The 286,980-nt window shown below is 48.3% G+C and overlaps 4 protein-coding genes and 2 long non-coding RNA genes across 7 annotated transcripts; 5 read left to right on the top strand and 1 right to left on the bottom strand.

Moving 5' to 3' along the window:
* Nucleotides 1-5,875: 5,875 nt before the first annotated feature.
* On the top strand, nucleotides 5,876-13,658 carry KCNK18 (potassium two pore domain channel subfamily K member 18; the record flags this gene model as incomplete). Its single annotated transcript, XM_081157910.1, has 3 exons — nucleotides 5,876-6,095; nucleotides 8,233-8,361; nucleotides 12,877-13,658. 3 exons carry the CDS (start codon nucleotides 5,876-5,878, stop codon nucleotides 13,656-13,658), a joined length of 1,131 nt encoding a protein of 376 aa, XP_081014036.1.
* Nucleotides 13,659-25,168: 11,510 nt separating this feature from the next.
* On the top strand, nucleotides 25,169-51,142 carry SLC18A2 (solute carrier family 18 member A2). The gene is made up of 16 exons (XM_081158713.1): nucleotides 25,169-25,307; nucleotides 26,044-26,213; nucleotides 27,678-28,026; nucleotides 34,474-34,532; nucleotides 34,803-34,886; nucleotides 35,199-35,291; nucleotides 36,065-36,154; nucleotides 36,240-36,283; nucleotides 36,352-36,412; nucleotides 38,927-39,022; nucleotides 40,807-40,885; nucleotides 41,059-41,110; nucleotides 41,977-42,040; nucleotides 43,538-43,657; nucleotides 43,799-43,932; nucleotides 48,912-51,142. Exons 2-16 carry the CDS (start codon nucleotides 26,093-26,095, stop codon nucleotides 49,011-49,013), a joined length of 1,548 nt encoding a protein of 515 aa, XP_081014839.1. The 5' UTR covers nucleotides 25,169-25,307; nucleotides 26,044-26,092; the 3' UTR covers nucleotides 49,014-51,142.
* A 2,188-nt stretch (nucleotides 51,143-53,330) lies between these two features.
* Nucleotides 53,331-107,538, bottom strand: PDZD8 (PDZ domain containing 8). Its single transcript, XM_081158712.1, has 5 exons — nucleotides 106,453-107,538; nucleotides 89,182-89,307; nucleotides 82,100-82,202; nucleotides 60,009-60,171; nucleotides 53,331-56,457 (listed from the first exon to the last, which is right to left on the bottom strand). Exons 1-5 carry the CDS (start codon nucleotides 107,322-107,324, stop codon nucleotides 54,254-54,256), a joined length of 3,468 nt encoding a protein of 1,155 aa, XP_081014838.1. The 5' UTR covers nucleotides 107,325-107,538; the 3' UTR covers nucleotides 53,331-54,253.
* Nucleotides 107,539-107,696: 158 nt separating this feature from the next.
* On the top strand, nucleotides 107,697-165,500 carry LOC308567120. Its single transcript, XR_014000265.1, has 3 exons — nucleotides 107,697-107,844; nucleotides 149,083-149,257; nucleotides 164,958-165,500. It is a non-coding gene; the product is annotated as an uncharacterized lncRNA (long non-coding RNA).
* LOC308567121 lies at nucleotides 107,977-142,354 on the top strand. The gene is made up of 3 exons (XR_014000266.1): nucleotides 107,977-108,244; nucleotides 140,640-140,945; nucleotides 141,357-142,354. It is a non-coding gene; the product is annotated as an uncharacterized lncRNA (long non-coding RNA).
* A 37,410-nt stretch (nucleotides 165,501-202,910) lies between the features above and the next one.
* EMX2 (empty spiracles homeobox 2) lies at nucleotides 202,911-209,607 on the top strand. 2 transcript variants are annotated; one of them, XM_081157999.1, is made up of 3 exons: nucleotides 202,911-203,891; nucleotides 205,791-205,975; nucleotides 208,113-208,723. In XM_081157999.1, the coding sequence occupies exons 1-3, from the start codon at nucleotides 203,483-203,485 to the stop codon at nucleotides 208,278-208,280; spliced, it is 762 nt and encodes a 253-aa protein (XP_081014125.1). In that variant the 5' UTR covers nucleotides 202,911-203,482; the 3' UTR covers nucleotides 208,281-208,723. The 2 variants fall into 2 exon arrangements, with proteins under 2 accessions (XP_081014125.1, XP_081014126.1); XM_081158000.1 differs by lacking the exon at nucleotides 205,791-205,975 and having other exon boundaries at nucleotides 203,000-203,891; nucleotides 208,113-209,607.
* Nucleotides 209,608-286,980: the final 77,373 nt, after the last annotated feature.

A 286,980-nucleotide genomic window follows, 5' to 3' on the forward strand; every position in this document is an offset into this window, starting at 1 on the left:
TTTCAAGGAGACTGAGTTTCCTTTTCAGCCTCTTCTGCAGGGTCGGGGGAAGGAGCGGGTGGGAGGCAGCAGGCGCCCTTGCGCCGTGGCCTCGGGGCTAAAAGGGCCTGTCCTCTGTTCACAAAGCTCTTTTCTACCCGTGGGTTGAGCCACAGAAACTCAGCCCATCTCTGAAACCATTCTGAGGGCTGTGCCTCCCTGGAAGACTCCCGTCAGAAGACAAAAGCTCGGGAGGGCAGGGGAGGAAAGCTCCCATTCATCGAGCACCTACTGCGTGCATGCATCCTGCCCACAAGGCAGATATGCTCTGCAAACTTGCTTTGTTGGTTTTTCCCTTTAAATAATCAATACATCACAGAACTATAGAGCATTAGAAAATAAAAGTTAAAGGAAAAGGAAGGGTCCCTTGCATTCCAGGCGTCGGAGATAATCTCTGAGACGGCGTGGTGGGTAATCCTCCAGGTACTTCTCTGTGCTGATCGCACGTATTTGCACCTTACGGCCCTCTCAGCGGCATCCGACCGGGTCGACTGCTCCTGGTTGTCCTCCTGGCTTCTGAGATGGCCTCCCCCACGATTTCCACCTGTCGCTCTGGCAGGCCAACCTCAGGGGCTTCTGCAAGTGTCCCCTCTGCTCGCCCCCGCCTGCTGGAGTTTCTCAGAGCTCAGCCTGGACATTTTTTTCTGCCTCAGATGCATCGCGCTCATTCTCTCCTCCGGGCTTTCGCATTTGCCACTCTGTCTGCTTCAAAAGCTCTTGTCCTGGATCTCTGCATAGCCACCGCCTTCTCATCAGTTAGGGGCCAACTTCAATGTCACTTGAAGCGAGGCTTTCCCAGGCCAGCCTCACTAAAGCGGCCCCCCCACCTCTCTGCCCATCCGTCCTGTCAACAGTCTACCTCATTTAATACCTGAGTGATGCATCTATTTCTCTTACCCCCCTCACTAGAACGTAAGCTCCTTGAGGGCAGGGACTCTGTCTTGATCACCGTCTCAGCACCTCAGTGCTTAGCACAGAGTTGGCATTCAGCATACATGGGTGAAATATTTGGTTGGTGTAATGTCCTACTTCTGACTTTCTCTTCTGTCTTTCATGCCTCCTCCTAAACTCAATTGCTAGACTGATCTTTTAAAAACAAAAATCTGACCATGTTACTCCTCTACTTAAAACCCATAATTGCCCATTGCAATACTTAAGTAACGCTTTGGCAGAGTCCTACAATAACTGGTCTGTTGTATTTCCATTTCATTCAGTTCAAAATGCTCTCTAATTTCCCTTGTGATTTTTTTCTTTGACTCGTGGGTATATTATCTAGTTTCCTAATATTGGGGGATTACCCAGATATCTTTCTGTTACTGATTTTTAATTTAATGTTATGGTGATCAAAGATCATGCTTTGTATGACTTGGCTCCTTTTACATTCATCGAGACTTGTTTTTTGGCCCCGAATATGACTGTTCTCCGTTACGTTCCATGTGCACTTGAGGAGACTGTACATTCTGCATTTGTTGGGAGGAACATTCTATAAACGTCAATTAGTCCGTTTGGTCAATAGTGCTGTTCAAGTCTACTATATCCTTCCTGATTTAAAAAAATATATATGTTTATATTGATTTCAGAGAGAGGAAGGAGGAGGGAGAGAGAGAGAGAAACATCAGTGATGAGAGTCATTGATCGGCTGCCCCGGGCTCGCCCCCTGCTGGGGATCGAGCCCTGGCCAGGAATCAAACTGTGACCTCCTGGTTCATAGGTCGATGCTCAACCCTGAGCCACGCCAGCCGGGCCTTCCTGATTTTTTTTATTTTTTTTTTGCCTACTTGTATAAAGTATTTAGAGAGATGTGTTGAAATTTGCAACTATATAATTGTGGATTTCTTTATTTCATCTTGAATTTTATCCATTTTTATTTCACATATGCTGAAGCTCGGTTATTAGGAGCAAAACCATTTAAAACTGTTATGTCTTACTGGTCAATGGGCCCGCTTAGAATTATGAGGGGACCTTCATTCTTTCTGTAATATTCTTTGCTCTGAAATCTACTTTATTTGATATTAATATCGTCATTCTTTTGAGCCATGTGAACATTCTCCATGTCTTCATCCCTCTAACTGTGTCTTTAGGTTTAAAGTGTGTTTCTTGTTGATAGTATCTAGTCGAGTCTTGGTTGTTGTTGTTTTTTCATTCTGATAACCTATGTCATTTAATTGGGATGTTTAAACCATGTATATCCAGTGTAGATATTGGTATGGTTAGGTTTACGTCCATCATCTTCCCCTTTATTTGCCTCATCTGTTCTTTGTTCCCTCTGTCTTCTTTTTATGTTTTATTTTGGATTGAGTATTTTATTATTTTTTCCATCTCTTTGTTGGCTTATTAGATATAACTCTTTCATTATCTTAGTAGCTGACTTAGGGCTCATAATCTGCATCGTTGACTTATTACAGTGTACCTTCAAGTGATATTATACCACGTCACATGTAGTAAAAGAACATCAAAAGAGTGTTTCTTCTCCCCCCCCCCCTCTTGGCCTTTACACTGTTACTGAGACATGTTTTACTTTCATCATTCATCTAGGAGTTATCAACGTCAGTCATTTAGATGTTATACATCCCCATAATATGCAATCTGATTATTTTGTTTAAAAGGTCAGTTATCTTTAGAGACATTTAAATAATGAGAACAAGGGTTCATATATCTACCCACATAGTTACCATTTCTAGCCCTCTTCACGCCTTTGTGTAGATCCAGGTTGCCGTCTCGTGGCATTTTCCTTCCCTTTGAAGGACTTCCATAAACATTTTTTATAATGAAGATTTAGTGGTGATTAATTCTTTCAGCTTCTGTGTGTCTGAAAAGACTTGTTTCGATTTCATTTCTGAGAGACATTTTTGCAGGCTATCAAAGTCTAGGTTGATAATTTTTTCTTTCAGCGCTTTAAGGATGCTGCTCCGCTGTCCTCTCGCTGAAATTGTTTCTGATGAGAAACTGGCCATCACTCTTATCTTGGTTCCTCTATACCTAAAGTGACAGGTAGAATAATGACCCCTTGAAAATATCTGCATCCCGATTCCTGGAACCTGTGCATATCTCAGATTACATGGCAAAGAAGAATTAAGGTCACAGATGGAATTAAGTTTGGTGATCTGCTGGCCTTAAAATAGGGAGACTATCCTGGATCGCCAGGGTGGGCCCAGTGTAATTGTAAGGGTCCTTAAAGGTGGAAGCAGGAGGCAGGAGAAAGTCAGTCAGTCAAGAATATATTACTATGGAAGAAAGGCACAGAGAGACGCTTTGAAGTTGGAGGAAGTGCACATAATCCCAGGAATATGGGGGCCTCCAGAAGCTAGAAAGGGCAAAGAAATGGATCCTCTCCTGGAACCTGCAGAAAGGAGCCCTGCCTACACCTTGAGCTCAACCCAGTGAGATTCACTTGGACTTCTGAGCCTCTCAGTTTGTGGTAGTTTGTTTTAGCAGCAATACACATAACATGTCTTTTTCCTCAGGTGGTTTTTAAGATTTTTCCCTTTATCACTGGTTTTGAGCAAATTGATCATGATGTACCTTAGTGTAATTTTCTGGGTGTTTTGTGCTTGGAGTTTACTGGGCTTCTCGGATCTGTGGGTTTATAGCTTCATCATGTTTAGAAAATATTTAGTTATTGTTCCTTCAAAAGTTCTTTTTTCTCTCCTGTTCTATTTTGGATAGATTCTATTGCCATGTCTTCAAGTTAGCTAATCTTTTCTCCTAAACTGTCTTTCTGCTGTTAATCCCATTCATTGCACTTTTCATCTCAGATATTGTAGCTTCTATCTCTAGAAGTTCGACTTGGGCCTTTCAAAATACCTTCTATAGCTACTTTTTCCTATGTAACTTTTGCGTATATGAAATACAATAATAACAACTGCTGTGATGTTCCTCTCTGCTGGTTCTTACATCTGTGCTTATTCTGGGCTGGATTAGACTGACTGATTCTTCTCATTACGAATCATGTTTTTCTGTTTTTTCCCCCCATTCCTGGTAATCTTTGATTGAGACCGTTACCTGGTTGGGTACTGGATATTGTTATATTCCTAGAACTCTTCTTGAGCTTTGTTCTGGGACGCAGTTAAGCTACTTCTACACGGTTTAGTCCCGTTGGGTCATTTTCCTTCTGGTGTTAGGTGACTCAGAGATGTGCTCAGGAGCTTCTTAGCCCTTTCCATGAAGGCAGGACCTTCCTGAGCACTCTACCCAATGCCCTAGGAGTGATGAGTTTTTAGGCTTTTTAAAAGTGAGTTTTTCAAGTTTCGCTAGTGAGAACAGACACTATTCCCAGTCCGGTGTGAACACCAGGGATTATTCCCTGTAATCCGTTTTGACAGCTCTTTTCCTGGCCTTTGATAGTTTCCTCACATGCATGTGTGGGTCAGTCCTCTGTTTTTGGGGTGCAGGAGGGACCCTTCGCAGGTCTCTAGGGTTCTTGCTTTGTGAACCTCTTCTTTCTTGCGTTCTCTGTCCTAATAATTCTAACTGCATTGGTCTCCACAGACTCTCAGCTCATTCCACTCAACTCAGAGAACCCACACAACTCCACCGTGACGCCTCATCTCTGAGACACAACCTGGAAACTGTCTGAAGGCAATAAGCCGGGGCAACCCTAGGGGTCAGTTTATTGCTTTTGTTTCCCTTCTCTTACAGATCACTATCCTTTGTTGCCTGATGTTGAGTTGTTGTTGTTGTTTTAGAAAACATTGTTTCATATAATGTCTTTTTTTCCCCTAGTGAGAGAGTAAATAATATTTATGTTTCTTTATCTTGACTGAATTATTGCCTGTCTTTGAGTTTATTAATTCTATCTTCTGTTGTGTCCAGTCTTCAGTTAAAACCAGCCAGTAAGGTTTTTCTTTGTTAAATAGACAATTTTTAGAGCAGTTTTATGTTCACAGAAAAATTGAGCAGAAAGTACAGAGAGTTCCCACGTACCTCCTGCCCTAACCATGCACAACTTTCCCCACTACCAACATCCTGCCCAGAATGTGCCCCCACGTTGCTCAGTCATTCATCAGGAGCCTCCCGGGAAGAGCAGCAACCAGTAGCTGGAATATCCAGTAGCTGGAGGCCATCACAAACCATGCTCCTCCAAGCCGCACATAAAAACCTTTCATGAAAGGAGGCCTGAATGTGTACACATCTTCACATCTGCTGTCTTGTGGCTGACACAGGGCACAGAGGAGCAAGTCCAAGTGCACAAGCGTATTTCAAGCCCCTGCTTATGTTATGTCTGCTAACACCCGACTGGCTGGAGCGAGTCACGTGGGCTAGCCCAACACCAAGGGGCAAGGAAGTCTGCTCTGCCCACAGAGAGACCACGACAAGAGTGGGCATGCTGCAGGCGAGCGAGGAATTGGGACCAATAATTAGATCGACAAAGGATGGAGGCTGTTCTATTCCTGAGACCGGGCGCCACAGACGGCTCTCAGGAAGGACAACCACTTGACTACAAACCAAAAGTCAGATTTGGTACCTGGAAGCCGAAACTGAAGCTTCAGGGTGGGAAAAGCCAAAGCACAAAGCACCCGCCATGCCCTCCCCCCAGAGCCCCTGCCTGGCAGCTCCTGGGCCGGCCAGGCTGCTGGGCGCGCCAGCCTGGTGGATCAATAGTAATTTAGGGTGCTGGGGGCTGTGGAGGCGCCATCTGAGTAACTCAGATGAACTGAACTTGAGTGCCAGCTGCTCCCGGAGTCCTTGGGGGAAGCGCACGCACCGTCCACTTAGCGCTGGAGCCCAGCCATTCCCGGGCACTCCCCACCCCTCCTCCTCCGCTCCTCTCCTCTCACCGGCCTGGGTGATCCTGCCTCTTCCACCGGCACCTCCTGTCCTGCCAGCTCCTGGGAGAATGGAGGCTGCAGGGCCTCCCCAGGCCAGGACGTGCTGCCAGGACGCCCTGGGGAAACTCTTCCCTCACCTCTGCTTCCTCTGTTGCCTGGTGACCTATGCGCTGGTGGGTGCCCTGCTCTTCTCAGCCATTGAGGGTGGCCGGGACCTGGGGGCAGGTGACCCGGAGTTTGAGGATTTCTTGAAGGAGCTCTGCGGCCTTTTAAAATGCAACAGAACTGGTAGGTGGCTCACCTGGGCAGGAGGCCGGGTCTGGGATCCCTGTGTGTGTGGCCTCCTCACTCCTGGGCAACCTTAGGCCACTGGCCTCTCCTTTCCGAGCCTCAGTTTTCTCCTCTGTAAATTGGTTATTACTGAAGGACATAAGAATGTAGAAGAAGCAATGAGCACGCAGTAGCTGCTCTGGGAAGGCCGGCTCCCGGCTCCCTTCCCTTGGCCTCAGCTCCCAGCCCCACCTGGCCAACCCCCCGGAAGGGTGGGTGGTGAGAGAAATGGTGGGGTGCGGTGGACCAGTACTGAGTCGGGGCTAGGAGTGCCTAGCCTGCTCCCCAGAGCTATGCCTGCCCCACCCAGTTCACAGGGATTAGAAATCAAGGAACAATACAAAGTGGGCTTGGACCCCCCCCCCCCAAGATAGCAGCCTGCCCCCTACCCTCCTACTTTCTATTTCAAACAGCCTTTTCTGTTGTTGGACTTGGGGGAGAGGGGAGAGATTGTAAGAAGACTTTTGGGCCTGTTTCTAGTCCCTGTTGCTCTTCAGCTTGCTGTGTGATCTCAGGCAGAGCCATTGCCCTCTCTGGGTCTAGGGCGCCAGACAGAAGGGGGCCTACAATCTCAGGGACACTGTGGGAAGCAGGTGAGATAATAAATAGGGAGACTTTGGAAGGCACAAAGCACTTTCTATGTGTCCCTATTGGGTTTCATTTGTATTTAGTCACTTATTTCCACTAGAGGCAGGTCCTTTCAGCTGGGGCTGGCTAGAGGCTGGTCACAGGAGGCAGGGTCTCCCCTTCATGGAGAGGCCTCCCCCCTCCTTCTCTCTCCCTCTGTAGCAGACAGACACACGTCTGCTCAGCCCTGGAGATGGCTTCTGCCAGCTCTGCTGCTCGGACGCTCTGACCCGTCACTGGGTCTAGACTGTCAACAAGCTCAGGGCTTTCCAAACCTGGCCACACATCAGGGTCGCCCAGGAGCTTGTCTAAAATGAACATTCCCAGGCTCTGCCCCAAATCTACTTCATCATGATCTCTGGGGCTGGGCATCTTATTTTTAGAAAGTTTCCCAAGTGATCCCGATGCAGAATGGTACACTACACAGAGCTGGTCCAACCCCACCTTCAATGGAGACTAAAATAAATGCTAGCTAAGTGCAGACCCCGTGCACTTGCTATGCATCAGTGCACTTAATCCTTACACCAGCCCTATGAGGGGGGTGTGAACTGTCTCCATTTTACAGATTAAGAAACGGAGGCGCTAGGAGTTAAGCAGCTTGCCCAAGGTCAGGCACTAGAAAGTGGAGCCAGGGATTCAACCCCAGGCACTTGGACTCCAGAGCTTTTCCCCACGGTGTCATCCTGCCTCCCTGATGGGGAAACTGAGGCTGAGAAAGAGGCTTCCTGCCCGCACCTGTAGGAAATGGTCAGGGTCAGAGCTGGGTCGAGAATGCAGGTGTCTGGACTCCCAGGCTGGTGCCCATTGAAAAGAGTAGTGACTTCCTGCTGTGTCCAGGCTCTGTGACATCCTCTTACCACTCCACCAGAGTCCAGCTGGTGGCTTCTAGGATCCCCAAACCCCCTGGCTGCCAGGCCAAAGGAACTACCCGAAAACCTCCCTGAGAAGCCAGGGCTCCCCAACTTGCTTCTGCCAGGCATCCCAGACACCCCCCAGTGACTGGTGCCCACAGATCCCAGTACAATCATCAAACTCCATCAGTAGTAATGACCTCCAGGAGGGGTGTGGGTTGCAGCCATATGACTTGCAGCTTGTATTTCATAAAAGCCTTTTGCTTTCAGTCTACAAGACCCCGTGAGAGGCAAAGCAGTGTGTCTGCCCCTCTGCAAGGTAGAAGAAACAAAGCTCAGAAAGTTCAGAAAGCACTCTGAGGCTGCATAACTGAGCTCAGGCTGGACCCTGGGCTTCTCCCTTGGGTGCTCTCTGCAGGCCCTGGAGCAGGACCTACCTGCAAAGACATTTAAAAGCAGGGCCCCAGAAACCAAGTTTTGGTGTTGATGGGGCCACAAGACCAGGGCGGGGGGACGGGGGAGGGCTGCTGGTCCCTGGGGAAGACTCCCCTTTGCCAGAGCAGGGCCAGTCTTGAAGGGTGGAGCCCTCTCCCTCACTCCAATGTCTCTTTCTCTAGCTATGGAAGACAGGAAACCCGACCTCAGGGAGCTGCTGTCCAGGGTGAAGTCCCAGTGGTTTAGCATGTCTGCAGACTGGTCCTTCCTGAGCTCGCTCTTTTTCTGTTGCACAGTTATCAGCACAGTGGGTGAGTTCAAGGGCAAGGTTGGGCCTGGCAGAAAGACCTGGGGGGGGGGGACCTGGGGGAGAGGGTGGGGACCCTTGGTGGGGATGCTGGGACGTTAAATTCATTAAGTGTGGAGGGCCTACCCTGTGCCAGGCCTACTGTGCACTGGCAGGCACTGTTCCCAGCTCAGGGACACAGCTGTCCCTGCCACTGGCCCATAAGGTGCCTTTGTGGGAATTAGAAAGGAGCGCCCTTCGTTCAGGTGGGCGCGGCCCATGCCTGGGGGTAGCCCCCAGGGAGCGAGGTGTGGGCTGGAATTCAGCCCCTTCTTGCCCCTCAGCTGAGTGCTCTGGTACAAAACGCCATCCGCCAGCCACACCTGCCAGCCCTGGCTCCTGGGCGGGAGGGAAGAACTCGGGACAACCACACGTGGTCAGCACGCGATATGCTCAGAATTTTGTGTGAGCAGAGTTGCGGCAGCTGCCCGAGGCTTGGGGAAGGTCCAAGAGGCAGGACCGGTGGGGGTGAGCACGTGTTAAAGGCCCCCTGGAGGGGTGACAGCTGTGAGGAGCCGGAGTCACCATCGTGGGGGGAGGCGAGGCATGAAGAGGACACTCCAGGCCAAGAGAACCACCTCCCCGGCCTGTATCCACCAGATGCACTCGCCTGTTCCCCTGCTCTACCCACCAGCTGCAGCAGCCAAAAGTGTCTCCCGACATTGACAAATGTCTTTGAGGGACAAAACTGCCCCCTGTTGAGACCCACTGAACTAATGCAACAATCATCAAAGCGCAGTCCCTGGACCAGTAGCATGCGCATCACCCAAAACGTGCTAGAAATTCCAGTTAATTCTCAGGCCCCATCCTAGACCTTCTGAGTCAGAAACTATGGATGTGGGGCCCAGCAACCTGTGTCTTAACAAGTTCTCTAGGTGATTCTGACGCACGAGACGCGTGAGAAGAACTGGCCCGATGCCAGCCGTCTCAGCCCTGGCTGCGCAGCCGTCACCTGGATGCCTTCTACCGGCTCCCGCACCGCGAGCCTGCCCCACCCAGTCACGTCAGAATCTCTATGGACCGGCCAGGGCATCGGCCTTTTTCAGAGCCCTCCGGGTGATTCTAACAGGAGTCCTGGCTGCGAACCACTGATCTAATGGAAATGCATTAGCTTGGTTTAAATCCCAAGAAAGCAATGCTATTACCCATGGTTTAAGTCAATTAGGACATCAGGCCATCCAGTAATTACAACTGGGAGAGGAAGCGGGGGAAAGTTCTGCTCTGCCCGTAATCAATAATGGTGTTTGAAGGCCCTGCTGGCATTGCTGCTTCCCGCCCTGCGTCTCCGGGTCACCTGAAGTCACCTGGCCTTGGTGCTGGGAAAGGCACACCTGGCAGGTGTGAGGTTGGTCACTCCCCAGCCATTTCCAACTGGGTCAGCCCCCTTGGATTAGAAAGTTAGGTGTCTGGACTATTAACTACTCGCAGCCTGAGTGGAAAGGGCCCATCATAGCGGGATATATAAATGCGTTGTGAGAAATGATGTAATTTCCTACCATGCACTTCAGCACTCAGTAATCGGGACGGTCAACACAGTCCCTTTGTGGGGCTGGCTGCTCTCTGAGAATTGTTTCCGCAATGCATTTTCTATAATGCGGCATCTGTTCTGGGTTGTAAACACATCCCACCCAAGGCAGCCAAAAAGACGGTATTTATAGTTTGCTAAGGCCACCCTTGCCGAGGAGAGCGCTCGCTGGGTTGGGCACGGGTGCTGAGGGAGGTCTTCGGGGGAGGGGGGCACACCCTTGTTGGCTGTGGGTTGAGTGGCCCTGGGTAGGTCACCTGACTTCCCTGTTCTTTGTCCATTAAATGTGGAAATCATGGTGGTTGCCAGCATTAGGGGCTTTGCTATGCAAGGAATTTTGACTCCAAAAGGCACTTGACTCTATAAATCTGTAAGAAATGTGACATTCTTTTCTTAAAAAAAAAAAAAAATCTGATCCTCGGTCCCCATACTTGAAGATGGGGAATAGTTACTGAAGAGCATCTCCTGACTTTCCTTGGGGTGCATGAGAACTGGGGGACTTAGGTACTGTGGAAGACAGGGTGGCCCCTGTCTATGGGCCCTCCAGGCTGCTGCTGATGTCCTTAAGGGTGGGGCCTGTGACGAGGTTGGGCAGGGGATCTCTGCTGACACCCATGGCTGGGCCTCTCTGAGCTGCTCCTGAAGGAGAGGCTCGGCTCCCTCTCTTCCCTGCTCGGGAGGCTCTGTCCACCGTCCTCCGTGACTACAGTCAGCTGCCCCTCTGCGTGGGGCTGCCCTGGTGTTAGCACCGGGAGTCCCAAGTTCTGGGAAACCCCTCTATCCTGAGCAAACTGGGCACTTGGTCATTCTTTCCACGACCCACCTCCGTCCCCTGTCCTCCCTCTCCCTTAGATCCCGCCACCGCCATGGTCTCCTCAGTGGTTCTGGGCTTTCACCGAAGCCCGGATGAGAGGCTGACCTGAGGCCCCTTCTGCAATCTCCTGTCCCTGAGGGGAGGGCGGGAGCTGCTGGAGACCTTCAGGGAACAGGGAAAGGGAACAGAGTTTCCACTGAAACCCTGGGCGCCCCCTCAGCAGCTCCTGCCCCACAGAACAAACCTGGGATCCCGTTGGGAGGTTTAACCAATGTGGTCCCTGCTCCCAGCCCCGGTGCGCATACCCGTTGGGTCCTCACCACGTCCTGCTGGGTTGGAGGAGTGCGGAGCTCAAGGCCAAGCTTCCTAGAGGGCGTGACCTCTGCCTGTTCCTTGTGTACCCCCAACCAGGCTCACAAGAGCCTGGCATATAGTAGGTGCTCAATAAACCAGGCTGGGGGCCTTTGTTCTAATCGATCACCCAACATTCTGCTCTTTTATGCACTGTCTTTAATCGCCATCTGTGATTCCAAACTCGCTAAGTGGAGTATGGAATTTCACTCATACCTGCCTCCCCCACCAAACCAGAAGCTCGGTGGGGTGAGATCTCATGTTTACTTTGCTCACTGTGACCCCAGCGCCTGCAGTCAGCACTCGATATGCACATACAATACACATACAGTACACATGTTGGCTCTGCCAACATGTGGTGCCTCTGGAACCAGCCAGGGTGGCGTGGGGTGCCCTGGGATGGGTACAGACTGATGAGGCCCATCGAGGGCCACTGCGCTTTCCCAGGACCCTGGGGCAGCGGGCAACCTGAGCATTCCTGGAGGGCAGAGCCTGAGACCAGAGTTTGCCACAAGGAGCTGCAGCCCTGGAGGAGCTGGGGCTCAGCCAGACTAGCAATTACCTTCAAATTAATTTGCATAATTGGGCTGGGTTTTCTGTATTAATCAGCCTTTAGGACATCAAAAATTAAACACAGGCATTATGTCCAAAAGCCTTCCCTCTGTTTGTTGAAGTCACCGAGCCTGCCCATTTGGAAGATCTAACTACCTGCCCTGTGGGGTGTGACGACTCCCTGCTCCTGCCCTGCTCTAGACATGAGGGTGGGGGGAGGGTGGTGGAAGGAAGGGGGCTTCTGGGGAGCATGGAGGCCTCAGCCAACCCCCTTGGTGCTCCTGACCCAGTGGAGACTGAGCCCTGACGGGAGCTGGCAGCCCTGGGGGTTTGACCCCCAACTCCACTCTTTATTGCACGTGTGCTCTTGGCCAGGGGGCTTCATGTCTCCGAGCCTCAGTTTCCCCGTCTGTGAATGGTGATAACAACACCCACCCATGAAGGTTGGTTGACACCAGCCCACAGCGAGTGCTCAGGAGGCAGCCAGTACTTGCTCCTGAGCTGGACACCAGCATTCATCTGTCGCCACTGTGTCAGGCCCTGGTCCCGCGCAGTCCTGCCTGCTAGTCAACAGACCAAGCAGGGATCGTCACCCTCAGTTTACGGATAAGAAACCTGAACATGTGAGCAGCCAAGTCACTTTCTAGTAAATGGCAGAGCTGGGTTTTGAAACGAGGTTGGTGAGATTCTAGAGGCCAGGACCCGAACCACTTCCCATCGCTCGTGAACGTGTGTGTCTGGTCCACTAAACCACAGGTGGCTCTGGGAGCAGCAGCTTTCCAACTTCCTCCTGTCCAGAGAACTACGCCCACTGCTGTGCGCACCGTTGGCCATAACAATCGCCTATTATCCAGAAACAAACACCCCAAGAGGCCCAGGCGTCCCGGGAGGACGGGGGTGGCTTCTTAAAGCCACCGCCTTCCTGGGGGGCGAGGGAGGCGGTGGGCATGACCCCCGCGCATCCTGTCCGAGGGGGGCTGGCTCGCCTCACACAGACGCTCAGAAACGCCACAGGGAATGACAGGCAACCAGCTCACTCCCACCCCGTGCTTGTCCCCCGCCAAGGACACTTCAGCAGGCCTAACCTTAGACGCGTGGATGAGTGTTTTAAGATGCATATTCGCTAACGCATTGTGTCAAGTGTCATGTCGGGGAGGGGAAATGGCAGAAGGCCTCTTGAAGGCTTCTTGGGGATGGCGAAGAGCAGATACAAGCCCCGGCCGTGTGGTCTTTTTCAGGTTACAGCCACGTCTACCCGGTCACCAGGCTCGGCAAGTACTTGTGCATGCTCTACGCTCTCTTCGGCATCCCCCTGATGGTCCTGGTGCTCGCGGACACAGGCGACATCCTGGCAACCGTCTTATCCAGGTCTTACAGTCGGTTCCGAGAGCTCCCATTCCTCCGCCCTCCCCTGGCCAAGTGGTGCTCCCGACTGCTGTGCGGGACAGGGCCTGGCGCCGAGCCCCGGGACCAGGCCGTGCCCAGGATCGTCATCAATGCGCAGGAGCCCCCGGGCCCCAAACCTGGCAGCTGTGCCTCTGGCCCGGGCGGCAACGTGGAGCTGCTCGAGGGGCTTCTCGCGGGGGAAGAGCAGGGCGCCCTGCGAGCGCCCGCGCAGCCTGTGGGCAGGAGCAGCTCCTGCCCCGACCTGGCACCCCGGAGCCCGTCCTGCTCCGTCATCAGCAACCTGGACGAGGTGGGCCGCCAGGCGGAGCGGCTGGACGTGCCCCTGCCCGCGGTGGCCCTCATAGTTTTCACCTACATCTCCTGTGCGGCCGCCATCCTCCCGGCCTGGGAGCGGCGCCTGGGCTTCGAGGACGCCTTCTACTTCTGCTTCGTCACGCTGACCACCATCGGCTTGGGGGACACGGCTTTAGAGCACCCGCATTTCTTCTTGTTTTTCTCCCTCTACATCATCGTGGGGATGGAGATCCTCTGCATCGCCTTCAAGCTCATGCAAAACAGGCTGATTCGCATGTACAAGCATCTCCTGCTGTTCTTGGCAAAAGGGAAGTTTTAGGGCCTGGCTGCAACCAGGAGCCCTGTCTCCTCTCTGCGTGAGGCCTGCGGCCCGCTGGTTTGCTTGCCTTGTCCTTGGGGCAGTGCAGTTAAAACACGGCCCTGCCTCCTGTCCTCTCCTCTGCGACTCTGGGGCGCTGATTTTAGGCTCCAGGCCCCGTAGGAATGTGGCCGATGCCCTTCGCATCAGGACATTAGACAAAAACCGTCTCCAGTCCCCAAAGTCCAATTTATTTCCCTGTCTTCGTTTTTAAAAACCGCCACCTTATGTAGATGAAACCGCCTAATGGAAGTCACGGGTTTTCTTGCAGCAAGAGAAAAAAACCCAAAACCTCTGTTCTTGCAATTTGTACTTTGTGCAAAATTAAAATCCTCCTGAGCTGCTCCCCTTGTAGCCTTTGCTGAAACAGAGAGGCCTCTTTTCTTAAAGGACTGTGAACATGGGCCAGGCCGGCCGGATTCCAGTCCGGGCAAAGTACGCTGATGGCACTGAGTGGGACTGTCACCCGTGTTCACGGGGGCCTGGGAGGTTTCCTGACGGCCAGGCTCTGTGCAGACCCGTGTTCTCACCCAGCGGCACGTGACTGGCGCCTCCTGAACGAGCGGGCGTGTGAAAGTGTTGACGCCTAGGCGCACGGCTTGGTGCCCGAGAGGGCTGGCGCCACCGGCTCTCGTCCTGGACGAGACTCAGGAGTGAGCTGGCATGTGAATGGGCTGGTCTGTGTGGCACATGCTGAGGCGCCCCACCCAGCTGCCCTGTACTCCAGCTCCCTTTGCCCCATGACGACTGATGGCACCCAGCTTCTTGCCCCTCCCATGGGTAACTCTGGGTCACGTTCAACACCGTCTCCCCAGTTCCCCAGCCGAATGGAGCCTCGGCGGCTATGAGCACACCCTGGCCTGCCTTCCTTCATCTCCCTGTCTCACTTCCCACTCCCCTTGAGCTCACCCCTAAATGGCCGCCATGCACACGAATCCTTGTCTCGGTCACTCCTGGGGACCCCGGCCTGGGAGGGGTGTAACAAGTCGGGGTATGAACTGGTTGGCACACCTAGTACCTAGCAGTACAAGAGTCTTACTACTTCCACGGTCAGTTATGAGAGATGTTTGGTTGGAGGGAATCTGACTTTCTTTGAGAGAATCTTGGGAAAAACCAACCTGCGTGCAGTGATGGGCAAGATCAGTCAGCCGCTAGGTAAACGGTGCATTTTGCTCCAGCGTACAGAACAAAAACGGCAAGAACCGATGAAAAACCCCAGGAGCTCCCAGTTTGAAAATAAAGGCAGCACCTATGTTTTCAGGGGCTCTTCAAAGTCCAGTTCCACAGACGCCGAGTGCTCGTGCTTTTCCCGGCTCCAAGACGATCCAGGCTCAGCCTCAGAGAGCGGACGAGCTCCAGGCGGGGTGGTGTCGCTCAGCCAGTCCCTTCTGGGGGAAGCAGAAAGTCCCATTCAAACGCACACGTTTATTGGGGGCATACATGCAAACTAAGGTCACGGTCTTTGGCTAGCGGGTCCGTATGCTCCTGCAGCTCTGAGGACATGGCTCAGCAGGCCTTCCTGCTCTGCACTTCCCACCCCTCTGCCCCTTGCGCCCCATATTCCCGCCCCCGATCTACTTCTCATTCCTGTGCAGGAATGTGAATTCATTCGCTCCCAGCCTCGCCTGGACACCCGAGGACCTTCAAGAATTCAGGTGTCATTGGGCGCAGAAAGGCCCTGTCCCCCATGCACAGCTCCTCTTGGAACTTCGGGGACCTACACCAAAGACTTTGGTGGTGGCGCTGTCCCAGATGCTGTGGGGTGGCCCTGTCCAGTTGTCCACCAACCCAGCACGTGGTATTGTTAGCCCCTCCCCCACTTTTCTTTTTTTTTAATCAGAAGAGGCTGAAGTTCATTTAGCCAAAGAGATGGCGGGAGGCAGAGGAGGGAGGCAGTCATTCCCGGAGGCCCCAGATCTGGGGACCACGGGGGCTGCGAGGGGCGCTGTCAAGGGAAGGGCAGCCGACCGCCAGCGCTGCCTTGCGGGCTCGGGGCTCGAAGCTCGTGGGGTGGGGGAGCTGATGGAGGAACCGTTCCTGAACCAACATCTGAACATTGGGGCGGTGAGGCTGCCGGCGGCCCCCCAAAACCCTGCAGACTGGACTGCGCTTCCCCGAGTGGCCACCAGGTGGAGCCTCCAGACCGCACGGGCCCAGCAGGTGGCGTGTCCTCTGTGGCCACATCCCAGAGGCTCCTGGAAGGGACCTCGGGGAGCGGTGATCTCCGGCGGTGGTCCTCTGAGAGGGGACACCTCGGACTTCTGTCCTCACCGCGGTCTTAGAGGACCAGGCTTCTCGGACCTCTGTCCCCCGCCGCGGACACTGGGGGAAGCGGGACGTCGGACCCATGTCCTCTGAGCAGCTTTCACTGGGGACACTTAGGACTCTTGTCCTCGCCGTGGCTGTTCCCTATTCTTTAAATCACGTGTCCTGCCAAGCTAAGGTCAGGAAATGTGACCACTTGAGTCCCAGCCACTAGACAGTGGGTGTCTGGTCAATAGTCCCCTCTCCCATGGGTCCCTTCCTTCTCTGACCCACCAGCCTCACCCTGGTGGGTGGGGAGGTAGATGGTCTGAAGCTTGCAAGAGACACTTAGAAGTTTCTACAAAGCACAGGTGCCCTGTCCCACCTGAGGTCTGCTGGGCTGGAGGCTCTGGGAGTGACCCCCGAGAATGGCTGTGGTGTTGGGCTGTGGTTTGCTGTTTCTAACGCTGCCAGGTGATTCTCATCGGTCTGGGCTGAGAACCACTGTCTTACCGGAGGGCCAGGGCCAGGGCCAGGGCCAGGCAGGCTCTCACAGGGCCAGGCAGGGGCTTGGGGGTGCCTGCTGCTTCCTGGGAGGGCTGTGGGGACACACCTGGCTGGGTGCCAATCCTGCTATGGCCCTGCCCTGCTGAATGACCCAGACACTGGAGGCCTGCTTCTGGGTCTCTCCAGAGAGGAGAGGATTGGCCTGGGCAGCCCCTGTGGTCCTGCTGACCTCCGGTGTTCGGTGTCCTGCCTGCTGCTTCGATGGGTGGGAAGCTGAGGAACCTGGTCCCCCCCCCCCGGGCACTGGCCTGTGGGCTGCTGGGTGCATTGCTCCGACCTGGGCCCCTCAGTACCGACCAGGAACTGCCGGTGGCTCAGTGGTGAAGGCCTTTGCCTGTGGAGAGGGGCTACCTTCAATCTTGGGCAGGTTCCTTTATCAGTCAAATCAACATAAAAATGGTACCTACCTCAGAGTTTTGTGAGGATCCAACAAGATAATCCACAGGAAGCGCTGTAGCCCCCAGCTCTGTGAGCTCTTTAAAAAGTCCTAGCCGGCCCCTTTACTGTGATCAGGTATCAAAAGTGGCGCGTTTCAGCTTTCTCTGCTCCGCCTCACTGCCTGTGGTTGGGAGAAAAGGGGTGGACTGTGGGGTAAGGGCCTGGACACTCAATGAGCCCCCACTGACTCTGGGCCGGTTCAATCACTCGGGCCCAGGGAGCAGGAGCAGTCTCCACCCAGGTGGGGCCCCTTCAGCGGCTAACACCCAGCACGTGTAGGTGGGGGGTGGGGAGCATGCTTTCCCAGCTGCCCACTTAGTACCCTGGGCTTCCCAGGCACTGCTGTATCCTGCCCAGCCTGCACCTGTCACCTTCTCTCGGCTTCCAAAACAGCACTTTCCCCGCTGAGCTCTCGCTCCAGCTGCCACCTGCGGCCCATTGTTCCTTCCCTGTCTCCTCTGCCTCCCTTTGGTCCCACCAGGTGGCCATTCACGCCATCCCCTGTGCTCCAAACTGAAGGCTGCCTCCCCAGCACCCCTGACTGGCACGGCCAAGGCTGAGCTCTCATCTCGCCCCTGGGCCTTGCTCCTCAGCATCCCAGGAGCAGCAGCCCCAGCCCTCCTGTCGCTCAGGCCAGGAGCCCGGGAGGCTGCCGGACTGGGCTCGCTCCTCCCTCCTGCTCTGACTTGAGAGGCCCGTGTGCGGCTCTTAAGAATTCTCTCAGCCCTGAGTGTGCCCCCAGAGAGTCCAATTTCTCTGGTGTCAGGTGGGGCCTGGCAAGTGTATATTTTAGAAGCCCCCAGTGACTCTGGCTGCTAATTCATTCATTTATTCATTCACGGGCCATTGTTCAGTGAGCAGTGTCCCAGGCTAGAGGTACAGCCTTAAGGAGAGCGCTTCTGATGTACAGGCACATAGCCGATGCTCATGCATATTTGCTGGGCAAAGGTGCATCCAGTAGGGTTGGTGACCCAGGCCCCTCTCCCCCTGACAGAGGAGCAGTAAGACAGCTGGATGACAGGGGCCAGGCTGAGGGGTTGTCTCTCCCCGCCCCCACATCCAGCTTCCTGGGAGCCGGGCACGTGCCGTGGCTGGCAGTGGACTGTCCAGGGTCAGAAGGCCCGGGTGGCTGGGCTGTTGCCATGGAGACCGATGTGCGCCGGTTTAGCGGAGAACTTTGAAGTGGACTTGGATGCAGGACATCAAAGGGCACCTCCCTCTCAGGTGCAAGTCGTGGCTTCTTTTCACTGCCCTCGGCCCTTACTGCTCTTCTTTTGTTCTTGCCATTTAGATCGGAAAAGAAAACCCTTTCGAATGCTATAAATTCAAAATGTAGGCAACCAAGGGGCCTCTCTGAGGTTCAAGCCCCCCCTTTAGTCTCTTCAAAAAGCAATTGCATGTGTAGAAAAAGAGATGACCCTGCAAAGGTGGTCAGCATCGCCCGTATGTCACTGTCCAGCGAATCCAGTGGAGGGCAAACGTAGGTTTACAGTTAACCCAGCTATTGAAATCATCCTGACTGCATGTCTTTTTCCATATGAACAACTATAAACCCGCTTTTGCCCACCCCTGTGTTTACTGAGGACCTACTATGTGCCAGTGCCCAGGGGACTCAGAGTGGTACAATATGGACCAGGTCTCTGGTCTCCAGAGCTTATGATCAGGAACCGCTCCGTGCCTCAGTTTCCCCAACGTACAGCCCCAGGGGTTTCCATATGGTTTCTAAAGCCCAGGCAAAGTTCCCGCACTCACCCCCATTTTGGCCTGAGTAGATTTGCTTTGCTCTGTTTTATATATTCTGCTTTCCTATAACATTTGTTTGAGGAAAGAACTCCATAACATTAAAAGGGGGGAGGGGGACTGGGAATGAAAACCGCTGGCCAGGGATTCCCTGGGGAAAGCCTGTTGGGCAGTGCCCCCTGTCACCTTCCTTTCCTCCCTGGGCAGCACCACTGCCCTCTCTCTTCTCAACAGGTGACCGAGTGACGTCAGGCCCGATTACAAAGGCCACCCGAGTCTTTCCCGAAAGCCACTTACACTGTCCGGGCAGGGAAGCGTGAAGTGGGCCTGGGACAGGGCGCTTTATTGACTGTCTCCTGTCTCGAGGAGCTGCAGGAAGGCTTTATTAACTTGGCAAAACCAATCTCATTTAAGGGCACTGCGCTGCCGGGGCCCACTCAAGGTTCAAGCGATATTTCTACCCCTAGGCCGAGTCTTCTCGTGGTTACGCCTTTAGTATGCACGTTGCCTTTCTCCCTCAAGGCCACACTGATGCAAAGAGCAAAGAGTCTGGATTGCAGGACAGCTTCTAGCAAAACACCCGAACTCAGCGACATCACCCCACCCACGGGGGCTGCTGGAATGTCCTCTCTTGCCTCATTGTCACGGCGTCCTTCCAGAGATCACAGGCTCCTGGGTGCCCAGGCTGCGCCTCCCACTTCACTGCACTGTCCCAGGCACACAGTGGGCCTACAGTAGAGGCCGGAGGATGGGCCACCTGCTGCTGGGTGTGTAGGATCAGTGGCCTCGGTTTCAGCAGCTTTGGGGGACCCCTTCCTTCTGGTGATGTGTGTGTGTGTGCGCGTGTGTCCCTGGGGCACCCAAACACTGGCTTTGCAGAGAGACAACATCTCCTACAAGACAACAGTCAATATAAATCCAATTGGACGTAATGACTGGATTTCTCTCCCCCACTCAGAGATGGTGACAGTGATTTCTCAGATGCCTTTTAGTTACAGACAAGTTTCTGAACAAAATAATTAGGTTTGAGTCTTTGCAGCCTGCCCTATTGGACTATTGATTACCCACTAAAATCTTCCCGGCGGATGTCTGGGTGTGCGGTTGGCATGGCAAGTGGGTAAAGACAGCTCTGAACAGGTGTGGGGGCCTCCACGGAGCTGGGTTCTGAGTCCGTGGTCCCTCCCAGAGCTCTCAGCTGCTGAGGATCACCTGTGGGCACCCACCTGTCAGCCCCTCCAGTGTCAAACGTCAGCTGTCCCTGAAGCACCGAAGTCCAGGGGGCCAAGTTCCAGTGCTCACTGCCCTGACCTCACACCTGTGTGACCTTGGGCAAGGCTCTGTCCCTCTCTGGGTCTGCTTTCCCCTGTGGAAAAGGCAGCTGTTAGACTCAATAACCCCCAGGGCGCCACCCAGCACTGATGGTCTAGCCCAGTGCTGTCCAATAGAAATACCACATGAGCCACAAATGGGAGCCACACAGGAAATTTTCAACTTTCTAGCAGCCATGTTAAAAAACAGGTAAAAAGTAACTGGCAAAATTCGTTTTAATGATACATTTTATTTAACCCTATGTATCTAAAATATTGTTGTTTCAGCATGTCAACAATATAAAAATTATTAATGAAATGTTTTGCTGATTTTAAGAGGCAAGGGGAATGAAGACAGGCAGTGCGAGGCTGGACTGGGCACGTCCCATTGGGACTCTCTGAAGACATTTGACATTATCCTAAGTGCAAGGCCACGGGAGGGTTTTAGGCCAGGGTGTGGCATGAGAACACTGAGTTTTTGGCTCTCTCCAGCAGGTGGCCGCGGGAGGCCCCTCGGGCAGCCACCGGGCGCCCCTGCCATGGTGCAGGTGAGCGTGGAGAGCCAGGGCACAGGGCTAATGAAACGCGCTCTTCACAGCGGGTGGCTCCTCTGCGGCCGCCAATTACAGCAAATGTCCTCAGACAGGTTAGTGATTCTATTATAGTGGCCCAACCTAGAGACCTGCATTTTACAGATAATGTTGCATGAAGCCAGTTAATGCAGTGATTGAATTATTAAGTTAGAGCGTCTATGACTTAATTTCATTGGCCGTCAGCGAGGCATCCTTCAAGTAAATTGACATGTGCTCCGCCGTCCCTCTTAAAACCGGTACAGCAGATTCGGTTACGTCCTGTATGGAAAATGTTCCGTTACAGTACACAGAACTCAGAAAAGGGGGAAAGTGAAATGCTTTCTTTTTTTTTTTTCTAATTGGAGCTCATTTTTTTGTATGTGTTAAACAATGGACAGAGCTGGCTTCAAAGGGGAAAAAAAATGCTTATTGACTGAGGCAGATCTGGCCGAGACCTTCCAGGAGCACTTGGAAAGAATGTGAAGTCTGCTCCTTTTCAGGGTAAATAAATAGCAATTAGGCCAACGCGGTTGATGGTATTGTTTTGATCTTCTGTGTCTGCTTTTTGTCTAGGTGTTCCATCAGTTGTTGAGAAAGAGGTGTTAAATCCCCCAGTTTGGATTGTACAACCCAAGTTTCCCCCCCCCCTTACTTTTATATATTTTGAAGCTCTATCGTTGGGTGCATACATATTATAATTATTATGTCTTCCTATTGAATTGATCACTTTTATCACTGTGAAAACTTCTTTTTTACATCTCTGGAGTTTGTTTTTAAATCTATTTTATCTGATATTAATATAGCCACGTTAGCCTTCTAATGCTTATGGTTTGCATGGCATAATTTTTTCCATCCATTTACTTTCAATCCACCTGTGTCCTTATAGTTAAAGAATGTCTCTTACGGAGTTTGGACTATTTTTTAAAAAACCCATCCTGACAATTTCTTTTAATTGTGGTATTCATTTAATGCTTAATGTATTTCATCTATCATTTTATTTTTTGTTTTCTGCTTGGCTCATCTGACGTTTTCTGCTCATCTGTTCCTCCTTTCCTGCTTTTTGAAATTATTTGAATACTTTATAAAATTATTGATACTTGATAGAAATTTAATTTTACTTTTCCTGTTAGCTGTTGACCCATTCTTTCTTGTATTATTTTTACAGCGATTGCCCAAGAGGTTACAATATCCATCCTTAACGTTTCACACTCAAATGTAGAGTTATAACAATATACCGCTTCGCACAGAATACAGAAATCTGGCCACTTTACAGCCCCATAGCCACCCGCATACTTTAAGGTAGAGTTGTTATAAGTGACACATTTACACGTGTCATAAATCCCTCAAGGCAGCGTTATTTTAAATAGTTAAAGGTTTATGAAGAAAACAAAGGGGAAAAGACAAAAAACAAAATAAGACCCCCCCCCCCCCAAAAAACCCCTCAAGTCTTGCCTCGTGCCAGACATCGACCTTTCCTGACACTCACCACACTTCTCTGAGGACCTGGGTTTCCACCTGCTCTCGCTTCCCCTCAGCCTGGCTCAGGGCACAGCCCCAGCCCCGGGAGAAGCGGCCGCGAGTGGCCACGGAGCTCAGCCCTGAAAGCCTGCACCCCCCCGGCCCCTCTAGGGGGGAGCCCCGGTACACAGAGTGGGGTTGATCACCTGCCTCAGTTCCGAGCAAGGCCTGTTTCTTGGCTTCTTTCCACTTTCCCACCTCGTCCCACATCCCCTCTCCGGGTCCCTCCCCAACGAAGGCACCTGCTGGGTCCTGGGAATACATGGCCCTGACTAGGAATGAAGACCCCAAAAGGTGGAGGAGTTCTATGTGTTCCTGCTCCAGACTTCATCAGACCTGTGCACAGACCCGCGGTGTCCCGCGTGGCCTTCTAGCGGCTACATGGTGCTCCTCCGCCTGTCACTGGTTGATCCCCTCGTGATGGAACCCGAGGCTGCCTCCTGCTCCCCTCTGCTGCAGACAACACGGCAGCGACTGTCCTCACGCTTGTCCCCCTAAGACCCCAGCAGAGCTTTCCCCGAGACATGGATGGAGAGCGATGGCTGGACCAGGGGTGCCTGCTGAGACCTGATTCCACCGCCAAGCACTCCTGGTTGCTCCCAGGAAGGCTGCACGGTCCCCGCTCCACCCAAGGAAAGGAGCCCGTTTCCTTCCCTCTTCCCTCACAAATGGCATTTACCCAGCTTCCTAACTGTTGCCACAATGTAGCGCTTGTATCTCACTGTCGTGTTGATCGGCATCTCTCTGCTGGCCGCAGTGTCTGTCTCTCCATGAGCCTGGTGGCCCTCCGGGCTTCCCCTCCTGGGAACTGCCTGTCCCACTCCGCTGGCTCTTCGCCGGGCAGCTTACCGCCTTCCCGACTCGTGTGTTAACCAGTGGGTCAGGTTTTGTTAGCCCAGGGACCTCTGAGTCTCTTCAGGATGCCTTTGTTCATTTCTGCTCTGACCCATTCTTCACATTTCACAGCTTAATGCCTGGGCGATACAGTTGTTTTCCTTATATCCAAGTTCTCTGCTGGGGGCACACCTGAGGATTTCCCCAATGGACCACCCTACACCTTCCGCCTGCTCAGCACTTTCGTCTCCCCAGAGCCAGAGAACACTACGCTAGGATCACCCCCCTCTTAACCCCTTCAACTCTGTGAGGGGGGCCTCTCACCACGCTGAGTGACAGATGAGAAACTGAGGCACATAAAAGCTGAGTAACATGCTGGAGTTGGCGTGGCTTCTTGTGTTCACCATTGCAGCCTTGCTACCAGAATGTGTAAGCACCCTGAGGACAGGGATTTTGTCTGTTTGGGCCGTTACTGTCTCTCCAGAATCTAGTGCCTGGCACCTAGACAGCCCTCAACAAATATATGTTGAATGAATGAATGAATGAATGAATGAATGAATGATAGACGCTGAGCTGTCACTCTCTAAGGGAATGCCTGTGCATTCCTATTTAATCCTAAAAACAACACTGCAGCAGATCCAGTTAGTAGCCCCATTTCAGAGATGGGGAAGCTAAGGCTTGGAGAGGGTACATAACCTGCCCAAGGCCACTGATTAAAGAAGCAGCAGGCCGGGACCCCGGCATCCTGACTGGGGCCCTTAACCAGATGCCTCTGTGCCCCAGGGACGTGGGGGCGGGGCCTGCGTCTTGGGGTTCAGAAACTCCAGGCACTCTGGGGCACTCCACGAGTGTGATCCCCTTCACAGACATCTGAAATGACTCCCGCCGTGGGCCCTCTCCTCGGAACTGGCTCTCCTCCCTGATTAATATTTAAGTTACACACATCCCGGGACACGCAGGAGTCCCCACGTCGCTGGTTACGTATCCAACCACCTTCCTCACACGCCAGGGGCAGCCATGGCAAGCACAGGGGAGTCTGGGAGGAAGCGAGGGCGTGGAGAGGAGGGCGCGCTCACCCACCCTGCTGCGCTAGGCAGCCTGCGGACACGGGTGAACCGAGCCCGGGCTCCACTGCAGGGGAACATTTATTCTAAGTGGCTTTCCAAGAAAATAGCTCCTGTTCCTCCCGCCCCCTAGATGGGCCTCCAGGGCCCTGGCTATGTCAGGATGGCTGCTTCCCTTCCGCTTGTAGAGTAGAGGGACCTGGAAGCCAAAGCAGACCCTCACCCCTTGGCGGTGCAGGTCACAGCCCCCAACAAGCATTCTCCCTGTCACCCATCTCTCTCTCTTTCCCCATTTCTTTTAAAATTACATTTATTGGGGTAATGTTGGTTAGGAACATTGTATGTTTCAGGTGTGCAACTTTGTAAGTCATCACCTGCTGTGTGCTCACCACCTGGAGCCTAGTCTCCTTCCCTCACCTGGCACTTGACCCCCCCCCAGCGTCCCCTCTGGGGTCGCTCTGTTGCCTGGATCCGGGAGTTGCTTTTTGCTGAACATCCCACATGTTAGTGAAATCATTCGGTCCTTGCTCTTTTCTGTCTGACCGACTTCATTTAGCATGATGCTCTCAAGATCCACCCGTGTTGTCGCAAGTGGCCCTAGTTCATCTTTTTAAATGACTAGTATCGGCTGTAAACAGGCACCGTCGTCTCCATCACACCGTCCAGTCCCCTGGCCCTGTTTCCACACCACCCGCGGGAGGGGACCCGAGGGCCGGGGGCTCAGGCTCGAGGTGGGAGGGGAGGGGAGGGGTGGTGGGGTGCAGAGTGGCTTCCCCAGGGAATAAAGATCTGTCCCTGGGTCCCCGCACCCTGCGACCCCCTTCCCTGGCACGGCCACCCCTCATGACCAATTTCAGGGACAGTGGGGATCTAAGAGCGGCTTCAGCTCCTACTCGGGGCCCCAAGAAAGCACTAAACCCTGACTCCTCACCTTGGCTTCTGACTCTTCACCCCGGGACCCCTGACCCTTCTCCCTGGAGCCCCCAATTTCTTTCCTCTGCGCCCCAGCTGCTTCCCCCGGGCGGCCACTGGTTGCCGGGGAGAATCTGCCACCTGAGGTCTGACGGGGAGCCGGGCAGGGCGGCGCGGGGCTGGGCGGGGTGAGGCCCCTCCTTGCAGCGACATTGGCCCCTCCCGCCCCCCAGCGCCCCAGTCCCCGGCCCGGCCCCCGCCCCCGCCCCGGCTCTGCGCCGGCTGTGACGTCAGAGGCGGACCCGCTAAACTGAGCTGCAGCTGCGGGGCGCTCGGGTAGAGACGGCGACCCCGAGGCGCCCAGACGGACGGAGCCGGCGGCGGCCAGGACAGGCAGCCTCCAGGGACCCCGAGGTAAGGCCGGTCCCGCTCCCTGACCGCAGGCTCGATGCGGGGCAGAGCGCGCCGGGGCGCGGGGGCAGCGGGGCCGGACCGGGCAGGGGAGCCTCCAAAGCGCTGCGCGCGGGGCTCCGGCTGCGGGGGGGAGCCGGGCGCAGGACAGTGCGCGGCGTCCCGGGGCGCGTTCCGAGCGCTCATGGTGGAAGCGGGGCCATCGGGGCGGCGGGGGGCGCGTAGCTCCCCGCGGGACCATCGGGGCAGCGGGGGGGGGGCGCATAGCTCCCCGCGGGACCATCGGGGCGGCGGGGGGGGGGCGCGTAGCTCCCCGCGGGACCATCGGGGCAGCGGGGGGGGGGCGCGTAGCTCCCCGCGGGACCATCGGGGCAGCGGGGGGGGGGGGGCGGGCGCATAGCTCCCCGCGGGACCATCGGGGCGGCGGGGGGGCGCGTAGCTCCCCGCGGGACCATCGGGGCAGCGGGGGGGGGGGGGGCGGGCGCATAGCTCCCCGCGGGACCATCGGGGCGGCGGGGGGCGCGTAGCTCCCCGCGGGACCTAGGCGCTCGCGGGGACGGTGCCCGCGGGCGTTACTAACCAGGAGCACAGCCGTGGGTGAGGGCGCAGTCGGAGCAGGGGAGCCACCGGTGGGACTCGGGGGACCCGCCCGCACCAGCCCTTCTGTGGCCCCGGAACAGTGAGCCTTGAGGGTGGGGAGAGCCCCGCCACCGCCCCTCACCTCTCGCCCCGCCCGCAGCCTGCACCCGCACCCGCACCCGCACCCGCCCCGCAGCCCGCCCCGAGCCATGGCGCTGAGCGAGTTGGCGCCGCTCCGTCGGCTGCTGGACAGCCGTCAATCTCGGAAGCTCATCCTGTTCATCGTGTTTCTCGCGCTGCTTCTGGACAACATGCTGCTCACCGTCGTGAGTACGTACGGACTGGGCCCCCCCCAACCCCCCTGTCCCGGACACCCCTTCCCCCGCGCCCCACTTACCCGAGCGCGGCCCGGGGCTCCGCTGGACCTGGGAAGGCTGGAGAACATGCTTCGCAAGAACACAGCCCTCGGACCGCACGTCCCGGCCGGTCAGAGCCGCGTCTGTGGCTTCGCTTTCCTGGTGGCCAGTCAAAAATGGGACATCCGATAAGACCCAGAACTTGTGTTTCCTCCCGATAGTGTCCAGCTTCCCCCCGCCCCCTCTCGCCGCAGTGAAAAAGATCTCTGCGAAGGACCAGCAATTCCCAGAGCCCAAAGTAACGCTACAAACCCTGGTGGGCTACCCGGAGAGGGGGCTCATAATCTGGTGCAACATCTGAGGGAACAAAGTAAACACCTGCCCCTCGCAGAAGGGAAGTAACATTTCAATATATTGTATCCTTGGGTGACTCAGGATGGAAACATCTCAAGACCATTTCAAGAGCAATTTGAAAAGTGTTCCTTTGTAGCCTTTGCCCTATAATGGATTTTTTTTAAAAACTAAATAATTTAAAGCCAGGTCTCTTAATTAGCTCCATTAACAGCAAACTATTTGGCTTGGTTTTTCTTAAAAATATCCAATTTTTTAATGAGTGAAAGAAAAGATTTTTTTATTTCGACTCTCGGGTGGGTTATCTCCCCTCTCCATTTGCAGGTTCTCTCGAGACAGCCTCAGGGCATCCACTAGTCAGGTGGGCACCTCCGGGATCAGCAGAGATGCGAGGTGCACCCGAGTTCAGCGACAGGGGCGAGCTCTCCTTAGCGTTGAAGGTCCTGTTGTCACGCACTTGCCCAAAGCTTCTGCTACAGCAAAAAGGTTTTTCTTTTCCTGTGTGAAAGTCTCCGGCATCCTCGAATGTTCCAGATAGGACGAAACTGGCCGATTCCCACTCAAGAAGTGGAGAGATGGAGTGGGCCTGTAGCAGAATTTCCAAATGATTACTCCCTGCAGGTTTATTTTTTTCTGAGACACACAACCGCATTTAGGTTTCTGTTTCCTTCACTCATTCAATTAAAGGTCTTTCGAGCCTCTTTCTGAGAAGCCCTGGCTGACCTGGGTCAGCACTGGCTCAGCCTCAGACCAGATCTTGCTTTCCTAAGATAGTCCTGTGAAGGGCCCTGCACCGAGGAACCCCAGAAGGACAGGGTTCTCTGGGGCCGGCCGGCGGTCTGTCCGCACAGCGACTGGCCCTGAGAGCAGGTGGAACTTCTCAGCATCCTGGGCCTTTGTCTCCTCCGGGGAGCTAAGCACTGTGGGGTTGTTCCAGTGTCCCGATGGGGATGGGGGTGCTCCTGGGGTTGACATACCACCTCTCTGCGTCTCGCTGGGCATTTGACGTGACCATCACTTTTCCGGCATTCGTCCCAGGGAGGGTGTCAGTGCCATCACCGCCTCCCTGTTCTGCTCTCGTCCCCAGTCCCCATCATCCCGAGTTACTTGTACAGCATCGAGCATCAGAAAAATGCCACCGAAGCCCCGACCACCAGGCCAGCGCTCACCGCCTCTGCCTCAGGCAGCTTCCAGAGTATCTTCTCCTTCTATGACAACTCCACCATGGTCACCGGGAACAGCACCAGAGACCTCCAGGGGCGGCTGCCGCCCGAGGCCACCACGCAGCACATGGTGACCAACACGTCCGCTGGCCCTTCCGACTGTCCCAGGGAAGACGACCTCCTGAACGAAAACGTGCAGGTCGGCCTGCTGTTTGCCTCCAAGGCCACGGTCCAGCTCCTCACCAACCCCTTCATAGGACTGTTGACCAACAGGTAGGTTATATCACTTTGGCCGAAGAGTTCGGTATTTATACTGCTCCGCGCTCATTTCCCCCCGGGATTCTGTTTCTCAGTCATTCAGCAGAACCTGGAAGCCAGTGGAGAGTGAGTTGGGGAAAAAGAATCCGGTCCCTTCCCCTTATGTTTCTGCCCATGGTTAATTACAGTTTCCCGTTTGCTCTGCCTTCCGTTGCTACCTCTGTTGCTTAAAAAGCAAGAAAATATTAAAACAGAACGCAGAGGCCCTTCCTGAGTGGGAGAACTTCGATTCTGTCTAAATGCCGGGTTTCATGCAGTTTTCTCTTCTCTCCCACCTCTGGTCCTGCGCATCCTCGTGGGAAGCCGAGGTGGCGTCTTTAGGGCTGGCGAGGTGAAGGCTCAGGGAGGTGGGCGGGTGGGGGGTGGGACAGTCGGTGGTTCTGCTGCAGAGATGAGAGCCTTCGCGGAGGCGGAGGTCGTGGGCAGTGTAACAGGTCCATCCCCTGCTAGGTCCTGAGCCGTGTCCGCTTGCACACAGGGAAGGGAACTGAAGCTGTTTTCTGCATAATTCCAACGAGCTAGTAATGCCCCCAATAATGCCCAAACTAGCTTTATGGTAACCTAGATGCTCTGGACTTTTTGGGCCCCACTGTTTTGAAAACTTGTTTACATCTCCGTTGTTGGTGGCCTCCCAGCAAGTCTCTGTTCTTCTGCAGTGGAGGTGGCCCAGCTCCCTGAGGACTCAAAGCATAGGACCAGGGCTTGCAGTCGAGGGGAGAAGTGTCAGCTGCAAGGAGAGGGAGCCGTGCGGTGCAAGTGGTGGTGGTGGTGGTGGGGGGCTGCTGTACACAGAGTGTAACCCTGAAGGCAGAGATGCCAAAAATGGCAAAGGAGGGAGCACCCAGAGTCCCACCCGTGACAGCCTAGAAGCCTGACCAGAGACGGGGGTGGGGAGGTAGAAGAATATGAACTAGTGAGGGCAGAGCAGGGGGAACCGGGCAGGCCCCAAGTGCTAGGCTGAGATAGGAGAGGGGTTTTATTGAGGGGCTACGTAGAAGCCATTAGACGTTCCAAAGGCAAGTTGGAGAGCCAGCAAGCCAAGCCCAGTTTCAAGCAGGTCCGCCCAGCACCCAGTGTAGGCTGGGAACACGGAGGTCTTTACATCTGCCCAGGCTCTGGCCTTGGGAAGGGGGTGGGGGCAGGACCAGCAGGGTCCTTTGTTTAAATATTATTAAGCATTTTTAAGAGAGTAACAACAAGCGTTAAACCAAGCCTAGGGCTCTCCTCAGAGCGGGCGTGTGACTGAGGGAGTGGGGCCGCTCTGGGGCCGGGGCCAGTGAGAGAGGAGAGAGGGCCTGTAGACCTGCCCTCCCCCAGCACAAGCTGCCCTCGGACACCCGGAGGTTGCAGGCACTGTGCCCACGGTGAGCTGGATGGAAGCACATTTTAAACTTTCGCAGTTTGATTTCCTGGACTGAGTAGTGCCATTGAGTCCATTTGGACGATCCTAAGCCATATCCAGCCACGCAGTCTGTGTGAAGCAATGTTATGAAGCTGCCACAGAAACTATGCCAAGCAAACGAACTCAGCGATGACGGCCTGACTGGGAGCCCGCGGAGGGGCACCCCTGGCAAGGCGGCCTTCGGGGGCTCCTCGCTTCTTTAGAGGAAACCCAGACAGTCCTCAGAAGTTGCAGGTGGTTTCCTTCCTTTTTCCAAGACTAAGAGCCCTTTTTAAATTGCGCCTGGTAGCCCTGGCCGGGTGGCTCAGTTGGTTGGAGCGTCACCCTGTGCACCAGAGGGTTTCGGGTTCGATTCCCGGTCAGGGCACGTGCCCAGGTTGCAGGTTTGATTCCTGGCGAGGGTGTTTCTCTCCCTTGCTCTCTCTCTAGAATCAATAGAAACCTATCCTCCGGTGAGGATTTTAAAAAAATGCATCTGGTATAATTACAGAACAGGGCTCAGGGGTTTGTATTGTGAGAAAGCAAACAGCTCCACTGCTATATGGGAAAATTGAGGACATTATTGTAATGATCCTCGCTGTTACCGTGCGCGCCAAGGTCATTAGCCGTATCGTGTAATACTTAAACACTCGGCCGAAGGGATGTGAGTATTCCAGTCTTCCAAATGCCAGCGACAAATGAAAAGCTTTTAAAAAAGCCCTGTCCTGGTTTCGAATACTTTGTTTACTCCACGAGGAAGCAGCCTGTTCATGGCCAGTGAGACCTTTCTGTGTATTAAATACGCCAAATGCGTTGACTTGCGGCCAACCCAAGGCTCCTGTCTGGGGCTCCGCCAGAAAGGGTCTTCCAAGAGAAAGCGAGCTTTGTTTTGTGACCTGTGAAATTCAGTATATTCTTACGGTGAGTAATCCACGTTGGAATTTATCTACAGTTAAAATGTTAAATCCTAGCTGGTTCCTCCAGCTACTAAGCAAATTCCAAAATCACCTTCATCTCTTAGCGCTGCCTTGTAATATGGGAAATACAAATACGATCATGATTTGTAATTTTTCCAATATTTTCCAGTATTCAGCTCCCTACCTCTGAATCTGGGGACTGGCAGCATTTCTGGTCGTTCCACGGTTCTGCTCCGCGGAGGGATAAATACGTTCCACTTTCCTTTGCAGCATCGTCCCTTGTGAGCCACTGCAAATAGTCTTTGGTGTAATTTGTGCCAATCACATCCTCAATTACCAACAAGATGTGTGATTCACGTTTTCAGTGTTGTAAACAAGAGTGTTTAGAACAGCATTTTACAGTTGGTTAATATGTTTCTGATTAAAGAGTGGGTAAAAACACAGAGCGTCGGAGCTTGAAGAGACGTCAGCAAAGGCTTTGGGCCAGTCCCAGGAGTTTATAGGTGACGGAGCTGGCCGTTCAGGAGGACGTGTTGGCCCACGTAGCTGCAGGACTAGAGCCAGGGTGCAGCCTCTCTGTGGGGGTGTCTTCCGCCCTTCCTGTTTCCCCCACCTGCTTGCTGGTACACAGTTTGTACATTTGGCTACTAAAAAAATCAACAACGCAGGTCAAAATCTGTCTTTCTTGCATCTACTTGGGCTCTCTCTGGTGGTACCAGGCTGAACTAGTAAAGGCCCAAGCAGTGAGTTGACTGTTATTTGTAAGCAACGGGCAGGGAATCCAGAAAAAAAATCAACCTGGTTTTTTGGACATGGACCTTCCCTCACCTCCTTGGCCCTAAAAAAATAAATAAATCTCTATTTCCAGCTGCTGATGTGAGCTGGTCTAGCTTCCTAATCTCTGCAGTGCTTTCGACAGTGGGGAAAAGGGAGGCCTCCTGCACCCCCAAAGACATGGGGGGAGCTACCTAGAGACAGGCAGCTTGGAGTCACTCCTTTCCAATGCCTCTTTTTTTAAAAATTCTCACCCAAAGATATTTCCCCCCATTGCTTTTCAGAGAGAGTGAAAAGTGGGGGGAGAGAGAGAGAGAGAGATCAATGTGAGAGAGACACATCGATTGGCTGCCTCCTGCAAGCACCCCGACTGGAGTCGGGGATCAAGCCCACAACTGAGGTATGTGCCCTTGGCCGGAACTGAACCCCGGACCCTTCAGCCCTTGGGCCGACGTTCTAACCACTGAGCCAAACTGGCCAGGGCTACAGTGCCTCTTGATGGAAGCAAGGCCCACTCTGAAGTGAGACCCCACATCACCACCCGACCTGCCCTGTGACATCCAGGACCCGGTACTCGTGGTCTGGATGCTGCCCTGTGAGTGGCTTTCGTGGGTGGGTGATCCGAGAAGCAGGCTGCCTGCCTGTCGTTTTAAATATCAGATCAGATCGCATGCCAAACCCTGAAAATAAAAAATTACAGTTCTTGGGAAGCATGTGAAGTGTTCATCCGGCTGCTAATATAATACAAGTAATTTCTCTTGGACTTACTCTTCTGGTACCATATTTTTACTGAAAAATATGTGACCAGATAGGGAGCAGAGGACCTTGAATTTGGCAAGTGTGGCGACCAATCACAGATCCTGTAGCACTTTCTGACGCCTGCAGGTGCCTTGGGTGCCTCGATTTCCCCCTTTGAGGCTCGTGTGACTTACTTTACAATCCCACTTTATTTATTTCATGATTGCCTTGTGAGTAACAGGGGGTGGAAGGGCTTATGCTAGCAACACCTGTTATCATTTGGCCCAGCCAGCGGATTTGACCCATAAAAGGAACGCTCCAGGCAGGTACACGATGTGGAAACACCTTTATGTGTGTCTGTCCGGGAGTCAGGTTAAGAAGAGCGTGGCCTCGTGGCCTTCGCTGGCTTGGCCTAAGGAGTTGGTCGCCGTGGCGCCTGGAGCTGACGTGCTTCCGAATGAACTGCGCGGCGCAGGAAGGGTTAACTCCGGGGGCCGGGGCAGCTCCCGCCACCCTCCTGAGCCTGCCATTGTCTCGGTGGTCTGCTTTTTATCAAGCCAGCGACAGTGGCTTAATTTATTTCCATAGTTACCTAGTATATTTGAAAGCCAGTTATTTCCCCTCACGGATCGCAGCTAACATCTGAGCGACAGGAGGAGGCCGCGGGGCGCAGAGTCCCGACGGCATCTGCTGCTGTTTCCCCCCAGCCTCAGCCAGTTGGTCTCCAGTGGGCTTTGTAGGAAGAGGCAGTGACCTTTTCAGCAGCCCCGAGGACAGGGAGCTGGGGGGACACCTCGGAGAGAAAGAAATCCTTGGCTCATTAACCCCCCTGCGCACATCCAGTAGCCAAGAGGGACAGACTCGCCGAGGGCTGCACCTGAGAATTTGGGTTTATTTACAAAACGATTGACAACAGACTCCCCGGGGTGTCCTGTGAATTTGAATTACCCCTCCGTTCACTGTGTTGCCCTCTGAGGAGCGTGTTGGGTTAATTCAAAAAGGAGACGTCACCTCTTGTCTCTTCTGGTGACAGTTTGCATCCCACTCTGCGTCCTTGCTTTTGTCACTTACCACGCAGGGGGAGCCACGGTCTGACAGGCCTGAGCGTGGCGCTTGGGTAGTGTCTCTGGCAAAGGTAAACCGGGCGGGAGCTCGTCAGTGATGAATTAGGGGCCGTGAGGTTTCTCCACTGACCCTGTCGGGGTGTATCTATAACAACAACTTTCACTGCTCTGCCCTTATTTCTACGGATTCGATATGTGATTTTTAGTCTTTTTTCCAATTGGATTACCTGCTCCCTGGTGCTCTGTGGAGGGTGACCGTGGGCTGGGATGACTCACCGGGGGGTGATAATGGGAGATTTGGTTAAAGGTCTGCCTCATCAGCTCCAGCTCCGCTGAGCAGCACTTTAATTGAGACGGCCTTGAATCCAGACAGGAGGCGACTCAGATGTTGATGACGAATGGCAGCCGAGGTTCTGGTCATTTAGGCGACATGGTGGGGAAGGAGGAATGGCACTGGAGATCTGCCCATCGCTCAGTGGCCCCGGGGCCTCGGAGGACTCTCTTTCTGGGTGCTCGGGGGCCAGAAGAGGCTGAGGGTGGAGATCCGGGAGTGCGTCTTTGCGTTGGGGCTGAGCTGCAGGCAAAGGCTGGCTGCCCAGCACTCAGCGTTGCACCAGCCTTCAGGGCAGGGGGACTAGGAAGCTGCCTTCACTCTCACGCTCCATCCGTACGGCAGGGACCAAGCTGTCTGCTTAATCGGCAGAAACAGAGAGGAAAGAAGGAAGAAGGCGAGGGAGGAAATGAAGTTTCCGGAGCACCTATCTGTTCCAGGCACCCTGGTAGCAGAGCAATGTACAGCCACATGTCATCACAGTGTCACCCAGTCCTGAGAGGTGGGCAGCGACGGGCACTCCGGGAGGCTGGGGCAAGGCTCGCTGGGTTGAGTGGCAGGGCCGGGTGTCCAGCCAGGGGTGAGATACAGAAAGGCCAAGGTCTTCCCACCATCCCATCCACCTGGTGGCAGAGCCCTGTGTGGGCAACGGTCTTGCGGAGCAATTAGGATGTTGAATTTTTGCCGAGCACACGAGGCCTGTCTTTCTAGGCTGGCCTCGCTGGGCTCAACGCGAAGACAGATTTAAAACATCTTGGCTCCCGATGCTTCTTAGATGCAGTGCCGTCGTCTCTGTGGCCGGTTGTATCCCTTGAGGACCTTTTACTAGAATCGTTTGATTGCAATCATCCCTTTGGTGAAGCTCTAGCAAAGAGTATAATTAAAGAAATAATAATAAAATCAATGACGGAAACAGGAGCCGTCTATTTTGGCCATGCTCTGGGTCACTAGGCAAGGTTGTGTTAACATTTATTCCAGAGACATTTCTGTTCAGAGTGGCAGCCCACGAATGTGTTCACACTCCAAGGCAGTCAAACACAGAAAGGTCACGCAGGAAGCGCCAACCACATGAATTTTTAGGAAAGTTGACTGAACGCTTGCCCGCCGGCTCCCAAGGGTGAGCAGGAGAGACTCGGCGTGAAGCCCTAAGAAAACACGGGGCCGGCGCCAGATTTCCCTCGCGGTTTTGTTTTGCAGAATCGGCTACCCGATTCCAATGTTTGCGGGATTCTGCATCATGTTTGTCTCCACCATTAGTAAGTGTCTCATGTTTGCCTCCTGAATGTGGGCCACGGGATGGGCTCTGATGGCCAGGAGAGGGGGTTGAGAACACGGCCTGGGGTAGGGGTGGGGTATTGGCAACACCTGCAAAGAAGTGGATAGAGAGGGGTCTTCATGGGTGGAAACACAATGTGGTTAATTTGGAAATAAGCCATCGGGCTAAGGGCCTCGGAGATGCCTGTCTGGCTTGGTTTGGTCTCGGGGCAGCCGGCTGCGCTCACCGGGCCGGCCCTTTCTCTCCGCAGTGTTCGCCTTTTCCAGCAGTTACGCCTTCCTGCTGATCGCCAGGTCGCTGCAGGGCATTGGCTCCTCCTGCTCCTCTGTAGCCGGTAGGTGTGGAGACAGGTGCCTGAGTAAGTCAGTGCCCAGGGGTCTCCATCTGTCACAGGGCCACTAGCATTGCCCTGCTTGCCGGCCCCTCACGTTGTTAGCTGGATAATTCAGGGAATCAAGGGCGTTTGGTGGTGGTGATGGGCTCCTGCAGAAGGTCCCTGCCTCTCCTTGGGTTCTTGGTCTTATGTTTTCACGAATCTGGTGGGTTTGGGAAGCTCCCAGGTCTGGGTTTGGGAGGGAAGGCGAGTCACGGGTAATTCTTTCGGTGCTCCCAGAGCTTGGCTGTCGACGTTTCTTTTCCTGTTTAGGGATGGGCATGCTTGCCAGTGTGTACTCGGATGACGAAGAGAGAGGCAACGCCATGGGGATTGCCCTGGGCGGCCTGGCCATGGGGGTCCTAGGTGGGTAAAGTCCACGTGGAGGTGAACTGGGGGGAGCCTGTCTGGTGCTGGACAGTGACCGTCCTCCCTCTCTGACTCCTGGCTGACAGACTCCCGAGCTGCCCCCTTTTCACTCCCTACCTCCCTGGAGCCTTTGAAAAGCGGTGCAACCTTCCTGACACGGGCAGGCTGGGTCCCCCCGCCTCTACCCCCTAGCTTGCTGGGAACCTTGGGAAACCAACCCCGGACCTCTTGGGCCCAGATGCAAAGGAAGGCTTGACAGGGATGGTCGGCCGGTACCTCCCTCCCCTCTCACACGTCCTCTGAGTTAACGGGGGACAGGAGCTCCCCACCTCCGCGCTGCACCCCCCCTCCGGCTGTCCTCCCAGACCAGGGGCAGGTGTCTTCCCCCGAGGAGATCCGGGCCCTCTCCCTTTCCTCGGTTGCATCCCAGCCTTCTCTTGGGGGCTCGCGGTTCCTGTCCGTCTGGCGCATAAGGATCGAGGGCCTCGCTGACCTAGTGCCCTGTGCTCCTTCACAGCTGGGGCCCTGTTTCCCTCTGACCTTTACTTTGGGGTGGCCCTTAGGGCCTCTTGCCCGTGTCCCAGATGTAAAGCCGCTTAGAGGAAGTGGCCTGGGCAGCTTAACGCTACTGGATGTAACGTAGGGCGGGCGCCTCAACTGGCTTTTGGAACAAAACAGAGCAGAGTGCAAGAAACAAAAAGGTGGTCCTGGCGGGGTGGGGATGGGGGGCATCGCCCCAGGCCCGGATGGTTCTCTTCTCTTCCTCGCAGTGGGCCCCCCCTTCGGGAGTGTGCTGTACGAGTTTGTGGGGAAGACAGCTCCGTTCCTGGTGCTGGCTGCCCTGGTGCTGCTGGACGGAGGTGAGTCCACGTGGGGACCTTGGCCTGACCCGGGCACCTACGTTGCCAGGGGCTCGGGGCCACGCCTTGTGTTTTTCTCTCGCAGCGATCCAGCTCTGCGTGCTCCAGCCGTCCCGGGTGCAGCCAGAGGTAGGCGGCGGGGAGAGGGGGGCACTGCACGGGCCCCTTGGGTCTCCTAACTCCTGTTTTCTCAACAGAGCCAGAAGGGGACGCCGCTGACCACCCTGCTGAGAGACCCCTACATTCTCATTGCCGCAGGTGGGGCTCCCCCCCCCCGTCCTTCTCAGTCCAGGGGTGGGGGTGGGGGGTGGCGAGGACCCGCGTTCATTTTGCAGCTGGAAACGCTGGGCTGTAGAAAAGCATAAAAGGCACCGGAGGTTAGATGTCATGAGAGATGGTTTTCTTCTGCCGTTAATTTCGGGCCCTCAGCCAGCCTCCCGGGTGGTTCTTCACTTGGGGCAAAGGTGTCTGAGTCAAGGAGACGCCCTGCCCCAGAGCTTGGTCTTGGGTCCAGCTTGCTCACTGTGTTTGCGGCAGAGGCCATCACTGTCTGGCCTTGAACTTCCAGGAGTCGTGGCCTCCCTGCAGGCGTCTCAGCTGGTGGTCTGACTCACCCTGACGCTCTGAATAGATGGGGCAGCAGAGCCCCGGAGGGCACCTCCTTTCCTGAGAGAGGGCGTCCAGCTCAGCTGCAGCGAGGCCCGGTCGGGAGTCACCCTGTGCCTTTGGGTTCCTGGCCTAGATGGACTCAGAGGAAGCCCCGGGTTCCATGGCTCTCGGGGAGGATCATGGCAGCGTCCGTCCAAGGGACTGTCCCCTCAAGGCCATCCAGTGACACAGGCCTGGGCTGCCTAATGTGGGACCAGCCTTATGCTGCCTGGGCCTGGATGCTGTGGTCAGCACGGCCCTTGGGGTCAGGCCAGGGGAGGGCAGCCCTGAAATGTGGCTTCAGACCCAGCTGGGGTTCTCTCCAGCTAGGGCTAGGTTTGTCCAAGCAGGAGTCACGAGCACAAGGGGCGGGGGGACCCCGGGTGCAGTGGGTGCACTCAAATTCAGCCCTTTTCAAAACCCCAGCCTGGTTGTGTTTAAGCTTCTGCTGCAGGATTGGTCAGGGTGGCACCTGTGTATCGCTGGTGTCGGCCCTGTCAGTTGTGCCTGGTGGCCAAAGGGTTGCAACCTGGTGCGGTGACCTCTTCATGCAGGGGACCCTCTCTGTGTCCCCAACAAGATGCAGGGAGCATTGCAGAGCCCAGATGCCCTTAGAGCCCTGGCTGTCCCAGGTGGGGGTGAGATGAGTGGTGAGAGATGGGCCCAGAGATGTGACTGCACCTGTGGCAGACACCTGGGCAGGCAGAGCAGCCTGGGCCCCTCCTGCCTCTGCCTTTCTTTGACCCTTACTGTCCCTCCCTGTTCACGGGGGGAGGTGCAGAGCCTCACCCAGCACCGACCGTCAGCCCATCCGCAGGGCCAGGCAGCCTCGACTGGGGACGTTGGGAGACAGGTGGTATCTCATTTGTACCAGTGGAATTTCGATGTATGGAGGTGACCGATGACATGGAGAGGTCAATACCATTCAAAGAAGAATTTATTACTTATGTTTCCCAAAGAAAAGGGGCATTTCATGTCACTTAGGGCCATGTGGGGAAGCACCAGGTTTGGTCAGAGGCAGAAAGGGGCAGGGGGAGGTCTAGGCCAGGCCTAATGTTTCCATGGGCCATGCAAGGCAGGGCAGGCTAAACTGCCATAGTATTGGCTACTTTAAATAATCCCGGCAGCCTTGGGGGCCTGGGGACTGTCCAGGTTGCCTGGTTCCTGTCCTGAATGGATTTAGGGCATGGGGGATGCTCGTGTGATGTATCAGAGCTAGGTACTGAGGGGTTCAGGGCGTGGGCTCTGGATCTCAGGGGAGATGTAAACAGTGCTGGCAGGTAGTTTGGCTCTATAGTGAATGTAAGTGAAACAGACAAGCCCAGGATCGAAGGAAGCGCAGAACGGGTGGGTGAGGGGAGCCCAGTCTTTGCAGCAGCATTTCTGTGTTCCGCCTTTAAATGTCACAAAGCAAGAAAAAAAATCTTTCTTCATTACGTGGGCACCTTAATCACGATTGCTCACTGTTCTCTCAGTCGAGATTTTAGCAAATGAGAGGTTCCTCAGGGCACAGCAAGGAAGCTCTCAGGACGGTGGGAACAGCCCCGTGTGTCTTTTTCCAGATGGCTCTACATTTCCACAGTGATCATGGACATTTGACAGAGACCCTATGTGCATAGTTGATTTAAAAAAATAAAATAAAAAATCCCACAACAGCACATCCACACTGAATACACTAGATTTTGGGGCATCATTAGAAATATCTGTGTTCACTGCACAGTAAAACGTAGGTGCAGGGGCCTCAGGCTGCCCGAGTCTGTGTGTGGCCTGCAGATGGCCTGTGCTGCTGTGTGACCTCAGGCGAGTTACTTCATTAACAAATTAGAACACCTTTTCTTTGTTAATAAATCAGGAAAGTTAAACCACATGATCTCGAAGGCTCCTTCCAGTTCCAAACTTTAGGACTCTGGGAATCTAGTTGTTTAAATAATAATAATAATAGTGATAAACCAACCCTCTTCACTATACCCTTGACCTGTTATTTTTTTCATACAAAAGTAGAAGTGCTGGGTAGCCAAGCCGGTGGTTCTGGCTGTGGGCAGCGGGGTTTAACTCTGTTTGGAAATGGTTAAGGGGCCCTCGAGATCCAAACCAGATGCCCACTAACCTCTTGCTCCCTTGAAGGGTCCCTCTGCTTTGCAAACATGGCGATCGCCATGCTGGAGCCGGCCCTGCCCATCTGGATGATGGAGACCATGTGTTCCCGCAAGTGGCAGCTGGGTAAGGACTGGGGCAGGCTCTTCTGGTTCTAGAACTTTCGTCCCCAGGGCGGGTCTCATCCCTGTGGCCCTGCCGAGCTTCAGGTGCCAGGGCGACAAAGCAAGCGACTGTTTCTGTCTGATACTCTGGGGCCAATGCCTTGGTTTCTGCCGAAGACGAGGCGCTTTATTGCTAACACCGGAAGCCGTTTCTCCCCATCTCCTTCCTCTCCAGCTCCTGTGGTGGTTCAGGCCTCCAGGTGTTTCCAGGAGGTGCCACGGGTTGGGCGGCCCACGGCTGGGAGAATCCCTAGCTGGCCTTGCAGCTTCTTGGGCTGGGCTGCTTTGCTGCCATTTGGATGTCTTGGCTTTAACTGAGTCACTGCCCTGATTGAATGCACCAGACCCTGTGCAGCCACTTACGCTGCTCCCCCTTCCTCGGCAGACACAGCCTGAGGCTTTCTTCATAAAGTCTTTGTAGTTAGAGGCCCTGGGCCTTCGGACTAGATTGCAGGCCACCTGGTTTCCTCGGGAGAGCCCAGGTGGGGCTCCTCCCCCAAGCCCCATGGTCCCCCTTCCACCAGTGAGGCCACCTCTCCCTCGCCCCAGAGAGAGACCTGGGTTGTTTAAGAGAATCACTTTTCTACACCTGTCCCGTGTCGTTGGCAGTGTGGTCTCTGTAGCATGTGCCCACCTCTGCCAGCGCCTCTCAGGCCCCTCTGAACTGTGGGTGACACAGTTCAAGGACATCCCCCTGAGGCGAGGACCCAGTGCACAGCCCTTCCCCAGAGGCCCCGGCAGCTCAGCCCCTCCCCGGCCGGGGTCCTGTGGGGGCTCAGGGGACGCCGTCTGCCCTGATGCTTCCCCGATCCTTTTTGGAGAAAGACGGTAAGATTGGAAATCAGAGCAGAGCAATTTCGTGAGCCTCATGGGTGACACATGCTGGCTCGTGCTGAACGCTCCTAGAACCAGTCACGATGAGCCCTGACGGCTGGAAGGCTCAGCCTCCTGGAGGTGCGACGGCTCCCGTTAGGCTCAGGAGAAAGGCCAGTGTGTCCTGGGAGCGGCAAGATGAGAGCGGCCCAGGCCCTGTGCATTTTGAGTGCAGCAGGCGCCTAATTTTTTATTTTTTTTTTACCCTCACCCGAGGATTTGTTTTTATTGATTTTCGGGAGAGGAAGAAAGAGGGAGAGAGAGAGAAAAAAAACCCCACAGTGATGTGAGAGAGAAACACTGAGCAGCCGCCTCCTGCAGGCACCCAGACCGGGGACTGAACCCTCAGCCCGGGCATGCGCCCCGACCGGGAATCGAACTGTGACCTCCTGGCTCACGGGTCAGTGCTCAACTACTGAGCAACACCGGGGCTGGGCTTTAACTTTTATTTTTTTTCCTTATGTTTACGTTCCCTATTTTTCTCCATGCCTATTGTTCTACCCGATAACAGAGGGGGAGGGGATGGGCACAGAGCCACACGGGCATGTGGGACAGCAGGTGCCCTGCTCGGACACTCGGGCGCTGCCGGTGGCTGTCCACGCGGAAAGCTCCCCCCAGGCAGAGATGGGCCAAGATGAAGGGGCCGATAGGGAAACGAGTTTCACGTCTGGAGAGTCTCCGCCGCCCTGCGCGTGGACGCGCGGTGCGGGGTCCGGCCTGGCTCCGCAGCCACCGGATATTAGCTGCCCGGGTGCTGGCCCCAGGCCTCCGTCTCCTCGGCTCTCATCGCCACCGTGGGGTCTCTGATGATTAGTTTTCCTAACGGCTGGCGGATATCAGCACTGATAAGGTGTCCTTTTCATAAATTTACAGGCGTCGCTTTCTTGCCAGCTAGTATTTCTTATCTCATTGGAACCAATATTTTTGGGATACTCGCCCACAAAATGGGGAGGTAAGCTGAAAACAACGCTCTCTTCTAATAATGCCATTCTTTAGAAGAATGCTCTGTGTTCCTGCCTTAGCTGTTACAAGCGATTGTTTTGATTTCCATTGAAAATTTGGATGGGCGCGGGGGGGGGGGGGGGGGACATTTATTGACGGCGTGTTTTTGTTTTCGTTTCGTAGGTGGCTGTGTGCCCTCACAGGAATGATCGTTGTTGGGATCAGCATTTTATGTGTGAGTAAAAGACAACATTTAACAAGGGGAAACGGCCTGTAAAGAGAACTTTTGCTTTGGGCAGGATTCACCAAGAAATTTTCTTTCGCACTTTGAAGTGTGTTAATAATGAGTTTAATTACATCTTTCCTTTTCTTCCAATTTTTTAGCATCTTAAAATTTTTGGACAAGACTCTCCAAGGGATGTATTTTCATTTGATGTCAGTTGGAAGTTACCGACAATGTTTTATTATATATATTTCACCCCCTCACCCCCACTGTCTTAAACATTACAATGTCTTAAACACTTAGGGTGACTGCCCTGAAATAATAGCAAGATGTTTTTCTAGAATAAAATGCCTTCTTCCAATGGCCAATGTTTACCCCAGATGAGGCCTTTGGGTCCTTGTCAGAAATGGCACATGGACCAGGCTGGTCTTTCGCATCCGGGAGTTGACCAGGTTTTCGTGGTGCTTACAAACCCCGTTTCCGCCTCAACCGGAACGACTTGGAGGGTCTGGTCCTCCCCAAGCCCACCCTCCTTCCTCCTGTTCCCTTCAGAAGCGAACACCATACCCAGCTGGAGAAAACACACTTTTTTTTTTTTTTTTTAAATATATCTTTATTGATTTCAGAGAGAGGAAAGGAGAGGGAGAGAGAGAGATAGAAACATCAATGATGAGAGAGTCATTGACCGGCTGCAGCCCGCAACCTGGGCATGTGCCCTGACCGGGAATCGAACCCCGATCGCCTGGATCCTAGGTCGACGCTTTAACCACTGAGCCACGCCCAGCCGGGCATGGAGAAAACACACTTTTAAGACTTTCCAAGATGACTCAGAGTCGGCTATCATGCTATTTTGGTGTAACGTTTATTTCCTCTCACAGGTTCCTTTTGCAAAAAACATCTATGGGCTCATTGTTCCCAACTTCGGAGTTGGGTTTGCAATTGGTAAGTCACACGAGCCTGGTGCCCAAACTTAAAGCCGTTCGCCCCATTGCTGAGAAAGGTTTCCTCGGGCCAGGGCAGACCATAATTACCGAGCCTGAAGTTTCTGGAAGCTTGAGAGGAGGCCGTGGGCAGCCGAGCTCCGGCACAGCCTGGAGATCGTCCGCAGGGAAACGCCTGCTTCCACGCTCTGCTCGTTTGGTTCCCGAAAGCTGGCCCTTTCAAAAGCCCGCTATTTGCCGATGCCAGCCGGCACGCCCGTGCCCGGCAAAGGAGCGAGCCCCCCACGCGGAGCGGCCGCGCTCAGACCCGCCAGCCGACCTGCTCAGATGAGGCCGGGGCACCAAGGCGTCGCGTGTTTTTCATAAGGGTTGGTCCAGAGAGGGTGGGCTGGTGTAGTGGCGACCACCTGCGCCCGGGGCCTTCACGGACGGAGGAGATGAGCCTTTGTAACGTGAGGAACAATCGGTTAATAGTTCGGGTGAACGGTACACGTGTGTAACATGCGGCTTGATCATGATACAAGCAAATGCTGAGTCTGCCGCAGGCAAAGGCAGGAATTTAATCTTTGGTCCAGTAGAAAGAAAGAATGGCGCCTTGGGCGACCCCTCGGGCCGGGGTAGGTCCCCCGAGCGGGTCCAGGTCCTCTCGCGAGCCCTCGTAGCGTGGGTCACGATTGTGATTCGACTCTTCGCTTAATGCCCAGCTGTTTTGCCCTCCCGTGTCTCCACGCCCTGCACATATTCGGCGATCGGCAAATAACTAGTTCAAGGGAAGAAATTGCTGTCATCCTCCCGCCCCTGGGACCCGGGAGGTGAGGGGACCGACGCTCGAGCGCGGCCCTGGGGGTGCCCACAGGCGCTGTCTCCTTGTAGCCGATCGTCGCCACCCCCGTGGGCTAGGTGGGAGAACCGGTGTTCAGAGAGAGAACCTAGCTCACCCAGCCGGGGATTTGAACCCACAACTCTGAACACATGTGCTCTTCCTCTATGCTTCCTGCCCCTGACTAGTCAAGAGACCGGAAACTACCACGTTGACTTTAGTTTCCTGAGTAGGGCCAGATGGTTCTGGTTCCTTCTGATCTTCCCGACTGTGTGAGGCCAAGGTGTGCGTGTGGGTGTGTCCACTGGTTGAGGGAGAGGACGGGTGTTCCAGAAACTGATGCATCGGGGGGCAGGCTAGGGGTCCACACGGCCAGTAACCAGCAACCCGCTGGACCCGCAGAATGCAGGGGAGTCACCGCCCCGTCGGCGGACAGGCCATCCAGACAGGACAAGGTGAGGCAAGGCGGGGAACAGGCAGATGGCGGCCCGGGGTCCAGCCACAGCCTCAGCTCCGTCCATCGGCCTTCAGCGAGAGGCGTGCTGTAGGGAGTCCGCTCAGGTGGGGGGACAGAAGGGGCGGAGGCAGCAGGGCTGTGAGGTTAGGACACGGTCCTGACATTCGTCCCGTTTTCAGTTCACAACAGTTTCCCATAGACCGTGTCCCCTGACTCCGCAGGCATGGTGGACTCGTCGATGATGCCCATCATGGGCTACCTGGTAGACCTGCGGCACGTGTCCGTCTACGGGAGTGTGTACGCCATCGCCGACGTGGCCTTTTGCATGGGATACGCCCTAGGTAAGGACGCCGGCTCCGCCGAACAAGCTCTTATCTCCGCGCAGGACAGAGAACGCGTCCCGCAAGTGATTTAAACCTTCGCATCTTTTTGCGTGCGAGACACCTGCAGAGAGCGTTATCTAATTCTCTGTTTCCTGAAAGGTCCTTCCGCCGGCGGGGCTATCGCGAAGGCAATTGGATTTCCGTGGCTCATGAGAATTATTGGAATAATTGATATTCTTTTTGCTCCTCTCTGCTTTTTTCTTCGAAGTCCACCTGCCAAGGAAGAAAAAATGGTAAGGCGATTTTAGGATGTATCGAAGTGTTTCTTGGTCACTGTAGCACGGTCTTTGGGATGGTTTCTTAATTCTAAAATGTATCCCTGCTCCTTTCTGGCAGAAGTCTCCGAACATCAATGGTAAGAGTTGCCCTTTGAGTTTATATTACACAGGGCAGCTACTTCTTTTACTGTATCCAGCATTATGTTTACAAATTTGAAGAGGAAAATTATTTTGGTACATAGATTAGCAGTCGGTAAGCTCTTTTGTCAATGAAAAGTAAACATGGGATAGTTTAATTTTCTGTGCTTCTTGAAAATCTTAAATAGATGTATATTTTTGCCTCCTGCACTTACTCCTAAGATTAGCCATTTCTGGTGCTGTTTGCCTTTCCCCTCGCAACTTCCAGTAATGATGTCTTAGTCACTACTGCCCAAGGTTCTGGAGGTGGTTTGAGTGTAGCTAACAGACCCTATGGAAAAAATATCGGATATGCAGCTTTGGGCACACGTGAGCATGTGTAACGTTGAAATTCATAGTTTCCTGGCCAGGATCATATCTGTAGGCAAGATAGAGTATAAAGTGTTCCTCTTCTGAACAAGTTCCAGCTTAGCGATTCTGAATTTGAATTTTGAAATGCGTGAGTCATTTTAACTTTCCTGATAAGCTCTCATAGCAGGAGGGGGTGGGTGTTGCTGATGTTTTAAAACATCAAATGGTGATAGATACCCATCCGGCTGAAAAAGAGGGCCTCAGATTCGGAATGGGCGAGAGAAAGCAGGCAGGGGAGGTGGCACCTTTGGTTCGTGAATGGACGTGAGGGTCGCCTGCGAGGTGCTCCGGGGGTACAGCCCAGGTTCTTTCTGCCGATTGAACTGAAGTGGGTCTCGAAGCTTTGGCGTTTCTTGAACTGCCCTTCTATGATTTCCCCCAAATAGTGGATTTAAAGACAGATGTGGACCCTGAAGTTAGGTGACACGCAGCCTTCGTTACTTTTGGGCTTTTTTTGCATTTATTAATTTGTTCACTATATCTGAAAAATAGATCCAGCACTGCACGCTTTATTATGTAGGATTCACCCGGTCATTTTGATTTACTCAGTACCCTTTAGACTCAAAGAAGGGGCGTGGAAGGTGCTGTGGGAGCTTTCCCGCGGAAGCTGCCCCTTGTCCCTGCCTCCTGCCCGGTTCGCGGCCCCTCCGTGGCGCCCGACTGTGCGTCTCTCGGGGACTTAGCTGTTCCTGCCTGGCCGTGTAAGGCCCTTTCCCTCTTGGTTTGCCTGACCCCAGCACACCACCCTGCCCGAATCAGGGTCAGAAAGCTCTCGGTGCGACAGCTGGAAACGGTCATCCGGTCGCCGCCGCATCAACTTGATTAGGGCAGATCGCCCACAAATGCCTCTGTCACCCGGGAGACTGTTCAAGACTCTCGGGAGACAGCGGAGGGCTGGCGCGGGCCCCGGAGCAGGACTCTCACGTGGGGACCCGTGACAGCGACCTCGTAGGGTTGTTGGGGGCATTGAATGAGAGAATCGCAACAGCGAGCTCAGCCCAAGCCTGGTGCTGAGAAGTGCTGGGTAATCCCCCCCACCTAAAGCTCTGTCTGCCCGGCGCCCCTCCCCGCCTCACCCTCCCTCCCTCCCCTCTGCGAGGTGGGAGCCCCCTTTGCTCCTCAGGCCCCAGCCCTGTGAATGGCTGCCCCGGCCCAGGCGGCGGATGGACGGTGGGCGGCGGCTGCTGTTATCCTGCGGTGCCAGCGTGTGGCTTATCTGAGGGACTGGAGGAAATGGCGAGGTCGGAGGACGCACAGGGCGGGTGCGGTGGGGCACCCCCGGCCGGCTGCCGCTTTGAGAGCCACATCTGAGAGAAACACGCGCAGGGAGGGGAAGAGACAGTCCTGAGAGGCAGGGCAAGGAGAGCTCGGGCTTCCAGAAGGTCCCCTTCGCTGAGAAATGTCAGAGGCCTTAATAAGTGCCTGGCGGGGTGCATCGTCAGACACCGGGGAGAAGTGCGCCTCGCCGCCCGTAGTCGATGCCGTGGCCGGAGGCATGGCGCGGGTGCCACTGGACTGGCAACGCTGCGGGCGGCCACGGCGGAGGAAGAACTGATGACCGCCCCCCCGAGTGGCCGCGCCAGGACCAGCAGCCCCCGGGTGCAGGGGGACGTGAGGGCCGGAGTGAGAACCTTAGCAAATAATTCTCCCGTCAGGCAGCAGTCTGCCGGCGCCGTGTTTGGACTTCGGCTGTTTTATATCGAAAGGCCTGATGCTGTTTTCATGGGTCCCGAGTCCCACGGTCCTGAGCCCGTTTGTGAGCGCCCGAGTGTTTCTGCCATCTGGTTTCCTGGGTTTCTTTCTGTTTTTGTTTTATGATCAGTGTTGAGTTAGCAATACAGTGAAGAGGGAAAGAACCCGTTAACTCCAGTGTCTCAGCAAGATGAAGAAATAGCGACACGATCCTTCGAAGAAAACCGTGCTCCTGCCGTTAGACAGTTAACAGCAGCCTGCGGGCCTCAGGCCACCCCGCCCAGAACAGCCGCGTTCCGCTGCGGCGGTTCCCAGGTGGAAGGACGGGCCTCAGAGACAGGGCACGTTTCTTACACCTGATTGTTGCCCAGACAGGAGAGCAGGTGGTCTGGGGCCTGTAGCTGGCTTTTCCTGGGCGGCTCTGGGCTCTCTCAGCATCTTTTCACCAAGTCTTCCAGCTGTTTCCTCGAAGCCGCAGGGTGGGCTAGGATGGGGCCGCCGGAGCCGCGGAGACTGTGTGTACTCTGCGTGTTATAATCTACTTAAAGAAACGTGTCCCTTTGCAGGGCACTTACAATGGATGCAAAACCATCACTTTTTTTTTTTTTTAAGATATGGTAGGTAAAATTTTTCTAGCACGCCGGTTTAGTGTTTTTCCAAGTCTTGAATCCTGGAACTCTTACATTTGATGCTTTTACGGTTTCACTCCCAGCTTCATATTTGCATTATGGTCACGCCCTGTTTGGTTCAACATGTTGGCACCTCTTTGGAGATCCTGACTCTGCCGTGTGGCTGGTATGAAACCAGGCATTTGCCAGGGGCTAGGGCTCCATTCTTGGTAACTGGGCTTTGCTCTGAGTCCAAAGCCAGACAGACACCTTCCTCCCGGCAGCAGTGCACTGAGCGCTGAGGGAAATGCCCAGGCTGCTCGCGCCCACTCCGCAGCGACCCACGCACTTGACCCACCCCCGTGACCCTGTTCACGCCTCTCTTCGTGGCACTGTTGGAAGGTTCCATGCCATCCAGCTCTTTAATTGTATGTAACTTTTAAAAAAAGTAAACCTATTGCACACTAAATCTTTTAAAAGAAGCTCGGAAGCCAGGAAGCTAGGTTTTAAAAGCTACATAATATTTCAGGGAAGGAAACGTCTACCTGAAGCAGGCGGTGTAACAAGTGTGGTTTGGCTGACTTGATACATCCTGATCCTGATGGGAGGGTCCTGGTGCACGGTGTCGGTTGCCTCAGTTACTTATTTTTAGAAATGGAGCTCTTAATGAAATACGTGTATCAATCACTTGGCAGGAAGCATACTAAGAGATGGAGCTAAGTTTGCAGCTGGCCGTTGGAGCTGGCAGCCTAACAGAGGGTCAAAGATGTCCTTATCTTACCGTGTCACACAGGCAGATCACTGTGACATGGTCAGATAGAGGACTTGGAAAATGAGAAGTGGGCTAAGCACAGAGTGGAGTCCGAGAAGCTTATCAAATCTGAGGGACAATAACCGGGGGGAGGGGCTCACAAACGCCGAGAGAGAGGCTACAACAGGCCAGTGCAGGATACATTTTAACCCACATAAATGTTTCCATTGAGGTTTTCAAACTGCACAGAGAGGTTATTAGAATAGTTTACACAGAAGAAAACTCGGACACACCCTGATGAGAGAATTCACTTAGTGTCACCCAGCGTCGCCTGCTGTCCTCTGCACTCTGGTGGTGCCACGGAGCTCTGCGCGAGGCGACTTTGGCTTAAGGCTGTCCGGACTCACATCCTCCCCCCTAGCTGTACACCCCTTGGTCAAGTTCTTTAACCTCTGTGTCGACATGGAGGGTTATCAACCCACCACAGGTGATTGTTGTGAAATTGAGGTATTTCATTGAAAATGCTTAGCATGGCCCTGGCGTGATAAGCATCGGCTGTGCTATCCGACTGTGCTTGGTCTGTATGTTTTCGGGAGGAATAGTGACTCCAGTGACGGTCAATTGAGGATCAACTGACTACTTTTTAATTTTCAGTAACGGAGGGCACAAGGGGGGTGTATTTTTTAAAAATCATACATTTGAGCGAGAGTTGGGCAGCCAGGAGCTGGGGAGAGGTGCTCTGAAGGGCTGTTTGTGAAAAGATAAGGGCCCTGGGATGTCCCAGCCTAGGGAAACCTAAGGGGCGGAAGCAGCGGTCTTCAAATATCCTCAAGGGCAGTCGGTGAAGATGGCGGGAATCAGAACCCGATCCACAAAACAGGGGAGACAGGTCTAGCCCAGCCTCAGGCGCGTTCCTCACGTGAGCGCGCCTCACTGGGAGAGCTCGTCCCAATTGCTGCGCTGCCGCAGAGAGGTCTGTGAACAGGAGCGGGACTGGGCGACCTCCGGAGACCGCCCTCCTCCCAATTCCGATATATAACTCTAAATATAACTCTTCCTAAGTCTAACCTGCACACCCCTTTCTTCGTAGCTTACAGGCTCCCCTGAATTGACTCATGGCCCCTGGCAGGTATAATGAAAATGCTGCGGAGGCCGCTTCTGCTGTATCCTATTGCCTGAAACTTTCACTGAGTGTAGAACTCCAGGTTTTCTGGGCCAGGCACCCGGCAATTGCACCCAATGACTGGTTAACAGTGGGCAGGTGTATCCATCCATCCATCCATCCATCCATCCATCCATCCATGCACACACTAGTAACCCTTAAAAAGTCGGTTAAAACCATCTTATCTTTATGAAACAGGAAGTTAATGTATCTGCACTTTGCTCTCTTCTAGGCTATTCTCATGGATCACAACTGCCCCGTTAAAACAAAAATGTACACTCAGAACAATGTCCAGTCGTATCCGCTAGGTGACGAAGAATCTGAAAGTGACTGAGACCCTCAAAAGTCATCACAGTATGTCATCGTATGAAGCAGTGTTTCCAGTGAAATGACTCACCCAGAACCGTCTTAGTCACCCCTTCATCCCAGGTGAAACAGTAGGACCACCAAAGGTTATCATTTCTTTCCCAAGGTTATGATCGACTGCCAACAGCCTTATAAAGAAAAAGCAGCTTTTCTAGGGGTTTGTATAAAGTGTTGAAAACTTTATTTTATGTATTTGGTTTTATTAAATATTATACAATATATTTTGACGAAATAGATATAGTGTAAATCTATAAATATTTGAATCCAAATCAGATATAATTTTTTAACTTACATTCACGAACACTTGGGCAAAAAAACCTTGTATTTTTTCTGAATACTGGTAATGCGTGTTTAAAACGAAAGCACACATTATCTCCGAGACACTTCCCACAATAAGACACTAGAAGGAAGTCTGAAAAGCAAGACAGCGTATGGTTACATAGTGACACTGAGTGCTGAGTTACTCAACTTGTAATTATCATCAATAGACGCGAGTTAAAAGCTAGTTGTCTCAGATGCAGACGTCGAGAACTTGAGTCAGTTACCTTGTGGATTTCTCCATAAGTCCTGGCTGGCACTAGTTACCTATATGTAATCACCTACCTGGAAGCAGCTGGTTGTAAATTATGTGTTTACATGTCATGTGGTTGGCAGCAAGCACTGAAGCCAGTAAGGGAAAAAATAGTACATGTTCTGAAAGCAGAGAAAAGCACCCACATGAACAGTTATGAACTAGCAGCTTTCCCTTTAAGATACGTACTTGACTGTCTTACTGGATGAGAGAAAACGGAGGGTGGATGTACCTTGTCACGGTTGTCGAAGCATGGCAAGAGAGGTCAGCGTCTAGTTCAGGTCTTGGAAAATAAATTTTAAAGGCTAATTAATAGCTGCTAAGACATAGAAGAAAAAAATCAGACTATATCATCTTTGACCTGTTTGGAGGTCATCCAAGTGTTTCCTAGGGATCTATTAATTTTGAGTTGTCTGAAACTATTATTTCCTAGACTTCTGAAAGGTGTTAACATCAATGTGAACACTTTTAAATGCAGAGGAAGGAACGAAATGATGTCTTGAATCATGTTAGGAAAACAGGTGTAAGCAACAGGGTGGTCAGGACACGCCCCCTTCCAGGCAGGAAGAACCCCAACACCCAAAGCCGTCCCTGTGCTCCCGTCTCTCGTGCTGTGTGCTGTCGCTTCTCCAAGCTGCCCTCCGCGCCCTCGGTGCAGCAGCAAGTACTGTTTGTGAGCGTCGTCGGGTTTTGTACGAGGTGACCGGCGTGCCGAGTGCGTCGGCCTCAAGTACCTGTTACCTCTGGAACTGTAAACAAACATTACCCACCGCCAGTTCTTTTGTTAAGCTAAAGCTGTTTAACTCGGGCTGGGAGCAAAGAACCTGGGCAGGGGGACCCCGCCTTTTCGTTCCCGGGGCAGCTAAGGCTTCCCTCCCCTCGTGCAGCTTCCCTGCGGGGCTGGGGCGCAGGGTGCTGGAGGCAAACGCGCCTCCACTCGCCCCTCGCCCACTCGCGCTGGGCCGCTCCTGCCCGTCGGCTGCCCCGGGGGGCGGCTCGGGAGGTGCGCTCCGTGAATTTGAGGCGGGTTCCCCGCTTCCACGGGGGCCCTCAAAACGGTGGTGCTACACATCAGTTGGTTCTCTTAGAGGGCTCGTGGCTCCCCGGCCCCAGGGCCATAGAACTTACTATTGTATTTTTGCCTTGAAGATTTCAGTATCTTCAAGAATGACTGGCAAAGGCACGCCCGCTGCCCCCCCAGGGACGGGTGCCCTGAGAGATGTGGGGCTTCAGAGCCGCTGGAGCGACGGCATCAGCTGTATATGGGGGGGCGGAACTGTAGGGTCTTTCATGTGACTAATATTCTGGGGCGAGCCAAGAGTGGAGAGAGGCTTTTAAAAAAATGATGTGAGAACAAAGAACATGCAGCTCCGAGTTTCCTTGAGCAGAGGTGGTTTTTGTTTGTACCTGGCAAAGATACAAAACCTTAATGAGGTAGCAATGAATATTCAGTTCTTTCTTCTGACTGCTAAGTGTACCTGCTGTCGTGTTTTAGCTAGTCTACTTAATAAATCTTCTGAACACTCCTGTGCCTGTTTGCATTCCTTTCTAAACCAGACATCGTTGTTGGAATCAAATACGTAAGGTATTGTTTTGACTGTTGATATTTAATTAAAATCTGTTCTCTGCTTGCAGGCTTCAGGTAAAATCCGCTCCAGGTTAGTGTGAACCATACACTTTGGCTTTGAAAATGTTTTAAATTGAACTAGTCACATGTCATCAATGTGGGAAAACTCAGTAAGTTATCCCTGTATCTCTACAGCTGTATTATTTTCCTGACTGCTGTGAACAAATATATCTGATAAAAATAATGTGGCCATTTGATACAGTGGGCCCTGCCCCCTGGCAGTCCCATGAAACTTGTGGTCACAAGTGGCCACATAGTATTCAACTAGTTCTGATATTAAAGAATATAAGGCTTAACACTAAGAAACGTAGCATATTAATTCTGTTCCAAAACAGTGCTAAAATGTTGCTCAGCTTGATTGTCTAACCCAATCATTAAATACCAATGTAGAAAACACACTTTAAATAGTCTAATTACTAACAGGTAGCAGAGGCAAATCCATAAATAAAACGAGAGTAAACCCAAAATTTAATGCTTAGGCAATTTTCAAAATAGCAATTTTGTTTAACTGGACTGTTGAGCTTGTCTGCATGGCCAAATTATACCAGGCTCTACTTCCACAGAGATGCAGCAACCACTTTTTTCAGATGTCATCAAATGAAGATATTCTTGTTTTCCGTGGTAGTTTTTATTTATTATTTTTTAGCTATTGATAACATAGCATGGCAGCAAGATTACATCAGGAGTTTAATATAATACAACTGTTTTCACTGAAGCCTTGTACCTTCCTCTCCCTTAGGCTATTTGGGGCGTTCCCCTTGCACTAAAGTACAACTGTGATGCCTCTACTGCTTCTCCCACTGTATATATAAAATATTGCACTACAGTAAAGGTATATTTTACAAATATCATGAGCAGCATTACTGAGCTTTCCGTAACTGTGGCTCTACAGATTTAAGTATCTTTGAAGTACAAGTCGATTTTTATGAAACCAAAGCTTTGCATTAATTACTCTGAGGCTCTTTGAAAAGCGTCAGGTTCAGCAGCATGCTTGGATGTCACTAGAACTTCCATGTACGATCCATAAACACCAGCCACTCAGACATTCCACCTTCCAGGTTATCAATGGTAAGTTATGTTTTATAGATGAAAGCTGGTTATTACACTGGGCAGATTGTTTCAAGTGTATGTTACAGAACAACATTTTAGCTTTCAGAGAATTTTGTGTATACAGACTTCTATAGCAGGGTTCTTTTAAAATGCAAGCATGCTTAAACAAACAGGGTATACACAGCTATATTTTTGCTATTAACCTGGCCAAGGAAGTACTGGTTCCTAATATTTCATTTAATAGCAGAAATGAGAATTGGCTATTCATTTTTAAAGTGGAGTAAATTTTCTACCCTCAAAAATGTTTTTATCGCCCATATAAGTCATACCTTTTATTTGAATAGCTTTTTACTGTTCAGAGCACTTAGTTATGCTGTTGCTTCCCTCACAACAATCCTGTGAGGTAGAGTAAATCTTGAGTATTCCTACTTGGGAGCTGGGGAGACTGCGACACGGGGCCGTTTAGTGGCCTGCTGATGGTCATACAGTTCATTCACAGCCAGTGAAGAGCTGGAACTTTCACTCTCGTATCACACTATGCCTTTTTCTGCCAGCCATACAAGCCGTCCCATCTAGTTTTAAATTCACGTCAGTTTTACTATATATCAATGATCATAGTAGTTACCTACAAAAGGGAAAACACATGCGTATCTTTTTATAGGCATATGGAAGGCCAAAACTTTCATGGAATACCAACAGAGGTCAGGCTCACGTTTTCCCTCCGCCACGTGTTACTGGAATCCACAGGATGGACCAAGAATCAGAGTAGATCTTCATTTTCAGAGAACGGGTCCCAGTTCCTATGTATACTGTCTATTTAGTTAATTTTCCTTTTTTAATGAATGAAGATAGTCTGAACTACAGAAACATTCAGAACAATCACCATTCCTTTAAGCCAGTAAGATGTCAGACAAAGCAATAAATCTATTTTGCATGATTCTTTCACAACAGTTTCCTGCATGAAAACATTTCTAAAACACAAACAGCCCAAACCAGTATCAACCCAGTCATTTTAAGAACAGTCCTCTGAAACTCTGTGTCCTTGCACATGCTTTATTTCTATGGGAGAACGGAAGATGAAAAATAATCATAAATGTTTAGAACTTCCATTGAAAAGGAAAGCAACATTTTGAAAGATTATATTTCAAAATCCTACTGGTTGCTGTTTTTTTAGTAATCTTGTTATCTCTACAAAATTCTTTTTCAACTACATCCTATATTTACTCCTTGTTACATTTTGTTTTTCAGTGCAAGCTCTTCAAGTTATTCATTCACTATATTCTTACTATACTTCAACTCACAGAAACTTTAGAAAAAAATTTCAGAGGCATAGAAAGCAAGCAATATATGTAAAATTTTTTTTACTAAATCAGCATAACTGACTAAAGCCACAGTATCTGCTTTCATGTTGTATTTGGCAAAAACAAAACAAAAAGCACCCCCAAAGCCCCAAAATAATAAAAATCTCAAGCAAGTAGGATGACAAACTTCATAACACAAAGTAAGATTCAAAACCTGTTCCCTCAACGACTGCTGCTGTCAATTCGGCATGCAGCAATCTTTATAACCGTGATAGAAATAAAAATATTACAACAATCTGGACAGTATCCTATTTAACACTAATTCAAAAAAGAGGAAGGAAAATAGCATGAGACATCAACATACATAAATATGAAACGTCAGCTTACATAATTCCATAATTAGAAAAAGTTAAAAATAAATTAGTAAAAATAAATTCCAAGTATAAACCCAAAAGGCATAGCTATAAATGCAATCTGAAACAACCAATTTAGTGAGCTGGTCATGTTTTTGCTGGAACAACCTTTTCATTCTTGCTCTTTAACACAAGCAAATAACTGGAGAAGCAGGCCAGTGCATTATAAGAGGGTTTAACTGTGGTTATATCTGTGGTACTTGAGATGCAACTTTCCCCCAATCACTTGGAAGTTTAAATAGACTGTCACACAGATTCAGATGGGCCAAATAAGTCATCTGAAATGCTGCTGAATGGCTGAGAGTCTATTAGTTGGGTTATTTCATTATCAAACTCTTCTTCTGTGTCATCTGTGTACTTGCTTATTTTTTTAGAGTGCTGGTCTAAGGACAGACTTTCTAAAGATTCGATATCTTCAATGCCTGCTCTGTAGTGGATCATAAGAAGTGTCAGAGCTTGTAGTCTTTCACCTGACTTACCCAAAGCAGCAGAAAGAAGTGATTTTTTCCTTGTATCAGTCGTCTCTTTTTCTTCTCTAAGAAGGGAATTGTTATGTTCCAACTCCTGATCAATTTCATTCTGCAGCTTATCCAGCATGAACTCCAGTTTCTGGATCCTCTCCTCTGTGGGCAAGCCCCTGTACAGGTCACGGCCGATTTCTTTAACTGCAATGAAGACGCTGTCATCCAGGCCACCCTCCTTTCTCACTAACTTTATTCCTGTGTTGTTTCCCCGTTTAGAAGGACTGTTTGGACCACACACCTCTGTGTCACTGCCTTCATTGTCTGATGTGTTGGGTGTGTGTTTTGGTGAAGGTTCTACTAGATCAGTTCCTGGTTCAGAAAGGCGAGTTTTAGAGACTTGACGCAAATTTAACAAACGAGAGCTAGTATTGATAATGTGCCTTGTCAGGCCTGTTGTTTTATTGACTGACTTGCTAGCTTCGGCATCAGTACGAGCAGGCAGGCCCAGGAGGGTTTCCTGTCCTTCCAGCCTGAGGTTTTTCAGGGTCCGGTCTATCCGCCTCTCAGTTGCTCCACAGAGAGGAATCTCGGCTAAACACTTTTCCTGGCATTTTTTATGGCAAACATAGGCACAGATCATACACTGGGAAGCGGCTTTAGTCCACACTTTTTTCTTGCAGTAATCACACCAAGTTGGGTTCTGGAACTGAGTATCCTGGAAACTATGCTTATTTTCTGTTAAACCCATCTGTCCAACGAAGTGCTCCTCTTTGGGTAAGGCAGAGACTTCTTCGACCAAATGAAATTCTTTTTCTTTCTCCAAGTTACTAACTATATGGTGGTCCATTTCTCCTTCTTTTAAATACTTGAAGTGAATAGTAATGTCACCAAAGCAAAATTTGTCATTGAATCCCTTTTGCATACTCAGGTTGCGGAGTGCGGTTCTCGTGACCATGGCCTTCGGTGATGGGGCTTCCAGTCTGAACTTTGAAAGGTACTCCATGTTTGATGTAGTTAGGCATCCTAAAGCCACCTCTTCAAGCTTTAGGCTAACATGCCCCAAACAGATGAGCCCCCCCAACTTGAAAGGATCCCTGCACCACAGGGCAATGTTTAAGTACCGGTGGCAGGCTTCTATGTCAAAGAAACAGGTTGCTCTGGCTCTTGTCCATTTTCCTAGCTTATTACGATAGGGGATTTCTGAAGATTCCCACGTTTGCGGGTCATCCGAACTGTCCTTAGGAGGGCAGGGGCTTTCTGAAGTCCAGTCCTTCCCTGCTTCCTGCTTTGCTAAAGACTGCTTAGATGCAGCTGCGTCCTCCACGTGATCCGTGTTCTTTGCTTGCTTTTCAGCAGGTTTATCTGCAGGAGGAGGAGGCAGCAGCTTTTCTGGCTTTTCAACAAGACCATCTGGCTCCGCCTGACCTGGGGCATCAGCAGAAGGCAAAGGAACTTTCATTTGCGGTCGTGGTGGCACGGGTGGTTTGAAAGTGGATGCTTGGGTGGGTTTTGACACTTGTGCTGGGTCTGTTGTCTCAGAAGGTTTTAGGGCTAAGGATTTGTTTCCTTCTTTGGATAGAAGTTTGGGTGGTGGTGGTGGGTGACTTCCTGTAACTAATTTACGGTTTAAAACTGGTGATATTGTTCCAAGGGGTCTAACCGAAGGTGTTGTTGGAGTACGTTTGGGACTATGACTTGCTGATTGCGCCTCATCTTTGAACTCATTTTGTGCCCTGACATCACTTGCCAAGTCTTCAAATTCCAAATCCAGGTCTCTATTTTCAGTGTCTACTGCCAACCCAGTTTCCTCTTCATAATTTGGTTGGCATGAGCTTGACAGAAAGTTTTCTTCCAACTGTCCAAAATTATCTTGCAGAACTGCACTCTGATTACTCTGGCCAACAGGCCTCTCATAATACACCAGGACTCGGTCCCCAGCCTGTTTGATGAGCTTCAACACCTGCAGTGTAGATGTGATTTTCACACCTGTGTTAAGATTTTAAAAGAGAAAACAAATTACTGAAATGAGAATTACCTAAATTGCTAAATATAACAGCCATTAATTCATGATTATTTGATGAGTGAAAAAATAATATGGAAACCTCCAAAATATATTATTGGCTTTTGGAAGCATCTGTGTACTGATTCTGAAACCCTGAGAGCACTGATATGCTAGAACTGTTTACCTTTTCAAACCAAATGATGACACAAAAATCCTTAGGGGGCCCAGCTGGTAACACCTAATTGCTCCCCATTCCATCCCAGGTTTAAATGACACTTTCTCAGTTTAAGTGAGCAGAGTGAGACCTAATGAAAAGGATTTTATTAAGGTTAAACCAGACTTAGAATGATGGGAAACTGATTCTACTGAAGGAAATCCCAAAATATACCAGGGATTATAAGCAATTGGTTCAAATTAAGAGACTGATGCTTGAAATAAACTTTGAAAAATACTCTTTTACAGATTCTTTTTGTTAGCTTTACCCATTGAACTAATCCTTTTCAAACCAGAAAAAATAAGGCATAAGTTGCCTCCAAGTTGGTTACTATCTGCATCTACAGTGACAATATCTAAAGTTTTCATTTTAATATTTTCTAATAGGTGCTACATTAACATAGTTCAAAATTCAAAAGGTACAAACGATGTATACTGAAAAATCTCCCTTCCACCTCTGTCTCCTAGCAATACTCTTCCTTCCTTGAGGCTATCAAAGCCAGCAGCTTCTAGTATGTTCTAGAGATTTTCTAGGTATATCATTTACAGGCTCCATTTGTTTCCTGCCCTTTCGCTACCCTCCTCCAAACGGTACTTACCCAAGCTATACCTTTCTGTAGGACTTAGTGAAAGGTGAGACATGTTTTTGCTTTCCAGAGGTCTTAGGACCAACCTAAATAAATCAACGTCACACCAGCCCCATCTAATAACCGGACCTTAGAGCTCCTCAACCTAAAACCTCTCCTGCTGCAGCTGCCCAGGGAAGACCATGCTTCAGACCTGGTAATCACTTGGAGCTTGTCCACATCACTTGGAAATTAATTTCTGGTCACAATCTCCTATTTTACACCTCTGACAATCCTGTCTGCTAACTGGATCTGTTTTGAGGTAATTTCCAGATCTAATAATACCTCCTTTGCTCTCATGGTCCAGCTGGTTCTCCTGATATCACCTGCTCTTCTCCCCGGCCTCAGTCTCAAGACTTCAGTGATGTTCATATCAGGATTTTCTATTCCTTTGCCCTGGCTCTTCCCTCTTCTACATCTACCTGTCTCTCTGATTCCCAGCTCTGCTAGCCCCACCCTCCCCCTTCTCCTGAGACGACTGCCTGATCTAGCACCAAGTTACGCTCTCTATCTTCAGCAAGGCGTTCAGTACTGCCTCAGCATTCTGTTGAATGGTCTCTGAACAACTGAGTCTCTAAAACACCAGCTTCAAACCTCTCCTAGTCACCTGAAGCCCACTATTCCTGCTCTTCTATTCTGTGGATGACATCACCTAATTTACTGGAAAGGTCAACAAGCAACCACCCTTTCTTCCTGCCAATCATTTTTAGTACTAACCTATCTCAGAAGAGGGAGTATCCCTTTCTCCTTGTACTCTGGGTCCCACTCTTCCCCAAACCATATCCTTCAGCAGTTTGCTCCATCAATTATCCTTGCTCATACTTTTATTCCCTTCCTCCTGCTTTAAAACTGTTTTCATGCCTAGCCAGGCATGGCTCAGAGGTTGAGCATGGACCTAGGATCCAGGAGATCGCAGTTCGATTCCTGGTCAGGTCACATGCCCGGGGTGTGGACTTGATTCCCAGTTGGGGGCATGTAGGAGGCAGCTGATCAATGACACTCATCAGTTATGTTTCTATCTCTCCCCCTCTCCCTTCCTCTCTCTGAAATCAATGAAGATATATTTAAAAAAACACACAAAAAACTGTTTTCATGACACTGTACTAATTTGGTTCAGCTCATCTCTCCTCTGCCTTTTCTCCACCTATACCTGCCTCTTGTATGCAAACATCCCCATGGTTTTGTCTGTCATTGGTTCTCTCTGCCTTTCTGCCCTCTTCCTGCATCACAACCACTTCATTAGTTTCAACTATCAACTCTTCCTTTGTCTCCCCTCTTGTCCTACATTCCCAACTACTTCTGGAAATCACTACCTGGATGTTTCTTTGACACTACAAAGTCAGTGTAGTTAAAAACTCTCTTTGATCTTCTCATGCTCCTGTCCTCATTACTATGTGCATCTACTTGCCACCCTCTCAGTTCAACTGACACGAGTCCCAGAGATGGTGGACCCCCTACTCAGCTGTCAGTTCTGTCAGAGTTCCAGTCCACCGTCATCTCCTCTTCAGACCCTCCGATCACTGCCTTCAACTATAGTAATGAACAGCTTTTTACTATGATCCCCCACTCACACCTTCCCTATTTCAATCACCCAACATATTGCTCCCCAATTTTCCTAAAGCTTAGGCTCAAAAACCTTTGGCCTATAAACTCATCACACAGAAATCCAGAGCTTTCTAACATGGCTCTTCATGATTCATCCAGCTTTGACTTCTACTACTTCCCTCTAACCACACTATGTCCCAGCAAAATTGCAGTTTGACATACGCATAAATGAAAAATAAGTCCATCTAATGATCTGTAGTAGGCAAATACTTCACCCAATCTAAACCCATTCTTTGTGACTTAACACTTGCCCTTCCCCAGCCACCAGGAGCCACGTGGAGATGGCCACTGTGCCTCTTAGAACTGGTTGGCCAAATTGGGATACCTTTTCTTTTGGAATATTTCTAATATACACAAAAGTAGAGGAAATAGTAAAATGAACTCCATTACTGAGTTTCAAATAAAACAAACATTTTGTTAATCTTATTTCAACTGTCATGAATCCCATTACTAAATACTCAAAAAGTTATTATAGACCCATATAAATGAAATATAGCTATAAAAAAATGAATAGCACACCTGCCCCTTATCTCAATTTTTCAAAAAATGTTAGATATACTTTTCCACTCAGCACACATTTATATTGTTTGGATTTATTTTTTATAATAGATATTTACTACTTGTGTAAAAACAAAAACCTTTCAAAAAAGTACATAAGAAAAAAATTAATTTTATCCTGTAGGCAAAACCAAAACAGGGTATGTGTGCATATTAAAAATTTTATACTGAATTATGGTTTTAAATGAGAAAGAGTAACTCTTATGTTTATGTTAAACAATTAAGTAACTGATGAGGTTTATTTTATGGCTTTGCTATCCTAAGTGTCTATGGCATATGTGTATTTATTTATTACATTTACTGGGGTGACACTGGTTAATAGGATCATACAGGTTTTAGGTGTGGATTTCTGTTACAAAAGCATATGTGTTTTAAATTAAATTTTAAGATTTCCTTCAGATTTTTATTTATAATAAAGTTATTACTTTCTTTCCATTATAAAAATAACATGTGCTTATAAAAATAAAGAAGAGAGGAAAGCTCCCACAGCTTTCTCTGTAAATGTGAAGTATGCTGCATATTAGCAAAATTACCTCCAATTGCAATCAGTCGATCTCCTCGCTGAAGATCAGCAATTGCAGCAGGCGAGTTGGGGGCCACAGTCTCAATGATCACATGCCCAGCGTACCCTTCAGTTGACTGGACAAGGCGAAGTGTAAGTCCGACACTTTGTAAATTCCCCTTAATTAATTCAACCTTTGATAAAGGGGAAAAAAATGAAGACATTCAAAGGATTCATAGTAGTGGAGTGAGAAAACATTAACACACTGAGAACACTACAGTTGATATTGACTTTTGTACCACGATGACTATTATTACAGACAAATAGAGGAAGGAAATTTTTATTGTGACAGTACACACAACACATGTAAATCTCAAAGATGTGCTGAGTGAAAGGAGTCAAACACAAAAGACGATATACTCTAGGATTCAATTTGTAGGAAATTCTGGAAAAGGCAAAATTATAGTGACAGAAATATTAATACTTGCCAAGGACTAGGGGTTGAGACTGAATATTGAGAGCAAGTAGCACAAGTAAAGTTTTCAAGGTGAAAGAAATATTCTGTATCTTGATTGGGGTGAATGTTACATGACTATATACTATTACCAAAATTCACCAACTGCACATTTAGTGATTTTACTGTATTTAAATTGTATCTTATTAAAAGCTATTAAAAATAAAGCAAAAACAAAACCTTTAATAGGCCATTTTTGTCTTAGGACACTTAAAGATACAGATTCCCACTAATTCATTCAGATAGCCCTTGGTTTTCCAATATACTTAAGCCCTCCACCTCAATGCCATAACAACCACCTTTAAACCCTGTTTCTGTTTTTAGTTATTGTAGGGATTACCTTCTTTTCCTCTGGATAATGCATCATTCCTTAATATATCAAATTTTAGAGTACCCATTGCCTTATCATAACAGGTAAGGATGTTAGCCCATTCTCTTTTCCCCAAATTACAGTAGAGTTATGTCACCTTTTTCAGTTTTTCTACATAACCTCTTTATAACTTTAATTAGTACCTAAACACCCTATTTCTTATTTCATTAATTACAGACAATTTCCCTCTTGATATTAGGACTTCTAGCCTTCCCTATCACCTCTTCTCTTTGCACATTCTACCTTCTAAACTCTATCATCAAAGTTAATAGCTATTATATTTATGTTCTAACTCTAATTAAGCCGTCAAGGTTGACTGATTCTAAGGCTAAAAATGAGCAGTGTTTATAATATTATGACTAGATAAATATTATTTATTACTAATCTGGGCATCATTACATTTTCTGTCTTGTATAGCCTTTTGTTTTTCTTGGAGGTTCTGTTTTCTTTCAACAACGTAGCTTTCACTTTAAATGTAGGATTTATATAAGTACAGCTTCTGCAGTTAGCTCTTAAATTCATTTACCCCTTCATTTACATATTAAATTATTTAGGATCCAGTTGAAGGGAAGTTTATCCCACCCCGACTCCTGCCAAAAAGAAGCCAGCTAATAAATGTAGAAAAATGATCAGATTAGAAAAATCACCCATTTATAACACCCACCCTGCCAAAGTTAGAGGAACTGTTTTAGATTTTTAAAAAAGACAAAGTCAATCTAATGTACAAATTTTGATGAGATCCTAGTTTAGGGGAAAAGCTATAAAAAACATTTATGGGACATTGGGAGCATTTTAATAGAGACTGAAAATTAGGCGAAATTAGGGAAATGTTAATTTTATTATGTGTGATAATGATTATGTAAAAGTCCTATTTTTAGAAGGTTCATACTGCAATATTTAGGAGTGAAGGATAATTTTTACAACAATCCTTGCCCATGATTTTAGGCAAATGTTAACTTCTCTAAACATAACTGCTAAAATGAGCTATCTCCACATAGATGTAGAGCTATGAAAACGTTTAGTGTCTATTTACTATTAATGTTATTAGTAAGACTAAGCACTACTAGTCAAAAATAGGGGTGCAAAAGGAAATTTAAAAACCAGTCTATTATGAATGAACTCAATATACAGCTAAAGAAATAAGGCAAACATGAAATAAACATTAAAGACATCAGAATATTTAAACTATCTTATGTCATTCAAATATTAATTTACTTTTATAGGATCAAGACTGAGAAGCTAAAATAATTTTATGATTAAAAAAACTTATTAGAAAAGACAAAGATGGTGACTAATGTCACATTTAGTAAGAGAACAGCCAGCTGAGACACACTGGAAGGGTAATGAGCTCAAGCATGTCTTTACCTCCAAAGAGCAGAGATAATACTGAGAGTGGTAAATATCTACTTATTCACAAAATAGCTTCCCTAGGCAGGAGACTAAAGACATGTCAAATGAAAGGAAAAAGAAGGGACCATAAAAGGAACTGCAGGGAGAGAAAAATTGTATTTCTCATGGGCAAATAAAAGCGTAGTAAAGGAAAAATGAACAGGAAACTGTATTATACTGTCCTCTGGGTTGATCATAAATCTTTATTAAAAAAGCGGCGAGGGGCGAGGGCATGAAAGTGGAGGCAAAATATCTGAGATAATAAATACAGGTATAGACTGTGGAGGGGAGGCTTTCAGTCACCCCCAACCATCACCATGTAGTAACTTCCTTTCTCCTAAGAAGTCCATCAGATGTTTTTAGGTTCTACCAAAATCTGGGTGTTTCCCTCTTCCAGAAGCTAAACTATCATTAAGGAAAAGTTAACATCTATAGAATTTTTGACTCAAAATCTTTTTACGTTTCTGTTAGAGAGTAAAGACAAACTGGTTCCCGAATGTCCCAAGTGAATATATAGACTTCTGCTGCTGCAGGGGAGGTCATAAATGGGGTCATAACATCCCTCCCCTCTGAAATAGTCATCAGGCTACATCCATGGAATTCGCCTGGAAGTTTTAGGCCAAGTCCTTCAAGTCCAAGTCCTTTAAGTCCAAGTCTGTAGCTATATAAGTTATATAAACTCCAGGGTCCTGAGACTGCTCAGAGCAGAAGGACCCTATCTTTGTCAGAGGGTTGGAAGCATGGTGGCCATTATCTAAATATTAGTTAGCATTGTTTCAGAGAGCACCTAAACTATATTCTAAGAATGAAGCACAATGTGCCACAGACATGTACGGATTGGCTGTGATGGGAATTCGGGGGAGTGAAGGCTGCCTCTGGGTGAGTGGTCTGGGGAAGGCTTCATCTAAAGGTCACATATAGGTTACATCTTAGAGCATGAGGAGAATCTGAACAGATAATCTTGGAGTTGGAGGAATGGGTATGGGATAGGAGAGAAGAAGCTATCATTTCTAGGCCATGGTAATACTGTAAGAGCAAAGAGATGGAGACAAGAGTTCAGGGCGCATCTGAAAATTAAAACCCTCATGATGATACCAGTTGAAATTTTAATGGGAGAGAAAATTTCTATTACAATTATGACAGAACAGCAGCATTTTCACTGAACATACTAGCATCCTATGTATTCTGATTATCTAATAGATAAAAAGTCCTACAATATGTTGTCTTGCAATAAATGTACAGAGTTTGCAAACATCTATTAATACCTGTTTGCAATAAACATGTTCCTTAAACTTGTATTTTGTGACATGACTGATATTTTATAAAAGAAGAAATGAAGTTGATAATACTTATTCAACACTTACTGTATGTTTACTAAAACAGACACTAATGTTTGCCAAGGTCTTCACACTACTCCTCAGTATGGTTATAGTGGGAACAGCCCTGCTTATATGACATGGTTCCACTGCTCTGCCTCCTTAGACGGCCCAGGGGCATACACCCGAGCCAAGCTAGGCCAATCAGAGCTCCTTCCCACATGGTGGGGATTCAGGTTCCGAGGTTCCTTAAACAGAATAAAGATAAATATAGCTGAAGGCACCTGTATATCTTCTTACAAACTGGGAAGTAGAGAAAGGCAGTCTGCAGAGTGAAGAAAGCACTTAAACAGCCAGGAACAGAGAGGAAAGAGAGGCCTGACAGTGGTTTTGTCTTTGGTCCCAGTTTGTTTCTAAGGCCTGGCTGCAGTCCTGCTAAAAGCTATGCAGAGCCTAAGACATGCAACCATGAATAGTGGCCCTGACCCCGCCCGTGGGGCCCATGAAACTACCATGATATCCTCAGAATAAGTACCCCTTTTTGCTTAAGCTAGTTTTAGTATCTGTTTCAAACAGGCTCTAGCTTACCAGGCATTGTGTTAGAAACTGTTACATACAAAATCTCATTAAACTCAAAGTGCTATATTTATCAAACTAGAAAGCTACAAAAACATTATAAAGGTAAAATATATTTTAAAGGATGTGGTTTAGTCTGTGTCAACTGACCTGAATTTTGTTAAAACCAAAAGGTAGCTTTCTATCAGAGTAGAAATACTATTTCTTGTGTTTTTTGATACAGCATACATAAAAAAGTTTATCAATTGTGAAGAATTTCTGACACATACTAACTGTGCAGCAATTACAAGAGCTAAACCATGAGTCAATACACACAAAATTGGAGACAGCCTGCATTTAACTTCCCCAATAATGTCAGACACAGTTAAAAACTTCTAGCTATATATGCACGTCTATCTTGTGGAGAGCAATTTAGTAAAAACACCAAGATAGCCTTTAAGAGCCCTCACACTCTGACATCCCTTTTAGTCTTTCTTAAACCCAGGGGGGGATGCCTTATTTTCACCTGGGGAAAAAACAACATTGATTTTTTAATCCCTTCCTAACATGGACATAATTTTATACAATGGACAAAAAGAGGCTATATTTTAATGACATCAATATAACTCTTTTACAAACTGTTCTCTCTTATACAAGCTTGTAACACTGAGGGGGAAAAAAACCGCAAGAAAGAGTAAAAGAATCATTAAGTGAAAGACCCGAAATTACTGTGATCAGGTATACTTTAAGCATTCTTTCATTAAATACGTTTCTGAAAAATACATCATTAGGACTATTTTGGTAGACTAATGGGGCAGGGAAGAGAGAAATGACACAGTAATCTGTATACATATGTACTGATGCCAGTATAAAACTGAACTTTTAACAGCAGGCTTTTAAATGCAGATGACCATTCCCAGTCTTTCTGGCCCATAATGTAAATCAATACCTATTCTATCAGAATTCTCATTATATTATAATAAAAATAGATGCCCATGACCTTCAGGTGCATAGGTGTATTCTATAACATCTCTCCCCAAAATGGTGGCAACATTTTCAGAAAGATCAATGTTCAACTAAGAAACACACTTTAACGTAACCTATAGCAAAGCTACTAAGAGAAGTAATGGAAAGAAATGCACTAATTGATTCATTCATTCTAACACTGAGGCACTGTGTGTGGGGTGCGGGAAGTAGAACTGTGAACATCACAGATGAGTGAGCTTCCCTGGCTTTATATAAGCAGGAAAGCTAGCCATGAACAAATAATTACCATAATACTTGTGTGATTTAAAAGGAGTCACCTAACATTTAGAGAGCAAAGAAGATATTCCTAAAACACAAATTTGACACTGGAGGACGAGTAGGAGTTTGCCAGAAGTCAGAAGTGGAGACAATATATCTGACCAAGAGAGCAGCGGGTTTGAAGGGAGGTGAGAACTAGCATGATATATTTGCAGAACTGAAGAAGGTTCAGTATTATAGTTCTTTGACAAGCTCAGTCTGTGAAGAAGGAGAGATTCTGAGTTCATTCAACTTAAAATATCTTTCAAAGGAAAGCATATCAATTCCACTACCAATTTCAGCCCAAGATGGCCAAATAAATGGTAACTATGGTATAAGAAGCATTTGAATGTGGCAATTAATGCTACAATGTGACTGAAAACTTGAATGCAAATAATATTTAATCCATGTTGATCCATTCAAGCCCCCTTTAAAAAACTCCACGCAATTTCATGAATATTAGCATAAGAGGGATTTTTCCTTAAAAAAACTGAAACGTAAAATGTTTAAAAATGTGTTTCAAATTGTTTCAAAAGTTGTTTGATGTAAAACTTACCCCTCACAAAAAGTTTCATAAAGATACATGTATTTGTAAACCATTAATGCTCATCATTGCATAGGCCACTTCTATAATATCTATATTCCCAAAGCTCAAGTGCTCTAAACCTAAAACCCACGTTCATGAAGCACAAACCCAGGGAGTCTGCAAATAGACTTCTCCCATGGATACATTTATTTGCTCAGATTGATCCCAAATGGGTAGTTATAAAAGATACAACACCCAATTTCTGAATGCTTGAACATAATGGGCAAAATGGTGAGAGGTACAGAAATAGGTCTGACTTGGGCAGCACAAGTGCTGACTCCAAGTTCCTGGGGAAGCTTAGCCCAGCCAAGCTGCCTGCCCAGCCCCAGGGCCAGGACCCAAGGGGTAAGGTGTCTGGACTACTTCTTTCCCACCTACACAGGCAAACTGAAACCTAGTTTTCCTTTCTCCCTTCTTTCCTTTTCCAGTGCAGTGGTTGCTGTGTTCATGAGAATATAATAGAGTTTCTTTGGTCAAAGTAACCAAAACTCTACATGCTAAGGATTTCCAGGTGACAAAAAATTTTTGATGGGCCACTGTACAAATCACCTTTACTTGGCTTGCTTTGGGATGTGGCAACTTAATTCTGAATATCAAGGACCCAGGCAGTTATGTCTAGTACATTAAAGATTTTTTCCCCCTAACGTTGAATTACAACTGAGAGGTTAAGATTTCTAAAACTGGAACAACTTTTATATTATATAAGTTACTGAGCTGTTGGAAGAGGAACGTCTATGTACAACATGCTCAGCACAGAGTGTGTTAAAAGATGTAACTGTCTGGCCATTTTATTGAACACCAGATGTTGGATCAATTTTATTATGGTTACAGGGCACAAATTACTGCCAGGCTAGGGGACCAACAGCTCACTGTCCATCTCAATTAGAAGCAGCAACAAGGCTGTTGAAGATCTAGGGCCAGATTTCATACCATCCATCACCTTTAAAAAATCAGAGCCATAATTGATGATCCTACTAATTCCATTAGTGCCATGCTAAAACTGACAAGGAGAGCATATTCTTTTTTCTGTATTAATTTTCTCCCCTGCTCCTTTTCTCTTCCTTTCCCTCCTTCCACATACACACAAACACACTTGAGTGTGAAGTAACATTTAGCTCAATTCTGAACTGAATGAGTTAGAACTAGAGCACTATTGCTCAATTTCTGCTTATAATGCACATTTCAATAAATTATAATTTTGAAAGCATTTAAGATCTTGCTTCCTAGCAATGTCAACAGTTTGGCTAAAATAAATAAACTCTTACAAAACTTCAAAAACATTTATAATTCTGAAATGTTAATAAAACAATTTCTAGGTTCTAGAATGAAAAAGGAAACACTTATGAAAAGAAAGTACTGAGTCTCTGAAGGGTCATTCTGTATCAATCTAACCTACTTTTAAGTGCAAGCAGTTTTAACAGCACAGAAGATGCAAACTGAAATATCTCATGGGACTTTCAACTACTGGGTAACTATGTATTGTTGCTTCCATGGGCTCAGCTAAATTCTCAGTATCTTCCATTTAGGTCAGTCATTCTAAGAGAAAAAAGGCAATACTATATTGGTTAGCTATCTTCTTGGAAACTGTCTCTTATCAGTAAAGAGGGCTCACAATTGGACGTACATGACCATACCCCCCTCCCCCCCCGGAAGTAAAACTCTTGAAACAGACATGGTATCTCTTGGTATAAAAATTACTATCAATTCCTACAGAACTTTTCAAAGAAGTGTCATTAGTTTAATTCGTAAAGGTTTAAGTCAAACAGTTCTTAAACTCGTAAGCCAGATAAATGGGAAAGAATCTGTCAGGTAAAGACAAGTGCTACTATAGAAGGTAAATTTTCATGCTCCTGTCCTAAATGATGGCAAAAATTACATTTTTAAAAAAGAAATCTTAAAGGGACATATTTAAATAGTACATATTAACTATATCTTAAATTCTCTCACATGGATTTTACCTGTAAATATTTGTCAGCAGAATAGCTCGATTTTCAGTAATCACCTCTTAGTGGAAAGTTAAAAACAAAAACAAAAACAAACAAAAACACTGAAATCAGCCCCTTCTAAGCACTAGGGCAGATCCGAAATTCTTTTTTAAAGAAAAACTGCAGTGTCTGGGATGCCTTGTACTTAAGTATTGGGTTTGAATTCTGGCTCTAACACTGACTAGTTTTGTGTGGTCTCAGGCAAGCGATTTAGAATCTGAGTCTTATTTGTAAAAAGGGGATACTAATATCCTACACCACACCGGGCTGTTGTCAGATTAAATGAAACCAAGGGAATGAACGTCTAACACAACCCAGGCACTTCCAGTATCTCTCTTCAGGTGGGGTAGGAAGACTTCTGGGGTAAAAACACAAATGATGCCCCTCAATCTTCACACAGAATGCCAGGGTGGCCACCTGATTACCTGGTCTCTACAGCAACTGGATGGTAAATTAAGGCTGCATCTTTTGGTCGCCTCATTTGAGAGACAACAAAGACACAGAAATATGCTGAAAAAGTAAAGTCCATTATACAAATACAACTGACCTAAGAAGTCTAAAGAATAAGATGATCCTCTGTCCAGGTTCAAAGGCTGTGAGGAAAATAATCACAGTCAAATGATTACCCTGCAATACACTTAGGCTTCTTCTCTGTCTCCTTTTACATCTGATTGAAGTCTCCACTAATGTTTTGATTTGAAACTAATTTAAATTTTATACAACTATTCCATGAAATAAAAAGCTCTGAAAAGTATGCAAAGTCTGACGTTGTTATGGAAACAACAGAGTGGAACACTCGCCCTTTTCAATTCCTTTGTCAAACAGAAACAGCTCTGATTCTGAATCACCAAGTCAACCCTCAGCTTTATAGTTATCACTGCACTTCTGCAGGGTGATTTACTTCTTACTAAGGAAGTGTGAGGGCTTAGGGACAGATTGTTTACTTGTTTTTTATAACTTTTTATCTTGAAATAATTTCAAACTTACAGAAAAGTTGCAAAAATAGTACAAAGAATTTCCATTTATCCTGAATCCAGATTTCTCAATTGTTAATGTTTTGCTAATTTGTTTCTCTCTGTCTGCATTGATTTCTGAACCATTTGAAAATAGGTTGCAGACATGATGCCACCTTACCTCTAAATATTTAAGTGTGTATTTCCTAAAAAGGACATTTGCTTATATAACCACAGTACAATGATCAAAGTCAGAAAATTAACATTGACACAATACTATTATCTACTCTGAAGACTTTATTCTAGCTGGAAAGCTATTTTAAAATGTGTACCAATTATTTTTGCAAAATCTTTGACCAAAGAATCACTTAGATCAGGGGTTGGCAAACTACAGCCTGTGGGCTGTTTTTATTTTTTAATTTTATTTATTTAATCCTCACCCAAGGATATGTTTTCATTGATTTTTAGAAAGTGAGGAAGGGAGGGAGGGAAAGAGGGGGTGGGGAGGGCAGTGATATGAGAGAGAAACATCGATCAATTGCCTCCTATATGCCCCCCAACTGCGGACTGAACTCAAAACCTAGGCATGTGCCCTGACGGGGAATGGAGCCCAACCTTTTGGTGCGTGGTTTGATGCTCCAACCAACAGAGCCACCTTGCCAGGGCTGTGGGCTCTTTTTGAAGAAGTTTTATTGGAAAAGATCCACACTTGTTTATCTGTTGTCTCTGGCTATTTTAGAAGTTAAAACAGCAGAGTTGGGTAACTGTGATACTGACTGGCCCACAAAGTCTAAAATATTTACTATAAAAAGTGTGCCAAATATATAGATGATATAGTATTATACACTTGAAACTTCTATAATCTTATTAACTAATGTTGCCCCAATAATTTAAAAGAATAAATGTGCATGAATATACATACATACACTGACATAGATTTCTTTACAACATATAAAAATTGCAAAAAATCTACTAAATGTTCATCAATAAGTGATTAGTTAAATAAATTATGATACAGAACGGGCTAGATACCATGCAGACATAAAAACAATGACAAATGTATATGGAGATAGAACTATAAACATACCCTGTGTATAGTATGCATGCTGTGTTTACAAAGTTCTCCTATAAAGATAACAGTGGTCTCTCTGAGTAGTGAGATTATGGTTGACTGCACTTTTCTTTATAGCTTTCTGAAGTTTTCTTTAATTGGGCAAAAAAAATATATAGCTCATGCCTATTTCCAAACATATATCACTTTTATCTTATAGAAAATACCAATTTTGTTAGAATATGCAAGTTTCCTCAAATTTCATAAATGAAATTTCATCACAAAAATTAAAACTCTGCTTCATGATACCTACTTCCCTATGTTCAACGGTTTTTTACTTAGATTTTTAACAATATTCTCAGTGTTGCTCAATTTATGAAAGAGAATTCACAAATTGTTCATTTAGAAAACAAGCCATCTGTCTATACTTTAAGAAATTGCTTGATAGCCCGGCCGGGCATGGCTCAGCCGTTGAGCATTGACCTAGGATCCAGGAGATCGGGGTTTGATTCCGGTTAGGGCAATGCCCGGGCTGCGGGCTCGATCAATGACTCTCTCATCATTGATGTTTCTATGTCTCTCTCTCCCTCTCCTTTCCTCTCTCTGAAATCAATAAAGATATATTTTAAAAAAAAAGAAAAAAAAGAAATTGCTTGATAATCTTTAAAGAAATATAATGAATTAACCAGAAATAGTCTTATTTACAATGATTAATAAAATGTTATCTCTTCCAGTATGGAGCATACTGTTTATATAAAACAGCTTTCAAATATAACCACCTATTTGTTTAGTACAATCCAGTATCAATGTAAATCAACATGTTTACAAATGGGAAACACAGCTGTCCCCAAACCCACTTTAAACTCTATTCATGTTCAATATTTATGTGGAGAAATACTCAACACCTCATGGAAAAAGACTGATTTAATAGGACACATGAATTAAGCGTTGTTGTTGCCCTTTCCACTTGTCTGTTTGAAGACAACAATTTCCACCTACTTTTACGTTAGCCTGTTCATTTTAAAGTACCTTCAATTACTTCATTTATAGTAAAATGCAAAGGTGAGTGCTAGAGATCTCAAGCAGTTTAGTATGATGAATTACTTCTTCCTGAATGTTCTAAAACTATGCTATTAGTTACAAATAACTACTTTTTTCCTATGCTATGACATTTACACTCTTTATTCCTAAATTCTTAATTTATCTTAAACCTTTCTGAAATTTAAATGTTTGTTCATGCTTCATACTCAGCTGAAACAGCAGCAGCTAGTTAATCTCCATCCTTCTTATAAAAACCCTTAATAAACTTGCTGATCTTAAAGTCACGATTTGGCCCTCCTGTCTTTATTAAAAAAACCCAACCACACACTATCCCATGATTGAGGAAGCTATTCCTCTGTTCTCCTTTCAGGAAGGATTTAAAAGAAAGTGGGGCCAGGGGATTTATAGAATATACAAAATATCAGATAGCACTAAAAACAGAAACGTGGCATTTAGGTCAAGTTCAATAATAAGTTTCTATGTGCCAGATACTGTGCTGTTTTACAGAAACTTAACCCTTATACTGTTACTATTATCTCTATTTTAGAGATTATAAAATAACTTGTTCGTAGGCATAGAACTAGAGTAGAAGAACCCAGATTTGAACGTACCATTCACGGAGATCATACAGTAATTAAGAACACCAGCTCTGGAGTCATACTGCCTGGGTTTGCAGACTGTCTTTACCACCTGCTAGCTGGGGATTTGGGTAAGTTACCCTCTCTTTGTGTCTGTGTCCTCCTACATAAAATGGAGATGACAATGGGGGTTGTTATGCCTGTTCTCATGGGGCTGTTATGAGAATTAAATGGTTAATGTACATAAAGTCTTAAAATCATGACTGGCACTGAATACATGTGAGCAGGGAGTTGTATACTACTGCAGGATCTCTGATAACACCTCTTTAACATTTTCCTAAATTGTTTATTTTCTAGTTCTGCATCCGACATCTAAGTGTATGACTCAGAAAATGAGCTATTTGGCTAAGTGGGTTTCTATGGGGAGGGGCTACTGTGCCTCGAATAGGATGTTTTAGCTCATGACAATGAATGGATTAAGTAAATCAATTTTACTTGGATCACAGAATACTGGAGAGTCCTAAGAAATATAATCCAAAACTTAAGTTTTATTAATATTATTTCCTTAATTAGTTCTCAAAAGCTCTTTTAAAAGAATATTTAGAATCTTAGTACTTCATTATAAATCCATTCTGGTTCTTTTTAATCTACTCAAAAAAGAGATCTAAAAATAGAGCACATACCCCAAGTAAAGTGTTCAACTTCCTAGATAGGATGTTAAAACTTCAAATAGCAGCACTGAAAATATAACAACAAAAACAAAAACAAAAACCAATAGGTCAGAGCAGCACATGGAAAAGTTCCCCCTCTGGATTGGCTTCTGGTGATCACTGCCTCTAACCTCTAACCCAGTGTGTCCAGAACAAGACAACTCTTCCCCTTTTCTTGGCTCCGATCTCTCTGGCTTCTCTCTCTCTCCAAACCCCTCCATTTCCAGCTGTGTCTAAGCCACAATAGTCTGTTTTCCATGTTCATTGCCACCATTCTGGTTCAGACTTCCACCACCCCTCACCTCTACTATTTCAAATCTTTCCTTTGTCAAATCATTCTTGACTTTACCCATCTGCTACTAGATTTAGTAAACATATTATTTATTACCTACTATATGCTGGGTACTGTGCTAGACATTTTAATACAGGGCATCTCATTTATTCCTTATGTAACCATGTGAAGCATTATTAGTCCCATTTTACAGAGGAATAAAGTACTGTATTTATGGAAGAGGCAGGTTCAAGGACTTTAAGATCATGCTGCCAAGGAGTAACCTAGCTAAGACTCAAAATTCAGAGCCAAGTCTGTCTAAAAATAGATTATGATGAGATCACTTTCATTTTAAAAGCCTCCATTATTTCTGCTGTCTTGGAATAACAGTCGAACTTCTCAGCCTGGTACTTAGAGTACTTCTATAATATGGCCCAACTCTTTATTATTCCTGTTTTGCCATCTTCCTCCACGACGGTAGTCTTTAACCAACCTGGACAACTCACTGTATCCTAAACATACTCAAATATTTCCCCCCGTTATTTGGGTTTACCCCATGTCCACCTTGCAATGTCCTGCCTACCATCTCAAAATCCTGCCTATTCTGAGACGCTTGGCTCCTTAATATACTCTTTCCTGACCTTCCCAAATAATGCTCTCCCTCCCCCCTTCATTGGCACTCCCTAGCACTTTATTCTGAAACTCTCTTAGAGCACTCACATGCCAAAAGTAATACTGAAGCTCACTGCTCTTCTGTGCAGGAAAGCATATTCACACTGCCTTACACCTCATACTCAGTTTCTTCTTTCTTGTGCTCACAGTGCCTTACGCTGGTTTAATATGGAGAGTTGATGTTTCTGTATTTTAACCTAAGTTCCTACTCTTTATAAAGTATTTCAAGATCATATTAAATACACTTAGAAAATATAAGACAGAGAACTGCATTCCTCATTTTTAACCAAGATAAACTTTAAGAGTGGAAATACTATATACAATTTACTAACTAAAGCTCAAAAGCATTTAATTTATTTAAGAAGTCAAATTATAGAACTTTTATGTGGTTAAAATTCATTGAGTCCCTACTGTATTCGTAAATATTATCAAAGTGAACTAAACCAGAGTTTTCATAAAAACTGACATTTTCAAAAAAGCTTTATTTGCTTTAATCTTTCTCTTCCTTTGATAAGATTAAGACTGTAAATGGCAAATGGTTAAATAGAAGCACCAAAATGCTATCTGCAAGGCATCTGGCCTTAAACAAACATGCCAAAATGCCAACTCAGAAGCAGCTTGCCTAATGTATTTATAAATTTCTGTGTCTCAGATGTTCTTACTTGAAACCACAGTTCTTTAGGGAGCTTTCAGACTCTTTGTATGTATATTCAACAATTTGTACACAGATCTGGACACATATTCAGTAAGACTTCTAAAACTCTCCAAAGCTAAAAGGGAAGTAAAATTTTAGATCACACAGTCATTTTATTTAGGCTACATTAAACTATACACATTGAGTTAGAACTTCTTTTCATGCTTTTAATAATGGCATTATTAACATTTTTTAACAAAGGGAATATTGAGCAGTAAATTTCATTCTGTGGACTTCCTTAATCTAAACATTTTTATTTGGTTAAGACATACATCAGAGATAGCTTGAAGGGAGAAAACAGACGGCAATGTGACTAAGTCACACTGAAACCTGAATGTCTGGAAGAAAAAGGGGTGAGGGCGAATGTAGGCTCATGGCCAGACAGACTGCTTCAGTCTTCCCAGAACATTTATTAAATACCCACTAAATGCCAAGTGCTGTGAGCCAAAACAATCATGGTGTATGCTGTAAAGGAAGATATTGGTGGAAATAACACTGATCAAATTTTCATACAAATATAAATGTGAATTCCCTACTGTGATTAGTATTACCAAAAAGTTTTATGCTCATTAGGGAAAGTTTCCCAGAAGAGTGATGACTAGTGAATTGGTCAAGGTCTGATGAAAGAGAAAACACAAGTATTTGAAACAGAGGGACCCGAAAACAGGGAAATGGCTATTCAGTGATAGAAGAACTGAGAACCAAACAGGAGACAGTGAACCAACTCAGATATTAGCAACAGTCAGAAGTCACACCCAACCCTGGGCTGGAAGGACAAAGGGAGGATGTGTATTAGTAAGGCCAGGGGCTGGAGCATCAGGCAGAAGCTGGAAGCATGGTGGGCCCGTCCTGTGAGAAGCACGGAGCCATGGAGGAGAAACAGTGACTGAGAGTCTTGTCCAAGGCGGAGGAGAGGAAAATACCCTGCTTCTCTAGTCCACTCCCATTTCTCACCAGAGCCTCACACTGGTCCAACCCAACTGAAAGTCAGCTGACAGGAAAGCCCTGGAAATACAGCCAGTAGAGGTAAGCCTTCTCATGACAGTGCAGGGGAGGGCCCAGAATGTCCGAGGGCAAACAAGCTAAGGTCTGGCACCAGCAGAGATCTGAAGAATGGGGGTCGGTATAGGTATGAATGAAATGTGCTGGTGGAAGGAGGCACATGCACAAAGGCTGTGCAGGAGACGAGTACGGCAAGCAGGAAGGAGTGAAAGATGGCCAACATAGCTAAAGCGGAATGGGAGGGAAGCAGCGAGGGCTGGAGAGAGAGGCCAGGCCAGAGGAGACTCAGTCGGCCTCATCAAGGGATTTGTCCTTGTTCCGGGAGCTGTAAGGAACCACTGAGATTTAAGGAAGCAGCTGATAGGCTCAGATTTGTATTTCAAAACAATCACACATCTCTTGTCCCAGTTCAGGACATTCACATAACAACTGCAACTTGCCAGAAATTCTACTAGGTGCGGGACACACAGCATTAAAAGAATACAGCATATTCGTGCCCCAGGGAGGTCTACCAGCAAGAATGCAGTGTGCAATGCTATTAAAGACCTTTTAAGCACCCTCCTTTCAGTGTGTATCATCCGATTTTCATCAGGAACGTGAGGTTTATCTTCATAGCCTCATAGACTCAGTTCTTTGCTCAGTAAATTTGTTGATTGTCCTACTGTTCACTTTTTGTATTTATATGCTTCCATTAATCACTCACCCACCTTTGTCTTTTCAGCTGAAGATCACTAATTTTTCCCATCCATTTATCTTTATATGGCTATCTCACTTCCAAGGTAATTTTAGTTCTTTCTCCCCACCCGATCCAGCTGTTATAAATTTCCTGTATTACAGAAACCTGAAATGCACAAATAACTTTGAGAAGAATTTCATGGTTTTTAAACAAGTATATTCATTTTAGGACATCTACTCTCATGAAAAGTTGAATCATTCAGGATATTACACCTGGTCAAATTTACTGTGTCCCAAATTCTAAAGACAGATCTATCAGGTGATTTGGGAAACTTTGCTATGAATCTTCATCAAAAGCTTTCTGAAAGTTGAAAATGCATTTACTATTTCCATTTCTTCTACATGCTTGTTTAGCATCTTCATATTCGACAGGAATGATTTCCCTATATTGTGTTTTCTCCCAACTGATTACCTCCCCTCTATCAATTTTTCCTCTCTTCAGCTGCCCTAACCTTTACTCTAGAAGTAAACGGAGACTCACTGGGCTCTATAGTAAGGCAGACTGCCTCCAAATCAGGCTCAGTCTTGGACAATTGAACATGGCTAATCTTACTATGAAGGCCCTTCCATTCAAATCCTATGTCCCCATAGTTTCAGAGCTCTTCTTGACACTGTTTTAAAATGATTCCACTATCACCACTCCAAACTGTCTCCTAATTATCAGAATACCATTCACAGTCCAGTTTTTGTTAGAGGTAGTGAGATTTAATAAAACAAGTATAGACTCTACAAGCAGAAGACTATGGCTCTTTGTATATGGCTCTTTGTATTTCACAGACTCTAGGCATCATCTCCTCAAACAGCTCTTTAATTTTAAGTACATGAAAAAAACTGAAGGAAGCCTGATATAAATTATTTCTCTCTCAGAATCAAATCCTTTAAAAATGAGGGAAGCAACAGTGGAGAGAAAGAGAAGTGCCACTTGAGTCAAACAAAAAGATAAAGTCCAGAATCTAGGAGGTGAATTATTCTGACTTCCTACTTTTGGGTATAGCTGACCCTATCTAAAGCTCTTAGCAGTTGCCAACTGGAAGTTGCCAATTGATACCCTATAACCCTCTGAAAAGAATATACTCATTCTAATGAAGAATTCCAAGTTATCACTTATAGACTCTTCCCAACAGTTAGCTGACTGCTCTTCAGGGATTTATTACTTCTTATTTTTCGAGCAGGTGTGAAATATCATGACATCTAGTGCTTTTCACCACAATTCCCTCTGGTACCTCCCTGTTGGGCTCCACAAGACATGAAGTGCTTCTGCTTCTATTTATACTGAACACGTGGCTGTTCCAGTATCTCTCTTCTGCCCATCTAGTACATACTATGTCCAAAGGACCCAAAAGGTTCTTTTCTAATTCCATCTCCATTTCAAAACAGGAAGAAACCCATACTCTTCCTTCCTCTTTGATAGGAACATATTTATGCCAATGTACTAACTTTACAGTTATTTGGATTTTTAACATTCTGTCTCTAATCAAAGAAGGAAAGGCTTGGTTTCTTATAAAAGACTACTGCTTTCAAGTGTCTGCAGAGGAAGTAGGGTCAGGATAAAATGAACATTAAACAGCTTGTTTTTAAACTTAAAACTCATTTCATCCTTTTATTCAAAATGGAGAACACAAGGGAAAGGAGCTGACAGCAGAGGTGGCTACCAGCGGGCCCCCATGCCTTTCCCTCCACCCCAGAACTCCCAGGTTCAGAGGTTCCACAGCTCATTTTCATGGTGCCCTCCCTTCTCCCCAGCTGGCCTCCAGCATTCCAGGCTGCACAAGGATACAGCAATCTGTCTGAAGAGTGGAGTGGCAGTGTGGATGAATGAGAGATGACACAGATGGCACAGCAGGGCAGGTGAAACAGGCAGAGAGGAGGTAAGAGCAAAGAGCATTTACTCGCAACCTAGTGATGTCTAGAACCAAGGGTAAAGCAAGTGGGTGACCAATGGTGAGGAAACTCCAATTCTGGGAAAGTAACACTTGGGATCTCTCTCTTTAAAACTGTGTGTGTTTATGTGATATTTATATGATCTGTTTGCTTTACCACACACACAATAATGATTATGTAGCTTTAATATGCTTAATATGTCAGATTAAATTACTGTGAATTTTATTTGATGAGCACTATAAATTCTAGAAATATATAGCTGTCTTTAGAGTTTCCTACTGAAATATCAATCATTGCCTGGAAGTTTTAAAAAATCTGAACTCCTTAAATTTGTTCATTAGTGAAAGGGAAGCAAATTATCATCGCCAAACCTGCATCACTATGGAATGGAAATAAACTGCCTGGTCTCTTTTGGTGTAGGTGAACATATTTTTAGTACTGACTTTGTCATTTCTTGCAAGATATCCTCTAATTTTTGTATAAGCCTATTGTCTAATTTATTTGCACCTCTGCAATCATATTTAATGGGATCATCATGAGGAATCTCTCATTACTTTTAAAGAACACAAAATACCTCATTTATCCCATGAGCTCTTTTATTCTGCAAGTGAGATAACTGACCTGAGTGTCTGATTTTGCCCCAAACTTCCCTTGGATTTCTAATAAGGTAGAAAGTAGGCTTTTGCAAGCTATTTGTTAAATTATTCTTTTAGATTATTCCCTGATATACCAATTTAAGAAAAATTACCTTAAAAATAAAAAGTCATCAAATAGATTTAAATTTTTTTCTTGTGGCGAGGCTGTGGACTGACCACCGAAAAGGCATTCATAACCCATTTCTCTTACCTTCTACTTCTACAAAGGCTGAAAAATGAAAATGAGTCCCCATACTTCCTTGCTGCTGGGGGAGGCCATGTGAATGTGACTCAGTTCTAACCAATGAGATATAAGTGAAAAATCCCTGGGTGGAGCTCCCAGGAAAGAATTTAAAAAGGACAAGACCTGGCTGGCACGTGCCTGTGGCATGCCTTACGCCTCACCCCTTTTCTTGAAAGGTGGATACCTAGGGGTGCATTAGAGGTTTCCCAACTATGAGAACAAAACCCCCATGGGATAATGAAGTAGAAGAGCCAGGCTCCTTGATTACATACTGAGAGCTTATCACACAAGACAAATAATTCTCTTTTTTGCTTAAGGCACATTCATTAGATTTTGCCAATAATGCATTACAATTGTTCCATTTCCATTCCCAACATTTGTGCAAGTACTACAAATCTAAAGCTTTCCATCTATTATTATTTTTTAAAATATATCTTTATTGATTTCAGAGAGAAGAAGGTAGAGGGAGAGCGAGAGAGAGAAACATCAATGATGAGTCATTGATTGGCTGCCTCCTGCACGCCCCCACCAGGGATCATGCTCACAACCTGGGCATGTGCCCTGACCAGGAATCGAACCCTGATCTCCTGGATCCTAGGTCAATACTCAACTGCTGAGCCACACCCGGCTGGGCTTCCATCTATTATTGATCTTCCCCTATTAATGGCATGATAAAGTACATTACAATGCTTTAAAAACTCAAAGGTATATTTAAAATATGGAAGGAATTAAGTTTCTTTCATTCTGCATATTGACTGAAATTAGTGACTAAATTTCAACATTTAAAAAACTAACTTAGACCTGAAGATCGTATTTATAAAAAGATAGCTTCCAAACTCATCAAATACTTTAGCATACTTATTTTTTAATGATACTCTTTTCTATTCAAGTTTACAATATATTCCAAATTTTCAAATCCTATCCTGCAATGTTTTATGTAGTCTTGAAGAGCATTCTAATTCTCCTCCCTAGAGTTATTAAATTCAGACATATGTAATTTAGTGCCTGAAGACACTTAACTGCTGCTGACATTTTCGACACCAGATGTAATTAGTAACCTAGAATTATTTCTCCAAAACTACCTATGATATATGCTAAGATCTAAAATGATGACTCAAGATTAAAGTCTTACTAATTTTTGTCATAAAATATTAAAGCTGTCTAATCTTATATAATACGGGGAACGGAAAAGGGCAATAGCAATGCCAAGTTATGACTATTTCATACCCGGACAAAACAATAATGCTTTTTCATGTATTTATATATTTCAGAACAAACTGTAAAGCTGGTTATTTTATTCCTCTGAGGAGTCACTTCAAATTGGCTGAAATGTAACTTAAGGCATGAACAACCACCAAAAAGAGGGAGAATTTTCTAAAAACCACCATTTTGACCATGTCATACACCTATTCAAAATCTTCCATAGCTCCCAACTACTTTCATAAATTTGAGCTCTGTGGGCCAGCACATCCGCCCTTTCAGCTTTACTTCTCCCTATATTCCCACCTGATCAAAATTACTCTATTTGTTCCAAAAGAATTTCACACTGCTCACTTTTTATTTAAAGGTGTACACAACAGTTATTACATAAGGACACTGGAACAATGTTGAGAATTGTGACTTTTTAAAAATGCTATGAAGAATAATAGACTATTCTAGAAATGCCAAAAACCACATTACTACTAGTATAAAACAGCTAGGTAAGTACAGTTCAAAAGTACCTATACACCGGTATATATACTAATGACATAAGAAAGAAATAATTTTCCTAAATATTGGCTATAAATAATAATCATATGATTGGCTATACTGTCACCAAGAGCTAAATGTGATACAAACAGATAAAGACCTAAGTTATGAAATAAATCTTTAAAGAATTCAACTATAATTTATTCCTGCAAAAAACTATTGATGTGCTAAATATATCTTATGTTTAAAAAGACTAGAAGTAACCCCAGAGAGATTTGGGAATTCCAAGAAGCACCCTTATTATAGTTTTATTATTACCAAACCGATAATATTTCAGTATATGCTTAGTATATGGACTATATTTTCTTCAAAATCAAAAAAGGCTGCAGGTTCCTTCATGGCATAAACTTTTTTTCGACTTCAGACATAAAATCCTGAGATTTTACTTCCAATACAAAACTTCATGGGCTCAATAAAGAAATTCAGTAGACAACATTTTGATAAATACTCTAAATCTTTAACAGATTAATAGATTTATGCAAATTCCAAGAAGTATATCATAAATCCTATTAAAACTTCTATGCCGGACATTCAGAAATACCAACTCAAATTTGGGGAAAAATTAACTAATAACTAGTGACAATTTTTGTTTATTTAAGAACTCAAAGAACCCAACAAGCCCAATTAAAACATGTTGAAAATAAAGCAATTTTTGTTTATTTTTAATTCTAGCACTTAAAATATTTTAAAAGCCTTCACATTTTCCCCGCAAAGTCTTACAATTTAGGTGGCAGTCTCTTTTGAGATATAAAAAAGAAACCAGAACGCTGTCTGTCTTTCACATGCCAAAAGTACATCCCAAGTCTATTCTATTCTCTCCATGGTCTTGCCTACCACCTAAAGTAGCCAACACCTCCCCTGAATGCCTCTTAACTGATCTCTCTTTAGGTTTACTCTAGTCCTCCTACAATCCTATCTTTATATAGGCAGAAATTTTTTTATAAAATGTACACAAGGTCTTGTCACTCCTTATCTTAAAACTGTCCCAGCACAAATAATAAAATTCTAACTCCTTGTCATGCTCTATATGATTAAGCATGACTCCACCTCACTTATCATGCTCTAGCTACACCAGCTTTCTTTCTGTTCCTCGAACACACCTGCCTTCACCTCTGCTATTCCCTTTGCTTGAAATGACTTCCACTACCCTCAGTCCTCCAAACTTGCCACATGGCTCACTCCTCCTGAGTCAGGCCTCATCTCCAGTGTAAGGTTTCAGATTTAGCGAATAAAAATAGGGGACATACTTACACTAAAAAAATTATGCAGTTTATCTTAAATTCAAATTTAAGCGGGCATTCTACTCCAGTATCATCTTTTTAGAGAATTTCCTGATTACTGCCAATCTAAAGTCTCCTTTGTCATAATCCTATTTTCTTCATTGTCCTTGTCAATTTCTGGAAATTTCTTTGCTTACTTCTTTGGTTTATTCATTTACTGCTATGTTCTACCTCCATCCTATGACGTGTAGTTCACCTCCCCCCTCTTTGAACCCTCACACCAAACCTCTACCCTGTGTTAGCACCACAAAAACTGTTTGGACTGTTTCTTTAGCATCTAACACAGTGCCTAGTACAAAGTAAGCACTCATAAATATCTGTTGAATGAAAGAATGCTCTGAATTTGTATGCTAAGGGGTTTAGAATTATTTCTAATTCCAAACCTGTGAAACAATTTTAAAGTTCTGGAAGGAAAATTAGTCAGACTGGTTTCTTATGCAAGCAAGCAATCTGAATACTATAGCTTTATGTGATTAATTTCATTACTGATGTTGTACTATAACAAGACAAATAAATAAAAGCTGTGCATAATTATCTGCACATGACCAAAAATAACTAGGAATACAGAAATATTCATAAAAGCATGCCTACAGAATACAAATGTAAAACTATGCAAATCAATTTTACCGTCTTAATAGAACTCCTTTGTTTTTCTTCCCAAACACCACTGCTCAACTCAAGTGTGCAATGAATATTTGCCTCTCTGTCATAGGATCCAAAAATGAGTAATCTGCAGTATAAAAATAAAACAAGGAGATTATTATACCAGTTATGTACATTAAAATTTTTCTTTCAGATCATTATACCAAGAAGTAATAAATTACTCCATTACTACTACAATTTTGGTTACAGAAAAAAAATGAAATCAAACATTTGGTAGACCCTCTAGTGGAAAAGTGAAGTAAAGCTAAAATTAGGTGAAATTCCAGGATAAGCTGTTTTTCAGCAGCTAAATCAAAACAGAAAGTAGCATCTACTTATGAGAAAACAAATTGACCAGATGTCTATACATAGTAGCAAGAGTTATATATCTTCGAATCAAACTGTTCAATTTAAAAAGTTGTAGAATAATGCCTACAGTATAATAGCATCTCTATACAAGTTAAACAGATATAAAATAGTACAATATAGTTGCCTATGAACACACACACACTTCTCAATCTACTAATGTGACGTTGGCAAATTAATTTCTCTAAGCCCATTTCCTCCTCTGAAAAATTCAGGGGAAACATAGTATTTACTTCTCAGAGCTGTTGTAAGAGCAAAAGAAAATGCATGCAAGGCATTTAGCACAGTGCGTAGCAAACAGTAAGTGCTCAATAAATGTTTGTTATTCCTATTATCTTGAAAACAATTATCAAGGAATAATTGCATCACCTAATTTTACTGCTCAATATTCGGAGTCTAAAAAAAAAAAATCTCAGTTCTGATCTTGAGACGATAGAAAGCAGTTATTATCATTGAAGGGAAAAATGTTGCCCACATGTCCAACAACTTCTACATTATCTACTTCTAAATCAGAAGGTAAGTCTGCCAATATGTTTTAGTAGTAAGCTTGAGAACAGCTTTAGTACTAATAACATCTCGATTACTACTCCATTACTTTATCTCTACATGAATATCATGGGGGTAGGAGTGCGTAATGAAAGAAAAATGGATAAAACACATTAGAGTAGTATGAGAAAACTGTTTCCTAAGGTTGGAGACCTCAAGCAAATCATGTTTATGCCTCACAAACTGGCTTCATGAACTGAAAAGCCTGAATAAAGTCATGGCAAAAAAACCCCCCAAAACCCTGAATTTAAATAACTTTTAATCTTAAAAGGAAATTTACACAGTGCTTAACAGTCTATTGCCAAAAACATTAAGAAGAGTCATAATTATAAAATACTAAGTTTAGGAAAATGAGAATTTTCATTTACCAAAGCTTTGCTGCCACCATCTGTTCAAAAGAGCGAACTACCTAAGGGACTTTCTATGCAGAGAAGGCTGTGCATCAGCTAGTAGCTCCCAAATTCCCAATAGATATTAATCTTCAGAATTCAGGAACAAGAAAACACAATTCTTGGATTGTGCAATGGTTCTCTGGATTAGGCAATGTTTTTTTGTTTTGTTTTTTAAAAATATATCTTTATTGATTTCAGAGAGAGGAAGGGAGAGGAAGAGAGAGAGATAGAAACATCAATGATGAGAGAGTCACTGATTGGCTGCAGCCCACAACCTGGGCATGTGCCCTGACCGGGAATTGAACCCCGATCTCCTGGATCCTAGGTCGATGCTCAACCGCTGAGCCACGCCCGGCTGGGCAGCAATGTTTTTTAAGATAGGACACCAAAAGCACAAGTACAAATAAGTAAATGGGACTTCACTGGAATTAAAATTTTGTGCTTCAAAGGACACCACCAAGTAATCGAACAGATAATCCACAGAATGGGAGAAAATATTTGCAAATCATGTGGACCTGTGTCCTTGTTCAGGACCTTAAATCTCAACAAAGAATTTAGAGCAACGCACTCTGAAGACCATCAAGCTAGATCGGGGAAGGCTGTAGCCCTCTGAATATGTAGTGATGGGGGTAAGGCTCCTCTGTGCTAAAAGAGGTCAGGGGCTGACTGACTGGGATGTAATTTCTGCACACAAAATTGAGGTGCTCTAAATGAGAGAGAGTCTACTGCCAAGCCTCACAGATATTGCTCCCATCAGAGAAAAAAAATTTCTCCTGAGCCTCATATCCTTCCATTTTTTATAGGAAACTGAGTTCCATCATAATCTTATGAGACCACTGTCATATATGTGGTCCACCATTGACCAAAAAGTCATTATTCAGCATGTGGCTATACAGTAGTTGACCATTCACCCCCAATCTTGGGTAGTGTAGAGGAGACTGCAAATAAATCCTGAATTCCTTTTAGTAAGTATGTTTTCTGTACTTGTATAAATAAAGCAATTCTGAAACTATTTGAGATGTATTACAGAACTAAGCAAATGAATAGAAGTGCTGATGTTACTGGAGCCAGAGTTCAAGGGATAAAAATATGAAAGTGGAAGAAGAAAGAACCAAGGCAATGAACAAGGAACAACCCTAGGATGAACTGGAATTGGAAGTACTGGGAGAGCTTATGGTTTCTAAATTGTGTATGTGTATATGTATGTGTATACGTATATGTGTAAGTGTCCATACCTATATGTATTTCACAACTCTGTCTGCTGAAGGGAACTATGAATACATGAAGTAGCAGTGAATGACCCAACACCCAGATCTTGATTTTTAATATCATACTCTATTAGAAGGAACCCAGGCTCCTTGGTAAAATAGCTGATTCTAGGACTGTTGCAGAAAAAATACAAAATAACAGCTTGTTATACCAGAGCCAAGTTTGAAGGGGTTCCTAGTGGCCAAATCAGGGACAATTCGCACACAAAATAATTAGTACAGTAAAGAATTATAACCACTGAAAAATACAGGACTCTATGAGTCTGTGCTGGTAACAGATAACTGGGGAGTAAGGTAGGACTCTTGGTAACAGAGTAGAACATCAACTGCTATAATTTTCTGTATTTGTGTTAACATTAATTTTTTTTAAAGTGATGTATTTTTGGAACCCAGTAAAATAAAATGACATTCCAAAAGCTGCTGAGAAAACAGAGGCTTTAAGAACAGTGTAAGTCTGACTCAGTGAAGAAGTGACCTTAATTAGAATCTTCTATCTATAATTAGGACAGGCTATATCCTAAATATACACTTTAGAGTACAGAACTCTCAAACCACAAACTTTATAGGCTTTGCCTTCACTGAATATGATCTTAGTTTGTTTTTAAAAATATAACTGGTTGATAAAACCAGTGAAAGAAAAGCAAAGAAAATGTATTCATTACTTCATTCAATGTCTTTTACATAAAGATGTATGTAACAAATTCCTCCTAGAATGTGATGCCAAGTTTCTCTCCCCCTGAAGAACATGCACAGTTTATCAGAGAATGAGAGCTAAGTTATCCACTGTTTCCTTTGCTGCCAGAAAATTGATCTTCTCTTCTCTATATGGTTGTTTTGAATCTAATTTATCTTTTCTGCTTAACTGCACATGGGAATATGTTTTCTTTGCAAAATACTTCAAATCCTTTATGACTATAAATTAAAAAATAGTTTTAACAATATGATTGTAACACTAATGTGCATAATTAAGTCTTCTAATAGAAGCACTACAAATACATAATTGAGTTTATCAGTGACTTAAAAAATCAAGTTTAGTTCAATGCAAAAAAATAAAAATGGACTGTTAGAACCAATTTTTACAAACAAAATTGTGTTTCCACCCCCAAACTTTTAATTGGGAAATTTAAAACTCTATTTCAGATCATCAGAAAAGAACCCCCCTTTACAATGTGAGGCTCTTGTAAATTAATAAAACTCAAATTCCAGTTCTCACAACCAAATGTGCAAAAGAGATCAGGTTTGTTTAAAGATTTGCTTTCTTCTTGATGAACACTATGATTACAAATTAAAGCATAATAATACATCTACTGAAGGCTTTCTATGCGGTCGGCACTGTGGTTTATTTACCTATCTCTTAGGTTAGTTACTGGCAAGGTAGCAGCCTTGCCCATTTTACAGATGTGTAACTTGCCTAAGTACATATATCAGTAAGGGTACACAGCTAGGACATAGAGACAACACTTTCTGATTAAAAAGTCGGCAGTATTTCCACTTCATGTCGCCTCCTGAAGCATAAAGTTTCCAGTTGTATAGTAACTCCAATATTTTCAATAAACAGTTTGTTTTCTATGAATACTTCTAATTTTTTCCTCATTGGCAAAGTTCACTCTCAAAGCTTTACAATAGGTAAGTTTGATGAATGAATAAATAAATCACCTTCTAGGCTATCTTTGCAGGTTTGGGGATGGGTGGATGAGTAGGTAGATAGGAATTAACAACAGTAGAGTCAAGAAATTTTGTGCAAAGCTGCTCTTCAAATGTTTAGAAGTTGCTATGATTATTTTGGACAAGGAAATCCAGTAAGTATGATTCTGATGCCTGTGGATCTACAATAAAGTTCACTGGACAAAAAAGAAAGCATCAGTTCAAAATTTCCTTTGACATACGCCACTTGAAAAACGTCTTAAATGTTAATATAATTATATACTTATTTGTTTTCCTTCTTATTGAATTTATTGGGGTGACACAACATAATTGTATATTTAATACTTAGGCTTACCATAGCATATTAGCTTAGCTACTTCATATTCAGACTTGTGCAAGCCAAGTTTTACTGTATATGTTATTTTACTGTACAATGAAGTTCCTTTTTACAAAATTTACAGCATTTTTAGTCTTTCTTTGATAATTCCTTTTCAACCAGATTTCTGACATAATGGTGCACAAAAATGAGTCACTCTAAGAAACAAAAAATATTTATCATATTATTAAGGTATTCAAAATTAACCTAATTATTAGCAAGGACACAAATACACTAGGTACAAAAAATATAACTTGTATACTCAAGTACTTGTTTTTATTATGAGTTGGAAATAAAAATAGAAATGAGAAGTACCAATTAAGTGGTACAAACAAGTGTCACAGAAATGTAGCACAAGGAAAGTATCCTTGTACTTGGAATGATTAGGAGACATATTAAGGATGTAGCTTCTGAGGTGAACCAAGAAAGGTTGGTTTCAAGGAGCAGAAAATGGGGTAGGGCTTTCAGTAGAGAAACGGTGGGGATCCACACATGGGGCTTGATACTTTAAAATATCTAAGGCAGGGGACAGTGAACTGTGGTTGTCTATGGGCCAAATCCAGCTCACTGTTTGTTTTTCTATGACCAGTGGGCTATCAGTGGTTTTTACATTATAAAAAAAAAAAGTTTTTATTGATTTTTTTGATTTTTTTATAGAGAGAGAAACATCAACATTGATTGGCTACCTCCTGCACGCCCCCCACCGGGGAAGTGCCCTGACCCAGAATCAAACTGGTGACCTCTTGAAAGGTCACCCATGCATTGGTGCTTGGGTCAATGCTCAGCCACGGAGCTACATGGACCAGGCAAGTGTTTTTTACAGTTTTAAATGGTTGAGGGGAAAAAATTTCATGACACACAAAAACTATGAAATTCACATATATATAAGGTTTTACAAATACACAGCTATGCCACACCCATTGGTTTACCTATGCCTATCTCTGAATGCTCTCACATTACAAGGCAGAGTTGAGTAGTTACAACACAGCCCATGTAAATCGCAAAGCCTAAAATATCTACAGTCTGGCCCTTTAGAGAAAGAGTGTGCCAACAAGACCTATGTGGCTCAAGTGAACTACTGCAAGTGAGGGGTGGACAAAGCAGCTAGAAAGGTAGGAAGGATATGTAGGCCCTGGCGAGGACTTGAGTCTCTATTCTGAGAGACGAGGGCAGGCATTAAAGGGTTTTAAGTAAGAGTCCGGCTAGGTGGCTCAGAGGGCTGGAGCAGCATCCCATAAAGCAAAACGGCTGAGGGTTAGATTCCAGGTCAGGGCACATACCTAGGTTTGGATTCAATCTCTGGTCAGGGCAGGTACAGAGGCAACTGACTGATGTTTCTCTCTCACATTGGTGTTTCTCTCTCTCTTCCTCTCTCTCTAAAAAGCAATAAAAACATATCCTCAGGTGAGGATTAAAAAAAAAGAATATTAAGAGAGTGACAATTAGACTTGCATTCTGAAAAGCTCATTCTGGTTGTTATACTGATAACCAGTGCTAGGAAATAAGTGTGGATCAAGAATGGGCTCTGTAATAAATCTAACTGAAAGTAACCTCACAGAGTGATCTGATCATAGATTCCTAACTGGGCAGGTCATGGTGAGTAGTGAAGCCCTAGACCTATAGAAACATCTACCTTAGCCTAAGCAAGCCCTGTCCTTTGTTCTTGTGCATCTAGGTTAACACACCTTCAATATACCAGGGTGATTCTCTTTTTTAGACTCTTCAGAGGCATAACCACCCTCAAGGGAGCACATAATCTTGTTAACTATCCCGAACCTAGTTTTCTCCTGCCTTCATGTAATCTTCCTGACATTTCCTCCTTCATTCCAACTGTATGAAAGACACTGCAAAACTGTCACTCTCTGGAAGATCTGAGATCTTGCTTCTGGCATGTCATTAGTTTGGCTCAAATAAACACTTATAAAAAATTCTTTATAGGTTTGGATGTTCTTATGTCGATATAAATAAGAAGGTTAGTATGGTAAGCAATTCAAGAAAGATATAAACACAGCTTAGACTATGGGGCTGGCAAAGTAAAATGAGGAGGCTGGACGAGATTATATTTGAGATCCATCCAGGAAGCTCTAAAATTTCAAGCATCACATGGGTTCCCAAGTCGGATTTTTCAACTTTCTAAGGTATTTTCAATGATCACAAATAATTCTCAAAACTGTTATGCTATGAACAGCTCTCCTATAGGTAGTAAGTCAGATATGCCAACAGAGCATCATGCATCTAAAAAGTTTGGGAATCACTGACAAATAAATGACACCCCCTCACCCCATTAGAATGCTTTCTAAAGTATGGTTTATGTTTGCAAGCTAGAAAGGACTATTTTTATAAAATTTACAATTAAAGAATTTACAGATAATACAATATAAATTAACACAGAGGGGATAAACACAAATACTACTTAAGCATATTTCACTGCACTTTCTTTCCCATAATGTAGTAACGACAAAACAAAGACCATACCTGCTACATTCTAACAATGTAACTTTAAGACGGCCTTCAGTCAGTGCCCACTGTTGTATATGAATATGCTCTTCTTCATCTTCTTCAAATCCTTGCAAGGTTTGGAATGGAAAAAACGGCTTAAACCTGAAAAAGTAAAGATAAGTCTAAATTTCTGAATAATAAACACCACAGTTTAAAGCACAACAAAGCCCACCTGTAGGAAAACAACACAACACAAAACAAACACCTAATACTGCCCAACAAAACCAATGCTTACTATATGCTCCCAAACTAGCAGCAAATGGTGCCTTCTCTGCGGCGCCAGACCTCCTGGTTTTTTGGTGTGCCCTCACCAACAAGGCAGGACACTTAGAGCAAAGAAAAAGAAAATCTAGAGGTCACCAGGTACCAGGACAATTGGTTCCAGTGAGGCCTCACCTTGGCTTGCAGACAGCCATCCTCCTGGCCTTTTTTCTCTACACACATACTCCCTATGTCTTTCTTCTTCTCATAAGGACACCAGTCCTATTGAATTAGGATTCCATCCTTATGATCTCATTTGAACTTAATTACCTTCTTAAAGGCCCTTTCAAGTACAAGTTACATTAAGGGTTAGGGCTTCAAGATATGAATTTTGGAGGACACAATTCAGTCCATAATAGAACTCAAATGTAACCCCAGAGCCCGGTCTATATTCCCTGGGGCTGATTTGATTACCACCCTGCTTTCTGCCAAAACATATACTCTAAACCCAACCTGAAGGTACCTGACAAGTCAGGACACTCATGGTTTCACATAAATTATTGTGCTTGACCCTCATAGTAACATGGAGATGCATGGTTACAAATCAGCTCCTCATTTCACAAAGATAAGGAACAGGTTCAGAGAGAACAAACAGCCTGCTGGAGACTGCATCCTTTATTAAAAAGTTACAAGACATATAACATATATACCAGCAACATGAAGTCATAAAGCAAGAAAGAAGAAAGTGATCCAGAAAACAGTGGATCCAAGTCAAGAAAGCTATGATGTCCTAAACCCAAATGATAGGTGTGTGGCAAGCCAAGAGAGAAGCCCACTCTAGGGCAGGTGATGAAAGCTCTGGGAAGATCTCTAGGAAATAAGGGGAATAAATAGAACAGACAGAAGGAATAAGAAGAAGAGGTTAACTTTCCAATTAAATCTTGAAAATTTAATTAAGGTAATTAGGTAAGAGAATAAAAAAATTCCAGCTTGACCCTAGGAACATACTGCTTTGAATGGTACCAAGATTTTGAAATAGGAACATAGAGAAGAAAACATAAATCTGCATTTTAGATCTGCAATAAAAAATTATATAAGCATAATTATAATGTAAATAATAGACCAATGAATGACCCAACAATCCCACTCCTAGATATACCCAATAGAAATGTACACAATTGTTCACCAAAAGATCTGTATAAGAATATTCCTAACAGCACTAATCCAACAGTCCATCAACAAAAGAAGGAATAAACTGAGGTAGTCACACAGTGGAATACTCTACAGCAAACACAACAAACAACCCACATCTATACACAATGGATTAACCAACTACATCTACACACAAAATACAGGGATTATCTCACAAACATACTATTACGTTAAAGAAGGTAGAAAAACAATGAGTGCATATGATGTGACTCAATTTATATAAAGTTCAAAAACAGACCGAAAAAAAAACCACCCCAACAAAACCAAAAGCAATGGTGGTAGACGTCGGGATAGTAGCTACTCTTAGGCAGAGAGGTAACTGAGTAGTGAGTAGGTGGCATATATAAGGGACTTCCTGGTTGCTGGTAATATTCTATTGCTTGTTCTGAATGCTGCTCTGTTTGTAAAAAAAATTCACTGAATTGAATTTTTATGATTAGTATACTTTAGTAAAAGTTTAAAAGAAAAAAACATTAAATTTAAAAATGTGAATTGCTTTGGTAACATTTGAAAAAATGTATTATTAAATTTTACACCTACAAGAGTAGCTAAGCCTTCTTCTCATCAGTGGACCTGAGAGAATCTTTTTTAACATCTAAAAGATGTTTTTGCTCCAAGATGTTTCAAGATTGCTCTATAAGCACCCTGAATACCAGCTGGTGACAATTCCATCACATGGCAGCAGAAAAACTGTTTGCAAACACTATGATCTTTAGAGAAAAGGGTTTACTACACACCCAATATAAAAATATCCTGAGGTCTAAATCCTCTCTTGACTTCAGCATGGGCTTGTGTGTCCTTGGCAAAGTAATAAATCTGCTAGAACTTTCAGGTCAATAAAAGAGAAAGCTTTCTAACAATTAGAGTTAGTCGCAAAAGGACACAGCTAGCTCTTTGCATTGCATGTCTTCTATCTCTAGAAATATCCAGGCAGAGACTGGATGAGGCTTTGACAAGCAGGGAAGGTGTTGTGAAAAGAGCACAAAATTCAGAATCATACAAATATAGATTATAGTCCCAACTCCTAGAGATTTATTTCAAAATAATCAGGGGAGCAGAGTGTGGAGAGATATAGATCAAAAGTGGCCACAAATTAATCACCTGGCTATGGATAATGGGGGTTCACCAAACTATTCTCTTAACTTTCCATAATGAAGAACGGGAAGAGATCTGTCCTGTATACTGAAACACCTGGGTTCTCTCTTCTTGTTTCTCCTCTACGCTTTCCTGAGCAACATCATTTGCTCTTACTGCTTCTTTAAGTTCCATATATTGACGCTTAGGAGTAAATTTAAGTTCCACATATTGATGCTTAAGAGTAAATTAAACACCTTTTCTTCAAACTTGTTCCTCCTCCTGTTTTCTCTTATTGTACCACCAATTACCTAGACACTGGGAAACCTGAAGTTACCTGTTATCTCTCCCCTTCCCACAGCCAGCGAGTTCTACATCCATTCCCCTCCATAATATTTCTAAAATTCTCTTCTGCTGTTCTTCTGGGTTTCCCATTGGCCTGGTTCAGATTTTCATGATTGGTTAGAATGTTGTGATATTTGAAATTACCTTTCTTCTTAAAAACAGTATTTTTTAAAATCAAAAACAAAAGCCTCTTCCTCCCCTCCCCTCCCCTTCCCTTTTCTCTAATAAAAAGCTACCTCACATGACTTATAAAGATTTAGAGAGTTCACAGATGTGAAGCACTTAGTAGAGATCCTGGCATATAACGGACACACAAATCCTGGTTTTCTTCTTTCCCTATGCTCACCTTTTATCAAACTGGCTTCCTCACTGAAGCTCGAAAGATATGGCACAATACCCTGATCTGTCCCTTTGCTATTTCTTCCACCTACACTGTACTTCCATCCCCTCTCCCTATGTCTAAAGCTAAGCTGTCCTTTAACAGTTAGCTCAAATGTCATTTCATCCCTTCAGTAACTATGCTTACTTGGGAACAGAGAGACCAATCAAAGTGAGGCACTCAAAGACTACAGTCTTACTGCAGGCTCAGAAATACAAACAACATTACATCCTGCCTCAGGAAGAAGGTAGAACAAGCAGCTACAAATAAGCAACTGGGAGTTCTGTGTGGTTTTTGCCTTTTAGTCTCACATAAGAAACTACCAAACATAAGTGTGCTCCAAATTCTCCTAAACCAAATATATAAACTAGATAAAATCGGGTGATCATTTTTAAAATGTTACTTCATTTATTGTTCTTTAGAGACACCTCAGTATTCCTTTAAATGAGTCCCCCTGTTGCATTTAAATATAATTACAAAACCTCAGTTAGCCATAACTTTATGGCACACATTATTATGTAAAGTATGGTATACTAATATAAAAGTAGATGTAAACTAGAAAGAAAACAAAGTACAAGTGGTTCAAAATACTCTTAATTTCCTTATGTATTGGTAAATCATGAGTCTAAATTTCAAATTTTCAATTTTATTTAGTTCAATTGATATTAAGAAGACAATTCATACATCAAGCTCCTCCATGCTTACTAAGGTTACTACTGTCACATTATTTCTCCTAAGAGACTGCCTGCTAACCACTGTGATCCCATAACTAGCCCCGCATGGTAAGCTCCTTTTCACTGTTAAGTTCTACTTCACCTTGAAATAGAACTCTCTGTAACTTGCCGCCCCTCCTCTGCCATCTGGTAATTGCTTCCTCATCTGTGTTCTAAAAGCACTTCATACACACTTCCATTATGCCACTAATCATCCTGTTTACATGTCTGTCTCTCTCTAGCTCTCCCCAGACCATGCCCTCCTCCCAAATAAATTGTGAGAAGCCCAAGGAAAAGAAACACATGATAGGTAGTACAGAACTGTGGTTAAGAGCAGACTCAGGAACCGAACAGCTGGGCTTAGAATCCCGTTCTGCCGCTTTCCAGAAAGATGACCTTGGAGCAAACTCTGACTTTAAGCCTCAGTTTCTCATATGCAAAAGAGGATCATGATTATACCTCTACCTTACAGTGCTGTGATCAAGATTACATGGAATAATAAAAAGCTCTGAGCATCCTTCAGTTCTCAGCTTCTTCCTGACAAGGCAACTTAAAGAAGTGCCAAGCACACAGGTTTTAGAGTCAGTACCTGGTTTTGAATTCTGGCTCTAACACTTACTAGTTCTGAGACCCTGGGCAAGCGACTCTGACTTTGTGAGCCCATTTCTTCATCTGTACAAGATAGTTATTGTAACGGTTAGGTGAGAAAGTTCATATAAGCATTTGGCACAGTGAGGCGCTCTAGAAATATTTCCTATCACACTTTATTTATTTTAAGGCCGGTCTCCTAGAGACATGTTAGACAGCAAATGCCTTCCCTACTGCAAGGAATCATTTCAGAACTCAGCATTCACCCTGTATGATGTTCAAGGTCATAGCTGTTTGTCTTCCTCAGATTTCAGATTCCACATGGCCATAATTTCAGTTACCATACTAGTTTTTTTTAAACTTTGTGTTCTTTGTGAGGATGTCAAATTAACAATAGGCAATATGGCTCCCTACCCTAAGTATCCCTTTCTACCTTTGTGTCATTAAGCTTTATAACCAAGGCTTACATTAAACTGAATATTAAGAAACTGAATTACAGAAATCAATGGTGAATTGTTCTGTTTATGGAATTCCCTGGTGTGTACTATGCTGACAAGGTCCATACTTAGGAAAGTGATTTTAATTTCTGTGCTCCTAAGGAAAAAAAAGTACTCCAGAATAGTTATAAAGCTAAGAACAAGGACAACAAATACTGTTACAAAAAACCTTACCCCGACTCTTCCACATATCCTCTGGGGAAATGTTCCCTTTCACCCAAACCCCTAATTCTGCATAGAATAATCATTATCTAAAATGCTTCACAATTTTCTGAAGTGGTTTTATATAAACGCTGAACAAAAGAGTGATAATAGAGGCTGCAGGTCCCTCAGAATAGAACTCAATAGCTGGTGACTCAAAGGTGAGTCAATGTTAACTGATATCCTGTGCACCAGAGATAAAGTATCAAATGAGTTGCTCAGGGAACCAAAGTAATTCTCTTGACCATGTCTGATAAATCTCTTTATGTTCATCATGACCCATACAGGAGGGTTTCTTACCATAGCCTATGATCAATTAAATTAAAATTCTCAGTTTTCACGAAGTTTTAAAAAAAAGGGTGGGGGGCAGAACCATGAGAACTGTCCTCAAATCCAAATCGTCCCATTCCTCTTTACCTGCTCCCCCAACACATGCCTTTAAATAAGTGAATATAAAAATTACCACTTTATACGTTTCTAGCACATCTGTAAATTACATACTTGCATATACATCCTTGATTCTCATGACTCATAACAATGTACAGCCCTTTAAATCTTATTTTACATATGAAGAAACTAAAGATGAGGAAGTTCAAGTGGCTTTCCATGGTCACATAGTAAACAGTACAGTCAATGCACCAATCCACTCAATCCTGTGCTCCTTACAACACCAAGGTGTACAAACAACACTATAAATCAACTGAAAGTAATGTATGTGTCTAACAGCTATTAAAGCTGACTTAGCAAGCGAGGCAACAGGAGCACCTACTTTACATATGGTAAAAATAAGTAAACTTCAGGTTAGACCAGCAGTTCTCAAATATTTTGTTCACAGAATCCCTATACATTTTTAGAAGTTAGTAAGGACTCCAAAGAGCTACTGTTTATGTGGGTTATATCTATTGATATTTACATTAGAAATTAAAAATAACAGTTCTAAATATAAGAATAACACAAGCTCACATTCCATTAGCTATCAGGGTGATGTCATTACACATCATGTAACCCTTAGAAAACTCCATCGTACACTTGTGAGAGAATGAGAATGAAAAAGGCAAATAATATTTCTGTATTATTACATGAATAGTTTTGACTTGATAGACACCCTCAGTCCAAGGGTCTTGGAGATCCAACAGAGTCCCCAAGCCACACTTTGGAAACCACTGAGTTAGACAGTAACAACTCTTAGCTATGGCAATTCTTAAGTTCTAAGTTGTAACCCATTATCTTACTTTAAGTACATCATTTCTCACTACTAGATTAAAAGTCAATCTTGAAGAAAGCAAGACTGTTTTATTTATTTCCTCTCAGCACCAATTCTCTTTGCAGTGCACAGTGCCCTGGACAAAGATGGTATCAAACATTTACTGAGTAAAGTGAATCTCTTCTGACATTTAGTGGATGCAGGAAGAGGAAACATCTTAAGGCAAAATTATTACCTCCCTACTATGGTAAAGACAATGAACAATAAAGTATATAATACAGAAGACTGATGTTCTAAAGTGAGTTAGGTGTATCAAATGGACAAAAACTCCATTCCAGGTATGATATAAGGAACAGCAAAAGATCTGAACAAGAGAAATGAGAAAAAGTTAATACTTTAACTATCCAGCTTTCTCATTTTTCTCTATCCCAATAAAGTAGCAAAGTTCCTTCTGATGTATAAATGATTTTTAATTTTATCTGTATCTCTGCTTCTCTTAGTTCATAATTATAAATCGGAATTTATTAAATGAAAATTTTTTAAAGATGATTTGTACTGCATATTTGAGAAAAATTCCTGCATTAGACCTATGCAAAAATAACAGAGACATGAATAATAATGCTACCTGATATTTACATAATTCTTTTCTCTAAGAACTTCAACAACTTTAGATTTTTATTTCACCAGTCTCAAAAATAACAAGTTGCATGATTTGCCCAAGGACACACTAAGTGAACAAATCAACAGTAATCCCAGAAATAATATAGAAATAGAAATTCCTCATGATGTAATCCTACTGTTTCAGGGCAAGAGGCTGCATTACTATGCTTAAGAGCACAAAGTATCCCCAAGGCTCCAACAATTATTACCTTAGGGTCTGGCCTAATAAATTCTTGTTGACTGACATGAATCTTGGAATAACTGAGTCCAAATTCTAACTCTATAGTGCTAAAAAATTCACATATTTTTAGTAATTTATCCAAATATTTTAAGAAAGCAATTTACTAAAAAATAGCCTATAATTTAGGTAAATTGTATTTATGGGCACTATTAAGGACTAAAAGTGTCACAAAATTTCTCATTATACTTCATTAATATCAAAAATATCTGAAATAAACTCAGTGTTATCTACCACTCCAGCATTAGGGGGGGAAAAAGCCATATTTTGCTACAAACGTATTTTAAATTCTTCCATGTGAAGAGTGTTCTAGTCCTGATTAAAATCTAAAGTTAAATACTGAGAACTAATAGCCTTTTCAAATATTAAAATAAACCAGACATTATCTGTCCTAAATTTTACAGAAAGCAGTATTATACTTAATGGTAAGAACAAAATAAGATTTTCAATGCATTGTAAAAATACTTATCATACATACAATGAAATTAGCTATAACAGAATGACTTTTACTTCAGCCTCAGCAAGTTTCACAGAACTAAAAGCTTTGAATTATTTACTTGCTTGACCAAATGGGTAAGGTAGCAAGATTGTGTAGTCAGCAACCACAATCATCCCTAGTAATGAGTGTGAGTATAATATAGCATTCATGAAAGACTACTGTGTGCAAGTTGGTATATAACACAAACACCAGATACACTGTTTTGTAGATACTGTACCTGCATGAAATAGTTGTGTCTAAGAACAGAATACAGTAATTTTTCAAAATACAGAGTCTTGTAGCCAGTTACTAAACAGAAATTACATTGCTCCGTTATTGCTACTTACGATTTTACAGAAAAAAACAGTAGTCACTTATACAGAATATACATGTAGGATATGGAATTGATCCTAGGAGAAACACCAATTTATAAACATACTTAGGTCACAAGTTCCTGCTTCAAATGACATATATACCTTACCAACAAACCAAGTACATATAACATGTACCTAATACAAAGTAATAAACCCAACTAAAACATTTTTACTGTGTTAATCACAGAATTTTTGTGTTTAAGTATATATCATCAAGAACTAATTATGTTGGGAAGTGGGAAATTTTCTAGCTCTTTTACCAATATAATACAAATCAAAGCACAGACATTTCAGTATTCTATCCAGCATATCATCAGCTCCATTCCTCCTACAATACATGAAGAATTCATGGGCATAAATACCCAATGTACCGATTAGAGAAAAAATTCATTCTGCTGATTGCATAAAAATAGGTAATTATGCACTAGACCTGTGAAAATAAGTTTTACTGTTATTCTATACCAATCCAAGGAAAGTATAATCTACAGTTTATCTATATTGACCTTTCCTAGGAATATGGAACTAAAAATCGAGGCTTCTGGAGTGTCAGAGAAGATTGCAAACACATTCATGTTTTTGCTTGTGTATGGAAATGAGAGGAGAAGAGAAGGTGTTCAGAAGATGCCCCACAGACCTTGAAGTTAGCATTGTCAACTGCGGGAGACGTCAATCAGCATAATGCACTAGGGTGCATGTGTGTAAGGGGAGGAACACTCCTTTTTAATACGGATTTTACAATGAGAATTGTATTAAATATCATCAACCTGTGTTTATGACAACCTTCAACCATTAAAAGGTTAAATAAGATATGTTCCATACATTTTAAGAAATTTAAAGAATACAGGTATTCATTAGATCAGCTGAATTAAAAGTCCCAATACTTCAGTTACATGGCTGAGTTTACTCTGTGAAAATTTATCAAGTGTATACCTAGGATTTGGGCAGTTTCTGTACATACACAAACACATGCATACACATATATATTATACATCAAAAATAAGTTTGTGGAAACAAAAACAAAACCACAGCATTTAATGGACTAATGTGCTTTTTTATAGTCAAAAGGTGATATTTAAACAGGGACCTGAAAAATGATGGGGTGAACATTCTGGAAGAAGGACTAGCCCTTGTGATGGGCACATGCCTGGACTGTGAGAACAGCCAGGAGGCCAGAACAGACTAAGTGAGAGGAAGAGTTATAGAAGACATCAGAGAATGTAAGAATGGCCAGGAGTAGAGTACGTCAGTGAATGAATTAGACCCATACATACTGCCTGGAGGAATGTCCATATTATACTTACAGCCCAATATGGAGGGTAATACACACATTAACATTATGCTCCCCCACTTTATTATTAAGGAGAAAGGGAGGAGATACAGAGAGAGGCACCTCTTAAGTATAAGAGGTTTGTATATGTGTTTCAGCATAGAGTTAAGTGTACACCTCAAACTCAACATTTTCAGGAGGATGAAATTAAAAGGGAGAGGAATACATTTTTAACTTCTTTATACTCTGAAGTACTATTGCAAAAACCTAGCCCCCGCAAAAAACTTGAAAAGAAAAAACCTAGTATCTACACAAAGATACAGATAGAAAAATGTTTATGGTGTCATTATTTATATTAGCTAGAAACTGAAAAACAATCATCAAGGAATTGGTTAACTCATGGTACTTCTGATCAATGTAATTCTAAGTACATGTTAAAACAAATGAAGTAGGTATATTTAGAAAACCCAAGATATAGTAAGAAAAAAAAGCAAGATACTAACATTGGGTACCAACTATGATTCTGTTTTTATAAATTTAATAAATTAGAATACATTTAGAAAAAAATATGGATGCACAGTCCCCAAATTTAACAGTTTTCTTTAAAGATATTAGAGGAGAGTTTTCACTTTGATATTTCATATTTTCTAACTGAACTTTTACAATGAGCTTATCCCTCATTTGAAAGAGAAAAATTTGTAATATGTCACCTAGCGAATGTCTGACATATATCTAATAAAGTGTCTGAAATATCTCTAGCAAAATGTGACAAATGTAGGATAATCAATAAATATGTACATTCAATTAGGTACTAAAGGAAAGATACATTTACTCATCAGGTATTGTATATGTGACATTTATTACACCCAATTAGACAGGTATTTCCATTTCCAGGTTATAGATATGGACACTGAGACTAAGGAAGATAAGGCCTTCTGTCCAAGGCCTCTTGCTCAGTCTAGTGCTGAAGTCAGGTACACATTATGCCAAAGCTCTATCTACTAGAATAGACAACTTAAGTACTGCTCCATAGCCTCAACCCTAAAGAATGAACCCATTCTCTGGTACTGGAAGTCTCTACTTGGCACCTGCAGTTCCATGCATCTGAAAGTAAGTAAGTAACATTCACACCTCCTTCTCTAGTACAAATACAATGAGGATGCGGTTTTACTCAGTCTTAGCAATGTGGCAAGAGACTTTAGAGGTACTCTGTAAAACTTCTGCTAATGACCAGGTAGTTGCTTTATGACTTGCGAATCAAGCGTGATGTGCTCTGATGCAATGCTGACTGCTGTTAGGTCCTGTGACTCCAGGAAGGAATAAAGGAATGTTTTAACAGCACTTGTTTCCTGGTGACATTATTCTGAGAAAATGGAGAATGTGATGGGAAGAAACATTAGGTATTTAACTTCTACTTCTAAACAAGGTATTTAGTGGTAGAAACTCTTACTGACCAACTGATTCAAAATGTCTCAGCCTGCTACAGGGAATCTTAATAAGAGGGTGGAAAAAAGAGACAGATTGCACTTTATTGAACAGAGAGTTTTGTGTTGTTTTTTTTACAAATGCCTGAGCTATGTATACAAATCCTGTATACATTCCATAAAGGCCAGAAAAATTATGAAGAGCTTAGTACTTATTTTAGCATGCTAGTGTTAGTTATATGCATGGGAACAAAGATGAATCTTCTGTTTGTGTTTACTAGTCAACCTGAAGTCTAAGGACCTTAGACAGATTTTGAGGGGACTATAAATTTCAGGAAATTAAGTGAAAATTTATTTATGCATTTTTCTGCAGATTATCCAGTTTCCATTAGTTGTCTAAAAAGGCAGGACTCTCAAAAAAAGGTTTAAGAGTACCTTTCAACGTATCTGCATATTGTGCTTTCTTTCGTAGGCATTTAAGCAGTTTTTCGTTTTTTAGGGTTTTTGTTTAAAAGTTTAGAGCTGGGGTTAGCAAACTTCTTTCTTATAAAGGGCTGGATAGTAACTATTTTGGAATCTGTGGGTCCATATGGTCTGTTGCATATTCTTATTTTCTCTTTCTGAACAACTTTAAATGTAAAAACAATTCTTAACTCATGGACCTAATAAAGCTTGCGCGTAAGCCCTATCTCTGCAGAAATAACACAGCATGGGCTTGGGAATCCAGGTGTGTTTTTCGTTTGTTTGTTTTTTTAAGACTTTCAGAAAGTCACTAACCCCATTAAACCTCAAGTCTGCACATCTGTAAAAATTACCAACCTCTCCTACTGTGATTGGGTGAACATTCCTGAAGAAGGATTAGTAGTTTTAACTACTGAGATAGCAAGTGTATAGAACTGCCCACACAGTACCTGGCATCCAGTTAGCAAACTGATTTTATTATCCTTGCCTCTGCCTTATATGATAGACCATTAGTAATATTTTAAGTCAATATTAAGTGTTTGATCAGGCGTGCTCCTCCAATACAATCTACTTCATAACCACCTCCTTTGGCTATTTCCAGGAACAAACTGGGGTTTTCCTGGAAAGCCAACAGACCTGTATATTACTGATTAGAATCTAACAGTCTTCTCGTAATTACTCTTCTCTCTTCAATGTGCAAATCAAATTTCTAAAGCAAAGATTTACTCGATCAATTCATTATTTTCCATCTAAATGTTTTAAATGCCTAAATCACAATAATTCAAACCAGCTTTAAGAAAACCCAACTTGCAAGAAGTAAAACCAGCAATAAATTGAAGTGTATTTAGGTATTCCAAGGAACCTACGGTCACAAAATATTATACCACACATAGCAAGCAGGTGTCTGCCTTAGCAGAGATACTGATTTCTGCTCTTCCTGTTTCTTACATAATTGAAACGCTTAAATATATCCAAATGTCATTTCCATGAGCTTCGATTCTTGTTTGTTTTCCCGAGAGCATGAAATGTGTCATAACCACTTTTATCACCTTCACCATATTCGCTACACTAGGTACTGGTAGCCTTCAGGAGCAGCTGATGAAAAGAAATGACTTTTTAAAACAACTTGTCTCCTAATTATCTCAATGATCTTCCAGTTCCTTTTATGTAGAGATATTCATCTGAGCCGCAGTACAAGAAAAAGCACAACAGATAAAAAATTAGCTACTACATTACATCATTACTCAGAACAGCTAGAATGCTACACTATGTCCTTGTCTCTATACTCCAAAATAGTTTTTAACACTAGGAAGTAAAATTATGATTCCTATAGTCACTAAGAATTGTAGTAGATATTTTAAAGTATTTCTCAACCTAAGACACTTTTTAAAAGTTGTCCATATATAGAAATAAAAGTGTAAAAGAGTAAGTGAATAAATACAGTATATTACAGTTAACTTTACAAATGATTTTGTCAGCTTCCAGCAATTTACTTGGAAAATTTTTAAGAAGATATGGATTACTCAAAATCATCTTTACCTCAAATAATTAGTAAAATAAAAAAGCAATAATTAACATTAATAAATGTTGTACTTCCCCATCTCAAAAGACTGAAGAAGAAATAACTAAGTTGCAAACCACATTATAGAATGAGACTTTCCAGACCAAACCTAATTTTGTTCTCTGAAATAAATGGTATACTTAGAGAAGATATAAATATAAATATGAACAAAGCTCTATCTAACTAAATACAATCTTTAGTGAGGATAGCGGTCCTCTTCTATCTCCAGTCACTAATAATATTTAAAAATTTCCAGAAATATTTATCAGAATGTTTTTCAAGAGTCAAAAAGCAGTTCTAACAAAATACTCATGTTCAGAAGACATTCTATCAACCTGAAAAGTGACATTTCCCTCAAATATTTGTTCCATACTCATTCATTAAATTCAAATAGTGTTAATAAGTAGATGCACGCCCTCCCTTCCTTACTTGCAGATTAGAGAAGTGAAAAGTAGCCATTATCTACTTCTTTTAACTATACTGCAGAAAAATGAAAAATGTTTCAAAAAATCTAAAAAATATTTCTGGCAGAATGATTTTTTAAAATTCAACATTATACTGATAATATCTTTTATAAAATAAAATTGCTCAATGAAAGTTCCTTCAAAACTATAATATTTAAAGAATTAAAAATTATCACCCTCTACTATCTAGTTATTAACTCATCTCATTTTCACTGACTGGCAACAGTAACGCTCCCCATTTAGTAAGGGTCTCAAATTCATATGACAACAGGCCAGGCAAGTACCATAACAAACAGGTGGGAACTATAAACTATGCATAAGAGCTTCCTGCAGCTGCTGCTAGACTCCATCTCTCCATCCTGGTATTGCTAAGAGGAATGCAGCCCTGGTGCCACAAGAACTTCCCATTTTTCCTAAGAGAAGCCAGAAATTCAAATCATCAATAATCTTCCATTTTTAAATGTTGGCAATTAAGAAACAAACAAACAATAAAACACTGTGCAGTGCAGGCCAAATAAAACATATTAAACTGAATATGGCCTTTATAGTATGGAACCAGTGCTAGCTACACAGCAATAATACTTCTAGAACCAGAAGCCTCAGTAAAAATCTCAAATATTTGCATCCCTGACCTTAAACTCCTCAGGACTATTATACTCATATTTCATGTTGAAGATGATCCATGTAATCAAGAACATTAGAGGTATCTTTCTCTCTTGAAGACTGATTTTCGGGTTAATTTTTTAAAACTACTACTACTTTAATTTACTATTTTAAAATGTGTATTTTTAGAAAAAAAATCAAAGCAATTAACAATAAGGTGGCTGAATTTAGAATTACATTAGTAAAATTAGAATTATAATATGTAGAAAATGTATACATACTAAAACTCATTTTAAATAATAATTTGCTTAAACCATGGCTCAGCGGTTGAGCCTCGACTTAGGATCCAGAAGATCTCGGTTCGATCCCTAGTCGGGGGCGTGCGGGAGGCAACTGATCAATAACGACTCTCATCATTGATGTTTCTATCTCTCTTTCTCCCTCTCCCTTCCTCTCTGAAATCAATAAAGATATATTAAAATATATATATGTATGTGTGTACACACACACACACAATGTTTTACAAACTGTGCTAGCAGGGTAAAATGAAGTGTCAATCAGCTGGGTCCTTAGCAACCACTTGAGCTCCTTCATATCTCTAGATGAGACATCAGGAACTGGCAATCCTGATGGGCCACCTTCACCTTAGCAGCATGAAAATGCAAAAACAAATGAAGGAGGGAAGTGACAACACTGTTAATTGGCAAATTATTTCTGTTATATAATAACAGTGCCAAAGGATTCTAAGACTCAACACAATTTTCTTTACTGCTTTAGTTCTACTAAGTAGATTAGATGGCCAACAAGGATAAACTAGCAAGACCTTCTATTTGGAAACAAAATCTGCTGGATTAAAAAGGAAATGCTATATGGGGCAGCACCCAAATATTTAATCCCTTAAGAACAAGGTGGTATAGTTTAAGAGAAATGCAGCCTAGCTTTATCAGAGCTGGCTTTCACCACTTGACAGCTGTGTGACTTTAAGCAAATTATTTAACTACTCTGAGCATTATTCCCTCATCTATAAAAGAGGAAACACTAGCTACTTTAATTTTCATTATGAGAATTACAATACATCTTAAATGTGTTTTAATTCATTCTTAACTGAAACTTGAATCTGCTCCACAACATCAGTTTAAAACACTTCTGGTAAAACAGCTACACAGACAAGAAACTCAACACTTCCTAAAACAGTCCTTTCCATCCTCACACCTCTATCACTTTCTTTTACTAAACTAAAATCAGCTTCCTAGTTACTTCCACCCCATTGACCACATTCTAGTTTAAATCTTATTAAGTATAGCTAATTCAATTTTCACTAAATTCCAAGTTCCACAGAGGTCAAGGCTGCTCAGTATTAAAACCCCAGCACCTAGAACAATAAGCACATAGTAAGTATACAATAATATTTACAGATTAATACATTCTGTGCAGTATTTATTGACCTTTGAAATGCCTTCTAATATAAAGAGCACAAATGTGTCCATTTCTGGAGGTGATCATTTAATGTTTGAGGTTTAAAAGTTGAAGTATCACACATAATCAAATGCATGTTTTTTAAAAAGTCCCTTCAGATAAAGTAAATGAAAGCAATTTGGCTGTATTTCAAATGATGATGCTATTCAATGATAGATGACCAAGATTCTTCAAAGCAATAGACCTATTAATGGCTTCATAACTCCTATTCACAATTTTCTTCAGATTTAACTGAATTCTAAGTCTAAATTTAAAAAAAAAACCAAAAACCTCAAAATGATATGCAACCTCACTGCCACTGACTATTCTGCAAATAACCCCCAAATCACAAGCCAGTCAAATTTTATCTGACAGATACCCAGAAAATATCCAAATCGAAGTTATGATAGCAAGTTTTCTCACACTTATGTTCCAGGGCTTAAAGCAGGTTCCCTAAACTATGTCCTACTTGACAGAACAGGAAATCAGACACAGTGAACAGCCAGTTCACCACCTGCAAATCTATGGAAACATTTCCATTATAAAGTAAATCTCTCCTGACACCTGACAGTTTTAGTTTTAAGCTGTTACTCTGGGCTATTAGCCTGAACAAGACATAATTAGTAAGGTAAATCTGCCACATACACAAGTCAATAATCTAACCCAAACGTAAAATATTTCTGGATTATCTGGGTGTCATTGATGCTTAAGATTGATAGAAAATTAGTGATGTAGATTAGAAATAGGCAACTTCCACTAAAGAGCTCTAGGTAAGGCAAATACTAGATTGATATAATTTTATAATAAAGAACAAAATCCAAAAGAGCCAAACATTTTAATGAACACAAAATTATAGGACAGAAAGTGAAATGAAATATTCAGCTGTTTTAGAAGAAATAGCCATGTATGACCCTTCCTACTCCAACAACAGTCCTTCCCCGGGACCAAAGTCTGGCCCTACAAAACTTCCTTTTCCTTTCCACTTCTCCTGTGGTAATAGAACAAAACAGAAAACCAAAACACACACACACACACACAGAACAGACAACAAAAACAAAACTTGTACATTAATCAAAACACTACATAAAATTAAGCCACCAGATACAGGAGGGCTTGAAAAAGTTAAAATCACTATCTATCATTACAATACTACCTGCAGGGTGATGTCAGGTGCTGTGGGAGGAACTTACAGCCACAGAGCTGACACATGACCGGCAGTGGGGGTCTGTGCTGGAGAACCTATCCCGAGGGCCGGTGACATTAAAACAACACGCACAGTGAACGACAGTTTACAACTTGTGGTGGCAAAGTAGTCCTTTACAACAGCTGCTACCTCTGCCCGGGAAAGCTGTCATAGCAAAAGTGGCCTGCAGTGGCAAAATATACCAGTCCTGGGCTACCAGGTATTTTCCCTGCCTGCACTCTGTGACCAGGGAGTTTCTCAACGTGGCTACGGTGATGCTGCAAAGTGCCCTCAATGCAGCAACCACACACAGAGTTTCTCAACAGCCCCAGAGCCCACTCCTGGGGATTAGGGTGCAACTCCCTTCCTCTTTCAATACGCTGCTTCTACCCACACCGCCCGCACCTGGTGCCCCCAAGGACACGCGAAAAGGTTTCCAGCTGATAGGGACGCCCTTCGAAGAAAAGGTGTGCGCTGCTGGCCTCCACCTAGGGCCCTGTCCAGCGTGGGGAAGATCCCTGGAAAAGCGGGACCTGGGACAAGCCTCTGCCCTTCCCACTGCACGCAGGCAGCAGCCTCCCGCCCAAGCCCGGCTTCCCAGCAGCGAGGCCCCCGCACCTGTGGGATACCTACCCCCGCCCCCCGCCCCGGTCCCGCCTCTCACCTGATCTTGTAACTCGGGAGGGTGTGCTTGCGCTTGATGACTTTCTTGAGCTGGTTGACGATGATGGAGGTCAGCTGCGGCATGGGCCGCCCTTCAAACTGGGAGCGCACCTCGAAGTCGATCAGCGGGTCCTCCACGAAGGAGAAGAACCAGTGGGTGAACGGCACGCGGGTGAGGACGAAGCGCAGCCTCCCCACCACTCGGGACAGCTTCACGAACAGGTAGGCGGACTTGCCGAAGACCAGGTCCACGTCGATGGCCAGGTGGAACCCCCCGTGGTACTCCACCTCCGCCTCAAAGGCCAGCTCCTCGGGGGAGGTGGCGGGCAGCGCCTCGCCCTCGGGGCCGGCGCCGTCGGGCTCTCCAGAGGCCGAGGGCACCACGGGCCGGAGGAGGCGGATGGTCTTGATGAAGGGCACGGCCTCGCCCAGGAACACGTCCCGCAGGCTCAGCCCCTCCAGCAGGCGGCCGGCCGTCTTGGTCTGCAGCAGCTCCTCGAACTCCACCTTGATTTTCTTGGTGACCCAGCGGCGGGCCAGCGCGGTGTCCCGCAGCTCCCGGAACAGGAACAGGATGGTGGCGTTGAGGAAGTAGCAGGTTTCCCGCGTCGGCGGGGCGGGGGTCTCCGGGGTCGGGGTCGCGCCGCCCTCGGGGGGCCCGCCGGAGGGCTCCTCAGCCCCGCCGCCGCCATAAAGGTACTCCCGCAGCGCCAGGCCCGGCACCGGCCTGATGTAGCGGAAGCCGTCGCGCGCGCGGGCGGCCTCGTCCGGCGGCGGCTCGGGCTGCTTGCGGTAAAGCAGCAGGAACTGGGTGAGGAGCGTGAGGAAGGAGCCCAGCACGGCCGACGCCAGGATCATAAGCAGCAGCCCCATCCCGCCAGCGCCGCCGCCTCCGCCCCGCCCGCCCGGGCCACTGCTCCCGCGCCCACAGAGCGGCTTTCTTCACGCCGCCGTCCCCGCTGCCTCCATCTTGAGGACATCGGGCGGCGGGGTCCGGGCGAGCAGCTCCCTGGGCCTCGTCTGGCGGCTCCGGCCGGCGCCGTGCGACGCCCGAGCCTGCGGCCGCCCGCGGCTCCTCAGACGCTCCGGGAGGAGGGTGCTTTGGCGGCGGCGGCGGCGGCGGCCTCTGGGGGCGGGAAGGGGCGGGACGGCGCTTCCCTTCGGCTCCGCTCATTGGCTGGACGTCGCGTGACGTCAGTAGCGTACTCGCTCCAGGCGCCGTCGCCTGGCAGCCGGCGCCCGGGCGCGCGTACGCCGGTCCCTCGCCCTCGCTGGAGCGCCCTCCCAGCCCCGCCCCCCACACCGAGGTTCGGATCCCCGGCGTTCCACGTGGCTGTCACTTCTGAAGCCGCCGTCCACGTCCGAGAAGTTAAGTGGAGGCAGCGGTTGGAGGGTAAGAAAGCCGGGCGGAGGCGGCGTGGCGAGGTGCTGACCCTGGTCGTCCCGTTACCTTCTAGCGCGCCCCTCCCCCGTCGTTGGCCGCGGGCCCTGCGGCCGCCTCAGCTGCGGTTCGCTGCTTCCTCCCGCGCCGCGGAGATGTGGGCTGGCGGCGGCTCCCGCTGCAGGCGGTGCCGCGGCGGCTCAGAACCGGCCGCGCGGAGGCTTCCTCAGCCCAGGACTGCCCGCCTCAGAGCCCGCGGGCGCCGACCCACCGTCCGGCCAGCACACGCTCCGCGTCCGCCGAGGGCGGGCCCTGGGAAGGAGGGACGGAGGAAAACCCGTGTGAGGTTCACCTCCTAAGTGTGTGTTCGAGATCGAAACGCGAAGGAAGCAAAAGAGCTGGGACAGGAACGGTGAGTGCGATGCATTTGCCAGATGACTGGGAGATGGATGGGGGCGCACTGGCAAGCTCTTGCAGTGGCTTAGGGCCCCGGTGTATTAATTGCCACCTTTAGTCCCGCCACTAGGCAGCTGTTCACCCCTACCCATTTTACAGATGCAAACACCGAGGCACAGAGGCAAAGAGAGTTGCCCAGGGTGACGCAGTGGAGCCCGGCTTGTGTCAGGCTGAGCCCCAAGCCCTGGGTCACGGCTCTGTTCCGTGCCACCGAGACTGCTGGAGTTGGAAGGGGGCCTGTGGGTTCCCGGATGCACAGGAAGGGGGAGCTGTGGGGGGGCTTCAGGAAATTTGCACAGGGTAGCACTCTGCCCGCTGAAGCCAGAGAGGTGACAGAGCCAGGCTGCCCAGCAGCACTGTTAGTCCTTAGGCCTGTGGCTGTTTGCTTGTTGCATCACAAAGGCTTATGTGGCTCCAATCACGTGGACACCACAACAGTTCCACCTCTAGTCCCACAAGGGTCAGATAGGACACACCTAAGAGTCAGACAAGTCCTGGCTGGCCCGGAGGAGCCAGGGCAGGTCTCCCGTCTAGCCCTCCAAGATCTTCAAGCCGGTGTTTTGTCTTAGACGCTGGTGACTCTCAGACAAAAACAGGAGTTTGGCCGCATTCTGACCCAGGTGCTGAAGCAGGTGCAGAACTTTGGAACCACGCCCATTTTATCTTGCGTCCAGGTGTAAGACCAGATGGCTCCTTTACTACAAAAATGTAAGACAGGTGTCTGCTGAAGAACTAGGCCGAACCGCCACATTGCACATCCTAAGCAAGTCCAAGGCCCTCCTGGGATTTCTGGGAGGTTGAGGCAACTTCTGTTCCTATGGTCACCTATGGCTCTTGACCTCTGCTTCTGGGCTGCTGCCTCCGTTCTGCACTGACGCAAATGGAAAATGTAGACCCCTCTTCGATTTCCACCGAACACCTGATTTATAAACTGTTGTAGAAAATGTCACAGAAGCTGGAGATGGGGTGAAGCAAAGGAATAGTTCCTCAGGTTCCTGCGATACAAAATCCTCAAACTGTATGCCGCCTTGCCCTGCATCTTAAAATAGTATTCAGCCACCTCCTCGCCCACAAGGAAGGTGGCTGTTCTTCCTGGGAGTGAGTCCTCAGTTTCACACTCCATCTCACAGGCTCCTCCCTCTCCTTTTCTCCTCTCACCTCTTTCCTACTCCTCAGATTACCTCTGGGAATCCCAAATCTTTGAAATCCATTATAGATTCATTTGGTTCCCCAGGAAAACTTGTCTCCTGAGGAGCACACTCCAAATCCACGAAGGGACTCAGCACACCTTTTGGGAAGACAAAAAAAAAATATTTTCCCTTGTGTTAAAAATGGCAACGTTAATTGAACACTTACAATAATAATAGTAATATTTATAGAGGACTGACTGTGTGCCAGGCACAGTGCTGAGCATTTTATGTGCCTTATCCCACTTAAAAATCAGAATCTCAGCAAGTGTTGGTCTTGTCCTGCCACCCCACTAGGCCTGGGGTAGCCAGTCCAGCCCCCAGCTGGCTGACCCCATCACAGCCCATCTGGGCAGTCCACTCCATGGTTTCAACCTGCAGATGTCTGCCAGCTTGGGGGCTTTGCTGTTTTTGCCTATCACTAGGTCATCAGCTAACCTAGGATTTCTTAACCTCAGCACTATTGCCATTTGGAGCTGGAAAATTCCTTATAGTTGGGGCTGTCTTGTGCATTGCAGGAGGCGATGCTGTGTTAATAGAAGCTTATTAATTTTCATGGCATTCCCTGGAAGAATATAAGTTCAACCTTTTTTTCCCCTTTAATATTAATGCTGGTTCATAGAAACTCAAGAATCTGAGAACTTTTGCCCCAGCTCTGAAAATCCATGATTCTGAGTAGGTATTTGAAAGAAGAAGGTACTTCGCTTGCCTGCTGACCTTTTGATGAGGTTTCAATGACATCATTGAAATTAAGCTGCCCCAACAGCCTTCCTGGGAAGTATCCATTTCAAGGGTAAAGGCTGTTGAATACTGGAAGATGTAAAACAAGCATTCTCACCAACTAGAGAGAGGCATGGATCACTTCTGCTACTAAACTCTGAGTCCTTCCTGGTGACCAGCAAATAGGATGAGAAAGACAAAGCATGTGAACATGGGGAGTTTGGAAGTAGGGCGAAAACCAACTTGATAAAAATATATTTATATATTCCTGTGAAATAATGCAAAGATAGCAAAATGTGAAAAGCAGAGGAGTTTAGAATGATTGCCTGAAAACGATACATTAAACCATTTTGTGAACTGTCAGAATGCAAATTCATTTTTGAGCATCCAGCATGTGCCAGGTTCTGGGGATACTGAATGAATAGGACAGAATCCCTGCCTTTGGGGGTGCCAGGTCCAGGTGGATGCAAACACATACCTACAGAACTGATGTTAAGAACTCTCCCCTCTCCCCTCTCCCCTCTCCCCTCTCCCCTCTCCCCTCTCCCCTCTCCCCTCTCCCCTCTCCCCTCTCCCCTCTCCCCTCTCCCCTCTCCCCTCTCCCCTCTCCCCTCTCCCCTCTCCCCTCTCCCCTCTCCCCTCTCCCCTCTCCCCTCTCCCCTCTCCCCTCTCCCCTCTCCCCTCTCCCCTCTCCCTTCTCCCTCTGGCTCCAGCCCCACCCAGTATCTCATCTCTATATCTCTTTGCAAGTCTGTTCCGTTTCCTCCATAAGGCACTTGGTTCCTAGTTCCTCATAGCTTCAGCATGCAGGCAGCTTTGGAAGGCACCAGCACTACACCCAAATCTAGAGGGTCCTATATTTCTGGTGCTACTGTGACCTGTATTTCAATTTCAAGTGCTAAAGGAGATACCTCAGATGAGCTCTACTAATCCTACCATTTATGCACAAGGGTCTTGCCTCTTTTGCGCTGCTGGTGGGTAGAGCAAGTTATCCAGTGATGGGGAGAGGATTGAGAATGAGCACAGGTGGGCAATTCTAGGTCAATAGGGGATGAAGGATTAATTTTGACCTGGGAAGGTGGGAAGTTTCTTGGAGCAAATGGAATTTGCATTGGCCTTTGGTGATTAGAAGAACATTTTAATCAGAAGAAGGCCAAAGCTCAGGAGTTGGAAATCCAACAGAGTTTAGGGACATTGAGACCAGGATGGCTGGAGGGTACTTTGAGTAGGGTCATTGCAGAAGGAAAAGAGACAGAAATAAGAGAGTAAATTAGGATTGAGCCAAATTGTGTAGGGTTTGAATGTCAGGGTAAATGTGGCTTCTATTTTGCAGTCTTTGTAAAGTTGCCAAAGGTTTTTAAGCAAGAGCATGGCTTTAACCCTTTTCCTTCCACCATCTAAGTCATCCTGGTTGCTAGAGTGATCTTTCTCTAGTACAAGTCTGATCTTGTCACTTTGTGGCTAAAAATTCTTCAGTGGCTCCCTACTGCTGTATTAGTAATAATGGCTATCATACATCAAGAGCATAGTAAATGGGAAGCATTGTGCTTGGCCTTTAGAAGCATTTACATTCTCAAAATTGCCTTTTGGGGTAGGTAGCATCATCTCCATTTTATAGATAAGGAAACAGACCTGTACTGCAGGTAAATAACCTGATAAAGGTCACTACCTTAATAAGTGGAGGAGCAGAGATTTGAACAAGCTCTGTCTGACCCCAAAGCCTCTTATTTTAGGGCAATATTCTCTTAGGATACAGTCCAAACTCATTAGCATGGCAAATCACACTCTTTGTGATCTGGGCTTTGCTTATACTTCAGCCTCCCCTCCCACATGCTCTCTGTCAACAAATCCTGTTGGCTCTACCTTCAAAATACATTTGGAATTTCACCACTTCTTACCACATTCACCATCCTGGTTCAAGCACTGTCTTGGGCCTGGATTACTGGAGCAGACTCTTAACTGACCTCTCAGCTTCTGTCCCTACCACCCCGATGTCTGTTCAAACACAGAAGCCAAAGTCACCATGTTAAAGCACAAGTTTGATCATGTCAATCATTTGTTCAAAGACACTAGTGGCTCCTGGGATGGGCAAAATAATCCCCCCATAACCCCCAAAGATGCCTATGTCCTAATCCCTGTGAGAATTTTATGTTACATGACAAAAGGGAATTAATGTTGCAGATAATTGCTAATTAAAGGCTGCTAATCAGTTGACCTTAAAATTGGGCGATTATTCTGGATTATCCAGTTGTGTCCAGTGTGATCACAAGAGCCCTTAAAAGTGGAAGAGGGAAGCAGAGGGAAGATCAGAATGAAATGATGTGGGAAAGACTCAACCCAGCACTGCTGGCTTTGAAGATGGAAAAGGGGCTAGGAGCAAGAAATATGGACAGCCTCTAGAAGCTGGGGACAGCAAAGAAATAGTTCCCAGAGAGCCCCCAGAAAGGAATGCAGCCCTGCCAACACCTTGATTTCAGGCCAATGAGATCTGCTGGAGGTTGGGCTTTTGACCTCCAGAACTGTAAGACAATTATATCTGTGTTGTTTAAACCCCTACATTTGTGGTAGTTATAGCACCCACAAGAAATGAATACAGTTCCCACCCTCAAGCAAGGTAAAAGCTAAATGACCTGGCTCCTGTAACCTCTGAGGCCTCACCTGCCACTTTCCACCTCATTCGTTCTTTAAGCACACAGGCCTCTTGCTCCAGCCATGCAACTCTGTAGAATGCATGCATGATTTTGAAACTTCAATTTCCAGAAGAAAGAAAGGAGAGGTAACTTGCCCATGATCCCCAGCAAGGACTTGAACCCAGGACTCTTGCCCAGCTACCAGTAGGTTATTATTTCTATTGTACTTAGCTTTCACTTCAGCTTCCTCCCCAGAAAGTCTTGTGACTAAATCTCTCCTGGCCACCTAGCAAAGTGTTTAAATTCCTTTCCAATGAGGGAATCTTTATGTTGCCTGTGATATTCTTTTGCCAGAAGAGTAGTTCATTCCTTTCTTTGTGAAATTCAATGACAGAAACAGTTCTTTAAAAGACAGAGGAAGAAATTTCCAGAGCATCTGATTATACTGACCAAAACAAGCAAATTCCTTAGGAGAAAAGACAAGCCTGGCTTTCCTTCAGCCAAGGAGATTTACTGTGTGGATTTCTATTTATACCCTGGGACATAGAGTGAGCTACATGGAAACCTGGATACGTTTCTAAGTATTGTTGGCAATATCAATCTGAGTGCAAACAGCCCTCCTTTTTTGCTGACCTGGCATTGCTATTTCCAAACAAGAAGGTCTGATTCGTAAGCTTTCGACCACTCAGTGGAGGGCTTCTGCTGGACATTTGTGCCGAGTCACTTCAGAGCTAGCTGATCAGCCTCCCTGTGTCCAGCCAGTAGGTGTTGCAGGCTGTTCCAGGACTGGTCTCTAGGTCAGTTAGCTCTGGCCACGAGAGCAGAAGTACCTTTCCCTACAGAGCTTGTGGGTTCTGGCCTGGCAGATGTAGCAGGCCTATCCTGTTGTTTGGATTTTTTTGGCTTTGTTTGTCTAGCATTCCTTTCTCTTGGGAACTTCCCCTTCTAGGTTGTGCTCTTGGGGTTCTCATTTCCAGGCCCCTCCCCTGGCCTCAAGGATAGGCATGTGACCCATGTTTGGCCAATTTATAGTACCCAATCCCTTTTGACACTGAGTGTTCTAGGGAGGGTGGACATGGGACTCAAGAATCCCATCAGAATCCAAACCCAAGAAGAATATACAGACTACAGGAAGTAAATTCTCTCCTTCTGCTGGGGTGGCTAACCTTGGGAGAACATGATTCTGGAGTTGCCCAGTGGAAAATGCTTGTTTGTGCAGGGAAGCTAAGCAGAGTCAAGCAAAGATGAAAAGCAAATGGAGAGATGGTTCTTGAGATGGTGAGTCCCTGGTTCAAGTGCTGCAGGCTCTGTTTTCTGTTGCTCTTCTTGCATTCTCTGCGCCTCCCCACTTCCCAGCGATGTGAACCGATATATTCCCTTCCTGCTGTATAGAAGGTTTAGATTCTGTTTCTGTCACTTGCCCCCAAAGGACTCTGGCTAATACAATAGGCTGAGGTGGGAAGAATCTGATAGGGCCCCTGCCACAGGTTAAGAGCGGGCTGAGAACTCGTTCCTGCAGAGAGTAATGCCAGTTTCCTCAAAGGGGTTTTGGAGGGCCTGGCCTTGGACATTCCAAAATGTAAGTATGTATTTGGCTCCTGAATGTTCCTCATGAAAATCAGATCCTATTGTTTCCTGTCCCCTTCCCCTTTAAAACACATCGACGGCTTCCCACGGCTGTGAGGATAAGGGGCACAATCCTTAACAGGCCGACAAGGCCTGACCTCCATGGTCTGGATCAGGGGTCTGCACATGTTTTCTGTAAAGGGCAGAGAATAAATATTTTGGGCTTAGTGGGCCATAAGGTCTGTGGTGTTTTTTCTAATCCTCACCTGAGGATATTTTTTTTCAGAGAGAGTGGAAGAGAGAGAGAGAAAGAAACATCGATGTGAGAGAGACGCATCGATTGGTTGCCTCCTGCATGTGCCCCAACCAGGGCCAGGGATCGAGCCCACAACCGAGGTACATGCCCTTGGCTGGAATCGAACCCAGGACCCCGACGCTCTAACCACTGAGCCAGTCTGGCTAGGGCTGAGGTCCGTATCTTAAGTACTCAAGTCTGCCATTGCAGCCAAAAGCAGCCATAGGCAATAAGTAAAGAAATGAGTGTGGCTATGCTCCAATAAAACTTTATGAAAACAGGCAGTGGGCCATAATTTTGACCATTTTCTCATCTGGAAGGTGTGGAACCTTGCCCTCCATTCATATATCCAGCCTCACAGGCCTCCAGTCAGAACCTTCATTCTCCAACCCACAGGCTCCCTCTCCCACAGGGCTCTCAGCCTGGCATATTCTCCTGAACCTGTAGATTCTTAACCCCTACTGCCACCCAGATCACTGCTCAGATGCTGTTTTCTCAGGTAAGTCTTCCCTGATACCCTGAGACTGGGCCAGATTCCCCTAGTAGGCTTTCCTGGCGCACTCTACCTCTCCTTCATGTTATTTGTGTCATAGCTGTAATTTTCAGTCTTTCACGTTGATTTGCTACCTGTCTCCCCACAAGATAATAATTTCCATATGTACAAGGCCCTGTCTGTTTTGTTCAGTACCTAGCATAGGAATTAGTGTATTGTAGTAGCATAATATATGTTTACTAAAAGAAAAGGGCAGGGGAAAGGGTGGAAGGAAGGGAAGGAGGGAGGGAGGGGAGGAAGAGAGATAAAGAAAGATGCAAGGAGGAAAGAAGGAATCAGTCCTCTCAACCTGCCTGTTAAATGACGAGCATTCAAGAGCAAAAAAATAAATGGGTATTTGTCTTATCTGCCAGTTGTTGAAATCAGTAGATTGTGAAGATTTGGTGACACTGGCGGTCCTTCTTGTCCATTCAGACATTTGGTAGCATTTGGTGCTGGGGATGTTCCCTGGAGGTCACATTAGATCTCAGCTTAACTGTGGAGTTGGGGACTTTTTTTGCAGCCCTTTCTCCCAAAATCCTGACCCTCCCACATTGCCTTCTGTGTGTCCAAGTTCTCTGTAAGGATTCCAATCCAGGTCAGCTCTCCCAGAGTGCCCTTTCCCAAAGTCACTCAGACCTCCTGGGTCAGATCCCAGCTCCAGGACTTAATGGTTATATGACCTTGAGCAAGTCACTTAAGTCAGCAAACCTCAGTTTCCTCTCTGTAAAGTAAGGATAATAAAATTACCTATGACACAGGGTTATTGAGAGACTTTAATGAGGTAATATGTAGAAATTAATTAACTTAAAGTCTGACATACTTGGTGTTAGTGAGTTAACTAGTAATAGCTAAATCTTAGAAAAAGAACAATCTGATTACCTAATTGAAGCAATTGGGCCCATCCTTAAAACATAGAGTACAAGACTAGAGTACATATGGTCTAAATGTTTAAAAATGATAAATCAAGCTGTTAAATTGAATTTGTCTTCTCCTTCTATATTGACAAATATGGCTTTATAATGGCAAACTTATTTTAAAAATTGATAAACTATAGTTTTAAATGACTGAAAGTTGGAGAAATATCAAAGACAACCGAATTCAATTATTATTGTACATATGCTATTGATGACCCAGAGATATTTGGCTGAGTGATAAAATAAAGGCATATTTTATGAGTTATATGTTATGTACAACTTATTTTTTGCTTCCATGTCAGAAAAAAGTCACTAGTTATATAATTATATTCAAAATAGTCACATAATCTCTGCGCCATTGACACTAGAATCTAAAGGATTAAAATTAACATGTAATTATATTCAAAGAGTATCAAATTTGAATATATTTCCATCAAAAATGTAAATGAAAATAAATGTTAAAAAATAACAATTGAACATTTTAGAAGAAAATTTATTTTTTAATGCATGAAAAATCTCATAATAATGAATAAAAAATCAAATAAAATTGTTTAAATAAAGCTGCAGTTTTTATTTGACGTTCAATATCATTAACTTTTAATAAATATTTTTACAAAAATAAAACTAAATTCTGGTGTTCATTCTTTTAACTTAGTTGCCAATACAAATAATCAGCGTCATATTTCACTCATGTTATCCCTAGATTTACAAATATATTTGAGTAATGTGAATTTTTTTTTAGGGGAAAGCACAAACACAGTCTCCCACTGCCATGCAAATCAGGTTTCTCACATTTTCAGAAATCATAGGGGTCAGCATACCAGGAATGCAGTGGGTGAGCCTCCCCCTGGGAAAACGACCTTGGTGATCATAGTATCTCCCCTACCAGGAATGTAAGACTTGTTTAATATTATGGTATGTTTCTCAACTGCCTGTGGCACTTTTTTTGTGATTATGCTAATTCATCATTCCTTTAGAAACTACAAGTGGAACACAAATAAAAGGAAGAAAAAGATGCTCAGCAGTGGCTAAAACGACACTGTACTACACAAAAATCTATTTAATTCATGCTGTCTGAGAGGAAGGAATTGACAAGTTAATTAATTTGCCTTTTCTGTTGTTAAAGGCTCTTACCACTTAAACCCCCTCTGCCCTCTGAAATACTATCTCAGATGTTGGCAGCAGCAACCCACAAACCTTCATGGCATTGGGGCTCAGTAGCCTTGGTTTTGAGGGACAAAAGGCAAAATGTGGAAAAGTTTTCCTTGAGGCCCGAGAGATGTGTTGATTCCAAGAGTGGATGTTTAGTTTAGGATTAGGCGTACTGATGTATCAGTTCTGAGCACTAGGACCCAATTGACAGAAGCATACACATGTTCTTTAATGTGTGTGTGAGAGAGATAATGTGGGGTTCTCTAGGACAGGGACCTCTTTTCTCTGCCCAGGTCTTAGATCAGTATGAAAAGGAATTGCATGGGTAGGTCATTTGGGGCGTTTGCATTATAACAAAGATTTGTGCTTAACCCTCAAAGAATTTCTGGGATGAATGGGGCCTTAGAAGGCAATTTTGAGCCAAGGAGATAGGTGTGCAATGCCTCCTGCCCTCACTGTTCTTACTGCCCACTACACATCAGAAGAATGGGGTTCTTCAGCTAAGCATACTCATTCTGACTGCACTCTGTATGCTTTAGCTAAGCAATAGTAGAGCCACAATTAAGTAACAAAATACTTAGCAAGCAAATGTTTCAATTCTTTCCTGATTGATAGCAGAGTTTCAGGGAGGCACTTTGACAAGTAACTTAATAATAAACACATCAAAATAAAATAGAACTAATGAAAGAAGGATAAGATACTGATGTGCAGAAAATGCCAACACTTTTTTTTTTATCAGGAAAAAATTACCAAGACATTTTGCTCGTAAGTGCCTACTAAAAGCCTTTTTAAAATAAAGGTACCGCTAATGGGCACCCTAGTACAAGATAAGCTCTCAAATAAAAATGAAGGTAAATATAGAATTCCCATTTGACGAAGAGGAAATTGAGGCCCAGAGAGGCTAAGCAGCTTGTACAAGGTCATACAGCTACTAAGTGGCAGGGACAGTATTCCAAGCTAGGTTCATCTGTGTCCAGATTCTGACCCAGTGACCGCCATGACACACCAGCTCTCCGTTCCTTCTATCTCACAACCAGAGGAACCAAATAATCAACGTTAGCAACAATTCAGTACAACCCCTGGCTGAGCATCTTTCTTCTACTTACTCTTCAGGTTCCCCCCAAAGACAAAGAAGTCTTATTAGCACTGTGCAAATCGTTAATAGCATGTGTTAAAGTGTTAGATTAGGTTAGAAGATGTTGTAAAGCAATACTTTCTGACTACCCTTTCCTATTGGGTAAAAACCTGACCACTGAATTTTGAAGTACCTCTTTCCTCTAATTACAAGATGTTGACTTGCTTCAGCTTGCTTTTGAACTTCAACGAACTTTACAAGGTTACTACTACAAGTTGAAAAAGTGCCAGTAGGGCCTTGAGTACAGTTGACCCTTGAACAACACGGGTTTGAATTGTGAGGGCCCACTTAGATGTGTGTTTTTTTCCAGTAAATACGTACAGTACTGTGAATGTATTTTCTCTTCTTTATAATTTTCTTAATAACATTTTCTTTTCTCTAGTTTACTTTATTGTAAGAATACAGTATATAATACATATAACATACAAATATGTTAATTGACTGTGACTTTTATTATTAAGTTGTACGAGTTCTTTATATTTCTGGATACAAGTCCATTCTTAGATTTATGATTTGCAAATATTTTTTCCCATTCTGTGACTTGTCTTTTCACTATCTTGATAGTGTCCTTGAAGTACAAAGTTTTAAAATTTTGATGAAGTCAAATTTATGGAGTTTTTCTTTGCTTGCTTGTGCTTTTGGTGTCATGCTTCAGAAACCATTGCCTAATCCAAGGTCACCCCTATGTTTTCTTCTAGGAACTTTATAGTTTTAGTTCTTGTATTTAGGTCTAATCCATCTTGAATTAATTGTGTGTGTGGTGTGAGATAGGGGTCCAACTTCATTCGTTTTCATGTAGATATCCAGTTGTCCCAAACCGTTTGTTGAAAAGATTATTATTTCTCTCATTGAATTGTCTTATACCCTTTCCAAAAATCAATTGACCATAAATGTGAGAGTTTATTTCTGGATTCAAATTCAAGACCTCAGGGCCTTTGCATAAACAGTTATTTTATCATGCCTTTTCCTTGCCTTCCTGCCAGACTGCCTCTTTATTCTTAAAGACTCTTTATACTCTCTTCCAGGCATTATGACACCCCTTCCTTGGACTTCATTGTACTTTTATCCTTGACTCTGTCACTCCACAGGGTGCTTAAATTTGCTAATATGTCTATCACTCCAATTAGACTGTGCTTCTTGAAGGCAGGGACTACATTTTATCTGTCCTTATTACTCCAGGCCCAGGAATTCCAAGTGTGTTGAATGAATGCCTTGGATACATTTGGTATATGTAAACTATGGATAGAAGAGTAACTAAAATTTTACAACCATTAACCCTGGAAAGCACATCTGTGGGCATGTTCTTTATACAAATTGAAGAGAAGCTTTGACAATTATTAGATCCATTGAAAGGGTTTGATTAATTAAGAGCCTTGTCAGGCTTTATACATACATACTTAAAAGAAACCCATTTGAGGACCTGAGTGCATTGGGCAAATAAGCCAATGGTTGTCAAAACTTCTCTTTTGCTGGAGCTCTATAGACATTGACCTAGATGCTCATCCAACCCCTAGCAAATTCTCTTTTCATTTGTGCTAAAGCTACTTTCCTCAAGTCACAGTTGGGCTCCTTACATCCTCTGATACCTTTGGATCAGTAGGTGGAAGATGCTCATGAGTTTCAGATGGTTTTACCCTCACTGTCTTACTGCCTGGATCAGATTAAAATGTCTTTGGACTGAAGACAATTTAAGAACTGGCTAAGAACATCGATCCCGCCCAATTTAGACCACATGCCTTTTTATAGTCATTCCCACCAGCATGAGAGTGATTAAGACTCTAGATTGATGAGTATACGGTACTTTCCACAGAACTGCTCAGCTAGGCAGACCTTCCATGTTCTTCAGTTACCTCACAGTTCTCTGGGATTGGGGTTGGGACGGATCCCTTTCTTAAAGAAGAGGAGCCAACTTGTCTCTGGCTAAGGATGGTTTCCCATCACAGCATTTACTACTCCATTCATGTATCCTAATGAACAAAACTGACACATACTTCCAATGTAATATGAAGGTTAGGAATCTTCCACTTTGAAACTATTCCACATGTCTCAACTATGCCAAGGATCCTTCAAGGACTTCATCTTACTTTTAACCACAAAGCCACTACAAATGGCTTTGCCTTTGTTTTAGAGTTCAGAGGTCACACGTAAAGCTTGAATAAATTGCACTTGGTTTGTGAAATCAATAATTCTTTTATTACCCTCTACTTTAGTCCCAAACATTTTTATTAAAGCATTCCTAACTGCTTGCTCTATTATCAAAACAGCAAAATTTCAGAAGAGACTTTAGAGCTACGATCTATTAGAAGCAACAAAAATCCACTTAGGAAAACCCGAGTTGAGGAGAGTGGGAGGAAGAGCTTGAGCTGAACGCCCTCCCCCTCCTCCCTTGGGGGCAGAGAGAGGCCAACAGCCTTACTCTCATGGAGTTTCCTTCACATGGAAATCTAAAGAGACTGACCACTCCCAAAGTTTTTCTTAAAGTCAAATAATTTTGGGAAGCACTGAGCTAACCTCTGCTGAGCAAAGTCAGTCCTGACCGCAGACCAGGAAGCCTCTAATATGTGTGGTTTTCTCTAGAGGTATTTGACCGTGGGACTCTTTCTTCCCACATCATCTCTTTTAAAGGTTAGTGTTCCAGGGAATACACTTTGGGAAATGCTGCCTGACAACTTGCTTAAGAGCCTAAGCCCTGGGTTGGCACATAAATTCACACTCCTTTATCCATACAAGTGTCCTTAGAAGAGACAGAAGAGGAGAAGACACAGGAAGAAAGAAGGCCATGTGAAGATGGAGGCAGAGACTGCAGTGACGTGGCCACAAGCCAGGGGATGCCAGGAGGTGCCCGAAGCTGGAGGAAGCAAGGAAAGAGTCTCCCCTAGAGATATAGTGGGAGCATGGCCCTGCTGACACCTTGATCTCAGATGTCTGGTTTCCAGAACTATGAGAGAATAAACTTCTGTTGTTCTAAGCCACCCAGTTTGTGGTGGTTTGTTACAGCAGCCAGAGAGTACTAATACATCAGGAACAGAAATGTACTCTAACTTTGGCAGCAAGAGGGGTGGAAAGGGCATTTTCTAGAAGGGCACCAAGGGCTCCCTTGGATTCCAAGGACAGGAAATTCAGGCTGGCCTCATTACGGACAAGGACCAGGCCTAGAAAGTTGGGAATAGGGTGGTGCTCTCATTTGTGGCCACTTGACCTTTCTCCTCTTGTCATTCTTCTGTCTCTATCTGTGGGATGGTTCTCTGTAGTCCTTCACGCGTGTGGTCAACCTGACTTGCCTTCACATCCTATTTCAACTGCACAACAGACCAACAAGTAGCTCTGGGGCCTGATTCCAAATTCCAGGGACAGAGAATCCCTCAGCCTTGGTAGAATCAACTCTTGCCCGGGGTTGAGACGCTGTCTGGGGGCCTTCGTTTGGGGGTGAGGAGGCTGCTGGCAGATAATCTTGAAGGTTTCTATTTGAATGCCAAAGACAGTTTGAAGGGCAGACAACATCCATCTACTCACCAACCTGACAGGTTGGGGAGAATCTGACCTTCTTTCTGAACTTCCTCCCTGCATTAGCCTTCTACCCTTCTGTCTCCACGAACTCCTCTCAGGCGCGACCGCATCATATTACTGCAGGTGAAAAGCCGTCCATTAGATCCTCTTCCTGTTCTAACCATGAAGTTCATCTACTGGAACAAAAACATTATTGATTTTTGTCTATTGCAGTTTTCTGAAACAACAAATTTGTGCTATTCTTGGAAAAATATTTATTCGGCTTTTCTTGGACTTAGATCTTAATTTGTAAAAGTATTTTCATGCTGCCTTTGAAGGGCTCCTTTAGGCCACGTGGCACTGGAGATATTTAGAGGTTGAAGGAGGGCCTTTGGCTGTAATGCCTTTGATTAGCAAGGCAAAGCCTCAAACCAAACAGAAATCCAAGCCAGGCAGGGCTGTGGTAAAACAAGAGAAACGGGTTCTGGGGAGAGTTCTCTTCTTTGAACTTTATTCTATAATCTAGGAGAATTTGTTGAGTGCATACTAATTGCTGGGCGTTAGGCTAGAGCTAGGATTACTGAGGGCAATGAGATGGACACTGTGGGTCCCACATGGAGCATTTGGCAGTGGGACAGGCAGGCAGAGATAAAAGAAAATGATGCCAAGTGAATGCACAGTTGCAAGCGATAACGAACAGCATGGAGGAAAGGTGCCTAGTGTAGTAAGAGGGAACAAATCAACAATTAGCCCAACGGGTCAGGGAAGGCTTCTCCGGGGAAGGCAGCTTTCCCTGAGATCTGAAGGGCGAGTAGGTGTTTAATGAGATGAAGCTGACAGGAGTGGGGAGGCAAAGGGAATATTGCATGCAGATATTCATTATGCCATCCAGGTAGAAACTCATAAAATGTAAATTAGAGACATGTACACTTACAGGCCCACAGACTTGGGGAAGGATGAGATGTCAGGCAGTCACGCTCTGCTTTTTCACTCTCTGTAGATACAGGGAGCTGCACGAGGTTCCCCACCAGATCTCTGACCCCATGCCGACCTCCCTAGAGCACTTTAAGAGGCTCCCAGAATCCCTGGCCTTGTTGAGTGCCCTCAGGGCTCTGTGTGTGTCATCTAGAGGGTTTCAAGGAGCTCTCAGTCTAAGGGAGTCTGGGCAGACAGAAAATGACAAATTTTGTCAGAAAGGAAATAAATTATGAAAACAGGAGCTATTTGGTTTCCTCTTATCTCTAAAGGGAGGAGATGGGATTCTTGGGGCATGGGGAGATGTCCTCCTGAGATTTTCCCACCTGAGATATGCCCATGTGAGGTCTGCCCACCTGAGGTCTGCCAGTCCTCCTGAGAAGGCCACCTGGAAGAGTAAGTTTCTTACCCTAGGAGCAGGAATCAACGTGGGCGAAAGTAGAGGCCATGAGTAGGGGACACTTAGCTTCTCCCTAGGACACTTTCGTGGTCTTTCCTAATGGCACTCTCCTTCCTGTGTGTCCCTGGAGCCAGGGTGTCCCTCTAGCTCATGGCCTGCTTTATAATGCTTTGCCAACCCATCTGTCTCCCCAGCTGGTTGCTGGGCTACTCAAGGGACTGTGTCTTTTTCAGCTTTTGTTGTACCTGACATTTACATGATAAACATTCAGTACAGATTCGTTAAAGGAATGAATGCATGGATCTTATTAATTGGTACTCTGCTTTAGTCCCAAACATTCTGAGACTGAATCATGGTGCCTAGAAGTAGATGAATGCTATTAAATGAAGGGCATTGTTCACATTGCCTTGTACATTAGTGGGTGTTCAATTGTGACTTATCGAATGGGTACTTATAAATATCTCCATGTTAATGCTTCATTATTTATATGGAGCACAGTTTATTTCTTAATGGCATCGATCTTGGAACAAAGCAGCACTTTGGGGCGGCATTCACACATCCTCAAGCTAGTTATCCCAGTGAGGCAGAGATCTCCCCATTACCACTCTCTTTGTACGTAAGACTACATACTTCTGCCCTTTGATTAAAGATAGGACATAGTGGGGGTTTTTTGGGTTTTTGTTAATCTTATACCTAACTCTTGTAGGTCAGGACATCTGGTTCCCCTAGTGTGTGTGTGCGTGTGTGTGTTCAGGAAACAAAGGCTGAACACCATTCTGCAAAGGCAGTTGAGGTTCCTGTATCTCCTCCTTGCATAATGAGCCCTGGCAGTTAAGGCTGCACGAGGGTTGGCAGGGGTGGCCGCTTGCCAGCATAGTCTGTGGCCTTTGGATAAACAAACATCAATATTTATCAGAGCTGCACCGGTGTGCTTCCTCAGCTACTGGAACAAGGAGACCTCCCTGTGCTTGTATATAGTTTTCTCTGTAGGAGATAAACATTTGGGGCCATTAAAGGGGGGAAAAAAATGTTCGTACTCCACTCCCCAGTTACCTGGGCTAATTTACCTCACTAGGAGGCCTCGTAATTCATTAATAAAATACAAATACAAACCAAGGGAAGAAATTGCCTTGTTAATTGACTTTTGCGATACTAATCTAAGGCTTGCTGGCTTTAAACATTACCTAGCAACTGTGCTTGTACCACACACTTTAGAGAAAGCAGAAAGCCACCCAATACAAATGCTTGAAATCATTTGTAAACAGACACTCACCTCCGCTGGTCCTCTCTAGGAATCTGGAGGTGGAGGCGACCAGAAAAAGAGACACAGAGATGGAGATAGATTCAGCTGTCCTAGAATACAGCCAGACGTGCTACAAGTGAAGGCTAGGCTGCGCTAGGCCATGCTGGGTTGTGCTGGGCTGGGTAGGGTGCTGCCAGGCTCCCCACCCCAGCCCAGATGGCTGCAGAGCTTGATTAGAAACAGAACCGCTGGGCTTCGCTGACTGGTCCAATTAGGAGCAAAGTTCGCTGGTCAAACTAAATCTTGCCCACTGACATCCCTAGGCTAGGCTTCTGTCCCTGGTGCTCTGTGACCATTGTCTATGGAGAAGACCTGGAATTGTTGTCAGTTCGTTAATAATGAACTGGGAGGAAGAGCTGAGTGATGAGGCTTCACAGGCCGGCCTCCATGGCCCAGTGGATCTTGGATTTGGATCCCACTCATCCTCTCTCCCCCTGTGACTGCCAACCACCCACTCCTACCCGTATGGAGCTGGGATTCCAAGTTCATGAACGTGACCTAGGCATGAGCACACTCATCATTTCCTTTGAGTCTTCAGTGGGGTCACTTGGATGACAAACCCTGCTCCTCCTTAAAGAAGCCACACACCCGTGGCGTGAGGAGCCATGCAGATGTCACTGGGATTTCATAGGTGAGGCAAAGGGGAGACTACTTGCTTGCCCCACAGCACGCAGCCTAGTCTTCCTGCTTGACTTGTCTGTTCTCCCCAAGGTCCTCCTTGACTGCTTTGCCTCTGGGACTTTCCCTCTCTGATCTTGCCCTTGGGAGTCTTCTAATTTCTCTCATTCTTTTCTTTCTTGATTAAAAGAATAAAAGGGCCCGGCCAGGCGTGGCCCAGCGGTTGAGCGTCGACCTGGGATCCAGGCAATCGGGGTTTGTTTCCAGGTCAGGGCACATGCCCGGGTTGCGGGCTCGATCCCCAGTGGGAGGCATGCAGGAGGCAGCCGATCAATGACTCACTCATTATTGATGTTTCTCTCTCTCCCCCTCTCCTTTCCTCTCTCTGAAATCAATAAAAGATTTTTTTTTTTAAAAAAAAAAAGGAGAAAAATAAATAAATAAAAGGAAGAATACTGGATCTGTCATAAGAAGCTCGAGATTCCTTTTTCTAGTCTGTAAAATGGAAAGGATAATTCCTACCTCATAAGGTGAAAGGGAGAATTAAGTAACTGTGAGCTCTAAAGCATAGTTTTTCCAACGTGACCTTTGAAGTCAGTTTAATGGGTTCCCATCGGCATTAAACAAATAGGGTGAAATAGGATAGAAAACGCCAGAGGGCATTGCTTGTAGTAGGGGTAAGTTTTATTTTGTGAATCTTTTCTTTCAGTTTTATATATGTACTTGCACCACTGTAACATGATTTTTTTTTTTTAATATAGCTTTATTGATTTCAGAGAGAGGAAGGAAAAGGGAGAGAGACAGAAACATCGATGATGAGAGAGTCATTGATCGGCTGCCTCCTGCGCGCCCCCTACTGGAGGTCGAGCCCACAACCTGGGCATGTGCCCTGACCGGGAATCGAACCGTGATCTCCTGGATCCTAGGTCAGTGCTCAACTGCTGAGCCACGGCTGCCCGGGCCTAACATGAATTCTTTACTGTCTGTTATGGTGTAAAAAGAAAGAAAAGAAAAAAGTTTGAAGTATTTGTCATTAAATTCACCTACAGCCTTGAGTTGGAGTTCTCTCGGACTTAGGGAATGAGTCACAAAACCCTAGTGTTGAAAGATCAGGGACCTCTGATCAAGCCCCCTGCCAAGAGGCTATGACATCACACAAAAGGCACATTCTGGCAGCCCAGGGACTTAATTCTGTTCATAAATATTTTTGTTATGCTCACGGAGCCCTTATAAAAAACTTTGATTCAATTACTATCATTTGGAAATCAGGAGATAGGACATGAAAATATAGATTTTCACCTTCTTAGGCAATGTGGAACATTTGGCCATCCCAGGCATCTTTCCTGCTGTCTGTCTCTCACCTGCCTCCTCATTTGCTGCCTGGGCTCGGGAAGCACTGACGGCTACTCCTTGACCTGGAGTCCTTCCTGCCTAAGGCTCAATATTTGTTTTAAAGAATCACAAAGCTGGAGGGTTTCTTTGGTCCAAACCCTCATTTTCAGGTATAGGAAACAGGCCTGGGGAGGAGGTGACTCAGAAGGTCACAGGGGTCAGTAGTGGTGCGGATGGGAAAAGCTCCCAGGTCTCCATCCTTGTGGGTCAGTGCTCCTGTTCAGCCCTAGCGAGCAGGTGGCCATCATCCTCATAAAAGCTGAGACTTTCTTAATCACCTTGCTGATCGGTCATGAGATAACTCGTGCCTGCACTTACGTTAATTTTAGTGATTTTAAACACCTTGCTGACTGGGCCTGGTGGGGAAAGTAGCTGGCCGCACCGGCAAGTTCTGGCTCGAAACAGCTGGTCAGCAAGGCTTAAGAGATGTGTTTGATTCACCTCAGAGGGCAGCAGCCCTCACTTTTTCCCTTTGTCTAGGCCAAGGCAAATGTTTGCAAAAGTAAAATTAGATCCAGAGTGGTTCCTGCTTGTCTTACAGCGTACTTACATATCTGTTTTTGCCCTCCGTGACTTTTCCTTGTGGCTTTCTGTGGCTACAGCTACTTTGGGTGTAGCTTCTGCTGGTGGAAGAAATCCAGGAAACAGATTCACCTGAGTGGGCATTTGGAAAGGACACGTATCCCCCACGTTGTCTGGCTATTTGCTTCACCTGTTGTAGTTGAAGGACAGAGAAAACCAGCGTGGTGTGCATTTTTTGTCAAGTGTGGTCACAGACAATGCCAGCATCAGCAGGCTGATTCCTCGAGAAAGAAGGTGCGGGGTGGCCCAGATGGGACCGTTCTCAGAGAGGGAGGCTACCCTGTGTAGGGCACAGGGCCAGGAACTTGACAGATATTTTGGTCATTTTAAATTTTTAAAAATTTGTTTTGCATTATAAAAATAGTCAAACATACACAAAACTAGAAAGAATAGTATATGAACCTCCATACACCTATCACTCAGAGTCAGCGTTTATCACGATTTTGCTATGTATGCTTCTTAACAGCCCCCCCTTTTTACTTTTACTTTGGTGTATAATTTACACAGAATAAAATGCATAGATCTTAAATGTAAAATCTGATGAGTTTTTAAACCTTTATTATTTTGAAATAATTTCATACTTACCGAAGTCACAAAAATAATAGAAAAAATCCACATACATTCTTCAGTGAGACCCACCAAATATTAACAAAGTACCACATTTGCTTTATCATGCATTACACACACGCACACGTTACTATTATTTTTCCAAATCATCCTTAGGCCGATGAGTTTTGCCAAATATTTACTCCCATGTAATTATCACTCAGATCAAGTTACAGAACATTCAGTAGCCCAGAAACTTCCCTGGTGCTCCTTTCCACTTCTCGTTTTTTATTTCTTTTCATTTATTTCATTTAATTTTCATTCTCAGTTTTATCACCATAGATTAGTTTTACCTGTCCTTGAACCTGATGTAAATGAAATCATCCCCACTTTATTTCTGCTTAATTATTTTAAAGCAACCCCCAGATCTCAGGTTATTACATCTCTACATACTGTCTAAATATCTCTAAAAGTTATGGGCATTTTTTTCTTACATAATCACAGTGCCCATGGGATTATGTAAAATGTCTTCATAACAAGCTACTATGATTATCTTTCTTCCAGGTGAGCACACAGCCTCAAGGAGGTGCAAACACTTTCCCAAGGTCACCCAGCAGGTAGCTGGTGGAGAGGCAGTCTTCCTTCAGAGCCTGTACTTTTACACCTTAGTCTCTGCTCTTGGCTCCAGGCAGGGTCCCAGCAGAACTGTGTGTTGCCTGTCAGGAATGGGAAAGGCCGGCACCTGTATAGAACCTTTCTTTCCATTCCCCTCAGCTGGGCCCCTGCAGCACATGACAGTCCCCAAATGCACTCACAGTGACCTTCAGATCACACCTGCCCGCAGGCACACTCATCCACACCAGCATGTTTTACGAAGGCTGCCTGCTGCCTCTTATGCCTCTCTGTAAAGACTGAAGAAAGAAAACACTTGGCCCCCAGTGGCTGCTGGGCAGACCAGATGGGAGATGTGTTTGAAAGCTGCTGAGACCTTCCCATTCATCAGGATCCAGACCTCAGAAAGGTGCTGAGACAAATTCAATGATCAAAATGCAGAAAAGACACATGCCTTTGATATTTGAGATCGTATTTGCAAACGAGTTTTAAAAATACACAAATCTACATTTATTAGAAAACAATACACACACACACACACACACACAAACTAAACCCACAACAATCTGTTCTTTCAGAAGACAATTAGGTAGAAACAAGTCTAAAAAAGTATCCCCACCTCCAAAAGCCAATCACAGAACTTAACAGGAACAAATAACTTATTGTAGGCCTTAATCAGCTACTAGTAACAACAGTTTTATTCAATCTCGTAAATTGTAGGGTCCTTGTAGCAACTAGATAAGTCAAGCACTTAAATATATTCACAAATTAAACCTTATACTCTTCCCAGAGGACATATTTGCTTGGTAAAAATATCCTTATTGCTAGTTTCTAAAACAAAGCTTGGATAGAGCTATTTAAATGGAAATAGACTTTCAACAAAAATATATTTTCCAATAACTTAGAAATAGAATCCTCCCCACTTCTCCACCATCAGCTTCTTCGTTCTCCACATGGTGGGCCAGTTGAATATTAAAAGAGTTTCAAGAAGCTGTGTTTCCTTTTTAGACAGAGAGATCAAAAGAAGGAGCTCATAGACTGGGTGATGGGGGACAGGGGAACTGAAGGGGATGGTTGAGGTCCCAGCATCCCTCCTCCTCTCCCTTCTAATGTGCTGTCTGGCTCCTTTGTAACCTGTTTTATGCACTAAACTTCTGTATAAGTTTGCCTTGGAAAACCACTGGCCTCCTTAGTCTTTTTCTTTCTAGGAAAGTCCATGCAAGGGTGTGTAATTCCCTGGATTGTCAGTATCCTGCAGTCTTGGGAATTCCAGTCTGATGCCCATGGACTTGTCACCATGGTGCTGTTTCCTCCTCTGCCCTCACCCACCTTCCCAATGACTTCTTGGTATCCCAAGAGGGAAAGTGTGATTTATTATGGGAGCCAGCAACACATGGAGACTTGAGAGGCCTTTAAAAGTTATTTATCTCACCTGGCCGGCATGGCTCAGCGGCTGAGCATTGACCTAGGATCCGGAAGATCGGGATTCGATTCCCAGTCAGGGCACATGCCTGGGTTGCGAACTTGATCCCTAGTGGGGGGGGGGGGTGCAGGAGGCAGCCCATCGATGACCCTCTCATTATTGGTGTCTCTATCTCCCTCTCCGTCTTCCTGTCTCTGAAATCAATAAAGACATATTTAAAAATTTTTTTTTGTTATTTATCTCCTCCCTTTCTTCCTCCTCCTTGTCATTATTATTATAAAGATACATGCTCATTGAAAAATTAGTAAAACAGAAAAGTCTTCACCAAAAAAGCCTTCATCATCTATTGCTTAGAGACAAGAAGGTGTATTTTTGTCTTAAACATTTTAAAGTGCATTTCAGCATAGCCTAGATCATACAGTATCGACAACTTTGTACCCTGCTTTTTTCACTGCAAGCATTTTTGCTGACTGTATAATATTCCATTATGGGAATGTACCAAAATTTCCATACAAGTGGGGGTTTGCAAGAGGATTTTCCTTTCTTTGAAAACTTCTTAAAACTCTTCCTAACCTTTCACTGGGGAACTCATTTCTATGGCATGAATCAAGGAATGTGTCATTTTGCACACAGCCCATGCTCATGAGGACAGGGCACTCAGCCACAAAGAAGCCCAGAGAAGAATGAACTTATAAAGGCGATTCCTATGGAGCATGGTGAGTGTAGGACTGAGGTCTGTTACCCAGGAAAGTGCTCTAGAGTTCCCCCCAGTTAGTGGAGCTGGAGCACCTCGGCTTCTCTGCAATAAATTACTTCCTTGGAGCAGTTTCCGGAGAGCTTACTGCCCTCTCATTTATCAGACCTGTGCTTCAAGCTCTTGAAGCCTTTCCCAAGCCTTTATTATTCCCGCCAAAGGGCCCAGAAAAAAGTCCCCTCTTTTCCCTGCATCACCAGAAGCCGTGCCCTAATATACAGCACTATAGGGTGTCGTGTCCAAAAGGACTGACAGAAACATTTGTCAGATGCTCTCTCTGCACCGGGCCTGGTGCCAGGGAATTATGAGATTTCATTTAATCCTTATGGTCACCTTATGAGGCAGGGATTGTTATCTCCACCTTGCAAATGAAGAAAGTGAGACTCAGAGCTCGAATTACTTACTCAAGGTCACCTCCGTGCCTGAACCTGGTGTCCTGCACCCCAGCCTCTTGGCCATGATCTCAGCTGCATGGCTCCTTGCTTTGTCGATCAGGGATCTCTTCCTCCGCCTCACCGTGATCCTGACCTCATTAAACGCTTCCTCCCAGGCCGTCTCAGCACCAAAAGCAGAGAAACACCCTTGCCCCCCGCCCCCAAAAGACCTCATGATCTCCCCAGAACCTGACAGTGTTCAGGGAAATGGAACAGGAAGAACTCTCTGGAGACAGGGACTTTTTATTTTATTTCATTTCACAAACACAATGAGAAAAAAAATTGTGCTAATAGGATTGCCAACTCAGCAGGCCTCGGCAAGCACCAAATAAATATAGAGCACCCTGGCACACCTTGAGATTGATGAAACAACTCAGGAACAATGACAGGCAACCAGAAATTAATCAGGAGAGTTGCCTTGTACTAAAGGGAGGGGTGGGGAGAGCACAAGTGTGGGGCTGCAGCCACGATGACCAACTCCTGTTGATTTGTGCCTCTTGTTCTTGGGGCCCCCACCACTGCCAGGAGCAGAGGCCGCGGCCGCGTGGTTCTCTGGGCTGCCTGAGTGCTTGCTGCTCTGACCTCACCAGCTCCTCCTCATACCTGCAAAGGAGGGGTGGCTTTGGTCCAGGGGTGATAAACCCTCTGTGGTCCTGAGCCCTGCCCTCTAGGCCTCACTGGGAAGCACAGCGCCTTCTGGGCCAGCAGCTGTAACTTGGGGCTGGGGACCACGGCCAGCCTCTGGACTGCTCTCTGCCGTCTCCTGGGTTGGGCTGAGGTCATGTGCATCTTTTCACACATTGCCCTTCCCTTGTCTTATCTCTGTCCTCTGTCAGGCCACTCACTGCGGTCAGGGAGCTGGAGAGTGAGTGGCTGGAGCCTGCTGGGGGTGGCAGAGAACCACAGCCTGGGCCTCACACAGTGCTGCATCTGCAGGTCATCAGTTTCCCCCTGTGGGTCACAAGGCCACAGTCTCATCCTCTCCAGCCAAGTTTATTTTCTAGCCCCATTAGGCTGTCTGGGTGCCTGACTTTCTGGTTGTGTGTGGAGAGAGCAGAGGGATGCTCAGGTTTGGCGGGGAAGTTGAGACTGTAGAGAAATTGCCATCCAACAACTATGGAGGGACAGGAGTTGGCAGGGACCTGAGAGGCCGATCAGCCCATCCTGTCTCACTGCTTAATAATGCTGCAAGTGGGACAGTTTGGTTTTGTGTTCACTTATGAAGAGATTGAGCCTCTTAGCACTGTGAAAGTAATTGAAAAGGCAACGTGGAAGTCAAAATCATCAGGCACCAAACTGCAACAGGTAGGATCAGGTGGGCCAGCTGAACAGTGGTTTGAGTAGGGCCACAATGCCCACCCAGAGCTGGTGTCGCTTCATGTCCTTCCTTTGCCGTTTTCTTTGCTCTGGATAGTATCTTGGAACTATTCCAGGTCAAGGCTAATTTGGCAACAGTTTTCCTCTTGGACAGTTGGGCCCCACTCAGTCCAGGGCCCCACATTTAGAGTTTCCAAATGCTGACATCTTTAGAAAAGACGTTCATAATTAGGCTTTTACATTCTTCTATAATGAGTGCTTAGGCACATGACATCATTAAATCTTAATAGAACTGGGTGTGGAGAGGTTGTGGAATCACCCGGGGTCACAACACTAGTTACACACCAATTACGCCTGCCTTGAAGTCCTGGGTTGGTGGCCCCCCCACTTGACTGACCTCTTAGCTTTACCAGTGACTCTGTCCACACATGACAGCAAGCGTCGCATAACAAGCCGTTTTACGGGAGCCTTCTGCACCCAGTGTCTGATCTGCACAGCAGCCACGAGATGGCCTGGACATTTTTATTATGACTTGTCAGCATCCTTTACTCTCTTTCTCAGCTTTGCTCCCCTTTTTCAAGGAACTGCATCTTATTCCAATGAATGGGTCTAGGGCCATAGCACTAGGTCCCGCCTCCCACCAAAAATCAAATCCAACAAAAAACAAGGAAAGAGGGCCAGTTGTGGTACTTCAGTCCCATGGCTGCAGTGATTGGTTCAAGGATGTACTGTGACCCTGCTGGGCTAATCAGAGTTGATCTCAGGGATTTTGTACTTTGAGCTGGAGGAATGGCCCTTTTCCTCTTGGGCAGTCACTGTGCACACGTGAGACCAGAGCTGAGGGCAGCCAGTGCTCCAGCCTCATGGAGAAAGCAGGTTGGGGAATGAAGCCAGAGGCCAAGGAGAGAGAGAGTCCTGAAGTGTTGGAGGCCCTCATTTTGATTCCGCCTGCTCCTCCTGCCAATATGATTCTCCTTTTCGTCAGAGCCAGGTTGAGTTCACTTTCCAGGACATTCATGCAGAGAGCTCTCAGCGGGAGGCCAGCAGGAGCGAGTCCTGGGGCAGTGGTGAGGTTGCATATAGGCTGTTTTTAGAGGCTATTAAAGGAAATGCCCCTATGGGTGATATGCAAAAAAGTGTCTATCTTTGTATGATGCAAATGACAGAAAATGCCAGCTTAAACTGGCTTAGACAGTGGAGTTAATAGCTAGGGTAATTTAGAAGTCTAGAGAAGAGCCGACCTTCAGGTGATGCTTGCTCCAGGTTCTAATGATATCCTTGAGGTCATTTTTTAACCCTCTAATTTGCATGCCTCATGGTTCACAGAATGACCCCAGAATCTTCCCCTTATGGTGGCAGCATGCCTCAGTTTCAGACCTTGAGGGATGGAGAGGATATTTTTACCACAGATTTTGCACAAGCGCTGGATTTACTGTCCCTGGGTGGTCCAGGCTGTATCAGTCCCATGCTTGACTCAGCTCCTGGCCTAGGAAGGGGGTTATGTCGCAGGGAGGATGGGAGGCGATTCCCCCCAGATTCCATGGCAGAGAACAGGGGAGAGAGAATTCTCTAACGGAAAATAGAATACTGTTGGTGAGAGAAGCAGCGACTGGATGTGACGGACAGAGCAGCACATGTCCACTGCCACCCTTAGTACCGAGGGCCACCGTGTTAGACAGACCTAGGCTGGGAATGGCTGAGATCCTCGGGGCAGCCCAGCTCAGCTACAGACAAGCTGAAGTGAAGACTTTAAAAACAGCTGCAGAAGAAGCACACTTTGAGTGATCTGTAGGCACTTTGCCAAGGGATGTCCTATCATATGGCCTAGGTGGCCATCTGGGGACCTAGCAGATGATACCCGACCCAGCCTCCCTCCTGACCCCCGGACCCCATGCAGTAGCACAGGATTCTTAACTTTCGCTCTCTATTGCTCACTGGGGTCAAAGCCGTGTCCTCGCTCCAGCTCTCCTAGCCTTCTGCATTTCACCTTCCTGGACCCTAATTAGCTATGCACAGGCCTGTCTGTCTTTGGCGGAGGGCAGGCTCTTTGGAGATAGGAATGGGGGCCATGTTTATGAACCCTTCATGCTGACACCTGAGGCTCCAGCAATGTTTGCTGAATCAACATCGTTAGGGTTTAGGCTAACTTTTTGAGCCTTTACACCCCCATGACAACAGTCATTGGACTCAGCTGCTGTAGGAAGAGGGCGTGACCTTGGGAGGGTTGTCTCTAGCCAAGGGCAAGTCCTGGAGAAAAGCTCAGCAGAAAGCTGATAATGGGCTCAGAGATGTGACGTGACCTACTAATAGTAAGTGACATCAGCGGGGAAGAGCTGAGACTTAAACCGTCTCTTCATTCCACATTCTGTGGCCTTTAGCCTCATAGTTGGCTTCCCGGCTTCAATCGGTCATTGTCAGCCTGTGTTTTCTTACTTGAGGACAGTGGTGGGACCCTAGAGGCTGAGAAAGGACAAGAAGCAGTTTTCAGGGCCACTCGCACTATCAAAGATACGGCTGCGGCTGGCCTGGTATCCTCAGCAATCGGATGGCAGAGGCCATTTGGGGACTAGCGGTTGTCCGTGTTTTTTTCTCTGTCTCTCCTTGAGGGCTCCAGTTGAGCAGTCAAAATGTGTTTTGCAAATTCCGTAAAAAGCCAGCAGGGTGGGCGTGAGGGGAATCTGCGTGGGTGGCGAGCGTGGGGCAGATGATCGTCAGCCAGGTCGGCCTGCCCTCAGCCATACGTGCAAGCTTTGGCTTGTCTCACCTCGAAATGGAGTTTTCGCAGGGGGAAGTAGGTCAAAGTAGACAGATACTCTGTTTTATGAGATAGCACATGACTATTCTTTCATGCGGAGATTCTTTTAAAATAATCCGTGATGGCAGAGCTCAACACCATGATCAGTTTCTGTTTCCACTATAAATCCGGTGGTGGAGGGCGATGGTGTCTACCATTTTATCTTTTTCAGCGCTTAAAGTTGATGTTTTCCTTTTTTTGAAAAAGGAAGTGGTTTTTGTGTATGTTTTACGAAACTAAGGGCCTGGACATTTGGAGGATGGTTTAGCAATAGGAATTTAGGCAGGAACGAAGATATCAAATAGGTGTCAGTTCCTCTGCCAACTTTGACCCGTTAGTAGATGAGCTGAGTGTTAGGTTGAAGACAGTTCTGAGGCCATGTCCAGCATCCGCGGGAAAGAGCTGTGATCGACTAGTGATGTCGGTCTTGAATCCTCATGTGGGAGGGGACAGCGGGGAGGGACCCCTGCAACAGTCACCGATTAACTAGAGTGAGCTTATCTGTTTTCTCCTAACAGGAGCCCTTACCTCTTTGCAGCATTTAGTAGTTTCAAAAGCACTTTTCATGCGTTTTATTTTCATTTAACCATTACAGCAACTGTGTGAACTCAGTAGGGCTAATCTGTTTTCATATTAATTAACTCGTCCATTAAGTGTGTATTGAGCAATGACTGTCCTAGACTGTGGTAGATTCTCTCTGAGGAGGACCACCACCAGTTTCTTCCCTTCCTGCCCATGCATGCTGCCCCCCACCAAGAAGTGGAAACAAATTCCCTTCCCCTCGAATCTGGGCCGTGCTTAGTGATTTGCTTGACGCATTGGATGCACCTGAGATAATGTTCCGAGACCTCTAAGGAAAGGTCTTCAGGAGCCTTTCACTTTCAGCCTGTGTCTTCCTGAAATATTGGCTTTTAGAGCCCTGATCTGCTACATAAGAAATGTGACTGTCCTATGGAGAGGCCGGGACGCTGGAGAGAGGGGCCCAGCTGAGCCCAGACTTCCAGCTGTCCCACTAAGACACCAGATAGGTGAGAAGCCACCCTGGACCCTCCGGCAAACTATAAACCACTGCCTTTGGGGGCTGTGCCCATCTCCAGGTGAAAGAGGTACAAAACACGGTGGACCCTTTGAGGAAAGAGGGTCCGAGAAGAGGCCTGTGAGGAGCAGGACTCCCAAGCTGCCCCCGAAGGGGAAGTGTCCTTGGCAGGCACAGGAATGAGGGCTGGAGTCAGGGCCGAGCTGTACTACTGATTTTCCCTTGCAAATTACAGGCTGTGGCTCTGGACCCGGAATTCCCAGTTTTTAACTGATTAGCCAAATCCAGTAGCCCTGGACCAGGTACACCTAGGGGAGACCACTTTTGAGACGTTAGCATCCAAAAATAAATTCCCTTGGGAAACTCCACGGGCAGCTTGACCCTCAAAAAAGGGACTCATTAGGAGCTGGGGAGCTGCTAATTGCCCTGTGCAGCCAAGATGCGGTGCTGCCTGATGAAAAATAATGAAGTCGCTAGAAGGCACAGCTCCCTGCCTGCCTGCCAGGCTCCCTCTGCTCCCTCCTCCTCCCCCTCCCACCCCAGGCGCTGGGGCACCCCGCTGCCCCGGCCCAGAGACCCTTGCTGTGGTGTTCAGAGACCTGTCCTCGTGCAGTCAGATTCTCAGAAAGAACACACAGAACTCTACTGTTTCGCCAAACTGTAAATGCATTCATCTGAAAGTTATGTTTACAAAGCTATAAAGATTAAATCACACAGAGCTGCCACTCATCTTTTCTTAGAAAAGTCCCAAAGCTCAAGAAACGCATCCAGCCTCAGGAAAGCCGTGACTTGCGGTTGCCGTGACTTGCGGTTGCCGTGGGGACGCCCACCTGCTCTGCCATGGCCCTACCCTGGAATGGGTCGGTTGAGGGCTGGAGGACAGTGCTGCGGGGCAGAAAGCGCTGGAGGGGGGCTGGGAGGCCCGTGCTCTAGTCCCAGCTTCAGTACTAACCAGCTTCTGAAACTGGAGTGTGAAACGATCGATCTCAGAAGACTTTTGTCGCAGGCACATTCCTTCTCAACACAGTGCCTTTAAGGGGTCCGGGCTCTAAGAGTATAAGGGGAGCTGGCATGCGAAGCCCCTTGGTAGTGGGGGCGTCCTCTCATGTGCAGGTTAAGGCGGGAGGCCCCGAGTGGGGCAGAGGCCTTCTCGCTGCTCGTGGCCACCAGGGGGCAGCACCTAACTATGCTCAGGCAGCTGGCTCTGCCTCCTGGGACTGGGAATCTGGAGAGCGACATCCGAGGTGGGCTCCCGCTCCAGGGTTTTCAGGGTGGCAGCCGCTGGGCTGCCAATGCAATGGCCGTGGTGGGGAGTGTCCAGTGGTGCCAACGGTGACGTCTCAATCAAGCTCTCCCTGTGGCACAAACACCACTGCCCTCTCCCTGTTGGCTTCCACGGTCCTGCCTTTTTGTCTCCACTTCTTGTGCAATGTTGTGAGCCACGCGGTACCTTCATCCGTAGCTTCCATCAGCTTCTCAAATGGGCCTCTGAATAGTCAAGTGTTAGAAGTCACAGCTCTGTAATCTTTCTTCCTTTAAGAGCCGAGTTAGCCAAGGCTCTTTGGGTTGCAAGTGACAGAAACCCGATGTAAGCTGACTTGAACCAATGGGAATTTAATGCTGGAGGAGCTCAAAGACCTGGAGGAAGCACAGCAGCTTTGGGGGCCTTGGGGCCTGGGTTCAGGAACACATTGCTCTCAGGATTCTCTTCTCAATGCTGCTCACCTCTGCCTTTCGTAAATTAGCTTTCTTCACATACTGTAGAAGGTGGCACCTGGCAGCCCTCAGTTCCTCCCCACCTCCAACTCCACATTAAAAATCCTGAGGAAGGATCTTGAGCCCCCTGTGTTGGGTTTTACACTCCCCAATGGAGCAGCCACAGGGCCAAGGGAGCTGTGTCCTGGGATCCAGTGGGCTAGGCCGGTGGTCCACCCTTGCGTTTTGTGGGGTGGAGCACAGAGATGGTGCTCCTGCCAGGTGCCCATCATGGGAGCAGAGGAGGAGCAGTTCTTCAAAGGTGTGTGTGTGTGCGTGTGCACGTGTGTGTGCGAGCTAGACAGTGAAAAATGCCAGACGTCTCCTACCAGTGTTATCGCCATTTTACATGTTAGGAAAGTGAGCCTCTGTACATTCAGAAGGAGGCAGGGTTTGAACTTGGGTCTCCAATTCCAAGTGTAGTGTCTGTTCTGCATCTCCTCCTCTGCCTTTTTAAGTAGTTGCTGAAAAATTTATGAAAGATTGCGTTATGCATAATCTTACTTTTGGCTCACACAAGCGTCCTCAAAGTGTTGTGGTTTATAAACAAGGGTCCTTAAGCAGCCTTGGGCCCTGCCCGTCACTCACAGAGGAAAGTGCTGCTCAGCTCCCCTGGTCTCTGGGCCGCTCTGAGAGCTGGTGGGCCCCTCTCTCCCACTGGGGTGCAGGAAGAAAGCCTGGTTCTAAGAAGAGTTAAGCAGAAGATTCCTGTGTTAAGCACTTAACACTGGGCACTTGCTAACAAGTAAACATCTGATGAGATTAGTTGTCAGATAGTTATATGACGCGATAGGTATATGATAGTTAATCACAGCTCTAAGTCAGAGTCCAGGGGGTGGGGCCGCAAGGTCCTGTCTGCCCCTGGAGGGGGTGCGGTGCGGCTTCCTCTGGGCACTTCCACGGGCTCCGCTGTTTGTCTGCTTATTTACATGCCTGTTTCAGTCTCTCCCCACTCCCCCCAAATAAGCTCCAAGCAAGGACTTTGCCTGTTTTGGTCTGGACCAGTGCTAGACACCTAAGAGCTCAATAAATGTTTGTTAAATGGATGGATAGACGGAATGGAGGGGTAAGGAAAAGAGTTTCTAGTGAAAGTCCTAGAATGAGATATTTTGAATTATTACATCTGGTAATTCCACTCAAGTGGCAGTTTTATTTTCTCCTGAGTAGACCGAGTGTGCCCAAAAGGAGCAAATCTGCAAGGACAGGGCCCTAACCAGTTATGGAAGGCTCCCTGATACAGGCTCTCCCCGCCGCCCCCCCCACAGCTAACTTCCTGCCATAGGACGCCGGGCTGCTCTAATTGACCTTGAGTGAGGTGGTGTTTACAGCTGCAGCTTAGCAGCATTGATCTTGAGTTGATTTAACCGGGGTTTGACAAGGAGCGCTACAAGAACAGAGACAAAGAACCCCTTGCATCGAGGACTTCACACCATCCATTCACCCCCTTTGCTCCACACATTTAATGTGTATGTGCTTTTAAAAAAATAAACAAACAATTAATGAATTACTGTAGAGAGAGAAGAGGAACTGGGCCCAACTTTCTCCCAGCAGGAGGGCAGATTGTCTGCCCAGGGCCCTGAAAGCGCATTCCCTGTCCTCATTAATTTTAACCGGAGGGTCTGTCCATTCCCCCGAGAGTGGGCAGCTGATCTGGGCTTGGTGGGCTGGGGCTTTGTCAGCGATTGTAAACTCTTTGGATCCGATTTTTTGGTGGCAGTTCCAGCACTTGGCAGGGCCCCCGGAAAGAGCGGAAAACTTGGGTTCTCATCTTGGCTCTGCCTGGCCGAGCTTGACTGTGCAAGTGACCTCGCTTTTGCAGCCTCAGATCACTCATCTGTAAAATGAGGGGGTTGGACAAGACCAGCAGTTTCCAAACCTTTTATTTTTTTGCCTTGGAATCTGTTCTTGAAACAAAACACTAACTGGGCCACTTCCCCCCTCTACAATACATGAAAACAACGTTGAAAAAAACAAGCAGGGGTAGGGAGAGGCAGCAAGGTCCCATGCTCCCCCGCCCCCGATTTCCAGCCTGAGAGGGGGCTCCAGGGAACCTTCCAACCTCTGCAGTACACAGTTTGAAAACCACTTCAGGCTCCCGTCCAGCTCTCATTGGAAGGAGCCTAATGCTTGTAGCAGCTAGTAACAGAAACCTGACATAAAGGGTGTATGCGGATTAAGAGGTTATTTATTCATTGACTTGGTAACAAGAAGTCTGAAGGCAGGCACTCCAGGGCTAGCCTGGCAGCTCCCTAGCATCATCCGGGAGAAGAGGCCCAGGCTCCTTTTTACCTTTCTGTTGCATCGTTTTGAACACATGGCCACCATCCTCACATTTGGCTCATGGTCAAAACGTGGCTGCTGAAGCGCCAGACATCACATTCACATTCTATATAAGAAAAAAGGAGGCAGGGGAGAAGGGCAGACAGGCACATACCAATTCAGTACACTCCCTGTGAAAAGCTCTCCTGGGAGCATTACTGGGGGTCCCAGATGACGGCTCCTTGGCAAGAACTGTGTCACGTGACTACTTCTGGCTACAAGGGAAGCCAGAAAATGTTATCATCATTATTTTTTAAAACCCAGGTATATTGGCACAAAGCCTAAAACCGGGGTTCTGCTAATGACAACGGTAGGGTATGGGGTAGGCCACAGGGAAAAACCAGCGCAACAGCTAACATCTACTGAGCGCTTACACGGTCCAAGCACCATGCTGAGAATTTTCTATGAATTATCTCATTTAATTCTCCTAACTGCCCCGTGAGGTAAACACTCGCCATTTCCGTTTTATAGCTGAGGATGTTGAAGCTCAGGGAAATTAAGCGACTTGGCCAAGATCCCACAGCAGTAAGCGACGCAGCCAGGATGTGAGCCCAGGCCCTCAGCACCAGATGATGCACTCTGATGAAGACCATGCAGTAAATTACATCCGGGCCTTTCAGTGCCATGTCAGCATCTTTTAAAGAGGGGGACACAAAGCACTCGCCCCCGAGTGCCAGGGCCCCGCCTCTCCTGCTCCCCTGCGCTTTCTGTCGGTCCTCCTCCGGCTACGAAGGCCGCGGTGACAGACTGAATTGGCTCTGAAGCATTTACCAGAAGGTAAGTATTTTAGATACGGTTTGGAGGGAGTTCAGGGGAAACCTTTTCAGGGACTTGACTTGCAGGAATGATTTATGAAGCAAGATTAAAAGAGCTGAATATATGTGGGCTGGCACGGTATGAAAAGTGAGAAAGGGAGGGAGGAAGGGAGCACAGGAGTGAAAGGCGCAGACAGCCCTGAGCGTTCCAGAAACCTCGGGGAGGGCGCAGCCCTGAGAGCAGGGGTCAGGGCTCAGGTCCCGTGAGGAGGGGGAGCGCGGCCCTGGCCCTACAGCCAGGCGCTTATTCAGGGCTCACCGCGCTCACGCTGCCATGGGGGGTGGGCCGGGCCCTGCCTCGGTGGCGCTTAGGAGCCAAGGGGCAACATTCGCCTCTTTTAATAGTTGTTCCAATATTATCCCCATTTCGCAGATGAGAAACCTGAGGCAGAGATGGCTCCAGGGGCTTCGGGCCCAGGTGATATCCCACACTGCCAGTCAGTGGCAGGTCCTGGAATGGGGATGGCATCAAAAGTGGCATCTTCACTCAGCACAGCAGTTGGCATACAGTAGGGGCACAGTAAATGCCGTCTCTCCGTATCTAACTAGCTTATAACCAAAGCCCCAGAGACAGCCCCTTGTCAGGATTTCTCTTAAGGGGAGTTTAACTTCGGTTTTAGTTCATTCGTTGGGAATGAAACTTACCGAAGAGAACATGGAAGCGTAGGCCTCTAAGACCAAGGGGCCTGCAAACTAAACCCTCCTGGGCCAGCGTGGAGTGAGACGGCTGCTAACCTGCGATTTTATTTTTAATTGAATTCGCTTTTATAAGGGGGGCTTTCTCGGGTGTTGGTAGCGTTGTATATCTTCACCTATTCGTGAAAATTCATTGAGCTTTTTCAGTTGTATACTTTTTATTGAAGTATCCTAAAGAAAGATTTTAAACAACAAGTGGCATCTTCAACCGTTTGAGGTCCTAAGCGGGCATTCTGGCTAAGACTGTGAAACGGCAGAGACCACTAGGTGTCTCCCAGTGTCACTCTCCCTTTCCTTTTTAGAGGGAGACTGGCGCTTGCTAACGGGGCCCAGCCCCGCTGGAATAAACCCTTTATCTCCCAGCTTCTCCTGCACCTGAGTGTGGCCGGTGACTAAGTGCTGGCTGTTGGGATGTAAGGGAACTGTGACATGCATCCCTCAAGCAGTTACTTGAGGCACCTACCATCCCTTCTTTCCCTTCTCTTCTTGCTGGGTTGAGAGCAGATAAGAGGGCTGGAACTTGGCAACTGTCTTAGCCCAGGAGGTGGGGACCGTGTTGCAGACAGTGGCCCACAGGGCAGCTGGTCCCTGAATATTATGGGGCATCCACCACAGCCCTGAATTGTTTTCCAACAGATCTCTTTTTACAAAGGTTAATAAACTTCTAGCTCACTTAAGCAAATGTTTTGGGTTTTCTGTTTATTTGTAGCCAAACTTAATCCCAATTGATGTGTGTGGTGGGCCAAATTCAGGTTATTTCAAGGCGGGGAAGGAGAGAGTGTGATCAGCTTCAACTCTGCTGGTAACACCTTTGTTTCTCAAGTGGTACCGGTGGTGGGCATACAGCTGTTAATGTTATTTATACCTTTTGTATATCTAAGTAACACATATTAAATCTCTTAAAAAGACACTGGTAAAAGAGGATCAAAGCAAGACCATGAGATACAGAAAGGGAATCAACTTTTGGTGACAACTTATGGCTTCACCCAGGCCCTGTGTCCAGATTAGCTTTGGTGTTAGAGCAGGGGTGGGGAACCTTTTTTCTGCCAAGGACCATTTGGATATTTATAACATCATTCGAGGGCCATACAAAATTATCAACTTAAAAATGAGCTATGAAAAAAGCTCCTAGACGTATTGAATTTTGAGTCTCACCTGCAGTTGCCTCGGCAGGGCCAGACCGAATGATTTCACGGGCCCTGTGCGGCCCACAGGTCGGATGTTCCCCACCCCGTCTCAGGGCCTGTGTGCAGCCTCTGGATGAGCCTCATGGGCAGAATAAGCAGGGCTTGGAAGGCAACGGTGGGTCCTGCCTGTGAATGCCAAACCCGGTGTTTGGAAGCGAGAAGAGAAAGAAGAGCCCAAAGGCTGGGCACCACCCCCCTCCCCACGCCGCCGAGCCCCCATCTGGGTTAGGTCGACAGGAGGCTCTCCCTGCACACAAACCAAACACCTACTCACCCCATCCCTCTGTTACCGTCAATCCTCACCTTCATTTTAGGGGGGGAAAGTATTTCACAAAATATATTTTTATTGCAACAAATTCAACAACCAGATGTGATTAAAGTAAGGCATGGATACAAAGCCTTCCCAGATCTAATCCCACACCTCAGCCAAATTAAAGGCTGGCATTCCAGGGGGACCAGGCTGAAGTCTCCAGCCACTGGTGTCCCCTGCCTGGATAATGCCCGCAGAGGCTGTAGGCTGCAGTGGCTGGGGAAGGGCTTCTGCAGAGGAGAGGGGAGGCCTAGGATTTATAACTCTGCTGCGCCCTGGGATCAGCAGGTTTCAGAAGAGGCTGACTGACTTCTTACCTTGATCACTTCTCAGCCTATTGGCCACATCCCAGCAGGTGAGGCCCCAGAACCCAGGAGGCTGCTTCCTCACAACTTTGTGATTCTTTCAAAAAACAGCAGCAGCACCAAGCACCCCTGAGGGCCATGGTGATAGACATCACAGAGACACACGGACAGATAGGCATCTTTGTGGGACATCTTGAGTCTGATGAATCACATGTCAGGAACTGGCACCCTGAACCTCAGAGCATTCAAAGTTGCAGCAGCGAAAAGAGCTTGTGGCAACATGTATGCCCATGCTGTGCCCAGGTGGCTGTGCAGCGGGCGGCTCACCTCATCTCTGCTTGGGTAAATGATGTAAAACCTACGTTTACTCCATTTCCTGGAGGAGCTATGGAGACCACATTGCTTGAAACAGGAATTAAGACAGAGCCTGCCAATGGCTTTTTCTTGACTTTTACAATGAAAAAAATAGAAAAGTGTTTAGTTTTACTACTGAATTGCTTTACTGAAAAGTTGAGAATTGTCTAGCAAATTCAGACTCCCTGTGTTTGACTCAGTAAAAATGTTTTTTGTAGTAATATTTATATGCACCAAGAATGTTGTTAAATGGATTTTTGCATGGATTGTCTCATTAAATTCATAAATTAAACCCCAAATATCTGGTAAATAGGTAATAGGAAGTAGGTAAAATTATCCCCAGATTACAGATGAGCAAACTGAGGCTTAGAGAGGGCTTAAACAACTACCAGAAATTACGCGCCTATACTGGTGAAATGTGTAACTGAACGCAGGCAGGCTGACTTCAGTGCCAGCGCTATGGGCTCAGTCAGTGTGGCGTCCTGCCCCTCTGGAGTCCGAGGGGAGCCCGATTCAGTTTAAGTGTGTGGAAGGAAGGCGTGGGCATTCGTTACAGGAAGATCAGCATCATTCTAAGGGCAACTAGAACCAAGAGGTGGCCTCATAGAATTTTTTGTTATCCTTGTGTAACCTAAGATGCTTTTTGCTGGTGAAACAAAACAAAAGAACCCAACTGAAAAACAGCCACAAAAAGACCTAAACAATGATTTAACCAATAAGGAACATTTACTATCTGACGTAAACAGAGATCCAGAGATGAGGCCACTCCAGGGTTGATTGACTTAGCAGTTCAATGCCAAATGCAAGGTTCTTGCCATGTTTTTACTCTGTCATCTTCAGCATTTTGACTTTTGTGAGATTGTCCCCATGGTCACAGATGGCTGCCATCAATCTCACACAACACTGTCCAAAGGCCAGAAGATCCCTTTTGAAGAATATGGAGCTGATTTCCTTTTATGTCTCTTTTTATACCATAACCATGCCACGTATCCATTCCTAAGTCAATCACTGGCAAGGAGAATAGAATTACCACTATGATTGTACGCACATTAGAATCACTCGGGGAGTTGTTTTAATTTTTTATTATTTTTTTAAAGTATCTAGGCCAAGATCCCAGTCCTAGAGACTCTGCTTTAACTGATCTCGGATAGGATCCATTCATGAGTATCTTTAAAATCTCCCAGACACTCTAATGTGCAGCCAGGGATGAAAACCCCTCATTTAGGTCAATCAAGATTCCTCCCTGGAAAACTAAATTTCATGGCCCAGCCTGCTGTGAAACATATGTTACCTGATTCCTGAACAGAACTGAGGTCCTATTTAGCAAGAAAGAACATGGAGAGGTGGACCAGGGAAAGGGATGGCTGTTGGGCAGGTCGCCAACATCTGCCACACCCCTCACTTCTCCCTGCACATGGAGACTGGGGTTCTGGCGGACTTACAGCACAGTTAGGAAATTTTTTCTTTTCTGGCTCATCAGATGCCTTCAATGATGCAATCACTAGCTGAGGTCACACAAGGAAAGGAGAAAACGAGAGAGGAGGGGGAAAGGCCCCTATGGTTCAAAACTTTTGTGAGTAACAGGGAAGCCAAACTTCGGTTTTCTCAAAGTGTGGTATCTGACCACCAACGCTACTTAAAATTCGGATTCATGGGCTCTACTCCAGACTGTGGAACTAGGATATCTGAACCTGGGACCTGGGGACTGGCATTTTAATAGACACCATAAGTGGTTTCCTATTTACTTTCGAGCTTAGGAACAATTGAGTTAGATGCAGTAGAAACAAAGAAAAAATGGTCAATGTTTTTAATTTCTCCTGGAGGAGGGAGATTGAATATTAGCTTTTTTATTTTGTTTTGGGTCCCAGTGATTTGGGAAGATGGAAATGCTTGTTTTAAAGTTGGCTCATGGGCCCAAAAAGAATCAATTTTGAAAATGAATGGGGTGATGACCGCTGAGTTGCCTGGAGGTGTCCCCAGCACCAGGCCCGCTTCGCCGTCTGAGAAGACAGCACACAATGCCCACACTGAGGAGGGCCAGGGCTGGCTTCTGGGTTGCTCTTGGCAGTCTGGTACTGGATCTGCAATGTGTGTGCATGTGGATGTGTGTCTGCGTGTGGGGTGGTCCTTCAAGATTCTCATGAAATACTGGAAGTACTGTTAATCAATAAGCAGATTTTTATCCTGGAACAAGTGAAATGGAAACAGGTGGCTGAATGCACTGACTTTCTAGGTCAGGCCTGGCCCAGCTGTGGCCCTCCAGGTTCAAGGCCTCCAGCTTCCCCTAGTCTATGCTGTGGAGGGATGACTCTGATCATGCCATGTCGCTGGGTCCCAGGCTTCCCGTGGCCCAGAACTGCCAGCCACAAGCGCTCCAACATCTGCCCCCTTTGACCTCTGTAGCTGACATCCCTCTGACTGCTCTGCTGCGTCACCTCACTGAACACCTTGGTCTCCCCTGTAATCCACGATGCTGAACACCTGGGTCTCCCCTGTAATCCACCATGCTGACCACCTGGGTCTCCCCTGTAATGCACCATGCTGAACACCTGGGTCTCCCCGTAACCTACCACAATGAACACCTGGGTCTCCCCTATAATCCACCATGCTGAACACCTGGGGTTCCCCGAATGCCTCCATGCCATTGCTTTCACTCCCTCCTCTGCTTGGCCAACCCTGAATTCATTCTTTAATTCTTACAGTGAGGAAGCCAGCCCTGTCCAGGAAGCCAGCCCTGATCTCTTCTCCCCATGAAGGAATTCTCACTCCCACCTTTGGGCTGCAATGGCACCTGTGAGGACTTCCATGGGCACACTTTGGCCCTTTATTGCATGGGCATGGGGGGGGGGGGTGTCTTTCTGGCCTGGAGAGCAGCAAGGGGCCCGTCTAGTGCTTGTTGGTGGACTGATTGATGTTTGGCCCAGACACCTGTTTAGAGCCGTATCTAGGACATCCTGGGTTGCAGAAGAGCCTCTCCACCTCCATGGGAACCAAAGCCCAGGGGAAGTGCGTCTTCCCCAGTCACCACAATCCTCTAACCCTAACAAGTAAAAATAAAAAGCCAACCTCTGTTGGACTTAGCCCTGTAAGAAGCTGGAGAAGCTTCCCGGGCAGGAACTGGGCTGCGGGGAAGGCTGAAGGCAGCTTCTTCCTTGAGGGCCCAGGAACCAACATGGTGGAGAGGAGGCAGGAAAGAGGCAGGAGGAGAGGGCAGAGTGGGAGGGGAAGGCTTCCTAGGAACCGTAATTTTTGCAGCAGTGTCTTCTCTTTCATCATGAAAGCACCTCAAAGTAGGCGTCACTCTTCTTCCCATCTCAGGGAACACCAGCTCCGTGAGTGGACTTGAGCAAGTTCCTCAGCAGGCAAAGGAGGCCTAGCTTGGGCCAGTCTGTGTTTTTAAAATCAACTGGAAGGTTGGGCCCTACCGGTGTGGCTCAGTGGTTGAGCGTCAACACATGAACCAAGAGGGCCCCAGTTCGATTCCCGGTCAGGGCACATGCCCGGGTTGCGGGCTCGATCCCCAGTGGGGGGCGTGCAGGAGGCAGCCGATCAGTGACTCTCTCATCATTGATGTTTCTCTCTCTCTCCCTCTCCCTTCCTCTCTCTAAAAATCAATAAAAACATTTAACAAAATAAAATAAGTGGAAGGCTGGGTCAGGCATGCAGTGACCTCCCCCTGAGGGAGCCACCTGGACAGGGAGGCTGCTCACCTGTCTGGGAGATGGATCCAACCTGAGTGGAAGGATAGGTGAGACACTTCCAGAACCCAGGTCACCTCCTGGCAGGACAGGCCGAGGCTCCCAAGGCTTCATCCCAGGCCTGCCAGGTGAGCGTGTCACCCAGAGGGCAGTGTGGGCAGAAGGCGGGTGGGTCCTGACTGACTTACAGACTCATTGTGTGCAGAAGAGCTGGAGGGAGCCACAGGCCTCCCTGTCCACCCTGATCCTGTGCAGCTCACATTGTGACAGGTACCACAGTGTCACCCTCAGTCCCCTCGCTGTGTATTGTTTCAGTTCTCCTAAACAGAAGAAAGGAAACCGAGATGCACAAAAATGAGATCATGGCCAAAGTCTAGGGTTTGTGTGTTTCCACAGCCCCATGTTTGTGCCCAGCTTCCTGCCTGGAGCCGGGTGGCTGGTGCCAGACAGGAACAACCTGGAGGGCGTGTCGGATCCGTGTTCCAGGCCCGGGCACCTGGGGCCGCTGGGATGGGTCGGACCGTCGGAGGAATCTGAGTGCCGGAGCCTGCAGCAGCCACGGCCTCAGAGGGGAGGATTCGCATGAACGAACCGCCCAGACGGAGGGCCCTTCCCTCACAGGGGTCCTGCGTTTACAGCAGCAGCTGGGCGCCCTCCCCAGGCCCTGCCCTGGCCTCCCGGGCAGTCAGCCTGGTCTCACATGGTAGAAGTGAGCTTTAGTTGGAGCTATAAGGCCACCCCTGGACCCAGGAGTTCAAAAAGAAGAGAGGCAGGAGGAAAAGAGCGAAGAGGAGAGGGATGTTCTGCCGCCTCTTATCTGAATGACCTTGACAAATGACTTCACTCCACTGAGCCTCAGTCTCCGCGTCTGCAAAATGGAAGCAACGCTGCCTGCCTTGCGTAGCTGTCCAAGGATTGAGCATATATAAAGTACTCAGCTCAAGCCGGGGCCACGGCCGGCGCTCAGGCAAGGGGCTGTTATTATTAATGGTGTTCGTGCTATGATTCGAATGCATTTGTCTCCTGCCAGCTTCCAGGAGAGTGCTGGGCTCACGGGGGCAGCAACTGTCTCTCTCTCTCACCTCTGCATCTCTGGTGCCAAGACTGCCTCGCCAGAAGCTGGCATTTGGTAAATGTCTGTTGGGTTGAACCCAAGGCTTATTCTTCATTGTTATGTGGCACTCTGCCCCGTTTCAAAGCCTCTGAGTATGTTACTGTACTTGAGTCTTGCCAAATGCCCGTGGGCCAGGCAGAGCAGGCAATACGATCATTCCCATTTTATAGCTAAAAGGAATTGAGGCTTAGAGAGGTGAGGCTTCCTGCCCACGTCACGTGGCTGAGCCGAGCTGAGTCAAGTCACGGCCACTGTGTGTGAACACCGTCCACACAAAGCAGGAGGTGCTGCAATGGGCTGAGTTGGAGATCCCCAGGGAGACAGGCCCTTCACCAAATCCCAAGGTTTCTTGCCCATAGATTCAGCAAGGGCTTCAGAGAATGGCGGAGCCTAGGTTATCTGGTCACACTGATCTCGGCCCCTCTTCCTCCCCAGGCTCAGCCCTGCTCTCGATCTGAAGTGGATCCCAGCTTGATGCTCCTGGCCCATCAGAAAGGACCTGGGCAGCCGCAGAACCTTGGGAGCTGTGTGGATTCCAGGCAAGGACTCCCTGGGGCAGTCGGAGGGGCTGGAAGCAAGAGGCCTTCCCGGGCTGTAGAAGACACCCAAGGTCTGTGTCCTGGCCTGGCTGACGGCCTCACTGACAGGTTTATTACCAGGTTTTATGCCTTCCAAGCTTAGTCACTGCCTTAGCCAGTCTGCTGAGAAGCAAACACTTAGCAAAGCCGTGACCCAGATGCTAAGCAGGGAAGGGCACACCCTCCCTCAGCAGAGCTGGCCTCCAGAACCAGGTCTGGGGACAGAGGAGGCAGCAAGGCTGGGCTCATAGTGTCGTTCTGTGACCCACCCAGCTGTCCTTTATTTTCCCAAAGTCTTCACTACTTAGTCTTTGGGGTGTAGGAAGCAGATGCTTGGGCCCACCAGAGACAGCCTGACATCTGCCTGATGGGTGTCTGAGGCCCTGTCTCCAGGCCTTCCTTGAGAGCTGAGCCTGAAGGAGTGAAGGAGGGAGGGTAGGGACACCTTCTGGCAGATAAACCAAACTCCCTCCTAACTTCCAATTCACATGCTGACGATGGAAGCCCAGACTGTGACCCAAACCAGTTCAACCTCAGATTCGGGTTCCTGTCGTTTCCATCCACGTGGAACCTATTAAAACCAGAAGCCTCTCCAGAACCTCTCTAGTCTCGACTCAGGTCTGCAGTCCTTTGTCTGCCTGGGGACTGGCACAGGCCAAGCTGTGCACTGCAGAGTCCTAGGAGAAAGAGGAGCCCTGGCTGCAGAGCTGTCCCTCTGCTGTAAGGATACAGGACCCTGCTGGTGGCCTTCCCTCCAGCTCATTTAGGAGAAATGAGCTGGAGAAGAGGTGAGGTGCCCAGTTAACTTGAAGCTTGCTCCAACCCAGAGTTGGGCTCTGTGGCCCATAACTTTGGTTGGGGAGAAAGAATTTGGAGGATCCCATTGGACTTGAGTTGGTTTACTTGCCCAGGTCCTTTAGACGGTAGCGTTAGGGTGACTGGGTCACATCATGTGCTTTCATGCTGCAGGTGCTCACTGAACTTTCACCTGGATCAAGTCACCTGTGTCACTCGCCTGACTGTGACTGCAGGAGCCTCACACCGATCTCCCTGTTGGAGTGATGGCTCCACTCCAGCCCCTGGGAATGAAAATAGTAATAGTTTTTTTCCTTTGTTCATCTCTCTCTGGGATTTTTATCTTCTTAAATACAATCCAGTTCCTTTATTTCTCTTTCTCTCCCAAACATACACTGAAGTTTGTGAAGATTGCTCTTGGTATCTAGCTAATTATAATACTGTAAGACCTGTAATGCTATTGAATGGGGACTGAAAGTTCACACACATGAAATGTGGAAAGGCATCATTAATAAGCTTACAAAATGACTGGGGTGAGCCAGTGTAGCTGTGCAGCCCCGGGCTGCTGGACCCAGTCGTCAATGATGTCACAACTAAATTTCCATCTCACAGGAGCGCCTCATCACAGGATTTTACTAAAGAAGCACCGATACCTACATTTTGGACTTTAGCCCCAGGAAGTCCTAGATTTAAATTTCAACTCTGCCACTTGCTAATTTTATGACATAGTCCCGTGTATAAACCCCAATTCTAGTTTCTTCATCTGTAAAATGGTAGAGAATGCTACTTGCCTCATAAAGTTGCTGTGAGGTTGAAGTGCTGTATTAGCTAGCTGCTGCTGAGTAACAACCAACCTCCACATCTCAGTGACATACAACAATGAAATATTTATTTTTAATATTTCTGATGGTGGGCTGGGCCCAGCTGTTGTTTCTGGGCTTGGCTGGGCATCTCTGCTTCAAGTTGCATGTCTGACTCCTTCATGAATCTCATTGTGGCCTCAGGCCAAAGAGGCAGCAGCTACCTGGGGGACTCTTCCCATAGTAATGGCACAGACACAAAAAGAGGGCAAATCCCAAGTGAGATCAACATTTGAATCAGTAGCCTGAGTAAAGCAGATTGCCCTCCTTACAGTGGGTGGGTTTTATCTAATCAGCTGAAGGCCTTACTAGAACAAAAAGGTTGGCCTTTTCACAAATAAGAAATAATTCCTCCTGCCTGGCTGCTGAGCTGGGACATCAGTCTTTTCCTGCCTTTGGACTCAAACTGAAATATCAGCTCTTCTTGGGTCTTGAGCCTGCCAGATTTTAGATCAGAACTGACTCCTCTTGGTTGTTTTTCTGGAGAGCCCTGACCAATGTAGGCCCCAATTCCCCAGACTCCCTTTTGTTCTGCTCGTTTAGTGTGTGCTGGTGCCCAGGAAGGGCCATGAAGAGGAAAACCTCCCCACCAGGAATCCAGGCCCATTGGTATTAAACCTCTTATTTCTGCTCTGTCATCCCCCCTGGCTGCCTCCCCATCATGTTGCTGAGTCCTGCCCCTGGGTGGGCAGAGTGATCACCAAAAGAGGGTAAACTCGCATGGAGGTGGCAGTCCCCAGAAGCACAACCTGAGTCACAGGGAGACGTCCACAGGGCTGGGTTTGGTGGGTGCTAATTTATGCACTTTCCCCAAAGCCTAGAGGCTGAATGTCAGGGCTGCTAATCCATCTCCGAATGGCTCCTAGCTCAACTCACATGGAATTAAATCCAGAATTAAAATTCAGCGCTTGTTCTGGACTCGAAAGACAGACTTAGCTGTTTTCCTTGGGGATAGAGAGACGCCAAGGCTGGCTTGGGAAGTGTGGCCGAGGCAGTCTGCAGCCGAGGGGCCGTTGGGTTGATGGGCGCCTGCTGCGTGTTGAGAGGAGACAGAGGCCCTGTCTCCGCAGGGTTTACAGATGCAGCTGGGGAGCCTGGAGGGGCGCACAGGAAGCTAACGGACCCTCAGACAGGAGAGAGCTTCCCGCCCACCCTGTCAGCTCTCCCCGCAGCTGGGGGCACCCATACTCCTGTCCTCAGAGCTGCCACCTCCCCCTCAGCCTTGCATTAGGTGGCTGCCTCATTTTCTCCTAATTTTCTAGCAGTCGTTTCAGAGGCTGCCTGTGGCCATGGCAGGAGGAAGGTAGAAGCCAGAGGGATCCAGGTGGGAGGCCAGCCTGCTCTTCATCCCACTCAGCTGTGCCCTCAGGCTCGATTGCCTGGGTGCCCAGTGTATAACCCCAATCCGGGACCCCATGTGGGGGCCTCACTCATGAGAGGAGGTGGCCCGGTGAAGTGGTCAGCTCTGGGAGACCTGTTAGGACTCACATCCCAGCTCTCCCCTTGGTAGCTGTGTGAGCCCAGGTCAGTTCGCGCCTGTGTGTCTCACTTTCTGCATCAGTAAAATGGGAAGGATAATGGTTTTTACCTTCTGGGGTTGTTCCAGTTAATGTTGTTAATGGATTAAGTGAGTTAAGACCATAAAGCACAGGGTCATGCTTGTAGTAGGAACTCGGTTACGTTAATTGTGATCTAATTAGACCGATTACTCACAGGTGGCCACCGTGGCCTCCCTCATCTGTTAAATGAGATGATGTCTGCAAGGTGTTGCCCGGTACAGGGACCTGAGCAGATTCCCTGAATTCTCATTCTTTCCTTTTCTCTTTGGTGAATGTCCTTTATGCTCATGTTTGGTTGTTTAGAGAGAGATTCGGCATTAACCCATAAAGTCAATGACCTGTAATCAGGAGTGGAGACACCTTGGTCTAGAATGTTGCCTTGTCTTGAGAGGCCCAGCAGCTGGGGGTAGGTTCTGCTTGTTCCCAGGGTTGGGAGTTGCCCAAAGGCCTGGCCTCCTACTGGTCCAGGCCCTGTAGGCCCTACTAACTTAGCCATCTGCACGTCACGGTCCCCTCTGCAGTGGGACTTGGGACGACATCACAGAGGAAAGCCCCAGCCCTGGACACCACCACCAGCCCAAGATGGGACACCAGTTTTCAGCTTTCCCTTGCTTCAGAGCGAGCACCACTGTTTCCCTTCTGATTCAAAGATAATCTTTGTCTCCCTTTTTCTTTGGGTACTTTCGATGATTCATTTTATGTGTGAACTTGACTGGGCTGCGGAGTGCCCCAATATTTGGTCAGACATCATTCTAGGTGCTTCTATGAGGGGGTTTCTGCATATGAATAACATATTTAAATCGGTAGCTTGAGTAAAGCAAAGTAAAAATTGCCTCCCTTGATGTGAGTGGGCCTCATCCAATCAGATGAAGGCCTTAAGAAAAAGGTTGGCCTGCCTCTGAGTACGAGAGAATACCCTGTCTGACTGCCTTCAAACTGGGATTGAAGCATTGGCTCTGGGACTAGAACTCACACTGTCCACTCTCCTGGTTCTCAGGCCCTTGGACCCAGACTGGCTCTTCTGAGTCTCCAGCTTGCCCACTGGCCCTGCAGATCCTGGGACTTGTCCACTTCCATGATCCTGTGAGCTGGTTCCTTACAATAATTTCTCTGTGCACTTCCTATTGGTCCTGTTCCTGGGGACCCTGACAGTGCCCTGCTCTGGCCGTCCAGGGGCCTTCCTTTCAGGCTGCACAGCCCCTCCCACCATTTCCCCCCAAGGACCAGGGGCCGCCTGTGCGCAGGGCTCCTCCAGTACCCAGCACGCCCATGGGGGATGTCGCCTGACACACCCCTGCTTGGGACCCCTCCTGACCCACAAATGCCTGGGTGACCAGGGACCTCCACTTGGCATCACTGCCAGTCCCCACCACTTCCTGGCTTCCCCGGCTGGGAGGGAACCAGGAGACCTGCCGAGTAAAACCCATCCTAGAGCCCTGACCTGGGTGTTGGTCAGAAGATGGTGCGAGAAGCAGCCCTGCTACAATTAAGGAAACGAATGACCTCGATTGGGAGACGGTGTGTGTCCAGTTGACTCTCCAGCGGGTTGACCTTGCGCGTGAGTAGAGGTGGCCTTTGGGACGCGGTTTTCCTGGTGCGGGCTGCATTACTGGGTGTCAGCTTCTGGTCCTCAGAGAGGGGACATAGCTCCGCTGAGGCAGTCTGCGGGGACGGGGACAGCTAGCAGGGCTGACCACCGGGACTGAGGCCAAACACAACTCATTTCACACGGAGAGTAAGCTGATTTGTTTTTGTTTTTCAATCGGCCTCATTAAAACTGGCTGCGGGACCTGCGGGAGCAGCACACGGCGAGGCTTTCAAGTGCTTCTTCCCCTGCCCACTGGGGTCCAGAGAGCCTCGCAGCTGGCCGGGCCCTGGGGACTGCCCGGGAGGTGACCTGCCCAGGCCTGGGGGCAGTGTCCGGGTCCGGTCCCCCCTTCTGCAGCTCCCTGGAGCAGGGCCCTTTCCCAGGCCTGTGGCTTCCTTTCAGGGAACCTGTCCTTTTCCATCCTCCGAGCTGGCCACCTCCTCAGCTCTAGAATAGACCAGCCGCCCTGAGCGTGTTCCGGGGTGTCTGGGAGGCCCCCTCAGGAAATCCACAGGTCACATCTGTTTCCATCATGGACTATTATGACACCACCCTGCCTTCCCCCCTCTCATTCTCTCACCACTGTGCGGTGAAGTTTTCCAGAGGCCGTGTGACCTGTGATGACGTCATTACCCTGATGGCCGATGAAATGGATGCTTGTGGGTTCTTGTTAAGCATTTCTCAGTTTTAATTATGAGTATGGGCAATTTCAATAGATGTGGAGACCAAAAAGTTGGAGCACCTCCGTTCTGGATCTCTCTGTCTTTCTCCGAAGTGAGGTACTGCATTTATTGTAGTATTTTTTCAGCCGTTTAATGTATAAAATTGTGCTACCATGCATGGGATTCGTGTCTTATAAAAGAGACCCTAGGGAGCTCTCCCGCCCTCTGCCCTGTGAGGAGAAGGCCCTTCTGTGAATCAGGGGGCTGCCAGCACCTTGACCTTGAACTCCCCAGCCTCCAGGGCTGTGAGAAATACATTATTGTTGTTTATAAGTGACCCAGTTCAATACTTTTGTTATAACAGCCCCAAGCAGACCAAGACAATGGTACTTCCCACACAATGGGAAGCAACAGAGCTGTTATAAAAGAACAACACAGGTCCACACCTCATGAGCTAGAACAACACCCAGGGCATATTGCTCACTTTTTTAAAAAGCAAGTTTAGGCCCGGCTGGTGTGGCCCAGTGGCTGAGCATTGGCCTAGCATCCAGTTCAATTCCTGGTCAGGGCACATGCCCAGGTTGTGGGCTCGATCCCCAGCAGGGGGCGTGCAGGAGGCAGCCGATCCATGACTCTCATCATTGATGTTTCTCTCTCTCTCTCCCTCTCCCTTCCTCTCTCTGAAGTCAATGAAGACATCTTTAAAAAAAAGCAAGTTTAGGAATAATACGTGTCCCAGTTTTGTCTGGGGAAAAAAAGAAGCCAGTGGGTCAATGTGGTTTTATAAGCACTTAAAAAAAAGTGATACACATCACAATTGTAATCCTCAGAAGGGTTAGAGAGGGGGAGAGACAATGGGCTGAATATATACGGTATGATTTGCTTCTATATTTACACAATAAAGGAGGAAAAACCCCGACTTACTCTGAGGCAGAGCTGCTGTTCTAAGCAGTGGCAATGTGTCCCGGGCTCTCCAGATGCCTAGTATTTTTTTTCGAGTTAAAGCGGACATCCCAATACCTAATTTTCTGCTCCAATCCAAGAAGCGCCTTCAGAACAAGTGTCCGTGCATGTGGACAGGTGGGTGGGGGCAGGGGGAAAGGAGTGTCCCCTCAGTGTGATCCCTTATCCCACACATCTCCATGCACAAACCCTCCCGAATCACCAGAGGAGTTGCAAAGAGCCAGCGCTGAAGATGGGGATCCTGTGATAGAGGCCGAGTTTCCACTTGCAAAGGGAGTAGGTGGAAAATTTGACAACACCCCGGAGACAGCTGGCAGAGTCCCAGGAAAGCTTAAATTATCTCCAGGCTCAAACTTTTCTGGTAGAAACTTAAATTCTTGCCCCCTTGCGTGGGAGCCCAGCTGGCAGAGGGATGTTCAGTAACATTGGCCCTGATGGCCACGGCCACGGCCCACGGCCACTTCCACGGGCCAAGACCCCCCACTTCCTGTCTCTCTGGGCCCTGCTCCCTCGTTTCCTGTCACCCCACTTCCTTTCTCAGTCTCCGCCTCCCGTCTCTCCTTCTTTCCTGTCTCTCCTCACCTAACCTGTGTCTTAACCTGCCACTCAGTGTCCCAGGAGCCCAGGCCCCTCTTGGCCTCACCCCCACAGAGTTGGCGTCTTAGGGAGAGAATCATGCCCAGGAGGGCCCCCTCTGGTTCCACTAGGCGGCATGGCTTGGAGTTTTATTAGCTGGATTCCTTTCCTGGTTTCGTTCCCCCCGCCCCCCCTTCCAGGGTGAGGTCAGGCTAGGAGCCAGAGGAGGCTTTGAGCAGCTTCTGCACCAGGTGAGCAGGACTTGGACTAAAAGGAAGAGACTAAGGGGGGGCCCAGGCTCCGCAGACGGGCTGGGCCGCGGAGAGCAGATTGCTCAGGTTTCCCAGGCTCCCTCAGCCCTGAGGTTTAACAAGGGGCGACCAGCCAGGGGCTCCTCGAACAATGCCTGCCAGGAAGGTTTCTAAATCCCACTCCCCCAGGGCCCTGGCCGGGGCCCCAGCAGACTGGGACGTGGGTCATTACGCATAAAAAATATTAAATGAACAATGACTCTCTGCACATAAGTGGCAACTTTCCACTGGGCAGAGTTTATTTTCCTCTTGAAAAGCTAATGAAAACCAGTCATGGTGAAAACCCCAGCCAAAGAAGAAGTTGAGGCTTTCACTCCTTCCACAGGAGAACACCAGGTTCCGGGTAGTTCTTCATGGAATCTAGACCCAGGGAGAAGAGGGGGCTGTGTCACTTGGGGTCCCCCAGTCTCCTGTTGGAAACTGGGCCTTGGGGACAGGAAGCTGAGTGGGGTAGCACTGGCTGGGGAGGCAGGGAACATGCTCGTTCTTTGAGGGGGGCGGCGATGCCTACCCAGAGGTGAGTTCCAGAGCATCCAAATATAGCAGGAAAGTCAGGGCTAGAGGACCCCCAAGAGATGGGACTCAGCTCAACACATCTCACTTTCCTAGCTATTTCTTTCTTAGTTCCCCAGGCTGCAGTGGGTGCAGGGGAAACCTGGGCTGAGTCTAAAATGCTCCAGGATTCACGTGCTCTGTCCATGGCTTAATTTGTCAGCTGCTTTTCCCTTTCACCACGCTGCGTTCCTGGGGGTGCTGGGCCTAGTGGGACCCTCCTTTCCCACAGGGGGCGCTGCCCCCAGGAACCTGCTCTACTCCCTCCACTCAGGACACTGACAATATGGCTCACTTCTACTGGCCTGTGATCTTTTAGATGCTCTCTCCCCTACTTAGCAACCTTCAGTGGCTCCTTGTTGCTTCCAGAAGTTCCACTCTTTTAGGCTGCCTTTCAAAGCTCTTTATTACCTTGCCCTGCCTCTCTTTACAGCTAAAACCTGTGATTCCAGAATTAAACAAAGGACGGGTGCCCCCTAACTGTACCCTTTCCCAGGCTGCCAGATTGGGTCATTTACATCTGCTCTTGTTGAGCAGTAGTTGGGAGGAAGCAGAAGGGTGGCTGAGCCGCCGCAGCATCCTCCGCGCCGCCTGACTTACTCCGTGTTTCCACGGACCAGCAGAATCGACCTCAGCTGGGAGCTCGTCAGAAACGCAAACTCCCAGGCCCGACCGATGGAGCCAGGGCAGCATGCACGTGAGAGAGTCAGCTAGGCCGGAGCCGTTTGTGCGGAGGGCCGACAGCCTGGTGGCCTCTGGCACAAAGTCCAGCCCTGAGGAGCTGCTGCTTCTCCCGCCCCGGAATGTGCACCCGGCATCTGACCAAAGGACCAGGCTCCCCGGGCATGCACCGTGCTCCTGCTCCCCGGCCCCCTTCTCTCCTCTCTCCTTTCCTGAAACCCTCCCACTGCTCACACTCCGCCTTTCTTCAGCTTGTACTGAGAGACCTCGGCTGTTTGTTGATTGAACCAGTGTTTGTTTCCTTGGAAGCGGGTTTTTAATTCAGGGGAGTTGTTTGTGCATCTATACTGTTGGCAGTTTTATCAGCCCTTGTGGCTCTCTGGAGGGAACCACCCCAGGCCTGGTATGTGCCCTCTGGCACTGCAAGAGCAGAGAGGACCCTTAGGCTTCCAAAGAGTCACGCCTCCCTGCCCCCTCCTCCGGGTCGTTCCTCACCTGCGTAGCTGCGCAGACCAGGCACAAAGGAAGGCCCTCCCGTCACACTCTCCATCTCCTACCTGCTCGGGAGAGACTACAGACATATGTCAATGACAACACAGTACAATCCAGTGACAGCCCAAGAACTCCTAAATCTTCCAAATAGCTGCCTGCGCTTCCTCTGGCTTCACATCCTGGCATGTGAGGGGACCCGCCCCCTGGTCCAGCCCCTGCAGCTGCAGCCCAGTGTCTGCTCCTTCCAGCTGCTTTGGGAAATGCTGGGGCTCCAGGTGCCCGCCTCTCCCAGCCTCTTTCCAGGGCGGGTTCCACTAAGGAGCAGGGGTCCTGGGGTGCTGGGGTAGGCAAGGGGCCCAGGGCTTTCCCAAATCCAACTTGCAAAAGTTCCTTTGGCTTTCCACTCGGAAAAACCAACCAGCCAACCAATGAATACATCTAGTGAGTCTGCCGTAGGGATCCCAAGGCAGGACAAAGAACTCCCAGTGGTTAGGGCTGTGGCAGAGAGATGGTGTCTCTTTCCCAAGCAGCTCTATATGGGACCTCAAAAAACAAAGATCTAGACCTTTCCTTGAGCACCTAGAAATTTGGCTTCTGCCCTCAGGTTCAAGTTGAAAACAGTGGCTGGAATTCTAGTGTCAACTTTGCCAGAGAAGGGGGTTTGGGGAAGCTCCTCAGAGGACACGACACCCCGGTTGGCTCCTGTGGCCCCAGTGTTTGCAAAGGGCTTTGTGAGCCAGTGGCTCTGTGAGGCCCGTCATTATAGGTGCAGAGAGGCCAAGGCTTTGCCTCTAACCCTTTCCTACTTTAGAGCAGAATCTTCCAGGTTGAGTGGGAGAGGCCAAGTCATTTAATAATTCATTTCTTCGTGAAGCATTAATCATCTTTCAGAGCCTCCTGCCTCTTTTCCCAGCTGACCCTATAATTATACAAAGCAGGACCATTTCCTTTCCATGGCTGGCTCTCCGAAGCGAGCTCCATTAGTCCGGGTCCATCAGAAAACAGATGGCACGCTCAAAATAGGATAATTTACAGAGTCCTTAAAAAAGACGTGGGCAGGATATAGGGAAACCAAAAGGCGTAGTGCAGGATACTGGAGCTAAGGACTGGTTATGGGGCTCTCACCAGCCCTGGGCCTGGGAGAGGGAAGGGGAGAGAACCTTAAGGGAAACTGGAAGGAGGCAGTCACGTGGAGAGGGTCACCCCGAGGGGAGGTGGGGCCTTCAGCTGAGGAGTACAGCCAGCCTGAGTGACCCTGCGGATGGGAGCCAGCGATGAAACATTCTAGCCGCGCTCTCCTTCTCTCCAACCTTCTGCCCAGCCCTCCCCTTCCCTCTACTACCACTCACCCAGCCAGACCAGGGGCCAGAGGGAAAGAGCCTGTTCACAGAGTGCACACGGGCCAGCTCGTGGGCAGAGAGCAGGCTGAAGGCTAAAGAGCGAATCTGGACGGCCCCAGAGGAGACACCTGGCACCTGAGCCTCTCACACACCAGGACCCCACCCGACCGACTCCTTCGTGAGGCCGCCGCCGTCCACAACCGTCTTCACTGTCCTGTCGTTATCACTTGGCATCGTCTGGATATGTTACCTGTCAAACCAGATTGTGGGCTCTTCGGGGAAAGAGTCTGTGTCTTACCTTGCATTCCCTTAGCCCTGGGTCCCCACCCCACCCTGCACACACAGGTACTGTGTATGTGTGTGTGTGTGTGTGTGTGTGTGTGTGTGTGCGTGCCCATATCAGTGAGGACAGGTCAGATTATGATGCAGTAACAAGCACCAGATCTTAGTGGCTTTACACAATATGTTCACACTACCTGTCCTTCACAGGTCAGCAAGGGGCGCTCTGCTTGTCCTTTACTTTGAGACCCAGCATGGCTCTGTCTTCATACACGTGTCCACTATAGACAATCAAGCTCTTTACCAAAAACACCAGGTGTAGGATCCTCCATTCTACCCAACCTATGTACAGATATATAGCTCAGTCATGATTAAAACCAATTTCCTATTCTAAAAATATCGACAAAAGGCAGGAAACCTGTGGAAGACAGAAACAAGAACAAAGAACAAAAACAAATAAAAAAACAGTAACATAAATGGCAGATATGAATCCAATGATATCAACAATCTCTCTAAATGTCAATGGTCTAAATATCCCAATGAAAAGACAGAGATTCTCAGAGCAGATCAAAAAACAACAACACACAAAACAAAAGCCCCAAACTGTACGTTGCCTACAAGAAACTCACTTGAAATATAAAGATGCCTATAAATTAACAGTAAAGGGTTGGAGACGGCTATAACCTGCTAACATTAATCAAATGACACCAGGAGTCACTGTACTGATTCCAGACAGAGCAGGCTTCAGAGCAAGGACAGTCTCAGAGAGGCGCTTGCATAATAGGGGTATTGCTCCAAGAAGACATAACAGCCCTTAATGTGTATGTGCCTAACAACAGAGCATCAATACACATGGGACAAAACAGGATGTAACTGTAAGGAGAAGTAGAAGAATCCAATATTAGAGCTGGAGACTTCAACACCCTCTATTAGAGATGGGCAGGTCCAGCAGGCAGAACATCAGTGAGGACACAGCTGAACCCGACAGCACCATCAATCACCCGGATCTAATTGATGTTCAGAGACTAGCTCATCCAACAAGAGCAGAAGACACATTCTTCTCAAGCTCACATGGAACGTTCACCAAGACAGAGCATATTTTGGGCCATAAAACACACTTTAACAAATTAAAAAAATAGAAATCATACCATGTCTGTTTTCAGACAACAGTGGAATTAAACTAGAAATCAATAACAGACAGATAGCTGGAAAATCCCCAAGCACCGAGAGATTAAACAACACACTTGTAAATAACACATGGGTCAAGTAAGGAATCTCAAGAGAAATTAAAAAATGTTTGGAAAACTAAATGAAAATGAAAATGCAGTTTATCAAAATCTGTGTGGGATGTAGTAAAGCAGCTAGTAGAGGGAAATTTATAACATTGAACACATATTAGAAAAGAGGAAATGTCTAAAGTCAATACTCTATGCTTTAACACTAGGAAACTAGAAAGTTAACAAAGAACTAACATGGGAGAAAACCTAGATAATCTTGGGTATGGCACTGACTTTTAGATACAGCTTCGAAGGCACCATCCACAAAATAAATAATCGATAAACTAGACTTCATTAAAATTAAAAACTTCTGCTCTGTGAAAGACAATGTCACGCTACAGAGTGGGAGAAAATATTTGCAAGAGATTACATTTGATAAAGTACTGTTGCCCAAAATATACAAAGAACTCTTAACACTCAACAATAAACAAGCAAACAACAAATATTGGCAAAAGATCTAAACAGACTTCACCGAAGAAGACACGAAGATGACAGAACAGCTTATTGAAGTGCATCTCACGTCAGATGTCTCCGCGGAAACGCAAATCAACACAACAGTGAGGTTCCACCGCGCACCCATCGGAACGGCCCAGACCCAACCCCCGGCACCTCCAGATGCCGGCGAGGTGTGGAGCAGCAGCAACAGGAGCTGCGAGCCATGTGCTGCAGGGGATGCAAAATGGCACAGGCACTTAGCAAGAAACTTGGCAGTTTCCTACAAACTAGCTATAGACCTACCATATGACCCAGCAACTCACGTCCTTGTTATTTACCCAAATGAACGGAAAACTTATGTCTACACAAAAACGGACGCACAGATATTTGTAGCAGCTTTATTCATAATTGCCCAGATTTGGAAGCAACCAAGATGTCCTTCCGTAAATGAATGCAGCCCACCCAGGCGCTGGAATATTATTCAGCGCTGAAAAAGGAGCGAGCCGTCAAGCCATGAAAAGACGTGGAGGAAACGTAAATGCATATGAGTAAGTGAAAGAAGCCAGTCTGGAAAAGGCTGCGTAGTGTATGATTCCAACTCTATGACATTCCTGAAAAGGCAAAGCTACAAGGAGTAAAAAGATAGGGAGTTTCCAGGGGTTAGGGGAGAGGCAGGGATAATTAGGCAGAGCGCAGGGGATTTTTAGGTCAATAAAACTATCTAGTATGAGACTACAATGGTGAATACATGTCATTATATATTTGTCCAAACCCACAGAATGTGCAAGACCAAGAGTGAGCTCTAAGGTGCACTGTGCCCTTTGGGCAACCCTGAGGTGTCAACGTAGGCTCGTCAGTTGTAACAAATGTACCGCTCCGGTGGGGGTGCTGCTGATGGGGGAGCTTTGGGGGCAAGGGGTATATGGGAACTCTCTGTACATCCTGCTCAATTTTGCGGTGAACCCAAAACTGCTCTAAAAAATAGTTTAATAATAAAAAGATACAACTGCAGTCCAATATCTCTCATGAATCTAGATGCATACATCCTCAACAAAATATTAGCAAATAGAATCAGTTATGCATTAACAGACATTCAAGACTTGGATGATTTAATGAGCTAATACTTCAGAGTTAAATACGCAGTACTTAGTTTCAATTGTCAGCTTCCTCTTTGGCCCAATAACTCACTAAGCTTCCGTGTACTGATGTGACACAGAAAGAATCCACGGAGTTTAGGATTAGCATTTGTATTTAGTAAATGAAATATATATAAAAATATTGCCATCCGTATTTGCTTCAGGTTTTTTCTTAGAGAAATAAAATGCTACAGACGTAGCTAAACATCTAGTTCCATATCTCTTTCCAGGGAACATTAGCCTGAAGTTGTTAGTGTATATATTTCTGGTAAGTGTTTTAATAGCATTACTATTAAGATACATGTTAAAAATTTTATAGCATGATTTGTGCTTTTTTAGCAAACCTAAATGGTATTATGCAGTATCTCAGTTTCATTGGCATCCTCATAGCACGTGTGTGTGCGCACAGAGAGAGACACCCACAATTTTAACAGCTGGGAGCACAGGGGCCATGTGCTTTCAGAAAGTCGAACACCTGCCTTGGAAAGTGGTCCCTGCACAATGCCAGCTAGCGGGACATCCTACTAGACTGTACACGCATGCGGGCTCATAGTCATGCCCACAGAGCCTGGGCCAGCACCTGGCACGAGGTGCTGAGTAAATATCAGGAGCGTGAAGGGCAGGTCCCTGCAGACCCCTCACCTACTCCATGAGGCGGGGACTGACCTTCCCGTTGGAGCAGAAGCTCAGCGACGTTCAAGCGCTTGCCTCCAGGCCCGAGCGGGGAGGTGGAAACAGGATGGGGAGCCACACACGGGGCCTCCGAAGTCAGAGGCTTCTTACCTCTCTTGACACTGGGCAACTGAGTGGAGCCGTGACGCTGGGGTTCCAGGAGACGGTCGTCTGCTGCAGGCAGGCCTGTGGCAGGCCTTACCCAACTCTGCACCCTCTGTAGGAGGCTAGGGCAGGGGCGGGCTCCACGCCCAGGAGGGTGTGCAGCAGAAGTGGCGGGAGAAAAGACATTCAGGGGAATTTGTAGGATGAGGGGAGAACAGCCTGAGGCATGTGAAGGGCCAGGAGGACCCTGTCCCGGGCCTGGGGCGGGGCGGGGAGGAGGGAACCTGGGGGACTCTGGCAGGAGACTCACTTGTCTGGGCAAACAGCCACTTTACTTCGGAAGCAGGCTTGTGGGGCAAGGTGTTTTTCTTTCTGAGGGGCACCGGCATTAAAGAAGGAAGCATCTGATCACTCAGTGAGTGTCCGCTCAGTATAACACATCCTCACACCCACACCCCACACACCCACCTTCATATACTCCCACGAACACATGCACAGCCCCCCCCCATCACCCTCGACACATATGGTTTGACTTAATTTTCCCCATTTTATTACATAGTCACTGAATGAATGAAGAGAATAGCTTGAGTTTTCGAGAGTATTTGCCAGATGTCTTGGCACTGTGCTGCAGCTTGGCTTCTTCTCCGACCCCAGAAGAGCGTCTCTGAACTAAAAGCCAGCGTTAAGGGCTGCGTGTTTGTGCACCCTCCCCGCCCCAAAACTTATATGTAGAAGCCCTCACCCCCAGAGTGATGGCATTTGGAGGTGGAGACACTGGGAGGTAATTAGGGTCACATTAGGTCATGAGGATGGGGCTCTCGTGATGGAATTAGTGGCCTTCTAAGAAGAAGACAGAAAGGAATTGAAAAAGGACCATGTGAGCACAGCGACAAGTCAGCCCGTTACAAGCCAAGACGTGGGCTCTCACCTGGAACCGAATAGGCTGGTACTTTGATCTTGGACTTCCCAGCCTCCAGAACTGTGAGAAATAAATGTCTGTTGCGTAAGCCACCCAGTCTATGGCATTTTGTTACGGCAGCCCGAGCCGGTCAGGACAGCCAAGATCCTTAAACAGCAGCACCCAAGACCCTGTCCTGTCCAGCCCCTCTCCCTCTTTCTGATCGCCTCTCTGATTTCTCTTCCCTGGCTCGCTTTCTCCAGCAGCCCTGGTCTCCTTGGTGTTTCCTGAATGCACAGAGCACATTCCCACCCCAGGGCCTTTGCACTTCTACCCATTCTGCCAGGTATACTCCTCCTCCTTGGCCAAGTCCTTCGTTTCCTTCCAGTCTTTGTTCAAAAGTCACCTTCTCAATGAGGCTGACCCTGAAAACTACTTAAAACTGCAACTCATTTTTCCCCAGGACTTTCCATTCCCCTTACATGTTCTAATTTTAAATCCCCCCCCCCATGCACTTACCACTCTAACATTTGGTGTTCTTTATTTATTAGGTGTATTGTTGATCTCCTGCTATCCCCTGCAAGAATGTAAACTCCAGAAGAACAGAGATATTTGTCTGTTTTATTTGCTGATGACTTCCAAGTGCCCAGAACGACGCCTGGCGCTCAGTTCCTGCCCAATCCATACTTTTTGATTGACTGAATGAGCCTCTTGGCCTCTGGTGAAACAGCCGGCCTGCCGGGGAGACGGTGTCATGCCAGGACCACCCAGCAGATGGCAGCCGACGAACGCCAGAGCCCGCGGGGCCTCTCCTTGGAACTCAAGGTTCCTCCCAATTAAGTCTAAGATAACCCAGGAGACAAAATCAAGTTCAACTCTCTCTTACGGCGGCTCGTATCCGTGAGAAACACGTACACAGGAGGCGAGCCGTGAGCTGAGAAAGCCTTTATCCGGCACAGGAGGCTGTTTACCCACCATTCGGGGCAAAGCAACGAAAACAGCTGCTGAGAAGAAGCGAGGTCAGGGTCTTCCCACGGTGAGGAGGGCGACGGAGCTGCCGCTCGACCTCAAAGGACCGAGAGTGCCGCCTGACCACTGTCGCTGAGGGAAAGAAGCAGCGCTAAGAGCCGCCACATCCCGGAGGTGGGAGTTCCCCGTCTTCCTCTGAACAGGCAGAAGACGCTGTGTTTCGGGAACCTCGAGTCCCCCGCTGGACGCTCTCTCTGGGCCCCTGCAGACCACCCCGGCCCCGGCGCTTCTGCTCCCCGCGCAGGCCGGGTGTCGAGCTGCAGCTGCATCAGACCCTTCGAAGCCGAGTCCAGGGGAACCTGCCTTAGATCAGATTCGGCCTGCGGGTGTGTCAGGTTAGGGGAGGCTCCCAGGCAGATACTGCGGGCGAATCGGAGTCTCCTGACCCAGAACCATCCCAGCCAGCTGGTCGACCTGAACACTGCCACCGTGGCGTGAGCTAGCGTTTACTGGGCACTGCCCGTGTGCCAGGCATGTGCTGAGGGCATCGCCTGCATCGTCTCATTGACACTCAGAGCACCTACGTGCAGTCCACACTGTTCTTGTCCGCATCTCACAGATGACGCGGACCGGTGTCACTCGCCCAAGGACCCTGGAAGTGGCTCTCAAGCTCCCCCTTAACCACTGGGAGGGAAAAACCTGTGGAGTGCACCACGGATCCTGATGAACCTCCGAGAACACAATCCAGCCCCTTCTGTTTGCAGGCGGAGAAGCTGAGGGCCAGAGATGGGAAAAGGCTGGCCCGAGTTTGCACAGAGAGCTGAAAAGCCCACCCAAGCACCATGCACTAAGATTCACCCTGCACCTTAGCATTCTGGGTGAGTATTGGGAGGACACCCTAATCCCTGAGCCACAGACTCTTATTTAGCATTTTCCAGATTCCAAATTTGCTTCAGTCCCTGTTGGCCCTAAACACTTCTGCATAAGAGCTTGTCAAAACAACAACACATCTCTTGTTTTCAGAGTTTCATCAAATAGGAGACTGTCCAGCTGGGATCACTGGCTGCTCATGATGTGAATTTGGGTTTCTGCAGCTCATTAGCTGGTGTCCTTGGTCAAGACACTCAGTCTCTGAGCTGGTTTGTTCCTTGGTAAAATGGGGATACTAATATTCATGGAAGGGCCTATTATATTCCAGGCCCCCGCCGTCCAACACAAATATAATGGGAGCCACAAATGCAAGCCACATGTAATTTTACATTTCCTAGTGCTCACACTAAAACTAGATGAGGGAAGCAGGTGAGCCAAAGCACTTGACATGCACACAGCATTATTTTCATAATTTCATTTAACCAGTATATTCAAAATGTCATCATTTAATATCTAATTAATGGGCAATTGTTAATGAGATACTTCATGTTTGATTTTCACACGTCTTCAAAATCCAGTGTGCATTTTGCACTCACAGCACACCTCAGCTTGGAGTAGCCACGTTTTAAATGCTCAATAGCCACACGTGGCCAAGTGGCTACTGTGTTGGACAGCACGTGCCAGGCCTTGATAAACATTCTGAGCACAGAGCTCTGTGATTTCTGAGTGTGTGCATTTGCATCTTGACTGGGACAGGTGGTCTTCATTGCAGCCTGCAGATAATCTGTTGGGACCTGACAGGTCTGGAGGGTTTGAGTTTGGATCCAGCATTGGAAGGTGATCAATCCCCACTCCTCCCTGCTTGGAGCAGGTCCCTGGGTGCCTCGGAGAAACTTCCCTCCCCAGAACCATTTCCTCCAGCGTTACAAATAGGACTTTGGCATCCTCTGCAAATACCCACATCCATTTGGTGCATCAGGAGTGTTTGTAACAACTGCACAACAGGCCGAGATCCAATGAGGGTGAAGAGTGGAGACCAGGGTGAGGTGACAGGAGAGCTGGGGGAACTGTGTTCTCCCTGCCCTGTGGGGCCCTGGGGCCCAGGGGTCTGGTCAGCGTGGCACCTGGACGCTGTCCCTACTTTCCAGTTAGCTAATTTTATAAATTCAAAACATAGCATTCATGTAAATCGGTGCAGCTAGAGAACAAACTCTGGGCTATTTTGTTAAGTGAAAGAAGTGAAGAGCAGAATACGGTGAGCCAGTGTGGAACACGAATGCACGGCCTGTGTCAGGAAGGGTGCAGCAGTGACTGGTGGGGGGCGATTCAGGAGAGGAATTGCAGCAGGGGGCAAGGGAGGCTGACTTCTCATGATCTAACCCCTGGTAATATTCGCATTGCACCAGGAGTATTACCGCTTTTCTTCTTTTATGAGCATGCAGGACATTTTCAATTAAAAATAAACTAATTAAAATATCCTTCCCCCGCTCCATCAATGACAAAGGAATGCATGGTCGTTGTAGATCACTCCCAAACCTGGAAGGAAGAGCAGGAAAATGCTGTGCTGCTTCATTGCTGGGCGTTTGAGGACCCGGAGTCCATACCTAGGGAGATGGTTTGCTCTTAAATTAATTTTCCATGTATCCCCACTTAAGCATCTGTTGGGATTTAATTGGGTGAGAGGAAAAGACCAAAGGGGCTACTAATCCATGTGAACACACATGCACACAATAAACAAAGCGTCCCCCACACACAAATGAAGGGCTACCCATCACCCTCAGCTTCACACCCACATATAGCAACTGAAGGGTTTCCACCCAACACCTCGCAGCCCTAGCCCAATGCCCAAAGTTTTTCAAACCCACAAACACACGTACCAGGAGAACCAAGGCTCTTTACACGCATGTACCCAGCAACTGTGTGCTTCACACACACACACACATACACACACACACACACACATCAAAGCACTTCATATACACACTCCAACAACCAGAGTTCACACCCACTCACACGTCCCTAACAACCAAAGCACTTCACACACACCCCCAAAAATTTTCCTACCTCAACCAGTGCTTCTTACCCTCCCCTACAGACCCCACCAACCAAAGCCCTGCGCCTCCTGCAAGAGAAAACCCCAAGCACTGGGTTGTTCACGCAGCCGCTGGGTACTTGAGCACCAAGGCGTCTGCTGAGACTTTCTTTTCAGATTAATGACAGAGCCCATGGAGGGGGCTCGGATGGCGGGAGAGAGCAGTTACCCCGAATCTTTTCTATGCTGATTAGGGATTCCGTCTCCAGCCTGCTTTGGCTCCCGCTAAATCTTTTTCTAATGAGATGTGGCTTAACCAGATCAGAGGGCTGAGAAAAAAGTTGCAATTAACTTTAAGAAGAAAAGGCGTGAAAAAGAGGAGGGGGCAGGGAAAGGGGCTGGGGCTGGCAGCCAGGAGGGCCCGGAGGGCAGGGAGATGCTCCTGGGGTGAGGGGCATCCGACCCTCCTGACACTATGCTCACTGCTCCAGGGGTTGCAGAGTTTAGGGACGGTCCCCTGCAGTTCCTGCTGGGTCAGGCCTCCCGCCACTGCGGCTGGAGGGGGGCTGGAGGGGAGGGCTGGGGGCGCTGGGTGTCCTGGGCTCTGGGCCTTCCCTTCCCTGCTCCGCACACCTGACACCTGGTGGGGATGGTGGGGAGAAGGGACTTCTCAGCTGTGTCTTTCACACTGAGCTCTCCCTTCTTCCCGCTCACTCCTACAAAGATGGGGTGGGGGCGGGGAGCCTTGGCCACCTGCCTCGACCCTCCTGGTCCCCCAGGTGGCAAGTCAGCCCTCAGAGTTTTCTCAGGTCTGCTGGGCTCAGCTCTCCCCCGGCAGCCAGAAGATGGGCAGGGCCTGGGCCTGGGGCGCTGAGCTGCAGCTGGGGTCTCCCTAACACCCCTCGCTGTTCCCGGGCGCACGGGGATCCCGAGTTATTTTCACATGAGCTACTTAGAAGGGCGGAGAAGGGTCTGCGATGGAGACATTTCATATTGAAGTGGTCAAAATGCCTCACGTTTCTGGAAGCGACAGATTGATCTTCACTTGCGTCTCTATCGATATCCTCAAGCTTAACCCATAGGCACGTCCTCTCTCTGGTGCTCAGATTCTTCGTAGTTTAAGAAAAATGAAGGGGGGGGGGGGGTGGGAATCAATCTCCTGGGTCTCTGCCAAATCCCGATGCTCTGAGATCCAGGGGAAAGCACAGACACAGTCTCCTGGTGTCCCAGTTTGAGTGATGACACCCAGTCCCTGACTCCCATGCTCCGCTCTGAGCGCCCCCAGGACACTTACACATCCCTGCCGCTCTTATCCACGTGGAGACCAGTTCTTACCCTAGTTGGCAATAAATATCCAGCAATGCCTGGGGCAGCCTCCACAGATCTCGAGGCTTCTAACCAGCGCTTGTGGTGGCGTCTCAGAGAATAAGTTGCCACCTGCCTGCCAGCCAAGCTGGGACCCCAGGCTCGGGTCGGATGGAGCTGAGATAGGTGGGTGGATAGAAGGCTGTAGGGCATAGTCCCCATTCTCTTTGGTTCCATGAAGTTATATGTGCTCAAGGGGTGCAGGCAGATGACCCAAAGCTTTATTTCTCTTTTGTTTAGTCTGTTGTCCCCAGAACTTCCTCTCCCCACGCCGTGGACCTCCACCTGCAAATTGGAAAGGAGTTTTACTGCTCGGCTGGAGACTCATGGGAAAAAGAGAGTCTGGGGCCTCAATCTCGCCCCACCCGATGAGCCTGCTTGGTTTCCAAAGGGTCCTTGTGTGGGCCACCCAGGGACCCGGTCCCCTTGGTGGGGTGTTTTTGGGTGGCCCCTTACCAAATAAGCCCTAGAGATGATACCAGCCAGGGGACAGCTGAGCTAAGCCCATTTGTCCTGTGTCTAAGTTCCAGGGAGGTCAGCCTGTTGCCCAGCCTCGAGGCCCAGGAATTTCCTTAGCACCTGGTTCCCCGGGCCCCCAGTCAGCCCTCGTCTCTGCCTCTGCCCTCCCCCTCCCCCTCCCCCTCCACCCCACCTCCACCTCCACCTCCACCTCCACCTCCACCTCCACCTCCACCTCCACCTCCACCTCCACCTCCACCTCCACCTCCACCTCCACCTCCACCTCCACCTCCACCCCACCTCCACCTCCACCTCCACCTCCACCCCACCTCCACCCCACCTCCACCTCCACCCCACCTCCACCTCCACCTCCACCTCCACCCCACCTCCACCTCCACCTCCACCCCACCTCCACCTCCACCTCCACCTCCACCTCCACCTCCACCCCACCTCCACCTCCACCTCCACCCCACCTCCACCTCCACCCCACCTCCACCTCCACCTCCACCTCCACCTCCACCTCCACCTCCACCTCCACCTCCACCTCCACCTCCACCTCCACCTCCACCTCCACCCCACCTCCACCCCACCTCCACCTCCACCCCACCTCCACCTCCACCTCCACCTCCACCCCACCTCCACCTCCACCTCCACCTCCACCTCCACCTCCACCCCACCTCCACCTCCACCTCCACCCCACCTCCACCTCCACCTCCACCTCCACCTCCACCTCCACCTCCACCTCCACCTCCACCTCCACCTCCACCTCCACCTCCACCCCACCTCCACCTCCACCTCCACCTCCACCTCCACCTCCACCTCCACCTCCACCTCCACCTCCACCTCCACCTCCACCTCCACCTCCACCTCCGTGTTAGCTGCTGGACACAATCCTGGCTTTCTCCTATCTCTCCCTGCTGTCGCCAACCTAATAAGAGTATGTGCTAGAAATACTAGCTGGAGTGCGAAGTTAGCAATTCTTCTTAAACGTATAGTAAGGTCAGATGAAAGGAGGGGGGGGAACACAGAAAACAAAACACAAAACCCCCGAAACAGAAATTGGACACAGGAGGGCAGATGTAGGCTGAACAGGAAGTGCTGGCCCTGGGCTAAATGAAACAGCTGTCACCATTGTTCTGGACTGAAACCGCCTTTGCAAGCTCCACCGGCCGGGCTCAGAAAGCAGATGTTAATAATTACAGCACATGAAACGAAGGGCACGGGATTAGGCAAGTGACGAAAAAGAAATGGTACCGGTAGATTTATAACTCGCTCAGGCAAATCTGTTTGGGCTTGTGGGGGTGGGCAGGGCGGCCCCACTGCAAACGCCCCCCCCTTCCTAGTTCAGCATTTTGGCTCCCGGGATTGCCTCAGAATCGGGGGGATTGTGTAGAATGTTTGAGGGGGATGGCGGTGGAGGCCTTTCCTCGCTGCGTTTCTGGGGAACCTGAACCCACAGGGCCACAGCCCATTGCCTTTGACCTAAGGGAAAAGATCAATTCTCAGTCCCAACACAGGTACCAAGGGGGTCTCTGGGCAGAGGAATCCTGGAGCCGATGGCTGCTGGGAAAGGGGCTGGTGGACACCCATCTGGGCGGCCTTCCGTAGAGCTCCTGCTTTTCCGAAGGGCTCACGTTGGAAATCCAGGAGCTCGAGTTCTTTGCAGCTGAAACTGATTCACACTTTACAGCCAGCCAGCCCCCAGCCTCGGAGGAGGCAAGGGAGAGCGGGCACAAAGCTGGGACGGTGGAAAAAAGGAATCGAAGCAGGTTTCTTGGGCTCACAACAGAGCTAGAAGAGGCAGAGGGTCTTCACGTGTTGTCTGAACCGAGCTCAGTGCTTTTCCCTGGGAGCCGGAGTTGTCAAAAGCAAAACAAAACAACACACACCGACTCGCATCCGCCCGAATCCTCCCATCCCACCACCCCCTGGAAAGGACGTCTCCGGGAAAGGTTAGAAAGAAGGTAAGCCATGTGTTTGCCATCTTTACGCCTGATATGGAAACCATATGCTTAAATACACTCACAAACATACTTAATATAACACTCTTTTATTAAATGTGGTTTTATAAACGCTCTCCCCAGCCAGGGCACCTTGGCTGTGCTGGAGGCTGGGACTTGGCAAAATAATCTTCCCGCTGTTACATCTATTGATACACATTTTTGGAAAATGAGTCTGGGACCCTTGGAAAATAGACTGGTTCTGATTATTATTGCAAGCGGGAAGGGGCACACGAGGGCATCTTTTTTCCTCTGATAAATTAAAAGGACTGTAGCGGGTGCTTTCTGCAACCTGTAAAAGGGCAGGGACATCTGTGATTCATTTAGCAGCTCCTTACAGAAGATTTATTTGATTAATTCGGTCAGAAGAGAGAGAATATGGATTTTCCCCCGCTCTGAAAGGCACATACGCACTCACACATGCACACATGCACCCACCCATGGGTAGACATCTCAGGAATGAAAAATGACTAATCGCGTTATTGGAACTGGCCAGCGCCGGGCCTGGTGGAGAGAGAGCTGGCCCCCGCCCCACTGGTGGGAGGGCTGGTTGCAAAATAGATTTAATATCCGTAGGCCCGATGTCACCCAAGAGTGATCCTGAAGAGTAATTTTGTGGACACTGGTTGCTCTCATTAAACTCCGGGCACTGGTGCCAGCTCTGTGCTGAGCACTTGGCCTGCGTTGCCTCATTGCACCATCACAGCTGCCCCTCTCGGAGGGGGCACGGTGATCATCTTTTCACAGACGGGAAGGCCTCTCCATTCCCCACAGAACCCTGCTCAAAATTCTTTTCACTTTTTTCAGACGGTATTTGGCTTTCTCAGGCCTCCATGGTGAAAACAAGTGGACAGAGGCCACCTCTTGAGTTGGTCGCACAGTGGGTGATCTCGGAAGGGGTCCTCCGGCTTGGCTGCGCTTTGTGCCCTGAGGGTTTCAGTTCAGTGTTGACAGAGGAAGACTCTCTTCTGGGCTTATGTGTAGTCTCAAGGAGAGCTGGCCTCCTACGGCCTTGGTTGTCTCTAATTTGAATGGCTCAGTCCTAATAGCAGTTGTCCATAGACCACTGTCAATTCATGGTAGGTAGGAAGAGCCCTTGGAATAGGACCTTGGAGAAGGCAAAGAAATCAGTGGTGAAGAGGAATCTTAAAATCATGCAAGATCTGAACCAGAGAGGACTCTGGGTATCAATGTCAGGAGTGGCAAATATAGGGTATCCCCCCAAAATGTATACACAGTTATTAGCTGATAGCTCAACTGATGTTTCTTTCTTCTCAGATTTAACCCATTGGAATTAATAATTATTCAAAGTGTGTATACATTTTTTGGGGGACACCCTGTATATGTCATGGAAATGTGCCACTGCCCTCCCGTGCTTAGAGCAGACATTGCTGATCGGGCCCAGCTTACTCTCTCCCACTAACCCTCAAAATACTTCTCAACACATCTCTCCAGGCAGCTCCACCAAAAGAATGGAATCAGGGCATAAGCTGAAAGCTGTTTGCAGTCCCTTCCAGCCGAACGTTCCATTTTGTGGCAGGAGAAAGGGGCCCAGAGGGGAGGCGTGAGCTGCGCAGCCACGAGGAAGCCAGTTGGGAGCAGCGGTTCTCTGCCTCCCTCCCTGGTTGCTTTGCGTCCACACCAGGGGCTGGTGGAAGCCAAGGTTCAGTGGGTCATACACCTCTGTGTTTTGCTGAGTCTCTGCCCTCCCCTGTCCCCTCCCCTCCCCTCCCCCTAGAATGTCACTGAATCTGCTCTGTGGATGGGATAAAAGGCGTCCCCTGGAAGGCTGCAGAAGATTGCAATCTCTTTGTGACTTTAAAATGATTCACTCCTAAACTGGGACAGAATGGGGCTGCCTGAACCCACAACATTGGACCATCCGACGCCTGAGAGTCTAGAGAGAAGTGGGAAGCTTCCGTTTGGAAGTGCTAGGGTGGGCAGACAGGCCTCACTCCAGCCTTTTCCTCCGCTGGCTCCCTCGCTGGACCACAGGGAATGACTAGAACGAAGGCCACCAGGACCCCTAGGCTGGACATATGGAGCGATTGTCTCGGTGGCTGCAGGATGTCACCTTGTCCTCAGACTTTGCAGAGAGGCGAATTTCTCTGTGGGACAAATAACAGGGTTTTGTGAAAGGAAGGAGGGGCCTCCGAGTTCAGAGGCCCCTCCGGAGCCCCTTTCCTGGTGGTTCTTTCTGGGACCTGATCTTAAATGTTTCTTAGCCTGGTGTAGCCCAAGAGCGATTTGGAGCTCACTCCCCAGTTCTGCTGAATGTCTGATTGGCGGCAACAAGCTTTGCCATAGAAAAAGCTAAACGGAGGACCAGGGCTGGTTCAGAGACTCAGCAAGTGGGGCTGGAACAGCATGTGCTTGGAAGGAAGGCAGTCACGGCACGTTGACTCCTAAAGTGCTTGTCACTACCCCGTTTAGCCAGGCTGCCTGCCGGGCCTAAGGGGACCTGCCTGAGGAATGGACAGGGGTGAGTGTAACTTGCATCCAGCTGTTGGGTTGCTCCTGGGCGTTTCCGTGATTTTTGAGGAGGCTTGGAAACACTTCGCTGAAACACGCCTTCTACAGTCGTGTTTACACTCTGAATTACAAATGCAGAGTGGAGACAAGTCTGCTAACAGAGTCGCGTTCTAGCCCTGCACGGCCTCTGGAGGAGCGCAAATATTGAGTTAGTGAGCCCCAAATAATGAGGGTTTCCCAGGCCCGAATGATACTCTTTGAAGGCGTTTGTTGACCAAACATATTTGTTGAATAGGTGCTTGTAGTGTGGAAGTGGTTTTCTGGAATGTTCCTGACGGAGGGGGGTGATGGAACAGGCTGGAGGAGCCGAGTCTGGGCGGGTGGGGGTGGGTAACAGATTTGGGAGGCTCTCCATGCGCCATTGTGGATTCCACTTAGAGGTGAATGAGCAGGCTGAGGTCCGCTGGACTTGCCCCTGGGGACCCTAATAACTGGAAGGAGGAGTCCTGTGCCCCTGGGAATTACAAACGAGCTCAGTGGCCAAGCAGGTGCTCCAGTCCTGGCCTCTCCACCCGCATCTTGCTGGTTCACCTCAGATTGTCATATCTTTCTCGGCCTTCATATCTGCTCTGTCATCCCCCTAAGTCAGGCTTAAAGGAGACATTGCTAGTGGGAAGCCTTTGAAGAGTGGAAAGGTGTCTGCAGAGGTGTTATCAGTACTATGGGAGCACAGTAAAGTTGGCATGGTTTAATGGCACCCATGACATTTCCTATACAGGCTGGTGGTCCTGGGGCAAAATGATTGAAAGTGTCCTGGAGGGGGGGAAGGCCCTTACTTCATTTAATAAACACCTTCAAACAGCACCTGTGTGCCAGGCCGTGTGCTTGGGGTGGGGACAGTAATACATAGGAAGAGAAAGTCCCTGCTCCCGTGGGGACAGACAGGAAATAGGGAAACAAAAGCGACCTTCCTTAGGCACTTAAACGGTAGTTATTAATTTAAATGTCAACAATAGAGGATTGGTTTAATATATTTGAATATACCACACTTTGGACTCTTTTGTAGCCAATATATATGTGGTTTTTGAGGAATATCTAATGACACAGGAAAGTGCCATGGTTCTTTCATTCATTTGACAAACATTAGTTGAGCACCTACTCTGTGCCAGGCTCTATCCTGGGCCCTGGAGACGGAGCAGGGAGCAGTAGAGGTGAGCTCAGACAGGCTCCCCGCTGTTCTGGAACTTCTATCCTATCCAGGGAGACAGATATCCAAACAGGGAGAGGTCAGATGGAGACAACAAACAGGCCATGGGAGAGGTGCCTGGGAGGGGCGGAGGGGCTGCTGTAGCCTGAGTGGTCAGGGAGGGCCTCTCCGAGGAGGTGACCCAGAACTACCAAGAACTACTAAGAAGATGAGGAAGCTTTGTGGAAACTTTAGGACTAGCTAGTCTTTCTTTAGTGCCACAAATGGGGAGACTGAGGTGATATGGCTTGTTTCGGAGGCCAGTGGTAGAGTTAGGAGAGAACCCGGGACCTGGGTGCCCTGGACAGCGCTTTCCCCCTGGTGTACCACTGTGGCTCTCAGCAAGTGTCCCTTCTGAGGGCTTTTATGGACCCAGGGCCATGCAGAGGATGTGTCTCTCCATCAGGCAGGCCTTAAGGATTTCTGGAGGTCCTACATCGTGCCTGGTGCTAGGCCCAGAGCCACGAACAGTGTAACAGACTGAGCCAGAGTGAATCCGCATCTACGCAAGAAAGTGAAAGCAGCAACACAAAAGAGCCTGGGTGTGGACACAGGGTCCCGAGATGCCACATGCAGGAACAAAGGGGTCCCGGGAGAAGCGGTCACTGCGGCGGGGCTGGGAGATTGAACCCACTTTTATTGACAGATGACTCGTCAGCCCCCAGCTCCTGGCATGGGAACCCAGGGAGGGGATCTTCTGTCTTGCACCCAGGCTGGGGGTGGCCCAGACCTTCAAAGAAGCCCCAGCCCGTGGATGCAGCCACAGGAATGATATGAGACCAGCCTCACCCCTGCTCATTTCTGTTCCTTGTTGCTCTGCTCCACTCCCCCCACCCCGCTGCCTTTGATCTCAGTCCCACTGAGCTTGGCCTGGTTTGAGGTCTCCTGCTGTGACGCCCCGGGCTGGGTCTCCAGCTCACAGGGACTCTCTCTCTCTGTATCGCAGCCCGGATCTGGCCTCCTGCCTGCTGGGCTGTGGCAGCGGGATCCCTCAGGACCCAGCGGGAGGTAGCAAAGGGGAAAGGTAACGCTGGGCCAGAGCGGGGAGGGTTTTGCAGGCCCAGGGCAGCTAGGCTGACGCACGCACACGGATGGGTGATGAGAGCCATCTAGTCCCTGGCCATCGGGGTGGCATGTGAGACCTACGAGGGGTGGTGGTAGGTGGGTAGCCAGGAGCTCAGGCTCTGGGTGGGACCTGTTGGCACTGCACTCCAAGCCGTTTTCTCCCTGGGTAGCCATGGCCAAGGTCCTTAACTGCTGTTGCCTCAGTTTGCTCATCTGTAAAATAGAGTTAAAAGATGAGCCACGTGCTAAGGTTAGTATGAGGGTAAAGGAGGAAATATATGGCTCATTGAGATCACTCTGCACTGTGGCCGTCACTGACGCTCAAGTCTCAGCTGCCGTTAAGAGGAGGCGGCCGCCTTGGAAGGACGGCCGCCGCGGTCCCTGGAGCCTCCTTCCTGGCCTCTGCGTGGAGCCGTCTAACTGCCGCCCGGCCGCGTCGTCTGCCTTTCTCCTCCGGCTCGGGCCCAGGTTGGGGCTGAGGGACCGCCGCCGATTCTTCCTTCTTCCTGCGCCCAGCCTCCTCCTGCCCTGGCTTCTCCTGCTCAGAGCTGTCCCGCGGATCTTCCAGCCCTGCTCAAAGTCCTCGATCGCTCCCCGTGACCGCAGAGGAACCTGCAACCTCCTCAGCTTTCCATTTAAGGCCCTTGGCAATCTGACCTTTTCTCCACTTTCCAGCCTTGGGCGGATCCGGAAGGTTAAGCCTGGCTGTGAATCTGGGCTCCACGGCATCTGAGCTGTGAAACCTTGGGAAATGTACACAACCTCTATGCGCACTGGGTTTCCTCTCTATAAAATGGAAATAATTACACCTGCCTTACCCACTTCCCGAGGCTGTTTGAAGGTCAGGTGAGTGGGGATGCGTATGCTGTTTGTACCTGGAGAGTGGCTCGCTGTGTTTGGACCTCACCGTGGTTTCCTTTCTCTGGGCCTCTGTCCTCACCGCGCCCTCCGCCTGGAGTGTCTTCTTCCATCTGAGGAATGTGTGGCCCCAGAAGCAACAGTGGGAGGTGGGTTTTGAGGACAGGCTCTCAGCTCTGAGAGCTCGGTCCTTGGCTCAACAGAGAGAGGGAGCAGCTGGGTCACAAATATCCCCAGGGCCCTTTGTTTTTTCGTGTGTTGTCTGAATGGGTGCATCGTTCAGAGCCCAGGGCAAGCACCATGTCCTCTGTGAAGCGGCCTCATTTCGCTGCCTGAGACGGCCTTTCCCTCTCTTTCCTCTCTCATGCTGCTCAGGCCTCTTCAAGCACCTGTGACGGCCTCACTCAAAGCCTGTCTCCTGTACCCGCCTCATCAGCTTAGACCGCGAGCTCCTGGAGGGCAGGGCTGCACTGGAGTCAGGCCTGGGTTTCCCACAGCACCTTATTACCCCCCCAAGAGAGGCTTGGTGAATCCGTATTAAGAGGATAGGTGACTGGGTGGATGGATGGATGACTGTGGGTGGGGCTGTGGTGCGCTGAAACCACAGAGATGGGCCTGATCCCCACCGGGGCCTGTCCTATGGCCCTGGATGACTTTGCCGTTTCCCACAGGTGGCCCAAATTTCCACAAACATGATGGATCCAGAATGTGTAGGCAGGAGGGACTTAGGGGCAGAAACCTGATTGGAGGTTGGGGAGGGGGCTTATCGGGAAGCTGTTATGCAGAGCACACACTCACGCACACACACACACACACTCACAGTCACACACTCACACACACACACACAGTCACACACTCACACACACACACACACACACACACACAGTGCAGGTTAGGGGTGGGGCTAGTTCCATAACTACACCAGGGACTGTGGATGAGTCAGGACCATGCCTGGCTCCGGTTGGGGGGAGTCTCCCAAGTGCTTTCCTGGGAGGGGGGTGGGGAAGAGTGGGGTTGCCTGGGAGCTAGGGAAGTGACTCCTGGTGACCTGAATGGTGTCCCCCACATGGGAACACCTGATTTATTATCAGGGACTAAAACACACGGAAGAACAAAGGGCCCTGGGGACATTTGTGACCCAGCTGCTCCCTCTCTCTATTGAGCCAAGGACTGCGCTCTCAGCGCTCAGAGCCCCTCCTCAAAACCCGCCCCCCACTGTTACTTCTGGGGCCACACATTCCTCAGATGCTGCTGAATCCAAAGTATTTTAATGCCTGATATCTATCTCCGTATGGGTTTTTGTTTTATCATGAGGCCACTGGGACTTTTTTTGGTATCCCTTTGAAACAGATGTCAGCAAAAGCTTCCAGCACAGATCAAGGGCAGGTTAAGGCCTTTGAGATGGGTCTGAACGTCCCTTTAACATCATACAATCTAATACCCAAATATACCTCGAGTCGTTGCCCTGTTTTTATAAGAAGCTCTGAACCATATGTTCGGGAACTAATTAAGCATACGAATCAAGCCGGGGATCAGGTGGAGCTCTGTTTAAATATCTTAACCTTTTATGATTATCTTAATTTAGAGAAAATTCAAAACACATTCAGAAGTCTTAGAAAACGAACTAACTAGGAATTTACTGGCTGGTTTCTTTTCTTGATGTCGGGATCATTGCTTTATAAGCCTGGCCCGGATTCCTGGGGAAATCCTCTGTGCTCACAGCTTCCCAGGAAATGTAGATATCTGTGGGCCTGGGAAGCTCAGGAGGGGCCGCACCTGACTCCCTTCCACCAGCAGCTCCCCCCCCAAACCCCTCCGCTCCCATGTCGAAGCCCAGATGTCTCCTGTTTGCCAGGAGGAAGGGGGTGGGGGAAAGAGTGAACTCTGAACCTGGAAGTTTTATCTTTTTTAATAAAATAAATGAAGTATGAAATGAATTGGTGTGAAGTGGTCCTACAGCCCATGCTGTGTTGGGGGATGCCGTGGAGGGAGCTCAGGCCAGGGGCTGAGACGTAAACGGCACAGGTCTGGCTCCATATCGGTGGCAGGTGGTCGAGATTTCGAGAAGGCAGGAGCTGGAAGCTGCCCCCCTTTTCCATTCCCGGTTGATTCTGGTGGTGGAGGGTGGGGAGCCTGGTCAGCGGGTCTCTGGCTTCTCCAGCCCAGGTGAAAGAGGTGCTCGGTCTGTAAGGCAGGTTTACAGTATGTGTACTTACCAAATCCGATTGACTTATAACAAGGTCTTGTCTTTTAGCTGTTCATTCAGTGCATCTTTACTGAGCACCTAGGAGCCAGGTTGTTCTGGGCACTGGGGATTCAGTGAGCAAGAAAGACACAGTCTTGCCCTGGCCAGTTTTGCTCAGTGGTTACAGCGTTGGCCCACAGACCAAAGGGTCTTGGGTTCGAATTTAGGTCAAGGGCACATACCTCAGTTGCAGGCTCGATCCCTGGCCCTGGTCGGGGCATGTGCAGGAGGCAGCCAACTGATGTGTCTCTCTCACCTCGGATATTTCTCTCTCTCCCCCCGCTCCCCAAGACACTGTCTTTACCAGGATATTAAACCACCTCTAACGCAGGGGCCCAGGTAGTGTGTACCAAGACCAAATGCATCTCAAAAACTCTTTTTATTAATGATCTTAGAACCATTAACCCGTTAGAATAGGGTTTCCAGATAAAATACAGGATGGCTAGTTACATTTTAATTTCAGATAAACAACAAATACTTGTTTACCCTAAGTATGGCCCAAAGATTGCATGAAACATGCTTATACTAAATATTTGTTGTTTATCTGAAGTTCAAATATAACAGGGCATCCTGTATTTTTATTTGATATATTTTGCAACCCTACTTTAGCAAAAAGACAGATCAGTGGGGGTTGTGTCTCCATCTTGGATGTTAAATACTAATTTTGGAGGAAGGCAGCCAGGTATAACCTTGTACCAGGCCTCTTTACCTGTGTTATTTCATTTGGATCTCACCACAGCTCCATGAAGTCGGTTCTATCGCCATCTCCACTTAGCTTATGAGTACATGGAAGCTCAGAGAGTTTAAGTGACTTGCCCAAGGTTGCCCAGCCTGGGCTCTTTTCATGGCACCCCGACAGCAAGCTGACGATTCTCTTCGCAGAGCTCTTCTGCCCCTGGCTTGCCCTGGCTTCCTGCAGCCTCTTCCCCTTTTTTTCCACAAACGTTCAAGGAGAGATTGGCTCCTGTCAGATCCATGTCACTGCCGTAATGAAAACCACCACCCAAGCCCATGAAGGACGAGGTCTGTCGAACCCTAATGAGAATGGTTCCGATTATGCAAAAAGCAACCTCATGGTTATTCTAATGTTACAAGTAAATATAAAACATTTAGAAATACTTGGCTCGGGCTGTTTTTTTCAAGTACAGATGTCTGACTCCCTGCCAGTTTATTATTAAAAATGCTACGGTGGTTTGGGTACAAAGATTGCTGTAAAAATAAAAGCTGATGCACTCCGAGCACTCCTTCTGACTTTGCAGAAAAAGTCAGCAACCGGGAGGCCGGAGCAGATGGTGGCTAATGGCAGCTCTACGGTGGGTACCCCAATATTCAGTTACTACCCTGCCCCCAAACCTGCAGATGCTTCCCACTGAACTTCAAATCCTAGACCGGCCCCCCCTTTCCCTTGCTTATTGGCTTTGTTAACTGTCCACACATTTGCACTTGGGGTGCCCCCCCCACCCCAGCTCTTCATCTGGCTGGTTCTTCCCAGCCTCCAGCCTCCGGGCCTTCTCCGACCAGCTCTCCGGCCGTGGTGTCTTCCCCCCGCCCCCAGCCACTCTCTATCACATCACTCGGCTTATTTCCTTTATTTCCCTTATGACTCTCTGACATTACCTCAACTTTCTTTCCCATCAGAAAGTAAACCCCGTGAGGACAGGGACCCTGTGTGTCTTGTTTCCACACTTTGTCCCCAGCACATATAGCAAAGTTAAGCACATACCTAGTAGTTGCTCAATAAATGTTTGGTGAACAAACAAATGGATTTACCAAAGCCCCTGAAATCTTACATTGTGTTATCCCCTCTGGGTCCATGGGCCAGAAGGAAAGTGGCAGCTTCTTCTACACATTTTAACCAACTCATGGAAAACACCAGAACTTGGGGGCATCGCCTGCGAGCGATGGTTTTGAGGCCAGCAGGAATTTCCAGGATGGCAGGCCGACCTTAGCAGTGGAAACCGCTTTCATTTGCTATAGCATCTGCCTATGTATGAAGGAGAGTGTGAAAGAGCTAAAAGATTGAGGGGGTTTGGGTGCACCAACATAAATATTGTCACCCTAATAATCTTCCTATTCCAGGCAAATGCGTTGATGTGGCCAGAACAATCTGGGGTGTGTGGGGGAGGGAGCATTCCCTGGAGGCTTGGGCCTTAGCTGGGCCTTCAGGCTCTTCACACACTTGGTCCAATCGTCCTTGATTTCCTCTCACATCCCTCTTTATGCAGCCTGCGTTCCTGGGCCTGAGCTATTTCTCCGCCGCGCCTCCTGCCCGCTTTCCCACACCCTCCCCTTTATGCTCTCTGTGCCTAGACCTGCCTAGAGCCCTTTCCCCGTCTGGCCAGGTTCAAAGGTCATCATCTTCTTAACCCTGGATCACGTCTACCCCTACCGGGCAGTGGCCTCTCCCTCTCGGAACTCCCTGGGCAGTTTTTCTTTTCCTTATTGTGTTCTGCTTGATACCAAGCCCAACATCAAGCTCCTTAAGGGCAGGAGCTGGGCCTCACTTCTCTGGCCTCCACTGCCCGGCACAGTTCTTTCTGTGATAAACAAGTTGATGACATTTCTTGGGCCCAAACAGCCTCAAGTTGTTAACAGGGGACCATAAGGGGGCAGTGCCAGGACACCATGGCTAAGACCATAACTGGACTGTCCCATGTTTCCCCAAGACGTGAGGGACTTAGTGATATGACTTATGGAGTGTCTGCAGGAACCCCACGTGTCCAGACGGAAGGTCCAGAAAAACAGGCCCAACTTTCCCTTTTCCATTCAGATGTTTTCCTTTTGGGTGGCCAAAAGCCTGAGACGGCTGAATTCCTGGGCGCTCTACAGGCCTCTCCCATTCCCAACTTGCCCAACTGTTTTCTTCCAAAACCCTGTCCAAATGAACAGTCCCTGAAGAGACTCGAGTGCTAACACCGAACACATGAGTCCCGAGAACAGAGATCTGAGCGGGAACAAATGCCCGTGGTTGCCAGGTGAATGCGGTCAGACACACGGACATGCACATGAAGCGATCCCAGCGGGTTGTAGGCGGAGCGTGGGTTCCGCGCGGGGTCCAAATTCACCTTTAAAAGGATGGCAACTGGTTTCGGAGAATCTCACTCCTGTGAAGTCAAGGATCCCCCTTTCCGCATGATCCAGGAGAACTGGGAATGTTCTGGGAGCAATGTGGTTTCAAAATGAAGCCCAGGACAAGCTTTTGATCTATATGGGGTACTACGCAGGCATGCGCACCCCTGCTCAATCGACAGGCTAAATTTAAACACCCCCCTCGTGTACCGCGTCTGGATTTATGATTTAGCTTTGGGACACACACATCTTTTGAGCTTTCTACATATATAACACATGGAGAGGTGAAGTGGGAAGCCCTGTGATCTTTCTAAGGCTAACACCCAAGTGTGGCCTTGGCAGCTTCAGGCCATTGTCATATTTTCAACAAGTGATCGCTGTTAGCCAGCGAACTAGTAAAAAATGTTTCCCCGAACTCATTGTGAATTGCAACAGGAGGAAACACTCCATCACGGGCAACTGACACTAATGTATTCTATTAGATTTTCTTATCATGTTAAAGAGCATATTAAAAGGAAATGTTTGGGAAAGGGATGCCATAACGCGGTATGATGGATTGAGAATTCCTAATTTGGAAAAAATGTGCTAAGACAACATGATTGATGGGAGTGACCTACTTTATTTTATAGGAAAGTATGAGTTGCCTCGGGCTCATTGGTACACATATTTGGAAAAAGTTGTTTTTTTTCCACATTAAGTTTTTATTAACATTTTCAAAAGAGCAGAAACACCATAGAAGGATATAAGCTGCGACTTGTCAATGCAGATGTGTTTGCAGTCGTTTGCTGCTTAGGAAAACGTACCCCTTGCTGGAAGGGCTCCTGAATCAGGAGCTTCCTGCCGGGGAACACCTGACAGGGAGAAACATGACACCCTCCCCACTGATAAAAAATGACAGGGAAGAGCCGTGTTTTAAAAAGCACAAATGGAGCTTCTGCTACTTGGAGGTAGCAATCTCTTAAGAAAGATTAACATTTCGTGGAGGCCCCCGCCACAGGGAGCCGGGGATGGAGGCCGAGCTAACCGCCGTATTTCCTCACATTTTAGAAGTTGTAGCCCAAAGCTGAGGCTCCCCATCCCACAGAGCCGCTGGGTCTGGAGGCCGGGAACTCTTGGGTTTATCCCAGCAAGAAATGCCTGGGATGATGTTTATTGAAGAAAGTGGACTATGGGGAGGAAATGTGCCTTAAAAAGTGGAGGTGGGAGAATACACTGGCATACGTTTCCTGAAGGGAAATTTGTCCCCAAAGACTTAGATTTCTGCACGCCTTTGGGCCCAGAAATTCCACTTCTAGAAATTTCTCCTAAAGAAACAACCATGAATGTTTGCAAAGATTTAGGTAATAAGATGTTCACGTTTGTAATATTAAAAAGTGGACTCGACCTCCGTGTCTGAAGTTAGGGATTGCTTAAATAAATTCATGCATTTAATAAAGCTGTTAGAATGATAACAGGAACTCATAATGTGGAAAAGGTGGGTTAGAAAACGATGCATATTATGATGCTATTTGAACAGCTGTAAATGCATAGGGTCTACTTCAGTGGATGTTTTATATATGATACTCTTAAATATTTATTAGTATGATACAATATGTAGCTTTCAAAGTGTTAAGAATGACTATTTCTGAAGAGTACATTTTACAAACACTGTCTCCTTTTGTATGTTTTCACTTTCTACAATAGACACTCTTTACTTCGGTAATAAGTAAAGCAGTTATTAAATGGAAAGTCCGAGAGTTTCGGCTGATTACCTAATAGAAACAGTAACAGAGAGTTCACACAGATTCCCAGACGCAAACTAAATAGTTTTCTCTTCTAACAGCAATAACCAATGGAAAATATAAAATGAAAGATGATTCCATTCCCCATAGCAAAAATAAAACAAAGCATAAATGACTCAGAAATATGAAAATACAATCACTAGTTCATGCAAGAAATAGCTAAGGCTTGTTTACAAGCAAATATTGCAGTTTATCAAAGAAAATCTAAACCAAGTAGATTCTTGCAGTTTTGCTTGGGATGACCAAATATCATGACTATTTCAGTTCTCCTCCAACTTCGTTTATAAGTTTTATGCAATGCCAATACAATTTCTGGTGAAAAGAACTGGCACGTTTATTCTAAATATTATCTAAGAAAATAGATACGGGAGAATTGGCAACTTTTACAAAACAAGAGAAACCAGAAGGCGCGTGCCCTCTTGGCTTTTAAAAGATATTACAAAGTCAGAGTAATTAATCATTATGATAATGCTGCAGGAAGATCGAAGAGATTAACGAATGAAATAGAGTAAAACCGGTTCCCGGGGAACCGATGAACATGCGGGGACCTAGTATGTGACGGCTCTTCTACTTCTCCTCAGCGGGGAGAGGCCGCTGCTCCCTGGACAGTGTGCGACCAATTTGTCATCCACTTGCCGGGGCCGGGGGTGGGTTTCCCACTCGTGCCTCATTCACAGAAAACAACTGCAAATGCATTGAAGATGCGCACATTTCAAGAATTATAAAAACTGCCAAAGACCCATAATCCCATGATCTTGAGAAAGAGAAAGACCTTTCTTGAAAAGAGATAAACCTCAGAATCCTTAAAGGAAAACGCTTATCAATTTTACCTGCATAATTATTTAAGTCGTTGGTATGGGAAACGCACGCTACACAGATGACAAACTCGGGGTGGTGGTGGGGGATGTAACTCGCGTGACAAGCAATCGACTAAGGTCTTTACTACAGAAGGCGCTATTTTCAGATAAGAAAAAGGCCATCGCTCCAATAGAAAAACTGGGAAGATACAAGCCAGTTTTACACGGAATAAATACAAATAGCCACTGCACGTCCCCCCCCCCCCAAAAAAAATGATGTTCAACCTAATCATCAGTTTAACATCAGAAAGATGATTATTTTCATTCATCGCTATTGACATCTGAAAAAGGAACGACAATAGTCAACGTGTTGAGGATGTGAAGAAATATTTTGGATTCAGTCATTTCATTTCGGGGGAGGTACCCTGTGGAGATAGACACAAAGCCACCCGGCGGATGCGGGAATCCCGGGCCGTCGAGGGAGGGGGCAGCCTCTACCCCGGGGGGCGCCCGAGAGACCGAGCCTCCTTGGGGTCCCTGGGAGCCCGCGGATCTGTGTATCGGAACCACGCCACGGTGGACTGTCAATGGTGGTGGGACGGGGAGGCACCGTCTTTGATTTTTCCCTCTTTTGTTACCTTTACATCTTTTATGATCATGTGTGACTTTTATAAAAAAAGCAATGCATGTCCTCCCCACGTGCCTAGAGAAGGGAGGTGTCTTGTCCAAGGCTGACAGCACACGAGGACCAGAGGCTCTGGGTCTCCTGATGCCAACGCTCCTGCAGCCTCCAAAGGAGCCCAAAGGCACCCTGCAAATGCTACCTGCTGCCACCTGTCAGGTTGTGACCACCCCATCTCCCGGCGCTCTTGGCTGGGAGGGGCCATCATACAAGGCATTGGTTTAATGGGTTTCAGGGTGGGGCCTGGACCCGCAGCAGTAGTGGGGCCTCCCCAGCCCCATCTCCAGGGGCTGCTAGCCAGTACCTGCACCAGCTTGCCTGCTTGCCTCGTGAGGGAAATCTTGGGAGAGAATTTACCCACCCACCCTCAGTCCACGGAAGCCAGTTTCCCCTGCTGGAGACCGGCCTCCACCAAGGGCACTGTGGAAATTTCTGCATCGTCGGGACGACTTCCGACCCCTGGCTCCTGACTCGGTGTCTGGCACGCCTGGGCCTCCTCTCTTCAGCAGCTTTCGCTCCTTGGCAGCTAAGACTGGTTGGGCTGATTCTCTGGGGGCCCCTGGGAAGGGCACAGATCTGAGCATTCTCAGAGGGTATCGTCCTGCCCAGGAAAGGCTTCTAACCCCTAAAGCCTTGGTCTGTAAACCCTACGTCTGACTGATCCACACTGTGCTCCCACGGTGTAGCTGAGTGCCTGGCACACAGCAGGTGCTCAGTGAAAGTTTGCAGAATCAGTGGATTGGCTATGAGAACCCAGGTGCCATCTCCAGTCCTTCTAGAGCTCGCCTTGACCTGGGGCTCTCCCTGTCCCCACCTCAGAGACTTTTTTCCCCTACTGTGGCATGGAGTGGGTTAGTCTCTAGGACTGGAAGCCACCCAGCCTGGGGAGGGGCTCTACCAGCCTTATCTTCAGAACAAAGGAGCTGGAGGAACAGAGGCCAGCTTTACCTAAGAGATTTAGAGCGAGAGGCTGCAGAGAAATTCAGGGGAGTCCCCACACTTCTGTTCTCAGGCCACCTTTCTAGCAGTTTCACTGGCTTCAGCATCCCCAAGAATTTGACTCTGTCATGCTCCTAAGGCCAGGGACCTTGCTTTCACATGGTGGGTGCACGTGAACAGATGTGGTCTCCTCTTGTAACAACTTGCCACAATAAAAATCAGAAGTTCAGTATTGATAATGATGTTCTAGGCCATAAAGTTCCTTCGCTGGAGACCCAGAAGCAGGGAAGACCTGCCCAAGGTCACAGAGAGAGGCAATGGAAGAGATTCGGCCAGGGTGCACCGGCTGGATTTCAGAGGTCGGCCAAGGCTAGGGCCAGCTGGCTTGGCTGGGTTTGGGAACCAGAGGTACCCTGTTGGGAGTCACCCATCACATGCCAGAACCCCCGCATTGGCTCGGGCCAGAGCTCAATTACTGCTGGGAGAGGCATGATGCTCTCATAATGAAGTCATATCTATCGCAAAGATCCTGAAGCGACTTAACTGTGAGATAATTACATGTGCCTCAGAACTGGGAGATCAAGGATTTCCATCCAACATCCCATGATGCTCTTAAAAAAAGGTTTCACTATAAACTGCAGGTGGGGTGGGGAGAGGCAGGATTTCTGAGCCAGGACACCGTGTTTTAATTCCACCTTTTATGCTCTGGCATCATCTCATCTGTGTGTGTATATCTCTCTACAGACATTAAAACATTAAAGGAGATTAAAAGAGCAACAACTGACATCCATACTCATATTGTTATAACTCAATCGTACCCACATGCGTGTGTCTCCTTGTTTAATTACACAAGCAATGCGTAAACGCACTCTCGTTGTCAGAAATTAACATCGCAGTCAGTAAAAGTACAGGGCCCACGCCTCCCCGATGAGTTCTGTTCTCCCCCGAGGTAGTTATCCTTCCATAACTTTTCTCTGGTTTAGATCTAAGTATCCACATGTAACTATATATTAGAGTGTGAGTAAAACACACAAACAGGTTGTGTTTATTTTAAACATTAATGGGATAATATTATGTATTGTTCTGGAACTTCCTTTTTCTCCTTTTAACAGGTCTTAGAGATCTTTCCATGACACTACAGATAGCCATCTCCATTTTTTAAATAGCTGGATAGTTTTCTGTAGTATGAAAGCTTCGTGATTTTTTTGTATCAGTCTCCCATTAAGGGACACTTAGATCACTTCCAATATTTCAATATTACACATAGTCTATGTGCGTGTGTGCGTGCGTGAGCGTGTGTGTGTGTGTGTGTGTGTGTGTGTGTGTGTGTGTGTGTATATATATATATATATGGCTTCCTGCCTCTCTCAAGTGGCTGATGAGTCTTTTTATTTATGTCAGCAGATGTCCTACTGGGGAATGTCAGCTCCAGGAGGACAGAGAGTTTGAGTTTCCTTCACTGCTCCGTGCCAGAACAGTGCCTGCTCAGCATGTTACCATAAATATTTGTTGAATGACTACTTGATCAGCAAGAGGAGAACACAGCTGAAAATTAGTTTAACGATGAATGCCTGTCTAGAGCCGCCACTTTACAAAGGAGTTTTTATACCCTAAGCACATTCCATCCTCAGAACAATGCTGTGAGGTTATCAGATCCTGCACTGTCATTACCCCTGACTTACCAATGAGAACAGCATCAGGAGGGAAAAACAGGAGGTTTTATGTCTGGGCACATTAAATAATAGTCCTCTAGTTTCCTAACAAGTCCTTGAAGGCAAGGTCCGTAATTCACTAAATCTTTAACCCTGTTAATTGCAGGTCAATTGCAAATTTCCTTATGAATGGTAAGAGCACAATACCGGTTGAAGGAATAAATATGTGGCCTTAAGTGGTCCTATAACTTCTGCAGGCACAGGGCCCCCTAACCCACTCTGCTTCGGAGACAGTCACCAAGCTGTCCCGAGCCAGCTTGCCCACCCGGTGACTGGCGAGGGGAACGGCCTTTTCTTCCTTCCCCAGCGCTGGGGGGTTATGCTCTTTCCTCTCTCACTGCTGGGTCAAAGCCACCTGGGGCAATCCCTCTCCCAGGTTTATGTAGGTTCTAAATGTTCTTTCCTTTTCTCTTTGGAATTGCAAGTCTTGCCTATCTCTACTCCCTTCAAATGATGTGAAAGTAAAAAACACACCACCCGCTCCAGTTGGGACTGAGAAGTCAAACTCACGCCCTGATCGCAGTGACAAGGGCAGAGCGTTTTGAAGTGGAGTAGGGTCTGGGGCCGTTGCCCTCCCACGGGCCCCACGGGCCCACGGCCCCACACGGTCTCTCCACAGGCCTCAACCTCACTCCTTAGCCCCTCAGGGCTCCTTGTTTCAAAATGTGTTTTCCTTTGCCAACAAGCATTCACTCTATTTTTCTGTTTTATTATAACAACCTCTATCGCAACACCTATGTGATTTTATTGCACTTATTTATTTACAAGGTAGTCTTCTAAACAGTGAGCTGCTTGAGGGAAAATATCATGAGATTTTTATTTTTTTATTTAAAAATCCCAAATGCCAATAAACTGCCTGGCAGAAAGCTTGTATATTTGGGGTGGGGGGAAGCAGATTTAGCTTTCCTCTCATTTTTTTTCCATGGCACACAACCACTATAATTCAATATACTTATGTTCCTACCAAGTTTAAAATTCTGTATCTTAGGAACAGGCATGTAATAGATTTTTGGGAGAAGAAATCTGGAAACTTGACCACTATTTATAACATTGTTTCTATGAAGTACGACATTCTGCGTCCTAGATGGTAACTAAGAAACTTTTGGAATATCATCTACATGAAAGCTAAGATCTTGGATCTTCCTTCCTGACTCATGTTTAGATTCTTCTTAGGCTTCAAGGGACCCCCACCCCTATCAGAAAATGCAGTGCATCAAAGAGAAGAGTCTGGTAGATGGTGAGGCCCAGCAGGATCTTAAGATTGCATCTCCTCTTAAAGGACCCAGCCCCTTGGATTTTTTTTTTTAAATCCTCACCTGAGGATATTTTTTCCATTGCTTTTTTGAGAGTGGAAGGGAGACAGGGAGAGAGAGAAACATCAACATGAGAGAAACACATCAATTGGTTGCCTCCCTCACACATGCACCCCAACCAGGGCAGGCGATAGAGCCTGCAACGGAGGCATGTGCCCTTGGTCAGAATTGAACCTGGGACCTTTCAGTCCTTGGGCGGCGCTCTAACCACTGAGCCAAACCGGCCAGGGCCCAGCCCCTTGGGTTTAACTGCAGGCCTGCAAGGGGGTCTGGTGCTGGGAGAAGCTGATGTATGGGGTGGGGGCCTGGCATCCCTCTCTGAAGAGTTCCAGGTGTTGTATGTGTGGCTTGTCTTTTTCTCTCCTTCTCCACCTCCCCAGTAGGACTTTTGCTATAATATCTGTTCAAGATTCTTTCTTTTTTCTTTATTGAGATATAAAAATTTATAGTAAAATACATAGATCTTAAGTATACATAGATTTTATTTATAGTAAAATACATAGATGAGTTTTGGCAATTGTATACATCTGTGTTACCATTGCCCACACTGGGACAGAGAGCATTTTTAGCACCCACAAGGTTCCCAGGTACCTCTTCCCAGTCAGTCTTCTCCCAGGCAACCTCTGTTCTGAATTGCATATTCAGTCACAAACTTCACATAAACGGAATCACACATAGCGTGTTTCTTTCCTTCCTGTGTTTACTAGAACAACAACAAAAATGTGTAGACATAATCTAATTTCTTTTCTAATGTGTCAAAAGTTAACATCCCCAAATGTTTGACAGTGGTGGCCTCTGGCTAGTGGGAATTTAAGCGGTTGTTACTTTGTTTTTTCACATCTGGTCTAATATATATATATATACACACACATCATTTTATAATAGTGAGAAAAAAATAAAGATTTTTTTCGTGGAATGAGGGGACATGGTTCTTGTGGAGAGGGAGTAGCGAGGTTCAGAATGAGTGTGGGATGGAGCCCTGGCACGGCTCTTGCTAGTGGCAAGGTACTTGGTCCAACATCTCAAGGTCAAAGACTCCTCAAGGCATTTCCTGTCTGGATTCTTGGTTATCCTTCTGGATATGGAACCATTTGACCAAAAGTTTCCTACAACCTCAAACTCTTTCCTTTGGATCTTAGCAAAGAAGAAACATTGTCTAAAGCAAGGGTTAAACATTCTATTAAAATCATGACAAAATACACACATGTAATTTTAAACGTTTGATCACACATCTGAGTTTTAGCAAGATGCATAAGGCAAATGGTTCTAGAACAACATATATAATTGCAGATAAAATCTATATATACTCTATGGTCTCTGAATATCACGTGAACACAGATAGGGGGCAACTTGTTGTTGTTTCCTTTATGGCCCTGCAACACAGATGGGTGGAGAAAGAATGGGTATATGAGAGGCATAAATAAAGAGAAAGTTTTGAATCCTGAAATAATATTTGCAGGAACACTTAAAACAAAGAGAAAACAACCTAGCAACTTCACAACAGAGGGCAAGCCTAACTCTGTTGGTTAAATGGTCCCATATGTGGTGTCTGCAGAGCCCGGAGGCTTAGAATGGGCTGGCCCGGGGCTGGTGCCAAGGCTCTGGGTGAGCTGGCTGGGCGGCGAACAAGTTGTTTAACCTCACAGAGCCCGTTTCTGCCTCTCTAAACTGGGGTATTAATGGCAATATCCACCTCACTGGGTTGGTGGGTGAGGTGACTGATGTGAACTGAGCAAGGCATTTGTAAACCGTATACCCTACCTGTAGGCCAACTGTATATTGTGCCTGCTGGACCTGGAGTAAATGCTCTGAAAGAATGTGAGATCCAGGCTCTATATCCCATGGTTGTTGACTTTTGGGGGGACTTCACAGCAAAGTTTTATCTCCTTCGCCCTATGGGCTCAGAGCAGGGGCAGAAACATGGAACTGGGATGCTAACACAATTAGAAGAAAGTTTTCCACCACACTGGGCATCGGCAAGATGGATCACCTGGACTGGGAAAATATCGCAGACAGGCCAGATGTGCCAAAGCCGATCTGGGGGAGACGCACATCCACATGGTTGGCACCGCGATCAGCTCTTCATCTGAAGGGCTTGGCATCCTGTGTGTGTTCAGATGCCTCTCAGGCAGCCAGGCCAGAAGACTGCAGCCATTGGGTAGGGGGAGGGGCCGGTTGTTTTATTGTCAACAACAGGAGGAAGATCTCCCCCTTCCCCATCCCTAGCTCATCTTAGGGAGCCTGGGAGCCCCATCACTAGACAGGGCAGGGAGGGCACAGCCTGAACTCTTCAAAGCCCACAAAAACCTTTGCCCAAGGCTGAGGATTGCACTAGATCCGAGGCAGACTCAGGGTCTCCCTGAACCTGGGCTTTTGCTGGAAGTGGGGAGCCCAAGTCCCTTGGTGAGGCTTTAGCCCAGTTTCACTGTTTTGTTCCACTAAGGTTCCCCAGGTAGCCATTGGGAGGGGGTGCTTAAGGAAATAAACAGCCCCCCCCCCCGCACTTGGCGGTCTCTGCCCCCTCTTTCCCCTTCGCTAGGTCTAGGTCTTCCTGCCCAGCCCCCCCTCCAACTTCCCTTCCTGGCTCCCAGGCCTCCGAAGTAGCCGCCTCTGTTATCTGTCGAGTTAGGTTATTTCCCATTTCTGATCCTTTAGTGGGCCCTATCTGACTTCGACTTTTTTTTATTTTTATTTTTCCCTCCGTAAGCTGGATCCCTGGTGCGGTTCTTGACGTTTAAAGCGGCGCTAACGTGGGGCATCTGAAATCCCGGCTTTATTTTCCTGGGCCCACCTGGCCCCGGCCCTCCCGCCGGACGGAGCCCCCCGCTGCCCGCTTATTTTAGCTTTTGAATGGGTGTTAGAAGCGGGCGGCGGTGGGGACCGCCCGGTCTGCAGCGCTCGGGGCGCGCGCGGCTCTTCCCGGCGCGGGGCCCGATGCGCGGAGCCCGACGCGCGGAGCCCGAGCGCCGCTGCGCCCCCGTCGGCGCGGAGGCCCCGGCCGGCAGCGCGGCGTCTGGAGCCCAGGGCCGGGGTGAAAGGCCTCGGCTGCGCTCCCAGACGCCTCAGCCGAGCATATGCTGCGCTCCCCAATTCATTTTTAATTCATGACATCAGTTTAGGGGCCGTCGGAGGCTCTAAACAGCCTCTCTCAAAACCAAAGCAACCAGCACAGCGTCGGCGAGGAGCAGAGGCGGCGCCGGGCCCAGGACGCTGTCTCCTCGGTCCCCAGGGGACGGGCATCTGGTAAACCACGTTTCAGAGGGGACCTGCTGCCCCTCACCGCCGAGTTAACATCGCCCCGCCCCCCCCCCCCCCCGTGCCGAAATTGGACTCCAGGGTATTTGTTATAAAGACATCGCCGATGTCAAAGTGGTTTCGATTAGGACTTTATAATGTTGCATTAAAGCGATCAAGTGTGTACTTGCAGGGAGATTAAAGGCGCCTCAGATATTTTTACACATATATAAAAGGAGAAATATATAAACATATATATATATCCGGAACTATATACAACACACAGTACATTAAATATGTAATATAATAATGCCATATAGGAACTAGATGTTAAATACATGTTAAATAGTATATAATATGATGACACCATATAATATACATTAGATGTTAAGTAACATACAATACAAAGGGGCCATATATATAATATATTATAGATCACACATACAGCAAACTGAGTGTCCTTCCTGGAGACAGTCAAGGTGCTGTAGGTGGGTTTCGCGGAGCCTGAGCTCAGTACAGGGCGCCTGCGAAGGAGGGAGGCGTTCAGGACCAGCCCCTCGCCCCTTTGCAGGCCCCCACAAGCCCAGGGGTCCTTGGGGGTGGACCGGCTCCGCTCTGGGGTAGCAGAGTTAACAGATGATCGCTTTCTTACAGAGGTCACTCCACTGGGGAGAGGGGCACCGTGGCGTTTGGAAAGGAGACCCGAGGCCGTCCTTCCCCACGTTCCCGGGAAGGCCCGGCATTTGCCGTTTGGTCCCGGGGACCTTAAACCGAAGGGTCCCGTCTCAGATATGTTAAGACAAATTAAAGGGCCATTTGCCAACGTAGGCATTTAGAGGCAATTTGGAAATGGAAACGAATCTTCATATGCAAGGCTTGGGCGTGGCAGGGCCCTTCAAAGCTGCGGTTAGGGCAGCTAGGAAGCCGCGGATGGGCTGCGAGGAGAGGCTTCAAAGCCGAGCAGAACGCGCAGTTAGACGTTTTTATTCCCCGCGCACATGCAAGCACCGCAGCCTAAGGATACCTGCCGCCTGCGTTTACGCTTCTCACGCTGGGGAACCGGGAACAACACCGACAGAGAAGCTACCCTAACGAATGCCGCCGTTTAAAAGGCGAAGGTGTCTCCGTGGCCGGCGCGGGCCTGCGCGCAAACTGAAGCGGCGTGTGAATGCCGCTTCCTCCAGGCGCAGAGCCGCTCTCCAACCAGTTGCCTGGGGAATGGGCGCGCATGTTAAACGAGGGCTCTTTTCGATGGGAATGCGCAGTGCCCCTCCTCGGGGCGGCTTCCGGACCCCAGGCCCTCCTCCGACCCCCAGTGCCCGGCGAGAGGCTCGGGCACGAGCCCGGGGAGCGCCGGGCCTGAGGCGCCCGCCGCGCGAGCAGCTTTTATTTGCAGTCTCTTTAGCTCTCCAATTCCCCTTCTTCTCCCTCCGAGCGCCCTGCGGCGGAGTGTTAGACAAGCCCTGTCGGCTGTGGGCTCTCACCTCAGAGTCAATATTATCTCAGATGGGCACAATAGACTGGAATGAAAAGCTAATATTGAACCAATGAGGTCCCTGCCCGCGCCGCCGCGGTGCCACCCTTTGTTGCGCAGCCCTGGCCAGCCGCAGGCTGCGGGCTAAGCGGAGGGCGGCCGAGGCCCGGCGTTTTCGGGTCCCCCCACCCCACCCTGCCCCCAGGAGCGGGGAGGGGGAGCACACGCCGACCCTGGCAGAGGTCTCGGAGGCGCAACCTGGCTTCGATCGCCTGCAGGCTCCTGAGTCACTTTGGGCCTCACTCCCGGTGACTCCTCCAGCCACCACAGGCTGGCCGCGAGGGATCAGCGGGGCCGTAGGGGAAACGGGGCGCACGGGGTGTCCCGGAGACGAGAGGCAAATTAGGGAGCGGGGCCTGGTGTGTCCCAACTCCGGGCGCTAAGGGCCCGGAATGTGAGTGTGGCCGGGGAGAGAGGGCGGCTGTGGGCCCAGAACCAGAGGACTTTTTGCTGCTCGCTTTGGGGTGCAGCCTGGCCACCTTTCGGTCCCCCAGGGCTGCCCCGTGAGGGAGTCTCCGCAGGAGGGGGCGGTCTGTGGACCTGTGAGAAAGCTCCCAGCTCTCGTCTCCCTAGCTCAGAGCTAGGGACGCAGGGCGCTGGACAAGGCTTTGGGGCCTCGGTGCTGGCTGGGAGGGGAGCTCGGGCCGTAGTCCTGTTTTCCATCCTCCTGGGCAGGCACCCTTGGTGCGCACCCCCGGAGGTTTCAGGGCTGCTTTGAGTCGCCCACAAGAGCAACGCGGGGGTGCAGAGTGCACAGAGTCCCGGTCGCGGCCTTCCAGCGCCCCCCGCCCTGCCCTGCCTGCCCGCCCCTGAGCTCTCCCTCCGCCCTCTAGTCCTATACCCGGGGCTTGAGTCCGCAAGAAGCGACTGGGGAAGAAAGAGGGCCTGAGGCGAGGCCTGAGCCTGGGAGAAGTGGCCTGGAGGACAGTGGTGGGCAAGTGGGCTCAAGCAAGCCCGGGGGTTACGCTGCAGGGCAGCCTGCCAGAGCCTTGCCACCAGACAGGGTTCGGATGCCCCTGTCCGCCTGTCAGGGCTTCTCCCCCTCTTTTTCTTTGGCTTGCATGCAGGAGTCTGGCAACCAGGGTGGGTGGGGGGCAGAGGGGAGGCAGGGCTGTCCCAGGGCTCCTAGGTGGTCAGTGCATGTAGGGCCAAAGGAGAGAGTGCTTTGTGCAACCTCTCTGGTCCTCAGTTTTCTCATCTGGAGAGTGGGTACCATAACCCCTTCCACACCAGACGGTGAGGTTCACTGCGATTACCGGTGTGAGCACACGTGCTTCTAAACGCTAAAACTCGACACAGGTGAGTGGAATTGTTCTTTTCAGGCTTCCCCGCATTCTCCCCAGGTTTCACGGAGATCTTCAGCGTCCAAGAGTTAAAAAGCCTCCAGTTTCCTTCTTTCCTCACATGGCCACAGTCCCCTTTCTAAGCCCCAGCCCAGCCACCCCCCCAGTCCAGAAAATGGGGAGGTACTAAGAGAAGTGACAATCAATTTCCTGAAAGAGGGGCCGGTAGGATGCCAGCGTTTCCGAAGCCACCCCTAGCTGCCGAGGAGGACCGCCACTTAGAACTCCAAGAAGCTCCTTAAAGGACTGGACCCCAAGTTACAAAATTGGCGACTAAGAGCAGTTTCAAACGAAAAGATGGGGGAGAAGGCTGCAGAGGCGTGGGAAGGGGCATCCCTCGTCTCCCGGGCTGGACCCTGGCCCTCTGGAGGCCGCCCTCTCCGCCTCTGGGAGCACCTAGCAACAGTGACGCCCTTGTGGCCCGTGGAGCCGCAGCTTCTGGGGCTTTGGAAAGGGGAATGTGAGAACCCACAAGGGGGGCAGGGAGGGCCGGGGAGTCAGAGCTGTCTCCACCCTTGCCCAGCTCGTCACCCGAGCAAGAGCACCCATGTTCCCTAATGCGTCTCTCTGTCTGTGTCCAGTCAGTCTGTCCCTCCTCTATCCTTGCTTGGCCTTAGACTGTCGTTTGAAGGCAGGCAGAGGGAGAGAGACCGGAGCTTTTTAAATTCTGCTTCCTTGCTTTCAGCAGTGAAAGCCGGCGTGCTGAGGGGCTGATGAGCTTCCATGCCCTGAAGGAGGTATAAAGTTCCACGCGGGAGCCTGCGTGTGGCTCCAGGGGTCAGCGCAGAGCGCCTGGCTCTGAAACCTTGGATCTCAACACGGACCGACCCGGGGAGACCCAGACGCTCAAAGGCTCCTGCTAACGTCGGGAGAAGGACAGCGGGCGTTGACTGCCGCTGGGGTAGCAGAGGCAGGGACCAGGGTCCACACTCTCCTGCTAGGGCTCAGCCCCCCAGGTGCACACTCTGGACAATTATTGGGTTGATGCCGCGCGGGTTGCCAGCGGCCCCATGGCCTCACCTCCCCGGAGGAGCCAGGCTGCCCGGGCACGAACCGGGTCCAGGAGCTGCAGGAGGAAGGGGCGCGATTGCCTGGGCCCCGCCGCAGCCCCGCAGTCAGGTGATCGGAGGCCACATCCCCAATAACCAGCAGGGCCCAGTCTCAGGACGCCCTCGGCCGGCCACGAGGGGGCGTGAAGCTGGGAGAGTCGCCCCCGTCGACCCCAGCTCTTCTGACTCCATCCCAGGTGGGGCCAGGGCCGGGCCGGGGCCAGGGCCAGGGCCAGGGCAGGCCAGTATGGGGCCCATTTTCGGGGCCTCCCTAATCTGGCCGCGGGATCTGGAACCTCCGGCATGGAATTGCGGCCCCATTGGCGCGGTGGCTAGTCATCGCCCCGGCACAGGAGATCTTGACCGCTTCGTCCTTTGTAGAGCAAAACCTGTCCCCCTTTCTTGCATCCCGCGGAAGGAAGCCCGACTTCTCGTGAAGCTGGAATTCTTGCGTGGGTGGCGAACTCTGCAGCGGAGAGCTGGAGCTGCTGGAGGGAGTAGGGGCGCATCTCCAAGTCGTCCTCTCTCCCTTCTGGGGCCTGGGTCCCTCCTCGGGCTTCCTCTCCTGGCTCGGGCTGCGGTCATGCCAAGAGCCTGGCAGTGGGGCGCAGCCCCAGCCCTGCCCGGGTGCCCGCGACTCAGAATCTCGGCGGGTATCCGCGCCCGGCCGTCGCCACTAGGCGCCGCTGCGCGCACGCGGATGCGGGGCCCCGGCCGCCGCGCCCGCCGAGCCCGCGGCCTCTGGGGAGGAGGCCAGATAAGGATACGATGTAACAATTTTCAAACATTTATAAGATATTAATTTTTCTTTTCGTTTCCTTGCCGCTGCCCTACACGCTCGAAGAGGCCGAGTGACTGGAAATCACAACGGGATGAAGGCATTTTTAACCAGCCCCCAGGCCTGCCCACCCCGGGACACCTTTGGAAGGCCCAGGGCCCGGGACAGGGCTCACCCTTCACTGATGCCCGAGCTTCCCGCAGCCTGGGGGCGCACAGGCCCTCGATGTACCAGCTCCTCAGCGGGTCTCAGCGGCTGCGAGCTGGGCGTGGCAGAGGGCGTGGGGGGGCTGGACCGCACCAGGCCATAGCCTAACAATAATAATATTCCATGAATAATCACTGCGCCAAGCGTTAGCTCACTTAACTCCTCTCAACAACCCTTAAGATACTGGTATTTCCTTTTCACGGATGACAAAACCGAGGCTCAAGAACGTGAAGGTCACCCAGACACTGATCTAAGGCAGCACCTGGGCACACACTCACCCCAGTTATACCCCACCGGCCACCCAGGAGCGCTGCTGTTTGCTCCACCAAAGACACAGGGGCCTGGCGGGGAAACGCAGAGCAGGAGGTTTTAGGCGACCCCCAGAAATCTTTGCCTTTTGATGCCTCCCACTAACCAGGAACCCAGGCCTCTCTGACCCCTACATCTCCCTAGGGAAATCCTGGCCTTTTAGGGAGCATGAAGAGCTCGGGGCAGGAGTGTGAGACCAGCAATAACTCATGTTTGTACAACTTTATTGTTCAGTCTTGAAGCCCAGCAACAAGCCCTGGAGGTGGGTAGGTAATAATAGTAACAGCAACATCCAGGGCAGGAACTAACTTTTATGGCAGCTCATTGTGTGCTAGAGGCTGCCTAACCGCTTCGCTTGGCTTATCTCACTGGACAGCCCCAAGGGCCACTTCACAGAAGAGGTAACGGAGGCACAGAAAGGTTAGGTAACCTGCCCAAGTTTACCCAGCGTGACTTTTTGTGAGGGGCAGAATAATAAGGTATATATATATATATACATATATATATGGTAAAATTCACCCTTTGTAGTGTACAATTTGTTCTGTGAGTTCTGAAAAACGTGTACAGGCGTGTAATTACCATCCGGAAGTAGAGGGGTCTATCATTCCCCCAAACTAGGCCTGACGCCTACCCTCCACTGCCTTGCAGGTGGCATTGGCTGTCTTTTCACAGATGACTAAGCAGGGGTCCCCAGAGGTTGCTGAGTTGCCCAAGATCACTCAGCCAGTGAGTGTCAGATCCAGGATTAGAACCTTCCTATGTGTTTGTTAGTCCAGCTGCCCGCAGAGTGTAGATTCCTGAATCTACAGAGCCCAACCCTCGGCTTGGGTCATGGGGAACGGGAGTCCCTCACTGTCTCCGGAGCATCAGAAATCCCCCATTCCCACTGCACAAGCAGCCTGTACAAATGTCCACCATTCTAGGGCAGCCAAGGAACAAAGAGGGGCCGGATTCTGGGGGCCAGAACCACCAGTAAAGTGAGCACAGCTGCCCAGTCCAAGGACTGGAGGCTAAAGGAGTCCAGAGTGCCCAGGGCCCTGGCTCTCTTCCACCTACCAGTCTGGTTAATGAGTTACTTTCCTACTTTCCTAGTTAATTCCTGCACACTCGCTCGCGCCACCCCCACCCCCCAATAGGAGCCGGGGCTGCTCGAACCTACTGGAGCTTCTCCAGTCTGGACGCTTGAATTAGCATAGATGGCCCAGCTTCCAGGGCTTCCGAGGCCCGGACTCACTGGAAGACCCACTTTTCCCTCATGGGGGCCCAGGCAAGGCTTGAGGCCAGTGGCTCAGGGGGCAGAGGAACTGGCAAGCCCTGCTCTCCCCTAGGAGGGCGGGTCCTGGAGCCCACAGCTGCCACAGCCTTGCCCACCTGCCCAACAACTAGAGTCCCTGGGGCAAACCTGACCCTCTCAGGCAGGTTTCGTGAGGCGGGCGGTCAGTGGGCAGTGGGCAGAGGATGTTGCTGGAGGAGACCTGTCTGTGAGCTGCCTGGGCTCTCTGCCCCTGGAAGGAGAGGCTGAGGCGTCTGGGCTCCAAACTGTCTCTCACTCCCTTGGGACACTCCAGACACATCATGGCCAAAGGGGGCTAAGGGCTTAAAGGGGTACCCACAACACCTTAGAGCTCAGCCTGAGAGTTTTAAAAGAGGGGAAACACCCTCATGTATCACACACTGTAGAGACACTGAGGGATCCCCTCAAGGTCATCTACTCTTATACCCTCAGTCAACATCACTAACACTAACTGTGCAATAAATGGTCACTGCCAGTCCTACAGCCAGGGTTTGGCTTTTAGTGCCCCCCGTTTTCAACGTGGAGCCTAAGGCCCAGTTTGCAGGGCCTGGCCTCAGGGTGAGCCTGGCTATTCAGCCCTCCTGGACAGCCTTCCACGGAGAAGGGGGCTCTCTCTCCCTTTCACCCCAGGATCCTGGATCTACAGCCTGCCTAAGCTGGATGTTTTCTTTCGGGCTTTGGAAATGGAGGGCTGACCTCCCCCTCCCCTCCACCCCAGGCCCACTGGCTGACACAGCTAAAAGACCTCCACCTTTCCAGGTGGCTTGGGGATGGATCCCTGCCAGCCTAGACTGGCCTGGCCTGGTGGGGTGTCTGTCCCTAGAGCCTAATGGGAGGAGAGGTTTGCTGGACATACTATTTTTGGAGGTTGGTGGTGCAGGCCCCAGGGAGGTGGGCCTTCAAATGCACCACACCCCAAGAGGCTGGATCAAACACTTGGCATCCTTGGGTCTGGGAAAGGTTGGGGGTGCAGGAGAGGGCTGCAGAGCAAAGCCGTGAGTACCCAGTGAGGATGGCAACCCAGTCAGGCCCCCTACCCACAGCTGGCGTCAGAGGTCCGCAGCCTGAGGCAGGGGCAGGGTTTTCTGTGTGAGGGCAAAGCTGAGGCCTACACCCGCCTGGTGTGTGAATGTGCGTGTGTGCGAATTTTCCAGGGAAGGCAAGAGGAGGGGAGGGGGCACCCCATGACCTCCACTGGGCCCTCACTAAGCACACGCCTAACTCGTCTCCTGCCTGGAGAGTTTTCTGAAAGGGCGTTTTGGATGATCTCACCCCCACCCAAACCACTCCGGGAATACAGAAGTGGAGAGACTGACACGGACAGAAATACACAGCAGGTAAAACCAGAGAGGGCCAAGGGAGACCCCAGGGCAGGGAGGCGGGGAGCTGGGGAAGCAGAGAGCCAGTCCCAAGAACGGGGCGCCTCCACGGATAACTCTGGTGGCATTTCAGCCTCGCGCACTCGCCTTCACTGGTCGCCCTTCCCACTCGACTTTTTCGGGGGTCTCAGGGCAGCCTAGTCACCAAACACGGACACGTCTCCATCCCTAAGGGAAACGACACGGGAATCCACGGAACGGTTTAAAGGGCGCCAGATTTCTTTTTTATCGTTAATTGTAAACGTGCAAAATACCTGCTGGTACTTCATTTTTGAAGAATGTAATTGGCAAAAAGGAAAACACACACACACACACACAAAACCAGGAGGAAAAATAGGCGGCTGATGAATAGATAATAGATCTTTAACCACCAATAAACAGAGAGCAGCGCCAGCAGCCCGGGGGATGTGATCATAATTATGCCGCCGCGCGAGCCAATGGGGACGAGGGAACTCGGCCCTAAAATCATCCCAAAACCGAAGGCGAGCTCGAAAATGCGGACACGGCCTGGAGCCGGAGACGCGATCTGCACTCCCCAGGCGGGAGCCCTGGGTTTGCACCGCAGCCCGCCCCTGGGACGACAGAGGGCGGAATAATAGCAGAAATAATAATAATAATAATAGAAATAATAATAGCAGCAATAATAACAATACCACCACCCAAAACTAACGACGACAACGGAACGACCGTAACAGTATCACACAGCCTGTCCCCCGGCCTCGGGCCCCGGCCCCAGGTATTACGCAGGAGCTGCTTTGGGGAGGGCGGCGAGCACCCGCCGCGGCACCGGGGCGCGCGGGGCGCCCTGTGCCCCGCAGAGGCCTCCGCTCCGTCCGCGCTCGCAGACGGTCAAGCGGGACCCAGGGTCGCCACGCAGCGACCCGGGGACCTCGAGGCCGCGCGTGGCGGGAGGACCCCCGCTCGCAGGCTCCCTCCTCTCCCGGGAAGCCGCCCGGAGCTCCGCCAGCCCGCGCGCAGAGCAGCGCCGCCCGCTTACCCTCGCGGTGCTCCCGGGGCGATCCCAGCTCCCCCGACGCGGGGCCGCGGGGGCGGCGGCGGCGGCGGCAGCGGCGGAGCGCCAGGCGCGAGGAACCCGGGCGCCTCTGTCTGTCCGTCCGTGCGTCCGACCGGCTCGGGCTCCGCGGGCTCGGGATCCCTGGGGCCGCCGCGGAGGCTGCTCCGCCCGGGGACTCTGCAGGGACCCCGGTGCCGCGGAGGGAGTGGTGGCGGCGGCGGGGGCGGCGGCGGAGCGGGAGGAGGTGGGGGGGCGGCGGCGAGGCCGGAGGAAGGAGAGGCGAGGCCGCCGCGGGCGCCGCGGAGAGAGTGAGCTGGGCGCGCGGGGCGAGGGCGCGGGGCCGGGCGGGCGCGGGCGCGGGCGCGGGAGGCGCGGCGGGGCCGCGGCGCCGACTCCGTTCCACTCTCGGCCGGGATCCAGGCCTCCGGGTTCCCGGGCGCTCGCCTCCCTCTGACGCACTTTAAAGAGTCTCCCCCCTTCCACCTCAGGGCGAGTAATAGCGACCAATCATCAAGCCATTTACCAGGCTTCGGAGGAAGCTGTTTATGTGATCCCCGCACTAATTAGGCTCATGAACTAACAAATCGTTTGCACAACTTGTGAAGAAGCGAACACTTCCATGGATTGTCCTTGGACTTAGGGCGCCCTGCCCGCCTTTTGCAGAGGAGAGAAAACTTTTTTTTTTTGCCTCCCCCAAGAAACTGCCCCCTCCTCCCTGTTTCTAACTCCGATCCCCCCCCCCCACGCCATCTCGCCAAAAAAAAAAAAAAAAAAAATTACCCCAATCCACGCCTGCAAATTCTTCTGGAAGGATTTTTCCCCCGTCTCTCCAGGTTGGGCGCGTTTGGTGCAAGATTCTCGGGATCCTCGGCGTTGCCTCTCCCTCCCCCCTCCTTTCCTTTTTCCTTTCCTTTCTTTCTTCCTTTCCTCCCCCCACCCCCACCCCAAACAAACAAGTCCCCAATTCTCAGCGGTCCTCGCCGCGGGCAGCGGGCGGCGGAGGCAGCGCGCCACGGTCGCCGCGAGCGGGGAGCCCCGGGCGCCAGCTCCTCGGCGCAGCATGTTCCAGCCGGCGCCCAAGCGCTGCTTCACCATCGAATCGCTGGTGGCCAAGGACAGTCCCCTGCCCGCCTCGCGCTCCGAGGACCCTATCCGTCCCGCGGCGCTCAGCTACGCTAACTCCAGCCCCATCAACCCGTTCCTCAACGGCTTCCACTCGGCCGCCGCCGCCGCCGCCGCCGGCAGGGGCGTCTACTCCAACCCGGACTTGGTGTTCGCCGAGGCGGTCTCGCACCCGCCCAACCCCGCCGTTCCGGTGCACCCCGTGCCGCCGCCGCACGCCCTGGCCGCCCACCCCCTGCCCTCCTCGCACTCGCCACACCCCCTCTTCGCCTCGCAGCAGCGGGACCCGTCCACCTTCTACCCGTGGCTCATCCACCGCTACCGGTATCTGGGCCATCGCTTCCAAGGTACGTGCCACGTCGCGGATCTGCAGCGCGCCGCATCCCGCAGACCCCGGGCCTGCTCGGGGTGGGCGCTTGGCGAGGCCTGCGCGGAGGTTCCTCCCGCTGGCGGGCCGCGCGCCCTGTTCGGAAACTGGGCGGCGAGGGGCCAGGCCTGGTGTTCGTCCCCAGCTGCCAAAGCTGCGGCCAGTTTTGGGGACCGGACTGCGGCCGCAAGTTGTTCCCGAGCGCGCTCGGGTCCAGGCAGGCCGGGGCAGCCGAGGCGTCCCGCAGCCCTCGGGTCCCCAGGCTCTGCGTCTTCTCGGCGACGCAGGCGATGCGCTCGCCGCCTCGGCTCCAAGGGGCGAGGACTGGGCCCGGCCGCTGGGCGCCGTGGGCCGCGTTCCTCCCAGCTCGCCACCCGCTCCGCGTCCCTTCCGCTTAGACCCAGGACTTCCCGGCCTCCGACTTCCTTCGGGCGGCGAGGGGACCCGCGCGCCCCGGGCACAATCACGGGGTTTGTTTTTTCCTGCTGTTTGGAGGCCCCGGAGGGGCGGGAATCCGAGCGGGTTGAAACCTCCGAGGCTCGGCGCTCGGAAGTGGGGCGCCGAACGGCCGCGCCGGGAAAGCAGGTTCGGTCTGTTTTTTTTTTTTGTTTTGTTTTTTATTTATTTATTTTTGTTATAAGAGAAATGAGCCGAGTCTCGAGAAGGACTGGAGAAGATCCTGTTTGGGTGTTTTCCTTTCTTGCCATTTTATTTATTTACTCTGGTTTGTTTGTTGTTTTTCTCTGGGTGAGGGTGGGAAGAAAGTTAGAACTCCAAGGAAAAGCGGCGAGTAATTAGCGGAGCGCGCGGAGCCGCGGAAAGACCTACCTCCCGCGGCCGCCGATCGATCCTCCGCCGCGGGTCCGCTCGTTAACCCTTGGCGTTCCTGCCGGAGCCTCACCGGGTGCGCGCCACTCCGCCCCTAATTTAAAAACACGAAACAAAACAAAAACCACCGTTCGCCTGAATTCCCGGATCAGATTTGCCTCGGTTCCCACCCGCACTGTCAGTTAGCTTTTCTTTGTTTGGGCTTTTAGTGAATTTATTTATTTCCCACCCTAATGAGAAAACCCGAAACTCTGGCTCTGCTCGCAAAGTTCGGGGCTTCTTTTCCCCGCTCCCTGCGGGCGCCGCGCGTGGTCCCGCCCCGGGCCGGGAGTAGCCGGGATCGTCTAGAGCCTCGGACGGCGCCGCGGGGCGCGCGGGGCGCGCGCAGCGCGCTGACTCCGGGTTTCGATCGCTCCGCTCGCGTCCCCAGTTCTCTGGAGCCGGGCAGCGGGGGAGCCGGGTCCTCGGGACGCAGAGGCGGCAGAAGCAGGGCGCGCACCCGTCAGCGACGTTTCGGTCCCAGTCGGGCTTAAAGACCCGCCCGGCCTCTGCAGTTTTCCAGAGGGGAAAAACTTAAAGTACATAATTTGAAAATAAGTTCTCGAGAAAACTCTGGGTATCGGTCCGTGGCCTCTCCACTGCCGCTCAGAGTTCCCGGAGAGGTTGGAAAGAAAAGGAAGCCGTTTCTCTGGGTCATGGGCTCCCATGCCCGGGCCTGCCCCTGATGCCCCGGCCTCTGTCCCCGGTGCTCGGCAGCGAGGCCCGCGCGCTAAGGCGGCTGCGAAGTCCGCTGAGGCCAGGAGCCTGGGGACTGGCCCCCCAGGGGCGGCTGCAGGGCGGGTGCCGCACAGGTAGAGCCCGGCTGTCCAGGCCGGGCAGCCGGGCCGGTATCTTCTGAGCGCGACTCCGGAGGGTGCCCGGCCCCCAGGGGCCGAGCCGCAGGGGCTATGGAAAGGCCCTGAGCGCGGTGTCCCGCGGCCCCGTCTCCTGAGAAGCGCGCGGCCCGGCCAGGGCGGCCCCTCTGACGGGACTTCTGCTGTGTCCCCCGCAGGGAACGACACAAGCCCGGAGAGCTTCCTTTTGCACAACGCGCTGGCCCGAAAGCCGAAGCGGATCCGAACCGCCTTTTCCCCGTCCCAGCTTCTGAGGCTGGAGCACGCCTTCGAGAAAAACCACTACGTGGTGGGCGCGGAGAGGAAGCAGCTGGCACACAGCCTCAGCCTCACGGAAACTCAGGTGAGCTGGGCCCAGGCGCGGGACCCCCGTCCCAGATCTCGGAACCCACGCAGCTGGCACACAAGCGCAGAGCTCAGAGAGGGCCCTCGGCAAAGAGCCCAGGAGTTGGTTCCACGCCCCCCGCTCAGGGTGTGTAAGGTTCGAGGTGCCAGGCTTCCTTGGCCTCCAGAAGGGGCTGCAGGAGCCTCCCCGCCCCAGGCTCTGGGGGGCGGGAGGGAAGGCCTGGGTCGCTCCTTCTGTCGGCTGGGCTTGCCTTGCAGCTCCTGGCTAAGACACCGTTGCACTTTTGGTGAAACTTTCGGTGAGAGTCTGGGGACCCGGCTGGGATCCCGGAAGAGGGAGAGAGCTACGGGGTGTCGGGTGTTGAAGCTGGAGTCTGGGAATTGGTTAAAGGCAAGTTCTGTGCGACCGCAGGCCCACGCTCACACCAGTTACTCCCCTTGAAGGAATCTGAGAGTCAGAAGGCGGAGGCCATGCATCCTGGGTGTGTCCCTAAAATCGGAGAAACAGAGCTGGAAGGCTGCGGAGAAGGGCTGCCTCTGGGACAGACCCTTCCTGGGCCGTGGGGTCCTGAGGCGGGCCTGGCTCTGGCCTGCCCGGGGCGGGGAGGGGGCTCGGGGCTACAGTAGGCGCCACAGTCGCGGAGCCGCAGGGCGGGGTCGGCGTTCCCAGGAAACAGTAACGTTTTCTTGCAGATTAAGTTGTAACACTTTTTCTGGGAGGTGCAGAGAGGTCGAGGCTTTTGTTTTAAAACGTTCCCCGGGACAAAACCGAGGAGGGCCTCGCGGGTTGGTGCGGGGCAGGCACCAGGCGCGGCCCCGGCTGATTTCTCCCGGAGAGCCGAGGCGGCGGTGGTCTTTGTCCGCCTCGCTGCCCACGCCGCCCGCAGGCTTTGTGTGCGTGTCAAGCCCCGAGCGCACGGACGCGCGCCTTGGGCGAGCGCCGGGGAGAAGTGAACCGTCCTCCCCCTCAATTAGCAAACTCAAAGCAAATTAAACTCAGCCTTGTTCCAGCTCCGCTTTTTCACAGGGCACTTGGGGGGACTGGGGCCGTCGGGGAGAGCGAGCTGGGACCTGGGCTGGACTCTCAGGCGAGGGAGCGGAGCGGCCGCAGCGGCCTGTGGCGCTCTGGGCACAGAGCTCCCCGGGCGCGGGGATGCAGCCACCACGGCATCCTCACCTGCACCTCAGCGGTGGAGAAAGTTTGGGCAGCGTTGCTCTCTGGTCTGGTCCCTGAATAGGGACCCGCCACCCAGGCTCCCCAGGGGGCGATGGGGATTGCGGCCCAGCGATTCCCTTCCTTACCCCCCGACCTGTAGCAGCGGCTCTGGGGAGGCCAGGCTGCCGGGGAGCCCTGGCGGTAAGGGATGTGGCCAGGGTGGAAGCTTGGCCCTGTCCCGCCTTGGGGCTGGTCAGGAGGGGGCAAGAGAAGACTCTCCCTCTCTTCTGTCCCCTTTCTCAGTTTCTTTCTTCCTCTTTAAACTGAGGTCTTTCAGAAGCTTTCACTTTTGAGAGTCTTGGGTGGGTCCCCAAGGCCTCTGCGCCGCATGTCCCTCCTGGCTTCCTTGGCACAACCCCTGCCACCCAGGCTTGCTCACCTGCAAGGATCCTGGGCCAGAAGGAAGCGCAGGGAAGTCCCGGCTGCCTACCCCGGGCTGGGCTTTGCAGAGGAGGCGCTCCATTTAGGCAACGCCGGAAACCCAAGGAAAGAGGAACACCCCGGGCCCCGCAGGAAGCTGCGGCAGCTGGAGAGACGTCTTTCCTGCTCGGGCTAGGTAGCGGGGGTTAGGGACGCGTCTCTTTCTTATTTTTTCTGTACTTATCGTTTTTATAGGGGTTTCCCATGCTTTGCGAGGCTTTGGTTCTCAGCGGAATGTGGGCGCCCGGTTCAGGGCGAGGTGAGAAGGGCTGTGCCCTCCGGACCCGGCCGGTGGCTCGCGAGGGCGCGGGGCAGGGAGCCAGGCCTCCCCCCTCCGCCCGCGCGCTCCGGGAGCTCTGCCCCCCGAAGGGAGGCCTCTGGACGCGCCCCGGGGGGCTGGACGCTCTGTTCTCAGACGGGGTCTGGGCCCCGCGAAGGCAGAAGAGACAGGAGGGCGCTGTGGAGGAACTAACGCGCCCCTTCTGCCTCTGGCCCGCAGGTAAAAGTATGGTTTCAGAACCGAAGGACCAAGTTCAAAAGACAGAAGCTGGAGGAAGAAGGTTCAGACTCGCAGCAAAAGAAAAAAGGGACGCATCACATTAACCGGTGGAGAATCGCCACCAAGCAGGCGAGTCCCGAGGAGATAGATGTAACCTCAGACGATTAAAAACGCAAACCGAGCCCCACAGAGACGGACGGCACGGAGCAAAATCAGAGACAGGGAGAGGAGGGGAAGACGGGAAACGAAAAACAAAAGCAACCCTACAAAACAAAAACAAACCGCACACACACATTCACCGAGACGGGGAGAGGGAGCCGCGGGCCGCGGGCAGCGAGCGCGCGGCGCGGACTTTGGGCGGCGAGGGCGCAGGGTCCTGATCGAGGCCGCGCCAAGTGGTTAGAGGACAGAGGCTCCTTGATCAACTTGCACCCCTTGTCTAAAGAGGCAGCTGAGAGAGGGAGAGGGAGAGAGGGAGAGAGGGATCCCAAAGTGGCGAAGAGGAAGGCGCCCTGACAAGGGGAGCTGTCAGTCAAACGCCAAACCAGCCGGACAAGATGATTGGCAGGTATTCCGTTTATCGCAGTCCGACTTTTTTTTTTTTTTTTTTTTTTGGTAAAAAAAAAGATGATAATAATGATGATAAAAGAAAAAAAAAACCCAACCAGGCACAGGACTTTTTATTTTGCACTTCGCAGTGTTTCCCCCCAACCTTTAAAAATAATTAGTAATAATAACGATTGAAATTCCATATCCAGCCCCATCCCACACATGTTCAAAAACTTGAATTGCATGTAGCAGTTGTTGGGCGAATGGTGTCTGAAGACAGAAAATGAATTGTAATTCTCTTTTCCTTTTAAAGGCAGGTTCTGTGTGCTTTTTATTTTGATTTTTTTTTTTTCGAGAAATGTGCAGTCTGTAAACACTTTTTGATACCTTCTGACGTCAAAGTGATTGTGAAAGCTAAATGGGTAGGCTCAGCGATAGTGGTCCTCTTACAGAGAAATGGGGAGCTGGATGGGGGGGGTCTGGGAGGGCTGGGGAGGGTGCCCACAAGAGGAGTCAGGAATTGTGTTGGAAAAAAATACCTAAATTAATTGTTTCTTGGACATTCCCTTTCCTAACATCCCAAGGCTTAAAATCATGAAGTAAACTCCTTTTAGTGGTTGGAAATATTGGCTGAGTTCAACCATTCACTGCTAAGGCCATTCCAAACTTTCAATCAATCTATTGCAAAAAAAACCGAAGGACTGTAGTTAGCGGGGATGATAGTTAAGTGTGGCCAAAGACACGGCGGCAAGTTTTCAAGCACTGAGTTTCTATTCCAAGATCATAGACTTACTAAAGAGAGTGACAAACGCTTCCTTAATGTCTTCTATACCAGAATGTAAATATTTTTGTGTTTTGTGTTAATTTGTTAGAATTCTAACACACTATATACTTCCAAGAAGTATGTCAATGTCAATATTTTGTCAATAAAGATTTATCAATATGCCCTCAGAGTAGTCGTCTTGGGAAACCGAAGTAAATTTTTTCTTAAAAAAGTTATGTCCAGTAATTGGAGTGTGGTCCTTCCCTAACCAGGCTCAAGAAACCCAGCCTCCCCACCCACAAAAGGGCCAGACTGATGGATTCCTGGGCATTTTAAAGAGAGATGAGGGTAGAGAGCAGAGAGGATTAGGAGAATTTAAGTCCCTCAGAAAAGGGATGGGAGATAAGTTTTTCCCAACCAGACCTTTGCCCACTGCAAGGCCTACTGAGGGAGTTTAGTTTCAATTACAGGTTAAAAATGCCAACTTCTTTTAGCCTCTCGCTATCTTTTAAAAATCTAAACATAGTTATGTATCAAAGAACATTCCTCCAGGATTGGGGAAACCATGTAGCAGAATCAGAATCCTGGGACTTTGAAACTGTTTCTGACTTTAAACCCCAAAGTACAAGTCTCGGTCGGTCTGTCTCTCAGTCTCTCTGTCTCTCTGTCGTCTCTCTGTCTCTCTCCTTCCTTCCTTCTTTCTTTCCTTTCCCTCTGTCCCCAATCTGTCTGAGGTGGTGAGGCGGGCCCAAGGGCCTCAGCAGCCTTATAAGGCAAGCGTCCCGGAGAAACCTCCAACTCTTCATTTTAACATTAAAGAAAAAGTTGTAACCGGTCTTGGAGGAAACTTTGCTCCCCCCTCCCCCCTTCGGGGGGTGCGAGGTTGTTTTTGCATGCTTCATTTGCTTTTTATCCTGATAGGCTGCATTAATCAGTTTTATTTCCATTGATAGAGAAACCTCGTCTGTTCTGTTCGAGCTACAAAGCGTCCTGCGAGCTTTTGTGAAAGTGCAAATCAGTTTAAGCAATTATCATACCAGGAATATGAAGGGGGTAGCGGAGGCCTTGCCCAGTGGTCTCCTTTAATCTCTTAATCCACGGATCCAGGGGGGCTGCCTGGACATAATTTAGGACAATCTCCCCACCCTTTACACTGTGATAAGGCCAAGTTACAATGCAGGGCAAAAATACGAGCTTTGTTAACATCCTGCCTTGAAAAGTTAAGATTAGACATTCTGTGCACGTGTGGGGACTATAGGGCACTATGGAAATTTTTCTTTCTTTTACCCCCTCCCCTCCTCTCTTCTAAAGTGGAATTCATTCTCAGTCTTTCTCCCTCTTTTTTCTTTATTTCTGCCTCCCCCCCCCCCCCGTGGTTCTTCCTCTCGAGAACCCTGGCTGTTCAGGGTGCTAATTTTCACGCAGACTCCTCCGGGACTGTGTATATGTTGTGGGGCGACTTTGGTGCAGGAGGTTGCTGGGGTGAGAGGGGGCCGGCCTCAGGAGACCCAGGCTTGTCTCTGGAAGGGACAGGTGCTGCGCTGGGTATCCTGGAAACTCAAGTGGGGTTCCCAGCCGGGTTGACAGCAAGACCTCAGTGCGGGATGGCCGTCCCAGCGCTCTGCACTCAGTATCGCGTCGCATGCCTTTGTCTAAACAAGTTACCTTTTCCTCTACCCACTCGCCCAAACCCAGAGTTCCTCCAACCTGGAGCACGGACCTGCTAAAATTCAGACTGACCTTTCCAGAAGAAAATTCCCCAATTTGATAAAAGGTTTATTTCTGCAGAACCATACACTTTTTTTTTTAAGTGCAAGAAAAGGGGGAGGGTGACAAAGATTTTTTTTGTAAACGTCCTATGTAGTGTAACAGCAATAAAATCATCAGAGAATACCATTAGCTTTGGGGGGAAAAAAAACCTAAAAGCTTTATTACAAACCAAGCTTTGAAAATAGGGGGGATTAGGCGGCTGAAAGGGTCCCACAATGGTAAGAAGAAAAGGTTTCATGCTAATGAGGTTAATGCCCTTTGTATCTCAGGCCTCCACATCTTCATTACGCGCTATCTCCGGCTGCACCGAGCGGCTCAGAGGGCCGCAATCCACTCCAACGCCCCCCTTCCCGGCCCAAAGAAGGATTTGATAGCAGCTCTGTTCAAACTAGATAATTATATCTTTTCAAGTCGGAATTAAGATAAAGAAAGTGAAGCAGAGGCGGCTCGCCTTGATCCACTGCAAACAAATTTGGCGCACTTTCGAGTCCTTCCCCCACCTCCAAAAGGCAGGACAGTCAGCTTATTAGCCGCTCGTTTGCTTTATTAATTCATCTATTTAAAGTGGCAGGATTAGAGCGTCTAATGTGGACGCGGGCTGCCGTGGCGCTGAGGAATATAAATATTTGCGAGATGCCATCCCACGATGACTATCTGGGCGCGGGGCGCAGGGCAGGGTGCGGGCGCGCGCGCCTTACCACCGCGTCCCCTTCGCAATGCGCGCGGGCTGGGCTGCAGCCTTTTGGGCAAGGGGTGCGTGGGAGCCGCGTCCCAGGTCTGGGTCCTCTGTCGTGTTTCATGGGTGCCAGGCCTGGATGCCCCTGGCAGGGCTCTGTGGGCATCGAGGGCCAGGTTCTGCGTTCCTCCCCGAACATGGCGAACCGCAGGCGCGCAGCCTTGTGTCCTGCCTTTACCCGGAGCCGGGACGTGGTGTACGTTTCACTCGCGTCCTGCTCGCGTGCTGATTACTTGAGGGCCGTCCCTGTGCGTCCCCGGGTGCCTAGTGGACTTGGGGAGAGGAGAGGTGTGGGTTCTCAGTCTGCATTTCCCTGAGAGAGTCAAGAGGAATGTGTATCGCTGTGTGCCCCGCTACACTCTCCTTCCTGTGAGGCACACGTGGGTTCAGCGTGCATTTGGAGCAGGGGATCCTGTTCCTCCGCGCGCCCCAGGGCCCGGCAGGCGGGCGGGGGGTTAAAGGCACCAGAAACTCCCTGTGTGGGAGAAACCGTGGACCCCCGACCCCGGGGGACATTACCCCTCTCTGCTTTTTGTTCTGCTTGCCCGGTGCCCCTAGCTCCCTCTGACTCTGCTGCTGGCAGCCAAGCCGAGCCGGAGCGGGAGCGTTGGCGGCCGCCCGGAACCTGCCGGGCCACTTTTGTGCTAGGGGCGGATTGTGGCAGGCGGAGCGCCGCGCCAAGCGGGCCAGGCAGAAAGGGGGCGAGGGCCTGCGCGCAGCCCTGGGAACCTCGGCTCCTCCCCGTCCCGCCTCGAGGAGCGAGAAACAAAGTCTGGGACTCGCGGGCCGCCTGGGGAGGGACTGTAGCGGTTGGGAGGCCTGGCCCGGGGCCCTGCTCCGCGGTGGGGTCACCTGGGCCGGGCTGCCCGCGTGTGTGCAGTTGCAAGTGGAAATAAAGGTGCGATGAAGTTAGGGTGAGAGGCTGTGCTTGTGTGTTAGCATAGGTCGAGTGTATGAGTTAGGTGCACGAAACAGTTGTGTCTGTGTGGAGATGTAACTGTGTGTCTGAGCCAGGACTTTCGTCAGGTGCAAGCCCTGCTACCTGCGTGAGTGAGCGGCTGGAGGGGCCAGCGCTACTTGTGTCGATTGTGAGTGTCTGGCTGTCTGGCTTTGCTTGTGCATCTAGATTGTATCGAGTTGGGCAGGATCGGGTAGTTGTGCGGCTGTAATGAGAGTGCCTACAAAGGCGTAGAGATACAGTTGTGTATCGAGTGTGTGTGCCCGCGCCTGGCCGCACAGGGCGCATCTGTGAGTCCGGCTGTGGTGGTAGACCTCAGACCACGGGAACGGCCTCGGCGCGGGTGTCACTCTCGGTAACATTTCTCCGTGTTTGCGTGGGGGTTCCCGTGTGATGGCGCCCGTGCCCAGCGCCCGGGCAGCATCTGTGTGTTTGGGGATCTAGGCGTGTGTGTGAGTGTGTGTATGTGAGTGTGTGTCTAGAGAGGAGGCCTGGGTTCGGGTATTGTTCCCGTCGCGCACCACTCGCTCGGGAGTTTGGCAGACACCGCTGGTTTCTTTGTAACTGTATTTTCCTAGGCCGGCCTGGATTGTTGCAGCGATCGATCGGCGTCTGACTTACTTGTTGCCTCCGAGCAGCCGCGGGCCGGGCGGGAGGGGAGGCGGGCCGCCAGCGTTGGCCCGGCCGCCGAGCTGCCCGGCCGCGGGCGCGCCTCGTCCGCGCCTCCGCTCACGTGCCCCGCGATTTACTTCCCCAAAGCAGCCGCGGAGCTAGGGGGAAGTGGGAGTTTTGAGAACTCGCTGACCCCAGCCGTGACCCCGCTCCGGGAGGCGGCTTCTCCCGTCGCGACCCCGTACACCAGGAAACCCGAGGCGGTGCCACACTTGAAAGCGAAAGGTCCATTCATCAGCCGCGCCCGGGCGTCTAATTGGCCTTTTGTTCATTAGTGCCTGTTGCCCGACGTGGAGAGGGGGGCACTTGGGAGGGCCCCGGGGCTGTTAGTAGGGGTACCAGGAGCCACGGGCTGGGGTCCGGGTAGGGCAAAGGCACGTCGCACTCCTTCGAGGGGGCGCCAGAGCGCGCCAAAGATCGTGCCCACGTGCAAGGATGCTCCGCGGGAGCCTGGTTTCCAGGGGTGGGGGCCCGGATCCCTCAAGCTGCGGATCCCTTGGGTCTGCTCCCACCTCCACCTGCAGACCGAGCCCACTTCTTTCCTCCGCACCCTGGGGGTTTCAGGTCTGCCTTCCTGCTTCTCCCAAGTTCCCAGCCCCGGCACTGGCCTTGGAGCTGGGTTGGGCTCACCTCCCTCCTTTCTTGGTGCTTCGAGTTCATTCACCCCGGCCTCTCCTTCAACCCCAGACAGACTCTGAGTTCCTCCGCCCTGGGCATTAGCCAGACTGTTCGCGGGCCAGCACTCCAGTTTGCTGGGTGGGGGAACTGAGGTAATTTTGGGAGGAGTTGGGAGTTGCCCAACTCATCAGGGATCCCATGGGGAAAGATCCCAGGTCTCCACTACTCCAAATGCAAAATTTCCGTTGGAGCCAAACCTCCCCTTCCCACTCCAGTCTCCCTTTCTACCCCATAGCTACTACCCCTCGGCACAGGAGCTGGAAGAGCCAGAGAGAAAGCACAGGGGGTGGGTCTTTTCTCCCAGAATAAGCCCAGAGGCCAAGACGCACCTGAAGAGCCTTGGAGGTGCCTGGGTTGGGGATGGGGTAGTTTTGAAAAAGGTCGGGGTTCCCCAGCCCCACACCTCTCCTCTCTCTCCGGGAGGACCAGCTTGGCCTGGCAGTGGCCTGGCTGCCCTGTACCTCCAGGCTCCGGGCTGAGCCCAGCCCCAAGCTGCCCCTGCACCCAGCCGGCTCCAGGCCCTATATATAGCCCGGGTCTCCACAGCCCTCGGCTGGACCCTGACGTCAGGAAGAACTTGATCTTGCCTGCTTTGCTCCTGCTCCTGAAATTGATCCTTGAAATGAGAGAACAGACTCTACACAATTCCCATGGCCTTGACATAAGGTACAGCGATAAATATACACCACTAATGAGCAATTACCATATAATCACCTTCCAATTAGCTCGCATAATGATGAATTAAACATTCTAGCAGGCGGGATTAGGTTTCTTACTTTGTATATTATTTACGAAGGCTATAGCTTCTGCAAAGAACCAAATATCAAATTAGATGGAGAATTTTCACTTGGGGGTCATTATGCATTCAGGCCAGGCTGTGTTCTGGTCACTTGTCAAATGAGGCCTCCGGCAAGGTACTGACCAGTTCATTTGGGCGGTTCTTTCCCCCGTTCCGGTCCTGCTCTCCCTTTAGGTCGAAATTGCCTTTCCTTTCCCCCTTTACCCCCTGGCCCGCAGAGTGAGAGGCTGGGGGGCGGGGTGGTGAGGGGAAATAGGCGGTTTTTGGGGAGGGACCTCGGTCTCCCAGGGAGGATGCCCTGCAGGCATCGAGGCCCTCACAGTGCCTGCCCCTTGGGCCCTGCCCGTCCTGGCCAAGGGTGCCCTTCCTCTCCGGGGCCGAGAAGGACGCCCCGGGGCCTGGGAGCCCTCGGAGCATTCCGAGAACCCCGGTGCGCTGAGCAGTGCTGCGTCCGCGGCTGTCTTCGCTTCCCGGAGCCACCTCCCCTAGGCCTCCCCGGGCCTCAGTGCGGTCTGTCCCGGTTTTTACCCCCACTTCCACCCCAGTGACAAGGAATGAGTGTGTATGGGGGGGTTAGGGCTGGACTACTGCAACAAACAATAAACCTCCACCCCACCCACAGCCACCTCGCTTGTTCCGAAATGAATTTTGGCAAGAGATTAGCTCCTAATCTGATCTAACGCCGCTGACATTTGGGAAGAAGATGGAAATGGCAGCTCAATTTCATTCAGAAACGGGGTCACTTCTTGAGGCTTCGCTCTGCTCCCCAGAGAACGTCGGTGCCCCGCCTCCTCTCCCTCAAACCAGAGGAGCTGGCATGGAGCTGGGGTGGGGGTGGCAGGGAGGCTACAGAGACTGCTCACCCCAACCCCCGGCCAGCGGTGCTCCTGGGGCCGGACCCTGCCCTGGGTGTGGGAGGGGGCCAGGAGAAGGAAGGTGTGGGCTGGAGCTTCTGTCTCTCCCTCCCCCACCTTTCCAGGCCCGGCATCATGCTTGGGCAGAGGTGAGTGCTCCTTGGCCCCTTCTCAGGACTCTTTAGGCTGGAGAGCTTCTTTCGTGGAGGGAGGCCCATGGAAGATAAAGTTTCAGGAGTCACCAGACAGTGGGGTCATTAAAGCTAGGAGTCCCAAGGCCTGCCTCATGGGGGTTGGGTTGTGCTCCCTGGGGGTTGGGTTGTTGAACCCTGCAACCTTATTTAGTGGGTCTGGCTTATTTAGAAATCATGGATGTGATGTGAATGTGGCCTCTCTGCTATTTGGCTCCCAGAGGCTGCAAGGTCCTGACAGGTGGAAGCCAGGACTTCCTGAGGCAGAGCTTTGCTTTAGCCCCAGATACCTACATACTCATTGCAGACACAAGAGGTGGGTGGACCATGTTCTTGGCTACTTAGTGGGCCCCACAGTGCCTGTCCTCTCTCTCCTTAGCTGGGACTGTTGGTCAGTAGCCTCATCTTGGTGCCAGGCAAGAGGGGATAGGTGAAGTCATTTTAGGGGGGCCTGCCTGGGCACTAGATCCTGTTCTTAAGGTAGGGTTTCTTGGGGTTCAGGGCCTAGACCAAGGACAAGCCAAGAGAACCCGTGTCTGGGTCCCTGAGGGTGCGCTTGGTAAGGAAGAGAGTCTTGTGCCTGACTTTGGCCATGTACGTTGCTTGCATGCTGGTGGTCACAGATGCATGAGTGGTACCCGAACCTGCTTGCGTAGAATGCAACTTCAAGCGTGTGGATCGCACACATGGGTGTGTAGGTGTGCACACTGGCCATGGGGGATGGGGCTGCTGTAGCCCATGGCACCTGCTTAGGAAAAAACATCCTTTCTTCCTGGTGGATGGTTGCCCCGTGACTTAGAGAGTGAAATGTGAGCTGGATTTCAGCGAGCCCCACACCCCCAGGCCTCTTAGGCAGTGCACACTCTGTATTCCATGTGCCAGAGCTCTGGTGGGGAATCTGCGTGTTGGGTGTGAGATTATCGAAGGCGCCTTTATTATTAAGAATCAGTTTCATTCTGAGAAGTCTCCGCTTCCCTGGGGTGCACCTATCTGGGGACTTCCTCCTGCTCCCTTCTCACCATGGAGGTTTTGGATGCAGCAGCGACCACTATCTGCCACCACAAAGAACCTGAACATTATGCAAAAGGCTGGTAACTACAGGGGAGAGTGAGTCTGAGTAACCGGGAGTGCACGCGTGTGTGTGCATGTGCGTGTGCGCGAATGTTTGAGAGTCTGTGGATGTTTGTTTGTGTCTGTGGGTGAGAGCCTGCAAGGGCGTGTGGCAGTGTGGGGGTGAGCACGGGTGTGGCCGTGGCCGGGGGCATGGCTGAGTGTTGGTGGGGGCCGTGTAGAGGGTGGGCGCACAGCTGGCCTCTCCATCCCGGCTCCCCCATCCCCATGCTCCCCCTTTCCCCTAGCGCCTGCCTCCTGAGGGGCTCTCCCTGCCCTCTCCCTCCCGGCTCTCCTTGTCCCTCACTCTAAATAACGGCAATTATGTCGTCCATGGAAAACAGAAGTGGTGTCTAATACTAGAGATCAGCTCAAGTGGAAGGCCGCTGCTTCGTTAAGTAAACGATGCCGTGTTGATTCAGATGTCCCTTTCCCTCCGTGTCGTCTGGGGGCAGCACAGAGGGGCCTTACTCAGCACAGGAGACCCTGGCATGTGTGGGTCACTGCTCAAGCTGGTGGAAAGCCAGAGGGCTTTAAGGGCCCCTCTTCTCAGCCCACACCCCCTGCCACCCGCACAACCTGCTCCCCCACAAATTCTGAGTTTTCCCAGCTGAAAAGGAGATTTTACTTAGAATATGCGACAGTCCTCAGGAGTGTAGAGAAAGAGAAGTGGTTAGACTAGTGTGCACATGCGTGTGCGCGTGTGTGTGTGTGTGTGTACTGATGACCCAGGTCCTCACCACCCATCAGCTCTCTGATCAGGTTTTGTCTGGGCCACTGCAGACTTGGAAGAACAGTCTAGAGGGGTCACTTGGTTCCTGGCCCTGAGGGAGGACAGAGGTAGATCCAGGAGTCCCTGGGAACCTGCATCCAGCCTGGTGCGCGTCTCTGAAGCTCCCCCCCCTCCCCTGCGCCTGCACTAGGTTGTGGGCCAACCTGTGGGCAGGGGGCAAGTAGCTATTGCTTCTGTTCCAAACACCTCTTATGTGCCAGCGCTTAACAAGCACTAGTTGTTCCCTCCCCCTGCCGTGGGTCAGGCCCTTGTCACTACCCTCCTGCCCTCTGCCCCCTCTGGCCTCTCTTTCTAGTGAAGGCTGAGAGGGTGATGGGGACCTGGGGAGGGAGGGGCCTGTTTCCTCTCTTTCCCAGGCAACTGAGTTGCCCTCTCCTACCAGTCAAAGGGATGAAGCTGCCGCCTGTTTCACTGTAGTTTTCACCCAGATTTCCATATCTGACTCCAGGAGGGTGGAGAGCCATTCATTCCCCCTGAGCCCACCCCTCTCTGGGCATCAATTTCCTCCCTCCCTTCCTTTCTTCTCTCTTTTACTTGTATGAATTTATTCCACACATATCCTCGTTTATGTGAAATGACATAGGCATGGGGTTAATTATCAACTATTGTGTGCTGAAGGGAACTATTTGCAGCAACCTAAATGTTCATCAGGAGGGGATTGGTAAAATAAATACCCTAGGGCAGGATGTTATGCAGCAACTAAAAAGATTGAGGCATAATTTTTGTTCTAAAATGATAAAAGCAAAGAGAGTATATGGGATATCATTAGTGTACTAGAAATGCATAAAAGGTGTGTATAATTTATTTTAACCCTCACCTGAGGATATGATTATTGATTTTAGGGGGGGGGAGAGATGGAGAGAGAGAGAAACTTCGATGTGAGAGAGACATAGATCGGTTGCCTCTTATATGCAGCCAAATAGGCGATCAAACCCGCAACCTAGGTAGGTGCCCTGACCGGGAATTGAACTGGCAACACTTTGGGTGCACAGGACAACACTGCGACCAACTGAGCCATGGCAAAGGTGTGTGTAATTTGTTTGAAGTTGCTTATAACCTTTCTAGGAGGATGCAAAAGGAACTGGCAAAAGTGAATCCCACAGTCTTTCTTAGATGCCATGGCATGGTTTCCAGCCCCTTCAGCATCTGGCTGCTCCCCTCCAGATGTAACCCTGTAGTTCTTTAATGCTTAACACCCCCTGTGCAACAGGGCTCCCAGAGTGGAGCACCAGCATGCAGATGGTCCCCTTCAGTTCTAAGTAGAGCATCCCATCCCTGTTCTGGCCACCGGACTTCTGGTAATGCAGTCCCAGACAACATTGTTTTTTTTGGCGACAAAGTGCTGGGTAAAGCCATAGAGGTTTGCCAGGCCAGCTTTCCCCCAGAGAAGGCATCCTGCAGAAGGCCCCACTGGTGGCCATGCAGCCTGGGCTTGGATGTTCTCAGAGCTGGGAAGCTCACTACCTCACAAAATTGCCTTCTGGTCTCTTTTGAAACAGCTGAGTTTTAGGATTTTCTTTGCACCCTGGAGAACAGGTCACATCTCCTTGGAGTTTACCTGGTGACATGGCAATTGTTGCAAGCATTTCCTCCCATGCCCCTTCTCTCCCATTGTTATAAAAAAATGCAAACTTATACAACTGTAAAAAGAGTAGTGTAATCTATATGTTCACCATCTTCAACAATTATAAGTTGAATTGTGCACCCCCATTCATATGTTGAAAGCCTAAGCCCCAGTACCTCAGAATGTGACATTTGGAGAGAGGCCAATCAAGTTAAAATGAGATCATTTGGGTGGGCCATAATCCATTATGACTGGTGTTCTTATATAAAGAAGAAATTTGGACACAGACATACAGAGGGAAGACGGTTGATGACATAGAGAGAAGGTGGCCAACCACCTACAAGCTGAGGAGAGAGGCCTGGAACTGATGTGTCCTTCATGACCCTCAGAAGGAACCATCCTGGTTGAAACCTTGATCTTGGACTTCTGGTCTCCAGAGCTGTGAGAAAATAAATTTCTGCTGTTTAAACCACCCAGAGTATGATATATTGTTATAGCAGCCATGACAAACTAATACAAACTATTAACTAAATCTTGTTCCTTCTGTCTTTTCCCAGGCATGCCCACTGCATCACTAATTTGAAGCAAATTGCAGGCATTGTATCTTTTCACTAGCGACAAATTTGGGATGTAACTCTAATAGGATTCTTTTAAAAGTTTAGCCACAATATCATGATTCCATAATGACTCTACTTTCCATGTGGCGATGGTGGGCTGATCTGCAAACACAAGTGTCCTCCTCTCATCTGTGTGTTTGGGGGCAATGTGGGTGCCTCCCCCGTTCCTTTGTGTGAACCACGGATCTTGATGTTGCCAGATGGCTATCCTGCGGACATTAGCAGGGCTCGAGGGGTCTCAAGAGAGGGGTTTTGCTCCCTTATCTGGGGCCTTGGGGCCTGTGGTCATGCACGTGTCCCCCTTGGGTATCAGCACCTCTAGCCATTACTTCCCTGGTTGTGTCTCAGCCCATGGGAGGCAGGCTCCAGCAGGGGCTACAGGATAGCTGGGGCAGGACCTGGGCAGTGCCACTGTCCCACTCCATAGTCCGCCCCTCAGAGGGGCAGCTGGGGAAGGACCCACCAGGAGGGGCAGCCCAGGAGAGTCCTTCCAGTTGCTCTCTGAACACCTCCAGATGGGCCTTTCTGAGCTTCCAGGGAGCAGCCGGGTGGGGCCCACCTTCCCTTACTCTGGCCTGCCAGGAAACCACAGCCATGGGGCCACTCTGGGCAGAGCTGAGCAGGGCTCCCAGTTTCCCCAGGCTGTGGCTGCATCGGTAAGCAGTGTCCGTGGCAAGTAATTACACCCACGGCAGCTCAGTTGCACCCTAAGCAAATTAGGTGCTGATCTGAAGGTGTAATTAAGCAACAGCAAGTGCAATTTAGTAATTGCAAGCGCCTCTCCTCGCTGGTGCAGCAACTCCAGGCCAAAAGGACCTGTCTTGCTCCCAGACCTCCCTGTTCTAAGTATAGGCAGAGTGATCTCTCGCAGCCAACTTCTGTGTGATTTCTAAATATCGGGGAAGAACCTTAGGATGCGTCAGGGTGCTAAATGTAATTAGCATTCTGTAGGAACAAAATACACAACAAGCCTGCTATTGTTTCCTTAATTATATGTCTTCTGATATGAAACAATCCCTTGGTGGTGGTGATGTGTTGATTAATTATCCCAAACAGTTCCTCTTGAAAGTTGGGAAATGTTTCTCTTGACCCCCTTCTCCGTTTCAAGGAGCCACCCTCTCGAGTTTCCTCAAGAGCGGTGCTGTTACCTGGAGAGGTTGGTGGGGGGCGGAATGGATAGCTCTGGGCTGTGGTGGGGCCCTGCCGGCCTGTGGGCTTTCGGGGGCCTTAGGCACGCGATGAGCAGGGCAGGGCGACATTCTAGGCTCACTCTGGGGGACGGATCTGCAGCTCCTCTGTGGGCCCCGTGGGGGAGGGACAGGTGCTGGCGAGGATGGAACAGTTGTGGCGAGTGTCTGGAGTTCCTGGGCCCTCCAGGCAGGATGTCCCGATGACTAGCTGAGCAGTCTCTCCCCACTGCCGACCCCACGAACCACCCCTCACTTTCTTCCACCCTCGTTTGTGTTTTGAGCCCTCCCAGCGGCCTCTGAGAAGATGCGATGGTCGGGCAGCAGTGGGTACAAGGCCTGGCCTGCGAGGTCCACAGGCTGCAGCCAGGGACAGGGCCCAGGACTTGGTCAGGTGTGTGGCTGACACTGTGGGTGCCCAGAGGAGGAGGGAGGCTACCTCCGAGAGCCACAGATGCCTGTGTGTGTGAGAGTGTGTGTATGGGTGTGTGCGTGTGTGTGTGTGTGCGTATATGGGTATGAGTTTGTGTGAGTGTGTGTACACATGGGTATGTGCATGTGTATATGGATGTGTGTATATGGGTGTATGAGTGTGAATATGGGTGTGTGTGTATGTGGATGAGTGTGTACATGGGTATGCACAGGTGTGTGTATGTGTACCTGGATGTGTGTATATGGGGGGTGGGTGGGAAAATGGAGTTTTTCTGCTGGGGTTTCCTTTTAAGTTTCTGGTCTCAATATCTTCTCACAAGGGCCTAAAATGCTTCCCTGTGTCCCCTTACTGTCCCATCAACTCTTTCTTGCCTTTTTAGGGCCACTTCTAGGCCCTCCACCTCCAGGAAGTCTACCCAGATTTCCCAGCCAGCCCTCTGGGGCCTCTTTCCATACAGAGCCTGCCATCATTTCCTTATCCTGTTGCCCAAAGAGCTACCTTTCTCTAAGCAGGTAAATCCAGTCTCTCCAATGGGCTCTTAGAAAGCACGTGGGAGCGACCCGTCCCAGTTGCTCCTCGGTGCCCAGTTCTGGCCAGAGCTGCTCAGTCTTCCCTCCCTTCCTCTCCTACTCTGCTGTTCCCTCTCTCAGCCCCAGCCTTTTTGTGTCTCTCTTTCCCCGTCACTTCTGCCCATCTCTGTGTATCTCCATGTGTCTGTCTTTCCTGCCTCCTTGCAAAAAATATTTGAGGTGACCCACAGGGAATATAATTAAACTTAATTAATGATACATGTGAAATATAACCAAACTACAATGTAAAAATAAAGCAATACCAATAAAAAAGAAAACAATACCAGTAAAAAATCAATACCAGGGAAACCATAAATTAAGAGTCAAGCTGCCCAGGAGGAGGCTGATTTAGAATGTGGATATGTTGTAAGGTCCTGTTACGGTTTCTGTTAGCAGATGGCTATTGCATGTGCGTGGTGCAGGGATCTGAACTTTAAGTGCCTGATTTCACTTAATCCTTTCAACAGTAACCCCAGAGGTGGGGACTCTCACACTCCCATTTTATAGGCAAGGATACTGGGCTCAGAGAGGTTCAGAGTCTTGCCCAAGGACACACAGCCAGTACCTGACAGACCCAGGAATGTCAGGTGGCAGATGAGAAGTGGTGGGGTCATAATGGAGGGCAGGGGCAAGGCCAGGCAGTAGATCCAGGTTCTCAGAAGGAGGGAGTGGGGAGAACAAGCAGACCCAGCCAGAGGGTCCTCAGAGGTGAGCTCCCATCCGGCAGATTGGCCACGCAGCCCTGACTACAGGAAGCAGAGCCCCTTAGTCACTCCCCCTCCCTCCAGGGCAGGGGGGCCTCCTCCAGGAGGGGAAAAGCAGCCTTGTCTTGGGGCGCACCTGGCTTCCCCACCGGCCTGCAGCCTGCGCGTAGGGTTTCAGGAGCACTGGATAACATGCCCGGGCAGTCCCCTGGGGGGGGCTGTGCACCCCTCTCTGCCCGTATCCAGTCCCCGTTACTGGCTGCCCACCAAAAAGCTACTTACTTCTCTGAAAGCGAGTGAGTACACGGTACACCTGTGTGGGGTCGGGGGCCTGGGACAGACGGCTGCTGAGATAAGTGACTGGTCTGAGCTGAGGGTGGGGGGAGGACGGGGGGGGGGGTTAGGGGGGTACATCCAGGAAGAAAGAAGAGAAAGTGTCTCGTCTCCAGGGGCGAGCTGAAGGGCAGGGTTTACCAGGTAGAAACAGGATCACTTCACACACACACACCCCCCCCCCGGGTGTCAGTCTTGGAAAATCTCTCAGCGAGGCGGGTTGAAAGCCGTAGCTGAAACCGAGGACTTGGGCCGGAGAAGTGGCCAGGAGAGAGAGATGCCCTTGGCGTGGGGAGAAAGGGTTCCGCCCCGGTGATGAATTAGGGCCAGTCCTCAGGGACCCTCGCTCCCTGCAGCGCGCAGGCCGCTGGAGACCCCGGGTCACCGGGCATGAGGCGCCCAGTTTCCTGCCGTGGTCCCAAGCGCCTCTCTGCCTACAGCGGCCACGCACCCAGCCGCGCGTGACTTAGGCGGGCTTCCCGGCCTTTGCTGCTCCATCCTTAAGCGAAGGCGAGAATCAGACTTACAACGTGGAGTTGCCACGTACGTTGAGCGAGCCGGCGCGCAGCAGGAGCTCAGTAAACGCTGGTCACCGCAACAACTGTGCTGGCAGTTGGGGAGCAAAAGTCTGCCCCTGAGCTCTCGAGAGGCCGGCTTTCTCTTGCCTGAGCCCTGCTTTTTATAGAGGCCATTTCGGCAGTGGGATGAGCCCTGGGCTAGAGCCAGGAGACCCTGTTGCAGTCCCAGCTCCTTCTCTGATGGCTGTGTGACTGGTTAAGCCCCTTTCCCTCTCTGGGCTGCAGTTTTCTCCTTTGGGCAGGGAAGGAGTTGGACAGAGGATCTTCTCAGCCTGACAGGTCTGTGATGTTGCTTGAACACCACCTATAGAGGGATCCGAGGGGGGGCCTCTGACCAGCCCTCAGAGGCCGGCCTGGCAGGAGGGATCCTCAGCTATAGGCATGATTTCAGTGGGAAAGGCGATTGGAAAATCTTTCCTCTTAGCATAACTGCCCCAGACCCCTGCATGCTTTGTTTAGAGCTGGGTGGAGATGGCTCGTTGCCATGCTCTGAACAGGCTTAACCTGTGCGCACACACACAGAGCACACTCCCAGTGAGCATGGGGACATGCACACACACACTCATAGCACACACACATACAGAGCACACTCTGGACATGCACACACAGACATACATAAGCATAACAGACACACAGAGCACGCTCCCAGTGAGCATAGGACACGCACACACAGATATACACACATAGCACACACAGAGCACACTCCGGACATGCACACACAGACACACACATACAACACACAGACACACTATACACACAGAGCACACTCCCAATGAGCATGGGGACATGCACACACACACTCATAGCACACACACATACAGAGCACACTCTGGACATGCACACACAGACATACAGAAGCATAACAGACACATAGAGCACGCTCCCAGTGAGCGTGGGGACATGCACACACACACGCACACGCATAGCACACACACACAGAGCTGCTCCCATGATCCGTGTGGAAACCACACCCCTGCCCCCACCTGGTGTGCTGTGGTTGGTGGTTTCAGGACACCTGGACTCCGGATGTAGTGTTGCCAGGTACAGCAAATACAAATACAGGATGCCCAGGTAAATGAGCAAAAGAGCCCTAATGGCTGAATTTTTGTAACTGACTGACAAAAGCTGAATATCGGGCATTTGGGGCATCCTGCCAGACCATACAGGATGCAAGACATATCCAGCAAACACAGGATATGCCTTATGTATACAGGATGCTGGCAACCCTATCTGGAGGCCCCCAAGTCAGAGATGAATTGGACTGAAAACTATGGAAAACTTCCTGGCTTGGAAACGGAATGCTCTTGGGGTTCGGGGAAAAAGGGAGCAAGTGGAGGACAAGGCCCAGGGCAGGGCTTAGAGCTTCGGTGGAGAGAGGCGTGGCTGAGCTGACGCCCCTCGTCCCCGCTAACCAGCGCCCAGAGAGCACTGCGTGCTGCTCATTCCCTGGGAGCTGCCGACTGGCTGGGTGAAGACATAAGCAAGCCACGTGCAACAGAATTAGTGAGCAAGGTGAGTTGGTGGTGAGTGGAAGCCATGTGGCTCTGTCTTAAAGTGTGTGACGACTTTTAAAGAAAAGGGTGCGGTGGTCAGGGAAGGCTTCCCGGAGGAGGTGATGTTCAGGCTTTGGTCCTGGCTTGCTCCTGATCCAGTGTGTCTGGTTCAGTACCCTGTACTTGAAGGCAGGCCTCACTGGACTGTGCTCTCAGCAAGTGACCCTGGCCATGTACTCAGGGGCTGGACAGAGGCTCCTGGTGGAAGAATAAGCGAGTGTCCATGGCCGAGTCTGGAAGAGCTGGGGAAGCCTCAGATCTTCACCTGCCCTGGACCTCCTCAGTGCAGCAGAGAGCAGACAGGTAAGACCCTGGGGTTTGCCGTCCTGTGGCCCCGGCTGGGAGGCTGCTCTGCAGAGAAGTGGAGAGCCCGCCCCTTCTTGCCCACAGGGATTCTAGATGCCCACTGTGGGCTTAGTCCTGCCGCACAGGGAAGGGAAGACCCTTTCCTTGTCGCAGGGATTCCATCTGGTTTTTATTCTCATGTGTAGCAGCGACAAATGTTACTGAAAAACACACACACAGAAGAAGGCAAGAGAACCATAGCTCCTCCCGGAATGAACGTTTCATCACTTCGGGTCCGAGTGGCCTGATGGAATTGACGGTCGGGCTCGTTAGGCGGGGAGTCCCCTGCGGCAAGCAGCTCGCATCAGGGACGTTGCAAAGGGGCTTTACTTCGGCATCAGTGAGAAACTCGGCTTCCAGAGAGAAGCTGTCCGGCAGGGCGGACCCCACGCTGAGGCTCCTCCTCCTGCTCAGTGGAGGCCCCACTGGGCTCTGTTTCCCCTTCTCCAGGGAAGAGGTCCTTCCAGGGCCCAGGCACCAGCCATGGGCCACCCTCTCCCTTCCATCTCTCAGGTCAAGACCCTGGATGGTTGGAATTGGAAGAGCTCTCAGCCAGGTCTATTCCAACATGTGGGGAAACCGAGGCACAGGGATGGAGGGGTTTGCTCAAAGTCCCCCAGCATGTCAGGAAGAGAGTGGTTACAGAGTGGGCTCTGAGGGCAGAAAGACGGCTGTGTGAACCTGGACAGACAGCAAGTGCCCTCGGCCCGTGAGACCACAGAGGGACTGAGAGAATACTGTATCCCTAAGGTGCCTAGCACTGTGCCTGGCGCAGACAGAGGGCCCAACACTGGTTACTGATATCCTTCTGTTTGCGGTCCTGATTTGCAGCGCGGCCCGTTAGCCCACGGAGGGGCCTCCTCTCCGCCTTGGCAAGTTGCCCAGCGAAGGTCAAACACAGCAGCTCTGCTCTGGCTCTGTCCTGTGGCCTGGAGCTAAATGGCAGCAGCCTCCGCAGACCAGGCCACAGGGAGGTGGGGCTTCGGCAGGGGGGACGATCCTGTGGGCAGGAGCATGTGTCCTCACTGTCGTCACCCAGCGTAGATGGGCTCCAGAACGCCCCTACGGGACGAATGAATGAAAACGGGTGTTGGCCTGTTGACTTCCCCGGACCTCGGACCCCTCCCGGCTCGGCCCGAAGGCAGGAAGAGCGCGAGGTTTGGAGCCAGCTGGCCTGTTTCTTCATCTGTGAAAGGGGAGCTGCTACTGAGCCTCATCCCACCTCCACCTGCCCAGGCACGCAGCTCCTCCCACCAGGTTCCTTACCACCCTTTAAACAGGCAGGAGACACATTCCTACTCCCGTTGAGTGGGCGAGGCAGCTGAGGCCCCGAGAGGGCACGGAGAGGGTAAGTGACTTGCCCAAGTGATCATCAGCAAAGCCAGGGCCTCAGGCCAACCCCAGGCTTCCAGGCCAGTCCTCTTGCTACTAGCGTGTTTCCTTTCAGCAGGCTGAAATTAAGCAGGCCGGCGGTTTCTCAGCCCTTCTTCCATCTGCCCTGGCTCCGGGAGAAAGGGGAGGGTCCCCAACCACAGATGTGCGATGTAGGCGTGGGGCTGCAACCCTAGGCCAGGAGGTCCTGTTTAGGCTGCCTTCCGGGTGAGATGTGAGGAGTTTTCCCCCCAGCGCCTCCCACAGCCCTGGACAAACAGCCCTCACCCCCTGGCTGGGTGTCCTGGTGATTAGGATTTAATGAATTGGCTGCAGAGAGCTCAGCAGGCTGGGGCCCTTTTTCCAGGCATAGGGAACGCACCTCTGCCCTTGGTGGTGATGGAGTGGGCTCTGAATTTTGTTTTTGGGTCAACCTGCTCCTTGTATATCTATTTAGAACCAGCAAGCCACCCCCACCCTCCCCAGAGCATTTTATTAGGCTCTTTTGAAATTGGGAGTTTTAACAACTTGCAATACAAATATAGAAGCCTTTAAGGAGAGTAAATGAAGTTGGCCAGGGGGCATGTGCAGGGAGAAAAGAGGAAATCCCAAGCTGGGTTTCGAGAACTTGTTTATGTTAGTGACAGCAGGCTGCGTCTTCCGGACAGGAACACCCCTGGTTTACAAAATAAACACTTTGCCTGCATAAGTCTGTTGAAACCACAGGACCACACTAAGAGGCGGTGATGGTTTGTTTGTCCTATTATTTTGATTTTACAGATGGTGAAATCGAAGCTCAGAGAGGTATGGAGATTTGCTTAAGATCATACAGCAAAGAACAGGCAGGGCTGGGATTCCTGACACCACAGTATTCCCCCTAAAGTCTTTGCTTTCCACTCGCAAGCTAAGTATCAGTTTAATGCCACAATGAGTGCTAGGGAAGCTCCAGCTGGACCCACAGGCCCCTCTACCCTCTTTGTGTGACCCCCGCCAGCTTCTGTGGGCTTTGGTTCCAATGGCTCTTGACTGCAACCTTCCACCCGAGGCCACCTTTCAGCTACTGGAGCCACTTGCCCAGGCAGAGGGCTGAACGTGCCCGGGAGTCAGTTGGAGTGGTCCCCAGCCAGTGACTGACCGCAGCTGAAGTACATAAGCCCAGCTCCCTTTCCTGGAGGCAGGACGAACTCCGATGTATAATTCACACTCAGGAGCTCCAGGTGGGACCAGGCTGGCCCTGGGCCTTCACCTGGGATGGCAGCTTGTCCTGCTTTAACTACTCCCTCCCTCTAGCCTCTCCTGGGACCACTTCCTTAATAAGTCACTGATAAGGTTAAATTCTCATTTCAAGGTTTGCTTCTGAGCCTGGCCTATGACAGGTGCCGAGCAAGGGCTTGAGGATCAAGACTGTGAAAAGGAACAGCACATTTTTCTGTGTTTTTATAAAAAGGCTCCTAACTTGTAGTGTTTGCCAGTTTCTATGGTGTCAGTATTTCCACCATGCCCCATTCATGCCACCAACGTGATGCCACCGAAGGTGGAGTCGTGAGAGATGCGCAGTCGGCTCCGTAGGCCAGTGCGAGCTGCAAGCACTGTCGCTGCAGGTGAGTTACCTCTATGGCTCTCACATCGCTGTTGCCGGGCCCGATTGTAAGGCCCAGAGCCTGACTTTCATGGTGTCCGGGAAAGAAATGATTCCCTGGATCCGCTTGGCTGTGGCCCAGTGGGTGTCATGCTGACAAGCTGAGGCCATGGATGTCATTGTGAAAGTCAGCTGTCCCCACAGAGCGGAGATCTCCCACCCCCGCCTGGGACATCACGCTGCGCACCCACCTTCCTCTGTATCTGACCCTTCCCAATCTGGGATCTGCACGGGGCTATTCCTGTTTTGATGCCACATTCACCCCCCACTCACGGAGAGCACTTCACAGTTTGTAAAGCACTTTTCACAGCCATCTTCTCATATACTCCCAACACCCCCAGGAGGCCGGCTGTGAGGGTGTGATGACCACCACTTTACAGATCATAACCCCAGGCTGTGGGAAGTCTACAGACTCGCTCAAGGTCACGCTGGCGAGTAAATGGCCACGGAGCAGAACCAAAGCCCTGTGGGCTCCACAGCCCAGTTGAGTCCATTTTTGCGTTTCGGGCAGATTGGGCGTCATGAATATTCCCGTGTGCATCATAAACTGAAAGCTGGTTAGAAGCCACATGCCTGGATTTATCCTTTTAACTTAGTAATAGTAACCTTAAAAGTTCTGCCAACTCATATCCAACACTTAAAAATCCATTCGCCTTTTGGTTTTTAGTAGCAGGTGAAAACCAGGAGATTTGGGGGAAGAGGGGAAGTGACCCTGTTCATAGGCGACTCAGTGCCTCCCCAGCCTGTTCACTGTCCCCAGCCTCCCCCAAACCCAGCACCTTCACAGCCCAGGTGACTACGGAGAGGCAGGCCGAGGTAATACTTCAGTCCAGGGGCTTCAGGTCCACAGCTTCTTCAGCCAAGATGACAAAGGTATTTATTACAGGAAATCCCTGGCGAGGACCATCTCCGCTTCTCAAAGAGACAGCAATAAAGGCAGCCTTTTGCCCGGAGCAGTGGACTTCTGAGGATGCCCTGCCAGCATCCCACGGAGGTGGCATCGACATTCCCGCCGGAGGTGGAATCTGAGCTCCCGAGGAGGAAGCTGTGAACAGGACGTACCCGGGCCCCGGCCAGCAGATTTATACCTGGGACTTCCCTTGTGATCGGCTGTCCTCTCATCTCAGGGATGGAACAGCTGTAGTGTTTGTCTAGACTCTCAGGGAAGATCAACCTGCCACGGGCTGGACACACCCACCCACCTGCACGCCCGCACCCACTCTTTGGAAAGTCTCATCTTGGTTTTCTTCCAGGGCAGTGTTAAAATGTGAGTCACTCGACGAACGTTTCCAAAGTTTGCCTGCTGGGGGATTTGTTGAAAATAGGTACCCTATTCCCATAACTGCCTCTCAGGCTCACAAGAGTCAGGGATGGCTGATGGAGAATCCGCGTGATTAGGGAAAATGCAAGCTTCCTATCCTGGCGTATAAGGCCCACATACTCAGCCTGATCCTTCCTTTTGGTTTAATGCCCTGTAGTTGTCATCTTGACATTCTTTGAATGAGGTTCCCTGCAGGTTCATTTTGCATTGAGCCCTAAAAATGATGTAGTTGATTCTGGAGGGGAGCACCTTTGCCTGACACACTCGTGTGTCATCCACAGTGCCCAGCACTATACAAATTCAACCGAACCATGTTGTACGTGAAACTGTTAAACAAGCAGCAATAGGCCTGAGCTGTGCATGGTCAGTGTGGGGGTGGCTTGGACAAAGGGGGGAGGTGTATATGGGTTATGGAGGAAGAGACCTGGTGTCCAGGGTTCTGTCCCACCATGAACTGGGGTCTCAGTCAGGGAGTTCCTCTTCTCAGCTACAGGAAAGGGAGAAATTTCTCCACTCATTTCTATACCAGAGACCAACCCCAGAAACAAACACATGGAACCAGACATCTGGCCATAAAACCTTGAAAACAGAGAGAAGCCATCCCCTTGGGTAATAAGTAATTAACAGCAGGTATTTCACTGAAGGGATTGGAGGGATGCAAAGCTCCCTCAGCAAAGCGATCGACAGAGAACTGGCGCTCACAGCGATTCTGAACAAGCACGCGGGCAATGACAATGAATGTTCTGCAAGTCCCAAGGGTCCCACGTACCAGGTGACCAACCATCTGTACAGTCGGGAGCTGACCAGGAAAACAAACACCAAGGCATGTATTTATAATGGAGGGAATGTAATACAAGGAATTTTTCACACAGGTGACGGTGGAGGAGTCTGGAAGACAGAGTTCAGTGAAGTCACTCAGAGATTAGGCAGAAAGCCGCTCCCACCGGAAGCTGGAGAAACAAAGGCGAGAGAGGGGGTGTTATGGGGGCCCCACTGTGACCTGGAATCAGGAAGGCCTATGCAGTGAGAGCTGGAGCTCTGCAGGGAGGCAGGAGGAGAAACACCCTGGCTCCCCTGCCCTCCCTCCAGTCTCTCACCAGTGTCTCCCTTTGGCTCACTAGAGTTTGGAAAATGCAGCCTGTTGGGTCATCTTCTGTCAAGTGTTTGTTCAAATATTTTGCCCATGTTTCCCCCACTCATCGGGTTGTCTGCTTTCTAAGTGAGTTGGAAAAGTTTTTATCTATTTTAGATGCATGTTCTTTGTGAGGCATATGTATTGTGAATCTTAGAGTCTGTTGCTTGACTGGTTTTTTTTCTTAATAGTGTCCTTTTGAAGAGCACAAGTTTGAAATTGGACAAAATTCTATCATTTCTTCCAGAAATTTTATAATTTTAGCTTTTATGCCCAGGCTTATGATCCATTTTAAGCTTATTTTTTTGTGCATAGTGTGACCTCTAGGTCAAGATTCTTTTATGGATTTCTACTTTCTCAGCACCATTTGTTGGAAAGACTATTCTTTACCTCCTTTCTTATGCCTTTATGACGTCTTAGTGAAAGTCAATTGACCATTATGTGTAGGCCTGTTTCTGGACTCCATATGTTTATTCTTACTCTTATACCACCCTGTTTTAATTATTGTAGTTTTATAGTAAGTCTTGAAATCAAGTAATGCAATTCCTCCAACTTTATTCTCCATGTTCAAAATTCTTTTGACAATTTTAAGTCCTTTGCATTTCCATATAAATTTTAACATCAGCATGTCAATTTCTATAAATATGCCCGTTGGGAGTTTTATTGGTATTGCATTAAATCTATAGATTAATTTGGGATGAATTAACATTGTAACAATAGTGAGTCTTTCAACCTGTGAACATGGTACATTCCTTAATTCATTTCATTTCTTTTGGAAGTTATTCATTTATTTCAGCAGTGTTTTGTAGGTTTCAGTATAGAGGTCTTACACATATTGAAACTTTTATTCTTACATATTCTATGATTTTTCTGATGCTATTGTACATTAAGTTATTTTTAAATGTAAATTTCTGTTTCCTGCTAATAGAATTGATTTTTGTATATTAATTTTGTATCTTGTGACTTTGATAAATGACTTATTAGTTTTCTAAGTTGTTTTGTTGATTTATTAAGATTTTTCTACCTAAGCAACAATGTTATCTGCAAATAGATACCATTTTACTTCCTTTCTTATGCCTTTATTTATTTTTATTGCTTTATTGCACTGGTTAGGATCTCTAGTGCAATAGAAGTGGTGAGAGAGAGCATTTTGCCTTTTTCTATCTTAAGGAGAAAAAGTTTAACTATCTTACCATTAAATATGATGTTAGCTGAGAGATTTTTATGGATACCATTTATTAGGTTGAGGAATTTTTTTCCCCTCTAGGCCTGGCTTGCTGAGAATTTCATTTATTATCATAAGTGTGTGTAAAATTTTGTCAAATGGTGTCTTTTTTTTTTTTGCATCTATGAGATAATTATATTTTTTCTTCTTTATTCTATTAATGTGGTGAATTCTAAATTTTAAACAGACCTTTCAGTCCCACTTGGTTTTAATGTATTACCGTTTTAAAGTAGTGCTGGATTTGGTTTGTTAATATTTATCAAGAATTTTTGTGTCTGTGTTCATGAGGGATATTAGTCTGTTTCTATTCTTGTAATGTCCTTATCTGGTTTTGTTATCAGATAATACTGGCTTCATAGATGAGTTGGTAAGTGTTCCTTACTTCTCAATTTTTTGAAAGAGTTTGTGTAAAATTGATATTAGTTGTTCCTTAAATGTTTATTAGAATTGACTAATAAAGTCAGATTTGGGTCTGCAATTTTCTTTAGGAGGTTATGTTCTTATTGTGAATTCAATTTCTTTAATTGATATATATCAAATTTTCTCTTTATTCTTGCCTCAGTTCTGATAATTTTTGTCTTTTTGGAAATTTTTCCATTTCATGTAGTTTGTTGAATTTATATGCATAAAGTTGTGTATAAAATTCTCTTATTTATTTCCTCATGATTTTTTAAATGTCTATAAGATCTGTATTGATGTCTTTTCTTTCATCTGTCTTGGCAATTCGTCTCCCCCCCCCCCCAATTTTCCTTGTTCAATCTAGATAGAGGTTTATCAACTTTATTGGTCTTTTCAAATAAATAGCTTTTGATTTTCTCCATTATTTAAATTTTTTTATTTTATTGATGTTCACGTCTATGTTTATTTTTCCTTCTTTCTATTGAGTTTATTTAGCTCTTCTTTAATTTGGAAGCTTATAGATCATTTCTTTGAGGCTTTTTTCCTTTCTCATATAGGTACCAAAGTGATGAATTTCCCTTTAAGTGTCATTTTAGCTGCATACTGCTGATTTTGATATGTTGTAGTTTTATTATTATTCAGTTTGAAGTATTTTTTGTTACTGCTTCTTATTTCTTTTTTAATCCATGGATTATTTAGAAATGTGTTGTTCAATTTCAAATATTTGGAAAATTTTCAGGTATCTTTTTGATTTCTAATTTATCTCTGAGAACATACTCTCTCTAATTTGCAATCCTCTTACATTTTTAAAGACATGCTTTACGACCCAGCATTTGGTCTACCTTAGTGAGTATTCCACGAGCACTTGAAGAGAATGTGAATTCTATAGTCGTTGGGTGGAGTGTTCTATAAATGTCAATTAACTCTAGTGGGCTAACAGCTTGTTCAGATATTCTGTGTAATTACTGAGTCTACTTGTTCTATTAACGAGAGCAGAGTGTTGATTCTCTCTCCTCTCAGTTCTGTTAGCTTTTGCTTTGTGTGATTTGAAGCTGTTACTAGGTGCGGACACGTGTAGTATTGTCCTATCTTATTGATGACCCGGCCCCTTCATCGTCACGAAACGGTCCCCTTTATGTGCAGCAACATTCCGTGCCCTGAAGCCTCGCTTGTCTTACGTTCATATTGCCAGCCCAGCTTTCTTTCGGTTCTTACTGTCATGCTATATCTTTTTCCATGCTTTTACTTTTAATCTCCCTGTGTCTTTATATTTAAAGTACATTTCTTGGACAGAATATAGTTGGGTCTTGACATTTTTAACTTATTCTGACAGTATCTGCCATTGAACTGCTGTGATTATTCTATTAAATTCAATGTAATAATGAGGATGTTGGATTTAAGTGCCATCTTACTCTTGTTTTCTCTCTGTCTCATTTTTTTCTTCCTTTTTAAAATTTTATTCCTCACCTGAGGGTCTGCTTAGAGAGAGGAAGAAAGAGAGAGAGAGAGGGGGAGGTGAGAGAGCATCGGTCAGTTGCTTTCTCTTCTCTCCCTGACAGGGGGATCAGACCTGCAACCCAGGTCTGGGCGCTGACTGGGCATCGAACTGCCAACTCTTTGTTGCATGGGGGGGCGACGCTCAAACAACTGGGCAACTCCGACGGGGCTCATCGCTTTGTTTCTTATTCCTGATTTCTCTTGGATCAGTTGAATAATTTTAAATAATTTGTTGTTTTCCCTATTGGCTTATTAGCGACACCTCTTCCTTGCCTTTTTCTGTTTTCTTTTTTACATCTAGTGATTGCTCAAGGGTTTATAATAGGCATCGTTACTTTATCAAAATCTACTTTGAAATAATATTATATCACTTCATATAGCGTATGAATCTTATAACCGTATACTTCTATTATACTTCCTGTCGTTGGTGCTATATTGTCAGAGATCCTACTTGTACATGTTATAAACTCTATAATATGGTTTCATTCTTTTCTTCTAGTCAAATATCTTTTAAGGATTGAAAATGGGAAAAAATATTATATATTTATCCACGTATTTACCATTTCTGGCACTCTTCTCTCCTTTATGTGAATAAATTTGAGTTTATATCTGGTATCAATTCCTTAGCCTCAAGGAATTACTTCATTTTTTCATGTCAGTGAAGATCTGCTGGCTATAAATTTTTATAGCCTTTTTGTTTTGGGGGATGGGGTGGAACGTATGAAAATATCTTTATTTTGTTTTCCATTTTAAAGGTGATTTTTTTTGGATATAGGTTTTTGTTTATCTATCTGTCACCTATTTATCTATACTTATTCATCTATTTATTGTCTATTTTTCAGCACTTAAAAACCGTTTTCCTATTATCTACTATGTTGCATTTTTCTTATAAGGAGTCAGCAGTCCTTCTTACTTTGTTTCTCTGTAAGTTTGTTTCTCTGCTTTTAAGATTTTTCTTTATTACCTTTGTATCCAGTGATTTGATTATAATGTGGCTTGGTGTGGTTTTCTTGGTATTCATCCTGCTTAGGATTCATTAAGATTCTTGGATCTGTGAATTGAATGTTTCATAAAATCTAGAAAAATTTTAGCCATTTTCTCTTTGCATATTCTCCCCCTTCTGAAATCAGGGCATTCCAATTATATGTATGTTGGACTGCTTAATATTGTTCTGCAGGTCACTGAGTCTCTGTGAATTTTTTTCAGCCCTCTTTTCTCTTTGTGCATCAGATTAGATGGTTTCTGTGGCCCTGTTTTCAAGATTACGTCTTTCCTGCTGTATCTAATTTGCTATTAAGTTTATTGAATGAGTTTTTCATTTCATATATTTTTCAGTTTAAAAGTTTTTTATTCTTTTTATATTCTCAAATTTCCTCCTAATTATAACCATGTTTTCCTTTAAGTCCTTGAAACTATTTATAGTAGTTGTTTCAAAGTTTTTGTCTATAATTCTATCATCTAGATCATTTTTTTGGATCTATTTCTATTGGCTTATTTTTCCCCTAGTTATTGCTGACATTTTCTTGCTTCTTTGCTTGTCTAGTCATATTTATTTGGATACTGGACACATGACTATTACATTGTTGAGTGTATGGGTTTTGTTGTCTTTAAAAAGTGTTGTGTTTTTCCTTGACTTGCTTGGAGGAATAGCTCAATCCTTCAAGACTTTTTTAAATATTTTGTTGGATGTGTCTAGAATAGCCTTTAGTTTGGGACTTCTTTAGCCCTATTCCTAGGGCATGGGCTTTTGGGGCTCCCTTAGATTCTTCGGATGTTGAAGGAAGTCGCTCCAGTCCGGGTAACTGGTACTTGAACACCGCCCAGTCCTGTGTGAGCTCCAGTAAATTTTCTTACCCTCGTAATTGTTCTTTGCCTGGGTTTGTTGAGTTTCATTCTATGCATTCACTGCAAAGACTCAAGGGGTTCACATGGAGATTTCTGGGAATTTTCTCTACACAGGTCCCTCTTTTCTAGTACTGTACTCCCCAAATTTCAGTTATTTTCACCTCTCTGAACTCCAGTCTTTTCCTTCTTATCTCAGCAAGTTCACCATATTCCACTTGGGTTCCTTTTCTTTGTGCCCCAGTATAAAAAGTCCCCCCCCCCCGCCAGGAAAAAGGAATCCTCCCATAAATCCCTTTATGGGAGGATTCATCATTTTTAGTTTCTTTCTCTCAGGGAATCACAGTCCTACACTCCTTTCCTTTCAATGTCAGAAAATAATTGTTTCAATCCAGTTTTCTAACAATTATTTTGTTTATGAAGGGAGGACTAGTTTTTCCATTATGGCCATAGGTGGAAATTCCCTCTTTATTAAAACATCTGAATAATATTCCATTGTGTATTGTGCCATAATTTATTTAACCAGTTCCCTATTGGTAGACACTTATGTAGTTTTCAATCTTTTCCTTTTGTAAGCAGTGTTATAATATGTCATTGTACCTGATTAATTTACTACACGTCTGAGTGTACCTATAGAATAAATTCCTAAAAGTGTCAATCAATGACATGTCATTTTTAATATATGTATATATGTTTTGCATTTGAAATTTGGTAGGCATCTTCACAGTGCTCTCACAGAATTTTCTATTTACCTTTTTACCAACAATGTGAGAGCCTGGGTCTTTCCTATACTTTTGGCAACTTTTTGATCTTTACATATTTGGTGGGTCATCTTCATCAGGGTAGCTATCTTTTCATATATTTAAAAGTCATTAGTAGTTCCTTTCCTGTGAAATGTTTAATCATAACTTTTGCTCTACTTTTTGTGATAAAAAAGTCATACACACACAAAAATGGAAATAAGTACAGAAATAAATGAGAGGGTTGGAGTGGTTCTTTTAGGTCTCAACAGGCTCTAAAATTTTAAAGGAAAACCATGCCAGTGCAAGTCAAATCAACACAAAAACAAATAAACTCTAAAAGATACAAATGGGTCTTGACATTCGGAGCAGAGAGTTAAATCAAGGAAGTTGAAGTATAGCAAAGATAAGTGTAAGGTTCAGTGTTTGGATTAACCCAGATGCAGCCACCTAATGAGAAAGCAAGGGAGTGTGGCTTATTAACATGTGTGAAACAGACCTAGTTGTCTGAAAGGAAGTGCAGTATGAGTCTAATGTCTGGGAGGAAATACTGCTCCAATTTCTCTGAGGATAGAAATGCTGTTGCTGGGAAGGGGGGGGGGCGGGATTTCCCTGCTCTGGGCTGGCATGAATAGAAGTAGAAACCTCTCCAGAGAAGAGAGATCACATTGCTAAAGGGACTTGAAACCAGGTCATGTGAGAGTGATGGAAAGAACTGGGGATGTCTGACAGGCAGAAGAGAAGGCTCAGGGCCCCATGAATCAAATCCTCAGAGTAAGGAAGATGTATCCTATGGAAGAGAAAGCCGACAGGTTCTGCCTCTTTCAAAGGAGGAGATCAAAGATCCACTAATAAAGTAAGCAGGGAGATAAATTTCAGCTCACTATAAGTAAGGACTTTCCAATAGAACTGTCCAAAGATGATAAATGCTTCCCCAGAGAGTGGTGAGTTCTCTGTCATCAGAGGTATTCAAGTATAGGCTACATGTCTTCCACTGGGAATGGATTCAAGTATCTTGTGACTGGATGAAATAGATGGCCTGCAAGATCTCTTACAATTCTGGTATTCTCTGATTTTTTTTTTTTTTTATATCCTTTGTACAGTTGAAGAAAATCAGCCTCTAACAGAATGACTTGCTAGGGATTAAATGACTGAAAAGCGGTAAAGTCAGGTCTAGAACCCAGGTTTTGAAAGTTGGTATGGAGTTTATTCAAACCCATCCCCATCTATGTAGCCGTGGACAAGGCTAAGCAAGACATCCTTGCAAAGCGCCACATGGACATGCCTGGAAAGCAGATTCAGGAGAACCGAGTTCTAATTCTGGTTCCCATTCCCTCTGTGCCAGTCGTTTCATCTCTCTCATCCTTAGCTCCCTCATCTACCAAACATCGACGACCTCCAGTTCCACTAGCTCTGCTCAGGCCGCCTAGAGGAGCCTCTCTGGCCTCACAACTGAGGCCTTGTCACCTGCACCTGGCATTGCTCCCTCTTCCCTACGATCCCCCCGGTGCGTGCTCTCTGTGGACAAGGACCATGCCTGTGGTGACTTGTACACCCGAAGCTCCTGGCGCGGTCCCTGCCGCTTAACAGGTGCACCCTTAAAACTTCTTGCCTTCTCCCACCCGTCCCCTTGACCTCAATTCCTGGGGCCCGGGGAAGCTCCACGGGCACAGGCACAGGCTCCCCCTTGACACGTGCTGGGAGGGGGATCCATCAATAAAGGTGCTCTGCCAGGTGGTTGAAATCAGCGTGTTTCCGGAGGAAGCCTTGCCCGGTCACCTCCAAAGGGCTCTGCTGTTTCAACTGCTAGAGGCGGTTTAATGATAAAAATATGCCCCGGACACGCGTCTCTGTCAGACAAGGAGCTCAGCCGGTAGCCCCGTTTCCGCCCTGACGGTAAGATGCCGATGGCTTTGAACACCACGGATGAGAAGTGTCAGGCGACACTGCACACTTCTACCCTGACGCGGGTAGATCCATGCCTCAGGCCTTTCTTCTCTGTGGGAGGACGGGACATATCCCCGTGTGATCGTTCTGGCTGCGTCAGCATCACCCCAGTGTCGTCTGCTGTGGCCCTGAGCATGGAGAGGCTGCCGGGAAAGCTGGCCACCCGGGAGGCCGAGGCCGGCTGGCCCGATGGGAGTAAAGGTAAGGAGGGGTGGGGGGTGTTGTGGTAGACTGAAACATCGAGCAGTTCTTCACCTCCATCTAGGGTTATTCTACACCCACATCCTTGCGTGGCTGCCCTTTGACCTTGGGCTTAGCCATGGGACCTGCTTTGGCCAAGGGGATGCCTGCAGATGGCACGTGAGAGAGAATTGAATTGTGAAGGTGCAGTTGGGCTCTCTCTCTCCCTCTCTTTTTCTCTCTCTTCCTCTCTCTCTCTCTCTCTGCTTTGGCTATTGCTCTGAGAAGTGTGTGCTCTGCGTTGCCACTATCCTTTCAGTCTAAAACCCAGAAGGTGACATGTGGGAGAGCGCAACCCCAGCTGAGTCACAGACTTGCAAGCAACAGAAAAGAGTGTGCGTTGGAAGTCACTGGCATGCTGAGGTCGTTTGTCGTGCAGTGCCGTGTGTCGATGGCTGGCTGATACAGAGGTGGAAGCTGGTGTGAGCGAGGGAGGGTCCAGGTCCTTTCCCAGCGTTCCAGAGGCCTGGCAGCCCTCAGCGAGCTGCTTCCTGATCTCCCGGCCCCCCTGTGGTCGGTCTTCAATGCTCTTTTTCCCAGAGGAGTTTATGGAATGTGGGCTCAGTCGAGTCTGTTCTGAATTATCTAGTGTGGTAATTCTTGCAGCAATGCCCCCCAATAAATCTAATTCCTTCTGTGTCAATGTGCTTGTGTGGTCCCTTCTCAGAATGACTCTGGGCTTGGCCGTGTGACTTGGCCGGAAGACATTAGCAATTGTGATGCAAGTAGAATCTTGAAAAATGCATATGCATTGGGCTTGCACCCTCTTGTAGAAATTGTCTGCTCATCAACACCTCTATTCTCAGCCTCACAGAGTGGTGGTGGCCACACCTTGTCCAGGAGGCAGCATGGCCTGCACAGCTCTGATGCACTGTCACTCCTACTCTTTGGCCCTTTGGGCACTGTGTCCCCTGCCTTCTTCATCAATGCTCAGGGGGTGCTGGTCTCAGAGAAATTCTCTTGGGTCACTCAAATGATAAGAACCAGTGTTCTGGGAGCATTTGGAGGGTGGGGTAGTGTGGGGGATAGTTTAGGAAGTCTGAATTATCTTAGTGTTGCTTAAAGGCTTCTGGTGACGCCTATGGAATCGTGTGTACCTCAGAGGACACCACGCCTGCAGGCCACTTCTTGGAGGACACCCTTTACCTTCCTTTGCAGGGACCTGGCCCCTTGGAGCCTCCTTTTGGTGTGAAATTAAGCAGATGGAGTGAAAGCAGAGCCTTGAAGGGTGTGGCAGAACCGAGGCATCCTAACCGGAGCGCGTTCACCCCTTGGTGAGCAGCGGGTCAGTGCTGTATCCGTCATCAGGAGTGCAGCAGTAAGCTTCACATCTACTTGGTTGTCCAAACTGGAGAACTTTGCAGATAACTAAGTGCTTTTGTTCAAGCTCTAAGTCTTAAAATATATTTTTAGTGGAATTACTTTGAGATGCATCCTTCATGTTATTTCCTTATTAAGAAGAACCTGGGGACCCACCTGGTTGTTGAGGGGATGTGACTGATAGGCAATCAATTGAAGACAGACGTGAATGAATCTTTTTCTGACAACAGCCTTGCCCTCTCCCCATCCCAACATGGGAGTCAACAAGTCCCGATCAAATGTGGCCGGAAGACCGGGGTCCAGTCAACTCTTCAGCAAAGTCTTGGAGACTTTGTCGCCTGCAGGCCACTCTGCACTGAGGCCCAGCATGGCAGCATGGGGCTTGGGAATCGCACACGCTTGGTGTGAGCTGTGCTCTGCCCCTTCCTGGGGGTTTGAAGGTTAACACCTTCACATGGTTCAACACTCCAAAGTCCACCGGGAAATCTGATCCATTCTGCCCCCTGGGCACCCAGCCCTCCCTGCTAGAAGGTCCCTGCAGGAGGAGGTAACCACCCTTCATGGTGTCTCATGCACACCAGGGACTCAAACACAGGCACAGGCAACTATAGGTTCTTAATCTTCCCTTGTTTACACAAAAGGCAATAAATTACTTTGTCATTTTTTTCACTTCAGAGTCTATCTTGGAGACCTTTCCACCCCCATTCAGAGGCACTGCGTATTTGTTTGCTTCTTTATAGCCATATAGTATTTTAGTGTTTAATAGAATCTATATCTGTATCTCTACCTACATCTATATAATTTTTTTTTAACTGGTCCCATGAGGTGGACATTGGACTTGCTGGAGTAGGAGTTTAAACATAGCCTGGGAGGGCTCTCCCAGTGGATGCGTCCATGGCAAGCACCTTTCTTGGCAAGCAGCCCGCAGTAGTGGAAGGCTGGCCATAGCCCCTGGAGAACCATTAGGGTAAATAGGACGAAGACCAGCCTTGGGGATGATGTCCCCACTCAGGGAAGTGGCCCTGAGCCTCCATCAGTGGCTGGAGACTCATGCGCTTTGAAGGCAAAAGAGAAGGACCTGCTCCTTGCACAGATAGGGAGGCCTTCGCGAGCCTTGAATTCCTGCGCGCACCTGCCGCCTGGAGGCTTGTGGGTGGCAACGGCCCATGTTTGGAGCAGCTGCTCACACATATGTGTCCTTATTTACAGCCCTGAGACGTGTGCTATGCTTTGAAGGGAATGCGGAGCAGTAGACCTGAGGTCCGGGTGGTGGTGTGGTGGTTTATGGGGAGACCTCTCATTGCTAACGTCTCCTCTCTATTGGATGCAGGACTGAGACTGGAATTCCCCATTCCTTCTTCCTAGCCTGCAGCTAAATGTCCATCTGACAGCTAAACTCATAAACTTATTGTCAGTATTGGCATCTTTCTGATTGGCTCATGGGGGTGGACCCAACGGGAGTCCTGGGCAGGGTAAGGAGGTTTTGCTAAAGAGGGATCTGGGGCCCAGGAAGGAGGTTGTCTGTCCTTTTGTCCAAGTCAGCACAATGCAGGAGAAAAGTGTACTGTGGAGATCAGGTGCATTACAAACCCAACAGGTAAGTAAGTGGTGGGAAGGGGGATTCTGCCCTTGCCCTTGACACGAGGCCCGGAAGGATCAGGTCTTCAGAATCGTGCAGGCCTAGTTGTGAATCCTGGTGCAGCCACTTCCAAGTTGCGTGGCCTTGAGCAAGCAACAACCTCTCTCAGTTTCTTCATCTATACAATGGGGATGCTAATGTCGACCTTGCGGCGTTTCATGAAACTTAAATGTGGGGCTGCCCGAATGCCCAGCCTGGGCAGACATGCCGCATGTAGCAGCATTTTTCATTCCTCCCTCCTTAGAAGACAAACTCTGGCCCAATTCTTCTCTTCCCTCCTCCCCTTCTCTTCTCCTTCCCTTGTCTGCATGTGAGCCATACACATGCAACCTAAGTATCTGTAATTATGAAGCTGGGAAACTGGGCAAGAAACCTGTCATTTCTCTGTAGATCGTGTGTGTGTGTGTGTGTGTGTGTGTGTCTAACAAGAGATTGGGTGGAGGAGAGTTTAACTTCCCCAATTCTAACCATGATCATACCATAGGTACCATGGCCCCTGTCTCCTCTTTGTGTCCTGAATGATTTAAGGTCTGCTATAAAAGCAAGACATTGCTTAATTGTCCTGCTATAAAATATGTAAAGTATTACACTGTTGGGGCTCATTAGCTGGAGCAGAGCCGCTGCTTAGTAATCCATAAGGTGATACTTGTTAATGAACACTGCAAATGATTCTCCTAACTACCTAAAGAGAAATAATAGATATGTCGGCTGGAACAAACAAGCCCCAGTCCCCAGGGGGCATGGAGACACCGAATCATAATTAGACGGAAGGGCAGAGCAGACTCTCGTGCTTTTGTGGACCTGGCTCTCCGGGTGCGTTCCCACCACCCCTCCCAGGCCTGCAGAGGTGGGGCCCCTTCTGCTCGCATTTTTGTTTGGGTGAAGGATCTTCCACTGCTCATGGTGGAAGCCACTGCTGGGTGTTACTGAGTCAAACAAAGTTCCATTCCTCCAGATGCGGGGCAGTTAGGACCCTCGCTTAGCGACCTTTCTGGCAGGGTGGTGTTTTCAGTGGCTCTCTCGATGCCTTGAGGCTAAAGCTGAAGCTCACTATTATCACTCACTTCATGGCTCTGAGTCTGAAATAAAGCAGAGAGTAGGCGTGAGGGGAGACAGGTCTTCTTGGGCAGGGGTGTGTTAAAGGCCATGTGGTCCTTGGAAAACAACATGGTAGTTTCTCAAAAATTAAGCAAAATTTCATATGACCCGGTAATTCCACTTCTGGGTATATATCCCAAAGAATTGAAACCCAGGACTCAAACATGTATGTGTACACCCATATTCATAACAGCACTATTCTCAATGGCCAAACGTGCAAAAGCCCAAATGTCCATGGAAGACTGAATGGATAAGCCAAATGTGGTGTGTGCATATACTGAAATATTACACAGCCTGAGGAAGAAATGAAATTCTGATACATGTTACAGCATGGGCGAACTTGAAGACATCACGCTAAGTGAAATAAGAATCTCTGGACTCATTCTCATGGAATAAATAAGTAAATGAGTAAATAAAGGGGAAGGGAGCTTTTCATTACAGCAATTTTCAAATAATAGGTGTAGAAAAAATGATGGAGTTGAAAGTTAACATTTGATGTCTACTATAATTAGAATTGTTTCAGGCAACAATCATCAACAAATGCTAAAATTATTGGTTGAACTTAGGATGGGAAACAGAATACTTACAGTTTCCAAGTCTCTCTCCACAAGATGCTTATTAATTACAGAGGGGAAAATGGAAACTACAGTAGTGAAACCTGGCCAACATCATGTGAACTAAGGATCAAGGTCACCACTACAGTGAGAGACAGATCAGCATCGTGTATCTCCTGATATGATTCTCGGAGAAGGCATGGCACCCTTGCTGCTAAAAATGTATCCCTGCTAAAAATGGATTATCTGAGCCCGATCATGAGAAAACAGTAGACACTCAAATTGAGAGACATTCCACAAAATAACGGCTTTTACTCTTCAAAATGGTCAAGACCATGAAAGATGAAAACTGAAGATGGTTCCAGATCCAAGGAGACTAAAGAGACATGACAAGTAAATGGAGCGTGTCATCCCGGATTGGGTTCTGGACCAGGAAAAGCACAGTAAGTATGACAGTTGGTGAAATCGGAGTCAAGTCTGTAGATTAGATAATGCTATTTTATCAATGTCAGTTTCCTGATTTTGATAACTGCCCTGTGGTTAGATAGGAGAATGTCTTTTTTAAAAAATTATTAAAGGAAATATACACTGAACTATTTAGGAATAAAAGGACATTATGCCTTCACCTTACTCTCAAAAGTTTTAAAGAAAACAATTAAATTTATACACACATAAGTTTGTATATATGAGAGAGAACTATAAAGCAAGTTAGGAAAATGTTAACATTCGGGGAAGCTGGGTAAAGGGTATATGGAAATTTGTTACGCTACTTTGGCAACTTTTGTTAAGTCTGAAATTATTCCCAAAAAAGGAATTTAAAATTTTAAAAAATTACTAGCCGTATTCTAGTATATAACTTTTCTTACCACTGGTCTCATTTAATTCATTTCTCAAGGCCACTTGCTTTTATTTCCCCCATTTTAAAGATGAGACAATGAAGGCTCAGCGAGATTCGTAACTTGCCCAAGTCGCAGGGCTAGTAAATGGCAGAGTGGAGCTCTGGTTATCGTGGTTTCGCTCCAGGGCCTCCTGTTTACACAATTCATAACCAATATTGAGTGTGTCTGTTAGGTGCTCAGTATTCTACTCAGAGTAAACATAGTAACATTTCATTCTCACTGTGACCCTTTGAAGTAGGCAGTGCCATTCTGGTTTTATGGGACCGTGGCTGTTTGGACAGGTTAAAGGATGGGCCAATGTCCTACAGCTAAGAGATGGTCAATGCAGGACTTGAACTCAGGTCCTCCTGAGGCCAAAGGGTGTCTCTCCATGATGCCACATGCTTCCAGATTGGGTCCAGGCTGGGAACAATCAGCAGAACACTGGGATCCTGGCCGCCATCCGGGTCGTGGGTGTGCAGCCCTCTTCTTGTGAGAAGCCGCAACCACAGGCTCCGGCTTTTAGATCAGGGGAATAAAGTGCTAGTTGCATAGCAACATGCACTGTCATCGTTAGAGAGCCACACTGTCACTGTGGCTGGGAAGTCCAGAGAGCCCTGGGGGAAGATCCTACAGAGAAAGCCATCGACATGATGACCTGATCCCAAGACGTCGTGCCTGGCTCCGGTCCCAGCCTCAGTGGGAGTGGGCAGGCGGGGGCTCTGCATCTCCCGGGAGGCCTTGGCACCTCCTGGTGGGCCTTGGGCTCCGGGCCTCATCACGAGGGTCTGCAGGATTTCTCCACAGCCTCCAGGCCTCCCTCTCTGAGCCGTGGCTGTGGACAGCTTTTGCTCACAGTTTTTGGCAAGGCAGCTTGATTATGAGTTAGGTATTAAAACATTCAGGGGAAGACAATGACTCACAATTGGGGAATTCAAGGGGACACACATGGTGTAATGTGGTTTTAGCACAAAATCCAAGGGGCCACTACGGTGTGGAAGAGCTCCATCCGCAGAGGAAGAGGCCTGAGGAGGGACTATTGGTCCCTGTAAGCAGGCCGCAGATGTCATTCTGATATTTTCTCAGATTAAAACTATGGATGCTGTTCATGGATGAGGGCCTCGAAATATACTAATACGTCAGCTTCCAGGACAGAATCTTGGACTGTTAGCACTGGCCGGAGCACGTGGATCACGGAGGTCAGGGCCCACGGTTTGGCCAAAGAAGCTGAGGTCGAGGGAGCCCCAGGATCTACAGTCACCAGCTACACTCTTAAGCGGGGACAGTGTCATCCTTTCCTGAAGCTTTGCCCAGCCCAGTTTGGTGTTTCAGGTCTCACTTTAGGGCTCCCTCCTACCCCACCCCACGCTAGCCTCCTTCAGAGGCAGCTCCTCCCACAAGTCATGGAAACTCTCCACTGGCTGGTGGGACCCCTGGGGGAGACTGCAGGCGACTTGGGGCCCTGACTGATTCATCTTCCTGACCCCAGTCCTGAGTGAGGAACTTTGCACGTGGCAAGCGCTCAGCCCGTGCTTGTGAAATGAATGGAGTGGAAAACATTCGAATAAATCGGTTTTGAACTTCATGTCATTTCCCCCACTTGCCGTGAGCTGACTACGTTTCAAGAAAGCTACTTAGTTAAATTAAAACCAAATGCCAACCCAGATCTAATGCCTCCCACCCACACTTGTCATTTCGTGTAACAGGAACATCAGACAGCAAAACTTTGAGGATGAAACAGTCAGGGCCCCACCATCCCAGTTTCTTCTTTTATTCTTAGCACCTTAGCTTAGGGCTTCTGGTCACCCTCTCACCCTGCCTCCCAGGCCACGAAGAGTCACTCACCCTTTGTCCCGATGACCAAGGTAATACATAGTGATCAGGAAGAATCAGACAATACAGGGAAAAGCAAAAGCCAAGGAAGAAAGTCAAAATGACCTCTGGGCCTGCTCCTGAGAGGTGACCCCACCCTCAGATCTGAGTACGTTCTCCTAGGCCTTTCTTAAGAGTATGCGGCCCAGATGCACTTTTCAAAATAGACGTCGCATCACTTACATTTGTCAGGTGCTCCCGCCAATGAACATCGCACCGTGACGGGTTCCCACGTCAGCCAGTACGGCTGTGAGTCCTGCCACCCGATCGCAGAGGCTCCTTCGGGTTCCAGCCATGACTTTACCCCGCTCCCTCGAGCCTGGGCCCACAGGTTGTGTCCATTCCCTTCGCTACTGAAAACAGCACTTGCTCTGAACACGTCGAAGACCATTTACGCCCGAATCTGGGTGGAAAATGATATTTTCCTAGGAAAGTCTTGACAATACGACTGGCTGTTTATCCCCCCACTGAGTGGGCTAATTAGCGTGTAGCCAGCCTCAGAGCCAAGATGACAGCCAACCTCATCAGAAGGACGAGGAGCCTTCGGAGGGAGGCTGGTGATTTCCGAGCCTGGGAGGGAAAGGCCCGCAGCCCTCTCGGCTCAGGGGGTTCGGGGAGAGCAGTTTTCCCCGCGGCCGTCACTCTTAGGGGCTGAAGCGGTCCCTCTACCAGTACACAGATGCGTGTTTTACTCTCCGGCATGACAACCTAATAGGGAAATACAGGCAGAAAGCCCCAGAGAGCAAATAAAATGACATAAACATGCCTATGTCTAAAAGGTGAGAATTAAGACCAAGACCTGAAAATCTCCTATTAACTTCCTTCTTTTTTTATGAAAAAGTGTTCTGTTCCAATGCCCTGAAAGCCAGTGTAAAAGTGGGCACCGTGATACAAAGGCACTTAAATTCGTGAGCTGCGAGAAAAACCCTGGTGATGTAACTTGATTGTGTTGACAAATTAACCTAATGAGAATAGCTTTCCATGATGAATTCATTAAGCAAAAATGTGCAAAGTAGGTATTTGCAGCCCGTTAACCCTTAATTGGTGCAACACTGAAAACACTTAATGGTGACGCGTGTCACCAAAATCCCCAATGTAGTTAATCGCTGTTAGACTTACAAAATTATACATTTTAAATGATGATCTTTAATTAAAAATTATTTGGGATTATCTTTAGCCGTGCTTTAAAATGAGCAACTCTGGTACACTTGAGGAAATGGTGGCAAAGATAATAAAATGGGGAGTGTTGCTTTTTGCTCATAATCAAATTTCTCCATATGGGGAATATGGAAATAAGACACAGGCAGTTTTAAAATAAGCTTCAAAGTTTCAAAGTGGTATGGTGGAAAGTGCTGGACCTGAAGAGAGGATAGCACTTGTCACTCTGTCACTGAGTGATCTTGGAGAAATCACATCTCCTCTCTGGGGCTCAGGTTCATGATCAGTACCATGGGAGGGGGGGTGCATTAGGTTGGATTTGGGAAAGTCTGGTGCACCCAGGAGACAGCTGAAAAGGAATATTTTAACATATCCATGGGCTCAAACAAAAGTCAGGACACAACTGATGAGCTTCTCATTCAATGGATCAATGAGCCCCACTGAACCATGGAAACAAAAAAATGGCATCAACGAAAAAAGGTGGAGCTCAATTAGATCTTTTTGGCCCTTGACACATCTGTTGACATTATCTCACTCAGATATCTAGGTGTGGAGGAAACTTTCATCCTACTCAACAAGCCCCATATTGCAAAGGAAATGCTTCTCCTAAGTTAAAAAAACACACACACAATTAAATCCTGGAGTTGTGCTAATCTTCCGCTCACTTTCTATATCCTGCACGATCCATTTCAGTGTTCAAATACAAGTTATAGTAGCATCTTTTGGCTCCCTGGTGACCCTTCATCATGTACACAGTTTTAATGATCTTTATTCTAAGGTGGTTGAACAGTGGTCTCCCCCAAGAGACCTGGAAGTCTCCAAGGTGTGTGTTCAAAAAACACAGCTGGTGGCAGCCTTGAAACCTCAGCGGGTTGCATGTGCAGCAGGTGGCTGGCACGATGACCACGTCCCCCCAGACTTCCGCTGGGCCACGATACAAAGAAGGGTGTTGGGAAGAGGGTGCGTATGGACTGGAGTGGGGCCGAGCTGCCAGAAATATCAATCAAAGGGAACTTGGGGGCTCTCTTTTCTTTGTTGTGATTATAGGCCAGGGGCAAAATATGCCAGGGCCTCTGGGTGGGTCCTAGTGCGGCCCCATGGTAGGTCATTGGAGCTTTACCAGCAGCTCTGAGTGCCTCCTGTGTCCCAGGCTCTATGCCGGGCCCTCCCAGTCCATGTTGGGAGGCAGGGGAGCCTCCTTCCATCCCTCCCTCCCAGCAACTCAATGGCTGATATAAACAGCACAGCCGGTCACTGGCCAGCTGTGGAGTCGTTGCCGGCCTGTTTCCCACGGGGCTCTGTGCTCCTCTGCTCTGTGGGCTCAGCTCTCCTGCAGATTGTCCTTCTCGTAATAGGTGAACCCCATGGCTTTGGGGCTCACTACACTTGGACCAGGCTATTTTTCTGGACCTCTTTCTGGCTGAGCAAGCACTGTGGCTGTGGGTGGAGGCACCTACCTCCACCACCACGGGTTTTCCTGAGGTTGAGTCCCTCTCCCTTCCCAGCATGAGGCGTCACTAGGGGGACACAAAACATGGTCTCTGATCTCATGGGCTTCTAGGCTGGCGGGGGAGGGCTCCTATGTTCATGCCACAGGGTGGCATGGGTCCAATGAGGAGTCACACTGAGGAAAGCCAGAGGGAAGTCTTGCAAAAATCAGTGTTAACCAACCTCCCCCCGCCCCATGAAACTGTATATAACCAAGTAAAACAAATAAAAGCTAAAGGGAGAGCTTCTCTGATTGAAGTGAGGGATGGAGTCTCCATAGAACATTTAAAAAAATTATTAGCCTCTCAACGAATTCATGCTTCTTTTTAAAAATTAGAACATTGAAAGATTAAACTAAACTCTGTTGGCCCTCCATGCCCAGGCCTGCTTCCCTCGTGCCCTTCCTGGAGGTAACCACAGTAACAAATTAGTGGGTAATCTTCCAGACCCTATTCCACACTTATATGCAAATCTCTAGCTACCTATATAGCATTGCCTTGTGCAAGTCCTCAGTGCCAGGCTACGAGGTTTCAACAATTTCCTGTGGGCAATGGGGAGCCACTGAATGTTTCTGAGTATGAGCAGCCAAGTGGTCTGCTATGGAAGTGAAGGGTAGATTGTGGGTCAGAGACAGCCCAGTTGGGAGCGATTGGGTTGTGCAGGTGTGAGGGACTAAGAGTTGAATTATGTGATAGTAGGGCAGGAGGCACAGAAGAAAAAGCTGCAGGAGAAATTCTGGAAAAATCAGTAACTCTTTGCATCGAAAGCAGGGAGGTGATCCACACTCAGTAGGACAGCATGGCCCAGGCCCTGCTGGCCGCATTTTCTTTGGGAGAGCCTTCCTAATTAAGATGACTTTTGTCAGGTGGATGAGTAATTAAAACAGCAGAAGTTCTAACCTGTGAGGCCCTTAGCAGTCCCAGGTCAAAACTAGTGGTTTGGTCTTCAGAGACAATGAATGCCAAGGCGATGGGGAGAGAAGCCTTCTCCCAGGAAGAACGGTTGGCCCAATTTCTAGCTACACCCACTTCTGCCCCCAACTAGCTGAGTGCCCCCGAGCAGGAAAGAAACATCTCTGCATCTTTGTTTCCTCATTTGGAAATGGGCACAGCGATAGTCCCAGGCTCTGTGTTGTGGAGGGATTAACTGAGCTAATGAGCGTGGCATGTGTTGAACTTGGAGCCTGGCACACAGTAAACACTTTGTAGATGGCGGCTGTGGTTCATGACGGCCCAGCTAAGAAGGTTCCTCTTACTCCCAGTGCTTCTCAAGAGTCCTGTCTGATTTCAGATTAGTCTTTGCTCTCAGGATACCCACATGTCACTTTGCCCTGTCCCCTCAGGCAGACCTGGATTTCCATGAGAAATTTACAAGAACCTTGAGCTTCAGGTGTTCGTGGTTCCGTGGGACTCTCCCAGGCCAGGTGCCTTTTCTCAGGTCACCACTTCCACAAGGATGTGTGGACTCCCTGTCTTGCCTGCATGGTAATTTCTTTCCCCTTTCCCTGGCCAGTGATACTGAAGGCAGGCATTTTTCTGGAACCTGGAGTAGGGGAGTTGTGTGCTTTTTTCTGTAACAAGAACCAGCAATTTTGTTGGTCCAACACTGCCAAGTACTTAGGACAATGGTTCTGCCAAAAGCAGTGACATAAAAGGACTTATTAGTACTCCATCCAATTAGCATATAGCGCTGAGTGCAATGCCCTCAAGTGCCCTACTGCTCCTCTTATCACACTGGCTGATTCACCCTGGCCTTAATGGGGTGGGTTGATGCCAAATGTTCAGGTGAGAAAGAAGGGGACTAGCCTTTGGTGCCTCTGGGATGGAGGGATCTCAGATTAAGGAGAGGTTTGGGTCCCAGGAAGCCAAGTTAATACCTTTTGATGAGAAATGCCTTTGTGGAAGTGGCCTGTGGCCTAGAGCTGACGCATAGGAGTTCTCAGAATGTGCCTGGTAGAGAAAGGGGAGAAGCGAGTGTTAGGGTTTCTTCACTTGGCCAAGAATGGAAATTAGCCAAGCACTGAAGTCCACTCAAAGCCTGGTGAGGAATTCCTGGCAGAGAACTGAGCTTCCCCGTGGCTTCAGAAATCAAGGGTATTTTGTTTTGGGAAATAGTCTGCCTCCTCAGCATATCCATTCAGACTCGCGTGTGTCCCTGGATTTGCAGGAATGTGCATGAAAACAGGTGCATTCATTTAAGGCCTAGCCACTTGCCTATGTGTTATGGCTGGAGGACTCCGCTTAGGAATGTAGGAAGGGTTAGTGAGCGTGACATCACAGGGGAGGGGCAAGACATCTTGCCAAGCAAGTCACAGAGGCTAGTATGGTGGGAGGTAACTGTGGATGATGCTTTGTTTGTTTTGTTTGTACTGGCTCGGCATCTATTTCACCCTCATTAGGAAACATAACCCATTTTCCCCACCCTGGGAGAAAATTGTTCCGTTCTTTCTCAGACCATTAGGTCTGACTGGATTGACATCACTCCCTGACCTAGGGCGAGCACAGGAGCCAGGCCTGGCCAATCAGACCACTCCACACCCCGCTGGCCATGGTGAATGGTTCAGGGAGGGGCAGGTGACCAAAGCCCATGCGATGAGGTTGAATCCAGAGATTTTTCTTGGGAATATTGGGATTGAGGTGTATTTCCTCTACTAGCGTTTAAATCTGGGATTAGTAAAAGTCAGTGGAAAAGCCTGTATTAAAATAAAGCACTCAGAAAGGAAAAATGCTGAGAGATGGAGAGAGGCAGAGTTCTTACAGCTTTGAGTACCTGGATTCAGCCATGCCTGAAGGCCACTCAAACCCTCAGTTAAATGAGCATACAAATACCTCATGCACTTTTTCTTTACTTTCTTTCTTCGTCTTTTTTTGTTTGTTTTACTTGTGTTTATGTCACTGCAATCCAAAGGACACTGTCTAGAGCAAGGTCTTAGAGGCTCATCCAATGACCAGGTATTGCCATTTCTGGCCCTCACCTGGCCTAGTTTCTGAAACAGACTCTGATTGGCTGCCTTGGGTCACATGCCCTCCCCAATCAAGTGCTAGGAATTGCGCACAGAGGACTCTGATTGGCTGGCCATCCTGGAGGGAGTTAAGCGACCCCTTGATTGACAGGTGTAAGGCACCCACCCCGGAGTGGGCGCGGCTCATTGCGCGCTGGGGGAGGGAGCCCAAGCTGGGGCCCCTCTTGCTCCCGCGGTGCCCGCAGAGGGCCTCAGACGGCCTCCCCGTGGGAGGAGGGCGTGTCCTGGGCCAGGTGCTTCCTTCTTGCCTCCCACCCTGGATGGAGCGGGAAAAGCAAAACCAAACCAAACCAACAGAGGAAGGAAGGGCAGAGCGCTCTGAAGCCATTTGGACCTTTTACTCTGGGCTGTCCCCCCCCCCACCCCAAGTAACAGCATCAGGGGTGGTGAAGGCAAACGGGCAGCGGCCTGGGTACTGGGTTCAAGAGCCAGCTCTGACTCATGAGTGGGGGTCCGTGGCACCTCCTCTGGGCTCAGTTCCCCATTCGTAAAACAGGAGGTCCGTGCCTTACAGGCTTCTCCAGCCCGGCCTTTCTGGGGCTCGGGGGTGATGCTGGAATTAGGAATGAAATCCCACAGTAGTTCTTGTTTCCGCCTCAAAGTGGCTTCTCACACAGGGCAGGGAGAGTGGTCCAGGCCCTCTTACAGGGCAGTGGTTTAACTGACCCCAGTCCCTTTCAGCAGTGACTCTGAAACAGGAATTCAAGTACCAACTCTGTCTTTTTTATTTTGCTGGGTGATCTTGGGCAAATCACTTTGCCTCTCTGAACATTATATTCTTTCTCCATAAAGCCGGGTTGAGGCTATCTATCTTATTGCGTTGTTGAGATGTGCAAATATGATGGTGGATTTGAAAATCATGAAGAATCATACAGGAGACAGATAAGCTATACCTACTCTCTCACTCAAAACTGGCTTAAGAAGGGCCGGGAATTCCTTTAGGCCTGTTTGTACTGTGCCTTGCACGTAGCGGACACGCGGCAAATATTTGTTGAATGATTGGAATCCAGGGGCTGTTTTTGAGTTACAATGTTCTTTTTTGAGTTATAATGCAACTAGACATAGCACTTGGGCTATGCTACTTTAGGTCCCAGATGCAGGTCTCTGATGGGGCAGCTGGAACGACAGATTTAGGGACAGGATCAGGGCTGTCTGGTACCTGCTTGTTGCCAAGGCCACCTACACGCCTGGGTTGAGGCATCTGTCAGCCAAGGTAGGAAGATAGCTTGCTATCCTTCTATCAGGGGAGGGGTGGGTGGCAGGATCGTGTTTTTCTGCTGGAATTGTAGCTGTTTTTCCTTTTGGGAATAAATTACTCTGGCTATATAGCCCTTATAGGAATTTCTGGAAAGTTTGACTGGATGAATCCCAAAAACGGAATTCTTTTTTGAGTTTCCAACTCCCCCAGATCCTCATTTGGTAGGAAAATGGGGCCATCATCCTTGCCTCTGACAGGCAGCCAATCACCCTCCAAACGGGGTCACTTCTTGATCGTTCAAAGCCTCCCCCCCCCCCAGTGGATTCCAAGACCATGGCTGAATCACCCAGATGTACAGCCACTCCCTGAGAGTGAAGAGGTGGCTTTGGAAGCCACGTCACCTCCTTGGCCAAGTGCTCAGCCCAATCGAGACAGAGTTTGAGGCTGGTGGAAACTAACCTGCTGCCCAGTGTCATGGTCTTGCTCCCCGGAAACATCCATTGACATCCATCCGATGCTCTTACACTGATGGAGGTTACATGGCTTAATGAGCACTGGCAACACTGTATCGTCAATTCAATTAGGCTCCCGGGCCCCCAGGCCCCATCTTAGAAAAATGCTCTGTGCAGCCAAACAGCTGTAGCCCTGGATGTGTCATTTCCCTCCGTCTTGTTTTGCTTCAGACAAAATGGTGGGAAAGCTGAAATTTATGCCTTTGGAATCCGAGGCATTAACTGTTATAAATCAGCCTTTGGTGCCCAAAGGTAACAATTACCGCTCTCATTAATAGATTTCCCCAGCCTCACTCATAAAACAACTCTGGAAATGTCTCTGGGGACAGGGTGGGGGAAGTGTGCCCGGTATCATTAACAGCCAAGTACCCTGGGCGGAGAGCAGGGCCACAGCCCTCTCCCCTGGGTCCCCCGCAGGGCTGGGGGGCTGGGTGCGTGAGGTGGCCATGATGGCAGAGCAGGACCCCCACATCTGTGCAGGAAGGGATGGGCAGGCAGGGGAGAGGAAGGCTTGCATTTCCATTAGGACGGGTGACTTTCTTCTCTTGGGAACACCAGCGGGGGGAGGGATCTTCAAGTCATGGGGTCCACCGCTTTAGTATTCACACAGGGACAGCGGGAGCCTGGGACTGGCTAGGGTGGCCCAGGAGGTCAGTGGCTGAGCTGGGTGCCTCGACAATGAAGAATGCAGAGGACAGCCCAGAGCGCTGAATGTTCCTCAGATGGCTTTGGACCCGCCTTGTCTCTCTTTGGTGGGAACGTCAAGTAGATTTGAACCCCAACAGTGCTTTCTCTGCTCTGTAGATAGGAGTGACAATTCTGAGGTCACTCCTGTGGCCACTGGACATGGTCGATCAGGGCTGAGCTTTAGGGAGGGCGGTCGTTTCTGTCCAGGCATCTGTGTGCACCGGGTCTGGGTGAAAACTGGGCTGTGGGGCAGAAAGGGTGGACAGTTCATTCCCATGATGACCCCCCCCGGATTTTATTTTATTTTTATGTTTCTATTTGGGTGGGATTCTTGTCTCTCTTCTCCTGGGATACTGGTTTGTTGAAAGAATCATACGCGATTTGGATGCAGTAAGATCTTTACTACATCATTGGCTAATGAACCTCTCAGCTGCTCGTCTGCGAAGGGCACCGGTTCCTGCCCAAGATGCTGCCGTTGGGGGACTGCCTCTCTGTGCATGTGTGTGTGCCTGGCAGAGTGTTTGGCACATTGCAGGGGCTCAAAAATTAATACCCTGCCCTCCTGGGTCAGTTTAATTCTCCCCAGCAACCTACTCAGATGTAAGGACCCGAAGCCTCCTGGCCTCCAGGAAGACCTGGGCTCTTGGACAGAGCTTGGCCTGAGAGGCCGCCACGCAGCTGGGGCGCACAGCACGGGGACTAGCAGGCAGGCGGCTCCCGAGGCTCCACGCCTTCGCCTCCGGGCTCCATTTCCAGCTCGGAGCAGCTCCACCGGGTCGATTGACAGGGGCAATTACCCCTTGTTTGCTTTCGTTGTGGTAAAATACCTGTAACATTGAATTTTCCGTTTTAACCGTGTTTAGCTGCACAGTCCAGTGGCATTAAGTACATTTATATTGTGCGCCCGTCACTTCTCTGCGTCTCCTGAACTTTGCCATCAGCCCTGTGCCCGTTCAACAGTAGCCCCCGCGCCCGCCTCCATCCACCCAGCCCCTGGTGACCTCTCCTGCTGCCTGCTGCTGTGACTTTGCCGACTGTAGGTACTTGGTGTATATGGAACCACAAAATGTTTGTCCTTTTGCGTCTGGCTTATTACATGGAGCGTAACGTCTTCACGGTCATCCTGCTGTTGCGTGTGTCGGTTTGTTTCTGACGCTGGGTCACACTCCGTGGTTAACATACCACATCCTGGGCACCCACTCACCCGTCCATGTGCATTTGGGCTGTTTGACTACTGTGAACGTGGTGTACAGATATCTGTTTGTGTCCCTACTTTTAATTCTTTCGGGATATACTCAGAAGTGGAATTGCTGGGTCATGGTAATTCTATGTTAAATTTTTTGAGGAACCGACATACTGGCCTGTATTTTAACTTTCCCAGTGGAAAGGCAGTGCCCCAGGGGTGGTGTCTGAAGAGCCCACCCACCACCACATTGGGCCTTTCCTGAGTTGGGGTGGGGGCTGTGGCTGGACTGGGAAGCCCCTGGAGCTGGCCCCGGGAGCCTCTTGAAGGTTCAGCACCCCCTCAATCCTCACCACCAGTTTTAGACTAAGATCTGAGAAAGAAAACACTAGCTCTACACACCGAGGATGAAAGAGGTGGTTTTTGTTTTCATGATTCAACAACAACAGCAACATCCCCACCTGCTGCTTGTACACACACACTCCAAACTGGGTTCAGAAAGGCGACTTAGGAGTTCTAAGGTGTCGTGATTGAACACATGGGCTTTGGTGCCAGTTCATATTCTGGTTCAGTCACTTACTAGTTGGGGACCTTGGACAAATCATTGCACCTGTGAGCCTCAGTGTTCACATCTATACAATGGGGGTGGCAGGTTGCTGTGACCTCAGAGAGACATATGCAAAGAACTGTGCATGCACTTGGGGCACAGGGAGCTCTGTCCGAGGCCTGGGTTTTTTTTCGCAGAGGCCAGTGCCCACACCGTGAGTAAAGGTGGCAGATGTTCCCCCTTGGCAATTTGGCTCTGGCTCTGTCTAGCTTGCTTGCTCCAGATGTGGAGGGAGGGCCCTGTGTGGTGGGTGCTCCTGCTCCCCCTGGGACCGTGGATGTTACACATTCACTGCAGGGCCTTCCAGGGCCCAAGGCTGGCGTTGCCCATGTGGAACTTGACATGGAAGCCAGCCCACCGTGGGGGGGTTTATTATCTCTGGTCTCAGAGCTTCATGGGTCAGGTGATGGGGCTAATCCTTAATTACACCTAATGTTAAAGGTTAGTCCACCTCTGGGATGTTTCCCAGCTTGAAGGTGCCTATGGAAAATTAGTTCATTCCTAAAACAAAGTGTCAGGTTACAGACTCACATGCTCCCTCCAGCCCAGTGGCGATGGGCGGGTGGGGGCTGCTGAGAACCGTCTCCCAGCTCGCCTCCTGACCCATCCGCTGCCTCTCGCGGGGTGTCAGATGAATGTTTCCCCTCCAGAAAGATAGCATCATGCCCAGAGGAAAGGCGACTTAAAAGGGCTTCGGAGCACCGGATGATCACTCAGACGGACAGAGGTCAGCATGGGAAAGGCGAGGCCTGGGAAATTACATGCTGATGGTTCAACCTCGCTGTTGTTCCACAAGTGTCCCCCACCCCCACGGCTGCTGTGCTTTGTGTGATCAATGGAGATGTTGCCAAAATGCTGATAGGTTCCTGGGCCCCTGACTCAACCCTGGGCACTGAGCGCCCCAGTGGGCCCCAAAGTCATTGCAGCCAAGCACCTGATAGGTCCAACTATTTTGTTGGGTGGCAACAGTGGACTCGCAGGGATAAGATCTTGGCAAAGGCTTCGGTGATCTTAGTCTCAGTTTTCCTGTCTATTAAATGGGGATAATCATTTATGAAACTAAAGTGAGATAAGGGGCGTGGCCTGTAGGAAGTGCACATTCAATGGAAATTGCTGCTTTGATCACCAACCCTACTCTCCCATGACCCAGGGCATCTGCAAATTCTCAGGACCAAGGAGGAAAATCCAACATCTGTCCCTATATCCACAGGCCACTGCCAGGCCTCTGCTCATGGCGCACGCCTCTGGCAGTGCCTGGAAGGAGGGGAGTGCTATTAAAGGCCTCCCTCCCCACAGCTTGGCATCCAACCTGAACCCACTGCTACCTGGAAAAGGCTCAACCTGTTCAGCACATTTGAATTGGCAAATAATCTTTTGTTTACCATCAGAGCGTCCACAGAGTTGGCGCTTGTCACGTTGGGGAAGGCCTCTCTTTGCAAAGCCCACTTAGTGTATTTATTCATTAGGCTCTTTTATGACCAGGCAAGAGTAATAACGGGACATCATAGGATTTTGCCCACTGGCCCAAGTTTGAGTATGTATCGATTTGGGGGTGATGGGGGAGGAAGGTGGCAGACAGCAGGAGTTTCGGGGTGGGATGGGGGTCTGGGCTTGGAAAACGTTGACTTTGTGGGACCATGTCGTCATGCCGCTTGGCTGTGATGACAATCCACTCGAGTTACATTGCACTAAAAAAAAAAATAATAAAGTGGCGAGAGTCCAGTGGTTGGAATGCAGACGCCCACATGTATTTATATTTGCAACGCCTGGGCCATGTGTGCGGCGATACGGCGGACTAGAAAGTTGTGGGACTGAAAATAACATATGTCTGTCTCAAGTGCCAGAGGAAATTGTAGCTCTGGCGAGAAGGGGAAGGGTACAGCTTCAGGGACGGGGGAAGAAATATGCTCCTTGTTCAATCGTGGTACGGATACAAGGGCCCCCATTTCTCCTCGGTCGTAACGAGCAGCCACAGGATGGATGGGGAAACACAGTGGGGTGAGGGGGGGCTGATTGCTTCTTTGCCAGTTGGTTGGCTTCATGGAGTTCTGGATTGAAAAGAAAGTTCTGGCAGGTTGAACTTTGACCCTCCAGGCCCCCTTGCTGCGGTTTTCGGAGTTCCTTGGGGCCTTGTTCATTATGATGAAGCTGAAAACAGGTGAGGCGGGGATGGTAAGAAAGGGCCTCCTCGTTCACCAGAAAACCCCCTTGATTTAAAAATTATTAAAATAAAACTCTCCAAACCAATTACTTTCAGTCCCCTGAGAGCCAGAGGATTGTCTAGGGTTTTTCTGGACTCAGGGACCCCCAAGATCACATTTCTCTGCTGGGTGGGGTGCTATTTTTAAGGCTTGGTTCCCACCCTCCAACTCCAATTCCATGTGTCTCTATGTATAAATAGAAGTGACTAAATTAAAAAAGAAATAATAGATGGAATTGACATCTTTAAAAACAATCTTCATGAGAGCACGTAACTGGTATGGCTTTCTCATTGCCCACTTGTCACTTTGCCATTTTGATGTTATCAGACACAGCCTAAGACTCAGAGCTCACTCAGTCTTTGCAAACAAAACTCAAGAAGGAATCCAACTCTGACACCTCCTACTGATTCCGTGATTCGTCTCTTTCGGGGCACCTCTGACAACCAGAACCCCAATCCGGAGCCCAGAACCAGCCGCACACCTCCCACCAATGCCCTTGGCTTGAAACTAGATTCCCAAGATTTTAATACACATTGGGTGAGTCGCTTCCCCCAAACTACCCCCTGCCTCAGTTTTTCCATCTGTAGAAAGGGCATAATACTCTTGCCACCTGCCAGGGCCAGGAGAGGACGGGACAAGCTGGGGAAACACGCAGGGCAGGGCTTAGAGGAGCTGGCGAAGTGAAATAGAGTCTGATGGCCTGTTGCGTCCTGCCTCTGCCTCGCCTTACAGCCACAGTATGGCCCACACCTGGTGTTCATGCTCCAAGCTACCTTCTGTTCAGGGCTGAATTCAATTTGTGGGGAATACTGGGCCTGAGAGCGTGAGGCCGGGGCTGATCTTCCACAGCCGGAGCTCGTCCCACGGGCCAGCACTCTGCACCAGCTGCTCCCCTTGGTTTGCTCAGTTACTCCTCACGAGAACCCTTGACGGTGCCATTGCTGGTCCCATTTCACAGGTCGAAAGACCGGCGAGCAGCTGTTCCTTTAGCACCAGTTGAAACAGCTGTAACACCCCCAGTTGTATAAAATAGATTTTACAGTCAACCAAAGAAAAATTATGCAGCTGCCTCTGAAGAAGGATGGGGCGGGAGTGCAGAGCAAGGCATTCAAAGGTTGGGCTCGGGGGGAGTCACCGGGTCCTTTCACATCCTGTGTTGTGGGTTGAATAGTGCGTCCCCCAAATTTGTGTCTACTCGGAATATTACTTTTTTTTTGGAAATAGGGTCTTTATAGGTATAATTAGTTCGAGATCTTGGGGGGAAATCATCCTGGGTTTATTCCTGGCAGTAAATCCAAGGAGTGGTATCCTTATAAGAGGAGAGGGCACAGAGACACAGAGGGAAGGAGCTATGTCAGGACTGAGGCCGAGGCTGGAGTGACGCAGCTACGAGCCAAGGGGTGCCAGGTGCCACCAGTTGCTGGAAGAAGCAAACAAGGAGCCTTTGGAGGGAGCGTGACCCTGCTGACGTGACACCTTAATTTTCGACTCCCGGCTCCCAGAACGGTGAGAAAATAAATTTCTATTGTTTCAAGTCACCGCGTTCGTGGCATAGGGAAGTGTCGGCTCTGTAAAGGGAAATGTTGTTTCTATGGTAAGACAAGACAAAAGGCAGAATCCCCCTGTTCTTGCCTCGGAGCGTGGCTGACAGATAGGATCCATGAGCCTGCGGGGGAGTCTGGCAGTGGGATCTGTGGGGTCAGGGAATGATGTAAGATGACATGACTTATTGTTTTGTTAAGCAATATTTTCAGCCATGGATCTTGCTTTCAAGCTTAAATGATTGCCGAGGTAACAGGCGGGCCAAGGGAATCTGAACACCCAGAGAGTGTCTCGGGTGAAGGGAGGGCGAGCATGGCTGCTGTTCCTATTGGGGAGGCGGGAGGTAGGAGGTTTGAAGACTTGGCTATGGAAAAGCTGCTCTGGGTGACCAGATGACATCGCCAACAATTTAATGACATCGGGGAGCGGGGAATATTGAAGTCGGCCGGTTGAGCTATATCTCCAAGGGACTGACATGAGAAGTCCTTCAAACTGGGACAAAATTGGGGGCCTCTAACCCCAACAGGTGAGCGGGCGGAGGTAACTGAGAGGCCCTGGAAGGGTCGGCACTAAATGTGAGGCCAAATTTTGAAGAGCACAGATGACCTGATAGATGGAGAGCCAGCCAAGAGCATATTACAGCAGTTCAGCTGGGAGATGACTAAAGCGCAAGCTAGAATCTTGGCAACAGTCATCGCTAAGTATCCAGCCATCCATATGTGAGTGCGCGCGCGCGTGTGTTATATTTTTAAAAAAGAGATAAAATCTCATAATTACAAGACTTTATTAATGCCTCCAGGGGAGTCAGAAATGATCATCCAAAAGGACACCCAAGTTTCTAACCTGGGGCTGAGGGCATGGCTGGGATGACTTAACCTCAGGAAGCTGGCCATCTGCCACTGGGGGGAGGGTGAAGACAGACCAGTTGTGTGGGAAGGGGAATTAATAATCCAGGAGGGGGTGGGAGAGGGTTCCCTGGGGTGAAGGGCTCCTTGGCTCTGTCTCTGACCCGCAGAGGAAAGACCACCTGCCTGCCGCCACCTCTCTGTTGTGTCCAGGGGGCTGGTCTTCCCATCAGGCTCTCAACTGGTGCCCAGATCAGAGAGGCTGATAATTATTCAAGTTGATGGAAATGAAAATGTGATTTATAATAAAATTATAGCTCCCACATATTGAAGGGGACAATATGGGGCAGTGGCTCAGAGCCTGCTCTCTGAAATTCAATCCTATCTCTAGCTATATGACAAAAATTAAGAGATCAGCACATTGTACATGATTTTCAGGTTCCCTAATCTCTGCGGAGAAGTGGGTTCTGGAACCGTTAAGTGGCAACGATGAAACAAAATGATATGTGTGAAAGAGAGAACGCCTGGCACATAGAAAACCTGAGTGAATGTGAGCTGTTGTTTTCAGGTGCCTATTCTGTGTTGAACTATATTGTCCCATTTAGTCTGCACTACCGCCCTGGGGGAGGGGGAGAGGTAGGTGTTCGTCCCTGATTCATATTTGAGGAAACAGGGGCTCAGGGGGGACTTGGGTAATTTGCCTGAGCCTCCTACCTGGTCAGTGGCTGGGCCAGGATTTGAACTTACAACTGTGAGCCTTCACCTGTTCTACTACTCTGGCTCTGATATTTTTCTTGTTGAATTACAGGCATTCTTTATATATTCTGGATATGAGTTTGTTAGGCTTGCTTTCTGACTTTCTTCATGGTGTTTATGTTGAACAGAAACTCTCATTTTTCTTGAGTAAGTTAATTACATTTTTATAGATGCTAATGGTGATAGAAGACTGAATGTCATCGGAATTATTTCCTGTTGAGTATTATTTAAAAAATTTTTTTAATTGCAGAGAAATTCTTAATTTTAATGAAGTCCAACTTATCAATTTTTCCTTTATGACTATTGCTCTTTTGTATCCTATTAAAATTTTTTTGCTTATCCTAAGGCTATGAGGATAGCCTCTTATGTTGTCTTCTAGCAACTTCATTGTTTTTTGCTTGCACATATAGGTCTACATTCCACCTGGGATTGACTCTTAGGTATGGTGTGAGGTTGGGGTCACCATCAGCCTCTCCTCCATGTGGACATCTAGTTTGGCCCTGCAGTCTGCATAGACCATCTTTCCTCCATGCATTGCAGATGCACCTTTATTGTAAAGTAGGCAACCATATATGTAAGTTTCTGTTCCTGAGCTCTTTTCTGCTGGCTCAGTGAGTACATCAGGGATGAGTGGTGGGTGGCCGCCATGTTCCCAAGAAGGATGGAGGTGCTGAGCTCTTGTTTTCTAAGGAGCTACTGTGCTTCCTCTGCAGAATCACCTGGCCTGTCCCTGCCCTTGTCTGACTTCTTCCCATAGCCACAACTACCTTGCTGACAAAATTATCAAAATAGCAAAGCTTTACATAACATCGACCCTGTGCTAGGCCCTGTTCTAAATATGCTTTAATTCATTTAATCTTTACTCAAACCGATGATGTTGTTACTATGATTATCTACATTTTCCTGATAGGAAAACTTAGGTGCCCAAGACCACACAGGTGGTATATGCTAGAGCTGGAATTTAAACCCAGGGATTCAGCCTTGGAGACCACGTCCCCTAAGCACGACACTAGGCTTTCTTTCAGCCAAAGGCAGAACGTGGAATGGTGGGACGCAAAGTCACCCTGGCCTGGGAGTAAAGACATCTGAGTTCTTATTTTAGCTTCTATACCTACTAGATGCAAGCTTTTGGACACATTGATTACGCTTTTTTGAACCGGTTTCCTCAACTGGAAAGTAAGAGGGTAAAATATTTTTGGCTCTGACATTTTACAATATCATTTATCTGGAAGATTCCTAAAGAGACTGTGGATTTTTCGGAGAGAAGACAATTAATTGTACAATGGGGACTGAGGTTGTGGCACAGATTGGGGAGGAGCCCACTGAGCATGGTGAGAGCTGGGGTGGGGTTGCAGGGGTAATGAGGTAGGGAGGAGGGAATGGGTCCCTTTCTATCTGCTTGTCCCCTTCCTGGACCCTCAGATCCAGCCTATCAGGTTACATGCTGGGGGAGTGGGTGATTCCTGGGTGGTAAGTTTTCTAACTGACCCCCCTTCTGGGAATTCGTTTGAGAGCATCCCTATTTATTCCCAAGGTTAGGGTTCCTGTGTGAGCCTCCTGGGAGGCTGTTTCTCTGCCCAGAACTGGCTAATTGTTCACCCACCGTGTCCATTCACTGGTGAAAATCACACCAGGCTCTTCCACAAAGACACCAAAGGTTGACAAGGGGCAGTCGAGTGTCCTTGGAGGCCCTTGAAGTCCGAGGCTGGGGGCCTGGGAACAGCCTTTTATCATTAACTCTTGGAAAGGGATATTAGTGGTGCTGGGGGTGGCGCCAGTTAAAAAATAATTTAGAATATGTGCTATTGTTAGAAGAACTTAGTAACTTCAGATATACAAAAAGATGAAACAAAAAAGTCACCTGCAATCTCTTAATCCAGAGATAACCGCTACTATCATTTTTGGTGTGATTTTCTTTATAGTTTTCTTTAAATCTCTCTTTGTAGATCTCTCTCTCTCTGCATGTATGATATGCATAAATGTAAATATATAATATGTAACATGCATATAAACATATACACACTCATATATTTACTTATTTTTTTTTATAAAAATAGGTTCCACTCTTTTTGGAGCTAGATTTTTAATTTGGCAATATATCGTCAGCAGTTCCTACCTCATTCAGCATATTTTGTCGTCTTTAATAGCCTATGACAAACCACAGGAGACAGTGTCCCATGTTCACCATTGTATGCTGTGGGCATCCTTGTTCATGCATTTCTGAACGCAATTTTCATTATTTTCTTGCGTTATTTTTGAAAATATCAGATACTGAACCCGTCCCAGTGATCTTTGAAAGATAATTAAGTCCTTAATACTATTCTCATCATTATCAATAACCATTTATATAGCACCAATAACATTAACAACTACTTTTTAATGGAATGCCTTATATATTACAAACTTTCTCTCTGTGCTCTCTCATTTAATTTTCCAGAGAGGTGTAGAACAATGAGGTCCATTTATTCCCATTTTACAGCTGTGAAAACTGAGGCCTTAGGAGAAAGGCAGGGACAGGAAGCAGGGTGCACAGGGGCTGCCCAGAGCGAGGCCCTGGCTCTCAAATGCTGTGGGTGGGAGGCTGCTATACAGAGACTGACATCGCCAAAGGAGAAACTCGGATAATGCACACGCAGCTCTGTCACGAGAGGTGGGCCGGGGCCTCAGAGCAGCTTTCCTGGGGCTGAGCCAGGAAGGAGGGGGACAGGGAGCCACAGAAGAGTGGAGAGAGCACGCCAGGCAGGGGACCCGGCAAAGCGGTGAAGTCAAGGAAACCCGACCCTCCTCCCTCCAACTCACTCCAAGTCCCGTGTTGAGCTCAGCTTACAGGAGGTCTGTTCTAGCACCTTCTCCAGACACTGACAGCGAATGTGCAGTGTCACAGGCAACGGTGGTAATAACGGAAATTTAATTTTCTGTTCAGCAGCCGAAATATATTTAAATAATTTCATTCTATAGATAGAAATGGTTTTCGGATTTCTTCTTTGTTCCTCAAAACGGTAATAGCCTTTCGTCCGATTATAAGAATATTATGTATTCAATTGTAAAAGATAAAATCTTACACAGTGTAGACGTGAATAAAGATGGAAGCGGGGCCAGCAGACCCTCCCCCTCCTGAGATAACTCCTCGGCTCCCAGCTCCCAGACTCCCTCAAGGCCTATAGACTCTGGGGGTTTCCTTTCCAGCTTCACATACGTGGGATAGGGCCAGACACACTCTTCTAGGGCATGTTTTCCCACTCAACAATCTGTCTTGGACACCTTCCCGTCATTACGTATGGATTTCCATCATTATTTTTATTTATTTTTGTAAAGTCTGACTTGCGGTAATTGAAAATGGTCGAATTTCCGTTGTATAAAATGTTCATTAAAGTGCGTAGAAATTGGGGTTTGACACTCAGATGAGAGGTCATCTTCTCAAAATGACACCCGCTTTATAAGCTATGGTGGAACAAAGGATCTTCCTGATTATATTTTTTGCATTTACTTTTTTATTTTGCAAATGTTCAAGCTACTTAAAGTGGAGGGGGTCTGGGTACAATGAGCTCTCAGATACCCATCCCCTGGATTCAACAACCATCCAGATTTTGCCACATTTGCTTGGTGTATCCTTTAGTTATTTTCTTTTCTTCTGCTGCTGAAATAGTTTAAAGCAAGCCCCGCTACCTGTCACCTTACCCTTGCATCCTTTGGTGTGCAGTGCTTAAAAATAAAAAGGACATTTTCTCTGCAGCCGCGGTGCCAGCCCCGCACCTAACAAAATGAACCTCGATTCCCGGCCATTGGTCTGTCATCAGATTCCCTGGTGGCCCCCAAACGACCCTTCTTACAGTTGTTTTGTTTGGATCAGGAACCAGGCGGGGGGAGTGCTTTTCACTTGGTTGTTGTGTTTCTTACATTTGTTTTCTAGAGCCATTCTCAAATGACATTAACTCACGTAGTGAGGTAGTAATTCATGAGTTTCAATCATGCCTCCGCCCTTCTGTTTACGTCGAGGGGGAAGTCTCAGCTTGTTGGGCGCATGTTTTTGGCACTGACTGGAGGACTTCTAATAACTCCCCTGCCTTCCGAGAGTTCCTCTCCCAGCCCCCTCCCTCCATCCCTCCTTTCTTCCCGGCCCCGTCCTCTCAGGCAAGCTTCTCCGGCTCCATTTCAATAACATTATTTTCTTTGCATGTGGTGACTAGCACCGTTACCTTCCATTTATGGTAGCTGACGTGAATATTCTATTTGAGGCAGTATAGTATTTAAAATAAAATAAAATAAAATATATTTATTTGTGTAAGACAAATGGTTTCGGTTTAAGGACAAGCCACGGAATGGATGGCATGCGAAGGCAACAACCCTTCAGGAAAGTGCACTTAATTTAACATTTCGTTTCTGTTTTTGCTTTTCGGTGACTCAGGGTCACGTTGGGAACATCACCAGTTGCGCAGGGATGGCCCCAGGCCTCTGCACTGTGGCTCTGTGTCCCCAGCCTAGGATAGCGGCTGCTTTTCCATCTGCTTTTCACAGTTTCTGTCTCATGCCTTTCGGTAAGTCTCCCTTTCTCATCCCCCCACCCTCTTCGGATCTGTCACTTCTCAAGTCCTGCGAGCTGGGAGACAGATAAACAAGTTTGCTCTGACTGTACCGAAATTACGAGGAAACAGGCTCTGAGTGAGGGTCGGATGGGACACGCTCGAGGCAGGTTTTCCCTTCGATCCTGCCCAGCCCCCTCCTTTTAGCATCACCCGCTTTCCCGTCCCCAGGGCTGCTTGGAGGGTGGCGGTCGGCCATGGTAATGAAAGTCATTGCGACTCGCGGCAGGTAAAGTAACAGACAAGAGGATCATGGTCCCTTGCGGTCCCACACAGACTTCTCAGGATATAACATCAGTGGCCTCCCTCCACCCTTATAGCATTTTGATGTGGAACCAGCCTTATGACCTTCGACTGGGGAGACAGGACCTGTGGTTGAGAGAGGCCAAGTGCTTTTCCAAAGGCCACGCAGCTGGCTCGTGGCAGAGAAGTGGCTCAAGCCAGGTCTTGTCCACGTAAGAAACGTGTTGAATCTTTACAAGCGTTTGTTTGAACCGGGCTGATGACATGCTGGGAAGCAAGAGCTCAGATGCTCCAGAAAATAAGTTGCGCCGCAGTTTCTTTTATGCATTTGAAGTTAAGGAGGGAACATAACAAAATCTACCCAGAGGGGGGAGAGGGCAAGAGGGGGGACGGATTACAGGAGGGTTTAGCTTCTGTGCAGGTATTAGGAGGGGCCTGAAAGGGGCATTTCAAAGGTGCGCTAACCTAGAGGCACAGAAACAGTGGACAGGGCTCGCCTGAGGCAGCGATGGCCTTTCAGGGATGAAATTATCTGCCTGGGGTGTGACTACCCACCATGACCTGCCCCGTTAGGAATTTACGGTCAGGTCACCCTGTGCGGTTACTTTCTGTAGAACCCCTTTGGGTGTCCATCAGATCCAGTGAGTTCTGCAATCCGTCCTCTTGTCTGCTCACGCAGGGGCCAGATGCATCTGGGGGTCCTGAGCCACAAGTGTCTGCCGGAGGAGGGGTGTCAGAGGGAAGAGTCCTCTAACCGCAGAGCCCGGGGCGCTCACTCAGCCAGAGCAAGGACAGGAGCCAGGGTGTCGGGACAGGCGGATTGAGGGGAGTTCAGCTGCTGGGGGAGAGACTCTTACGTGGCTCAAGAGGGCCTCAGCCAAGAGGACAGCTGGGCCTGAGCGGGGGCCAAGAACGCTAAGTCCTCACTACTCAGCCTCCTGGCTGGGGGGGTGGAGCAGGGTCCCAGGAGTCCCTGAGCTGGGTTCTGGAGCCTTCCTGGCTGTGTGCCCTGGGCCACGAAACAGTCATTGCTGAGCCTCAGATGAAAAGGGAGGCTGGGATCTGGATCAGGGGCCTTCGGCATGATCCCAGCTGGGGGGCTGTCCACCTCCCTGTGCACCTCTCCAGATACTTCAGTAAGTAAAACAACTGTTTGGGGGTTTTGTTTTTAAATTCTTAAGTCTGAATTGAAAGGACTCTAATGCCAACATATTTCTAAAAAAACTGAACAAAATGATCTTGCATGTTCCGCTCTCACCTCCCCCTGTGATTCTGCCCCTGGACCCTGGTCCTGTCCCACCTCCACTGATACTACCCAGGTCCCGTCCTGACCCTGCTCAGTTGCCCCCCCTCCTCAGTGGCCTCCCTGCCTTTAGCCTCACGCCCTGCGCTCTCCACACAGTGTGTTCAGTGGCTCCCACTGCCCAGGAGAAAGCCCCAGATGGGAGGCATTCCAGGCTTTGGGTCCCCCCCTTCTTGGCCTCTTCTTCCCTCTCCTCTGTGGCTCACCCAAGGGACTGTTTTGTTTCTTGTCATCTTGGAACCACTGGACTCATCCTGCAAGACTCAGCTCCAATGTCATGTCCTCAGTGAAGCCTCCTGCGAGCACCCGCCCAGAGGATGAGTCACTCTGTGTCCCCTGGCCGCTGCTAGGCTGTGTCACTTCACTCCTCCCAGGTCCCGGTTCCCCGCTGCAGCCAGGCTTCTCAGGGTGTGGAGTGAACAAATGAGTCCCCCCCAGCCAGGTACAGGGAGTTTGGACCTCGCCATTTGACACTGTGGACGCGTAGACCCTATCATGGTGACCCCTAGAATTCTGTGACTGTAGCTTTATGAACACTAACTTTAAAAAAAAAGAAATCAGGCCCTGGCCGGTTTGGCTCAGTGGTTAGAGTGTCCGCCCGCAGACCAAAGGGGCCCGGGTTTGATTCCGGACAAGAGCACATGCTCCCTTTGGGGCGTGCGGGAGGCACCCAATCGATGTGTCTCTCTCACTTTGATGTTTCTCTCTCTGAAAAACAATGGAAAAATATCTTGGGGTGAAGACAAAAAATAAAGAAAGAAATTGGAATTTTTTCCTTAAATTCAAATGCATTTACACCGAGAGATCAGAGCAAACTCCTTCAAGCCAATTTAATTGATTGATTTCTTTTCTATAGAACACGGTTCAGCAGGGCCTGGTTTTCTCCCATGTTCATCAGTATCGATTTTTTTCAAGGGAGATTTAACAGTGAAGATTTGTTTCATGAATCAGGTTTTTTGGGCTCTTTTTAAAGTATTATAAATACTTATAAATACTCCAAAGTTTCTGTTGGAGTTTTCTGTTATGGGTGTTCTTTCTACCCAATCCAGGTTTTCTGGGACAAATTTTATGGTATATTTTTTTAAGAAAATTCACTCTTTAGAGCCATTTTAGGTGCATAAAAAAATCGGAATGGAAAGCACAGGGAGCCCCCATACACTTTCTGCACCTCCCCCCCCCACGACCTCTCCCGATACGGGCATCATGCACACAGCGGTGCCTGTTACAGTTGATGAGCTTGCATTGACATGTCACCACCCGAAATCCATAGTTTGCATTAAAGCTCACTTTTGGTGTGTATTCTGTGGGTTCGGACAAATGCTCCTATAGGCATTGACATCCAGGCACCCTGGCCTGTTCAAGGCCCCTCCAACAGAGAGCCCTGGGGCAGAGACTTGGGTGCTTGCAGAAGGGCAGGCTGCGTTGGGAAGGTAGGTGTGGAAGAAATGGGAGGGGCGGCCATGAGGCCCCAGGGCATTTGCACGCACTGTTCCCGTTGCAGCAGCCTTCTCCCCAGCTCTTTGAAGGGCTGGCGCCTCATTCTTTAGCTGTCAGCCCAAAGTCTCTTCTTCTGACAGATCGCCTCTAAATTAGCGCCACACCCCCGGCGCTCTTCATCACCTCATCTGGTCTGCTCCTTTCACAGTGCATGTCACGGTCAGAAATTAGCTTATGCATTTGTTTGTTCGCAGGCACCACGTACCTCTAGTGCCTTAGAGAAGCATCTGGCTCATGGTAGCACCCCCGTGACTTGCCATCTACACCCCACCTAATGTCGATGTGCCTTCCACTGCTATCCCCTGCTTACTGGGGGCACCAGATAGGGGCAGGAAAGACTGAGTTTGAGTTATGGGAACATGAAGATGCTGCTCAGGGTTTCATGCACACTGGGCAGACGTTGACTCATCAGAGAAGTCTGAGGTCTGTAATGTCCATGTGTGTTGGGGGAAAGGTGGTTTTGACCTCACAGCAGGGGGAGGGAGGCGCTGCCCAATATCAATGAAAATAGTTGAGCTTGCCAGGTCCCCGAATGATTGATATTTTTACTTCTGATGTCAAGTACATCCCTCTGACAGCCCACTTGTAGGTATTAAATAGACAAGAGCCCAGTGAATGTCCTTCAGGATAAATTTCATGTCATGTTTTCTGTGGAAAGAGGTTTATTCCATCCCTTCAAAAATCTGTAGAGAATCCTGCTTCAATTTTTCTTAAACTATATTTAGTTTGCTTTGAAGCTGAACAAAACTGAGATGCTATTATGTTCCTTTCCTACTTTGCAACATCCAGAAATTCCTTCGCTATTAATACTCAAGAGAAACAGATTTCTTTGATTTTTTTTCTCCAGTTTAGAAGATCAAAAGCTTCCAGAAATTGTTTCAAAAGAAAAATAAATCGCTGAGACGTTGGATTTGAAATTCTGTGGGACTAGGGCCTGTGTCCACTGTGTTAGGAGCCAGGTAATGAGAGAGTCGCTCTAATTGTGGTGTTTGGCCTCCTTCCTGCCTCCCCCCTCTCCTAGGAAGCCCTGGCTTAGCCTCTGCCATCTGCTTTCTCTTGTGAAATCTTAGAATACTGGGCCTAAAATTAAATTTATTGTAAATCTGCGTAGGCAGGATCATTTCCTAAAGAGGTGGTCAAAATAAATGACAGCTGGTCTCTGGAAGGACCCACTATTTCTTGGAGATGAGCACTCAGATTATAGGAAGTTTTGAATGAAGGATTCAGGTTTCTTTTTGGGTGTCATCAGAAGCATCACACTGATATTTCAGCACCCCGATTCTACCATAAAGGAAATGCCTGGTCCAACGCCTTACGCTGCTGCTTCTCTCTGCTTCGAGAAGGTAGAGGGTTTAGCAAGCACCTGCCCACAGTTTCCTGGGTGCCTTGGCGCCTCCGTGCTCCGGGCTGCCACGACGACTTGGGGGTCTTGGAGTGCCGGTGGATGGAATATTTGGGGGGGACAGAAAAATCTCACAAACCCCATCGATAGAGGTTGGCCACCTGGTAGGAGGTGGAAATCAGAGAAGGGGAGAGATCCTACATCACCCGACAGGTGCTCTGGGGTAAAACAATAGAGACTGGCCTCCAAGAAGACAGTGATCACAGAATCTCCATGACCATACCCATTGGAGCTGAGTCCTCACAGTGGGTCTCTTCCCAGTTCTGGATTCAGCTTTGTCCTTGGATTACATGTAAACATCAAAATGATAAAAGTTAGGAAATGGATTAATGGCAGAAGAATTAGAGAATAAAAACAAATACAGAAAAAAGGGCAGAAATAGCAACATCTGCAATCCCACCCCCTCTGAAAAACGAATGATTACACTTCGGTATCATTATACTTTGGGCAATGATGTGAGTCTATATACATATATAATATATAAAAATATGTATGTAGACATGTGAACCATAAACGTATGTGTATATACACTTGCTTTGATAAGCAGACACATTTTATATATGGCTATTTTTGTGAAGATCTTTCATGTCCATAAATATGTATTTTCACCTAGCTATTCTTTAAGTTTTATTGGAAATAATTTTAGACTTAGTGGAAAAGTTGCAAAACTAGTAGAGCAAGTTCTTGAATGGCCTTCGCCAAGCTTCCCCTGATGCTAACACCTTGCATAACCATAGGTGGTGATGGAAACTAAGAAATTAACATTATAAACTACAGACTTTATTTGGACTTCCCCAATCTTTCCATTAATGTCCCTTTTCTGTTCCCGGATCCAACCCAGGATCTCAGGTGGCATTTAGTTGTTTCCTCAGTCTCCAGTTGGTGACAGTCCTTCAGCCTTTTCTTGTTTTTTACGACTTTGTCACTTTTGAAGAATATAGGTGAATTATTTTGTGGAATGCCCTCAATTTGTGTGTGTTTTTTTTTCTGACAGTCTCTGCCTTTTAATTTGTGTATGTAGACCATTCATATTCATGGAATTATTGATATGCTTGGATTAAAATCTACCACATTGTTAGCTGTTTGTACTTGTTTCATTTTATCTGAGTAGGATAAACTGCTAGAAACTGGATTGTTGGAAGTGTTAAAAATTCTTTAGAAGGATTTTATTCAACATTGCCAACTTGTTTTCTAGAAAAGCAATGCCCATTAGCCCACCGCTTAGTAAAGACGAGAGTGTTCACGATTACAGTCTAGGGACTCTGGAGAGAGCTCCCTCCATGGCACAGGTTTCTTTCATCACCACAGGCCTGGCATGTGCTTGGAAATGCCTAATCCAGACCCAGGATTTCCTGGTTTCCACCTCTGGCCAGCTCTCACTGCGTGAATCACCGCCAGCGAGGCCCTGAAGTGACCTAGAAGAAATATTGGCACAGCTCAGGCCAGGTTGGGACTACGGCCTGCTCTTCTGATGTCCGATTAAGATATTGGACGAGCTTAGCCATATCCTGCCTTCGGAGCTCTAAACCATTTCTAAGGCACAGACCGACTGCATTTATGCGACCCTAACAGCTCCAGTTGGACTGATGCAGATGACTTTCTGATCGAGGCAACTTCAAATTATTGTCCTGGCGAATAGAGAACGGAAACAATCTTTTAATATTTTGGTAGTGGGAGGATGTTGCGGTTTGGACTTTTAATTCCAATTAAAATATTGAACGCTTTAGAAAGCAGCTGCTACTTCAACTGCCAATAATATTTAACATGAATTTACTCACCATTTCCTATCCGCGCGCTGTATAATTTATAACACTAAGCTCTTTCAATACTCCAAAATGCCAGATAAACTTTTCTCATTTGCTCTTAATTTGGTCACGCAGGATAATACCAACATCTGAAGGCTCTTTAAACTGCCTTTTAAAATGCATTCCTGTGAGCGCCGCCAGTGCCCCCTCTGCTCCTTGTCATGGTCCATAATTATTTCCAATCCAAAGCAGCCCTTAATGCACTTATTAATCTGGCATTCTCCTCAGTGTGAAGCACATTCAGCTCTATTAATTTTTAAAAAACCCCTTTTTTATAGGGGACTGCAGATGCTTGGCTATTACTGAAAAGCTATTAGAAGTTAACACCTTTCTCTCCCCGGAGACTGGCATCGTCCTAGGCCTCCAAATGCCACCCTGTTTTACATTATCAGCTGCTAAGACGAAGTATTAGAGACTTCTTGCTGCAGGACCGGTAATGCTATTATTAGCTAATGGCAGAATTCTGCCGGCCTGCGGACGCAGCTGCAGATTCCCTGGGCCCTGAGCATGCGTCCTTCTGGCTCAGGGACAACTGTGCCTCCAGGTGAGCGAGAGGGGACTGGCCTCCTGGAAACAGACAGACAGAAGGATTAGCCCTCTCCCCCCCAGGGGTCCCTTCCACTTAGGCAACTCCCGAGGGCCATTCCAATCATCAGGAAAACAGCAGAAAATGGCTCAGGCTCTTGTGTAACAAAGAAGCAGCTTTTTTGTTTTCTCAGAAACCACAACAGGGACACAGCAAAGTGACAGCTCTGGGTTCCCCGGGTCTCGTTGATGCCTCGGGGGCCAGGGTGGGAAACGGGAGAAGATGCTCACAAATGATGTGCCTTGGCCACTTCCAGGTCACCTGCTGGGAAGCAGTAGGCACAGGGATGCCAAGCTCTCGGAAATGACGGCTTCTTAAGAGATGTCACAGCCTGGGAGCCCCGGAGAGGAGGGCGTTGGGGGAGGGCCATCCTAGGAACCGGACTTGTCACCTGAGGTTCCTGGGCTCTGGACTTGACCTCAAACAGGCAGATCTGGCTGCAAAACCAGCAGCATCACAGGAGGCTGACAATGCTCGATTGTCCTCATGGTTTCCTCCCCAACCCTCTGCATCTGTATCTGGGAAGCCAGAAGCCAGGAAACACTGGAGATGCTGGAGGGACTGTGGGTGACCTGACTGCGACTCTCCCAGGACTGTCTCTGCTGGGTGCAGACAGCCATGGCGCCCACCCCTGAGCCTGGGCTCCGACCACGAGCCCCCCCTCTGCCTTCCTGAAGCTTGGCCGCTGGTCTCACCAGTCTCCCTGTAGGTAGTTTCCTTAGAGAAAGTGCCGTGGAAACATTCATATCCGCAGTTCCAGGGAAGACATTCTTAGCCCCAGTTTACAGGTGAGGAAACTGAGGCTCTGGGAAGTGAGATCATTTCCTGAGGTCGCACTCTGAAGGGGACAGGGCTCAGCCTGGGCCTTGCTGCTCCCGGGGCCTGTGCTGCTTCTACTCCCACGCCTGCTCAAGGCTCCGCTGGCTCAACTGGGGCCTCGAGTCTCCTCCAGCACAAATAGCCAGGAAAACCCACCCTGGCTAGTTCACGTTGCCATCGCTGGCCCCTGTGTGGTCAGCTCAATCACGACTGATTTCCTAAGAAATTTTCAAGGCGCTTTTGTAAAGGGCAAGAGTAGAAAAAAATCTAGGAGGGGGTTAAGATGTGGAACAGTAGCCCAAGAATAGAAATAACTCAGGACAGAACTGTTCTGATATAAGGCTTCTTTTCAAACAATACTATTTTTTGGTAACATTATAAAAACCGTTTTGCTAGCAGTTCTTTTTTGGGGGGAGGGGGAATGTCACAAATAAATGCAATTTGTTTTAACCTAAAATTTGTAAGTGACTTACAAGATATTGCTTATAATAAACCCTCACTTGACTAATGTCAAAGATTGCAGATTAACTACGATGATGCTAAAAATAACTATAATACCCTTGATAGTTTCCATGCATTGAGTGCCCACAAACCACTGACATGTACATATTATTTCCATTTGGGGGGCTCTGAGAGATGAAGTAACTCTCCCAACATTCCAGAGCACAAGTTGAAAGGATCTAGACCCTTTAATTCATTTCTGATATACTTATTGTTGCAAACTTTATTTTTTGAAGAAAGGAATTTGACAATAGCTATCAAGAATAGATATGCATACAGCCTTGACCCTGCAGTGCTCCTTGAGGGAATCTAATCTACAGGCAGTTTGACCTCTGGATTTTCTGCCTCTGGGGCAGGCATATAAGGATGTTTTTCTCCAGTGTTATTTGTCATGGCAAAAACAAACAAACAAACAAAATTGAAGGAAAAGTCCATTAAATTCTACAGTGTTCATCTTCATAGAACTCTTCAGATGGTGGAGCTGGGACTCTCACAAAAGTCCATTAAAACAAGGTTGGACGAATAAGTTAGGGTGTTGATGTGGAGTGGTCTACGGTGTATTAAATGTCAAAAGCAAACTCAAGGGTAACATTTATAGTATGATCCTATTTTAGCGAAAACCAGATGAAACCAAACCGAAGGCCATGTGCGTATCTGGTCCAACTTACACGTGTGTGCACAGGGGAGATGCCCTCCCGGCTATTAATATGGGCTGTCACTGTGGCTGCAGGATTATTAACTTTTCCTTCCACACCTTTGGGTGAATTTACTTGTTATAGCAAGCACACATTACTTCGTAATAAAACAAAATGAAGAAAGAAAATAAGAGGAATGAAGTCACCAGGCAAAGTCAAGGCTGAGGATTTACAGTCAGAGATGTCAGAAAGTGGCTATGCTCCTGTTAAGGGAAAGGTGATCCCCACGACTACTCATTTGGAATAGGTAATGAGATTTTTCCATTTTTAAATTGCTAGCTCCCAGTGTTGTGTTCTTACTCTTGACTTTAAAAAAGAATTTATATGTTAACACAGCTCATCAATAATATAATCACCACAATGGTGAATATTCTTCAGTTTTCAACGAGTGCTTGTCTCCCAAATAGCTTAATTTTTTTCTCATGATTTAAACAGCAGATATGGATGGCAGAATAGATAACAGGTAGCAAAGCAGAGGTTTAAATAAGAAAGTTGTGGCTGAACCAGAATGTGCTATCTTTCAAATAAAAAGTAATGCTGATTTAGTGCCTGATAATGTACTCGATTGAATAATAATTAATAAAAAGCTGCTGAATAGATTGCTTTTCTAAAGGACGTTGCTCAGACTCACCCATGCCTTCGTTGTCCTACAAGGAAGGTCCTTGTTTCAAATTACTGAATAACTGAAATGGATTTCATGCTTAGAGTTTAAAAGTTGTAACAGAACCATCAACCTCTGTTGACAAGAGTGTCTCTGAGCTCTAGGGGCCCTGGGGTGAGATAAGAACCATGTGTGAAACCTGCGACAATGTACAGACTCACTCTTACTCTCCTCATTCCAGTGACTATTTGGTGGCTATCACAAGACCACTTCTCTTCGTGGCTCTCTCTACAGTGTTCATCTTAGTAGAATTCTTCAGATGGTGGAGCTGGGACTCTCATCTATTAATTTTACCACCTGTGTCATTTTGGGGTCTTTTTCTATTGGTTGATTTTTCTTCTTGTTATGGATTATATTTTCCTGCTTCTTTGAATGCCTAAAAATTTTTGATTGGATGCTAGACATTGTGAATTTGACCTTGTTGGGTGCTTGATATTTTTGCATTGCTTTAAGTATTCTTGAGCTTGTTCTGGGACACCGATAAGTTTTTCAGGAACCATTTGATCCTTTGGGGGCTTGTTTTTAAGCTTTTTTGGGTGGACACAGAGCAGTCTTTAGTCCAGGGCGAATTTTTCTCTAGCACTGAGATAATGCCCTTCTAGTATTCTACCTGATGTCCACGTATTATGAGGTATTCCAGTCTGGCTGGTGGGAATAGTCAAATGTGAACTCTGGTGACTGTTCTGCTTAGTCCTTTCTGGTATTTCCCCCCACTTTTCTACAGTAGTTTTCTCACATGTGCACACTGACCCATATTCAGTTTAAGACTCAAAAGAAGCAGATCTGTGACTCTTTTTCTGTGCAGCTCTCCTCACAAGTACTCTACCCTTGGCCTCCCCAAATTCTTAACTGGGTCTCTTCAACTTAGGGAGGCAGTTGGGCTCTGAGTTTCTCCACCCTGCCCTATTATCTGGAAACTCTCCACAACAATAAGCTGAGCCAATCATAAGGCTCATCTCATTTATTTTCCTTTATTTAGAGACCATTGGCTATGCTACCTATTGTCCAATGTCTGAAAAATGTTTTTTTCATATCTTCTCCATTTTTTTTGGTTAATGTGAGAGGGTAACAGTTCCTGTTACTTCATCATGGTTAGAAGTGGAAGTCCTGGAGCAGAGACTCTCAACCTCAAAATGTTAGCTGAGTCCCTCAGTCTCAGTGGGTTTTCTCACCATTGTCTTATAAATCTTCAGTGAGCAGTGTCTTAGGAAGGGACAAGATCAGTGGGAGGCTCCTGCTAGTGACAAGAAGTAAGATTGTACCTGCCATGTGGTACCCACAAGAGCTTCTTTAAATCATAAATCTGTCACCTTCCTGATCAAAACTCTACTCATTTCTTTTATGATGAAAAACAGCATCCTGGTCCCTGCCTATATCTGCAAACTCATCTCCTGTCCCTGCCCCAAACTTCCTCCCTCCAGCCAGGTTGGCTTTCTTTCAGTTCTTTCACTGTGCCAACCTGCCCCTGGACCCACTCCCGGGCACGTTCTCACCTCTGGTTCCCTCTCAAGTCTCAGGTGTGGTGCCACTTCCCTAGACCAGCTAGGTCCCCACAGGGGTTTGCGTAGCCCTCTGTACTCTCCTTTATAACTGTTACACCAGTGTGACGACAGGAGATCTTGTCATCCACAGGTGATCATACCTGCAAAGGCCACTTTAGACTAAGTCTGCTTAATATGGGAGCCAATATTTCATGGGAAATAGATGGGTTTAAAAAAAAGGGTTTGATTTACAAAGTTCAAAAAACCAATACTAGAAACTATAAAAACAAGTTTATTTTTTATCTTATCCTTACCCAATTTTTTGATTCCCATTGCCACCACACACTAAACTTTAAGGATGAACAAAAAAATAAATAAGGTGTTGATAACTTTGAGGGACGTAATTTTTATGACAAAATTAAAGGTAGCATGATATAGCTTCTCTTGTTCATGGTTTTATAACTTTGCAACACAAGCATCACAAAGAAAGCTGTTTATTGCAAAAGGAGTTCAGGGCTTCATGAGTTTCCCCTAAGGCTTTTCTTAACCACCTGATGGTCCAATCATTTTGTTTGGACCATCAGTTTGTCACCTCGGTCAAACCCCCCTCTTCCTGCTGTTACCTGATTGAACTGTCAGAGGCTCATCTGTCACTGGCTTGGCCTGGGGTTTAAGTAGTTCTCTCATTGACCTCATAAAACCCTACAACTTTGGTAAAGTCTTCCATTTCTCTCTGCAATTTGTTTGCATGGCAATTGCATCCTACTGTCAGATAATCCAAAACGAAGAGAGGTGGATCAAGCTTGATGACAACTCTAAGGGCCATGATAGATGCTGATGTCACCCGGGTTGTTTGAATGGAAACTGATCTTACAAGTTGTTGGTTCACTAATTTTTATTATTATTATTATTATGATAATTTTTGTTTTGCTGTATGTGCTCAAGAGTTTGAGGTCCCTGTAAGTACAAATATCCACATACTTACTTGTATACTGTTGTTTCCCCAGCTGGACATCAGCTCCACCAGAGAGGGACCTCTGAGTAGCAGGTGCCCAGAACAGGCCTGGACCAGAGTCGGGGTTGTTCAAATGCTAGCTGAAAAAAATAAACTATAGAAGAGCCAAGAGGAAAAGGGCCTTGGAAGAGGGGTCTCAGCTCATCAAATCACTCCATCATCAGTAACCTGACCTTCTTAAGATCAGAAACCTACACGTTGGTGACAACTATTGTGCAGATTTGTTGAAATTCTTTCCATGTTCTTCAGTAGTGTTTAGTAAGATGAATGCATGGCCCAGGTTACTGCTCTGCAGAGAAAGGCAGCCGAGCCGTGTTTGTGCCCCCGAGGGCAGGAGTTTGAGAGAGGACTCTCACCCTGAATGCAGTGTGTGAGGTGAGGTGCTGGGAACTCAGGGGAAGGAGAAGCTCTGGGAGACCCCCTTTGAGAGTTCTGCTCTGCTCTGACCTGGGAGGGGTGTGTGTGTGTGTGTGTGTGTGTGTGTGTGTTTAACAAGCTCCTTGCATGGCTTTGGGAGACTCAGGTCTGCTTCTAAGAGACTTGCTTCTCCAGCCCAGGAAAATATATTTGTGTAAGGAACAAATGATTTAGCCTCAGACCATCTCAGAGAAAACGCAATGTTTTTTATGATTTTCTTTACTCAGGAAAATGTCACTTGAAAATGGCTTGCTTCTGGGATGTTTTAGCCCTCGGATTGCCTAATGTTGGGCTTTCATCAGTGGCAACATAAGCAACCCTGATGCCAGAGGAGAGCAGACACGTGCTGGGAGAAGGGCATTTTTGGATGTTTTATTTGAAAATGAATGTAAATTTTGTATTTGATTTCAAGATGGACCTGCGTTTTGTAGGGTTGATTTGTTTTCATCTGGTGGACAGCATGCATGGTTAGACTATAACTGTAGATCCTTTTTTGCTTTGTCTGCCAGGAATCTTAGAGATAAATTTTCCTAACATATTTTAAAAAGTAAGTGTCAGATTTTGATTTTTATAAACATAATAATTTTAAAATTTCAATAGTACAGCCATGTACAAAAAAGAAAGTTTAAATATCACTCCAAATATTATCAGTAGGTAAAAAAATCCAAAATATTATTCTGTGCTTGTGTATATTTATCCATATATATCCACCAGTGGACTTCTGTACACCTACATATTATCTACTTATCTACGAATCTAGATGTATGGGGGTCTACTCATGAGAAAGAGACTATATTACTTGTGCATGTTATTTTTAACATAAAACCTTAAAACTGATATTTCTTGAATTTAAGGAAAAGATCAAGAGGCTAAAAGGAAGCAGAAGAAATTGTTGAACATGAAATAAAAAGTTTTTTCACCACAAGAGATATTCTTTTCTGAAAAAGCTTTCTAAGGTTAAGAGATTATGAAAAAAACATTGAAGATGGAGTGATTATGTTTTTCTAACTGCAGATTTCAGTTGTAGACACGATCAGTTACCTCCCTGCCAAGAAAGATGAGACTGAGCATATTTGTACCTCCTCTCACTCCCTCCCACCCCGTGACTTGATTTTTGTTAGTTTTATCATTAGCCTTTGAGGACGTATAAATGTCCACAGTTTACACAATGGCTTAGTATTAATTCTAGATGTTTAAACAGATTCTATGAGTCACCTTGCCTATTCTACCACACCTCCCTGGCTCTAGTCTAGATTTTTATTTATTTATCTCTTAATTCGCTAGATTTCACCACCCGTAGTTTTTGTCAAGAAGACACTGTATTCCCTGAATTTTAAAAATGTCTGCCTTTTAATTCTGTTAATGTCTAACAATGTCTGTCTGTTGCCTTTGGACCTGACCAGCGCCTTGGCTGGGTATCATACTCCGGGTCTCCCTTCCTTTCCTTTTGAACTGAGTGTCCTTTCTCCATTGTGACAGTGACCGTTGCCTTGGAGAGGCCTGAGAGCAGCCTGACCCTTTCGCTCCTTGACGGTCACTTGCTTTTTACGCCTGGATTCTTGAGGAATTGTTACTTCTTTATTGAAGTTGAACTACTTGATCAGGACGTATCGTGGTGTTGAACATTCTGAATGAATTTTTTTCTTTCTGGAACGTGATGTACTGTGGATTCAGTTCTTCCTGCGTTTCGGACAATGCTGTATTCTATCACTCTATACTTTTCCATTCGATGTTTTTTCCACTCCATTTTTGGGGTTCTCTATATCAGGGACACAAATTGCTCTTGTGTTGGTTTCTCTTTGCTCTGATTCCATCTTTTTCAGCTGTGTGCTTTGTAATTATCCAGGCTTTTCCTCTTTGACAATAATTTGATTTTCAAATCAGGCAACCAATGTTGTGACTTTTTCTACCATAGATTAGTTTTGCCTGCTCTAGGACGCCCTGTAAATGGAAACGCAGAGTACGTGCCCTTTTGAGTAGGGCTCCTTTCACTCAGCACGCTGCTTTTGAGATGCACCGTTAGGGCTGCTCGCTCAGTCACTTTGCCTGGTAGGTTCCCGCTGTAGGATGGGTTACGGTTCCTCCGTCCATTCTCTTGCTCGTGGACACCTGGGCCGTCTCCAGGTTCTGACTGTTGTGAATAAAGCTGCTACGTACATTCGCCTTCTTTCTTTTGTATTGTAACCCTCACCCTAGGATTTTTTTCCATGGCTTTTTCAGAGAGTGGAAGGGAGAGAGAGGGAGACAGAGAGGGAGAGAGAGAGATATCGATCGGTTGCCTCCTGCAGGAGCCCCGACCAGGGCTGGGATCGAGCCGGCAACCGAGGTCCGTGCCCTTGGCCAGAATCGAGCCTGGGACCCTTCAGTCCTCGGCAAACGCTCTCGCCACTGGGCCGAACCGGCTGGGGTGCCCTACATTCTCGGGTAGCCTTTTTGTAACACAGACTTTCCTTTATCTCAGATAATCACCCAGGGTCGGACGTGTTGGGACGCAGGACAGGCGTGTGCTCAGTTTGATGAGGTTCCCAGAGCCTTCCCTGGGCCGTCCCGCTGCCCGCTGCCTTCGGCGCTGCCCTGGAGCTGCTCCGCGCCCTGGCGGCCTTCGGCACTGCCCTGGAGCTGCTCCGCGCCCTGGCGGCCTTCGGTGCTGCCCTGGAGCTGCTCGGCGGCCCTGGCGGCCTTCGGTGCTGCCCTGGAGCTGCTCCGCGCCCTGGCGGCCTTCGGTGCTGCCCTGGAGCTGCTCGGCGGCCCTGGCGGCCTTCGGTGCTGCCCTGGAGCTGCTCCGCGCCCTGGCGGCCTTCGGTGCTGCCCTGCAGCTGCTCCGCGCCCTGGCGGCCTTTGGTCCTGCCCTGGAGCTGCTCCGCGCCCTGGCGGCCTTCGGTGCTGCCCTGCAGCTGCTCCGCGCCCTGGCGGCCTTCGGTGCTGCCCTGGAGCTGCTCCGCGCCCTGGCGGCCTTCGGTGCTGCCCTGGAGCTGCTCCGCGCCCTGGCGGCCTTCGGTGCTGCCCTGGAGCTGCTCCGCGCCCTGGCGGCCTTCGGTCCTGCCCTGGAGCTGCTCCGCGCCCTGGCGGCCTTCGGTCCTGCCCTGCAGCTGCTCCGCGCCCTGGCGGCCTTCGGTCCTGCCCTGCAGCTGCTCCGCGCCCTGGCGGCCTTCGGTCCTGCCCTGCAGCTGCTCCGCGCCCTGACGGCCTTCGGTGCTGCCCTGGAGCTGCTCCGCGCCCTGGCGGCCTTTGGTCCTGCCCTGGAGCTGCTCCGCGCCCTGGCGGCCTTCGGTCCTGCCCTGGAGCTGCTCCGCGCCCTGGCGGCCTTCGGCGCTGCCCTGGAGCTGCTCCGCGCCCTGGCGGCCTTCGGTGCTGCCCTGCAGCTGCTCCGCGCCCTGGCGGCCTTCGGTGCTGCGCTGACTCTGCTCCGCGCCCTGGCGGCCTTCGGCGCTGCCCTGCAGCTGCTCCGCGCCCTGGCGGCCTTCGGTGCTGCCCTGGAGCTGCTCCGCGCCCTGGCGGCCTTCGGTGCTGCCCTGGAGCTGCTCCGCGCCCTGGCGGCCTTCGGTGCTGCCCTGGAGCTGCTCCGCGCCCTGGCGGCCTTCGGTGCTGCCCTGGAGCTGCTCGGCGGCCCTGGCGGCCTTCGGTGCTGCCCTGCAGCTGCTCCGCGCCCTGGCGGCCTTCGGTGCTGCCCTGGAGCTGCTCCGCGCCCTGGCGGCCTTCGGTGCTGCCCTGGAGCTGCTCCGCGCCCTGGCGGCCTTCGGCGCTGCCCTGGAGCTGCTCCGCGCCCTGGCGGCCTTCGGTGCTGCCCTGGAGCTGCTCCGCGCCCTGACGGCCTTCGGCGCTGCCCTGCAGCTGCTCCGCGCCCTGGCGGCCTTCGGTGCTGCCCTGGAGCTGCTCCGCGCCCTGGCGGCCTTTGGTCCTGCCCTGGAGCTGCTCCGCGCCCTGGCGGCCTTTGGTCCTGCCCTGGAGCTGCTCCGCGCCCTGGCGGCCTTCGGTGCTGCGCTGACTCTGCTCCGCGCCCTGGCGGCCTTTGGTCCTGCCCTGGAGCTGCTCCGCGCCCTGGCGGCCTTCGGTGCTGCGCTGACTCTGCTCCGCGCCCTGGCGGCCTTCGGCGCTGCCGCCCGTCTCATCTCTGCGGCGCCCACGCGGGCCTCTCTGTAAAGCTGCATCCCGCGCTCAGCGCATCTTCCTGCAGCTGCGAGCCTGCAGAGACCTCCCTCCTTTGCCCGCGGGTCCTCCCTGGTGCACTCGAGCCTGCCCTCTGTTTGCCGGGGTGTCTCGACCCGCTGCAGGAGCAACGGCCGCCAGCTGGACAGTCCTCCTTGCCCGGTAGCCGCACCATTTTTTTCACGTGGCTGGTGCTTGTGCAGCTCCGCCCAGGCATCTGTTTTGACCTCATGGAGTGCGGTTGGCTTCTTGACCTTTGTGCTTGAGGATGGTTGGGTTCCCCCCTTCGCTACATTGTTGTTTTTAAAGTCAGGTTTTCGGAGGTGCGGCCACCTGCGGCAGCACCCGCCCTCCGCGGGGCACGCAGCTCTGAAGGGCGGGCGTGTGGGTGTGTAACGGCCGCGGCCATCAGGATGCCCGGGTTCCGTCGTCTCACCAAGTTCTCTCGTGCCCTTTGCAGTCAGCCCCGCTCGCCACCCCAGCCCTGGCAACCGCTGGTCCGCTTCCTGTCCCTGTAGCTTTGCCTTTTCCAGAAGGTTACATAGATAGGCCATACGACGTATAACCTTTGGGATGTAGCCTCTTTCACATAGCACGAAGCTTTGAGATGCATCCGTTTCTTGGGTGATTCAATCGTTTTGCTTTTTATTGCTTTATTGTTATTTAATTATTGCTCGGCTTTTTATTGAGCATTCGTCTGTAGTATGGATGACCCCCGCCCCTTGTTTATCCATTCACCAGTTAATAAACATTGAGTTATTTCCAACGTGGGGCGATTGTGGATAAAGTGTCTGTGCGTGTCGGCCTGACGTTTTTTCATCTCCTTCAAGGGCGTTCTTACCCTCCGCTGCGTTTGAGGAATGGTGTTTCATATCAGAGTCACATGTTTTTGTTCTGAATGACTCCAGTAAGGAGGCATCTGCGATAGACGCCGCTTCTGAAATTTTGCTGAGTACCCTCCCTTGGGCTCACCACACCCAGGTGGGGGGCTCTACACCATTCCTGGGGGATACTCTTGGCTTTGGATTGTCTCCCCACATCACAGGGAGCCCCGGGACCCTCACGTCCATCAGAGAGTCAGGGCCCTGATCACTTTCCCCAGCAGCATTTTCTCGCCTCCCCAGTCGATGGAGGGGAAGCTGTGGGCCGCCCCTTGGTGGGCTTCCCTCTGGGTCTGATGGTGGGGGGAGGACTGGGGTTGTGCTGGCTCCTTGAATGAGTCAGGGTTCCCCAGAGAAACAGAACCAATAGGAGACATTTAGAAGTCTATGTTTATGAATATTGATCGTCAGGTATTGGATCACATGATCATGGAAGCTCAGAAGTCCCACAACTGCCTTCTGCAAGCTGGAGACCCGGGAAGGTGGGTGGTGAAGTTCAAAGGCCCGAGGGATGGGGAGCTGATGGCGTAGATGCCAGTTCCAGTCTGGAGGCCTGAGAACCAGGTGCCCTGGGGGCAGGAGAAGATGGATGTCCCGGCGCACAGGAAGGCAGAGAGGAAGCCAGTCCGCACTTCCTCCGCCTTTTAAAAATATTTTTCTATTTTAGGCCCTCAAAGGACGGGATGATGCCCACCCACAGTGGGGAGAGCCATCCACCTTACTCAGTCTGTGGATTCAAATGCTAATTTCTTCTGGAAACACTTTCACAGACACACCCAGAAATAATGTTTAAGCCCAAATCAGGCTTTCCCGGGATCCAGTCAAGCTGACACGTGAAATTAACTATCAGAACACCCTAAATGGCTTCTGGTGTCGGGAGTGGGGTTGGACACCTTGCCGCACTGAATCGTTTTGCTCTGCTCCATAATTTTTTATTTCGTTCCTTGGTTGACACGTTTGAAGTTCAAGGCTTTGGGCTGAGGCTCTTTCCTTGATCACTTTAAAAAAAATAAATAAATTTCTTCAGCTATTAGGGGAGGGCGGTTCCATATGCTTCCATGAGCCATCCTAACTCAAAAATCTCTGCTTGCATTTTCCTGTCCTAACTTTTCCTCGGCCTCACCCTGCTATTCTAGTCTGCTTTTCCTTCTCTCAGATGTCTTTGTCTATTTTTAAATTTTATTGTGCTATATGTATATTTACAAGCTGCCTCAAATACTTTTTGCAATGTAATGGGATATAAATAAATCCAAAAGATGAAGGAAATATCAGGACCAGTCAAGAGTTTCCTAAGACCTGTCGGATCCGGCAGCTGTTGGCTAGGTCAGCGTTTTGGATCTAGTGGTGACTTTGCTAAACTAACTAGAATTATTGCTCACGAAGCAGTTGCATATTATGGCAGCTGAGACAGTGTTGAGTAGGAGTCGCAAACTCCAAGGCCTCTGGGACCAGGCAGGTTTTATTACTTAGTGAAACAAGGTGGTATAAGGCAATAGGGAGTGGCGGAGATTGTAGCAAACCAGAGAGCACCTGTCCTGGGTAATGACAGCTGCTTCTCCTCAACTTCAATAGATAGGCAAGCATGTGGGCTAATCCTGCCAGAACTTTTAGAGGGGCCAGATAAGAAGTAACTGCCGAGGCACTCATCCACTCCCTTTGGCCATGAAATCCTACCTTTAGATGAAATTATAGTGGAAATGCAGTACCTACAAGAGTAAAAGCGAGGCAGTTTAGTTGGTTTGAGTGTGTCAGCCTGAGGCCATGGCCTCCAAGGCCTCTCCTTAAAAGCTTCAGGGCTCTGAGGAACAGTTTGGAGACCTTCAAGACTAGATCCCTGGCAAGGCCCTTGCTCCCTGCTCTGAACTCTTCTAGCGCCTTATGTACCCATGGGAATAGTCACAGCATTTCAAGCCTGGGCACAGTGGCTCTGCACATTATGTATTGACCCTGAATTAACTTTAGGGCACGTGTGGGCTTGGCAAATTTGGGGATTATTTTTAAAGAATGTGTTTCTGTTTAATGGACAAAACACTGAGTCTGTGTGAATATGTGTGTCCATGTGTATGAGGACGAGGGCACATATGCTTCTGGGGTGTCTATAGTCCCATCAAGGCCAAGTTTGTTCGTAGGGGAATACCTTGAGTCATGGTATTCTAGATCAGGGGTCAACAAACTACTGCCTGTGGGCCAAGTTCAACCTGCGACCTGTATTTGTACCTACAGGATGTGCGCTAAGAATGGTTTTTGCATTTTTAAAAGGTTATTTTTTAAAAAAAGAAAAGAAAAGGTATGCTACAGAAACTGCATGTAGTCTACAAAGTCTAAAATATTTACTATCTAGCTTGTTACTGAAAAAGTTTACCATCCCTGTTTTGGAATAGCTCTTATATTTTCGTTTCGTCTGGACCAACCAGTCCCATGCGTTGAAAGTGCGCCCTGGATCAGCGCTCTATAAGCATGTGCTTTCCGAGAAGCTGCCGCTGTGGGCTTGCTCACTGCTTCTAACTGTCCAGAGGGATCCTCCCCAGGGCAGAGGAAGGCTGACCAAGGCTTTACCAGCCTCAAGAACAGGGGCTGCCAAGCCTGTGGCCAGGTCGAGCGGCTCAGACTTCCCTCTCTAGGCCGGACCCCCTAGGAGCTGGATTCCCCCAGCGACTGAAATGCTGCCATAAGCATGTTGGGGATCTGCTGGCCTCCAGCAGACCGGGTGGCAGCCATATGATCCCTTTGCATGAGCAATTTTCCAGGGCAGTGAGGACTTGGCTTAACTTCTGAGCTCAGATGCTCCAGCCTTCTCTGAGCCCAGGTGGGTCCTGCTAACACTCCGTGGGGTACGGAAGAGGCCTGTGCCGCTGCAGGGCCCCATCGCTGTTGCCTCCACTTCCAAAGCTCTGGGAGGGGCCCCTGGATGCCATTCCAGCCAGCCCGCAGCCAGTGGGCCCTCTCTGCCTCTGGGGTGCTGGCTTCAGTGTCGTTCATGCTTCTTGGAGGAGGCAGCCTCCTCCCCCACTCCAGAGGAAGTCATTGACATTATACTCAGTGGCTCCAGCTGATGCCACCCCTCCGGGACCCAGTGGGTGAGATTCAGCTCTGGTCAGCAGTCCTCACGGGCCCATCCTTGAGCTGAGAAGGAGAGCCCTGTGCAGAGTCAGCATATCTCCCCACCC

The sequence above is a fragment of the Miniopterus schreibersii genome, assembly GCF_964146895.1.
Source record: "Miniopterus schreibersii genome assembly, chromosome: 14".
In the NCBI taxonomy this organism is placed as follows: Eukaryota; Metazoa; Chordata; class Mammalia; order Chiroptera; family Miniopteridae; genus Miniopterus; species Miniopterus schreibersii.

Excerpts from the sequence above, each read along its gene's own strand:
- SLC18A2 (XM_081158713.1), top strand. The coding sequence starts at position 26,093 with ATGGCGCTGAGCGAGTTGGCGCCGCTCCGTCGGCTGCTGGACAGCCGT. Across the intron at positions 36,284-36,351 it reads CGTCCCGGGTGCAGCCAGAG|AGCCAGAAGGGGACGCCGCT; the intron begins GTAGGCGGCGGG and ends TTTTCTCAACAG. Across the intron at positions 43,658-43,798 it reads TTGCATGGGATACGCCCTAG|GTCCTTCCGCCGGCGGGGCT; the intron begins GTAAGGACGCCG and ends GTTTCCTGAAAG.
- PDZD8 (XM_081158712.1), bottom strand. The coding sequence starts at position 107,324 with ATGGGGCTGCTGCTTATGATCCTGGCGTCGGCCGTGCTGGGCTCCTTC. Across the intron at positions 60,172-82,099 it reads AAAGGAGTTCTATTAAGACG|GTTGAATTAATTAAGGGGAA; the intron begins GTAAAATTGATT and ends CCTTTATCAAAG. Across the intron at positions 56,458-60,008 it reads TCGACTGATTGCAATTGGAG|GTGTGAAAATCACATCTACA; the intron begins GTAATTTTGCTA and ends ATCTTAACACAG.
- EMX2 (XM_081157999.1), top strand. The coding sequence starts at position 203,483 with ATGTTCCAGCCGGCGCCCAAGCGCTGCTTCACCATCGAATCGCTGGTG. Across the intron at positions 203,892-205,790 it reads TCTGGGCCATCGCTTCCAAG|GGAACGACACAAGCCCGGAG; the intron begins GTACGTGCCACG and ends TGTCCCCCGCAG. Across the intron at positions 205,976-208,112 it reads TCAGCCTCACGGAAACTCAG|GTAAAAGTATGGTTTCAGAA; the intron begins GTGAGCTGGGCC and ends TCTGGCCCGCAG.